This window comes from Podarcis vaucheri (genome assembly GCF_965113315.1).
Source record: "Podarcis vaucheri genome assembly, chromosome: 8".
Taxonomy (NCBI): domain Eukaryota; kingdom Metazoa; phylum Chordata; class Lepidosauria; order Squamata; family Lacertidae; genus Podarcis; species Podarcis vaucheri.
In genome coordinates this window covers 24,720,041-25,008,398 of record NC_138766.1, presented here as the reverse complement: position 1 = coordinate 25,008,398, position 288,358 = coordinate 24,720,041, and the positions used below count along the sequence as shown (strand labels likewise).

Here is a 288,358-nt window from a genome sequence, read left to right as displayed (position 1 = left end):
AATTATGAAAAATGTTGGTCAGAAGTTAAAAAAGATCTAGAAATCTGGTCAAGATTGAAACTATCCTTGTTAGGCCGAATTGCAGCTATAAAAATGAACGTTTTGCCAAAAATGTTGTTTTTGTTTCAGGCTTTGCAGATCGTGGACAGAGTGGATTGTTTTGGAAAGTGGCAGAAGGATATTTCTAAATTTGTCTGGCAGGGCAAAAAGCCCCGAATAAAGTTTAAAATATTAACTGATGCAAAGGAGAGAGGGGGGTTTGCCCTGCCGGACTTAAGGTTATATTATGAAGCTGCGGCCTTCTGCTGGATGAAAGATTGGATTTTATTGGAAAATACTGATGTCCTAGATCTGGAAGGCTTTAACAATTCGTTAGGTTGGCATGCGTATTTGTGGTATGACAAGGGGAAAACACATGGAATGTTTAAAAACCATATTGTCAGAAAAGCAATATTTATGGTCTGGAAAAAATACAAAGACTTATTGGAAAGTAAAACTCCGAGGTGGATTTCACCAATAGAGGCCAAAGCTCGGAAAACATCCAATATGGAGGCATATTGGCCGAAATATTGGGAAATAATAGAAAACATTGGAGGTAATTGGAGGTTGCAGAGCTTTGAAAAATTAAAGGATAAGGTGCAAAATTGGTTACATTATGCCCAAATTAATGAGGTTTTTAAGCAAGACAAAAAAATAGGATTCCAGGTGGAAAAATCGAAACTTGAGACAGAGTTGCTAGAACCAAAGACCAAGGTAATTTCGAGAATGTACAACTTGCTGCTTAAATGGAACACTCAGGATGAAATAGTTAAAACAGCCATGATAAAATGGGCTCAAGACATTGGTTACAATATCATGTCAGAAGACTGGGAAAAGTTATGGACCACCGGTATGAAGTTTACGGCATGTAATGCCTTGAAAGAAAACATTATGAAAATGGTATACAGGTGGTACATGACCCCAGTCAAACTCGCTAAGATATACCATTTGTCTGATAATAAATGTTGGAAATGTAAGGAGGCTGAAGGGACATTCTTTCACCTCTGGTGGACGTGCCCAAGATTGAAGGCCTTTTGGGAAATGATCTATAATGAGTTAAAGAAGGTGTTTAAGTACACCTTTCCCAAGAAACCAGAGGCCTTCCTTCTGGGCATTGTCGGCCAGAAGGTGTTAAAAAAGGATAGAACTTTCTTTATGTATGCTACAACTGCAGCAAGAATTCTTATCGCCAAGTATTGGAAGACCCAAGATTTGCCCACACTGGAGGAGTGGCAGACGCAACTGATGAACTACATGGAACTGGCTGAGATGACTGCAAGAATCCGGGACCTGGGAGAAGAGGCAATGGAGGAGGATTGGAAAAAATTCAAAGACTATTTGCAAAAGTATTATAAGTTGTATGAAACATAAGATGTCGTATGATTTAGAACGTTAGCCCCAGCAATGAAGTTTAATTATTTAGGAAATTGTTAACATTCGGGAAAGAACCAAAGTTTAAATGGGTTAAATGATATCAGGTTATATTTTTAGAGTAAACGGAGAACAAGAGATTTAAACTTAAATTGCAATTGAAAATATAAAGAAAAACACGAAATAAGGGTATAATTTGCTGATGACTTTATTATCAAGAATGCACTATGCGGGAGACGTGGGGAAGTCCAATGGAAATTTGAAATAAGTTATTGAAATGGATGTTATTTTCTGTTCTTTTTTCTTTTCTTTTCTTTTATTCTGTCTTTTCTTATTTGTAATTTGGAAAAATGTAATAAAAATTATTATAAAAAAAAAATAAAGCCCTAGACGGCCTCGGTCCAGTATATCTGAAGGAGTGTCTCCACCCCCATCGTTCAGCCTGGACACCTCTCTGTGTCTCTTGTAGGAAAACTGTGCACGTCCAAAGATAAGTTCCCCGGCTAGCGCCCACTATAATAGACTCAACGACCAGCCAAAACTCTTGACTCTTCTTTCCGTTCATGCTGATTCTGGAAACGAATGCCTCTCAGTCATTCTCCCCCAACCTTCCAGCAGAACGCCAACCCTGTGCCTACTCAGAAGTAAGCCCCATTGCATTTAATGGGGTTTACTCACTGTTAAGTGACGTCGGGCCTTGCTCACTGTGTGAGCCGACTTGCGGGACTGGCTGAAAAGATGGGGTAGAAATGGCTATTTAAGTTGTGTCCTGACATCTTATCCCGCTAGACAGCTATCATGTTTTGTGGACAGAGTGCCCTTTGAGCCTTTTCCAGACTGGCAACCCATCTTTTAACTCTGATCTGTGACCGGGGGAGCCCTGGAAGCTTAAAAAAGTTCTTATTTAACCTTCTCCATTCATCTGCCAACCCTAAAGGAAGCGACTCTCTTCGCTCCCTTACCCAGGACTTGAAGCCCATCTTTGCAGGTTCTCCTCCGTGTCATCGTCGCACAGGTCAGCAAAAGCTGCTTCAAGGTCTTCCAGCTGGTGGACGCGATTCTCAACGCAGTCTAGCAAGTCCTCCTTTAAATAAAAAAATAGAACAGCATTGGGTAACAGAGACTCTTCACTGGCGACTCAACTTCAGTGCCAGTTTGATGGTTCAGAAAAGTGTAATCTTGTTTGGATCTAGTGTAAATTTATGCTGGCTTGTATTTTGCCACCTTCTTATGGGCAGGATTGTGTCCCTAGTTACCAACCACCTGCCAGGGGTGAAATGATAACTGGCTTCCCTGGTGCGGAAATTGAAAATTAAATCAGAAATTAAATTATTGAGGAGTGGGGCCGCGAGGGGCCTATAAATGCTCCTGAAACGGGAATGCCCTCAAATAAACGACTACCGAATTGAACATAAACCTTACACAAATATATAAAAATGCCTCAAAATCCAAAGCAATTCGGGAGAGAAATTGCCTTGCGCGTGCGGGAATTAAAAAGGCGCCTCTTTATCTGTTTCCCCTTGGCAAACGGACTTTGGCAGATTAAACTCACAGCCACGGCAAAACTGAAAACTGAATAAACATTTTGCGAGGAAAACGTTTCATAGGTCCCGCTTCACAGCCATCAGCTTGGCATAATCGCAGTCCAAGTTTGCCAAGTAATTTCCCCTCCTGTCTTTCTCAAACTCACAGCTTATAAACTGAGGTAAAACGATACAAACTGCCTTTCACCCCTCCTCCTCCTTGAATGTATTGGATGGAACCATACATAGAATCACAGAATGATAGAGCTGGAAGGGAACATGAGGTTCATTTAGTCCAGCATTTCTCAACCTGCAGGTCCCCGGATGTTGTTGGACTACAACTCCCATCATCCCTGAGCTTGCTAGCTAGGGGTGATGGGAGTTGTAGTTCAACCCACAGGTTGAGAAAAGCTGATTTACTCCAACCGCCTGCATTGTAGGAATCTTGCTCAAATCCACAACCCTGAGATTCAGAGTCTCTACCCACTGAGCTATCGCCGGCCCATACCTCTGACAAATTGCTGTTAGGCTTCTTAAAACTGTACAGTTCTTGTAAGATCTTGTACTCCTCCTATTTAAAAAAGGAAGGGGGGGGGACAAGAGCGGGGGATTATTCATAGCACCATTCTGCTGTTATTGCTGTAATGTGAAGAACAGTTTTGCCTTTAACACCTTCCTTTCACCCCTTCTACGTCCAGAAGAGAAAGCACAACAATCAAGCAAGTGAAAGTTTCTTGGCTAACGTCTGCTTCCCAGATATGAAGCGAATTTTAAGATAGCGTGCTACTAAGGATTTCTTTAAGTGGCTGCTGCTACAAATCTCTACATATGGTACAAACGAGATGAGATCTAGTCTCTCAAACACCATTATCTCTTTTCTGCTTGTTTTTCTTCCTGGCAGTATTTCACCTGCCAGTTCACCCATGCTTTTCCAGGAGCTGTGGTTTAAACCAACCGAGCCTCTCGGGCTTGCCAATCAGAAGGTCGGCAGTTCGAATCCAGACAATGGTGGGGAGCTCTTGTTGCTCTGTCCCAGCTCCTGCCAACCTAGCAGTTCAAAAGCTTGCTGGTGCAAGTAGATAAATAGGTATTGCTGTGGTGGGAAGGTAAACGGCGTTTCCGTGCACTCTGGTTTCCGTCACGGTGTCCCATTGTACCAAAAGTGGTTTAGTCATGCTTGCCACATGACCCGGAAAGCTGTTTGCGGACAAACGCTGGCTCACTCAGCCGGAAAAGCGAGATGAGTGCTGCACCCCATAGTCAAATTCGACTGGACTTAACCATCCAGGGGTCCTTTACCTTTTCCCAGGAGTCCTATCTGAGCATTCATTGAATCATGAGTTGGAAGCGAGCCTGATCCTGTCCAACTCCCTGCAGTGCAGGAATTGTTACAAGATTGTAAACTGTGAGGGCAGAAAGCATCTTTTGGTCTCATCCAGACCATCCCACTGTCCTCGGCTTTAACCCCGCCCACCCTGGGTTCTAAATTATATACAATCCTACTTTGATTCTCGAATGCCTTGCGACTCAAACGTTTTGGCTCCTGAATGCCGCAAACCTGGAAGGAAGTGTTCTGGTTTGCGAACATTTTTCGGAAGCCAAACGTCCGACGCGGCTTCCGCTTGAGTGCAGGAAGCTCCTGCAGCCAAGCGGAAGCCGCGCCTTGGTTTTTCAACGGTTTTGGGAGTCAAACGGACTCCTGGAAAGACTGAAGTTCAAGAACCAAGGTACCACTGATGGCTGAGGAGAGGAGCCAAGAAGCAAGAGACAAGGGTTGGGTGACGTTTGGCTTTTGAAGTCGCGACGCATCACCAGCTGAACCTCGCAATCCGGCGATACAGCACAATGTTGATGCAAGCTGCCTTGGCCCAACCCATGGGGCGTGGGGAAAAACTGCTGCAGCTCTCTCTCCCGGCCCCCCTATCAGAGCGAGCCCTATGTCTCTGTTGAGGGGCAGGCATCTGTGGACCCCTGAACAGATAAGTTTAAAGGAGCCCCCATCCCGCAAGCCAGAAGCGATCGGGGGGCTGTGTTTCACAAGAGGGAGCACTGTGAACGGACCCTGTCAGGCTCCATCTGCAGGGACCCCTCCATCTTTTTTTGGGGGGGGAGCAGGTGAGTGGGATGTCTCTTTCTGCTGGAAGAGAGAGGCAACTCACCCGCTCCCTGTACTGGCGAAGGCAGAGGAAGCCCTGCAAACAACGCCCATCCAAAATACTCTACTGCTGCCCTCCTCGGCGGTCAGGTCTGTTTATCTGCTTAAGGAGATTATCTGCTTAAGGAGATTATCAGAAGAGATCATAAAGAAAAAAAGAAAAAATATACGAACAAGATGAGATGTGGAAACAGCAAGATAAGACTGGATAGAATTATGAACATTATTTGGACTGATTTGGATATTAACGCAGTAGCAAGAAGATGATCGGAATCCCCCTTCGGAACTTGAAATATGGGTCCCCTCAACAAAAATTTAAAATTCAGCTTTGTAATTTGGAATTTATATGATGTGATTTGATTTGATTGGTCGGCTAATAAAAATATTTTTTTTAAAAAAAAATTGACCAAAGGCTGCAGCCTGGTAGTTTTACCTGCGTGTACATTTCTTTGAAAGGGTTCTTGACAGAAAAGAAATCCAAGTCAATATCAAGAACATAAGCAGAGCCCTTCTGTATTGCTTGGAGGATGTCGTCAAGGAGCTCTGGCACTGGGGGGCCATCCTTTCGCCCCCGGAAGCTGTCTGTTGTCTCCCGCACATGGGTTCTGTTTTCGAATCCCCCAGCCTCTTCGCCTGAGCAGCTGTGGGCGAGGGGAGGAACGTCCTTCGACGAAGAGGCTGCCGAGGCGTTTGCTGCATCGCCCCCGCTCAACTTGAGCTTCTTCGCAGAAGGCACAGCTCGGCTTTCCTCCCAGGTGCCAGTGGCTTCCAAAGGATTCACGAGGCAGACACTGAGCTGCAAAGACTTCTCACCTTCTAGCTGGCCGGCAGGGACGTACAGACCGTCGGAAAGGAAGTAATCGTCTGGGCAAGTAACCCTGGAATAGCGACAACAGTGATTCTTAGCAAGGATGAGGATGCAAGAATGCGAGAAATACTTTGCTGAAACAGGTGGCCCACGTATGCTAGCATTCCCTTTGCCAAAGTAGCAAAAATACTGTGAAATTGCTTCAAGATGTTTCATAGGAAGCAATATATAAATGGAATTCAATAAACAAGTGAAACAATAATAATAACAAAAAGAAGCCAAACAGGTCTGGAATGCGCCCAAGAGAATGAAATTATTTCCATACATAACCCTCCCAACGGCACAGCAATAAACTGCTGGTACATTTGCAAAGCTAAGCAGGGTCCGGCATGGTTTCAAATTGGATGGGAGACCGCGTGCAGAGATTCCCACATCCCTGCCAATTCTATAATAATTCTATAATTCCATACCAGCAGTGGAGGCTGATCTGGTGGGGCAAATGGGGCACTGCCCCATGAAACTCAGTCTGCCCCCAGCCAGCTCTCAACTCCCTGACTTCCAAACTTCTTGCAACCAAATCTGCCTGTCACTGGTTCTAACGTGAGACCATTAAGATGGAACCACATAACAACAGCCCCTGTATCTAACACAGCTTTAGAGAGGCGCTGGCAATAATAATAATAATAATAATAATAATAATAATAATAATAATAACAATAACAACAATAATAATTTTTATTTATACCCCGCCCTCCCCCAGCCAAGGCCGGGCTCAGGGCGGCTAACAAGCAATAATAAAAACAAGTTGAATGAATACAACTTAAAAACAAGATTAAAATACAGCAATTAAAATATTGAAACATTAAAACATTAAAATGCAGCCTCATCACAGGAGAAAGGAAAAAGAAAAAAGAAAGAGGGGGAGGGAATCAAATTGGCTCCAAGCCAAAGGCCAGGCAGAACAACTGTGTCTTACAGGCCCTGCGGAAAGAAATCAGATCCTGCAGGGCCCTGGTCTCACGAGGCAGAGCATTCCACCAGGCCGGAGCCAGTGTTGAAAAGGCCCTGGTTCTGGTTGAGGCTAATCTAACTTCCTTAGGGCCCGGGACCACTAGGGTGTTGCTATTTATGGACCTTGAGGCTCTCCGTGGGGCATACCGGGAGAGGCGGTCCCTTAGGTACGAGGGTCCTAGGCCGTGAAGGGCTTTAAAGGTCAAAAGCAGCACCTTAAATCTGACCCTGTACTCCACCAGTGCAGCTGGAAAAGCACTGGGTGAATATGCTCCCATGGCAGAGACCCCGTGAGGAGCCTCGCTGCAGCATTCTGCACCCGTTGGAGTTTCTGGGACAGCTTCAAGGGCAGCCCTGCGTAGAGCGAATTACAGTAGTCAAGCCTGGAGATGACCGTTGCATGGATCACTGTGGCCAGGTCGGGGCGGGAAAGGTAAGGGACCAACTGCTTGATGCAGCGAAGGTGGAAAAATGTCGCCAATAGTTACCTTATGGTCGTCGTGGAGGTGTCTTTACCTACTAAGAAACGATGGGTGCCTTCTTCAATTTGCTGAGCCCAAGGCGGGTGCAGCCACAGGACGTGTGAAAAGTGCCCAGCATAGACGGCAGGCATAATCCAGTTTTCAATGCTTAGCTCACTGCAAGAGGGGGAGAAAGATGGATTGAGAAAGCTGCTGCTCGTTGGAAAGGTTGCGTACAAATGCCGTTGTAATAAAGGTGAGACACAGACTATGTTAAGAAGTGAACATTACTTAGAATGCTTTCTTTTTACATACTGTATTTTTCACTCTATAAGACGCACCAGACGACAAGACGCACCTAGTTTTTGGAGGAGGAAAACAAGAAAAAAAATATTCTGAATCTCAGAAGCCAGAACAGCAAGAGGGATCATCCGCTGCACAATGAAAGCAGCAATCCCTCTTGCTGTTCTGGCTTCTGTGAGAGCTGCGCAGCCTGCATTCGCTCCATAAGATGCACACACATTTCCCCTTACTTTTTAGGAGGGAAAAAGTGAGTCTTACAGAGCAAAAAATATGGTATATAATTTTTATTACGCTTTCAATTTTACATTTCAAAATAAACATTTTTCAAACTGTAAAATATCCAGTGACTTCCCTTCTCCTCCTCTCTCAGCCGCCATGCTCACTGGGTGAGCTTGATCTCATGTTATATTTCCTGCCCCACCAAGAGGAAAGCACCCCAAAATTCAGGAAGCAGCTCAACAACACGCCGGCTCCCATGCAAAATGAAAACTGCATCTCCTCAAGGAGATGGATTGTGCGATCCTACCTGAACAGAGATTCTTTATCGAACACTGTATCCGCAGGCATGTTCACGGGTATAAGGAGGTCTGGATGAGAATCCAAATGGACAAAGCAGATGTCACTGGCAGGAAGATGCTTCGAACCGATGGCTCGGTAGATGAAAGGAAGAACCTGGAACAACAGGAATAGAAGGTTTTGCAACCACAGGGTTACTCAAAAGGCATTTTCCACAAGTTTAACAGCTCTTATTTCTAGGTAAGGCTGGCATTGCAGTAATAACAACCACAATAATTTTATTATTTACATGCCACCCATCTGACTGGGTTGCCTCAGCACCAGACCTGTCGACGAGTACCAATGGACCTAATGCTTAGGATTGCTACAGGTGCAGAAAGGGCCCTATGGGGATAGTCTCTGCAACACAACCGTTAACTCGTTTACAAAGCTAAGCAGGGTCAGGTATGGTTTCACACTGGATGGGGGCCGTGCGTTGAGATTTTCTGCACTGCAGCGAGCTGGACTCCATGACCCTCGTGGTCCCTTCCAACTCTACCATCCTGTGATTCTATGGACTCCATAGCGAAGCATGTGCACTGCATGAAGGATTGTTCAACCCCAGGCACGCAGGATTGTCTCCACGTAGAGCTTGGCTGTCAGTGCAGATAGCTAGATGGACCAAAAACTTATACCAGAGCAGCACACGGAAACGCCGTTTACCTTCCCGCCAGAGCGGTACCTACTTATCTACTTGCACTAACGTGCTTTCGAACTGCTAGGTTGGCAGGAGCAGAGACCGAGCAATGGGAGCTCACCCAGTCGTGGGGATTCAAACCGCTAACCTTCTTGATCGGCAAGTCCTAGGCTTTGTGGTTTAACAGCGCCACCCGCGGGACGCATAGGTGTAGCCAATGTTTTTGGTGGGGGGGGGCAGAACCTGTTTGCTATGTATTTTGTTACTGATTTTTCGGAGGCGCAGCTGGGAGGGGGGAGCTCCCTTGACTCTCCCCGATCAAGCGCGCCTCTTCAGATCGCACCACCAGCAGTGAAAGCTACGCATCGGATTTCCCCCTTCGCTCGCTGACCGCTTACCTCGTGATGATCCTCCACCACCCAGACAGGCAGCGCCGCGTACGCACGGAGTCCGGCGGTCCCGCCGCCGCCGCCGTGCTCCGCAGCCCCGCCATCGCTGCTCATTGCTTGAGCGGCACCGTTCGTTCAGGCGCGCAGGATTCCGAAAGCGAACGCGGAGACGTTCGCAACGTTCGGGCCTCCGAACTCCGGCAGGCGCGACGTTCCAAAGGCCGAACTCTGGCGACCGCGGCGTTCCAAAGCGAGAGGGAGAGCGCGCGCGCGGGGCAGAGGGGGACACATCTCGACGTGACACGCGCGAGCATGGCGGGAAAGGGAGGAGGAGCAGAGTCCACCGGCGTCGCAAGCAACCCCGACAGCGAGAGCGTCGGCCGGCCGGGAAAAATCTCTGGGATGCTCTCGCCAGTCCGTGCACGGGACCACCCAGCGCGTCCCCAACCAGCCAAGTTTCCTCCCCTGGTCGCCAGCAGGCACCTCTGCGAAACTGCCTTTCCGGCTTCGCTTTTGCTCCTCCTCTTAACTTTTCTCTTCCGGTGCGCGTGGTTTCCACAATTTCCCCCCCACCCGTCTAGATCTGGGCTGCTCAGCCGGTGCCTGAAGTCTTGGAGCGAGGAAGCGACTATTTCCAAGTAAGTCTCACGCTTTTGTTTGCAAAGAAGAGACATGCATATCAGGGGAGGACTCAAACGAGGGGCGGCGGCAGGGCGAGCCAGCCCCCCTAAATCAATAAAAGTCAATAAAAATACATAGCTAACGGAGGTTCTACCCTCCCCGCGCAACAAAAGGCCAGCACCTTCCCCCACCCCCAACAAAAACCCTGGCTGCGTCCCTGATGGATATGCGGTGCTCTCGGATCTCGGCTGCGGTCTACCAGCTTTCTGCTTGGAAAGAGGCGACCCATGCATTTCATAGACGGGTTTCTTTTCTTGCTCCCTGGAATGCTTTAGGAATAGAGCCGCTCAGCTCATAGTTAAGGATTTTGGTCCTGCTCATCCCCTCCCCTGCTGGCCAGAAGCACATTCAGACGTGCATGGGGGTGACCCGTAAACTACAAATAATCCAGAATGTGGCAGCTAGATTGGTGACTGGGGGCAGCCGCTGAGACCACTTGAAAGACCTACATTGGCTCCCAGTACGCTTCCAAGCACAATTCAAAGTGTTGGTGTTGACCTTTAAAGCCCTAAACGGCCTCGGCCCAGTATACCTGAAGGAGCGTCTCCACCCCCATCGTTCTGCCCGGATGCTGAGGTCCAGCGGCGAGTGCCTCCTGGCGGTTCCCTCACTGCGAGAAGCAAAGCTACAGGGAACCAGGCAGAGGGCCTTCTTGGTAGTGGCGCCCACCTTGTGGAAAGCCCTCCCATCACATGTCAAAGAGATAAACAACTACCTGACATTTAGAAGACATCTGAAGGCAGCCCTTTTCAGGGAAGTTTTTTATGTGTGACATTTTAATGTATTCTTAATCTTTGTTGGAAGCCGCACAGAGTGGCTGGGGAAACCCAGCCAGATGGGCAGAGTACAAATTATTATTATTATTATTATTATTATTATTATTAATAATAATAATAATTTATCTGAAATAACTGGGAATGAAATGCCCTTCCCTGGGAAGTTGACGTGGAATGATGGCGCCATGGCGAGAATTCTTTGGGACATCCGTGGTGCACAGTCTTTTAATTTCCCTTTTTGGTTTCTTTTCAGAGATAGGCAATGTCCTTCCATTCCGGGCGAGGGGGGTGCCCCCGTTCCCGAGGAGGAGCCACGGCGCGAACTTCGACTCCGACTTTCCGCCCCCAGAATTTGAGGCAGCTCCACCCTCAGCAGCCTTCAGCTCAGTATCAGTACGACCAGCCGACGGTGACCACGGCGGCTTATGCAAGCCCTCCCACCACGAGCTACATGCCTTCCAGGCCTGATTTCGTCCCGTACCCACCGCCCATGCCCCCGTCGCCGCAGAACGCCATCTCCCAGTGTCCCCTGAGGCCGCCTTTCGCGGGCCACCAGGTCAAGCAGACCTTCCCTCTCCCTCCTTGCTTTCCGCCGACTCCGCCCCCCGCCCCCAATCCTGGAAACCCTTCTGTTTCGACCGGCGCGGCAGGACAAAACGCGTTTCCTTACATGATGCCTCCTCCATCGGTTCCACATCCGATGCCGCCTCCGATTATGCCTCAGCCGATTAATTACCAGCCTATGTACTCCCCTTCCTATTCACAGCAGTCCTTCCCCCCTCCGAATTTCAACAGCTACCCACACAATGCAAACTCCTACCAGGGTGGCGGCGGCAGTGGCGGCAACAACGCCAACAGCAGCGGCAGCAACAACAACAGCGGCAATTTCCGCAACCCTAGTCAGTATCCGATAGAGAAGTCCCAGCCTGAACGGAGGTCTCCGGAGCGAAGTAAACACTATGAGGAGCATCGCCACCGAGACCACGGGCACGGGGAGAGGCACCGCTCCACCAATCATGGCGATCGGCGGGATCGAGGGAGGAGCCCCGATCGGCGGCGGCAAGAAAGCAGCCGGCACCGGTCAGATTACGTCAGGGGGCGGACGCCTCCCCGTCACAGAAGTTATGAATGGTACAGGTCAGCCAGTTTGACTCGTGCCAGGAGGCCAGGTTTGGTAGGGTGTGTTCGGCCGTGGAGGCAATTATTTCGACGGGAAACGGTTGGCCGGCAGTTGCGCGCTGAGCTTTGTTGCTTAGCCAAAATTGCGTCCAAGGCTTCCACGTCAAAGTCCCAACATGCACTTCCAGCACACCCCTCTCGTGTGCATAAAGAGAAGAGCCCAAAAAATTATTGTCACTAGTAAGAAGAGTTGTCTGTCTATAGGAGGGGTGCCCAAACTTTTTTCAGAGAGGGCCAGATTTTTGTTAGGGTTAGGCTGGGGGACCCAATTAGGCTCCCAAAACGGACTTTGGTCATGCCTGGTCTATAGGTTTACTCATGGTTTGTATGTATTACGCAGTCCAACTGGTGTATTATTCGGTTGGAAATCGGAAGTCAAGAGATTGCCTTCTCTTTAGAAAAATAATAATAGTCATGCTTCCAGCCAGTGCTTTTTTCTACAGAAAGAGGTGCGGGAACTCCCCCTTTTTGTGACAGACAACCCTAAGTTGTTGACCTTTTTTATGGGGGAGCCAAAGTTGTTTTAGGGGGGAAACAACACTTTTTTTTGGGGGGGGAGAATGCTTCTCCGCCTGAACGGCATGTGGTTGCTATACGATGGCTGGTACACTACAAAGAGGTCCCGGAACACACCAAAGAGTTAATGGAACTCAGTTCCGGTGAGTTCTGGCTGAAAAAAAGCCCTGCTTCCAGCTACCATGATTTTGGCTGTTGGATATAAAATGCTTAGCCGGAATTTTGTGCTATATATAGCATCACTTGACTAGAATTGAGCTACAGCATTCTTTTGGTCTTAATATTTTTATTGAAAAGGTTTTGATTATAAATAAATAAAGGGAAGCAAAGAAAAAGATTTTAAAAACAAAAAGGCATAAAAATGTGTAGAAAGAAACAATATACGAGTATAGGCAATAGATGAAAAATACTCTACCTCATACATTCTTCGATAAATTTGATTCTATTGTCATAATCCGTATGTAAATACAAATAGTATTCTGCATTTTGTATAAACTCATTCCAAATATGGTCATATTTGTCCAAACAAAGTCTTTGTCTGCAAGCAGTCTGTTCATAAGTTGCAAATGCTATTCTTCCTGTTCATCAATAGAGCACGAGGAATCCCATTTTTGTTGTCCCGTTGTTAACTTCGAATACAATAGGTATATAGTTATATTCTTCGCTGAAAATTTTAGCTTTTTTAGGATGGTCATAATTAAGAATGAATAATTCGTTTCACACGTTTGCCTTAAGTCTCCTGCCTTCTTCTGTGGACTCTTTCAGTTTACCTGTGGGAAATCCTTTGATGATCCCTTGTGACTGGCTTGAGAAATAATACCACTTTTCAGCTTGTTTCATTATAAACATCACTTGTCCAGGGCCAGCCCTACTATTAAACAGACTGAGGAGGCCTCTTCAACTTGCCCTTTGCCTCGGGCAGCAAAATGCATTGAAGGGGCCTAACCTTGTCTGAGTCAAATGCGTTGATTGTTGCATCTTGTAAAATTGTTTCATTGATATATTTTTTTAAAAAATGATGAGTTGAGAGAAATAATTGAGAACATTGTTTTCTGGAGAAAATGTACCAGGAGCGGAAGACATGTTGCATAACATTTGCTGATGTACTTTCTATCTCCTGGTCTCCCTATCTCCTGGTATTGCTTGCCCCATTATTATTGTTGTTGTTGTTGTTGTTGTTGTTGTTGTTATATTTTATTTTCATGGAGAAAATAGCCAGAATAAAGAAAGAAGCCACTATTTGTTATTCAACTGATTCTTGGAGAACACCACTAACCAGATACGTCCCAGCGGGCAGTCTGGGGGGAAATCTGTGCTCAGAGATGGGCAGAGTAGCTGAGCCTATACTTGAGTTACGAATGCTGAGACTGAAAACCTAAGCCAAAGTCAGGTTTATAAGAGCAGATGGAACCCTATTGGCTAAGCAGGTCACCTGGTTCCTCCTGGTCTGGCAGTGGCAATATTGTCCTCTGACCGTGACCACACGGTAGAGAATATGGCGGCACTTCCTTCCTCTTCCGTAATGACTCTCAGGGCGCTCGGCAGTTTATTCAGCTTTCTGGTTCTATTGTTTTGGAACTAGAATTTACTCTCGGCTGAAATCTTCTTTAATTCTTTAAAGGGAACGACAACGAGAAAGACACAGGCACCGCGATAGCCGGCGATCGCCATCCACCGAGAGATCTTACAGAAAGGACCACAAGAGGACAGGAAGGTAAGATGAGGGAGCTGATTATCGCTGGGTAGCTGCTGTTAGGCTGGTGTTTCTCAGACTCTGGTTCCCAGCTGCTGTTGGACTACAACTCCCCTCATCCCTAGCTAGCAGGACCAGTGGTCAACGATGATGGGAGCTGTAGTTCAATGACAGCTGGAGACCCAGGTTTAAGAAACCCTGTGTTAGACTGCGCCTTCCGACCTGGGGGATGGTGTAAAAGGAAGGTAAGACAAGGTTGGGACGCGGGTGGTGCTGTGGGTTAAACCACAGAGCCTAGGACTTGCTGATCAGAAGGTTGTCGGTTCGAATCCCTGCAACAGGGTGAGCTCCCATTGCTCAGTCCCTGCTCCTGCCCACCTAGCAGTTTGAAAGCACGTCAGAGTGCAAGTAGATAAATAGGTACCGCTCTGGCGGGAAGGTAAACGGCGTTTCCGTGCGCTGCTCTGGTTCACCAGAAGCGGCTTTGTCATGCTGGCCACACGACCTGGAAGCTGTACGCCGGCTCCCTCGGCCAGTAAAGCGAGATGAGCACTGCAACCCCAGAGTCGGTCACGACTGGACCTAATGGTCAGGGGTCCCCTTTACCTTTAAGACAAGGTTTGGCTGGATACGAAGCCAGTTTTCAGCACGACCTCAGGCATGAGCTGCAGCAAACTTTTGATGAGTATCTCTCCTCCTCGTGCACAATTGAGCCCAGCCTCACTGCCCAAGATGAATTGTTTATTCCCTTGTCTTCTTGTGCAGTCAGTCTCCCGGTCAAGACCGGAAGAGAACTCGCTGGGAAGACGACCGGGATAGGTGGTCGGAAAACGCCAGCAGGGAGAAGAGCTATACTTCCATCAAAGACAAAGAGCCGGATGAGGCTGTCGTCGAAAAGAATGAGGAAGATGACGAGGACCTGCTGAAGCCTGTGTGGGTCCGCTGCACCCACTCGGAAAGCTACTACTCAAATGACCCCATGGATCAAGTGGTATGTTGAGGAACTGTTTATAGAGTTGGAAGGGACCAGAAGGACCATCTTTTGCCCCAGGTGGGGTTCAAACCCACGAAGATTAAAAGTCTCATGCTCTACCGACTGAGCTATCCCAAGATCACTTAATGAAGTTCTCCTCCTCCCTCCTTTTGCCTTGTAAGACCCTTCTAGGGGGAAAGGGTTGGCTTCCTGCATCATGTAGTGCCTGGGGAGAATTGCCCCAAATTTCGTAATAATAATAATAATTTTTTATTTATATCCTGCCCTCCCCAGCCAAAGCCGGGCTCAGGGCGGCTAACAACAATAAAATAATACAAGATTCTAAAATCATTTCATTATAAAATAAATTCAAATCAAATTGATGGCAACCATTGGGCTAGAGTTCTGTGAAGATTGCCAAAGGAGGGAGTCAGCCTGTGCCCTGGCCAAAGGCCTGGTGGAACAGCTCTGTCTTGCAGGCCCTGCAGAAAGATGTCAAGTCCCGCAGGGCCCTAGTCTCTTGTGGCAGAGTGTCCCACCAGATCGGGGCCACAGCCGAAAAAGCCCTGGCTCTGGTTGAGAGCAGCCTAACCTCTCTGTGGCCTGGGACCTCCAAGATGTTTTTGTTTGAAGACCGTAAGTTCCTCTGTGGGACATACCAGGAGAGGTGGTCCCGTAGGTACAAGGGTCCTAGGCCGTATAGGGCTTTAAAGGTTAAAACCAGCACCTTAAACCTGATCCTGTACTCCACCAGGAGCCAGTGCAGCTGGTATAGCACCCGGTGAATGTGATCTCACAGCGAGGACCCTGTAAGGAGTCTCGCTGCGGTATTCTGCACCCACTGGAGTTTCTGGGTCAGTCTCAAGGGCAGCATAGGCTTCCACCCAATTTAAGTTAACTTACCTTGGGACCCAATCTATCCCCCCCCCTCCTGAAACCTCTAGTCAACATTCTGTGGCCAATGTGTATGCTCATTTCTTAGTTAACTGGGTGGGGGTGTTTTTTGGGGGGTGGGGTGGGGCATTATCTATCAATATTTTTGGGTACTTCAAACCTTGTAGTTCCTCTAAAGCTGTTGATGCCTCTGGTATATGGATGATACTGTTTTGGCTACATAAGCACTGACACTTGAAGAATTATGATCACTATGTGATCTAGGTTTGTGTGTATCACACACTCTCTCATTTTCTGAATGTCCAGAAGAAACTAAAGCTTGTTATATCGTCTCTGGTAAATCATCCCATGTGATTGACGTGTTGCATTTGTGAGTGTGTGTGTGTTGCGTCGTGTGTGCAACACACTCCCGAGGGTCAGCATGACTGCAAATTGACGTTGCAAAATATTTTCAATTCAGAATATCCTTTTGACTTTCTTTAAAAAAATATAAAATTATTTATTTAGTTTTTCAGCTTAAAAATTTACAGAGATATGTCAAACATCGATAATAACAACAAGACTCCAAGGAATTTCCTGGATTTCCACCCTCCTCTTTGTGGGTCCTATTATTAATCATTTCCTCCCACATCTTTTATGATAATCCAAATCCTTTACCTCTTCCATTATGTCTGGAATTCAACCTTAAACTACAAGTGATATTCCAATCTGACTAACGATTTTAACTGTTTGCAATGCTCTTTAAGATAAGTTACAATTCCCCCCCATTCCTTGTTAAAATGTACACCTTCCTGATTTGGTATCTGAAGAAGTGTGCATGCACACGAAAGCTCACACCAGTAACAAACTTAGTTGGTCTCTAAGGTGCTACTGGAAGGAATTTTTAAATTTTGGTTCGACTACGGCAGACCAACACAGCTACCTACCTGTTCCTGATTTCTGAAATCCTTTTCACTTTTGTTTGGTTGCAATGGCAAGGGTGATTCCACTGTCGTCGGAACAAGCCGGCTCCGAGATTTATATGAGAAGTTTGAGGAAGAGCTGGGCAAGCGGCAAGCCAAAGCCAAAGCTGCCAGGCCCCCCTGGGAGCCCCCCAAGACCAAACTGGACGAGGATGTCGGTAAGGACTTCTCTGACCCACGCGACACACCGCAGAAATAAATGCTTGCCACTTTCCAGGAGGGATCAGCTACTGGAGGCCCAATGGCCAAATCTGGCCCTCAAATATGCCCCGCAGAGGACCTTAAGGTCCATTAATAATCATAGTTTAGAGGTCCCGGGCCCTAAGGAAGTCAGATTATCCTCCACCAGGGCCAGGGCCTTCTCAGTGATGGCTCCAACCTGGTGGAATGCTCTGTCCCATGAGACCAGGGCCCTGCAGGATTCAGCTTCCTTCCGCAGGGCCTGTAAGACAGAGCTATTCAGCCTGGCTTTCAATTTGAACTTAGCCTGATCTTTTATTCCCCTTCCTTCCCTCCCCCTCCCCTTTTCATAAAGATTACCCGCTCTGGGATCCCACAGCTAATTCTCCCCTGGTCTCCTCGCTGGCCCAAATAGGACTAATCTAGCCAGCTAGCGCTGGTGATCATCTAATGTTTATTGGATGGATTTCCCCCCCTAAATTGATTTTTGAATTCTGAATTTATTGTTATTCACATTTTATACTGTATTTTATGCGATTTTTGGTTGCCTCAATTAAGTGTTTTAAATTTGTTGCTAGCAGCCATGAGCCCGGTTTTCTGAACCAGGAAGGGCGGGGTATAAATAAAAAATTATTATAATATTTATTATAAATGCCATTTGTCTCTTGAAAGATTCCCTGCCGCTATCTTGATCCTTTTTCAACGCACCACTGTCTTCTAAGATGAGGCATAGGCAAAGTGCCCTTTATCTGTTTCCCTTCCCTTTTTATGTGCCACCATTGTTCTCTTTTCTGTGAAAGCCCCATCTGAGGTGAAACTCGTGTGCCTGAAGAAAAAGCTTGATTTCAGGGAAGCAGCGGGGCTAGTTAGAAAATTATATCTTGCATGCCAGTGACCAGCACTCTGTACTCTTGAGGTGTTGCCAGGAAGAAGTAGAGAAACTTTGCTCTTTGCCACGCCGCTGGGGCATTCGCCGCTCCAGTCTCAGGTCAGAGGTGAATGCGTAGTTTTGTGGGAGAGGGAAAAGGACAGGTTGGTGTCACGTTTTCTCGGGAACACAGGAAGTTCCAGTGACTCAGAGTGCGACTCGGATGACGACAGCTGCTCCAGCAGTTCGGATTCGGAGGTGTTTGACGTCATCGCTGAAATTAAGCGGAAGAAGGCTCACCCAGACCGGCTGCACGAGGAGCTGTGGTACAACGACCCCGGACAGGTAGTACATGCCAAAAAAAGCTCAGTCTTAAACATTTGCGTTGTGGCTATGCAGCTGGTGACTTAACAGTTCAGGACTGCCTCTTTCCATATGAACCTGCCCGGATCCTGAGATCTTCTGAGGCCCTTCTTCATGTGCCTCCTCCTTGAGAGGTCTGGAGGGTGGCAACATGAGACAGGGCCTTCTCTGTAGTGGCTCCCCATCTATGGAATGCTCTCGTCAGGGAAGTTCACCCGGCACCTTCATTATACACCTTTAGGCGCCAGGCAAAAACGTTCCTTTTTAACCAGGCCTTTGTTTGATTTGATTGACACCCTATGCCCTTTTAAAATGTGGGGGTTTTTTTTGGGGGGGTGTTATTGGGTTGTTGTTTTTATTTTGATTACGCATTTTGTGGTTTTACATTTTGATTTTATTCTGTGAACCGCCCTGAGACCTCTGTTATAGGGCGGTATATAAATTCAATAAATAATAATAATTTGCTATTCCGTATTGAAGATCAAGTCACTTTGCCAAAACCAGTGACCACCAACCCTGTGTTTTACACAAACCAATCTTCTCTCAATCCTGTTCTTGTGGCCGTGTACGCGCACACCTGAAGTTGCCAAAACACAATCACCAAAATTCAGGAGACGGCTCCAATACTATGTATATGTACTTTTCCACAAGCCCCATTGAATTTGGTGGGGTTTACATATGAGTAGACACATAGAGGGCTGCACTGTACATTTCAAAAAGTCTTGGTTATGGCTGGTGATAGGCTGGTGAAACCTAGGCAGAAATTATTTCTCCCGGCAGAATACTTTCCATTGGTAAAGAATATTTGACCTGGGCCGCATTCAGAGATACTTTTTTGAAGTACTGTGGTCTGTTAAGGTGCTTCAGCTCATGTGCTTTAATTTTTTAAAAAAATTGACTCTTAACTTGTGTATGCTAATTTGCTTTTAAATAACCAAACAAACCCCTGTGTTGCAAAGAGAATGTCAGCAATGTCTAGGCAACACAATGACCATGTACATACGCAATAGAGAATCTTTATAGAATTCCTTCAAACCATAACAAGTACAAAACGAAATCTTTAGTCTCAAAGTCTCTGAAAATCTTTACATGAAGAAAGGTACCAGACTTTGTATGATGAAAGACAAGCTGTGAAGCTTTGTGTATTCATCAAATATGATGTCCAACACTGAACTGTGATTCTGGATATTGACAACTGTTTCGTAGAATTCTTCATCAGCGTAGTGGGAGGATGTAGAATTGCTTCATAAACTGAAAATAATTTTTTTGTGTATAAAATTTTGTAAGATTGTCTATTGCTTATGTACATGGTCATTGTGTTGCCTACAATTTGCTTTTAAAGGCATTACCTTTCAGGCACTTAACCAGGCTGCCTCTTCCTGTTTTTAAGCATCTCGACTCAGTATCTTCCTTTAACATTTTTGACAGATGAATGATGGACCTCTGTGCAAATGCAGTGCGAAAGCCAGACGAACGGGAATAAGACATGGAATCTATCCTGGGGAAGAGGTAATGTTTCTTTAAAATGCTTTTAGGACGGTTGAAGGGATCTCAAAGCATCTTATCAGGTAAAATACAATATGATGGGGTGGGGGGGATGGGAAACCCACTTAATTAATAAATAAGCATAGAAATAAACTATAAAACAATCTGCCCCAAAATATTAAAATCCAATAACAAGCTATGATTAAAACCAGTGTTCAAAGCTTCTGTTGTTCCAGGCACATTTTGCGACAGTATTTCATTGGTGCGAGTGGTTTTTGAGTTCTGGGCGCAGTACTGTGCCTAAATTTCAGATTAAAACTGAAGGAAAGGAGGGTCTTTTTTCTGCCTCCCCACTTCCAGCTACTTTCCAAAGATGGGAGAAGAGACCCTCTTAAGAATATTGGGGGGGGGGGGTCAGGGGAAGGACTAGACCATGTGAAAAACGAACATAATATTTTAGCTGCAGTTCATTTTCAGCTTTGTATGAAAAAGCGCGCCTAGATATTCTGTTGTTGTGCCCATAACCTCGGTTTAAGATGCCGTTTAGCTCCTAGCTTTCATATCTCGGTTTCTAATGCTGACTAAAACCAGAAGTCCAGTAAGCACACTTCAAGGGAACAGCAAGGAAAATAAGAGTTTTCCTAAGGCCTTTAATGAGGAGGGACACCGGCCTTCCCTGGCAGGGTTTGGTCCAAAACATCAGGAAAACATTAGGTTGCTGAAGACTGCTTTCTCTTCTTTTATTAGCATTCACCTTTCCTAATCACCTGCCCCTCTTATTTCCTCTCTCGTTTCTTAAAGCCTATTAAGCCCTGCCGACCCATGACCAACAATGCCGGAAAATTATTCCACTACCGCATTACAGTGTCACCACCTACAAACTTTTTAGTAAGTATCATATGAAGCCGGGGAAGCAGCAGACCTGTCTGTTTTTATTTGAAGCTCTTGTTTTTAAGCCCTTACATAAGTGACATAGGAACAAGCTGGATATATTTATTTGTGGTTATTATTTATTGATTCAGTTTATATACTGCCCTTTACCCCAAGATCTCAGGGTAGTGTACTATATTAAAAATGTGATTTACGTAGCATCATAATAATAAAAGCAATAAAGTGATTGCAGGAAATATAATAACAGTCCCCACACTTCTAAAAGGCTGTTCAGTAGCCAAAGGCCTGCTTAGAGAGGAGTGTTTTTGTTTGGTATGTAATGAACGCGCCCGGCGAGCCTCTCTGGAAAGAGCATTGCACAGATGGGGAGCCACCTCAGACAAGACCAGTTCTCCTGTTGCCATCCTCCAGACCTCTTGTGGAGGAGGAACATGAAGAAGAGTCTCAGATAATGATCGCAGGGTATGGGTCAGTTCACACAGAGGGAGGTGGTCTTGAGGTAATAGCTATTATTATTATTATTATTATTATTATTATTATTATTATTATTATTATTATTATTACAGTGGACGCTTGGGTTGCGAACGTGATCCATGCGGGAAGCACGTTTGCAACCCGCAGCGTTTGCAACCTGCAGCGCCGCGTCTGCGCACGCACGGGTTGCAATTCGATGCCTCTGCGCATGCACAAAGCGCAATTTAGCACTTCTGCGCCTACGCAACCGCTGAAACTTGGAAGTAACCTGTTCCGGTACTTCCGGGTTTGGGCGCATCTGTAACCCAAAAAAATGTAACCTGAGGCGTCTGTAACCTGAGGTATGACTGTACAGTGGAAACTCGGTTTTCGAATGTAATCCATTCCGGAGGACCGTTCTACTTCCGAATTGTTTGAAAACCGAGGATCAATGGGCAGTCAGCAAAATCCATTGAAAAAATGGGAGAAATGTGGCTTGGAAGCCATTCAACTTCCGAGGCATGTTCGAAAATGGAAGCAATTGCTTCGAGGTTTTTGGCCTTCGGGTTCCGAATCGTTTGGCTTCCAAGATATTCGAAAACCGAGGTTCCACTGTATTATTATTGCCCTGCCCAACTGTTTGGGTTTCCCCAGCCACTCTGGGCAACTTCCAATAAACATGAAAATAATAATATTGCGACCCTGAGCCGTTTAAGGCTTTATAGCCAGCTCTTTGAATCGGGCCTGGAAACTAATTGGCAGCCAGAGCAGTTGAGCCAGGATCCGTGTAATATGCTCCGTGTGTCCTGCCCCAGTGAGCAACCTGGCCGTCCAATTTTGCGACACCGATGGATCCAGCAGCTGTATATGCAGAGAGAGTGTGATGCCATAAACAAGGCCTCAGCCTTATCTGGATTGAGTTTCCGTTTATTGGCTTCTAGCCTGTCCATCACCAAGGCCAGACACTGGTCCATCCCTCCTCTGCCCCTAGCATGGAAACTATGGGCTACCAGGGGAGAGAAGGTGCTTACCTGACCTAGAATCATAGAATCATAGAGTTGGAAGAGACCACAAGGGCCATCGAGTCCAACCCCCTGCCAAGCAGGAAACACCATCAGAGCATATGGTTGTCAAGCCTCTGCTTAAAGACCTCCAAAGAAGGAGAATCCACCACGGAGAGGTCCTCCGTTTCACCAGGAGCTCAATGCCTCCTCGCACACTCCTCCTACAACCTCATGGTAAACCATGGTGACCCCTCATGGTAAACCATGGTGACCCCTGTGTCAGCAGGTCTGCACCGTCCCACCCTGCTGACCGCTATGGTGCCAGCCCCGTCGTCCAGCATAGAAATGCAGCAAGCTATTGGAGGATGAACAGAAGTTTGGGTTGCTGCTCTGCTAGTCCCTGGAACGCCAGCAAGCATTTCAGCAGGCTATTAACTTCTGCAATAACAATAACAATAAACTAGCTTCTGTAATAATAATAATAATAATAATAATAATAATAATAATAATAATAATAATAATAAATTAATTTATATCCCACCCATCTGGCTGGGTTTCCCCAGCCACTCTGGGCGTCTTCCAGCAGAATATTAAAATACAATAGCCTATTAAACATTAAAAGCTTCCCTAAACAGGGCTGCCTTCAGATGTCTTCTAAAAGTCTGGTAGGTGTTTTTCTCTTTGACATCTGGTGGGAGGGCATTCCACAGGGAGGGCGCCACTACCGAGAAGGCCCTCTGCCTGGTTCCCTGTAACTTGGCTTCTCGCAGTGAGGGAACTGCCAGAAGGCCCTCAGCGCTGGACTTCAGTGTCCGGGCTAAACAATGGGGGTGGAGACGCTCCTTTAGGTATACTGGACCAAGGCCGTTTAGGGCTTTAAACGTCAGCACTAACACTTTGAATTGTGCTCGGAAACGTACTGGAAGCCAGTGTAGGTCTTTCAAGAGCTTAGCCTTATTTGCAAGGCTAGTCTGACCTGTGGCTTTTGCCCTTATCTCTTTAGACAGACAGGCCAACTGTGATCGAGTACGATGACCACGAGTACATCTTCGAAGGCTTTTCCATGTTTGCCCATGCTCCCCTCACCAACGTAAGTCGCCTTTCTTTCCTGGCCCAGCTAGTTTTATGGATGGCTGTTGGGGTTTTTATAATTTCTGTGTATGCTAGCTTTCTTCTCTGTAGTAAAAATCAAACCTATAGCAGCCCTCCCGTGAAATCTTTGTCCCTTTAAACATTTTTTTTATCTGTTCTTTGGAGATGAAGTGCCCCTGCCTTTTTAACTTTACTTAAAAAATGTTTCCTAACACAAGGCGAATCCACCAGTGACATAGCTGATCCCGGCTTGTTCAGTCTCTGCATAGTCTTATCTTGACAATAATTGACCTATTCAGATGGTCTGTCCCAGGGTGGATTTGATTTAAATCAAATCAATTTTAAATCACCATTTAAATCATTAGTCAGTAAGACTTGATTCAAATCATTTTCTTTTACAGAAAGACTCGTTCTTGCTGGTTTAATCTTAATATTTACAGCCAGATGAAGGTTTCATTTTTGGAATAATAAATTTTCAGAGTAGTTTTTGCAGTTATATCAAAAATTACCGATTTGGTTATGCTGTTAGAAATACATAGACCAATAATTATGAAATTATTGTGAGGTTTAATAAGTTAACTGTTTATATTTGGACAACTTTTCTGCTGTTGTTTATTGGAAGGAGAAAAATAATAATCATTTCCTTAATAACAATTTAAACAATTTGTATAACTAAAACAATAACATTATAGCATATGTATCCATTGTTTGTTAACTGATGTGGTTAAACAATTTTTAAAAAGAAAACCTTAAGACTGAGTTTTAGCACACATGAAAAACTTAAAACAAATCCTTATTTCCTGATGGCCTTTGGACCATAATGTAAATTAAATAGAAAACTACCTTTAGAAAGATTTTTCCTCCAAAAGCATTTTATTTTAAAAATCCAATTTAAATTAAAAAAAAACTGATTTAATTTTTTTTTTCCAAAAAAGAAAACCATTGATTTTTTTATCCACCCTGGTTTGTCCCAAAGAGGTTTAAGCCTTCCTGTTGTAGCCATTAAAGTAAAGGTAAAGGGACCCCGACCATTAAGTCCATTCGTGACCGACTCTGGGGTTGTGACGCTCATCTCGCTTCCGGGTCATGTGGCCAACATGACTAAGCCGCTTCTGGCGAACCAGAGCAGCGCACAGGAACGCCGTTTACCTTCCCGCCGGAGCGGTACCTATTTATCTACTTGCACTTTTATGTCCTTTTGAACTGCTAGGTTGGTAGGAGCAGGGACCGAGCAACAGGAGCTCACCCTGTCGCGGGGATTCGAACTGCCGACCTTCTGATCAGCAAGTCCTAGGCTCTGTGGTTTAACCCACAGCGCCACCCGCTTTGTAGCCACTACTTTTTGTGAAATCTGTGCTCGGTGCAGTCGTGCCTCCAGCAGATGGCAGTCTCTACCAGCAGATGTCATACGTGCCTTGCTTGTCATGCTATTTCCTAGCTGGCTGTCTCAAGCCCTTTTCAAACCCCCCCCCCCCCTTTTAATTTTGGATCAGAAGAAAGCAAGAGAATGCAGCGAGGGTGCTGCCTGCATTGCTCTTTGAGACTGAACCTCTCTCGTGAATATGTTTCTTCTCATCTCTCCAGATACCTCTGTGCAAAGTCATCCGATTTAACATCGATTATACGATTCATTTCATTGAGGAGATGATACCCGAAGTAAGTTATGGGAACGATGATGCACAACATCTGTTTGCTTTGTGGCGCGTCGAGAACGTTTAGCTCGTTGGTTCATGCATATTCCGAAGAAGTTTGTACTGTCTGGCTGGATGAGCGCTTCTGATTAAAGGTGTACAGTCCTGGAATATCGATATGAAAACATGCTAATGAAAGGTGTAAAATAAGTTAAGCAAATGTTCTCGTGAAAGTAAACTCTGTTGCCATCAGTCTATTAGCGCCACTAAGTGAATAATGCTGTGGGGGAGAGTAGCATTTTGTTAAAACTGTACAACAGTATTGTTGTTGCCATTGTTGATTAAATTTATATACGGTGGGACCTCGGTTTACGAACTTAAACTGTTCTGGAAGTCCGTTCTTAAACCAAAACCGTTTTTAAACCGAGGAACGCTTTCCCTAATGCGGCCTTCCGCCGTTGGTGCCCTTCCACCCTTTGGATTCCGTTCTTACACGAGGTAAAGTTCTCAAACCAGGACACTATTTCTGGTTTTGTGGAGTTTGTAAACCAAATCATTCTTAAACCGGACTGTTCTTTAACTGAAGTACCACTGTACTGCCCTATATCCAGGGGTCTCAGGGCGGTTCACAGAATAAAATCAAGATATAAAACCACAAAATACATAATAAAAATAAAAACAATAACCCAATAGCCCCCCCCCAGGTTCTCACCCCTGCCTCGCATCTTTAAATCATGCACGTACCCTCTGAGGCTGCCTCTTCTCCAAACTTTCAGGACAGCAGTCTTTGGATATGTGCGCGTTATTTGTAACCCTCCCATTGTTCGTATTTTTGCACCCGTCGCATCTAGAGGGGAAAGTCGCGTTTTAATGAAGAACGCTTTATTTCCAGATTGGCGCGTGCGGTTTTGCTTTTATTTATTTCCTTCCCCGGCCCGTTCATAAGGACAATAATCCCCACTTTGTGAGGTGCTGATTAGTGACTGCGAAAACGCCTTGTTACGACACCAGCAGTGATTTATCAGCTTTTTAGCTAGAACGTGGCAGCCTCCGAGAATTATGGGAGAGGTCCTCCTTTCCACATATATCATCTCTTCTGCTTATTCAAGTGAAAGGCTGTTGGCACTCCGAAAGTTATGGCTTAGCCCTGAGCTCGTAATTTTTGCTTCCGGTCTAGATTTAGGCTTTTAGTAAGGGATGCCCCCCCCCCTGAATGTATAGTAGTAGTGCTAGTAATAACAACAACAACAACAACAAGAGCAACAACAACAACAACTGGGCCAGATGGGCGGGATATAAATAAATTAAGAAGAAGAAGAAGTTACACGTTAAAATCCTGTGCTTTAGATTCTTTCCACCATAATGGGACTTGCGGGTCTCCCCCCCGCCCCTGGCCCAGGTTTCTTTTTACTAGTGTATGTGCTATAATTTACGTATTATTATAATATGTAATAACATCCCGCCATCCGAACACAATGCGTTCCCTCGTCTGTTAGGCGAGCGTCAAGTGTAACAAACCAACAATTTCCATTGATTCCTACGGGGAAATTTCTAATGCATTCTCAACCATGGAATTTGGAGCCCAGAAAGCAAGAAAACCTTCTGAAAACCCTCAGCCAACCAGCAAAAGGCAAACCAGGAAGTAAAAAAAAGGAAAAAAGCTCTCTGTTACAGGTACCTGAATCTGTAGTTTGCATAGCGAGGTTTGGGTACGAATTTGTCGCATTTGGATAAATGAGTTTCTGCATAACGAGTGTTCAGAACGCAGGACCTGTGTGTATTTTATGAACCTGATTGGCATTAACTTGTCAAGTATGCCTATAGCAGCAACCGTAGGAACTATTGCCAAATTATATCCTGTAATCTGACCAACCACTTTGTTGGGGTTTAGGTATGTTGCTCATACATTGATCATTGACATTAACATTGGCTCCTTTTCCTTTTCCAGAATTTTTGCGTACGAGGACTGGAGCTGTTCTCTTCCTATTTGTTTAAAGATATCCTGGAACTTTATGACTGGAATCTTACCGGTAACTTTTGAGTTTGAGAATGTGTATGTGGATGAGAGCAGGGGATAAAATGAAAATCCCAAAGGTATTTCAGAGGGTTGTTTCAATACTTGTCCCGGTGGTCAGAATCTCACACACCACTGGGTGTGACTGAGCGACACACAAATCTCATTCCCTGTATTTACCGAAACATACGCAAGGAAATTTCTTTGGTGTACAAGAGAATGCTGTACTTAACAAGCTGGGCTTATGAAGTTAAAAAGCAACAATGGCTGCCTCTCTTTTGTAAATCATCGTACGTCCTGATAGTGAACTCAAGCGATGAGTTAGGATGGCTTTGTTGCCAAATTGGAGCTACCGAGAGACTGCATGGAGGTCCAGGCATGTTTGGTAGATTCTCAAAGGTTGCAGAAGCAGGAAAAAAGACAGGCGTCTCTCCAAAGGAAAAGTCAGCTTAATGGAAACTGGGCATGCTTGTTGTTGTTGTTGTTTAGTCGTGTCCGACTCTTCGTGACCCCATGGACCAGAGCACGCCAGGCACTCCTGTCTTCCACTGCCTCCTGCAGTTTGGTCAAACTCATGCTGGTAGCTTCAAGAACACTGTCCAACCATCTTGTCCTCTGTCATCCCCTTCTCCTTGTGCCCTCCATCTTTCCCAACATCAGGGTCTTTTCCAGGGAGTCTTCTCCTCATGAGGTGGCCAAAGTATTGGAGCCTCAGCTTCACGATCTGTCCTTCCAGTGAGCACTCAGGGCTGATTTCCTTAAGACTTGATAGGTTTGCTCTTCTTGCAGTCCATGGGACTCTCAAGAGTCTCCTCCAGCACCATAATGTTTCTTTGGGGTTGGAGTATGAAATAGCACAACCTAAGAGAAGGCACGGGTTGGCTGGAGCACTGAGCACCGCAACAAATTTATTATAAATCTCGCTTGTTCTCCGTGACTTTGTTTCTTGGGGGATGCGTGCCTCTGAGATTTTAATTACCGTAAGGTGGGCACAATGAGTTGTGATCTTAGCACCAGACAAAAACGTTGGCACCATGCAGCTTATAGGAGACAGGAGCATGTGGCTGTGGCGCGATGCAATAAAAATTGTAGCAAACATCGCAGGTGGCAAGCTGTCCTTTTTTGGGGGTTGGAAATCGTCCTCGGATTGTGGCGCGGTCAAAATGAAAGCATCCATGCTGTCTCTAACCCCCCCTCCCATTGAGCCTTGAGGAAGAATTTGTTTTAAAAAGCCAAGGGCTTCTCAGAAGAATCTTGAGCTGAGATATACAGGCTTCTTGTGGAGTTTGATATGCTTCCGAAGACTTGGTTTAAGGAAATGCAGGCTTTGTAATGTAGAAAGTCTGATGAGTTTGAGGGTTCTTCTTGTGTGCTTCCCTTGGTTTTCTAAAATACGTTCCCTAGCTCCGAGTGAGAATGAATGGTGATGAGATTTATTTCCTTCCTTTCTTTCTTTTTTACAAAATCGGAAAGGCACATTCCGACGGTGCTATCTTGTACGCTCATTATAATAGCGTAATACAGTGGTACCTCAGGTTACATACGCTTCAGGTTACATACGCTTCAGGTTACAGACTCCGCTAACCCAGAAATAGTACCTCGGGTTAAGAACTTTACCTCAGGATGAGAACAGAAATCGCGTGGCAGTGGCGCAATGGCAGTTGGAGGCCCCATTAGCTAAAGTGGTACCTCAGGTTAAGAACAGTTTCAGGTTAAGAATGGACCTCTGGAATGAATTAAGTATGTAAGCAGAGGTACCACTGTATTATGAAACGTCACCAGTGGCATCCAATCTGGGGCAGCTGGCGATAATACCCGTATGCCACCAAAACATGGAGGAAGTCTGTGAACAAATAATATTCCTGACTCTAGTCGGTTCCAGCCTTCCCACCAGCGCGTCTTCCTTGCCCGAAGGCTCCTCTGGTGTATTTCAGGTGTTTGGTTGGTGTATCTGTCATTGCGGATCTGCAGTAGAGGATTGTGCCTTACATGTCCTGGCTGGCGGAGGAGGATGGAGATTTTAATGAGAATTATAACATAGGAAGACAGCAGGTATATGCCTTGCGTTGTGTGTACTGCATCAGACCAGCCAATTGTGCACCGAGAAAAATCCTCCTGACCTGCAGAAATTAAGCAAAGTTGCATGCATAAACTAAATATGGGAAGGAGACTGCACCACAGCCTCAGAAAATACCGCCGAGCCATGTGCTGAATTTTAAGGCAAACAGGAATCCCATCCACTTTTAATCCTATCTTAACCTATGAGGCCTAGAAGTTTGCTTTTTTTTTTTTAATGACCTATCCACCCTAAATACCAAACCGTTGCATTTGCAGCGCAGTCGTGGAATATGCACAGCTCTGTATAAACTTTTATGTTTTTTTAGAATACCAAAGTCTATAAAGATTGGGGAATCTTTAAAGAATATTTAGAAAACTATGGAATAAAAGGAAACATAGTGGCAGAATTAGACTGATCCCTGTATTGTATAAATATAAGTTCGTAGGGAGGTAAAAAGAAATTATATAAGAAATATCTAACTGTAATGGATAGATAAAGTACAGTGAGATTAATGTGAAGTCAGTTTTAAATTTCTTCTCTATAAGTTTTATAATTGTGTTCAGTATCAGGAGTATATATGATGATAATTATATTAATCTTCTTGTATCTTATAGTGTGGTGGTCTGTTTGATTTTTCTGTTATTTGTTTGTTTGATTGTATGTTTGTTTACTTGTATGTACGTCTGTTTTGTCATAAATGTATTTATTTTAAATTAATAAAGATATATGTTTTAAAAAAATAGAATACCAAAGATGGAGACTTGTGAAATGTGTTGCTTGTGTTTTGAATTGCTTCTAATTTCTCGTTGAAGGTCCTTCATTAGAAAACAACGATGCTTCCTGCCCCCGGTTTCATTTCATGCCTCGTTTTGTCAGGTTTCTTCCAGGTAAGTTTTTTGTTGTTACTGGTACAGCAGCCAGGCAGCTCTTGCTGGGATGCTCAGCTGGGGTGTATCATGTCATCAGACTGCAGGCAGGAAGTTGACACAATGGAATGTTCCTTCATACCAACAAATAAAAAGGAAATGTCTTCACTTAGGTCCGTTGATTGCTTTGGTACCACTCTCAGTATGACCAGTGTTGCACATTCCCAATACAGTCGTACCTTGGAAGTTGAACGGAATCCATTTTGGGAGTCCATTTGACTTCCAAAACTTTCGGAAACCAAAGTGCAGCTTTTGATTGGCTGCAGGAAGCTCCTGCAGCCAATCGGAAGCAGCGGAACCCTGTCGGATGTTCAGGTTCCAAAGAACGTTCGCAAACTGGAACACTCACTTCCGTGTTTGTGGCGTTCGGGAGCCAAAACATCTGAGTACCAAGGCGTTCGGAATCCAAGCTATGGCTGTAATCAAGTTTTGTTTCCACCCTTAGATATTGTCTTCAGATATTGGGTAGACTCCTTTTTTCTTTTTAAATGGAGCTGCCTTTAGTTTGCGTTTTTCTCCCAACATGGGCTCATGCTGTAGTTAGAAAGTACTCTTAAAATTGGGCTGATTTAACACAGTAACTCCTTGACGCTTGGATTTGTGAACTAGTGTGTCGGTGACATGTCACAAAGTGATACCCCCAACCTTGAAAGCAGAATTTCAAACTGGCAGCCGACACATTTCTCTTTGTACTTCCTGCACATTTTAAATCGAAAGTGGCCATCCATGCCACGGCCAGCTGAGCAGTGTGAAAGAATTCGCACCAAACTTGTAATAATGCATGGTGGTCAGATTGACAGTCTCACCTAAGGTTCAAACTGCTGATAGCCCCCACAAAATGGCATTTGGGAGTGTGCAAGGACTCTGGTAAGTTTGTGAGTCTGCTGAGATCTAGAAAAAAAAGTGTCTGTCAGACCAGAGCCTCCAGTTAATTCCCACCAATTTCTGAATGTGCCGGTGGCCTTGTATCCATCTGCAATCCTAACCCCGCCAACCTCGGAATAAATCCCAATGAATAGGACATGTTTGGGATCGCAGCTGTTGCCTTTCGTTAGAGCCACTTGCAACCTTGACTGCTGTTGCTTCTTTTTGACGCCTACTTCTGCTTCCTCTAGAAACAGTGTTTGGTGTAGTGGTTAAGAGCGGTAGATTCGTAATCTGGGGAACCGGGTTCGCATCTCCGCTCCTCCACCTGCAGCTGCTGGGTGACCTTGGGCTAGTCACACTTCTGTGAAGTCTCTCAGCCCCACTCACCTCACAGAGTGTTTGTTGTGGGGGAGGAAGGGAAAGGAGAATGTTAGCTGCTTTGAGACTCCTTCGGGTAGTGATAAAGCGGGATATCAAATCCAAACTCTTCTTCTCTTCTTCTTTTTTCTTTGAAGATGGAGGGAAAGAAGTGCTGTCCATGCACCAGATTCTGCTGTATTTGTTACGCTGCAATAAGCCGCTGGTGCCTGAAGAGGAGATTGCCAATATGCTACAATGGGAGGAGCTGGAGTGGCAGAAATATGCCGAGGAGTGCAAGGGGATGATCGTCACCAGCCCTGGCATGGTACTGCAAATGTTCTCAGATTGAGTTTTCTTGTGCTGTGCCCAAACCCCGAACCACAATCAATTCCATCTCTCCCAATCTATTGATTTATTTTGGTTGCGGCCTAGACCAGCTGCCCGAAAGCTGTTTGGCCATCTTAGGGACAACGAAACATTAAGATGCAGTGATGATTGCAGGACAATAAAAGGTAGTAATCTAGGGTCGTAAGGCATCTGTGGGTGCAAATAATAATAATAATAATATTTATTTATTTCCCCACCCATCTGACTGGGTTTTCCCAGCCACTCTACGTGGCTCCCAACAGAATATTAAAAACACGCTAAAACATCAAATATTAAAAACTTATCTAAACAGAGTTGCCTTCAGATATCTTTTAAAAGTCAGATAGCTGTTTATTTCTTTGACATCTGACGGGAGGGCGTTCCACAGGGCGGGCGCCACTACCGAGAAGGCCCTCTGCCTGGTTCCCTGTAACCTCACTTATCACAGTGAGGGAAAACCGGAACACTCGCTTCCAAGTTTTGATCGTTCGAGAGCCGATTTAGTTCGGGAGCCAAGGTACGACTGTATTATTATTATTATTATTATTATTATTATTATTATTATTAATTGAATTTATATACCGCCCTATACCTGGAGGTTTCAGGGCAGTTCACAGAACAAAATCAAAATATAAAACCATAAAATATATATTCTAAATAAAAATAACAACCCGATATCCCCCCCCAAAAAAACCCCCACATTTTAGGCATAGGATGTCAATCAAATCAACCAAAGGCCTGGTTATAAAGGAACATTTTTGCCTGGCACCTAAGGTTTTAGTGTCTTGGGTGTCACTAAAGTTTTCCACACTGTCCCCCGCCCCCCAACTCCTTCTCCAACAACGCTGCAGTCCTCTAGGAAGCAGATGTACACGCAGATGTACACACAATTCTGCTCGCTTTATTCTGTGGAGATTGGGCTTGGTGTCCATTGTAACGCTGCACAATAGCCGTGTATTTTTTCTTTCTTTTTTTTGGAATGATAGGAATGTCCTGGGTTTTGCCGTTGAAAGTTTCGCCTTGCGATTGTTGAGCTCAGCAGTAAAACTCTCATTCGGCACAATAGGGAAAGATCAGGAGAGGCTTATGAGAGAGCTGTTTTATTGGTGTGTTTTGTAGTTACAGCTTTCTTTGTCAGTAATAAGTCGAGGAGGAAGGAGAAGAATGGCCGCAGTTTGCTTGTTCCCCCTCTTTGTCATTCCTTCCATGAGAGGGTCACGTTTTAATTCCTGCTGGTAATAAATAGCAAGTTCAGGAAAGAGAAGCGACGTCTTGCAGTACCTAACCTTTTAAATGTTTTTTAGAATACCTTTAAATTCTGTGAAGGCCTTCACACACTTCGAACAGTGCTTCTGCACACACCCCTTTCGTTGGCTACCTTGTCGCTCTAGAGTTTGGGTTGGTGGCGTGAGGAAAAGCTGAATGGAGCGTGGTATTTTTGTGTGACGGGTTTATTTCCTCAGTTATATCTCTCCTTTTAGCTATAATGAACCCTTAGCAATTCACTCTCGCCTTAAACACTTAGATGTGCAGCGTAAACAGTGGAATCAATCATTGGTAGACAGTTTTCCTGTTGTCTCTCGACTTTGCTTTTAACTCCAGGGAAGTTCTAAGTGGGAAAATCGTCGTCTGTGGTGTGCGTCTTATTGTATCCCATGCAGAGCGAGATAGTCTTTCAACTTGCACTCCCACCCTCTTGATTTGGGAAGGATGTAGTACATATGGGGGGGGGAAGGAGGCAGGGGAAAGTAAGGTGGGGAGGGGCAGAGCGGTGGTTGCCTTGGGCGCAAAATTCTTAGGGGGTGCAAAATTCCAACCCCTGATGCTGCCTCGATAGAGCTGCGCACTTCCGTCACTGGGCTCCCTTAAAAACGGCTTCTCCCTTAGAACCAGGGAGTGACCTCTCTAGACAACGGAACGACTCTTCTTACCTCTGCGGCTATGATCTCCCAGGTGACGTGGTCATCATTAGGCGGTTGAATGTGCATGCATAAACCATTCCCCTCCCACCCACCACCTCGCTCTGTGCACCCCCGGGCTCCAGCAACCCACGCTACGTCACTGGAGGAAAGTCCTGTTGCATGCACAGAAATCCTTCAGCTAGCAAGGGGGCTGCATTTCGTACAAACCTACCGTATTTTTCGCTCTATAACACACACCTGACCATAACACGCACGTAGTTTTTAGAGGAGGAAAATCCGTAGGCATGCCACCCGTAGGGATTCCCTCCATAACACGCACAGACATTTCCCCTTACTTTCTAGGAGGAAAAAAGTGAGTGTTATGGTGCAAAAAATACGGTAGGTGTGGTCATTCAACTCTCTCCTCCCCGCTTGTCCATAACAGGTCCATTCAGGTGGCTGTTAGCAGTGGTTAACGAATCAGGAGCCAGTCTCCGGAACACGTGCTCCCTCCTCCCTTAGCCACAGCTGGCTTGACTTCTCGTTTTACGAGGATTTGAAACCAAGGTTGAGTTTCAGATTTGTTTGTTGAGTGGAGAAGAGACAGTGGAAGCTGGAATGGGCCCTGCTGTCTTCGGGGCCGGCTCTTCCTCTGCGGAGAGGCCATTTTCGGAAAGTTATATATATCTGCGATAGAGCCACTGTTACCTAAATTTAATTGTTTGATCTTTTCCCTCCGCTTGCTCCAGAAACCCAGCTCGGTTCGCATTGATCAATTGGATCGTGAGCAGTTCAACCCTGATGTGATTACTTTCCCCATTATTGTCCACTTTGGAATACGACCTGCTCAACTCAGTTATGCTGGAGACCCACAGTAAGCAATTATTGTCAAGCCTGGGGCTGAATGCAGTCTTAACAGCCTTGCTCTTGATGGGCAGGTGCCGAAGCAACTGCTTCTGTTAAAGCAGTTGCGAACACCCACTGCGATAGTACTCTGGAGAATAGAGGGAAAGGGGGTGGGGGCAAAAAATCAGTCATTGTTCTGCGCTGCACAGTAAAATTCTGGGCTCTGAAATGCTTTCTCCCCCCCCCCCCTTAAGTGAAAAGGTTTTGCTTTCTGCATTCCTTTAATTTTGTTTCAAAAACATGCATGCCTTTTAAAATGAAATCCTTATATTGTAAACCGTAGGCCATTTATCTTGAACCAGCGCCAATTTCTCTTCTCTTAATTTTTGTGGGTTCCCTAAAGACTCGATTCCCTTATGTTTTGTGCATTGCATGATGGATCATTAACATTGTTTGGTTCCCTGGGGAGTAATCTGCGAAATGTTTGGCTGTCCATTCACTATTATTGTCTTAAGAACCATTTCCTTCTGCTCTCACATGGGCCAAGCAGTTGCCTTTGGTACCTCAGCTTTCATATGCTTCAGGTTACATATGCTTCAGGTTACAGACTCCACTAACCCAGAAATATTATCTCAGGTTAAGAACTTTGCTTCAGGATGAGAACAGAAATCATGCTTTGGCAGTGCGGCGGCAGCAGGAGGCCCCATTAGCTAAAGTGGTGCTTCAGGTTAAGAACAGTTTCAGGTTAAGAACGGACCTCAGGAACGAATTAAGTACTTAACCCAAGGTACCACTGTATCTCACAATGTCTAAAATAAGGATGGAGCTATGTAGAGGCACTGGCTGGCTTCCCCCTTTCCCCCACATTGTGATTTTTGCATAGCGCGCACACATCCTGATTCACAATATATTGCCAGGTCAAAAACTACCAAACTGATATCACGACAGGGACTTCAACCCGGTTTGAGGCGATATAGCGCCCAGTGCTAATACTGAGGCCATCCTGGTAGCCACTGATAACTTTATCCTCTGTAAATTTTTCCAATGGCTGCCCAAATTTTTACCCATTACCATTCAAGCTTTTACCCCTCACTGCTGCATTTTGTTATAGCAGATCTCCCACCACCTTCTTTGATTCTTCCTGCAACTCCTTAGTTTGCCTCACATAGAAACTGTCTCACGTAAAGGAAAAAAACCTGGCATTGGGAGCATTCCAAAGGCCCGAGTCCCTAGGCTGTGGTCCAAGCAACGATGCGCTCTTCCCAGTGTGGTGTAGTGGTTAAGAGCGGTAGTCTCGTAATCTGGGGAACCGGGTTCGTGTCTCCGCTCCTCCACATGCAGCTGCTGGGTGACCTTGGGCCAGTCACACTTCTGTGAAGTCTCTCAGCCCCACTCACCTCACAGAGTGTTTGTTGTGGGGGAGGAAGGGAAAGGAGAATGTTAGCCGCTTTGAGACTCCTTAAAGGGAGTGAAAGGCGGGATATCAAATCCAAACTCTTCTTCTTCTTCTATTGTAAAGAAACAAGGCCTGCCAGCCTTTGTTTAGCTGGGAAATGTTGGCTATGCTCTCTTTTCAAGATAATGCCAGTTTCCATATAAGGATAGGAAAGGATTTCTTTCCAGTATGGACCTGAGAATTATTAGGCAGCCGTCTTAACCAAAAACAAAAAGGAAACGGATCAAGACTGATTTATCTCCCATCCAACTTTCTTTTTATTTTATTTTTAATTCACAGGTACCAAAAACTCTGGAAGAGTTATGTGAAATTGCGCCACCTGCTGGCTAACAGCCCCAAAGTGAAACAAGCGGATAAGCAGAAACTTGTGCAAAGAGAAGTATGCTGCTATTTTATTTTATTTTATTTTATTTTATTTTATTTTATTTTATTTTATTCCTGGCCAAATTTCTCTGTGTGTCTATATACCATGTTTTGTTTCTTTACGTTGCTGTTGCCTTTGCTGAGACTTGAACCCTGAACCGTAGGCTGAAGAGGGTGTTGGAAAATATTGCCACGGTTCTCTGCAAATAGCACAGCGTCAATGCATCATTGCTTTGTTTCCAAAGCAATTTAGACCTTTTAATTTATTCCTTTCTTCTGCCCCATGCTCTCTGCCACAGATTTCCAGATATAGGTTTTCCTTTTTTTCAACAACAACAACAACAACAGACCCAAGAGACAGAAGACTAGGGCTGGTCGATATCTGGTTTTCGACATTGTGATATATCAGCAGCTTAGTAGTGCGATATGCTGATATATCACCATGTCTGGAATGTATCCTGGCTGCATCTTCTTCCCCAGTTTAGGGGAGCAAGAAGCAACCGAAATACATTGCCCAGCCCTACCAAGGCCCGATATTGCTCTGGCTCATGCAAACTGGAAGGGCACCAGGTTTTCATTAAACCACTCAGTTGTGGGGGTGGCCTTCAGCTGAGCGAGCCCCATACTGCTCTGTCTCATGCGAGGAGCATATGGGGCTTCCTCAAAGGTGCAGACAGCGTTTGCAGGCCAGTCCCTGCTCCTGCCAACCTAGCAGTTCGAAAGCACGTCAAAGTGCAAGTAGATAAATAGGTACCACTCAGGCGGGAAGGTAAACGGTGTTTCCATGCGCTGCTCTGGTTTGCCAGAAGCGGTTTTGTCATGCTGGCCACATGACCAGGAAGCTGTACGCCAGCTCCCTTGGCCAATAAAGCGAGATGAGCGCCACAACTCCAGAGTCGTCCGCAAGTGGACCTAATGGTCAGGGGTCCCTTTACCTTCACCTATACTATGTTAGTCCTATTGAGTGTAGACCCACTGAAATTAATGGACATGACTGGACCTAATGGTCAGGGGTTCCTTTACCTTTAATGTATTGCCAGCTCAAATGGCCCGAAACGGGTGTCGCAATCTGAACGCCGATTTATCAATATATCGGCCAGCTCTACAGAAGGCTGAGCTTCTGGACCAACGGTCAATTTCTGGCGGATTGCCCTGGTTCTGACAGAAGCAAATCCTGTCAGATTCAGCATCCGGTTATCACAGTGGCCAAACAGATGCCTCAGATTCTGGAGTTCTTGAAAAGAATGCCAGACTTAGTGAAACTTGATCTGACCCACCATGGCACTTTCTGTGTTGGTATGATCTTAGGCCTTTGAGGAACCTCTCAGGTGTTGCTGTGGCTCCTGTCGACACCTGCAATGTGTTATTTGCGCAAACCTGGTAGTCATTTTCCCAGAACGTGCCTTATATCAAGCTGGATCGTCGGTCCATCTTAGCACCATCTACATTGATCAGCAGAAGCTTTCTAGGTTTTCAAGACAGGAAACACTCAGGTTTGATACAAACCCAGGTTGGGAGTGGAAGAGCAGATCGATATGGTATAATTTAAGTGTGAGAAAGACGTTGGAACTCTAAGGCCAAGCACTAGGGCCCAAAGGCCACTGAACTTCATCCTAGCGCATAGGGCATGGGTAGGCAGACTAAGGCCCGGGGGGCAGATCCAGCGTAGTCGCCTTCTAAATCCGGCCCGTGGATGGTCCGGGAATCAGCATGTTTCTACATGGGTAGAATGTGTCCTTTTATTTAAAATGCACCTCTGGGTTATTTGTGGGGCCTGCCTGGTGTTTTTACATGAGTAGAATGTGTGCTTTTATTTAGAATGGGTTATTTGTGGGGCATAGGAATTCATTCATTATTATTTTTCAAAATATAGTCCAGCCCCCCACAAAGTCTGAGGAACAGTGGACCGGCCCCCTGCTGAAAAAGTTTGCTGACCCCTGTCCCAAGCAGCGAGTGAGAGAAGCCCCATTGACCCAAGAGTCTCTTTTCTGAATGCACGTAGGGGCAATTTAGGTTGCTCTGCTGAGCTATCCCAGGCCAGATCCTACAGAGATAACCCCCCCCCTTTTTTTTTGCTGCAAAGGAAGCGCTGCAGAAGATTAGGCAGAAAAACACCATGCGTCGTGAAGTAACTGTCGAGCTGAGCAGCCAAGGCTTCTGGAAAACGGGCATCCGCTCCGATGTCTGTCAGGTGAGTGGATGCCCTTCCGTATCCCTAGCGAACGAAGCAGATGCATTTTAATTATGTGTGTAAAATCTGAGGCATGCGGATGAGGCGGCTGGGATAGGGGTAGCGAGTGATGGGGGCCCCCGGCGTTGCTGCCCTCTTCCAAACCGAGGGCCTTCAACTCTCTTTCAAGAACCTCTGTTATATTCTCTGTAGTGGCTCCCCATCTATGGAATGCTCTTCCTAAGGAAGTTCACCTGGCACCTTCGTCATATACCTTTAAGTGCCAGGCAAAAACATTCCTCTTCAACCAGACCTTTGGTTGATTTGACTGACATCCTATGCCCTTTTGAAAATGTAGGGATTTTTTTTGGGGGGGGGGTTATTGGGTTGTTTTTATTTTGATTATGCATTTTGTGGTTTTACATTTTGATTTTATTCTGTGAACTGCCCTGAGACCTCTGGTATAGGGCGGTAAATAAATTCTAATAATAATAATAATAATCTGCAGCAGTGTCTCGTACCGAATGTAAGCAAGTTGCCAAAAAGACTCCATGAATTGAAAGTGGAGACACTGTATGCACTTTTCTTTGCTTGCTTGTTGCTTGTTTAAATCATCATCATCATCAAAGAATTAGCTGGGCAGATTCAATCTTATTGCATGATCTGCGTAAACCTAAAAATCAACCTACTGTTGACCATTCTTGTAGTGGCTCATGTGCAATGTGGGGGATTTGAACCCTGGTCCCCTAGGGCCTAGTCCAGCACTTCAACCACTACTTGAAGAATATAATAGAATAATAATAATTTATTATTTATACCCTGCCCATCTGGCTGAGTTTCCCCAGCCACTCTGGGCGGCTCCCAATCAAGTGTTAAAAACAATACTTGGAAAAAACATAGGGCTAAAAGTTCCAGGTAAATAAATAATGGCAATTCTTTCTCCTAGCATGCCATGATGCTTCCAGTCCTGACTCATCACATCCGCTACCATCAATGTCTGATGCATCTGGATAAACTGATAGGCTACACTTTTAAAGATCGCTGCTTATTGCAGGTAAGGTCATAGACCGAAATTCACTCCCATGTGTTTGAAGTTGCATTGTGGCGGTGGGGAAAGGAGCAGGGAATAGATGCACTGGTAAGTTTGCATTAGCTTGTGGGCGGCAGAACCAGAGAACTGACCAGGCCGACCTAGAGACGGTGGCTGATGGAGACAGCCAATCAGGGAGCCAAAGAATGAGTTGTAAGCACTGTCCGTTGGCATCACATAGTGCGCAGAGGACCTTGTTGGGGCTGGAGCAGAGAGAGGGGCTGGATCTGTACTGATCTGTAAAAACACTTTTTAAAAAAGCAATATAGTTCTCAGTGCCGTTTCCCATTGCTCTACAGCGCCCTCTGGTGTCACATGTTTATAACGTATTTTTAACGTTTGAACTAACCCATGTAGATGAGTCCAGGGAGTTGGTTGGAGGGGAGTCACTGAAAGGATGGAGAGGGGTGGAATATAAGGAGAAGGATGGAAGAACTGTTTATGTTTATAAGGTGGAGGCAACCCAAGTATTCTAGATCTAGTCTACCTGCATTCCTGTGAATACGAAAGAAAGGTGTCAGACAATATGCTATTAAAGAACAAAGATTTTATCATGCCTGATATTTTTACATGGTTATTGGCTTCAGCAATTAGATCCTCATGTGCAGTTTTCTGTTGCTTTTTTATTATTATTGAGTTTTTCAAATGTTAGGGATACAAGCGAGATAATCTTCTCCAAGGATCCTCGGATGTCTTTTATGTATTTAAAGATATAGTCCACTGTTCTAGCAACCAGGTCTAAAGTAGTCAAGTGCTCAAATAGTATCTCATCAATGCAGCTTTCACGGGCTCTAGTGCAAACATTCGAGTGGATGCCAGTATTATTATTGCTTGAAGGTTTAGTAGGCAGGTTATCAAAAGGTTCTTTCACACTAGTTTCCTCGTCATTCATCTCTGCTAGCAGTGTGAAAGAGTTTGAAACCGGGATATTAAAAATATCCTTTGTACTTTCAGATTCACTAATTTTTGTTTGTTTAGCAAGAGGCAGGCATCTCAGTTCCTCTGTGTCGTCTATATCTCTGGAATCTCTGGTACGTTTCCCAGTTCCTCTCCCACAAGCAGGGCTGTATAGTTGCTTAGTCATTTCTCTCTTCATGCAACCGCCCCAGTTTCAAGGTCAATGGTTGTCTCCCCGATAGAAAAAGGCATCCTCCTACTTACTAATTTAAAACTGAAACTAAAAACTAAAAACTAAAGTTAAAAGTTAAAAGGTTTCTATACTCATTAAAACAATGTTAAAAGATAAATCAGGGAGCTCACACTCACGCTGACTAAGTGCCGTTCGCCATCTTGGAAAATCCAAATGAACAAATAGAGTAAAAATGGAAAGCATTGAAAAGTACGCGCCTTTTCCTTTTCCCCACAATATGCAGTTTCCATCTGTAATTTTAGAGCTCAGAAACTGCTTGCGCTCATGAAATTCCCTGTCACAAAACGCGCCTGGAACAATGGGAGTTTCAAACTCTGCCTCTAACCGTGTCGGTTCCACATGCTCCTGGGCTATAAGTTGTCTTTGGAACTGAGTTGCAACGTTTAGCTATTGGCGCTTACTGACGCTGAGGACTTGAACAACCAAAACTTCTGAAGTTGCTTGATCGGTTGTGAAAACTGGGGGTGGTTCTGCGCTGCTGAAATTTCACAGCAGCCGTCCCTTTTAAAGCTTTGCAGTGAACGGAATGAGCAGTGCAGGCTTAAAGGGCTGTTTTGTCTTTGCTTTGGGATTCTGCCGCCTTTACAGCTGGCCATGACTCACCCAAGCCATCATCTAAACTTCGGGATGAATCCAGACCATGCCAGAAATTCTTTGTCCAACTGCGGCATCCGGCAGCCCAAATATGGAGATAGGAAAGTCCACCATATGCATATGAGGAAAAAAGGTACGTTTTGCTGGTGTCATGATTCCCCCCTCTGACTTCTTTCTCCTCATCTATTTTAATTCCTTTCCTCTACTGTATATACCACCTTTCTTCCCTTGAGGAACCCAAGGCAGAATAATAATAATAATAATAATAGTAATAATAATAATAGTAATAGTAATAATAATAATAATAATAATAATAATAATAATAATAATAATAATTTATTTCTTATACCCCACCCACATCTGGCTTGGTTTCCGCAGCCACTCTGGGCAGCTCCCAACAGAATATTAAAAAGACGATAAAATATCAAACATTAAAAACCTCCCTAAACAGAGCTGCCTTCAGATGTCTTCTAAAAGTCAGATAGTTGTTTATTGCCTTGACATCTGGTGGGAGGGCGTTCCACAGGGCGGGCGCCACTACCGAGAAGGCCCTCTGCCTGATTCCCTGTAACCTGACTTCTCATAGTGAGGGAACCGCCAGAAGGCCCTTGGAGCTGGACCTCAGGGTCCGGGCTGAACGATGGGGATGGAGACGCTCCTTCAGGTATACTTATGTGTCGTTGCCAGGTGGTCGGGCATCCTGGTGCCTACCAGAGCCAGCATGCCTTCTCATAAGACCGTTTCACATGTTGTGTTCTCTTCGCCCGAATGTCAGTTGCTGTTCTACAACGAGAGGGCAAAAGTGGGCAGAGTTCTTGTACTGCTTGCATGTAGAAATCTAGGCTTACAAGCCAAACTTTTTTTTGCATAGTTTGGTCCCCATTATTTTACCAGCTGCAGGGTGGTTGTGTAAAGTAAATCCCATTGAATTCAATGGGGCATATTCCCAAGTTTGTGGAGTTAAGATGGTCATCTCAGTTGAATGGATAGTTTGCTAAAAAAAAAAAAAGGGGGAGATTTTCCAGGCTAAGGTGTGGAAAGGATGGGCTTTACATGTAAATGCCCAAAGCCAAAAAGGTTGGGCAATGGTCAAATGGGGTTGGGACTGGAGAAATTGCAGATGGGTTTTGATTCTACAGAGGTACTTGGCTATTGGGATGCAGAGGTAGCTATTGGTATACAAACCTATGTTATAAGTCCCCCCCCCTTCAAATGTTATTTATGCTTTTCAGGTTTATTTCACAATTGTTTTAACAATTCAAAACGACTTCCTTCCACCTCTTTCTGTGGTTCCTTAAATTTATTTTTAATACCTTCTGCATATCCTAATTAACTTAATTTACTCATTTATTCATCTACTTTAAATATATACTGTTATGAAATTGCAGGTTATTACAATAATCCTGCCGATGCTCTTATCTGTTTACAATTTATCTGCAAATATTCAATAAACCATTTCCATTCTTTTATTAAAAGTTTGTTATCTTGATTTCTTATTCTTTTGGTAAGTTTCACCATTTCTGCATATTCCATAAGTTTTTGTATCCATTCTTCCTTTGCTGGGACTTATTCTTCTTTCCATTTTTGGGCGAGTAACATTCTTGCTGCTGTGGTTGCATAAATGAATACGTTTCTATACAGTTTAGGTAGTTCTGTCCCTATCGTTCCCAAAAGAAGAGCTTCCGGGTTTTTTTAAAAGACAATCGTTATTTTCGACATCCTTTTCAATTCCTTATATATCATTTCCCAATAAGCTTTAACCTTGCTACAAACGTATGTCATAAGCTTGATCATTTACTGTTCAGATAGGGTAAAGGTACCCCTGCCCATTAGGTCCAGTCGCAAACGACTCTGGGGTTGCGGCGCTCATCTCGCTTTAATGGCCGAGGGAGCCGGCGTTTGTCCGCAGACATCTTCCGGGTCATGTGGCCAGCATGACTAAGCCACTTCTGGCAAACCAGAGCAGTGCACGGAAACGCCGTTTACCTTCCTGCCGGAGCGGTACCTATTTATCTACTTGCACTTTGATGTGCTTTCAAACTGCTAGGTGGGCAGGAGCAGGGACCGAGCAACGGGAGCTCCCCCCACCGTGGGGATTCGAACCACTGACCTTCTGATCGGCAAGCCCTAGGCCAGGGGTCAGCAAACTTTTTCAGCAGGGGGCCGGTCCACTGTCCCTCAGACCTTATGGGGGGCCGGACTATATTTTTGGGGGGTGGGGGGAAATGAATGAATTCCTATGCCCAACAAATAACCCAGAGATGCATTTTAAAGAAAAGGACACATTCTACTCCTGTAAAAACATGCTGATTCCCGGATCGTCCACGGGCTGGAATAGAAAGTGATTGGGCGAGATCTGGCCCCCGGGCCTTAGTTTGCCTACCCATGCCCTAGGCTCTGTGGTTTAGACCACAGCACCACCCTTTTACTGTTCAGATGACAATACATAATTCAAATTACTGGAAGGTTACTTTTGTGCTGAACCCTTAAAAGAAAACGTGCCTGTTTAAATGGGGTTCCCTTAAAAGAAAACGTGCCTGTTTAAATGGGGTTACCTTTTAAATATCACGTGGTCTGTATTTTTTTTCCCCCCAGGCATAAACACCTTGATCAATATCATGTCACGTCTTGGGCAAGATGATCCAACTCCTTCCAGGTACGCAAACAACGGGTGGTAGTTGTTGCAATTACGAGCTCGCTGGTCCATTGCAGTAAGTGGGATCAGAACAGAACTGTTAATGACAATAACAATAACAGTAATGATGATAATAATAATAATAATAATAATAATAATAATAATAATAATAATAATTGTATTTATATTCCACCCATCTGGCTGGGTTTCCCCAGCTTTCAGTTAGGGAAAACACTGCATTTCCAGCAATAGTTGGAATTGCTCCCACTAAACCTATTTGTGGCCTCTGCACCTTTCGCCTCTTTGCAGTAACCACCTGGAATTCTGCTGATTGTTAGTGATTTCTTTCTAGCCTTAAAAACACACTCGGCTTACCTGCTTTCCGGCAAATGCCCAAGCGCTCCCGGCAAGCCTCTTTCTGTGCCAGTGCCGAAAGAGCGCGCAGGAAAAGAGCAGGAGGGGCTGTGATGCTGTACCAAACAGAGGATTTTGAACTCCCTGCAAGATGCTTTCTTTTTCTTCTTGCATGGCACCTTGCCAAAAGCCTATAGATGGCCTAGGAGGAGGCTTTTCTTTAAATCATCCAGGGCGATGGCAGGGCACGCGGAAGCTGGTCTCAGCATGCCACTGCACATCATTATCTTTTCCTTTGGTTAATAAGTTGACACAACATTAAGATCAGCCTTATTACCTTTCTGGCTGCCTGTGGTTTTTTTGTGCTGCGCAGAAGAAACCCAAATATCCACTGTTGGGCATCGGAGGATGGCGTGTTGAAAACCGAAAGCAGTGGGAGCCTAACTCTTTTTTGCTTTATCGCCCCAAGGAATTGGCCGGCTGTTGTTTATCCATCGCTAATTACTCATACACGTAGGGGTCACGTGTAATGATCCTTGCATTTGTCTGTTTGCAGGATCAACCACAATGAGCGCTTGGAATTTTTGGGAGATGCCGTGGTTGAATTTTTAACTAGGTGAGTATTGGGTTCACTCCTAACGCACCTTCTGCTATAAAATCATACCTTACTCATTAAAATAAAACATTTAAAAATATCCTGATTTGTTTCGGGCTATCATGCAGTTGAAAGGGTATTCTGCCAATTAAAACTCCGATGTCATTTATTTATTTTTCTTCCGAAACACCAAAGACCTCTGCTGCTTTTAAAAAAAAATCAAAATCAAAAGTAGACATTTATGTGTCGCTTCCAGTGAGCTAAACATGCTGAAATCTGTAATTCTTCCATCTCCCTCTTTTCTTGCAAGCTAACTTGGCGTCATTCCTGCTTTACAGATGCGGAAGAGAGGCCCTTAGAGAATCAAGTCTTTTTTTGGTTTCTTTTTTTTTTTAAAAAAACTAATTTATTGGCTTTGTTGTTGTTCAAATAGGCCACACAAAAGTCTTTTTTAAAAAAGAAAAAGAAACAGAAGTAATTTAGATGGTGCTTAAAATGCTTCAAGCACATTCCTGTCTGTATCTCAGTTTGCTTAGGACTAAGCTCAGAATTGGGATGCGGGTGGCACTGTGGGTTAAACCACAGAGCCTAGGGCTTGCTGATCAGAAGGTCGGTGGTTCGAATCCCCGCGACTGGGTGAGCTCCCGTTGCTCAGTCCCTGCTCTTGCCAACCTAGCAGTTTGAAAGCACGTCAAAGTGCAAGTAGATAAATAGGTACCGCTCTGGCGGGAAGGTAAACAGCGTTTCCGTGCGCTGCTCTTGTTCGCCATATGACCCGGAAACTGTACGCCGGCTCCCTCAGCCAATAAAGCGAGATGAGCACCGCAACCCCAGAGTCGGTCACGACTGGACCTATTGGTCAGGGGTCCCTTTACCTTCAAGCACAGAATTGAACCCAGATCCAATTCTAGATATTCTTTCATCAACTGGTACCTTTTGCTCTCTAGTTTGTCAGCAGCCCCAAAAGGTTCCACTGTAGATGCAAAAGGTTTTTGGTCTGCCAAGTCCATATCCCCTGCCTCGTGTCTTCATTTGAAGTTTCATTCCAAGCCGAGGGCCTAAAGTGTAATACTCTGAGATGAAAAGCTGATGGCTGTGTCCTGTCAGATGTAATTGAGAGTTGCTCATAACAGCTCCGGAGAATGGCTAGTCTAGGACCAAACGCTTCAAAGTTTATAGCCGGCAAATAAAAGGAATACATCATTTTGGAACGTGTCATCTTCTTGTCACGGAGCTCCTTGATCTTTCCGACTATAATCTCAAGCAAAAAGTGTATTTGCAAATAAACTTTGAATCCCGTCCCCACCCCCCACCCAATTCTCTCTCCCAAGTGTGGGGTTATTACTCATTAATCCTGACTTCATAATGGCGCACTTGGCGTTTTGCCTTCCGGTAGTTTGCAGTTTCGTGCTTGTGTATTTGGAATAAATCACTAACATATTCCCGGTTAATGGAAGGTGGCTTTCATTTTTCTTGCATAGGCTCTTCTCAGAAAGAAACAAAAAACTCCGACAAAAATAATGTAAAATTGACTTTTTATAGCCTAGTGAAAGCAGCAGCCATTTCCTTGGTAAGTGTCATTTGTGACAGCAGGTAGCCCCCAAAACTCCAGGGTGGGAGATTTGAAGCTCATTTCCAGATCTCAGGTGTGTCCGTTTGTAATGGGAAAAGTGGTCTACTTATGTAGAGAGAGGCTCCAAAAGTGTTAAGATGTTACAGAAGAAGAAAAGAAAAATGCCATCAGTGCCTTCCAACAACTACTTTGAGATGAGCGGCTTTTTGCATTGTTTGCTTTGCATAAAACCGTATGTGGGCTTTTATCTCTGAAAATAGCAGGGGCTGAAGGAGGACAGATTTATTTAATGCTCAGAAACAAGCTCTCTGAGTACTTCTATTTACGTAAACCTCCGCAGTGCATTTTTACACGTAATCTTTCTGAGGCTCGAAAATTGGCACCGTGAGCATAGAACTTTCTTCGTAGGGGCAGTTCTGGCAGCCAAAACGCCTCGGTCTTTGTGCGAGTTTGCACAAAAGAGATAGTCTGCCTCGCTGAAGTTAGTGGGGCCTATATAGGATTGCGCCGTGCGGCTGCAATCCTTTGCACAGTTACCTAGGAGGAAGCCTCATTGTACTTAGTTGGATTTACTTCTGGGTAAATCTAGGATGAACTCAGCGGAACTTGCTTTCCACTGAAACTTGCTGCCTTGCTTCCACGGAAGTGCGGCTAAGATAACCAACTTAAAGGATGAACACAAAAAGGAGGCTTTGTATTCAACTACACCTTACTCAGAGTAGACCCGTTGAAGTTAATGAAGCTAAATGAATCATGTCTCTTAATTTCTCTGAGTCTGCCCTAAACATGACCAATATGACCAATAACTTACCGTACTTTTCCATGTATAACACGCCCCTGTGTATAAGACGCCCCCTATTTTTGGGGACTCCAATTTAAGATAATGACCCAGAGTTGTGCAGCTTTTCTAGGGATGCAGTAATTCAATAACCCAACAAATCACCCGTCACCCCACCCACTACCCATGTATAAGACGCCCCCGGTTTTTAAACCTTCTTTTATAGTAAAAACCCCCCAAAAATCCGTCTTATACACAGAAAAGTACGGTAAGTATCCTCTATATCAAATGTGGGGAACCTTTTGCCTTTCAGATGTTCCTGAACTATAAAGTCCACATTCCCTGCCTATCACCCTTGCTTGTGGGAGCTGATGGGAGTTGTAGTTCAGTAACAAGTGGAGGACCAAAGCTTTCCCCACTCCTGTGCCATATTAAGGACCAAACGCCTAGGTTCATGAAAACGTTTTTGCCTTGTGCATAAGAGCAGACAATGACGGTTTCTTGCGGGGAGAGGCAGCTGCTGAAATAACTTGTTAAGTGTCTCTGCCATTGAGAGATTTATGGCTTTTGATGTGCCTTTTCTCCTTTCTTTCCAGTGTTCATTTGTACTACCTGTTTCCAAGTCTAGAGGAAGGCGGCTTAGCCACGTACCGCACTGCCATCGTTCAGAACCAACATCTTGCCATGCTGGCCAAGGTAACTTAACAAATTTTGTCCCCCACAGTTTGAATTGGCTTTGAATTGCCAAGATAGATTCATTAAGTGAAGGTGGGCGATCCACACTTGTGTTTTCTTGGGGCTGCACTGCAATCTCCTTGTAGGCAGAAGATCTTCTGAAGTTTTAAATCTTATTAGAAACAGGACCCAACTTGGAGTCAAGATATTTTGAGAAGCAGCCTCCAAATGAGGGGCCATAATTAGGGTTGGGGGCAGAAAACGCCGCTTTGTGCTTCTGAGGCCTTGCAATGTGCTACAAGAATCTGACCAATATGCTTTAGATGTTTTCTTTTTTTTTCTTTTTAAAGGTACTTAAATTAGGAGTTTAATTAGGAGCTTTCAGTGGGAGATGACTATGCTTCGGAATATGCATGGAGTGTTTTCTTTTGGGCACAATTCACTTTACGTGTGTCCCCTTTTAAACCCAGCTTACGAAAGGGGCATTAACAATTAAATTGTTCCGTCTATGTAACATGGTAGAGAAAGTGGACTGGAGCAGATAGACAATGGAGGGCAGAAAAAGGAAAGAAAAAAGCATTTGGCCCAGGATTATGTGTCTGTTTACTATTTATATAATTAAATAAACATTTCCCCCCCCTCCGCTCTTCAGCCTAAAGATACGGGCTGACATGGTAATATATTTTAAAATATAATTTAAATATTGCGAGAGTTCTTGGGTGGGGGGGGGGGGAACTCACGCAGTTAGTGGGTCTTCCATTGGGGAAATTATTTATTTATACAATATGCCACACATATAGCCGCCCAGAGTGGCTGGGGAAACCCAGCCAGATGGGTGGGATATTATTATTATTATTATTATTATTATTATTATTATTATTATTATTATTATGAAGAGTCATAGAACTGCAGAGTTGGAAGGAACCAGTAGGATTGTCTAATCCAACATCCTGCAATGCTGGAATCTTTTGCCCAACAGGGGGCTTGAACCCATGACCTTGAGATTAAGAGTCTTTCATGCTCTGTCAGCTCAGCTATGCCAAAATGGGATGCGTAACTTGGTCTGAGTTGATAGTTTAAAGAGGCTTGTAATAAAAAAATAAAAAAATGGAGAGTGCAGAAAGTGGGAGAAAGACAAAAACGGCCATTGCACAGTAAAAGGATGTCAATGTGTCTTAAGGTTACAGGTGGATCCTTGTTCCAAAATAGGCTACCTGCAACCTGCTTTTATCACAGGCTCCTGAAAGTAAACAGTGGTTTTAAAGAACCTTGCAAAACATTGCAGTTGTGGCACGTCGGAAGGGAAGACCTGTTGGAAGCAGATCAGGTTAAGAAGGTCAGAACTGTCACAATGGGTTTCGGCAATAGGAAAGTCATCCCTATTGGTGACAATGACTAATATTTCAGGCTTCAGAGGAAGCATACAATTACCAATTAGCTGCCACAAGTTGACTACTTTGCTGGTTTTGCACAATTTAGTTGGTGGCAAATAATTTAGCCAATTCTTTCTGTAATTCTTCCATGCTTCTCAATTTTAGATCTTTTTTTCACCTTATGCAATGACGTCGTGCGTCCTTCCCAGCCAGCCAACTCAGATCAGCTTTATCTGGAGTTTAGCAGGGGATTTTTTCCCCATCACCACGTTAGGCAAAGCTCCACTTAACTAAATAAGAGCTCTGCACCCCAGATAGTTTGAGATGTATGTCCCTATTTTTCTTTGTTTATGAATTTAGCTTTGTTTTTGTTTTTTGGAAAATAGAATCCAGACCTCTGTTTGTAACCCTCTCTTTTGTACAGTGGTACCTTGGGTTACAGGTGCTTCAGGTTACAGACTCCGCTAACCCAGAAATAGTACCTCAGGTTAAGAACTTTGCTTCAGGATGAGAACAGAAATCGTGCTCCGGCGGTGTGGCAGCAGCAGGAGGCCCCATTAGCTAAAGTGGTGCTTCAGGTTAAGAACAGTTTCAGGTTAAGAACGGACCTCCGGAACGAATTAAGTTCTTAACCCGAGGTACCACTGTATGCTTAAAAATTGTTCCTCGTCAGCGCTGCTTCTGAGCGCAGCCATAAAGCAGAGCCTGCCTCGTATTTAAAACTACTAAAAGATTTACAGATGTGCTAGATGCGCCTGAAAACATAGCAGTGACTTAGTTACTGCCCCAAGGGCTTCCAATTGATCTTTCAATTTACTTTCCTTTAACCAGTGCCACTTAACGCTCCCAAAGATGCATAGTTCATGGATTCCCCTCCCTTTTATTTCTTGGGGACCTCAAAAGCCCCTCTCCTTCCATTTTAATTGTCCAATTGCTCACACTTTGTTGTTCTTTACCCCAACAGTGCCCACCCAAGCTTCACATTTGGGCCATCATTCTTTGGACGTCTCTCGAGCCATTAATATAAAGCAAGCAGGTTTGCATTTCCTCATGGTCTGGTCATCTATATTTATCTTTTCCTTTCGGATTTATACCCCTCCAATTCAGCTACAGTGAGCCAGTGTGGTGTAGTGGTTAAGAGCGGTAGTCTCGTAATCTGGTGAACCGGGTTCACTTCCCCGCTCCTCCACATGCAGCTGCTGGGTGACCTTGGGCTAGTCACACTTCTCTGAAGTCTCTCAGCCCCACTCACCTCACAGAGTGTTTGTTGTGGGGGAGGAAGGGAAAGGAGAATGTTAGCCGCTTTGAGACTCCTTCGGGTCATGATAAAGCAGGATATCAAATCCAAACTCCTCCTCTTCTACAAAAAGCCCTCGAAACAGAAGCGTCCCCCAAATTCAGGATTTGGTCTTGTAGTCCGAAGTGGCACACCTTAATGAATTGCTTTTGCAGTCCAGAGAGTCGTCGTCTTCTTCTTCTTCTTCTTCTTCTTCTTCTTCTTCTTCTTCTTCTTCTTCTTCTTCTTCGTTTGCCTCTTGTTTGTTGCTTTAGCCCTGCAGAGAGAAAGCACAGTTACCTTCCTGGCTTTTTGTAGAATTTGTGGGTCCATCTTTCTGGCTCATTTGAAGTATTTTCTCAAAGCCACTCAAGGTTGATTCAGAATGTGGAAAGGGAAAACCTTGTTTGTGAGTTGGACTTGATAACCCAGCTACCATACCTAGCAATGGTGGCACGGAAAATAATCCCGTTATTTTGCCACTCTGTGCGTGAAGCTTTGGAGAGGAAGGTCCAATATATTACTTGGCCTCTGGATTGGCCTCTCATGGGCTGTGGGATTGGCAGAAATCTTAAATTAAACATGAAACACACATAATTCTGAACACGGATGATTCCCTGAGATCCTTCGCTTCCATCTGTAATTAACTAAATAGGCGAATGTATTTATGCTGCACACAGTGTACAGGTGTTTCAACAAATGTCTCCTTCAGGATTTGTTGCTGTTTTTCAAATCCGGGGGAACGGATGGGGAAATAAAGGAGAGATTGGCCAGTAGAAGTCTCCATGGGTAGAGAACGGGTTTTTCTCATGCGCCGCGGAAACAAACTGGGGTTTACACAAATCTCCCTTGTCCCTTCTTCTTTGACCCGCCTTGCTTTGAAAACTCCTCAGCGGCTTTCTGCCAAGCAGAATGAATGCATTAAAAGGGGAAGTCTAATAACTCTGGAATGTATTTCCACCCCAGAATTAGCATGCATTACATACGCCTCTGATTTTAAGACTTGAAGGAGATTAGCAGATGACTTGATGTGAGGACATTCACATGTCGGAAAAGCTAGGTGGAGCTGTGGTGTAAGAAACCAAACGGGGTCTCTCTCTCTCTCTCTCTCCCTCCCTCCCTCCCTCCCTCCCTCTCTCGTGCTCAGAGGCATATGCTTGAATTTGCTGCGTGTTGTTAGGGCAGAGGGAAATAAAATCATTAGGGACAATTTACAGACGCAATAGGGCGTTGTTTAGATTTTGCTTATTTCCCTCTTTTCCTTATTCCTCCATTGTGGTGCATATTCTGTTTCTTATTCTTCAGGAGTTAAAGCAAAACAAGAACCTGCACTCTGGTGACATTATTCTAACTAAGCTTGCTCCTTCCTTCTGTTTAAACGGCAGTGTCCTCTCTTCGCCTCCTTAATAGTCTTGTGCAGCTACGTCATCGGCTCCCCGCAAACTGTGGTTTTCAAATCTGAATGAGCCTCTCCTCCTTCCTTGCTCCTTTTTTGAGCAAGGTTCCTTCTCATTTCCCAGGACCAAACCACGGTGTGATGCGGCCGAAGGAGACGCTCTAACTGTTTCCCAACATTCCTCGCACCCGCGTCCTGCCAATGTTCTTATCTGTTTACAGTTTGTTTCTAAATATTCAATAGACCATTTCCCTTCCTTGATATAAAAAATGTTGTCTTGATTTTTCTGGTACGTTTCGCCATTTCTGCATATTCCATAAGTTTTGGTATCCATTCTTCTTTTGTCAGGACTTCTTCTTTCCGTTTATGGGCAAATACCGTATTTTTCGCCCTATAGGACGCACTTTTCCCCCTCCAAAAATGAAGGGGAAATCTGTGTGCGTCCTATGGGGCGAATACAGGCTTTGGCTGAAGCTTGGAGAGCGAGAGGGGTCGGTGCGCACTCCCTAGGCTGCAGATAGCAGCCTGCCGCCCGGCGCACGGGGCGCCCTGAAGCAGAGCGCCCCTCATACCGGGCAGAGATCCGCAGCGTGGGGAGCCCTGTGGGAGTTCCCGCAGGGCTCTCCACGCTGCGGATAGCAGCCTGCCGCCTGGGGCGCGGGGCACCCTGAAGCAGAGCGCCCCTTGTGCCGGGTAGACATCCGCAGCGTGGGGAGCCCTGCGGGAGTTTCCCCCCCAATTTTTTTCCTTTATCCCCCCCCATTTTCCCCCCCTTTATTTCCCCCCAAAAAAACTAGGTGCGTCCTATGGGACGGAGCGTTCTATGAGATGAAAAATACGGTAACTTTCTTGCCGCTATAGTCGCATATATGGATAAATTTCTATACAGTTTGGATAGTTCTGTGGATGCATTTTCTTCAGACTTTTTATATGGATGTACCTCTTGTTGTTTTCGTTCAGTGACTCAGGTCTGAATTGCTGCGGTAAAATTCACTATAAATGGGACTTTACTGAAAAAATACAGGGTTTTTTTTAATTAAAAAAGGGGTGATAGTTTAAACTCAATAACAGTTGAATGCACATTCTTTCTAGTGCCAAATCGCCATGGAAGCAGTGTGTTGTTTTCTGAATGCGTGCCTTGGCACTGAAGTAGACCAACATAGATTTGACTGTTAAACATGACCCATCCCAACCGAAATGGCCTGTGAGAGCAAAGCTATAAAAAAATAACTTGGGAAAAGATCTTCGCTTTCTTTTCTTTGTCGGATAAGTGAAAGGATTTTGATTTCAAAGCTTTCTAAAGTCCTTCGCAGGCATTCAGTGTTGACAGAGGCCCAGGAAAAAGACTCATGTCAGCTCAGCTTCAAATATGTGCATGGGTTATATTTAACTAATCTTCACTCAGACTAGACCGACTGATGTTAATGAACCTGAATCAGTCATGTCCATTAATTTCAGTGGGTCTACACTCAATAGGACTAACATAGTATAGGTGAAGGTAAAGGGACCGCTGACCATTAGGTCCACTTGCAGACGACTCTGGAGTTGCGGCGCTCATCTCGCTTTATTGGCCAAGGGAGCTGGCGTACAGCTTCCGGGTCATGTGGCCAGCATGACTAAGCCACTTCTGGCGAACCAGAGCAGTGCACAGAAACGCCGTTTACCTTCCCGCTGGAGCGGTACCTATTTATCTACTTGCACTTTGACGTGCTTTCGAACTGCTAGGTTGGCAGGAGCTGGGACCAAGCAATGGGAGCTCACCCCGTTACGGGGATTCGGACTGCCAACCTTCTGATCGGCAAGTCCTAGGCTCTGTGGTTTAATCCACAGCGCCACCCACGATCTGTGCAGTTCTTACCCATAAAAATTTGTTCTGTGAACTGCCCTGAGACCTCTGGGTATAGGGTGGTATGGAAATTCAATAAAATAATAAATAAATAAACATTGATGGATGTGCAAATAGTGATGTAGATACTGGGCTCTGGGATACTGGATTCTATTGTATGTAACATCCAAAGTATGGGTCTTGGGAAGGTCTGGGAACAGGGTGGGTATGCTGGGAGTGTGATTGGGGCAGAATGGTGTCATCCTGATTCTCTACCCACGTAGAGAATATCTGCATAGGGTTAACATCAGAACTCGGGAGGCAACTTCAAAATATGTTTATATGAAATACATTTCAACTTCCAATTTCTGTATCCTTTTCTAAAGACCAGTGTTTGAAACTCCCATTGTTCCAGGCACATTTTTTAACAGGGAATTTCATCGATTTGAGCGGTTTCTGAGCTCTGGGCGCAGGACTGCGCCTAAAATTTCAGATTCAAACCTCAGAGTGGAAGGAAAGGAGGACCTTTTTCTGCCTCCCCACTTCCAGCTACTCTCCGAAGACAGGAGAAGAGACCCTCTTAAGAATATTAGGGGAGTAGCTTTCGTATCTCAGTTTCTAACACTGCTAAATACATTTTAAAAGGCTGGGCTTCATTTTCATTCCTGAGGATACCGTTCTACAGAGTGTGAGTACTGTGGGATTAATGCAACATTTCCATCAACTATAATTTGGCATCTACTACATTCATCAAAATGTCATGCAAATTATAATAATTATGTGCAAGTAAATTGGCCAGTTAGCTTTGGCTCTCCAGCCCATTGTGTGTTTCCAATTTGACCTTCAGCACTAAACAAGTTGTCCGAAGATGCCCTAATGTTTACATATCCCTAACAGTGTGTCTTCCATGTTTTTCTCCACAGTGTGTTTGGTCTGTAGTTTGGGGCCTCTTTCATCTTACAGAAACTGTCTTGGTCTTTTGTAGAAGCTGGAACTGGATCGATTTATGCTTTATGCTCACGGGCCCGATCTTTGTCGAGAATCAGATCTGCGTCATGCAATGGCCAACTGCTTTGAAGCGTTGATAGGTGAGATACCTGCGCTGCAGCTTTTGTTGTGCTAATTGTGTGTTTTGTCCAGCGTTAATTCCCCTTATCTGTATGAATTTCTGTTTGGAAATAAGTCCGCAAATGGCTCTTCGACGTGGTAGCAAAATGAATATCAGATTCTCGGGACAAACTTAACAGACAGGATGTCATCTTCGTGCTCTGTTTGTGTGGTTACCAGGACCTGCGACTTGTTTCTCTTGGACTCTGAAGTCCGGTTCAAACAAGCCACAGTTTATGAGGCCAGGAATGAGCATTGAGGCGAAGCGCTTCTCACTTCGTGCCACAGAATCAGAACACGCCTAGTTTATTGACTGACATTAAGCCAGTTTCCCAGTTTGGACGTAACAGGGCCTTAATACATCCCAGGAATGAATAATAATAATATAATAATTTATTATTTATACCCTGGCTGGATTTCCCCAGCCGCTGTGGATGGCTCTCAACAGAATATTGAAAGCACAATAAAACATCAAACATTAAAAACTTCCCTAACAGGGCTGCCTTCAGATGTCTTCTAAAAGTCAGGTAGTTGTTTATTTCCTTGACATCTGATGAGAGGGCATTTCACAGGGCGGGTGCCACTACCAAGAAGGCCCTCTGCCTGGTTCCCTGTAACCTCACTTCTAGCAGTGAGGGAACCGCTAGAAGGCCCTCGGAGCTGGACCTCGGTGTCCGGGCTGAACGATGGGGGTGGAGATGCTCCTTCAGGTATACTGGGCCTTTGAGGCCATTTAGGGCAGGGGTCAGCACACTTTTTCGGTGGCCGATCCACTGTCCCTCAGACCTTGTGGGGGGCTGGGCTATATTTTGGAGGAAAAAAAATGCCCCACAAATAACCCAGAGATGCATTTTAAATAAAAGGGCACATTCTACTCATGTAAAAACACTCTGATTTCCAGACCATCCGTGGGCCAGATGTAGAAGGCGATAGGGCCAGATCCGGCCCCCAGGCCTTTATTTGCCTACCCATGGTTTAGGGCTTTAAAGGTCAGCACCAACACTTTGAATTGTGCTCAGAAATGAACTGGGAGCCAATGTAGGTCTTTCAGGACTGGTGTTATATGGTCTTGGAAACGTTGAAGTCAGTGCCCGTCTTGGAAAAGAGAAGGGTGGAGATGAAGGAGGAGCAATCAGCCGTGGTGCTCATTCCCAGCTACATAAATCGTGGTTTATGAAGCCAGGAAAGATAGTACAACCTGAGACAGAATATGGACCAGTATGACTGTGGTGTGATCCATCAAGTCAGTTCTCCGGTTCCTACTGTGAGGAATTGCATCTGACTTCTGGCATAGTACAAATACCAGGTCATCAAAACATTTATGAGCTAAACTGAACAAAATTAAACTAAATTATGCTGGTGGGATTTAAGGTTACAAGCCCAATGCATGTTTATTTGGATTTGGGCTCTGCTGACCTCTGTTTAAGCTCTTGTTATTCTGAGTAGCAGTAATGGAATGGTTTCCAAACTGGTTTTAAAGCTAAGTGCTGTTCGGTATAAGGAATTAAGTAGGCCCTGTCTGCCGGTTTGCAGTCTCTTGGACATTATAGAAGGAGGAACATAATAGGAAGGGAAACTGTGACAGGGGAGGGGATTAACTAATGGATAAAGACCAGAGGTTAGCACGCCTGACTCAAAAAGCTATTTAAAAAATGACATCTGATGGAGATGTTCTAGCAACAAGAGGGATGGCGTTGCAACGATCTGGAATAACGAGAAAAACAGCGTAGGTGAGGAGAAACTGCTGAGATTTTGGGTTTGATGAGGAGTAAAGTGCCTTTAGAAGATAAAGAACAAGGAAGAGTATAGAGGAACGAGAAGCAGGAAGATGAGACGGAGCCGTAGCATGGAAATATCCACGAAAAGAAGTTTAAATTGGCTTCCATTTCCCTATAGGCCTTAGGCTAGACCAGGAAGGTGACGAAAACCCTTGGTAAAAAGCAAAGGAGCGACAGGATTTAAAATAAATGAGAGTGGCCATAGTTATGAGAAAGGATGACCAAGGGTTTTCCGGTAAGAGAAGTAAGCAAGGTATTTGTAGTAGCAATGGAAATAAAGGAATGCTGGGAGATGCTTAAATGTTGGGACCAGTGAGAATTAGCTCTACAAAAAGACAAGGAAGATCAGTTGAAAAGAAGCCTCCAGTGCATACTTCTTCGGGAGAAATAGAGACAGAGCCAATAACGAGGAAAGATGAGAGCCAGAACTCAAAGGATAAATCAAAAATTCAGTTTTAAATGAATTCAGTTTCAGAAAAGGAGCAGGCATCGTTCATTAAGAAACAGCTGAAAGGCAGGCAGAGATCTTAAACTGGGAAAGAAAAGCTGGGAGTGGGAAAACAGAGTTGTAGGCTACCGGCTTGAAAAAGGAGCACTAAAGGAACGAGTAAGGGAGTCCGACAGAAGTAAATACATAGCTGGGAGTTAAGGACAAAATCTTCTGGAACGGCAGCAGAAAGAAAGAAAGAAAGAAGGAAATAAAACTTTCAGCGAGGAGTGGTAGCCAATCTTCAAATACAGTGGCACCTCGGGTTACATATGCTTCAGGTTACATGCACTTTAGGTTACAGACTCCGCTAACCCAGAAATAGTGCTTCAGGTTAAGAACTTTGCTTCAGGATGAGAACAGAAATCGTGCTCCGGCGGTGCAGCGGCAGCGGGAGGCCCCATTGGCTAAAGTGGTGCTTCAGGTTAAGAACAGTTTCAGGTTAAGAACGGACCTCCGAAACGAATTAAGTACTTAACCCGAGGTACCACTGTATCTAAAGGGCTGTCACGTGGAGGATAGAGCAAGGTTGTTTTAGCCTTCTCCGGAGGGTAGGACTCGTACCAATGGCTTCAAGTTGCAAGAAGGGAGATTTGGACTAAACATCAGGAAGAACTTTATGATGGCAAGTGTTCAACAGTGGAACTGACTCCTGCGAGAGAGAGAGAGAGAGAGAGAGAGAGAGAGAGAGATATGGTGGACTTCCCTTCCTTGGAGTTTTTAAAGTAGGGGTGGGGTAGTGTCTGTCATGTATGATCTAGTTGAGATTCCTCCACTGCAGCGGGTTGGGCTAGATGACCTACGGGGTCCCTGCCAATTCCACAATTCTGTAATTCAGCGAGAATCAAAGGTATTGAAGATTAGAGAAAGAGAGTCGGCAGCAGACGAGGGAAAAGAAGCAGGGCATCTAAGTGGAGATTGAAAGGGAGAAAGCCGAATTGTGCCATTTTTTAAAAAAACCAACAAAAGTACAAGTATAGAAGAAACAGACAAATGGGAGGGGAAAAATAAAATAAAAACCCTATCATATCCGCTGCTGAAAACCAATTGGTTAAGCCGAGTGGGGAAATGAAGAAGGAATTGGATGAAGGAACCACAGGAGTAGCATCATCTAATGGGGAAATCCATGTTTCAATAAGAGCAAAACAAGAAAAACGATCAGAGATAGCAAAATCATTAAGTACGACAGCTTTATTAACTGCGGGGCGACGGTTTAATAAAGTGCAAGGAAGGAAAGACTGCCACACAAGGAGGGGGAGGGAGATTAGCATTGCAGCATTGTCGAGAAATGGGAGGACCCTGGTCACCGACAAAGGAAAGGAGAAACAGAATGGATTAATTACTCCTAAAATAGTGGAAAGGGGGGGCAAACACGCCGGGATTCGAAAGCAGTCAGAATAATGAAGGGAGTGGGGTGGGGGTGGAGAAATGCTAATTGATAAATGGCGAATGCTAATTTATATTTATTATATATAGTGGTGCCCCGCAAGACGAATGCCTCGCAAGACAAAAAACTAGACGAAAGGGTTTTGCGGTTTTTGAGCTGCTTCGCAAGACGAATTTCCCTATGGGCTTGCTTCGCAATGTCTTCGAAAACGTCTTGCGTTTTTTGCAAGTTTGTTTCCTTTTTCTTAACACCGTTAATACAGTTGCAACTTGACTTCGAGGAGCAATTCATAGAAGTGTGGTAGCCTTTTTTGAGGTTTTTGGTGATTTTTGAAGCTTTTCCAAAACTTTTCCGACACGGTGCTTCGCAAGACGAAAAATTGGCTAGACGAAAAAACTCGCGGAACGAATTAATTTCGTCTTGCGAGGCACCACTGTATGTGTTTTATTTATTTATTAACATTCTTATGTTAACATCGGTAAGCATTATCATATTACATCACAAGGCTTATTATAATATAATTTTCAGCATGTATACAAAGCTAAAGAAAAGAAACAAGGACAAAAAACTATTCCAAAATCATATACGTACCAACACTTTGGACTTCCTGTCTATCCCGTTGTATATTCCTTTTTTACAAATGAATGTACTCTTATTATTGTATATTTCGAATGCCAATTGATAAATGACACTTTGCCTTGCTGCCTTCCTTAAGGGGCTCGTTGTGTCTGATGATGACATCTATGATGGTGTTCTCGAAGGAGGTGTCCAATTTTTAAATTTCATGTTATATTTATTCATTGAATATATATACCGCCCTATACCCAGAGGTCTCAGGGCGGTTCACAGAATAAAATCAAGATGTAAAACTGCAAAATGCGTACAGTGGTACCTCGGGTTAAGTACTTAATTCGTTCCAGAGGTCCGTACTTAACCTGAAACAGTTCTTAACCTGAAGCACCACTTTAGCTAATGGGGCCTCCGGCTGCTGCTGCGCCGCCAGAGCACGATTTCTGTTCTCATCCTGAAGCAAAGTTCTTAACCTGAAGCACTATTTCTGGGTTAGCGGAGTCTGTAACCTGAAGTGTATGTCACCTGAAGCATATGTAACCTGAGGTATCACTGTAATCACAATAAAAACAACAACCCGATAGCCCTCCCCCTCAAAAAAGCCACATAGGATGTCAACCAAAGGCCTGGCACCTAAAGGTATATAATGAAGGCGCCAGGCAAACTTCCCTGGGGAGAGTATTCCACAGGCAGGGAGCCATTGCAGAGAAGGCCCTGTCTCATGTTGCCACCCTCTTCTGGACCTCTCAAGGAGGAGGCACATGAAGAAGGGCCTCAGAAGATGATCTCAGGGTCTGGGTAGGTTCCCATCAGCCCCAACCAAGGTAGCCCCATGGTCAGGTATGATGTGAGTTGTAGCCCAATGACGTCCAGAGGGCACCCCATCAGCTACCCCCGCGCCTGCTGCTGTACCCCCACTCTGTCTTGGAAGAGGCTGTCCCCATCACACCTTGCCCTTGCAAGGAATAATGGCAGCGGCAACTGGATCCACTTGGTCCTGGTCTTCTGGTCTTGGCCTCCTAGTTTGATGCTCTATGGACCTCTTGTTAGTCTAAATCAATCATTCAATCTTTATTACGGTCCAGAGACCCAACACATTGTTACAAAGCAATGCACAATTCAGACAGCCTACCTCCAGGTTAAACATGCATTTTGTTCAGACTTAAAGATAGGGATCATTGGTTCTTGCAACCACCAATAAAAACTTTGCCGCTGCTAATGTTCTAGCATTTGTCCGGTCTTCCAATAGGAACCTGACATAGTGAGCCTCTGATTTTCCCGGGAAAGGTACCAGCAAGGGTAATACTAGTCTAAATCCCTTTGTTCCTCAAGGGGACGGGTAGTCAGCAGGGAGAGGAGATAGAGGGAATTGGCGGGAAAGGGAGGCGAGGAGAAAGAGGGTGGAAAAGAAAAGAAAACTCGCAAGCGAGGGGATGACGCAGAACAGAACTGCCTGAATTTCATCCTTATGCATTTTGCCTTGCCTTGGAAAATAGATTCTAGCTCTTTGGGTTCTGCCTTGGGCTGTATTGCGTTTCGTCAGATCAAGATAAGGGGGTTGTGGGTGGGGGAAGCTGTGCTTTCCAACTCTGCTTCGCTTCTCTCACACACTTTGATGTTCAGCGTTTTAAAAAATAAAGGGGGTGGGGGGGAGCGGTACAATTCCAGCGCTTTTGGGACAAGGAAGGGTAGGGCCGTCTCCTAGGAGCTAGCTGCCATTTATTTGGCAAAGGGAAGCCAGGGCATCGTGTGTGTGTGTGTGTGTGTGTGTGGTTTTTTAATTTTAATTTTGGTCGTCTGTGTGCATCATGAGCCTAGGACTTACCGATCAGAAGGTCGGCGGTTTGAATCCCCGTGATGGGGTGAGCTCCCGTTGCTTGGTCCCTGCTCCTCCCAACCTAGCAGTTTGAAAGCACCTCAAAGTGTAAGTAGATAAATAGGTACCGCTCTGGCGGGAAGGTAAACGGCGTTTCTGTGCGCTGCTCTGGTTCGCCAGAAGCGACTTAGTCATGCTGGCCACATGACCCGAAAGCTGTACGCCGGCTCCCTCGGCTAATAAAGCGAGATGAGCGCCGCAACCCCAGAGTTGGTCACGACTGGACCTAATGGTCAGGGGTCCCTTTACCTTTACCTATGCATCATGCTACGTGGGGCTGTGGTGGAGCGTCGGCCCCAAGCATAGCAAAGGGAAGCTTGCGTTTCGTTTGGCATTTGTAGGGGTCGTTGCAAAGCAGCAGACTTTCACAAACCAGGACTGAATAATAAGGAAGTGCCACTCAAGTACAGTGGTACCTCAGGTTACATACGCTTCAGGTTACAGACTCCACTAACCCAGAAATAGTACCTCAGGTTAACAACTTTGCTTCAGGATGAGAAAAGAAATCACGTGGCGGCAGCGGGAGGCTCCATTAGCTAAAGTGGTGTTTCAGGTTAAGAATAGTTTCAGGTTCAGAATGGACCTCTGGAACGAATTAAGTACTTAACCCGATGTACGTTCTTATGTGTGTGTCTGGGTCTAAATCCCTTTGTTTCTTAAGGAGGACAGTTCGTTAGCAGGGAGGTGAGATAGAGGGAACCGCGGATAGGGATGAGATAGAGAGGATCGGCTAAAAATGGTTAGTCTTTGGTTATTTTTTGAGCTGTTTAAATATTCCCTTTGCAGCAGGTATGAAGAACTTTTTTTCCTCTTTTTCTTTTGAGGGGTAATCCATTGGGGGTAATTCTGTCAGGGTTTGTCTGATGACTGTAGACAAGGCTCAAGCCAGCAGTGGATCCTGCCAGAGAGAAAGAAAAAAAATCCTCTCTCTATACCTCTGGGTATAGGGCGGTATATAAATTCAAGAAACAATAATTATAATCTCATTCTGTCCACCTGCTCTCACCAGAACATCTAGGCATTTTCTTTCTTCCTGGCTCAGGCTCACAGCTTGCGTTACCGGCAGTCTCTTGAATGTTAATGCGCATCTTACGGCAAATTTTGTCACGCAGGGGCGGTTTACTTGGAGGGCAGTCTGGAGGAAGCCAAACAGCTCTTCGGACGCTTGCTTTTCAACGGCAAGGTATGACTTTATCCATAGCCTCCTTGCGCCTTCCGACACGTCTCTTGCTTACAGAATCAATTTGAGTTATGCGGTGGTTCATTAAAGGGAGTGTTTCAAAGGAAAATGGAAAGGCTACCTGCTTTTCAGAACGTTCTGGCTTTATATAGCAGCAGCATTTTTTTTTTTTATTGTCCTTAAGTGTGCTCTGCTGCAAAACAGGGATGCGCAGAGTGGTTTTCAGAAGCAGCGCAGGGAGTGTTTTTCCCTTCTCCCCCCCCCCCCATGCGCTGCTTTTATTTTATAATCCCTCTTTCCCCCGCTTGACGCAGCAAACACCCATTCAGTCATTCGTTCAATTGGTTAGAGCAGGGTTTCCTGAACTCGGGTCTCCAGCTGCTGTTGGACTACAATTCCCATTATCCTTAGCTCCCAGGGATGGTGGGAGTTGTAGTCCCAAAACAACTGGGAAGCCAAGTTTGGAAAACCCTGAAGAGTATTTAAATGCCACCCTATAATGAAGTTAGGACGCAGGTGGTGCTGTGGGTTAAACCACAGAGCCTAAGACTTGCCGATCAGAAGGTTGGCGGTTCGAATCCCCGCAACGGGTGAGGTTCCGTTGTTCAGTCCCTGCTCCTGCCAACCTAGCAGTTCGAAAGCACGTCAAAGTGCAAGTAGATAAATAGGTACTGCTCCGGTGGGAAGGTAAACGGCGTTTCTGTGCGCAGCTCTGGTTCGCCAGAAGCGGCTTAGTCATGCTGGCCACATGACCCGGAAGCTGTACGCCGACTCCCTCGGCCAATAAAGCAAGATGAACGCTGCAACCCCAGAGTTGGCCACGACTGGACCTAATGGTCAGGGGTCCCTTTACTTATAATGGAGTTATCACCCGGGGGGGGGGGATCAGAACCAGAAATAAAGCTATTTAATATTCAGCGACAATAAAAAGCAACATAAATACAGCATAGGAACCCGTGTTGCAGAGGCTAAAAACAGGCTAAAGGGCTTGGGAGAATAAAAAGGCCTTTGTGTGGCACCCGATGACACCAAGGCAGGCACAAGGTGAGCATCTCTGGGGAAGACATTCCACAGCTGGGGAGCCAACACTGGAAAAAGGCCCTGCCCTCCCCTAACTCAGTGGGAATGCTCAGAGAAAGGGTTCCAGAGAAGATCTAAAATTCCAAACAGATCTACGTGAAGGGGGGAAAGTATTCTGGTCCCAAACTGTGAAGGACCTTAAAGGTCATTCGGAGTAGGAAAGTGTCTAGGAGTGGGGGAAGTCGAGGAGGGGACAGTGATTGTAAGTGAAAAGCAAAAGGCATGGAGAAGGAGAAGGATCAGCAGAGGCAAGACTCTTCAGGTAGCTGGCCTTCGTGAGCTTCCTCAACATACATGCAGTTCTTCTCATCTACCCCAATGGTGTAGCATGGGTTGCCAAAGCCCAGGAGATAGGAGGGAGGGAAATGGACAGAGCACGCATGCGCCACCCAAGAGATTGCAGGCACATATATAAGAAAAGAAGAGTCGTTCAGTTGCCTGGAGAGGACACTTCCTGGTTCACATGCAGAAGATGTTTCCAGCAGATCCCAGTGTTGGAAGCACACAGCTGTATTGAGGCAGCACTGGGTGTTGAAATTTGGCGCCCCCTAACAATTTTGTTCTCGAAATTTGTGTTCTTGAAGCTACCAGTATGAGTTTGACCAAACTGCGGGAGGCAGTGGAAGTCAGGAGTGCCTGGCGTGCTCTGGTCCATGGGGTCACAAAGAGTCGGACACGACTAAACAACTAACCTAAACTGCCCTCCCCCCAAAAAAAAATTTTTAATAATAATTCACCACTGCTCTACCCTGGCTCTGATCCTGCCAGGGCTCACAGCTTCTGCTGTTCACTGACTCAGCTGCCTGCATCCCAGCCCTGAAACATAAGTGTTAAGATGTAATTGGTTTTGTGCATGCATCTGCCTTCGAGTATAATAGAATGCTACTGTATTATGTGGTCATATTCTTTGGGTTTGTGTTGAGGTTTCCCCTCCCTTTCAGATGTAAGATGTCCCTTTCAGGCTGGGGTTCTTATCCTCTTATCCTTTTTACTAAACTTTTAAGCAAAAAAAAAAAAAGGGGGGGAGAAGGTAAACTGTTACATAGTTCAAGAATTGTGTGTGTGTTCGTTTTCTCCTTCCACCTAATGGATATGCACTAAATGGATGCGCTACAGGCAGTTTAAGCAGAGAGTGCCCGCTTTCAAAAAAATTAGCTTGCCGGCACTATTGAAATCGGGGAAAAAAAAGCAGAGTCAGCATCTGAACCCATTTCAGTACTTCGCAGAATGACATTTTATTTAGCAATGTGGAATTTGTTAAACGGCTCCCGTGAGCTTTAAAAGCGTCTCTCGATGTTTGCAGGACCTGCGGGAAGTATGGCTTAATTATCCGCTGCACCCTCTGCAAGTAAGTGTCTCCCTTTTCCGTAAGGAATTTCAGAGTGCTTTTCTTCTTCATCTTTCTCTCCCCTCCCCCCCCCCCCGTTCCCAAGGATGCCTTTTTAGCTGTATTCAGCTGCGCTGACATCTCTGAACGGCTAGCAGGCACATGGCCTTTGTGAATTTCTTTTGTGGCTAATAACTGTCGAGAGCTCGGGCTCAAGGGGGGGTGGCAGGGACTTCAGAGTGCCTCAGGCAACAGGCAGGCAGTAATTTGGCAGGTGGGTGGCAGACACAGGACAGGTGAGCGGCAGATTTATAGTCTAGTGGCAAAAGGGGGGGGGGGAAATAACCAGACCGTCTTCCTTGCTAGAAAATCTCCCCGAGTGGAAAAGTACAGCAAAAATGGGAGCTTTGTAGCATATAGCATCACGTGGTCAGCCTCTTACTTCCTGATTCCTCTCAGCATCAGGACCGTTCTGGGCTGTGGAGTGACTCACTCAGGTGAACCTGGGATCCAGTACTCTCCATGGACAGCAGCCCTAGTAGTGAATGATCCGCAGGGATTCCTAGTTTGAAGTCATCCTTGCTTTGGACAGTAAGCTTCCTGGGAAGAATGCCTATACTCGGGGTGCCGATCAGACCCCAAATCCTGGTCATTTCGAAGAAGTTGTGGGGGGAATGGAGGAAAATAGTTTTCTTCTTCTCTCTGAAATTGCATTCCACTTTCCAAAGCTAGCTGGTCTCCAGGGGAGGGACGTATTTTGATTCCCCCCCCCCCAACGTTGGGACAGTGGCCTTACGTTGTAAATATGTGTAAATATGATTTTCCTGATATGCTGTGGCTTGATTCAGAACTTACACAAAAGAACCGGTTTCCCAGTTCATATTTTTATAGAATACTTGCGGCCTTTTCAGAAACACCCCCCCCAAAAAAACCCCCCCAAAAACCCCCTGTGTTTGCAAACAAGGCTTTGTGGCTTTTTTGTACAAGTGTTGAAATTAAAGTTGTGAAATTTTAAAAAAAGGGAAAAAAAGAATGCCTATTCATTGAGCATAATGGCAAGGGTGACATCATCTCAAATTTAACAACACCGTTAACTAATGCATCTGATGTTTATATTTTTTATATTTTTTGAACGCCTCAAACCCCTTCACATACTGTATTTTTTGCTCTATAAGACTCACTTTTTCCCTCCTAAAAAGTAAGGGGAAATGCGTGTGAGTCTTAAGGAGTGATTGCAGGCTGCACAGCTATCACAGAAGCCAGAACAGCAAGAAGGATTGCTGCTTTCACTGCGTAGCGATCCCTCTTGTTGTTCTGGCTTCTGAGATTCAGAATATTTTTTTTCTTGTTTTCCTCCTCCCAAAACTAGGTGCGTCTTGTGGTCTGGTGCGTCTTATAGAGCAAAAAATATGGTACGTTATGGAGGTCGCCAGGAAATCTGTAAGCACTGGCAGTGGCCTCTCTTCCTCCAACTCCAAATAGTATTAGAAACGAATAGTACTTTCAGTATTTTTGTGAGAATGAGTGGCATGAAAATGCACCGTAAGTGATTCATGCTGAAATCCCACCGTTCAAAACTACTTGTGTAGGTGGTCCACATATGACTTTATCAGTGTTGTGAAAGGGCCACAAAGAAGTTGAAATCCTCTACCTTTTCCCGTTGCGAAAACTCAATCTAAACGATGGCTGAAAGAATTCTCTGTACTTGGGATCTGCCCATAGAAAAGCTACTTCTCAGCAAACGGGGACAAAACCCTTTTGAAAAATGTTAATTATGCTCCTGCAAAACCCCAAAATATGTTCATTGTATTATCATTTAGCAAGCGTTCCTGCTAGCTTCTCGCTGAAATAATTTAATTTGAAAATACTAAATTAGAGAAAGAAGGGGGAGGAGTTGATAGTGAAATACTGAAGTTACTTGCTATACACACACACACAGGCGTACCTTGGAAGTCGAACGGAATCCGTTGCGGAAGTCCATTCGACTTCCTAAACGTTCGGAAACCAAAGGGTGGCTTCTGATTGGCTGCAGGAAGCTCGGACGTTGGGCTTCCGAAAATTGTTTGAAAACCGGAACACTCACTTCCGGGTTTTGGTCGTTCGGGAGCCGATTTGTTCGGGAGCCAAGGCATTTGAGATCCAAGGTATGACTGTATATAAAAGAAACATTTGAATCAAGACTTTTTCTTTAAAAAATTATTATTTATGTTTATATCCTTCTAATCCTCAGCATACAATTGCTGTCAGGACAGTGGGACAACAGAAAATATGAATAGGGCCAGTTTTTAAAAATAAAAAAATAATTAAAATAGCAAAAGGTGTAGTCAATCCACTGAGAAAAGCTAATAAAAAATAGCATTGTTGAATGTATGCAGGAAAGGCCAGAGAGCTCAAAGGCCCCAGTGACGTTGATCTTTTTGCTTCAGAGTTATCTGCTGCCTTTCAACCTGTTAAAAAATAAAATTGTGGTCCAGGCTTTATTAAGGTAATGTTCAGTAGCCACTGAAAATCTGCTTTGTTGTGTTTCGGCCCCATTTCTTTTCGGTCATATGCAAAGTAAAAATCACAGTGTTCATTATTTTGTTAGCTCCAGCTTCCTAAATTGGGCCTTAAATCTTTCTTCTAAGTTCACGCTGTTCTCTGCGTTCATATTTCTTTACAGCTGCAAGAGTCCAATACTGACCGACAGCTGATTGAGACATCTCCTGTGCTCCAGAAATTGACCGAGTTCGAGGAAGCCATCGGAGTAATTTTCACTCACGTTCGGCTTCTGGCCCGGGCTTTCACTTTGAGAACTGTCGGATTTAACCACCTGACCCTGTGAGTTTGTTGGGCGTTTCTTTCTCTCTCCCCCCCCCCCCAGTAAAGTTTATGATTATTTCATTTTAGAACGTACCGTATTTACATGAATCTAATGCGCCATCAAATCTTAAGGGCAACCTCAATTTTCAAAACCTTGAAACCCCAGAAAAGTATTGACTGGCGCCATCAAATCTCATGCGCGCTCTAATTTCTGCGGCGTAATTTGCCCCCCCCCAAAGGTGCGCATTGCACCCGGATAAATACGGTGTATGAAACAGAGAGAACAGTTACAGCAACCGGCAAAAATTAAAATACGGAAAACTAAACTGTAAAATAGGCCTGGAGACAGTGGCGTAGCGTGGGGGGTGCAGGGGGGCCCGGCCGCACCGGGCGCAACATCTGGGGGTTAGGGGGTGCAAATCCACGGGTTAGGGGGTGCAAATTACTTGCCTTGCCCCGGGTGCTGACAACCCACGCTACGCCACTGCCTGTAAAATGCATTGCAAAGTTTTAAAATGGATCTCAGGCATTCGCTTCCGAACAGGCAGCTTTGTCCGGTTTGCCAGCTATGGATGCTCCTGGATAGGGATCGCCAGACCACGGTAGACCAACATCGTGACTGGATCACTGTGACACGTTCTGTGACTGGATAGCTTTAACACGCTGCCCAGAAGCGCAGAACAAGGCGGTCAAACTGCCGAGGAAGGAGCTGTGCCAACAAATGGACCAGTTCTCTCTCTTCCCTCAAGTCTTCATCCTTGTCACCCTCTATGAGTTGGGGGGTGGCTTCCTGAAGTGGGGAGACTCCAGTTTTTGTGGAGACGGGAAGGTCAGAGATCTAATAAAATGCGAGGGAAACCACTATGAGACCCTCACAAGTAATGTTGGGCGATAGGAATGGTGATCTACGAGGACAAAAATATTGTAGAAATACAGTATGGGGACACATGTGGTTCTTTTTATAGGTAATGTATATATATTATAATATAATTATACAGTCGTACCTTGGATCCCGAACGCCTTGCGAGTTGAACGTTTTGGCTCCCTAACGCCACAAACCCAGAAGTGAGTGTTCCGTTTGTGAACGTTCTTCGGAACCCGAACATCTGATGTGGCTTCTGTGGCTTCCGATTGGCTGCAGGTGCTTCCTGCAGCCAATCGGAAGGTGCGCCCTAGTTTCCGAACGTTTTGGAAGTCAAACAGACTTCTGGAAGGGATTCCATTTGACTTCCAAGGTACGACTGTGATATTATTCTAATATTATTATGATGATATTATTAAAAGTAATATAATTATAATAATTATGTATACTTTTATATATTGTACATTATATTTTTTTTTTGCATTTTCAAATTTTATATCACAAATTAAACATTTTTTATTTTACCATACATTTATTGACTTCCCTCCCCTTCCAACGTTCATTTCACTTTCCCACCATTCCTGCATATTTTGATATATCCATCTAGTTCTGTTCTCCTATCTTCAATACTTACTATACTGTCAATTTTACTTTAACGCTGCCAGTGTTTTCAACTGTACACAATTGTTTCCCATATGCTCGACAAAAAATTCCCACTCCTCTTTAAATGCCTTGCGCAGGAGCCGTGCTAAATCGTTCCAAGCGAGCCCAACACACATGTAGTTCTATAGCGAGGAAAGGCTTGTTTTTCTATCTTTTCAACTTTATTGATTTCTACCTCTTTCTGTTTCAGGGGCCACAATCAGAGGATGGAATTCTTGGGAGATTCCATAATGCAGCTGGTGGCCACGGAATATTTATTCATACATTTCCCGGATCATCATGAAGGCCACCTTACGGTGAGATTGCCACCTGTCACTCTTCTCCGGGAGCAGAACTTGACAAGTCAGAGGGGACAGGAGAGACAGAGGGTAGGGGGAAAGAGAGAAGGAATTGCAGAAGCAGCGAGTGATTTATTCTGGGCTTAATGAACATCCACAACCTCAGCGCGCAGCCTGCTCTTAATAAGGTTCTGTTAATTTGAAGATGTGAATCCAGCTGCGATCTACGAAGTTTTGATTCTTGCCACCCAGGCATGATGTCTTCTCTCCTTTAAAGCAGGTCAATAGCTTTAATAACCGCCGCGATTACAATACGGTAACTTGTTCCACCTTAAAACTACAAGTAGCGCTCGTTTCATTAGCAAGCACTTGGGGTAGACAGATGCTATGAACATGGGGTCTGTAGGAATGCTTTTGGGGGAGCAGTTTCAGGGCTAATAGGTATCTCAAAGCAACAAACCAATCAAGTTTGCCTTTCTTTTTAAGAATAGCTGCTTCGTTTCAGTAACACGCAAGTCTTGGGTGGTCTCTCGACTGTTCAACTAGACATTTATTGCAACTTGCTTACCTTGCCCCATAGAACTGAACAGGAGCCCTTTAGAACCAATCCTTCTACCCTAGCCGAATACCTCCCACCATAGAAAGGCTTTCCTACTCATGCTTCTGCCCCCCCCATCACACGTGGTCCCAGGGCACGGCACGATAAGCCGCTTAAAACCACGTCAAACCAATCTTCGAATAAGTACCATTGTTACTTGTTGTTGTTTAGTCGCTTAGTTGTGTCCGACTCTTCGTGACCTTGTGGACCAGAGCACGCCAGGCACTTCTGTCTTCCACTGCCTCCTGCAGTTTGGTCAAACTCATGCTGGTAGCTTCGAGAACACTGTCCAACCATCTTGTCCTCTGTTGTTGTTCTCCTTATCTTTCCCAACATCAGGGTCTTTTCCAGGGAGTCTTCTCTTCTCATGAGGTGACCAAAGTATTGGAGCCTCAGCTTCAGGATCTGTCCTTCCAGTGAGCACTCAGGGCTGATTTCCTTTAGAATGGATAGGGTTGATCTTCTTGCAGTCCATGGGACTCTCAAGAGTCTCCTCCAGCACCATAATTCAAAAGCATCAATTCTTCGGTGATCAGCCTTCTTTATGGTCCAGCTCTCACTTCCATACATCACTACTGGGAAAACCATAGCTTTAACTATACGGACCTTTGTTGGCAAGGTGATGTCTCTGCTTTTTAAGATGCTGTCTAGGTTTGTCATTGCTTTTCTCCCAAGAAGCAGGCGTCTTTTAATTTCGTGGCTGCTGTCACCATCTGCACTGATCATGGAGCCCAAGAAAGTAAAATCTCTCACTGCCTCCATTTCTTCCCCTTCTATTTGCCTGGAGGTGATGGGCTCAGTGGCCATGATCTTCGTTTTTTTGATGTTGAGCTTTAGACCATATTTTGCGCTCTCCTCTTTCACCCTCATTAAAAGGTTATTTAATTCCTCCTCACTTTCTGCCATCAAGGTTGTGTCATCTGCATATCTGAGGTTGTTGATATTTCTCCTGGCAATCTTAATTCCAGCTAGGGATTCATCCAGCTCAGCGGGGGCAAATCAAAGAGATAAGACGAAACACAGCTAACTACATCTCAGTGCTCAGTCTAGAAATGATATCATCCCGTCAGTGCCTGTGCATTGCCAGAAAGAAAAAGGTTGTCTGTGGTTGCAGCGTTCAAAATTCGCCAGGCGCATTTTCACCTGGCTATCGGCCACTTGCGACCAAGCGAAGATGCCCGGGGTCCAGGAGGGCACCAGTCGCCTCCATCATCTGGAGATGCATGCCCTTGGATCTCGACTTTTTTTCACACACTGATACCTCACCCTGTAGAATCCTATCGGTTATATGTTGTCTGCGCAATCAGGATGAATTTAAGGAACCCAAAGGTTGTCTTGGAAAACACGACTTTTGAGCTGCTTGGCCCCAAAATGGCAACCAGGCATTTTGTTTGGGCAACTGTAACCCCAGTTTAAGGAATCCTTTGGTGCCAAGCTTATACATCTGAGTTTCTGCATCGTTAGGGCGCCATTTTGATATACCCTAACTAGAGTGCGACTACAATCCAGGAAACTCGCTTTTATTTACATATAATGATCCTATACCATTCGCCTTTGTGCTAGCCAGAAGGAGAAGCCTCTCCTATAAATTTCTTTCCGAATGCAACCATATCTTTTTTTCAAAGAGTTCTGCAGCACAAAGAAGATCCAGTTTTGACTTTATGCTGTCCATCCCTTCCAATCCCCCCTCTCCTTTGCTCTCTTCTGCATATTTCCACTCGGCCAGTAGCTCCAAGGAAGGCTAACCCCTGATTTCAAAGACCCGTGTGCTCTTTGAACTTGCTGCTGAAGTGGCAGGGCATTTTAATGTTTAACCAAAGTTACGTTTTAAGCAGCGAGCACGTTTTCCCTCCACACCGCTTTCTCCCTCGGTCCCCTTCCTCTGCCTTCTGCCCGAGACCTTCTCTTAAGCATAATTTGAGCCTGTCTCCCTTCTGTCTTCTGATGAATAAATATGACATGTTAAATTTCCTTATCAGTGGGCCTGCCCCCTCTCCCGAGCTCCCTTTCATCTGATCAGACTGAAATAAGCTTTCAAAAGTTGCTTTTATGTTTCGGGCGCGCCTTAACGTTTCGTTTCGCACCGCTCTCGTGCTCTGCCAGCCCCCGCCCGTATCGTTCCATCTTTCACAGAAATTTCACCTCAGCTGTTCACCCAGCCTTCGTATCCTATGCAAATTGCATTAGGTTCTGCTTTCCGAGCCACTGGTTCGCTGCAGACGTTGCCCCAACAATAAGTTGCGTGCTTGTTCTTTTGGAAAGTGGCTGCTGTTAATTAAAGCGCTGGGCTCCTCTCTTCCTGTCAACCGGCTCTCGATTCTCATAGTACTTAATTCTTCGTCGCCACAGGTGGCTGCATTTTTTGACAATTAACACTGCAGTCCTCCTGCGACGGACACATTGGGGACCAGCTCACTTTGCCCGGTGTGAGAGGATTATATGTTGCCAAGTCTATTTACGTTAAATTGGCTGAAGCCGTAGTAATATTCACGGATCCAGGATGAGAGCGATAAATCGACCGCCTGTTACCGCGGCTCTTGCAGCATCCTTTAGACAATTGGAGAGGATTATATGTAAGCAGCACCTTAGGCACCTCCATCATTAGCGAGTTACACAGGAGCTCTCTCTGCTTTGTATGCACAGTGGAAGCAAGAGCACACTTCTGTCAGCAAGAGAAATTGAGCTTGGCATATTTTCTGCCCATTAGCTTGCTTCAACAGGAAGCTGGACACGAGTCGGGTGCTTCTGACCTAAGACAAATTGTAGTATAATCTTAGGATAAGCACAAACCGTGGTTTGCCAGTTTGGACCAAATGATAAACTACAGATTGCCTCAAGCTAGGAAAGGAGGGAGAGGATAGCTGTGTGCTGTGGTCAGGAAGGAGCACCCAACATTTCAGGGATGCGGGTGGCGCTGTGGTCTAAACCACTGAACCTCTTTGGCTTGCCGATCGGAAGGTCGGCGATTCGAATCCACACGACGGGGTGAGCTCCCGTTGCTCTGTCCCAGCTCCTGCCAACCTAGCAGTTCGACAGCACACCAGTGCAAGTAGATAAATAGGTACCACTTCGGCAGGAAGGTAAATGGCATTTCCGTGTGCTCTGGCAGTCGTAATGGTATACCGTTGTGCCAGAAGCGGTTTAGTCATTCTGGCCACATGACCTGGAAAGTTTTCTGTTGGCTCCCTTGGCCTGAAAGCAGAAATGAGTGCCGCACCCCATAGTCCAGAGGTCCTTTGCCTTTTTACCTTACACAACACGTTGAGTACCATTTATGTAACCCTAACCCATGTTTTGGTGTTACATCTGAACCACTTTGGTGTGTTTTGCATGCCTCTTTCTTATTAGTTTTTATTAAAGTTTTTGTGTGTGTTATAAAGCAAACAGATCAAAAGGGAAAGGTACATCTATTGTCTCCACTTTCAATTCATAGTCATTTTCTCAGTTCGTTAGTGTTTGGCGAGAGACACTTTTGTCATAGACATCTTTCTGAGACTCCTTCCGTCGCTCCTGCTCTGTAGGGGGAGCCGTAGAGTCACGAGAAGCTGCTTTAGGTCAAGCCAGGTCCATCCATCTCGGCATCGCCAACTTTGATTGGCGGCTTCAGTCTGTGTTTTCCGACATGGGATTTCCCAGCCCTAATGGGGACTGAACCTGGAACCTTCTGCATGCAAAGCATGCAGCTGTGTCTAAACCCCTCTTCCCCAAAATGAGGCGGTAGTGGATCACTTTTGGGATCCCCACCCCACCGAACATCAATCTGGTTTCCATACAGCCCTCCCTCTAAGAAGCTCAGAACAACATGGTGGTCCCTCCTCTGTACTCCAGGCAGGCTGTACTGTTAGGTAGGCTATAATGCAATATATACCATGCAATAAATTGAACACTCAGACCACATTGGCTGTTCCCTCTCACCCATGTTCTTAGTCCTGTTCTGGTAGGTTCCTCACCAGGTGTCTTCCTTACATGGTGTCATCCTAAGTGCCCAGGTGAGAAACCTCTTTTGACACCCATCTACTATTCCCACTGAAAATGCCTTTGTTGAGCTCTTCCTCTGACTACTCTGCCACCCCAGATTTCTTGAATCAGGGCTGCAGCAAGTCATGCTTACCTACTAATCTTGCCCGGTGCTCCAGTGATCTCCAGATTCTTGTAGCAGGACCCTTGTACCTATGGGACTGCCTCTCCCGGTATGCCCCACGGAGGACCTTAAGGTCCATAAATAGCAACACCCTAGTGGTCCCGGGCCCTAAGGAAGTTAGATTAGCCTCAACCAGAGCCAGGGCCTTTTCAACACTGGCTCCAGCCTGGTGGAACGCTCTGTCTCATGAGACCAGGGCCCTGCGGGATCTGATTTCTTTCCGCAGGGCCTGTAAGACAGAGTTGTTCCGCCTGGCCTTTGGCTTAGAATCAATTTGACTTCCTTCCCCTCTTTCTTTTTTCCTTTCTCCTCCTGTGATGAGGCTGCATTTTAATGTTTTAATGTTATATTTTAATCTTGTTTTTTAAGTTATATTTCAATCAACTTGTTTTTATTATTGGTTGTTAGCCGCCCTGAGCCTGGTCTTGGCTGGGGAGGGCGGGGTATAAATAAAATTTATTATTATTATTACCAAAAAAGATTAGAGCAACATGGACCCCTCGCTCCCATTTGAAAGCAGCCAATTGATCGGCAGGAACTTGGCGCAGCCGGGAGGGGGGGAGAAGGAGAAACTATTCTCCTGCGTCACTTTGGGGCTGAGGGACCAAGCAGTTGACCATGTGGGTCATACAGATCAGCATCAGGAGAAGGTCCCTGGTATTAGGTGGTTAGCATGAGCGGCAACTTGGCGTAGGAACAAAATCTAGCAGAGGTCACTCGGTTTCTTCTGTTTTGCCAAGCAACGGCTGGGGAAATGGTTCCTCCCAAGAATTTTGGGGATGTTCTTACCTGAGCGCTCTCTGTTGTGTCGGTAGCTGTTGCGGAGCTCCCTGGTCAACAACAGAACGCAGGCCAAAGTCGCCGAAGAACTGGGCATGCAGGAGTTCGCCATTACAAACGACAAAACCAAGCGCCCCGTGGCCTTACGGACGAAGACACTGGCGGATCTTTTGGAATGTGAGTGCCACCATCTTCTGTTTCCTCCCGAAGCAAATCAGGGGTGACGCTAAAGGGGACAGCAGATAGCAGAAGTGAGAAAGTCCTTAGGCAAGGTTCTGTGCTATAAGAGATACCGGTTTTTTTTAAAAAAAAAAACAAAGAAAACCCAAAAAAACACCAAGTGGGTTTGGTGGATTCTGGAATCCATCAAGAATGCACATGGCATTAGTTCAAGGTGCAGCTTGGAGGGAGATTTTGTTTCTTTAAACTGTGGTTCTGTTGCATTTCTTTTGCGTTCCCCAAAAGGCATATTGAGCTGTGTGTGTGTATTGAGGTATTGGCGTGTGTTTGTTCACTTACATTTAATCAATTCATCAAGTTACGGCACCTGTTATTCAATGTTGGTGCCTACATTGGCTCTCAGTACATTTCCGAGCATAATTCAAAGTTTTGGTGCTGACCTTTAAAGCCCTAAATGGCCTCAGCCCAGTATACCTGAAGGAGAGTCTCCACCCCCATTGTTCAGCCTGGACACTGAGGTCCAGCTCCGAGGGCCTTCTTGGTGGTTCCCTCACTGTGAGAAGTGAGGTTGCATGGAACCAGGCAGAGGGCCTTCTAGGTAGTGGCGCCCACCCTATGGAACACCCTCCCATCAGATGTCAAGGAAATAAACAACTATCTGACTTTTAGAAGACATCTGAAGGCAGCCCTGTTTATGGGGTTTTTTAATGTTTGATGTTTGATTGTGTTTTTAATATTCTGTTGGGAGCCTCCCAGAGTGGCTGGGGAAACCCAGGCAGATGGGCGGCGTATAAATAATAATAATTATTATCATTATCTTTACTATTAACTTTGGCCATAGCAAACCACATTGGGGAAGGGCTGTGCAGGAGTTTGCACCAGAGGCAAGGAGGATTGGAGAGAGGGAACATGTGATTATGCCACCTTTTCTTGATCTCTTAAGATGGGCAACCAATATGGTGCTCCCCAGATGTTGCTGGACTACAATTCCCATTAGTCTTAGCCAGAATTTCCAATGGTTGGGGCGCTGGAAGTTGTAGTTCAACACCTGGAGTGCAGGCACAATGTTGGGTTATCCCCATCTTAAAGAGATCATGAGCATTACATAGCATGCGGCAGAACAGCAATCATTCAGTAACACCTGCTTTTAGGTGCCCCTTTGCAAGTACAGAAATAAAGGGGAAATAGTTCTTTATTATTTTATTTTAAATACAGTCAATTTCATAAATGGCATTGCTTCTGAAGGTACGGTAACGTAAACCCCCATAGTGAAGTTTAAATCCCCTTTCAGCTAATTTTTTTTGAAAAGTTTATTTGTTTTTTTAAGGTTCTGCTTCCAGTGCAAGTGAAGTGGCAATAAATAACGGGCCAAGGAAGTTAATCTCTATCCAGAGCATTTTAATACATTTTGTGAGTTTAGCAGGTCCCGTGTCTCTTGCCAAATCCTTTTAGTAAATGGAAGTTGTTCACAAACAATCGTGATTGATATCCGAAGCACTGGGAGTGTATACTTTGCAGAGATTTATTTCTTAGAAGTTATAGTCTGCTGGCTAAACCGCAGGATTTAGAAGTCCAGACTCTGTCCCCAGCTCTTCAGAATGCTTCATTAATTTGTCCAGATTTTGACAATTCAGTGACTCAGTTTTCAGCCCTTGTCAAGGAGAGGTTACAGGCAGAGCCCAGGATTTGCTCTTCAGTGACCTTGTACTAGAGAAGGGATAGGCAACCGGGTGTCCTCCACATTTTCTAGAATACAACACCAATCAGCTTCTGCCAGGATTAGCAATGGCCGTGGATGATAGGTTTTGTAGTCCAGCAACATCTGGGGGGGGGACCAGATTGTCTATTATTATTATTATTATTATTATTATTATTATTATTATTATTAGACCAACTGTGGTGAACTGCATGAGGAAAGGAAGGAATTCTTAGAGGAGCAATTGCTTTTAAGGAGCAATTGGGATCTGTCCAGTTAAAGCATTTAGTGGGTCTGGGGTTGGGGAAGAGAGTGAATGGGGTTCTTAGGAGTAAGTCGAGGAGATGAGGTCTCCTGTTTCATAAAAAGGAGAGCATTGTTGTTCTTATTATTGCTTTCTATTGATTTATTGGTTGGTTGGTTTCCTGTGTAGGATATTCTGTTTTTAATGTTCTATTTTTATATATCCTGTAAGCGGTCCAGAGTGCCTGGGGAAACCCAGCCAGATAGGTGGGAAATAAATAAATAAACAACAGAAACAACGAACAAAAAGGGGTTCATACCATAATTCTGCATTAACCAAGAAACGTAGCTTAATATTTATTTGCGTTCCATTTTTCATGAACAAAACTCACGACATTGTTAATTCTAGTCTGGTCTCCCAAGGGATTTATGTTTTGAGAGTTTGAACACCGACCCAGAAGCAAAGGGGGGGGGGAGCAGAGTGGACACATGTAAATCGATGGACAACCTTGTTCTTGGTGAGACCCTGCGACGACCATCTACTCAACTGTACGAAGGACGACCATAGCGTAATGCAACTTTAAAGGGTCTTAAGGAGAGAGAGGACGTGGGTGGCACTGTGGGTTAAACCACTGAGCCTAGGACTTGCCGATCAGAAGCTCGGCGGTTCGAATCCCCACAACGGGGTGAGCTCCCTTTGCTGGATCCCTGTTCCTGCCAACCTAGCAGTTTGAAAGCACATCAAAGTGCAAGTAGATAAATAGGTACCACTCCAGTGGGAAGGTAAACAGCATTTCCATGCGCTGCTCTGGTTCGCCAGAAGCGGCTTAGTCATGCTGGCCACATGTACACCAGAAGCTGTACGCCGGCTCCCTTGGCCAATAAAGCGAGATGAGTGCTGCAACCCCAGAGTCAGTCACAACGGGACCTAATGGTCAGGGGTCCCTTTACCTTTTTTAGGAGGGAGAGGCTGTTGGGAATGTGACCTACTTCACATAACCAATTCCCGACTTAACAAGCCAGCACATGGAGGGGGGTGCGTGCCGCTCTGAGCATCAGATGTGCTTATTTGTCGACCGCAGACTTGTTGATGTGGCCTCGTGCCTTCATCCCACATTAGATGGAAGCTGTAAGTTGGCAGATTAGACATGCGGCAGTGCAACACTGCCATGAGATTGCTCCACGGAGGCCAGCCCACACCTCCCACTTTGGAATTAAAAGCAAGAGACACTTTCGTGGAACTATAACCCTTAGGAATCTTTTCCCCAAAAGAGGTCAGTTGAACCTCGCAGCTGTTGAAGTGGCTAGAAGAATCACACCCTCTACAACATGACCTCCCTAAGCCTTTTATGTGCTTCTGGACTGGGCTGAGTTCCTTCTGCTCGCCCCAAAACATGCAATTTCACAGACTGAATCCCATTCCACCTGTGATATTTGATGATACAGACAATCGGTGGTCCAGCCCTCTGTTATTTCATTTTCTTTTCCCTTTTGGAGACTCTCACCTTTTGGGTGCCCTCTCTGCTTGGGGCCTTAACAGACCTCCTAACTCTTCGTTATGTTTTTCACCTTGTTCCCAAGGTGGTCAAAAACTGTGGTTGCCAAGTCACCTTTCCCCCCTTAAGACGCACTCAAGCAGCTGAGCAGCCCGGGTTCTTAGCTCAGAAATATTTGCCATGAGAGACCTTGAGAACACCAGAGATTCTCTGCAAGTGTAAACTCTTTTTACCCAGCGAATAACATTACTCGCATATTTGGTTTTTCTCCCTTCCAGCCTTTATCGCTGCTCTGTACATAGACAAGGACTTGGAATACGTCCACACCTTCATGAATGTCTGCTTTTTCCCACGACTAAAGGTAGGACAGCTTGGAGTTTTGTACGTAACGCAGCAACAAATCTGGGTTTGCCACAGAGTCCCATCTTTATGATAATTAAAACCTTTGTTCTGTTGCATGCTCCTGCCAACCTAGCAGTTCGAAAGCACATCAAAGTGCAAGTAGATAAATACCTATTTAATACCACTCCGGCGGGAAGGTAAACGACGTTTCCGTGCACTGCTCTGGTTTGCCAGAAGTGGCTTAGTCATGCTGGCCACATGACCCGGAAGCTGTACGCCGGCTCCCTCGGCCAAGAAAGCGAGATGAGTGCCACAACCCCAGAGTCGGCCACGACTGGACCTAATGGTCAGGGGTCCCTTTACCTTTACCTTCTGCTGCATGCATGTACTTTGGTATAAACTTCAAAAAACAACAACATTAACTTGGGGGAAAACTCCTGTTTTTAACCCTGTTTCCAGCCTCTTCCTGCTCCTCTAATTGGAGCCTGCTGTTATTTCTCTGCATTATAGGAATTCATTTTAAACCAGGACTGGAACGATCCAAAATCCCAGCTCCAGCAATGCTGCTTAACTCTCCGAACAGAAGGGAAGGAGCCAGACATCCCTCTCTATAAGTAAGAAGCCTTTCTCCTTATAACTTTGTGAGCCAATCTCTCATTTTCAGCTCCACATTGGCGTTTATTTTTGTCTCCATATCCGTATGACTCGGATTAAGCACCCTCTGCCTTTTGTTTAAAGAAGGGATTAGTTTGCCGTTTCCCCTTTTCGATCTCGAACTCAGCTTCAAGCGCCACAAATGTAGTCACGAGAGCCGCTGCGTGTGGAAGATGGGATGGCTCTAAATTCAGTGGATGGGTGATCATTTGATCCTCGCCGATAAGTTCGCATTCACCCACCCACAAAATAGTTTCAGTGCCTCCCTTCGCACATCAGGGAGTGGGAACTGCTGCTTTAAGCAGACTCTGTAACTCCTGCAAGTGTAACTCTCCGGAGTGATTTGGGATTGGTAGCAGAGTTGCTGCTTGTCTTCAAAAAGCATGATGTTTGATGGAGTGGGTAGACAGCAGGCTTGCAAGATCTGCTTTGTTGGGTGTTGTTTTTTTTAACTCAGTCCCTGAGATCTTCCAACTAGAAGTTGTGCAAAAGACATTTGTTGTTGTTTAGTCGTGTCCAACTCTTCGTGACCCCATGGACCAGAGCACGCCAGGCACTCCTGTCTTCCACTGCCTCCCGCAGTTTGGTCAGACTCATGCTGGTAGCTTCGTGAACACTGTCCAACCATCTCGTCCTCTGTCGTCCCCTTCTCCTTGTGCCTTCCATCTTTCCCAACATCAGGGTCTTCTCTTCTCAAGAGGTGGCCAAAGTATTGGGGCCTCAGCTTCAGGATCTGTCCTTCCAGTGAGGACTCAGGGCTGATTTCCTTCGGAATGGAGAGGTTTGATCTTCTTGCAGTCCATGGGACTCTCAAGAGTCTCCTCCAGCACCATAATTCAAAAGCATCAATTCCCTTATGAATACACAGTGGAAGTGAGGAAGAGGTTTAAGGATTTAGACATACACTTCATATTAAAGAATTTGGAGCCCAGGAATCTAGAGATAGCATATGTGTGTGAGAGAGAGAAGGAGATAATTATCATAGAATTGCAGAGTTGGAAGGGACCCTGCGAATCATCTAGTCCAGTGTTGGCCAAACTTGGCCCTCCAGCTGTTTTTGGACCACAACTCCCATCATCCCTAGCTAAGAGGACCAGTGGTCAGGGATGATGGGAATTGTAGTCCCAAAACAGCTTGGCCAACACTGATCTAGTCCAATCCCCTGGAATGCAGGAATATGCAGGAATCGAACCTGCAACTTTGGCATTATCAGCGCCACACTCCAGCTTAATGGAAGAAAGCACACAGGCCTTTCCAAAGATCCACTCACGGCCACCTCCATCTTTCTTCATTTTGGCAGCTTAATTTTGTGGGGTGCAATGAGCTCTTTTGTTGCTGTTTGGCTGTTGGAAACGGCAGGGATCTCCAGATCTGCCTTCTGCCTGCTCCTGGGGCAGAGCGCCCATTGCAGCGGGCAAGAGGAATATTCTGACGCAGGACAAAGAGAGCCAGAGTGCAGCAGGTGTTCATCTCTTGATGGACTCAGGGAACAACGAAGAGGCAGTGCGAACCCTCTCTTTTTCCTTCTCGTTCTCTGTTTCTGCCATTCTTGAGCTGAAGCAGGATGAGAATGGAGACGTTCCTGTTTGGCTGGCGTGTGATGCCAGAGCGTTTGCACAGAGGCAGGGAGGACGTGCTTGCCAGGGTGGGCCACTCAGTGACGCATTGCAACGTGCATATCCCTCACAGAAGGATCCCCACCAGAGAGGACCCGGGACTCCAGGGCCGGTGAGCTTTAGCCTTCACAGGCTTTAGCCTTGACTTCTTCCCACAGATGTGAATGATCTACAGTCCTTCACCGGGGGCCCAAAGCAGCCTTCCCAAAATCTGGTGTCCTCCAGACATTTTGGACCACAACCTCCATTAGCTCCAGGCAGCATGGACTATAGTCAGAGTTGTAATCATATACAGTGGTACCTCAGGTTACAGACGCTTCAGGTTACAGACGCTTCAGGTTACAGACTCCGCTAACCCAGAAATAGTACCTCAGGTTAAGAACTTTGCTTCAGGATGAGAACAGAAATTGTGCGGTGGCGGCGTGGCAGCAGTGGGAGGCCCCATTAGCTAAAGTGGTGCTTCAGGTTAAGAACAGTTTCAGGTTAAGAACAGACCTCCGAAACGAATTAAGTTCTTAATCCGAGGTACCACTGTATAGCTGGGGAGCCCCATCTTGGACAAGGCTGGGGGGGGGGAGGAAGGGAGCCTTCGAGGACAGCACTAGAGTTTGCCCTAAGCTGCTCTGAGCCCCTGGTGACTCCTGCCTGTGTTGGTTAACAGAATGGATTACATTGGATAATACAGACATCCTGGACCTAGAAGGCCACGATTTAAAATTCGGCTGGCATGTATGTCTACGGTATGGGAAGGCGACAATTTACAAAAGTTTTACAAACCATATTCTAAGGAAGAATTTGTATGGAGTTTGGGAGAAATATACAAATCTGCTGGGAAGGGATGACACCTTTGTGGCTATCTCCTATTGAGGCTATTACAATAAAGAGAATTAATAAGGATAGACAGTGGACAACTTACAGGGAATTGCTATGCTTTACAGAGGAATTAATGGAAAGTGTAAGGAGCCATGTTACGGACTGGCTACAATACCATCAGTTACATAAAATGTTTAAAATAAACAGGGAAACTGGGGGTTTTTTGGACCAAACTCACAATTTGAAAAAGAACTCTTAGAAAATAAAGAAAAACTTTTATCTAAAATGTTATTAGAATGGGAAACAAAAGACGAGCTTGTCAAAGTCTCCATGACACGCTGGGCAATAGATATAGGACACAATATAGATTTTAATCTCTGGGGGGGAAACGATCTGAAATTTTTACATCATGTTATGCCTTGAAGGAGAACTACCTGAAAATGATTTACAGATGGTCTCTAACTTCAAGTAGACTTGCTAAGATGTAGAAGACTGAATCAGATAAGTGTTGGAGATGCAATGAGGCTGATGACTCCATCTTTTGACGATCCATCCATCCCGCCCTTTAAGTTGTACCATTTTCTCCTGGCCACAGGAAAGGGACAGAAAATTGGGATCTGGCATGGATGGAAGGATTATTGTAAACTGTTTTAAAGGGTAGCTCAGTAATGAAACTCTGACATTCGAACGGTCTAGCGCCTCTCTTGCAACAGATTGTCTTGTTTCGTGGCGGGCGGAAAGAATGTATAGATCCATAGGCAATTTGGGATGGGCTGTTTGGTTGACTTGAAGCCACCATTTGTTTATTTCCGTTGTAAAGCGTTTCCTAAATGTACCTTAACCGCTGATACTGTGTAGAACCAATACTCAGCGTGACATTGGAGATGGATCGGAGCGGGAGACGGGAAAGAGAAGCAAATTTATCGTTTGTCTGAGAACTCGTGTCTCATCTTAAAATGGCTGCAGATTTATATCAAACTCTTTGTCCAAAGGGAAAGCTGCCTGGTTAGTAGTGACAGATCCTGCAACTTTCCGTTACTGATGGGGCAATTTGCAGTAGTTGCCATTTAGAGCGACAGCATTTGTCACCGTACCTTATATTTCTATCCCGAAGATCTGAATTTGCCAAAAAGTGTAAATGCCTATAATTCTACACCAAGCGTACATAAATACTTCACTTTTAAAGCAATGACGTGTTTGCAGTGCCTTGTAAAATAATCCATAAAGTGCTGTTTGTCTGCAATCCCGTGATTAATCTTTGCAGACAGGGGGGCATTTCTGTCAAGAGGCCGTAGTAAGTCCTGCTTTCAAAAGTGTGACTTTTTTTGTGTGTTACTGTCTTTCCTGGGACTTAGGACTCTGCAAACAGTCGGACCCTCTCATGCCAGGACATACACCGTAGCTGTTTATTTTAAAGGCGAAAGAATAGGATGTGGTAAAGGACCAAGGTATGGTAAATTTTTGAATACACGTTTAATTAAACAGGTGTTTTGAGAGCTACAGGGAATCCCTTGGTGATTTAGATGGTGCTCCTTAAGAAAGCGAATGCTAGAATTCCCACTACTCCCATTTAAGTCTGTATCTGGCCAAAATAAGATGTTGCAGAGAGCCTCTATAGCTCCATGGCTAGAGTGCCAGGGACAGAAGGCCTGCGTTCGAATTCTAGTTCAGCCATGGCCTTTCTGAGCAGCCTTCAGACAGATTAGTCTCTCCCGGTTTTCATTTCCATTAATGGAAGAACAGCAACACACTTTGTAGGTTTGTATTGAAGATGAATGAGAAAAGCATCTTAGGGACTGCACAGCGAGGGTGCCAGCTGCATGATAAATAATATTTAAAGGGTTTCTCCTTCTCCATTGATCACCTCCTTGTCCGGACTGCACTGATTCTAAGAATAAGATAAAAATATTTCCTAATAAAATATTAGCGGGAAAGTGTTCTATTTGCTGTAATATCGCCATCCATTTTTCTAGAGCTGTAGAGTTTGCCTGCTGGTTGGTCGGTCGGTTTTAAATTTAATATTTTCATTAAAACAATTTGCCGAAGAATTATGAAAGGGGAAGATCTTAGTAGTATTGATCTGAAGTTTTAAAAACAACTCGCTGGAACGGGTTTGTGTGTGTGCCTGTGCATGAAGGGTTTTTATGGGAACAAGTGCCCAATGATTATTTGAAGAATTAGTCTCAGCAGAGCTATCAGAGTGGTTGCTTCTCGGAAGCTGTAGTTTACCCCATAAATACATTTGCCATGATTTCTCCCCATTTCCTTTCCTTTCTTTTCTTTTTTTAAAACAGCATTCAGCAAGCAGAGATGTGCGCAGCAATGGATGCCTTGGAAAAATGTAAGAGGCTTTCTTGGGTTATTTTGTTCTGGGGGTTGGGACAGGGGATGTGCAAGCATTACCTATGGGAGAGAGAGAGAAAGAGAGAGAAAGAAAGTACACATAAAACAAGCAAATGGCAGTCAACACCAGCATCCCCATCCACCTTCCCCCTCCATTTATTTTAGATGATTTTGAATTGAAAATTTGCTTACATAACACACACATTTGGATTAAATCAAAAATGTTCCCCTCCCCAGTGAGGCAGAGCCATTACACAAACTTCCTGGCAAGTGGGTCTCAACAAGCCAACCGTGGAAATATTTTTACTATTATTATTCTTTTAATGGCCGGGGCTTTTAAATCGCTCTATCATTAGACCACAGTGACAAGATTTTCTGGGCTAGAAGCAGATACGGCTATGTGGCGCCGTGTGAAATGACAGATCGCATTTCCAGGTAGAGAATAAACCAGACTCTGTTATGACCCAACTCGGATACCAAGAAAGCATTGCAATCCAAGTCCTTTCTGTTGGGAATAATTCAGGCTGAAATTCCCAGGTGTCAAAAAAAGGTTATGGATGCCACTACTGCGGCCCGTTTTTTGTTAGCACCAAAATGGAAAACGAGCAAGGTCCCAACTAAAGAAGAATGGCAACTTAAGTTGACAGAATACGCGCAGCTTGCAGACTTAACATATAGAATGAAAGAACAAGAAGAGCATACGTTTAGAGAAGACTGGAAAACGTTTATTGGACATATGGGAAATAACTGTGCACAGTTGAAAACGCTGGCAGCATTAGGATAAATTCAACAGTGTAAATAAACCTTGATGGATGTAATAATGGAATATAGTTTTTGTAAAATATGCAGGGATTTACGATATGCAAAATGAACCATGCAAAGAGAAGAAGGAAAGTCATTGATATTGTAAGGATGTAAACACGAGTACTTTAAATTATAAAACAGAAAATTTAATAAGATAGATAGATAGATGATAGATAGCACTGCAATCCGTAAATCAGTTCTGCTTTTTTAATATGCACCCCAGATGTTCAAATACCCTGTTCCTTTACCTGGTCAATTGGACAAGAATAAATGATAGGACATAAAAAGAGCCTTCTGGATCAGGCCAATGGCCCCTCCATCTAGTCCAGCATCTTGTTCTCACCGTGGCCAACCAGATACGTCTAGGTGTGTCAAAAAGCAGGACCCAAGTGCAAAAGCAATCTGACCACTTGTGATTACCAGCAGCTGATGTGCAGAGGCAGACTGCCTTGAACAGTAAGCTAGAAGGTAAAGGACCCCTGGTCAGTTAAGTCCAGTCAAAGGCAACTATGGGGTTGCGACACCCATCTCGCTTTCAGGCCGAGGGAGCCAGCGTTTGTCCACAGACAGCTTTCCGGCTCATGTGGCCAGCATGACTAAACTTCTTCAGGCGCAACAGAACACCATGACGGAAACCAGAGCGCATGGAAACGCCATTTACCTTCCCGCCACAGCGGTACCTATTTATCTACTTGCACTGGTGTGCTTTTGAACTGCTAGGTTGGCAGGAGCTGGGACAGAGCAATGGGAGCTCACCCCATCGTGCGGATTCAAAACACCAGCCTTCTGATCGGCAAGCCCAAGAGGCTCAGTGGTTTAGACCATAGCGCCACCCGCGTCCCTTGGACATTAGAGACTACCGGAGCGAGTATTTTCACCCTCCATTAATTTGTCTAGTCCTCTTTTAAGGCTACCACAAGTTTTCAGACGTCGCTTCTTGTGGGAGCAAAATCCATTGTTTCACTATGCACTTTGCGAAGATGGTGACAGCAGCCACGAAATTAAAAGACGCCTGCTTCTTGGGAGAAAAGCAATGACAAACCTAGACAGCATCTTAAAAAGCAGAGACATCACCTTGCCAACAAAGGTCTGTATAGTTAAAGCTATGGTTTTCCCAGTAATGATTATGGAAGTGAGAGCTGGACCATAAAGAAGGCTGGTCGCCGAAGAATTGATGCTTTTGAATTATGGTGCTGGAGGAGACTCTTGAGAGAACCATGGACTGCAAGAACATCAAACCTCTCCATTCTGAAGGAAATCAGCCCTGAGTGCTCACTGGAAGGACAGATCGTGAAGCTGAGGCTCCAGTACTTTGGCCACCTCATGAGAAGAGAAGACTCCCTGGAAAAGACCCTGATGTTGGGAAAGATGGAGGGCACAAGGAGAAGGGACGACAGAGGACGAGATGGTTGGACAGTGGTCTCGAAGCTACCAGCATGAGTGTGACTAAACTGCGGAGGCAGTGGAAGACAGGAGTGCCTGGCGTGCGCTGATCCATGGGGTCACGAAGAGTTGGACACCACTAAACGACTAAACAACAACTTTCTTTTGCTTGACCTGAATTGTCTAATGTCAAGCTTCACCGGATGATGCCCAAGTTCTAGTGTTAGGAGAGAGAGAAGGAAACACTTCTCCCAAAGTACGCCACGCAAAAATCTGCACTCTGTCTTCCATGCCTCCTTTTGCCTGCCTTTCCTCTAAACTGAAAAGCCGCAATTGCTGTAACCTTTCATCACGGAGGAGTTGCTCCAGACCCATGATCATCTTGTTTGCCCTTCCCCAAACCTTTCCCAATATCCTTTTTGAGGTGAGGTGACCAGAACGGTACTCATTATTCCAGATGTGGTCACACCATGGAGTTGTATAATAGTGTTAAGAAACTTGGAGGGAAATGCCTTCTCAGCAATGTAGAACATCCTCCCATCAGATGTCAGGGGGATAAAGAACCATACTTATAAATAAATAAATAAATTATTATTATTATTATTATTATTATTATTATTATTATTATTATTATACAACTTTTAGAAGACATCTGAAAGCAGCCCTGTATCGGGATGCTTTTAATGTTTGATGTTTTTATTATGTTTTTATGTGTGTTGGAAGCTGCCCAGTGTGGCTGGGGCAACCCAGTCAGATGGGTGGGTTAATAATAATAATAATTAATATCATAATCATCTAGGGTATTCAGAAACCTATAATTAAACATATAGGAAGTCTGTGCGGGTCATTTATATTTTTCAAAATGCAGTGATGGTCCTTCTTTCCCTCTCTGATATGGACATAAGTTGGAAGGTTATTTGTGGTAAGGGGACCTCAGGTCATGTAGTTTCTGAGCGCATTGCGCTTTACACTCTTGGCCTTAAACAAATGTGGTGTCAGTTGCGTAGGCTCAAGGAGAGATGTGTCAGTAAGCAAGTAAGCGCAAAACTGGCCCTCAAGCATTTGCTTTGAGCATATTTGCTCAAGGTAAAGTGATTTAGCGTGCAGTTTCAGCCTTGAAAATTCAGCAAAGTGATGGCAGGTTTTCCATTCTGTGTTCCTTTATGTGTCTAGCCCTCTCCCCCTTTGTAAGCATAATCCCTCCAAAAAGTCACAATATTTCAGGCCTAGTTGGCGGGGAGTTGGTCAAGTGAAGTGCTGAGCTCTCTGGCCTCGGTCCAGCGAAGCACTTAAGCCCATGCTTAAATTCAGGCACACGAGTCATTCCACTGACATTCATGATCTAGGCATTGTGATTAAAATAAAGTCGGCGCTTTGCTAGATGGGGGCCAGAGCGCTCACCTTGCAGGATTGATTGCAAAACCCGCAAGCTGCTGCCAAACAGGGACTTAAATCTTTGTGCTACAACCCCAGATAACTCTTAATCTCGTTGAAATCTCTGGCAAAAGTCACCGTACTTTTATCTATCAAGAGTTGAGCTCATCTGCTTACATCAGCCAAACAGTCGGTAGCCTTCAGTCGCTGTCTTGGAAGAATTAATATCATTTTTTTAAACAGGTGCATTTAAAATGTGCGCTTTTGAGAGAGGTCCATTTTTACGGTATGATTTCTTTCCATTATTACCTTTTGTGTACGAATACGGAGCACCAATGTGGCATGTGAAGTCTCACCTCTCTGCCCCACATGCAAGATTTTCACCTTCTGTACTCCCCTGAGTTAATATGAGAGCCTCTGAAATACGGAAAGGAAAATGATGAAATAGCAGAAGGCGCAGTCTCTCCCCACAAGAACTTCCATCTAAAGCCATCAGAGGTTCTTAAACCCGCCGTGTGTGTCAGGGCGACTCAGATCTTACGAGGAGAAGGGCTTTCAAGCGATTCTGGGAAAAACACAAGCAGGAGACTTCACCGAACTTTTGTCGTCCCTAAGTGGCACTTAGTTTGGTACATCAGATCTGCAAGAAGAGTACAAAAGGACCACACTTTGCACAGGAGTGCCTTTGTGGTACCAGAGACTTAGCGGCTGGCGGCATCTTCCAATCTTTTGAGGAGAGAGACCCGGAGAAGGGGAGGGAGAGAGAATGGAATCGCTTCTGCAAGAGGAGGTTGTTTGTTTATGGAGACGGCCTTGGGTTCAGAAGTGGCTGAGCCCTTCATTCAAGCCTCCTCCTCAGCCTCTTGCATCAGCTGTGTTTCCTATAATGTCCCCGAAAGCCTCATCTTCCCAAGGACACCAGCTGTTTCTGCGTCAGCACTAGCAAGTCAATCACAAAGAGCAATTTCTCATCTGGCACCACATCCGACGGAGGCGACGCTTTCGCCGGCGACCTTCCACCTGGCATCGCCACTATGGATGATGTGTTTGTCTACCTTATTCCTCACCGCTCTTGCCGAGCAGTATATATTAACTCCTGTTGGCTTCTCAATTGTATATATTGGTTTTTAAGAGCTGAACAGCTTTCCCCCCCCCGCCCCTCCCTGATGCCCATTATGGTGGTAATGGGGGAGATTATCTTGATTAGCACCAGATGGAGCCCTTCTTGTCCTTGATGAAAAATGATAGCTTCCCAAAGTACGGAGACTTTTCCAGCGTAGTTCACTGATCTGTTACAAATTTTCCATAAGGATACTCCATTCTGGCCCCCCCCCCCGGCTAAAATGTTTCATGTTAGAGGCTCGCAAATTGCTCAATAAGTACATTTGGGTAGGATCTTCAAATGGAGGAATAAATAGCCAGATTCAAATTGTTGATGTATACATAAATACAGACACACACACATACACAACCATTGCTATTGGGTAACATGATTTCCCACTCACCCATTGTTTGACTTGGAAAGATCCTGGAGGCAGCTTTCATTATAATAATAATAAATTTTATTTATACCCTGCCTTCCCCAGCCAAGACTGGGCTCATGGTTGCTAACACCAGGTATCAAAACAATTGATTAAAATACAACTTAAAAACAAGATTAAAATACAGCACTAAAATGATCAAGTTGGCTCTGCTTTTGTCTCCAGGGTGTAGCATTGCTCTGAAGTAGCATCACCTAGGTTGAAGCTACACATATATACAAAATGCTGTGAAAATGTTAAAAAAAAAGGTTTAAAATCTATATGGAATTTGCCATTAGCTCACCAGCGCCTTCTAGGGTCACATGTGTATAATGCACTTAAAACATTATATTTGCAGCTGTACGGTAAAGGTGAAGGACCCCTGGATGGTTAAGTCCAGTCAAAGGTGGCTATGGGGTTGCGGTGCTCATCTCACTTTGAGGCTGAGGGGCCGGCATTTGTCCATAGACAGCTTTCTGGGTCATGTGGCCAGCTTGACTTAACCGCTTCTGGTGCAATGGGACACCGTGACAAGCCAGAGCACACAGAAATGCCGTTTGCCTTCCCACCATGGCGGTATCTATTTATCTGCTTACACCGGTGTGCTTTTGAACTGCTAAGTTGGCCAGAGCTGGGACAGAACAACAATTCGTGGGAATTCAAATTGCCCACCTTCTGATCGACAATCCCAAGAGGCTCTGTGGTTTAGACCACAGCGCTGCCCGCTGAGTCCCTAGGCAAAGTTCTGTGTTTGTTAAGTCACTGACTCCCAACCATTTTGGCACAGCCATCACACATCTTTTAAATTTTTATATATGGATGTTTTATGATGGCCTATACCAGCGGTTCTCAACCTGTGGGTCCCCAGATGTTGTTGGACTACAACTCCCATCATCCCTGAGCTCTGGCCTTGCTAGCTAGGGGTGATGGGAGTTGTAGTCCAACAACATCTGGGGACCCACAGGTTGAGAAAGGCTGGCCTATACAGTCGTACCTTGGTTTTCAAACAGCTTAGTTCTCAAACATTTTGGCTCCTGAACGCTGCAACCCAGAAGTGAGTGTTCTGGTTTGCAAACTGTTTTTGGAAGCCAAACGTTCGACGGGGACTCCGTGGCTTCTGATTGGCTGCAGGAGTTTCCTCCAGCCACTCAGAAGCCCTGCTTTGGTTTTCAAACATTTTGGAAGTCGAACAGACTTCTGGAACGAATTCCGTTCGACTTCCAAGGTGTTTGTAATGCTTAATAAAGGTTTGGCAAAGTACAATTTGGGGGACGTTTTGGCGGGGGACAATGCTCTTTTCATTCATGAAACTCTCTGGGAAGCCTTGGGTGAAGTCTCCTATTTCCGCACCCTGACAGAAATTTTGACCGTGAGTGTGATAAGTAAACGTATTACATGACCATAGCTGGAAATGTTCCTTATCCTGCCTGGTGTAATAGAATAATGAACACTCGGAATGCCTGGCCTTTATTTTAACGCATGAAACATTTCTTCTTGCCTCAGATAACTTTCCTCAGATGGCCCATCAGAAACGATTCATTGAGCGGAAGTACAGGCAAGAGCTTAAAGAAATGAGATGGGAACGAGAGCATCAGGAAAGAGAACTGGAGGAAGCGGACGACATCCGGAAATAAGTACAGGCCATGGAAGCAAACGGTGGATTTGCCTGCTTAATAACTTTGATGTGGGCCTGTGGAGACATAGCCTACTTTTGCGTAAAGGATGAACGAAGTCTGCTCATTAAATCATGTTTCATGTTAATTGTTACTTTTTACATAAAATTAGAAGAATGTGTTTTATTCCATTTTTAGCTAGTTAAGCTTTATTCACAAGGCTTGACGAAACAATTTCTTTTAACATTCTTTCTGAAGAATTGTGCTTTTTGTTTTCCATCTTGAGTTTGCGGAATAATAAAGTGTTTTATTTCAAAACGGGTAACCATCTCCGAAAAAGGGAAAAGCTTTGTGTTCGTCGGAGTCTTTAATCATGGGAAATAATAAGGCAGAAATGAGATGCTGCTTCCACCATCTCGCCTTGATCTCTGTCTGGGTTGTGCTACCACTGGAAAGACGTGGGTTAATCTGTGCTGGGGTTGGATCCAGGGAGATGAGATGATCTCGCTCAGAAATATTTCCTCAGTACAGCACCTGATAGCAGGATAAATGAGGAAAATCTAAGCATCATTCACAAGAGATGAACCAAAATGCTGGGTCCCATAAACAGCGTCATCCGTAAGCGAAATCTAAAAAAGAAGAGTTTTTTTATAATGTGCAGATTGTGTATCCTCTGTCCTGTATTTTCTTTAAGGTATTTCTACAATCAGTACATACGTACGTACGTACATATATACATACAGTCGTACTTTGAAAGTTGAAGGTATTCTGTTCCGGAAGTCGGTTTGACTTCCAAAATATTCAGAAACCAAAGCACGGCTTCTGATTCCAGTCAAAGGCCTGGAAACGATGCCTTATGAGGAATGGCTAAGGGAGCTGGGCATGTTTAGCCTGGAGAAGAGGAGGTTAAGGGGTGATATGATAGCCATGTTCAAATATATAAAAGGATGTTACATAGAGGAGGGAGAAAGGTTGTTTTCTGCTGCTCCAGAGAAGCGGACACGGAGCAATGGATCCAAACTACAAGAAAGAAGATTCCACCTAAACATTAGGAAGAACTTCCTGACAGTAAGAGCTGTTTGACAGTGGAATTTGCTGCCAAGGAGTGTGGTGGAGTCTCCTACTTTGGAGGTCTTTAAGCAGAGGCTTGACAATCATATGTCAGGAGTGCTCTGATGGTGTTTCCTGCTTGGCAGGGGGTTGGACTGGATGGCCCTTGTGGTCTCTTCCAACTCTATGATTCTATGATTGGCTGCAGGAGGCTCCTCAGCCAATCGGAAGCCCCATCGGATGTTCAGGTTCCAAAAATAGTTCCCAAACTGGAACACTTCACTTCCAGGTTTGCGGCGTTCGGGAGCCTAAACGTCCAAGTACCAAGGCATTCGGGATCCAAGGTACGACTATAATTTTATTTGTAGGCCGTCTTTCCATAGTTCAAACCAGAGTGATCCAATGCTCAGTCCAAGGGCTGCATGTGGCCCTTAAGGGCTTTTCCAGTGGCCCTTGGCAACACCCCCCCCAGCCCTCACACTGCCTTCCCAAAGCCAGGTATTCACTGGGTTTGGGGAAGGAGGGGTGAGGGCTCTGGCATAGGGTTACCAGACGTCCCCGGTTCCTGGGGACAGTCCCCGGATTTGCCAATCTGTCCCCAGACAAATTCCGTCCCTGGAACGTCCCCAGATTTGCAAATCTGTCCCCGGGAAATGTGGCAGCGGCAACCTCAGCAACCCAGAGCCAGACGTGGCAGCTGCCATGACGCCCACCATTTTTCCTGCGCCACGGCAGCAAGCAGTGAGCAGCTCCTGAAGCCAGCCAGAGCCAACTGCACTACCAGGCTCGCCCCTTCTGGGCAACGGCTGCCCGCCCGTGACTCCCGAGCCTCCCCTGATCTGTCAAAACAAAGGGGAAAGGGAGAAGGAGATCGGGGAAGGCTCGGGAGTCACGGGCAGGTAGTGCGCCGTTGCCCAGTTTTTAAAAATTGCATTTATGTTTCGCAGGGTGCGAAAGAAGGGCTTTGCACCTTTTTACAATATGCATATATGCTTAGGCTCAGGGTCTTTTGTCTCACTTCTTTACTGCTGTGTCAAGTACAGCGAAATCCACTTGTTCAGTACGCACACTGAACTTTTAACTGAACTTAAAATGGAGCTTGAGAACCAGATGCGGTGCTCAAATGGTAGATGGAAAATGGGCAGAATCACTCCTGATTCTAGGTGGCAGCTCACGTGGTTGACTGCTCTTCGGCGTGCGCACAGAAACAACACCACAAACAAAACAGGTGAGGGTTTTGTTTTTAATTCATACTGCAATCCAGTTAAAGAAATGTTAATTGTATGACTTGAAAGTACCTGTCTCTCCCCCCTTTTATTTTTTTTAAAAAAGCACCCCACAATAATCTGCCTGATTAATCAGGGGCCCTTTTTTCATTCATTGAGCATTTTTTAATTGTTTAATCTTAACAATTACTCAGCTAAGCGCTGCTGTCTAATGTGCTTTCATTCAGGAGCATTTCCCTGCAGTTTCAAGTTGTACCAGCCAAATACGTGTTTTGCTTATTAAATTATCAGATTTTTATTCTACCCTTGAGTATCGCGTTATATGGGGTGTTGATAAAAACGAAAACAATAAAAATACAATAAAGCATAAGCAAATTAAATTTAAAACAGCAGGATAAAAGCAGCGATAAAAATTGGGTGATAAAACCTTTAAGCTGGTAAAAGTCTTTTTGGTTTTTTTAAGTCTTTACCTTGTGCTGAAAAGACATTGATGTAGGCACTGGATGAGTTTCCTAAGAAGACATTTCCATAAGCAAAGTGCCACAGTATTGGTCACAACCTGAAGATTTATTAGAAATAATATGTGTAGTTAAGCCACTTATCTGATTTCAATGAATAATTCAAATGCAAAAGATGACTTTTCATAATTACATCAAAGAAGTCTGTCTTCCATATAAATCTCATTAATAACACCATTATTACTGGGGAAATATCTCAATATTTATCACAAAACGCCACTGATAAAGTCATAAAATTCCTTTTTAGCATCCTATTAAGGAAAGAGACACTGTTGCTATATGTTTAATCTACATCGTAAGTGACAGTTGTCCGCATTTATCTTTTAATTGTCCCTGTTTCATAATAAGCAGTGCTTGAAGGAAGACCTCCAACGATTATCTCAATGGACAGGCTGGTTGTTGCTAAGGCAAGTGTTCCTGTAGGTCCCTAGGTCCTAAACTGTGTAGGTCTCAAATGGTAAACCCCAGTACAGTGGTACCTCGGGTTACATACTTAATTTGTTCCGGAGGTCCGTTCTTAACCTGAAACTGTTCTTAACCTGAAGCACCACTTTAGGTAATGGGGCCTCCTGCTGCTGCTGCGCCGCTGCTGCACAATTTCTGTTCTCATCCTGAAGCAAAGTTCTTAACCTGAGGTACTATTTCTGGGTTAGCGGAGTCTGTAACCTGTACTCTGAAGTGCCGCCATCACATTTGCAAAGTTAAGCAGGGTCCGGTATGGCTTCAGATTGGATGGGGGACTGGGTGTTGAGATTCCTGCATTACAGGGGGTTGGACTAGACCCTCGGGATCCCTTCCGATTATGCAATTCTATGATTCTAGGTGCAGAAACAGATTGGAAGCTGGTGCAACTCTTAAAGGTCCAGCAAAGTATGATCCTAGCATCTGGCCTCCGTATCTCTGCAGTTTACATTTGGTACTAACTACCATTTCCAGGCGGGACGCAGGTGGTGCTGTGGTCTAAACCACAAAGCCTAGGGCTTGCCGATCAGAAGGTGAATTGAATCCCCACCATGGGGTGAGCTCCCGTTGCTCTGTCACAGCTCCTGCCAGCCTAGCAGTTCGAAAGCATGCCAGTGCAAGTAGATAAATAGATACCACTGTTGTGGGAAGGTAAACGGCGTTTCCGTGCGCTGCTCTGGTTCTCCAGAAGCAGCTTAGTCATGCTGGCCACATGACCCGGAAATTGTCTGAGGACAAACACCAGCTCCCTTGGCCTATAGAGTGAGATGAGTACCGCAACCCCAGAGTCGTCTGTGACTGGATCTAACGGTCAGGGGTACCTTTACCTTAACCATTTCCAGTCAGTCTCCCAAGGCAGCCCCATGTCCAACAAAATACAGTAGTCCATGTTACTAGAACGTGGCTCACCATGGCTAAGCTATATCTATCCAGAGAAAAGGCAAGATTTAGCAAATGGATGTGCCTAGCCAAACTTACATAAACGTAAAGGTACCCCTGCCTGTACGGGCCAGTGGTGTCTGACTCTGGGGTTGTGTGCTCATCTCGCTTAAGAGGCCGGGAGCCAGCGCTGTCTGCAGACACTTCCGGATCACGTGGCCAGCGTGACGAAGCTGCTCTGGCGAGCCAGCACCAGCGCAGCACACAGAAACACCGTTACCTTCCCGCTATAAAGCGGTACCTATTTATCTACTTGCACTTAGGGGTGCTTTTGAACTGCTAGGTGGGCAGGAGCTGCGACCGAACGATGGGAGCTCACCCCGCTGCGGGGATTCGAACCGCCGACCATACGATCGGCAAGTCCTAGGCACTGAGGTTTTACCCACAGCGCCACCCGCGTCCCAGCTGAACTTACATAGGCTAATACAAATGCCATGAACATTTTTTGTCGCCTTACTAGCTAAAATTGCATGCTTTATTCAAATGTCAAAACATTGTTTTCCAGATGCTGCAAATAATTCTTGCTTGAATTGTTGTCGTTTGTTCTGATGTGGAAAGGGAGGCTGACTTGCCCTGTAGAACCCGGATCAGCTGCCAGGTTTCTAAAGGGCTCCTTTGGGAGGGTAGGTTCAAGTTGTCACCTCCTAGCCATCCGGCAAGCCCCATTGCTTTAGCTTCTACTTCCCTCTGCACCCACTCTTCCTGTCCCTCTATTGTCAGAGAGGCAGTGGTAGGTGGTACCTTTTGGGACTAGTAGTGCAGAATGCCAAGAGACCAACAGTAGGTGAAGCCCATGACAGGCAGAGGCAACTGATTCTAGTTTTGTCCAATCCTGGCTGGGGAGGAAGAAGTTGTAAGAAGACACAGGTAGAGGTTGCCTGGGGGGAAATGAGGTTGATGGGGCGGTACTCCATTCATAAGCAGATGGGGCTCATCAGTCTGGGAAGGTAGCCCACCTAGGAGAAGGACATCTCTGTTCCTAAACCTCCAGGGCCTTGTGGGACATCTTCAGTAGAAGAAAAGGCTAAAGAGTAAACCCTACACAAACCCAGAGTGGAGTCCTTTAAATGGTTGGAAGGCAACTTGTATGTCTCCTTCCGGCAACTCCTGCAGCCAAGCTGGTGCCAAACGTATTACTCTGATCCACTTATAAACGCCATCTCCAACTCCTCGAAAGATTCCATCAACGGAATCTCCAAAAAAATTTTTGTGTCACTTGGGAAGACAGGCAAACTAATGCCAGTGTACTGGAAGAAGCAAAGATCACCAGTATCAAAGAATTGATTCTTCAACATCAACTTTGTTGGACTGGTCATGTTGTTCAGAAGCCTGATTGTCTTCCAAAGCAACTACTCTATTCCGAACTTAAAAATGGAAAGCATAATGCTGGCGGTCAACAAAAGAGGTTTAAAGGCAAATCTAAAAAAAAAATGTGGCCCAGTCGTACCTTGGCTGTCAAATGGAATCTGTTCCAGAAGTCTGTTCAACTTCCAAAACGTTCGGAAACCAAAATGTGGCTTCTGATTGGCTACAGGAAGTTCCGGCAGCCAATCAGAAGCTGCGGAAGCCTCATCAGATGTTCAGGTTCCAAAGAATGTTCGCAAACTGGAACACTTCCAGGTTTGCGGCGTTCGGGAGCCAAAACATCCAAGTACCAAGGCATTCGGGATCCAAGGTACGACTGTATAAACACCGACAACTGGGAGACACTGTCCTGTGAGCGCTCCAATTGGAGAGCAGCCTTTACCAAAGGTGTCATGGACTTTGAAGATGCTTGAACTCAGGACGAAAGGGAGAAACATGCTAAGAGAAAGGCACACTTGGCAAACCCTCACAGTGATCAATTCCCGTCTGGAAACTGATGTCCCCACAGTGGAAGGACATGTGGATCCAGAATTGGCCTCCACTGTCACTTACGGACTGACTGTTAAGACCGTGTTCATGGAAGTCAATCTTACTTGGCTATGCCAAGAAGAAGAAGAAACATACTGCTCTGATTTACTTTAGACCACATCAGCGAGGCCAAGAGAAGGGTATTGTCATCTGGGCAGCCCAGGGCCTCCATACACTCTGCCCAGGCTTGTGTCCCCGGGGAGATAACTTTAGTACTGCTAACACAGCAGTTTGACTTCTCCCCCCAAAAGGCTCATTCCTCCACTGCTTCCCAAGACTGATGGCAACAACTCCATTCACCCTATTGTGTCAGTCTGCACTGCTACCCATGACCCCATCCCAGGGCATCAGCTGGCTTCAATTTGATTATTCACACCCTAGGATGATATTACCATTCTTATTTAGTCCCATATCCCTTTTCTCTCTCTTTGAGAAGGCATCAAACCAATCTGAATGTCTTACGCTTTGTTGCTGCTGCTACACAGGTGGATCTTTCCCCCTTTGATTTGCTCTGTGGCTGTCTGCAAGGTAAGGCTGTGACTTTGTTACCATTAAAAAAGGGAGAAATTACCATAACAATATGGTAGATGGCAAGGGGAATGAGATCTCTCTCCTCTTGTCACAGATTCATCCCAGTATCCTTTATCCGTCAGCTGAACTGCTCATTAAACCATCTCTCCGATGTCTGAAGGCTTCTCTGTATGCGAGTTAAAATAAGCTCATATATTTTCAGATGCCGTCTTCCTGTGATCATTGGTTTGTTCATTGAAATTGCCATTCATTGCTGTTTACAAGGAGGAAGACACTTAAGGGTTAAGCTTCAAATTCTGCAGCAAGGAGGAGGGAGAATACATCTTGGTGTAGTTGTTAGAAGATTAGCAATGTCATCTCTCTGCCATTCCGGAGTGGGAATAATGTGTGCCAGTCCTTGGCTCCAGCTGGGACAGAAAATAAATTCTCCAACGCCAGTGCTCCATTGATTACATCAGCCACAACTATAACTCGGCTTGTCATAACAAAGTTTGTATAGGAATATAAGCCAGCCGCACTGCACACAAAAAGCCATTTCGAAGTCAACGGATATTAAAAATGCTAATGTTATTCAATATCCAATTACAGAGTTTCTGGGAAAGCCAATTAAAATTCTGGAAGATAAGGAGTCTCGGTGACTCCATTGGACAGGTCAGCCAAAAATGCCTTATCAGCCATCTGTATTTGGGCTGATAAAGATTTTCAATTTTTATCGTGAACCTTGGGCTTTGTCATAATTATTGGGGGGGGGGTATTTTAATTCTGTATTAATGTAAACTAATACCATCCTACATACTAGAGGTTTTCATCCTTTCTGAGTCCTCGGCTCCCTTAACTAACTACATTCTTTCTGTGGCACCCCTGTGGGGCTCAGAAGTCCAGTTATGTTATCCCTTGCCTGCAGAACTGGCAGTCCCTTATCCTTTTTTAAACACCCTCCCTTGTGGACTGTTCCCTCAGTCTCCTCTCCCCTCCTTGGGAGTCCTCTGGGCAGCCTCTGCTGCTGCCCCTGGTCTCTGAGCTGCCCACCCCCCTGCCCCAAAGAGAGGTGCCTTCTCGCACTGCCCCACAGGGGCTTGGGGGATGGTCCATTATCAAGGGCTGGCAAACTGGTTGGCTGGGCTCCCTCGCCCGCTTTCTTACTTTCTTTGAGGCCGCCTCAACTCCTGGCAACCAGGACCCCCTGGCCAGTCCCAAAGGCACCATTCGCCTGGGGAGCTTGTACTCAGGGCTGCTGCAATAAACAGCTGTGCAAGCCTTTGGGAGGCAGAAACATGAGAGGGCATCAGAAGAAGGAGGGAAGGAAAGAAGGACACAGGCCAGTGTTGACTGCAGCACCCCAGACCATCCTTCAGGGCACCCCAGTGTGCCACAGCACACTGGTTGAAAACCACTGGTATATACACATACCTGGGAGTAAGGAATGCCGTGTGTGTGTGTGTGTGTGTGTGTGTGTGTGTATGTGTGTGTGTGTGTGTGTGTGTGTGTGTGTGCGCTCTACCATTGTTGGAGTGGAAGAATAATAATGTGTTGACCTTGTCCCTTCGTCACCCCAGCAGTCATCCAGTCAAAAGGTCTTGTGAAGTGTCCCTCGGGCAGCAATAGTAGACAGGATGCACTCTGTAGGCAAGGGAAGCTTTTTAAGGTTTAAGGTTTTATTATGTTTTTATATATGTTGGAAGCCGCCCAGAGTGGCTGGGGCAACCCAGTCAGATGGACGGGGTACAAATAAATTAGTAGTAGTAGTAGTAGTAGTAGTAGTAGTAGTAGTAGTAGTTGTTGTTGTTTAGTCATTTAGTCGTGTCCGACTCTTTGTGACCCCATGGACCAGAGCACACCAGGCACTTCTGTCTTCCACTGCCTCCCGCAGTTTGGTCAAACTCATGCTTGTAGCTTCGAGAACACTGTCCAACCATCTCGTCCTCTGTCATCCTCTTCTCCTTGTGCCTTCAATCTTTCCCAACATCAGGGTCTTTTCCAGGGAGTCTTCTCTTCTCATGAGGTGGCCAAAGTATTGGAGCTCAGCTTCACGATCTGTCCTTCCAGTGAGCACTCAGGGCTGATTTCCTTCAGAATGGATAGGTTTGGTCTTCTTGCAGTCGATGGGACTCTCAAGAGTCTCCTCCAGCACCATAATTCAAAAGCATCAATTCTTCAGCGATCAGCCGTCTTTATGGTCCAACTCTCACTTCCATACATCACACTCCAGATCCCATCAGCCCCAAACAGCGTGGCCAATGGCTACAAATGAGAGGTGCTGTAGTCAAACAATATCTGGAGGGTACCTGGTTGGGGAAGTCTGCCTTGGAGACGTAAGAGTTTGGGATTTTTATTATCCCCTGCATTACCGCTTCCCCTCCCTCCTTAAAGATTTGATTACTATCTGTTTTTAAAGTGTATGTGGATTGTAAGCTATAGCCAGAGGACTCTGGTGGTTCTAAGATGGTGATGGTGATGATGATGATTTAAAAAAAACCCTAATATATGGGGTTTTATAATATATTATAATATATATCATATATAGTCTATGGTGGCTGTGGAATCACAGAGGACAGTTCTGTTGGGGATATTTTGGGTGGAATGTTTGTATCCTGCTTGGTTTTTTGTGGTTTTTTTTTAAAAAAATATGGTTTTGTGAAAGTTCATTGTTTCCAGAAAAACAGGGTGAGGGAAAAGTCAACAATGTTACTGGAACTATCGAAGTGAAGCCACTCACAGACTCATTTGTCGATAGATGTGGCATATAAAACTAGTTTCTCATTAGTAATAAAAAAGAAAATACTTTTCTTTTCTTTTTGGTCTGCTGTAAATGCCGTTATAACCCATTTGCTCCATATAATTATGGCTTGTTGTAAAACACACTGGGATTGAATATTAGGTAAAACAGGGAAAAATAAGCGATAAGCTAAATAAAACCAATTTATTTTTTTTGCTGGTCATTAGTAAAAGATGATGAAACTTAACAGCTTGTTATATTGGGAGTCAATGTGTAAAGCTAATATATTCAATTATTGTAAAATCATTTTTGACCTTTAAAGCAAACACATCTTGCCTCATATACAAAATTCAGGCCAATTATGGTTTGACATGCTTTATAAAGAGGGCACATCTGCCATCCACACTTTAATGCATGGAGGAGGCAGATACTATTACCGACTCTGATCACTGGTTCTGCTTGCTAAGGATGATGGGAGTTGTAGTCCCAAAACAGATGGAGACCCAGCGTTTGAGAAACCCTGATCTAAGTTCATGGTAATGAACCACTGCAGTAATAAGATCTGCCTCCTCCATGCATTAACTGAAGAATATATTATCAGTATATGCTACCCCTTAAAGAAAAAATTCCATCTCTTGGTTGTAATATTCCTACCTAGTTGTTTTTGTGTGTTTGTTTTTTGATACAAAACACAGATGTACCTGAAGGTGGAGGGGAGGAGGGCAGAGAAAGGTCCAAACAGGCATTTACAAGCATTCTTCACCTCCTGGGTAACCTTGTCTTTCGTGATTGCTTTGTGTATTTTATTTAATGATGCTGACCTTTGTAGCAAATATGCTGGCTTGTGGTAAGGCTAGGATCTTTGGTCTTTGGGGATGTGCTGCTTAGCAAGTTGAGCAGAATTTTTTCCTCGGGTTCAAATCTGGAGAGAGAAGCCTTTGATGGCCAAACTGCCCTTTATCTCATTTACCCAACTGCCCTTTATCGCTTGATTGACAAGGTGTGTTGTGGAGAGTCCAAAGGCTTCCCGCCATTCAGTGGTAGGTTAGAAAACAATGTAGAAACTTTGTTTGAAAGTCTCGTTTCTCGGACTTGCAATTGGGTTTCGATTGTTTTCTCTTTGTGGGATGTAAACCCGGGATGGGATCCTGCATTCATCCAAATGTCGATGAACCAGAACTCCCATCATCCCTGAGCACTCATGGTGCTGGCTGGAGCTGATCGGAGCTGAACTCCAACAATACCTGGTGGGGCTCAGTTTCTGCCTTCCTGTTCTAAAAGCTTCAAACAAGATGCCACTCGTGATAACAAACCATGAGGAAGCGGACTAAGAAGGCCCCAGGATGAATGCTTCTGAAAATGTGCAAAGGCCTTTCCCCTGAGCTAAATGTGATTTTTTGTTGTTTGATGATATAAGAAGCTACCTTATACAGAATCAGACCCACTGGCTGGAAGAAGCTCTCCAAGGTTTCAGGCGGGCCTTACCTGGAGATGCTGAGGACTGAATTTGGAACCTGCTGCTCTCTACATTAAAGTGTGGCCCATCCCCACCAAAGGGCAACCTAATTCTGTTTATCCAGCGTCATTCCCTTCTGACAGGGAGTATCTTAAATATAGAGGGAGGGAGAGTGTGAAAGGCACACAGCATTTCTTCTCTAAACAGGGCCAGGCTTTTTAATGCATCTTATTGAAAACAGAATACCATCTTTTTCTGGCTCACATGTGCCTCCTCTGGCAGTTTTCTAGAAGGATCAAATTCTAGTCTGGTCAGTAAAACTCTGACGGGATTAGCAACCCAAAAATAGACTCTATAAACAGCTTACCTATATATGTATAAGTCTCTGGAGCTACTGGTTTCAACTTGGCACACAAAACGCATGAAACTCAAGAGAGATTCCTGCCCAGAAGATAAAGAGCTTGTTTTCCAATGGTAGTAAAAGGAGAAAAGTTGGGCCCCCAAATAATGGCATCTGAGGTTGAAGTTTAGTTGCTGCTTGACCAAATATAACCAACCTGAGTGCTGGTTCTTGTTGATAATGTATAAAAAGGTAAAGGGACCCCTGACCGTTAGGTCCAGTTGTGGCCAACTCTGGGGTTGCGGCGCTCATCTCGCTTTATTGGCTGGCGTACAGCTTCCGGGTCATGTGGCCAGCAGGACTAAGCCTCCTCTGGCAAACCAGAGCAGTGCACGGAAACGCTGTTTACCTTCCCTCCATAGTGGCACCTATTTATCTACTTGCACTTGACATGCTTTCAAACTGCTAGGTTGGCAGGAGCAGGGACCAAGCAACGGAAACTCACCCCATCGCGGGGATTCGAACCGCCGACCTTCTGATTGGGAAGTCCTAGGCTCTGTGGTTTAACCCACAGCACCACCCACTTATACAGGGAGGTATAAAGCAACACCAGGAGGGTGTGGCTCCCCTTATATGATATAACCAGATATAATGGGGTGGGGGACCACACCCCTGCTGTCCCCTCACAAGTGTTGAAATTCCCAGCCAAGTTGCCATCCATATGTGGAACTGTGGGAGACAGCTGGTCTGCCTTAGGCAGCAAAATATTTTGGACTGGCACTGGCCATCTCATCTATTAAATCTGGGTGAAGCCACTGGGGGAGAGAGAGGCCTTATGCAAAGACCCTGGTTGGCAGGGGACATATTTTGAATTAAACAAAGGCTTGAAAGACCAGTGGCTTTATTGGTGGTTCTGCCAACAGGCTTATGAGTTGAAAAACAGGTCATATGCTCTTGAACCCTTTGTCTCCACAGCATGAGCAGCAGCTGGGGCTTAGGCAGAATTCTTTCCTCAGGAACCTCCATTGCTTGATCCCATATGCCTGGGTCACGGCCCCATATGCCTAGCTACACTCATACATGGGTGTAGTAGTATTTATGAAAACAACTTCTAGGGACTACCTGATCTCAAATGAATTCACCACAGGAAAGATGCATGCTGGTTGCTAGGAGAAAAGGAAGAGCAAATTAAGGAGATTGTAAGGATTAGAAAATAAGATAGAAGCAGGGAAAATGCACTAACAGGGAGGGGGAAACAGTAGCTCTTTAAGACCCCGGGATTCCTATTGCCTGGTGTCCAAACAACTCATCAGTCACAGCTCTGACTTCACTCATTGGCTACATCCACTGAGAGACAGCAGCATCCAGACTGGTTCATTGCTCATAAATCGCTTCAAAAGATACCTGCACATTTTGCTTAATAACTTTCTTTCTAGGAGGGCTGGAGACTTACCTTTTTTGAAAATGAAAGCTCAGATTCTGCTCAGGGCTGTGACTGAAGTCCTTTATGGGCATCACAACACCAGTAGGCACTGGGTTGGTGATCGCTGAAGGATGGAGAGGTTTGGGGGACCATGGGTTATGCTGGCAGAAGGGAAGAAATGCTGAAGGCTGCATTCAGCTCACAGTTGCTTATCCCAATACTAGCACTACTAGCTTGGAAACACACTAGATACCTTCCCCCTGAAATGTCTCAGGTGAAACAAGACTTATGGATAAGTCAGCCACTGGAGAGCTGTCAGAACATCTGAATTTTATAGATCTATTCATTCCATCTTTCCCATGAGCATCCAACTAATGAGCCTGCATTTGTTGATATTTGATTTAATTGTGCCTCTGCTGCCTCTGAATCTGTTCCAGTCCTCTAATTATTCTTAGCTTTATGCTTCTGTTTAGCCTAAACCTTTCCTTCCTTCGCTTCAAAGCCTTTGCTCCTTGTTGCTTCCTGCTCTGAGATTTTGAATAATTTCCCTTCCTTCCTTTATAATGTTACCTTGAAGATGTTGCCGAGCTATGATCATATCCCTCGTGACTCTTCCCTTTTTCATATTACAAAACTTTTTAGCTCTCCGACTTTTCCCTCTTGTGATACATTATTTCTATCCATGCATAATATTCCCATGAACATGTACCCTAGGACCCGGATGGCAGCTTTGACATATTAGCTTATTTCACGATAGTTGTTGTATTTCTCCCAGCCACCTCCTTCTCTACTCCCTCTGGTGGATTGTAGGGGATTTGTATACCTGGTCAGAATTGGAGAGTAGTTTTATGTTACCCATTCTTAACATTGGTTAAGGAACAGACTCTGTTGGACAAGGAATAGTTCTGCATGATAAGAGATCAATTGTTCCAAATCCCTGATCAATTGTTCCAAATCTCCTGGTGAGCCTTGGAATGTCCCCCAACTGAAACCCTGGAAAGTCATTGCCAGCCAGTCAACCTAGACAATACTGGGCTGGTTAGACCAATGGCCTGACATAGGAAACACACAGGAAGCCAGGAAGCTTGTGACCTGCTGCTTATTGTTACAAGGGGTGCTTCCATTTACAGGTGTTAGGATGCTGTCAGTGCCTCCCAGCTGGTTGCCCAAGAAATTATAAAGACAAGGCAAAGTTTCTTACCGCCATTTTGTGTTTCAATCTTTACAGACAGAGGCTATAGAACTCAGCCTCTTGGATAATGGCATTGTCCCAAGTGAATCTTCACACCCCCCCCCGTCTCTCCCACTTCCTCGTTCGTCATTGTCGTCGTCATCATCATAATTCTCCTCCACAGGTGCTGCTACATGCCCTCTGTCTTTGTGTTCTTTGCTCTCCTACTTTTAAGGCTCGCCAGGTTCTGGGAAATGGAGGGTCTGGAATGCTTTCTAATGACAACGTGTCAGCCGGGTGGTGTTCTGGCTCATCCATGATTTCCCAACTTTTCCGCTCATCTGCCTCTGAGCTGCGACCTCCCTCAAACCCCTGTTGTAAATCTATACTGTCTTCCCCTTCCTCCTCCCTGGAAGGGTCAGGATGGGGAGGCGGCCTCCACCATTCCTCCTCTGCCCAGTCCCTTACAACAGGTAGATCTCATCTTATGCGGACTTCACATGCGATTGAATATTTATGTGGATTGTTGAAAAATAAGTTAATAAATGCAGAGAGTGGGAGGTAAGGGGAAGCAGATGGGAGAGAAAAGGTTGACAATCCTATTAGCCATTGGGAGAGTGTTTGGGTGTGGTTGGAGAGTTGGTGGAATGTGGCAAGAGAGTGGAGGAGGTTGCCAAGAGTTTTTGAGGTGGTTTTTTGGCGCGGAGCCTTGGGATGCTGCAAGTATGATGTAGAATGGAAGGCAAGAGGGTACTGCTCAAATTTGAGACCTGAAGGTCCATCACTGGTAACCCCTGTGTAAGAGGAGAGCTACCTGTACTGCAATTTGGTTTTTACTAAATATGGATCCATTCTGTGAAACGAGCAACAAGCACAAAGGGCAGTAGTCTAAGGCAGAACTACATGTTTTTCTTAGCAAACACGAGTCTAAGGCCACGTTTGCAGATGAAAGCAAAACAAATGCAGAGACAAGAAAGGAGGAGAGTTGGCAGAAAGGGTTTTTAAGTTCCTCCATTGCTCTTCTCTTCTTTGTTCCACCTCCCCTCTCATCCAGGCTTGCTTCTTGGTTCAGAGACCAGCTGAAGGGAGGTAAAGCAATTAAAATTTGGTCCAATTGCACTGGCTACCCATTAGTTTCTGGGGCCAATTCAATGTACTGATTTTACCTATCAAGCTTTAAACGGCTCAGGACCGCAATACCTCAAGGACCGCCTCTTTGCATATGAATCAACTCGGACCCTGAGATCATCTTCTGAGGCCCTTCTTCGTGTGCCTCCTCCTTGAGAGGACCAGAAGAGGGTGGCAACATGAGACAGGGACTTCTCTGAAGTGGCTCCCCGTCTGTGGAATGCTCTCCCCAGGGAAGTTTGCCGGGCACCTTCATTATACACCTTTAGGCGCCATGCAAAAATGTTCCTTTCTAACCAGGCCTTTGGTTGATCTGATTGACATCCTATATCCTTCTAAAATGTGGCTCTTTGGGGTGTGTGTTATTGGGTTGTTGTTTTTATTCTGATTATATATATTGTGGTTTTTATGTTGATCTTTTCTGTGAACCACCCTGAGACCTCTGGGTATAGGGTGGTATATAAATTCAATCAATCAATCAATCAATTTTCTGGGGAGAGCAATTTGCAAGGAACAATTGCTGGGTGAGGGTCAGATTAAGCACCCTCTTCCACTGGCAGATTCTCCCTTGGGAACACAATTCAAAACATGTGCATCTGTGTTGGGAGAAAAATCTGGGATTGGGGATTTTGTGTTTTGCCCGTAATGCACGGTGCATATCAGGATTCCTCATTCATCTCATCTGGAGTTACCCAATCTCTGGACCTTAGTCCAATTAGAAAACTCTCATTTTCCTAGCCGGTGGCCCATTCCTTCTTGACTTCTGTTGCTTGGTGTGTATCGTTTTCAATGTCACGTTCAATGCCCTGGCAACCCTGCGCAACGATAAAAGAAAATGACAGGCCCGTTAAGACGCAGCCACTTTTCTTGATCAGTGTCTATGATTGTAACCGAGCACTGTACTTAGTTATATTGATTTGCCTCTGAGAGCTCTTTCTGCCATATAAATCTCATCAGAAATCTTTAAAGACTGGGCTCTGCAAGGCCATTGTTTCTTCCCTTTGTGAGGAAAAGGAAACAAGAATTCTTTTCTCAATGTTTTCAGGCAGAATGGGCATCTCAACCACTTCCTCTGAATGTGTGCACATTTTAATGTTTGGAAGGCTACCAAAAAAATACCCACTTACTCACCCTGGACAAAACACACACACACACACACACACACACACACAACCCACTGGCTTTATTATCATTAACCTTCTATGTGTAGAGAGCTGTGTGTATGCATTTATGCTGCGATACAAAAGAGCTCCTGTCCTTTTATACAGATAAAATTTGAAAGGTACAAATAGGAAGCATTCTTGACAGCCTTTCACTCGGGAGAAGGGGAAAAATACATGTATTGTGTCTTGAACATTCAGGATAGGGCATGTTTTGTATTTCAGAAATGTATTAATGCAGCTTAGGATGAAGCTTCACTTTCTTTGGTTGCCTTTTAAGATAATAAATAAATCCAAACCAGCCACATTCGAGTGAGGTATCGCACGTAGTCACCGGTTGTTTTGTGTTCAAAATAATGCTTCCTGCCCCCTCCCCCCACAGCTGCTTTTCTTTCACAAAGTATCTGGAAAAATAACTGGTGTGTGTGTGTGTGTGTGTGTGAAAAGTATTCATTCCCTCACATGAAATTTGCGGCCGCCATCTTTCAGTGTCTGGGTAGCAAGGAGAACACCATCCACTGATATTAGGGAAAGAGGGAACGAGAAGAGGCTGCGTTCTCCGGAATATCAGCAGTGTATTGATGGCTCAAGAAATGTATGCCGTCCTGGTTAAGGTTGTGGACTTATTTTTCTGGCTCGGATCCTGTTTCTTTTAATGGATGCATAGCAGGCTAGTGGAGCTTGCTCTGTCACTGCCTCTGAGTGCCAGGAAGTGGCTCCCCTGTTGAATTTCGTACGCCTCGCAGTTGTTCAAGGCCAGGAGCCTTGCCAACTCAAAGCAGTTCTTATGGGAAATGGAATACATTTCACAGCTGTCAGGGGTTCAGGAGCAGAGACGCAGAGAAGGGAGGAGACAGAGAGCGAGGGGGAGGAATACGAAGGAAGGATGAGTGGGGATGACGACCCGAGATCACCGAGCCTGTCCAGTGAGTCCGAGGATTCCCAGAAGGGAGCGCCAGCGGTCAGAGCAAGGGGGGAAAGCAGGGGGACACCCCAGGAAGAAGGGGCCAGAGAGGGATCAGAGAGCAGCAGCTGGAGATCGGGACCCACGTGCCCAGCTGGGAGCAGCGGGGAGAAAGGGGACCAGACATCGGGTTCCGGAGGCTTTCAGCAGGAGGGAGGGCATGAGTCAGGAGTAGTCACGCCCACCTCAGGGAGAGACGAAACGGTCAAGAGGAAGGTAGAGAGTTGGGCGCGCGCGCCAAGTTCAAATGCAGCGGAAGCTGGCGCAGTGAGCAGCCCAGAGAGTGAGCCAGGTCCCAAAGCCCGCCGCAAGGAGGCGGAAGGGTCAGGGGGGTCCGCGTCAGAAGAGAGTAGGAAGGAAGAGACCCCGGGGGGCAGAAGGACCCAGAGACGGAGGGAAAGGCGCAGGAGGTGGAGCAAGGCTAGGGTATTAAGCTGGTGTGCTAGAGGCGGAGACTCAGACGGGTCTTCGCCGGTCTGACATAGAAGACGTAGGGCTGCACATTGCAGTTCGGAAATGGAACCTGTAACCCAATAAAGACTCTTTTAACGTGAACGCTGGCTAACGTGGTCCTATGTGAGCTGGGACTGGGTAGCAGCCCTGACAGTAAGACCCGTCTCTTATAGCTTCGGACACCTGAAACCTCGCAGCGGAGGCAGAAGCAGCGAGAGGAGGAAATTGGTGTTTGGGAGCAAGCTCACAAAGGTTGGCAGAGATGACGGAAGCAGAGAAAATTTCAGCGCTGCAACAGGCTGTGACCCAGTTGAACGCAGAGGTACTGGCATCCAAGAAAAGGGAGCAGGATGCTGCGGCCGCCTACAGAGATCTCCACGCCAGGTTTGAAGCGTTGGTTAAGCAAGGGCAACCGGGACCCAGACCGGAGGGGGTTGGGTTGGCACGGAGAGCAGGAGGGCTTGTGGCTCACTTCGATGGGAATTTACAACAGTACCCCAATTTTCGAGCAGACGTAATGTGCGCACTGCAACTGCTGGCAAAAGACTTTAGAGATGAGGAAGAGAAAGTGGGGTTTATACTATCCCATTTGCATGGGGATGCTAAAGCGTGGCTGCGCAATTTGTGGAGGGATAAAGATCCGGCGCTTCAGAGTGCAGATGCCTTTATCAAAGCGATGGATGCGTGCTTTTTATCTACCATTGACGTGGATCTTGCTCGACGGGAGATACATGGACTGAGACAAGGGAGGGCGAGCGTACGGCAGTATCACGCCCGCTTTTTTGCGCTGGTCAGTGCCTTGGAATGGGACCGAGATTCACCTCCAGTCAGAGACCTGTTCTGGGAGGGGCTGAGCAGTGCTGTTAAAGACGAAATTGCGAGGGGGGAGAGGCCCCAGAGCACGCAGGAGGTGGTCCAAAGGGCGCTGACTGTGGGGGTGAGACTGGAAGAACGCCCATGGTGCAGGGACGAAGGACGCGGAGGGCGCGAAGCAGCGAGAAGTTTCTCTTTCGTTCCCAGGGAAGCAGCGCGTGTGCAATCCACACCTCCGCCAGGAGGGGGGGTGGAACCTATGGAGGTGGGAGGTGCCAGGGCTCAGTCAGCTACCAGAGCCCCAGCACCGGGAGCAGTCAAGACTAAGCCTCCTAGAGGGAACCGGAAGTGTTACATCTGCGACAGCCCTCAACACTTGGCGAGAGAGTGTCCCCAGAGGAACTCCAAGCACACTGCAGCCTCAGCAACGGTGATAGCAGCCACGCAGCACAGCGAACCCCAGCAGGGAAACGACGATGTCTGGCTGGAGGCAGAGGCACTGGGGCCCAGCCAGACGAATCAGTGAAGCAGTCCCCAGAGATCTTGCAACCCACAGACCCCCTCCCACCCAAACCAGTAGTGCAGCTCACCGCATCACTCCAGCTACCCAATGGCATCACTATAGACGTGCCACTTTCTGTGGACTCTGGAAGTAATGCAGACTTTATAGCGCAGGATTTTGTGGAGCAGCACGCTATACAGCTACTGCCTGCCACTCTGCCCCTGCAAGTCGTCACAGTGGATGGCAGAGAGTTGCTGGGGGGGCAGGTGGTGAAGCAGACGCTGCCAATGGTGATGCGACTTGGTAACCACAGGGAAGTCATCAGTTTTAATGTCACCCGACTGTCGGACACGCCCATTGTTTTGGGCATGAGTTGGCTGGACAGGCACAGTCCGACGCTGGCTTGGTACTAGCGACAGCTGATCTTCGGCTCTTCTTATTGTGCCGAGCACTGCATCCTGCCCAGACAGGAGGGAGAGGAGGAGGAATCACAGCTGCAGTTGGGAACGTTGCAAGCAGTCCCCCACAAATACGCGGACTTTCTGGAGGTCTTCTGCGAGAAGGAGGCGGACAAGCTACCCCCTCACAGGCAGTATGACTGCAAGATTGACCTCCTACCAGGGGCGACGCTGCCGAAAGGGAAGCTGTATTCCATGTCTGAGGACGAACTACAGGAACTCAAACAGTTCATAGATCACAATTTGGAGCGCGGTTTCATCAGGGAGTCCAAGGCAGTGGGGGGCAGTCCTGTTTTCTTCGTGAAGAAGAAAGACACGCCCCAAAAGAGACTTGTAGTTGATTACCGCCTCTTGAACAAGATGACCAAGCCCTCCGATTTTCCCATGCCCAGGATTGACGACCTCCTAGCGACGGTGCGCAAGGGACGCGTGTTCACCAAGTTGGACCTGCGAGGGGCGTACAATCTCATCCGCATGAGGGAGGGCGATGAGTGGAAGACAGCCATGTTCACGCCTCTGGGCACCTACGAATACAGAGTGATGCCGTTTGGATTGCAAAACGGTTCTCATTGTTTTCAAGCTTTCATGCATCATGTGTTGGCGGGACTCCTCTACAAGAAGTGCGTCTGCTTCCTGGATGACATCCTGATATTCTCCGAATCGCAGCAAGCACACGACCAAGACGTTCGGGAGGTGCTGAAGAGGCTGCAGCAGCATAGACTGTACGCCAAGCTGGAGAAGTGCCAGTTCGACACGACGGAGGTGGATTTCCTGGGCTACAAATTGTCGGACAAGGGGCTAGCCATGGACAGCGCCAAGGTTCGCGCGGTGTTGGATTAGAAGAGCCCGCGCAACCGGAAGGAGGTCCAGCGGTTTGTGGGCTTCGCCAACTTCTATCGCAAGTTTATCAAGGGGTTCGCGATGCAGACGGCGGCTATTACGGACACGCTAAGCTCCAAGAAAAAGAAATTCATCTGGACGGAGCAGGCGGAGCAGTCCTTTCAAGCACTCAAGCGTCTCTTCGCGTCGGAAGAGCAACTGCTGCATATCGACCCCAGCAGACCGATGCGAGTAGAGACAGACGCGTCCGATAGAGCCGTGGGAGCTGTCCTGCTGCAGAGAGACCCGCAGGGGGTCTGGAGGCCGGGAGCGTTCTACTCCAGAAAGCTCAGCAAGTCGGAGCAGAACTACACCATCTGGGACAGGGAGTTGCTGGCCATTCATGCAGCGTTCAAAGCGTGGAGGCATTTCCTGATCGGAGCCAAGCACACAGTGCAAGTCTGCACGGACCACAAGAATCTGGAGCACTGGCGCACGGCGCAGTTCCTGAACCAGAGGCAGATACGTTGGGCAGAGTTCTTTGCTGATTTCGATTTCCGAATAGAGTACGTCCCAGGCGACACCAACATCATGGCGGATGCACTGTCCCGAAAACCGCAATACCTCGAAGAGGCGACGCCAGCGGCAGCCATGCACATCTTCGCGCCAACAGCGTGGGCGTGCGCTTCAGCCACAGTAGACCTGGATGCGGTGCGGCGGGCGTTGCAGGACGACTCATTCGCGCAGGCGAAGATGGCCGAGGTGCACAAGGGCACGGCGAAGGGCGACGAGTTCCAGATACGAGACGGCTTGCTCTTACGTAAAGGGGCCATCTACGTGCCGGGAGACGAACTTCGCGCCAAGGTGCTGCAACAGTTGCACGACGCACCCACGGCTGGACACTTTGGCACAGAAAAAACGGTGGAATTGGTCGCAAGGGATTTCTGGTGGCCCAGACTGAGAGGGGAGGTCGCGGACTACGTCGCGAGGTGCGACACCTGCCAGAGGGCCAAGCCGGTGCACAAACCGCCGGCGGGACTGCTGGAACCGCTGCAAACGCCGTTTGAACCGTGGGAGAGGGTGGCCCTGGACTTTGTCACGGATCTACCCAGCTCGAGAGGCAAGACAGCTGTCCTAGTGGTGGTGGACTTGTTCACCAAGATGGCACATTTCATACCGTGTGCGAAGGTGGCCACGGCGGAACAAACCGCCAAACTGTTCATAGATCACGTGTTCAGAGTGCACGGTCTGCCGCGGTCTATACTGTCCGACCGTGGACGCCAGTTCATCTCGAATTTCTGGCAGAAGCTGATGGGCTTCCTGAACGTCAAGATCAACCTGACATCAGCGAGACACCCGCAGACCAACGGGCAAGCGGAGAGGGTCAATGCCATCATGCAGCAGTACCTGAGATGCTATGCCAATCAACAGCCTGCGACGTGGGTGGATTACCTGCTGCTCGCCGAGTTCGCCTACAACAACACGAAGCACGTGTCCACAGGGGTGACGCCGTTCTTCGCCAACAATGGGAGGAATCCCAGAACCTTCCCGGGACTGGAGAGAGTGGGGGAAGGGGAACCGCAGACAGCGGACGCTTTCGCGTCAGAGTTGCAGGAGGTCCACGATCAACTCCGACAGCAGCTGGAGCTAGCGAAGCACGCATACAAGGTGCAAGCTGACAAGCACAGGCGGGTTGGCGAAGAGATCCGAGTGGGAGACTGGGTCTGGTTGGCAGCCCACGCAGTGCCGACCTGATCGTTAGCCAAGAAGAAGTTGGGGCACAAGCAACTCGGTCCATACCAAGTCGAAGCGCAGATCAACCCGGTAGCTTTCCGGCTGGTGCTGCCGGAGGGTTCCAGGATGCATCCGGTGTTCCACAGGTTGGTGCTCACTCCCTACAAGGCACCTCACAGATTCCAGGAGCCAGGAACGGCACCGAGTCCGTCTCGGGAGCGGACGGAGCCGGGGAGATTGCCACAGCAGGACCCCATCAACGAAGTCACGGAGATTTTGGACTCCAGATGGGGGGAAGAGGGAGTAGAATACCTCCTAGCCAGAGAGGGCACCCGGGCCAGTGCTAATAGCTGGGTGCAAGACTACGCTTTGGAGGAACCCCTGCTCAAGGGCGAGTTTCATGCCCTTTTCCCACACAGACCCATGCCAGCAGGCTTCTTCGACGACTGGCTGTTCACGCCCACACTGTCATCCAGCACGTTCCATGGATTCGACTCGGACGGGGAACCCGCACCGGGCACCCGTTCCCCAGAGGGGTCACCGGAGGGTTCGGCATCAGACACCTCGTATTGGTGGGACGATCGACCAGAGGAGCAGTGGCGCCGGAGGTGGCTGGAGATGCCAGGTCGAGCGACCGACGCAGAGACTGACATGGACGTGTTCGGGGAGGATCTTGGGTTCGAGCACGGCGGCACTGAAATGGAAGCGGAGCAGATCAACGTTGACGAACGCGAGGAGGAAGACTCGGAGGTCTTCAGTTGGCGGCCAGCGACGGGGAGCGAACTGTATCCGGCATTCCCTCCCGTGATGAGGGAGCACCCAGCACCCACACCTGAAAGCGGGGAGGGGGAAGGGGGGGCTTCGAGGGGGGGATGGATGTCAGGGGTTCAGGAGCAGAGACGCAGAGAAGGGAGGAGACAGAGAGCGAGGGGGAGGAATACGAAGGAAGGATGAGTGGGGATGACGACCCGAGATCACCGAGCCTGTCCAGTGAGTCCGAGGATTCCCAGAAGGGAGCGCCAGCGGTCAGAGCAAGGGGGGAAAGCAGGGGGACACCCCAGGAAGAAGGGGCCAGAGAGGGATCAGAGAGCAGCAGCTGGAGATCGGGACCCACGTGCCCAGCTGGGAGCAGCGGGGAGAAAGGGGACCAGACATCGGGTTCCGGAGGCTTTCAGCAGGAGGGAGGGCATGAGTCAGGAGTAGTCACGCCCACCTCAGGGAGCGACGAAACGGTCAAGAGGAAGGTAGAGAGTTGGGCGTGCGCGCCAAGTTCAAATGCAGCGGAAGCTGGCGCAGTGAGCAGCCCGGAGAGTGAGCCAGGTCCCAAAGCCCGCCGCAAGGAGGCGGAAGGGTCAGGGGGGTCCGCGTCAGAAGAGAGTAGGAAGGAAGAGACCCCGGGGGGCAGAAGGACCCAGAGACGGAGGGAAAGGCGCAGGAGGTGGAGCAAGGCTAGGGTATTAAGCTGGTGTGCTAGAGGCGGAGACTCAGACGGGTCTTCGCCGGTCTGACATAGAAGACGTAGGGCTGCACATTGCAGTTCGGAAATGGAACCTGTAACCCAATAAAGACTCTTTTAACGTGAACGCTGGCTAACGTGGTCCTATGTGAGCTGGGACTGGGTAGCAGCCCTGACAACAGCTATTATTATAGCCTGCGACCATGTTTCTGTGGACACCTCTGCATTTATCACACCTTCTTCACCATTTAGGAGTTCCAGATAGAGACTTTTAAAATTATTTTTTCAACGAAGTGAATATTTAGGGAAATATTTCCACAGTTTCACAGAGAATATTAATATGTTGTTCGCCTCTTTCTGATCTCCGCAAGCCTGAGAGAGCAAGTATAAGTGTGGCGAAAGGAAGAGTAACAGAAAGGACAAGCTGGACCCATGACAAAACATTGCAGAGTGGAGTTTTCCCATTAAGGATGCCAGCCAGTCCTTTTCCAGGATATTCCCTTCTATTGCATCCCCTTTGTTTTCTGACCTCCACCATTCCATGCTAAGCATGCTCAGCTCCTATCCACCCACCCACAATTGTTTCCCTGAAATTGTTTTCGTACTTCTGCAAACATTGAATTTCCCTGAGTCTACTAATCCCTCCTTCTTATACAGTGATACCTCGGGTTACAGATGCTTCAGGTTACAGACGCTTCAGGTTACAGACTCCGATAATCCATAAATATTACCTCGGGTTAAGAACTTTGCTTCAGGATGAGAACAGAAATGGCGCAGCAGCAGCGGGAGGCCCCATTAGCTAAAGTGATACCTTAGGTTAAGAACAGTTTCAGGTTAAGAACAGACCTCCAGAATGAATTAAGTTCTTAACCCGAGGTATCACTGTATAGGGATGGGGTTTTGGCTATGTAAAGATCAGCAGTCAGAGGTTTAGTTCGTTGTTAAATGTTGTTCAAATGTTTTGCACATCTGTTGCACTTTGGCTATTATGCCTATGTACTGCAATGTGTGATGGACATTTAAAAAAAATGTGAGACTAATGCCTGGAGAGGCAGTTCAAGGTTTCTAAATAGGGCTGTCAGCTTCTTCTGTCTATCGGTTGTGCAACAGATAGTCTGCTTGCGCACTCTTCACACTGTGGCATCTTCTTGTCAGGGGAAGACCGATGAGAGCAGGAGTCTATCAACATCTGGAGGGCTCTGGTCCTAGCAATTTGTAGCTGCTAATAACTTCAGAAAGGAAGCCAAATGTTGATTCCAGCAGCGAAAACAAGGAATAAGTGGGAGCCAGTCAAGCCTTCGGAACAAAACAAAACCTTGAATTGCGTCCTGAGAGACACAACTGTGCTGCTTGCTGACCCTGTACGAGAGAGCAATCTTGTTGAGTGATCTAAGGAAAAACAGATGCTTAAGAAGAAAGCAATCGGAAAAGAAGAATAATTCATTGGTTAATTAGGAAGCATACGTATGGAAACAGCCAGCAAAGCCCTGACCTGTAAGTGGTTTTAGCTTGGGATGCAAGCAAAATTATGTTTGAGATATTGCTTGTACATGGAGTGAATAAATAACTTGTCTCAAGTCTCAGAGTTTTATAAAGACTCAAGAGTACCTTCTACTTGACAAGTATGGCATCTCATACTATTAACCCAACAGGTCTTTCAGGTTCTTCTGAAAAATAGCTAAATGCCTATTGTGACATTAGTTTAAGCTCTGGGCTAGCTCAGATGGTAGAGCATTTGAGACTCTTAATCCCAGGGTTGTGGGTTCAAGACCCACTTTCCTGTATTGCAGGGGGTTGGACTAGATGATCCTAGTGGTCCCTATGATTCTATGAGGGTTTGTGAGTTTATTATTATTATTATTATTATTATTATTATTATTTGTACCCCGCCCATCTGGCTGGGTTTCCCCAGCCACTTGGGGTGGCTTCCACAAAGAGCAAAAATACACTAATATATCATACATTAAAAACTTCCCTGAACAGGGCTGCTTTCAGATGTCTTCTGAATGTCAGGTAGTTGTTTATCTCTTTGACATCTGATGGGAGGGCGTTCCACAGGGCGGGCACCACTACCGAGAAGGCCCTCTGCCTGGTTCCCTGTAGCTTTGCTTCTTGCAATGAGGGAACCGCCAGAAGGCCCTCAGCGCTGGACCTCAGCGTCCGGGCAGAATGATGGGGGTGGAGACGCTCCTTCAGGTATACTGGGCCGAGGCCGTTTAGGGCTTTAAAGGTCAACACCAACACTTTGAATTGTGCTCGGAAATGTAGAAGAGGACTTGTTTATTGCTTGACCTACACCACAAGGTCTGGTATCAAGGTCCAGTATCAAAAGAAACTGAATATGTGCAGCCTGTAATCTGCTCAGACGTAAATTCAGTTGCGTTCAGAAGGACTTAACCTTAGGTAAATGTGCATAGGTATCAGCCTGTCTTTTCTTGCATTTGGGTTTTTGTATTGGTCTCGCTTGGTCCTTTATCCTTGGTTTATATCCAAACCCCTCTGTTGAAATAAATTATTTTTAAAAAGCAGGTTAGAAAAAAAACCAGTTTATTTAGTAGTATCATATAAATAACTTGTTACAAAAATTGATTTTCAAAAAAGGTAAATTCACTTCTTGTTGTGTATGTGTGAGAAATTACTGCTCAAACAAATGAAGCGGGGGAAACATTACATTGAACGAGAAATATAACAGGCAAGTAGGTCTGGGAAAGGGAAATCCACATCATGGGGAAAAGGTGAAATAAAGAGAATCACACCAGAAGCTTAAGGGAATCTTCGGGCACAATCCTCTCTGCGTTGGAAGCAAGTCTCACCATCTCCAGAGGAGCTTACTCAGGGGTAAGTGTGCACAGGATTGCAACGATCATTATTCCAACTTGCTGTCTGATCCCTTTTGACTTAATCAGTGGAAAGGAAACTGTGTTGACTTATGATCCAAAGCAGTGGCCAAGGCTAGACTGATAAAATGTTCACAATTCCGCTTTGAGAGGCGAGCATCCTCCATTTTTATCTTATTTTGCTGCAGTGCCCATGTGCTGCAGCCATTGAGGCTGGATGGGTCTTAAAACAGCTTCAATGGCTGGAAGATGACCAGCATATGGGTTGAAATCAAGCTGATCAGCCCATTCTCCATTGAACTGAAAGATCTAGAGGTGCGTGTCAGGGGTCCAATCTGTCTAGAAAACATCCCCTTCCTCTTCTCCACAGATGCACAGCAACGGTGGCAGGAAATGCATTCTGCACATGCTCAGAGGCACTGCAATCTATTGTCATTTCATGCCATCAAAGATTGAGGCCCATAAATCCCAGTAATAATCCTTTGCCTACACCATGAGGGCAGCAGGATGTCTCCCTGGCTGGGATACAGCTAAAACCAATTGTTCCCCTGTGCTATCTAGCCAGGGTTCCCATTCTGGTTTCCATCTCCTCCCCATCCCCCTTTAAAAAAAAGGAAAGAAGTGCAAACAAAAATGGTCGCATAGAAGGAACAGCATCTGCCCTATTTTATCCTTGGGCCTATTGGTTTCAATTAAAAGAAATCCATACGGAAAAGGCCATTTATTTTGAAGGGTTTTAAATGCGCAGATCACAATAGGCATTTGCCCAATTCTTGTAGCCCCCGCAGAATGTGGTTGAGATGCCCGTTGCAGCTATTATAAGGCCATGAAAGCAGAAAAAAGCAAATCCCATCATAATTCAAATCACAGAATATACAGTGTTTTGAAGAAGTTTTCTCTCTCAAAGTTTTGTTGGAATCAAAATACCTTCATGTTTGCTGTGTGGTTTCCCTCCCCCTTTAATTGTTTGTACCTGAATGCCTAATAATCCTATACATTTTTAATAAACACTAAACTAAAAGATTTTAGAAAACTAAAAGCTTATAATAGAAAGTGTATCCGGATGTATTTACATAAATAGTGCAGTCTTGTAGGAAAGACCAAGTGCCCAGGGAGGCGAAAGGGTTCTCTTGCTATATATGACACTGCCCCCCCCCCCCGTTTTTTGGCCTCCAATATATCTGGGAAGTTAGAAGACATATTTCTGAAACCTCTCTGAAGCACACAAGATTTAAAACCTCACCAAATTCCAATTCCATGTGAAATTCTGTGGCACATCTGCTTTCCTGGCCAACGCTAGGATTACCAAATGGCCAGGAGGGGAAATTGATCTGGACCTGTGAAACAGCAGCTTGACCTTGAGAAATTGGTAGGTGAAGATTATCATGGCATACAGACGAACATTGTCACCTAATGCCTGTGCAATTCAGGCTAGTCTTAAAGACACAAGAGCAAGAGTCAATAAAAAAGTTGGCAACCTTCACTGATGCTCAGTCTGCCTTCCATGAGATCTTTTCTTACAATTTATTTTCTGTTATCTTTCCCATATATGCCCTCAAACGTCTGCCTTCACCTCCCCGACAAAAAATGTTTGTGTGTGTGTGTGTGTGTTAAACATCAATGGATAATTATGACCTCTTTTGCTTTAAGGAGAGTTTTGGATAGACAGTTGTTGGATGAGACCTTCAGCATACTTTTGCAAAGTGTTGGTGTGTCAAAGATTGTCTCAGCGGTGCCTAAATTAATCTGCCAGCATAGGGAATGTAAGAAATCAATGACATAAAAATAACAACTTGCTTCATTCACTGCTAATAATTACGCCAGCTACTGCATTTTCCTCTTTAGAAAGCCTTCAAGCTGCTAACAGCATCATGTATGATTTCAGTCACTGCTTTCTCCTTTCCCCCTTAATTCATTTACACACAAATCTCATAATAGCTACTTGCCTATTTCCATAATGCTTATCATTAGCAACTCTTTTTAATCAATATGTGTTTTTCTCCCCTCTGCGTCTTGAGATCTCAGCAGTCGCTGAGCAAGTGATGGGTAATCACATTTTAAAAATTCAAAATAAGGGACTCTCTGGAGAACCATTATTTATCTCTTAACGGGTGGTGACATGACCCGGAAATAAATATTATGATCTAGAATGAGGGTCAACCCCACAAAATAAGCAGTAGAGTTTTTAGAGCAAGACATTTTAGCATGCATACGATGGCTCATTTATGTATCCATGCTCAAGACAGCTGATCTCTTCTCAAAAAGTACGCAAACGACTTCCGGGGTTGCACCATCGGCAATGACGGACTCCCTCTGAACTGGAGGGACTAGCTCTGCGTGAAACGGGTCTTTTCCGCTACGGCGAAGCGGGGACCCTGCTAAAAATCACAGGCGGATGAAGCCTGTGACCATGGGACTCGGCAGGCACCCTTAGCACCCCCTAACCCGCAAAGGAACCCACTAACGGGCTCCGAAGTGAAGAGGGGGAAGTGGCGCGGTGCTGTGAGTCAATTGCTATTTCCGTGGAGCGAAGCCACACAGCCGTTGCCGGAGAGCGCTGCCTTTTTCCTGGGACAATTTGGCTTCTAAAATAAGCACCCGTGAGTACTTAAACTTTGAACAATCGGACTTTAAATATGGACTTGCGAGCAGAAAGGAATTGGACTTAAAAAATTTACTTTAATTTGGCACTGAAATGGGAAGGTCTAAACAGGAAGTCAGCCTTCTGTTTCTTTGTAGACAGAATAAAGCAAAGACAATGTAAACTAGAGCTCAGAAATCGCTTCTAAAGGATTGGCTTTCATCATTTAAAATTGTTGAACCCCCCTTCGGCAGCAGGAGAAGAAGGGGGATCTTTTTTGGACTGTTTAAACCTGCAGAAGTGAGTTTAAAGTAAAGTAACTTTCCACTGTCCTGATCCTGGAGCGGGGTGTCAGGACTGACGTTTGAAGCTCATTGACCAGAGACAAACGTTTTTGACAGATAGTTAAAGGAAGAGAAACATAGTGATTCCACTGTTTCCTGTCGCACTTTAAAGGAACAAATATTGACAAAATATCTCAAAAAGGATACTTTGTTGCAAGAACAAATAGAAGTTCTCCCCCTAGAGGGAGACTGTGAAACTGTAACTAATTCCAGGGAGCTTGCAGCTGTCTCAGATTACAATTGTGGGAATGGATTTGTGACCTTGTAGGACAATGTATTCAGAGGCTCTGTTGTGTGCTCTCTGTAAAACAAGTGCCCTACTGGAACAGTTAAGTGAGAAGATGGATTTGATGACTAATGCGGCCAGATTTTTTGAACAGGCAGTGGGAAACTATGTGGAGCCCACCCAGGAATTAGATCAGGAGTGTGTCCTGACAGAGCAGATGAGAGAAGAGGATGTTGCTGAATCTTGGGCGCCAGAGATGGAGGGAGCTGCGGCCTTGCAGGAACAAGAGCTTTTGGACTTGACAAATGAACTTGGAAAAAGCCAGATTTGGAAAGATAAAGTTTGGATTGGTTTGGAAATGGGGGGTTGGATAGACCCCCCTATGCAGGGATGTTTGGACTTTCCGAGTCTGGCAATGGGCCGTGAGATATTTGGAGCTGTGGGGGCTCTCAATTTTGGAGGGATTCTGAAACATCTTCTTGAATACCACATGGAGTTGAGTCTGGACTATGGAAAAGGGGCTGATTTGTTGAAAAGGGTCAAAAACATCACCAAGCTGGAGTTCCCACGAGTGAAAGGAGAATATGAAGAAGAGCTGCGGAAGGGACATGGGATAGACTTAAGGGCCTCGGATGTAAGGATGATTTTAATTAATTCTTATGATGTTTTTATAATGTTGCACTATTTTAGTGTTGTTAGCCGCCCTGAGCCCGGCTTCGGCTGGGGAGGGCGGGATATAAATAAAATTTATTATTATTATTATTATTATTACCAGGTTAATGCGCTAGATCGATGGGATAAAAAGGACTGACAAAACCCGGGACCAGGAGGAAAGGACGCTGGATGAAGATTGGATTGTTTTTATTTCTCTTTTTACTACCAGGATTGTTTTATAAAATTGATGAATGTTAGAAAAATGTTGGAGCGAAATTACTTGGCTCTAGCAAAAATGTTTAAAGAATTAGGTAAGAATATTATGGTTGTGAGAAGTCGGTAAAAATAAGATTTAAATTTTAAGTTTTTAAGGTTTTCTATAAGACAAGATGAAAATAGATTAAGGTAATGTAATGACAGAATACTATGAAATATGGAAAGGATTTGCTGCATAATTATTAACCAGGATACAAAAAAAAGGGAGGAGGAGGAGGTCAAAGAAAGAAGGTAATGAGAGTTGAGGATTTGAGAATGATGGATTTATTTTTGTCTGTTTGCGGTGTATATTTGTTTTTTGAATTTGTATTGTTTGATGTGGTTTGTTTTTTCTTTTTTCTTTTTCTGCTTTGTTTTTCCTTTGTAATTTCAAAAATTTTCAATAAATATCATTTTTTTTAAAAAAAAGTACGCAAACACCCCAGTCCTAACCTCACCCCAGTCCTAACCTCAGCAGAAGTAGAAAAAGAAGAGGAGTTTGGATTTGATATCTCGCTTTATCACTACCCGAAGGAGTCTCAAAGCGGCTAACATTCTCCTTTTCCCTTCCTCCCCCACAACAAACACTCTGTGAGGTGAGTGGGGCTGAGAGACTTCAGAGAAGTGTGACTAGCCCAAGGTCACCTAGCAGCTGCATCTGGAGGAGCGGGGAAGCGAACCCAGTTCACCAGATTACGAGTCCACTGCTCTTAACCACTACACCACACTGGCTCCATTCCACTCACTCCAAGGAAAGATGCTTAAGATCACAGTCTAAAATGTCTGTCATTCCAGATATGGTTCCTGGGTCATATCATCGCATGAGCAGAGTGAATTAACCCAATTCATTCTGAGTTGGCCAGACAAGACATTAAGATGAGCAGGCTGAAATGCTGCAGGTATTGATTATATAGCCACTCTTTATTTCCTCTCCATGGGCTACCATGCAACCCCTATGAATGTCTACTCAGAAGTTTTATTGCATTCATGGAGGCTTGCTGTCCAGATAGGCATGTATAGAATTGCCTCCTTAGTCTGCAGTCCTAACCCCCTTTACTTGGGCGTCAACTCCCAGTTTCTGCCAATCACTGTTTCTTCAGATACTTCATCAAATATAGCGCGAGAATATACTGTTGCAATTTCTGTTCTTATCACTCCATCCTGGCACTCGAGACATAAAAATCTTTGCTCACAGAATGTTGCTTTCCGTTGCACTTTGGGGGGAAATATAAAGCCTTAGTCATATATCAACGAAGTGTGAACTGATGCCAAATTAATGCTATTTATTAAAATAAAATAAAATAAAATTCCATGCTTGTAAATTGCATGGATAGGAGAAAACCTTAGGTGATTTATGCATAATATGTCAGCCTTCAGAGAACGCTGTAATTCATTTTTAAAATTCAGTTCGGCATCTTAATTTTGATGCCAGTATGTTAAATAGTTTATAGAATATCTATGCACAAGCTGTGGGTGACTTACTGTCATTTTATTGACGAGGCGAAACACTTTGTCAATAAAATGCAAAGTTCTGGCGCGAATCGCCTGCTACTTAGTGACACTGATTCCCGGGATGAGGGTCGCACGCTACTTAAGCCATCAAAGTGCCACAGTATTAGTGTTGCTAATCCTGGCTAAATCAACTTAAGCCATCAAAGAGAATTTGCTACATCAGGAGAAAAAGTACAATCAACACTTGTTCATACAATCCACTCAACCTCTTAAGCCTCGGTGGCGCATTTGACACGGTGCCGTTTTTAAGGCAAAACCGGTTCCTATGGCCTGTTCAATACTCAAGATGGTGCTGTGGCCAACTACCACATCTAGCCGCTCTCAATTCCAAAAGAGATTTCAAATGTTTCCGTTGGTGTTCTCACTCCAGAAACTATCAGCAATCATTCCTGTCTCCTGCCCTACTTGCTTTTGGGGAGCATCACATATGTCAGGGGTGGGAAATGTTGCTGAACTACAACTCCCGTCAGGGCTGACCACTGGGAGTCCCATGTCATCTAGAGAGTTGCAGGTTTCGCACTTCCTGACATAGGGTAATGTTTGCCAGGTCTGGCGCCATTGGCCTTTCATCATTTCCTGTAAAAGGAAGCAGGAAGAGGTCCCAGCAAGATGGTTAGCAGATAGCGGCTGGAGTTCAGTCTCCCAGAAAACACTTGGTTTGTGTCTTCTGTTTCACCCATTTGATTGCTTGTAATTTCTGTCAGCTCCTTTCACAAGCCTTGAGTTTTGCCTCACCCTGACCTCTGCTTGCTAGTTTCTCATCGTACTGCTAGTCCTGATGTCCAGATTTTACATCTTGAGAGTCATCTAATCCAGCCCCCTACAAGGTGAGAATCTCAACCAAAGCATCCATGGCCACCCAACCTCTGCTTAAAAACCTCCAATGAAGGAGAGAAAATGAATTGCCGAATTCTCCCAAGTTGAGATAAATGGAGCTTTTATTTGAGAAGGCATTGGGAATTTGGATGGGTCTTTCTGAATTGCAAAACGCAAAGCCCTTCTATCATTTTCAGCACTGATCTGCTCTTCCGCATAGAATAGGCCAAACCTTTGGACTGGTCTTCAAAGCAACCTCGCTTAATTGTACTCCTAATATTTGCTGTTTCATTTCAATCCATAACGAAGCACTTTGCATTTTAAAACTACTGCATTGAGAGCAGTAATCGCGAAATGTCTCATTTGGTCAACTTATTCGCAGCTGTGTATGTTATGCACACAAACTTTTAAGATATTACAAAGTAAAATAAATCTGTAATGGCATCTAGCAGATTCCTTCTGCATCTTGTATGCTGTACAATGTAAAGAGGCAGCTTCAGGCCTGATTGTGGATGGAACCTGCTAATCTATGATTCTTATACTTGCATCTTAAAGTCAGAAGATTGACAATAGCTTTCAAGAGACCTGGATGTGGTTTAAGAGAGGTTTCACTTCTAGTGTATAAGCATTTCTTTTGTCGTATTGTTGTCTTTGCTGAAACTGGCTTAGTGGGTTTTTGAAACAACCCCCCCCCCCCCAATAAAAATTGCCAAGTGGCATGAATGTGAAATGTACATGAACCCTCTTTCTAAACACTCTCAAATCTCCGTAGGAGAAACTCACTATTGTCCATCTCCAGCCAAAGACACAAATGGAAAATTAGGTGCATTGGTGGGTAATAAAAAGAAACAAGTCTAAAACAAATTCAAATGGTTAGCTATGATTGTGACAACATAAGTCTAGTGAATCTGTTTGGGAACCAAGAGAAAATGTTTCCTCTGGGATCTTTGTCATAGTAAAGAATTGCATCTATGGCAGTTCTTGCACCATATTCTTTTAAGATGCTAGTACAGTGGTACCTCAGTTTACGAACTTAATCCGTTTTGGAAGTCCGTTCTTAAACCAAAACTGTTCTTAAACCGAGGTGCGCTTTCCCTAATGAGGCCTCCCACCACCGGTGCCCTTCCACCATTCAGATTCCGTTCTTAAACTGAAGTAAAGTTCACAAAACGGGACACTACTTCCAGTTTTGCGGAGTTCATAAAGTGAATAGTTCATAAACAGGGCTGTTCTGTTTATGAGGTACCACTGTAAACAAATGTAACCTCAGAATCGTACCTCTGTCCTTTGGCAAATAAATATTGGGTTGCGGGGGATTGGTAGCATTGTAAGCACAATATTTTAGGATTACCATCCTCCAGATGTAGCTGTAATTGGAGAAATCTAACCATACCTATCTTGGGTCCATGGCTTAAATTCTTAGGTACATGTAGAGTGCAATCCTATACACACTTATCCGGGACTGGGGTAAGACTGACTTGAACTCAGTTACTTCTGAGTAGACATGCAGAGGGCTATACTGTTAAGCTGACTTTCTGTGATAATGGTTTAGTACCTTTGGTCCAGCATAACAAGACAGACCTGTTCTTAAATCTGTCTGAGGTCCCTTGAAAAGTTCCCGCCGGCAGTTCTAGTGATGGATAAGGCCTTTTCTGGATGCCTTTTACAAACCACATACGGGTGAGAGCTGTGCTATTCCCCATCTCTCCCTTTCCACACTCCACCTGCCTCCCAATCTGGCAGGTACTACTGTGGCTATGACAGATACCTTAGCCAGGATCTACAGAGATGAAAAATTAGTGGCACCCTTTACCCAAAGAATTTTGAATCTCCTCCTGCCTATATACATCGGCTGTACTCTAAGCACTCTAACGTTAACTATCTAAACAAAAAGCGCAAGTCATAAAATCATGTGAAACTACGTAATTATTGTCATTAATTAATTAAGAGCGCATCTACTATAATGCAAAAAAGAACAAATTATTAAAATTATTTTTAAAATGCTGCCATTAGCTAAAGCAAAGAGCTCTTGAGGTCAGCTCGAGTGCTGTTAGCTATGTTGGTCATGTTGTCCACACCAAGTGAATGACCAAGACATTCTTCCAGAGTTCTACAAAGGATCTTCGAGTATTTGACATCAGCCAAAGCTCTCCTATTTATCTCAGAAATATCTTTCTGCTTAATGAGCTTCAACCAACTATAGTGTCAGCTCCCGGTCCTTGCTCTCTCTTGCTTTTCTGATTGGCTTTTAAAGCTGACGTGGTTATCTTGGGTCCCACCTCAGCTGACAAAAGTAAACAGAGAGATCTCCATCCTTCAAAATGTTTGGCACTGTCCTGGACACCACCTCCATGAAAACCCACCTTTGATGCTCCTCACAATCAATGTGCATGCCCACCAAGGCTGCTGTCTGGCTTAACAGCGGTAGCTGAGTCATGCATTCAATCCTCCCCTTCCATGCGCCAACACTGGTCCATGCTGAAACGAATGACTAGGCTCTAGCTGATTTTGGCAAGGTGGAGATTGTACCAGAAGTGACCTTTCTGCTTGCTGGCTTGCCCCTGTCATCATTGCTGCTACCTCTTTCTCCTCCACCCCCACCTCTTGTTGGGAAACAAAGGATTGTATTCTAGTAAGTCATACTCAGAGTAGGCCCATTGAAATCTGTGGGTTGTATGCAATGGAGTAGATCCATTGGAATCAATGAACCTAAGGTTAGCTTCAACGGGCTTAACTCTGAGTAAGGCTAGCACAGGGTATAACCCCATTACCTTAAGTTCCAACTTAAACCTGTTGATTTCTATCGGTCTACTCTTGAGTATGACTTAGCTGGATGGAATACAACATCCCTGGCTGTCACATCCTTCCCAAGCACTCAGGAGCAGAATCCTTTGCTTCAATAGGAGGAGGGAATAGCAGTGGCCAGGCAAGGAAGGAAGCAAGCAGGGAGAGGGGTAAGACAGTTAGCTTTCAATCTGCTGGTATGCTTAGGAATAGAACAATATAAAATGGAACTCACCGAATGTACACAGGGAGCTCTCTATGTGTTATGGGTTGGATGCAGATTAACACGTCTGAATCCAACTCCATGTGTATTTTCAACCTTATGCCTCTTCCTTCCTTGATACATGTCAGAAGTAATCAACGTGGTGTCCTCCAGATTTTGATGGACTACAACTCTCATTACCCTTGGTTATGTTGTCTGGAGTTGATGTGAGTTGGAGTCTAAAATCTAGAAGCCACCACTTTTGGCTATCCCTGATATGTATTACTGAACACACGCTATTTGGTTGGTCGGTTTCCAGGAACACAATATGTCAAATATTGTGTCATTTCTGGTGCACTGTTATGGTCACACACAACGAACCTAGTAAGTCCCAGCCCTCCCCCCCTTCTTCCCCATCTCTTGATTGTCCACCACCACTTTAATACTTTGAACCAAGTGACCAGTTCAAAACTGACACTGGTGCTTGAATGGCCACTAGATCCTTTTAAATATTCCTTGCCGGCAGATTGTGGCTTTTAAAAGAGCTACACCCCCTACTCCTTTTGCTATAATGTTTAAGCCACAATGCTTCCTTACTATGGGGTGTTTCAAGACATAATCTGCGGAAAACATGTCTGAGCTGCGTAATTAAAATACAGTGAGATTATTTGGTGAAATATAACAGTAAGATAATCCAATTTAGAAGATAAAGTAGAACAAGTTAAAACCATTATTCCGTTTCCATTGTCCCTCCATCTCCCTGCCATTGTGCCTCTTTGACTGTTTTGGTATACAGGGTGCACAGAAAATAAGGGAGTTTTCTTCCCCACCCCCCTCCACCCACCACATTATTTGCCTCTTGGACGCTCAAATTATATTTGGGGGGTCGGAGGGGATGACATTGGATCCACAAAGACTGCAGTCACGGAAACTATTCGAACTGGTAGAGGACCCTTTCAAATAACTGTGGATAAATAGAAAGACGTAGCAATGCCACACATTTCAATGCTGTTTCTTGAAAATGGAAAAAAGGCAACATATTAAGAGTCTTTGTCGCTGTCCGCTCCACCGTACATGTCGGCCAACTTTTTAAACCGCGGACCCCAGTCACTGAGGTAATCGTAGTCCTGGTCTCCATCCGTGGTCACCGACTCCAAGGAGCTGAGGGAATCTGCCACAGAGCCATTGCCTTCATATGCGTAGGTTGCTAATGAGTCATAAGGGGGCGCTGTTGGATCCGAATCATTCTCCTTTAACCTTTGGCTAATGAAATCTCTGACGTCGGTGTTATCCCGCGCCACTGGAGTCCGGCGCGGCACGAAAAGTGCTTCTGGCACAATGTCTCGTCGCAGTTTATTGTCTTCTATGGCTTCAGGGTTCCGCAGCGTGCCAATATCAAACGCTTGGGTGTCTTCCTCTCCGCCACCTTCGTCATTGTAACTGACAATGTTGTCTCGGATGTCCTCTTTGGAAATGATCAAAGGCTCTTTCTTCCGTTGCCGTCTCAAGGCTGCAAACAGCACCACTGTAACTGGAAAGAAAAACAAGAAGCAGTGTCAGTGAATGCTGAGGAGGAGGAGTTCATTTGCCGCCCAATTAAGAACAAAAATAGAATGGGCAATATATGTGTTGCTCGAACGTTGTCTTTTATAAGAAACTCTGTTAAACTGCCCATTCCAAATCCATAGTCTCTCACACTGCAGCCAATCCTACTGTGAGCGCTGGGGGTTGCAGGGAGGGTAAACATTAGCAGGAAACCAGATTTCAAGCTTGAAGTAAGATGAAGAGCAGTTATTTTTTGTCAGCGGTAGACGTTGCTTTGGGGTTTTTGTTTTTGTTTTACTTTGCGCAGCGTGGAAATGATCCTTATGAAATCACAAGTGCAATTTCAAGGTACATGGAAAGGAAAGGAAAGAAAAAAGTTGTCTCTTAAAATGACTAATGCCAGAAATGCTTTGGAATTTATTTAAGGGAACACCCTGAGACCTCTGGGTATATGGTGGTATATTATTATTATTATTCACATACAGAGAGCAAGAGAGTGCACCTTTCCAGGTGAAATGCCACATTAGCCGTATTATAGGTGAAAAAAGTAAAAATTTGTCCCCCCCCTTTCCTTGAGAAAACAATAAGGAACATGTGTTGAAGTTCCTAATTTTAATTCACCTCTTTATACAGCGTACAAGGATATAGATAGATAAATAAATAAATATGACCAGTAAATAAAGTTCTTTTAAAAAGGCATCAAGTTATTTTTGTTAAATAAAAATACAGTGGTACATCGGTTTATGAACTTAATCCGTTTCGGAAGTCCATTCTTAAACTGAAACCATTCTTAAACTGAGGCGCGCTTTCCCTAATGAGGCCTCCCGCCGCCGGTGCCCTTCCACCATTCAGATTCTGTTCTTAGACCGAGCTAAAGTTCTCAAACCGGGACACTACTTCCGGTTTTGCAGAGTCTGTAAACCGAATTGTTCGTAAACAGGGCTGTTCTTAAACCGAGGTACCACTGTACTGTCCTTTCTAAATGTTTCAAAATCACACAGAAAGAAAGGGGAACGTTTTTTAAGAGCCAGGAATAATGAGGAAACAAACAAAAAGGAAAGGAAGTGAAGGAAGGAAGGAAGGAGCTTCCAAATGTGTTGAGGGTTGCATAAGATGGGGACAGAGGGCAGAGGTGCCCTGAGACCACAGCTGCTATCATTCATCAACTATAAATTCTAAACCACCCCCCCAAAATGCCTTTGCTAAACATTGTGCTCTGTGTTATCCAGTACACAACAGCTCAAAATCCCAGAGCTGATTTGTTTTTGTTTTTTTTATTCTGCCTCGCTAATGTCATTATGAATGAGATTTCACTAAAAAGAAATGAATATTCAAATTGGATTTGTGCAAACCACTGACTCAGCTCCAAATATAACCCCTGTTCTTGATGCTCAGTTTCTCGTCTGAAGTGAACTTGTAAAATAAGCCCTCCTAATGCTCAACAAACGTTAAAATAAATGTAAAGCTGCGCTGTTTTTTCCCCCCGCTACCCTCAGCAGTTCTTAGCATTATCTGGGATTTTGCAATAAATAGGCTAGGCTTTCTCGGGCTGAAAGTGAAATCCGCCATGCAGCCGAGGGGGTGGGGTGGGGTGAACAGCAAAAATAAAAATAAATCTGCCTTTTGTCGCTGCTAAAAATGGAAATTGTAGTTCCATTCTTTCCGTGCCTTTGTTTCACATAGAGTTGAGATTGCCTAAGCAAAGCATCAAAGCGGATTGAGAAAGATACAATGCTAAAGCAGCTGTTTAATTGAAAGCAAGTGAATGGGTGGCCTGGGACCCAAACAATTGTTGTTTCCAATCCAAACACTACTGACAAGTTACTTCCTGCACAGCTCAACAAGGTGATTCCCCAAACCTGACCTGTCTTCCCTAATGCCCTCTGATGGAGCCCAAAGAGTTGCTCTTTGAGGGATGGGCTTCTGCATGGAATGAGAAGCTCCCACCACACTCAGCAAAGTCTTTGGAAGAACTGTGGAGTCTCATTTCTCTGGGCAATGATGAGTCTGCTTTACAGGGGTCAGCAAACTTTTTCAGCAGGGGGCCAGTCCACTGTCCTTCAGACCTTGTGGGGGGCCGGACTATATTCTGAAGAAAAAAATGAACGAATTCCTATGCCCCACAAATAGCTCAGAGATGCATTTTAAATAAAAGGACAACATTCTATTCATGCAAAAACACACTGATTCCCAGACCATCTACGGTCCACTGTCCCTCAGACCTTGTGGGGGGCCGGACTATATTCTGAAGAAAAAAATGAATGAATTCCTATGCCCCACAAATAGCTCAGAGATGCATTTTAAATAAAAGGACACATTCTACTCATGTAAAAACACGCTGATTCCCGGACCGTCCGCGGGCAGGATTTAAAAGGCGATTGGGCCAGATCCAGCCCCCAGGCCTTACTTTGCCCACCCATGGATTAGAAATAGGATGCTGATAAAGGGGTGTGGTGGATGTTTCACCCTTTGAAAGGACTACTCTGGAATACAGAACAAAACCACCCTTGTTCTCCGTTATTTTCAAAGGAATGCGGAAACTGAGACAATTTGGAACGTACAGTGGTACCTCGGGTTACATAGGCTTCAGGTTACATACGCTTCAGGTTACAGATTCAGAAATATTACCTCGGGTTAAGAACTTTGCTTCAGGATGAGAACAGAAATCGTGCGGCGGCAGCGGGAGGCCCCATTAGCTAAAGTGGTGCTTCAGGTTAAGAACAGCTTCAGGTTAAGAACGGACCTCCAGAACGAATTAAGTACTTAACCTGAGGTACCACTGTAATCAAATGGGAAAGGTAACCGATTATAAATTTTTAGCGGAAAGCGGGGAAGAATCTTCCAGCTGCAATAGGTTTTCCTATTAATCCCTGGCAGTTTGGAATCAGACTGCTCTTCCTAGGTTGGGAAAAAAAATGGCGAGGACAATTTATTTGTTGGAATGGAGGGGTCTCCAACGAACTCCCAAATCGCAGGGCAAAGCGACGTAGAGGCTTTTGGAAAACTGCGAGACAACCGCTTCCCCCGAGTCATGATGGGAAATATCAACAGTTGGAAGAACGAACGACACAACACTATATATGGTTGCAACAACATCATTGGGGGGGGGGGGTTACCACATGCAGGAAAGAACTATGATTACTGTAATGGTTCTAGGGGTTGCTCGTGTGTAAATCAGCGCCACACCTGGGTGGGTTGCCTGAGTGAACCCTTTCTGTCTGGACAGCCACTCGCCCGTGACTGTCTCAATCGCTGGCAGAATCCGTCAGTGGGCGTTTCTTGAACTTCTTCCAGCAAAGAAGTTCTTTGACGCCTAGTCTCAGCCTACTTTCCCTGCGCGGAAGCCTTCTGCGCAGGGAGGGTGTGGGCATCGGAGGACCCGTGCTCTCCCCACTGGTCCCCGGCGAAGAGTCTTGGAGCCACCTCGCCGATTCCCCCATCTGCCCCCCTTCTCCACTGGTGCTACGCTGATTTCCTTCCCCAGAAGATGTGCTGCTTCTCTCCCTCCCGGGACGCTCTCCGGAATCCCTCTGGAGCCCTCCCTCTCCCTCTGGCTCCGATGGCAGTTCCCTGACAATTACAGACCGAGCACCTCGCTTGAGACTTTATAAATCACTTAATATATTAATGTGAATTGAAACCATAAGATTGCAATCCGTATAAGGGGATTGTTATCTTGAAGGGAATGTAATTGAAATTCTTAAGATTTTGGAAAAGCAAAAGCAAAGAGGAAGCCATCAAATCTAGCAGGTAAGGAGGCCACTTTAAGTAAATTGCATAATTTGGTATATAAATAATTGGTTTTGATAATTGTATTAACTGGATGAAATTGGCATGGTTATAATGAGGCTGTTATTGGAACAATATTGGAAAGCCAGTAAAAAAACAACAACAATTAAAACACAAAATAGGATTTTTATAGTAGACGCCAAGAGTTGGTAGTGTAACTTGGGTAAACTGAGATATTGTGTTACTGGAGTCAAGGAGTTGATACAATCACAGCTTCCTTCACTAGTGAACTTTGGGACTGTGTACGTTTGGGTCAGTGTGTACCTGCTGCACTTTGTGGTTATGATCAGCAGGTGAATGTGCTCATGTAAAAGCTAAAGTTTAGTGGACATGTGTGTATGGTGGCTTAGGCCGTGGCATGACAGCTCAGGTGCTTGCAGTGGTTTCTGATTGTGGTTGGCCTATGTATGACTGAGGCAGAAGTGTACAGTGGAGGTGGTTGTGTTATCTGTATATTTGGGGTCACCACAGATTAAATTCTCATAGGCATCCAGGGAGGATCCTGGAAGGAAGTACAAAAACCCTGTGTAATTCAAATGAGATCACTTCTCCAATGACACTGGATAACTACGGTCATGGGTGTAGCCAGGAGAAGGGGGAGGCTGCTTCTTCCATCAAGTAAATAAATAAAAATAATTAACTAAAAGTAGAAATGGGCAATGCTTACTGAGCATTCACAGGAGAAAAAAAAAACTTCATCAGAAAATAGGAGGAATTTGAGAAGTGCTGAAAATGTTATCAGCAAATCTGAGGAAACTTGTTTTAGTTTTGATTTTAAAAAAAAAGATGAAAAAAGGCGTGTTCTTTGTAGTTTCACAAAAGAGATCCGTTAACCACACGAAAGGCGGTCTCTGATTTTGTTATTTAACTTCCTAGTTTTCAAATGACTGAAGATTTAGACTGAGGACTTGGGCTGAAAAGAAAGCAATTTTGAGGCATCTCCTACCGAATCTGCTAGACAGACCCAGGCAGAGGATAATGACAGGTGGGGTGTCCTGCCCTCCTAACCTAAATCCTGGCTGCTGCCCATGACTACAGTCTTAAATCCCTATGGCTTTGTTAACGTGTAGCACACATGCATTCTCCATCCATGGACATGGTGAGCTTCTCTTCCCACCTCCCACAATTCAAGCGACTCCTTTACCTAGCAGTATAATGATGCAGAGGAGAATCGCGATCAGAGCGCCTGTGCTGAGGCCGGTTGGATGGATCAGCGCTTCGGCGTTACAGGAGAGCATTTTCCCTCTCTGGTCACACGCGCACACTCGGATGGTCACGGTTTCCGTGCTGCTCTGAATCGGGTAGTCGTTGTCCGATATTACCACGGGCAGGAGGTAGATATTCATCTCGTGTCTGTTATACCGGGTTCTCCTTGTGTAGATCGCAGCTGTGTTATCTGGAGAGAACCATGAGCATTGTAAGCAGCATGTTCATTCTGAAAGTTCCCCAACCCCAAACAGAATGAAGCAGATAGACAAGAATTACCTCTGTTGTCCTGAAGGGTGAAATTGGAGCTGCTGGCTACTTCGGGAGCCAGCGAGAAGGAAAATTTGTGTCCGCCGAAAGAGTCATCTTTGTCAACGGCACTTAAGGTCTGTATGAGCTAAAAAATGGACAATGGCATTATTGTATTACCATTGCTGTGACAGCCAGGCTCTTTGAGACCAAGACCTTGTTCACACTGTATTATTTCACAAATAACCTTAGAGCAATGAGTTCGAAGCAGTGTGCCAAGCGGATAGCAGTGCTTGAGATTTCCAGCAAAGAAATGTTGTTCTCTAAGAGTTGCTTTGGAATACGTGTCTCATACTGAGATTTTCTACTAGTTCCTTCTGGTACGCAGGCTGAGACCCTACCTGCCTGCGGACTGTCTCACCAGAGTGGTGCATGCTCTAGTTATCTCCCGCTTGGACTACTGCAATGTGCTCTACGTGGGGCTACCTTTGAAGGTGACCCAGAAACTACAACTAATCCAGAATGCGGCAACTAGACTGGTGAGTGGGAGTGGCTGCCGAGACCCATAACAGCAGTCCTGAAAGACCTACATTGGCTCCCAGTATGTTTTCAAACAGAATTCAAAGTGTTGGTGCTGACCTTTAAAACCCTAAATGGCTTCAAAGGCCCAGTATGCCTGAAGGAGTGTCTCCACCCCCATTGTTCAGTCTGGACACTGAGGTCCAGCTCCAATAGCCTTCTGGTAGTTCCCTCACTGTGAGAAGTGAGGTTACAGGGAACCAGGCAGAGGGCCTTCTTGGTAGTGGCGCCTACCCTGTGGAACACCCTCCCATCAGATGCCAAGGAAATAAACAACTATCTGACTTTTAGAAGACACCTGAAGGCAGCCCTGTTTAGGAAAGTTTTTGATGTTTGAAGTATTATTCTGTTTTTAGTGTTCTGTTGGGAGCCACCCAGGGTGGCTGGGGAAACCTAGCCAGATGGGTGGGGTATAAGTTCTTGATGCCCAAATCCCAGCTATGTCTGGAAAATTCCAGACATAGGGCAACCTTATTATACCTGTTCCTCCCCAACCATCTCATGTTGAGAGAGCTGGGCTAAAGGGGGTTTCTGTGCTCAGCTGAATGTGCTTGCAAGCTACCTCATGACTGGGAAACGTGGTAGGTTTCTAAATGCACTCTGTGGAACACATTTAGATGCCCCCTTCAGACTTTGCCTTTCTTCTGGGGCACAGAATGCCCAGGCAATCCGCCACACACCCAACTAGTGAATTGTCTCCCGGGCTGTAGGGCATGGTGAACTGGGGTAACTACAAAGGGCTTTGCCTCCCCAAACATCAGAGTATGTTGAGTAGTTCTTTTCAGTCCATTTAAAAAAAGAAGACCCCAATCTTTTGTCTCATTCCCCACCCAGATCTTGCAAATACCTAGGTGGCAACACAACTAATTTCAAATATGTGCCTTTCATATCAAACCTGCAACAGATTCATCAATAGAAGCATTAAACAGAGCAAATTAAGGGAAAATATGGGGCCGGCAAACTGAAGTTCAAGAAGGAGCCACGCTGAACTCTGTGATATGCAATGCCGCATCACATCAGCTCCTAAGGGAATGCCAGTCGCAAGCCGATGCAAGATAGTCATGGTCTCATTTCACTTAGCATCACTGTCAGTTCCTTTGCAATGCATAGTGCCAGCTCACAGGCACAGTGCTGTTGCCACTATAACACAGACCACGTTTATAAATCTCATATTTATTCGTTACGAAGTTCAAACCGCACACCTGCTCGGACTTTGCGTTTTCGCAGACGAAGGTTTCGTAAAACATGGCAAACTCCGGGGCGTTGTCATTCACGTCCAGGACTTTAATAAACACTGGGATGCGGCTGCTTTCCTTTGGGTTGTCTGTAGTGACACAAAGAGAAAGCCGGTGAAAACATTTTAGTAATGAGTTTGACTCCCGCCCCCCCCCCACCTACCCACTGCCTTGTTTGGAACAATACATTCACAAGGCTAATGCAAGCAATGAGTGACATTTTTTTGCGTGCACAATTTATTTGTGAGAGTTAAGGGGAATTTGCAGGTACAATCAGAATACATCTCTAACTGCCTCCTAAACCAAAGGTAGGAATTCTATGCTCATTTTTATCTCCTTCGATCCTCTCCCGCTTTCATATCCATCCGACTTTATAAAATTCCGCCAAGCAGACCACCAGAAACCCCTGCGGAGGTCTTTACATTTGAAATTTGATCTGCCACTCTTGTGTGGCTGACCATCAAATATTACCTGCATGGAAAAAGCCCTTCAGCTGTGAATTGTCTTGGAAGATGTTTAGTAGGGCCAATTCTGGGGTGATGTCTAAAATCCAACTATTCTGGACAACAGCCATACGGGAAATATGTAAAATAACTAAGCAAGTATTGGTGACAGCATTATTGGGTTCTTCTAGCTTCCCCCTTCCTTTACAGAAAGGATGGGGCATTCAGCATTGAATTCCCTCTTTGAACCTCAGAGTTCTTTCTCTCTGCCCTGGGAGAGGGTAATCTGATGCTTCCTAAGCCCCCCCCCAATGGCTTCCCAGGGACAATGGAATTGCAGGATAAACATGTCAAGTGAAGGTTTTTCTTTGTATAGCCTTAACGGCTGTGAATCTGAAAGCTGCAACATTTTAAAACATAGAGTTGAAGTCAATAGGAGAAACTTGCTTAGAAATGCAAAATCAATATTCTCTCCCACAAGCAAGCAATCTGTTCTCAGGCGATAACTATCAGGAACACCACTTTCCAATATGCTTACGCAAACTTTAAGCTTCGCTGCTCTTTATCTCTTCCTCATCCCTCCCGAGTTCTTTTTCTTCAATGAATAAATTGCTTAACTTTGTTCTCTTCAGTCTAACCGAATTGTCACCCGGTTCTTTCTTTTTCTTGTGGAAGGAGTGGGAAGTGTTACTATGTGGAGCAGGCAGCTCCCTTCCTCTCGCTGCATTATGCAAACACACACATTCCTTAGTTATTCATGTAGCATCTATCAAACCAAAGACTGAAATCCTAAATTTCTCTTGATCTTGGCTTTTGAAGTGCTTTCTGTGGTGCACTTGCTGTTTCACCTTTCATAGCTTTCAGGTGTGGAAAATTCATCATTCAAAACAACTTCAGAACTCTCATCTGCAAGGCAGCTGCATACTGAACAACTTGAATCCCACTTCTGCGTCCGTCACTGATTTCCTTGGGCTCGTGAGCACAACCTGTCTCTAGGCACTGCAGTCATCTGAAAGGGATTGCCACACGTTGTCACATTTGCAGACATCTTTGTAGCACAGAGCTGGTCTGCCAATGGGCCTGGTGCCTGAAGCCAGCTCCCGCCATCTTCCATTCTGTGGACATGAACAAGCCAGTGTAGACGCCGCTGAGACAGGACGTCTGGGAATGTGGGCTTAGGAGAGGACATCTTTGTTCAGAACTCTGCCCTGCCATGTGGTGCCCAAAATCTTCCTGGTGGAAGGCATTGAGGCGTTTGCAAATTGCCCATGACTCACTTAACCTTCATATTTCAAATCACTAGAGGAAGTATGGGGCCTCATCATCTAATGGTGGAGCTCCACATTCTATATTTTATTGGCCTAGCAGGTTATGACCATATTCCTGTGGCACCTGTAACATCCACAGATGTCTTGTTTGGACAAGGGGCATCCAACATCTGCAAAAACTCCAGCTGTCTCCCAAGGATGTAGTCCTCAGCATACTTGTTCTTAGCTATTATACCACACTGGCTGGCTGTGTAATGGGTCATAAACATAGGTGCTCTTTACATGTCACCCCAGCACCATGAGAAAGATCCATGCCATATGTTGGGTCCATGAGGAGAAAAGAAGTTCCAACGCATAGGAAGCACCATGGTATGACAATTTCAGAGAACAATGACATCATTAACATCTTTTGGACCATCTTACAAATTAGCAGTACATAGCTGAAGATTAGGAACTTACTATCCTGGAGGAAGCATTGATAAAAATAAAAAAGAGATGTCGGACTGACCTCCTCTTTGCCATTTTAAGAAACTACTAGAAACTCGCTTGCTCTCTCTCTTCCTTTCCTTACTCGTCGGCTAATTATAGTCTGTGTTTTACTCATTGTTTGTTTCACTTAGCTAATGCACAGTTTTTCTCCTCCCCTTAAGTCCTCTGTCCCTTTGTTTCACATTCTTTAGCATCTAAAAAATGTCAAACAAAATCATGAGTTGGAAGGCAAGGACCTGCTAGTTTCACTGTTTGCATAGTGCCTGCTGGTGCCTTTATCGATGATAAATGATGATCACGCTGAGACGTGGGGCAATTTTCTTCTCATTGCATGGAAGCGTATGACAACGGTGTGCACTTGTGGCTTCAGAAACAGAGAATGCTCTGTTGGGTGAAAGCTGCACTCAGTGCAGGGCAAGCATATGCACAACTGGACAGAAAGCAGTAAAATGCCCCAAACGTAGCAATTGTTCTTGGTCAGGGGTTGGGAACTTCAGGCCTGAAGGGTGAATGCGGCCCTCCATATCTCCCCATGTGGCCCTCTGAACTTTCTCCAAGCCACACCCCTCACTGGGCCTGCTGTATGCCAGGGGAGTTTTTCCTCTGGTTGGAATGTGCCCTTGACCTCAGATAATACCTCTTGCTTGTCTGGTGTTTGTGTGTGGAAACATTCCTTGATCTCCCCATTTTTACTCTGACCCTGCTCACTGCTAGCAGGTGGCCCTCAAAACATTGCCCAGAAGGAAATGTGACCTTCAGCGTGACAAGGGTTCTTCACCCCTGTTTTCTGCGCAGTCAACATGGTGGTCTTAAGAGATGAAAAAGTGGCATTGTGGCTGCTAGAAAACAAGAAAAAGCTACTTGAAGAAGAAGAAGAGAAGAAGAGTTTGGATTTGATATCCCTCTTTATCACTACCCGAAGGAGTCTCAAAGCGGCTAACATTCTCCTTTCCCTTCCTCCCCAACAACAAACACTCTGTGAGGTGAGTGAGGCTGAGAGACTTCAGAGAAGTGTGATTGGCCCAAGGTCACCCAGCAGCTGCATTTGGAGGAGCGGAGACGCGAACCCGGTTCACCAGATTACAAGTCTACCGCTCTTAACCACTACACCACACTTGCTTGTCGACATGTTATTTAAGATTCCATAAAATGTTTTTGAATAGAGATTGTGGGGAGAGGAGCAAAGCATTCTTCCTTCCCTTCCCTTCTGAGAGGCTAACCAAAGATCATTCACCTGAGGCTCGCTAGCTCAGACCTTGCCCTACTGCTCTCTAAACTACTTGAGCGGTGTTTTCAGAGAGAGTTCAGTGACCCATTTTACAGCTACACATAATGCATGAGAAAAAGGAAGGATCAAGCAGATCCATGTGTATGCAGCAATTTTACAAGAGCCAAGGGAAAAAAAATAATAATCACAGAATGTGGTATTGGATGCACGAATTGGCTTCCTAAGAATCTCAGTTTGCTTTCTTTCTTTCTTTTTTTAAAAAGAGCAAGTTTTCAGAATAGACTTTCAAGCCTACCTTAAATTAGCAACACCCGCTTAAATGTCAAAAACTAGAGAAATTTGAATAATTTATTCCAAGTGCAGAATTCAGCGTTTCTCTTGGCACATAATTGAGAGGGCCTGGGAGCATTTTTATTTTTTAAAAAATTCCCCCCTTCCCCAAGTATGGGATATACATAGCTCTGTTCCTCCTGCTGAGCTGCAAAGAAGAGCCTTGAGATTTCCTGTAGAATCTAGCTATCTAATGCCATGGAAGGCATTAAATAATTGTTATTCTGCTGTGCTTCACAGTCAAATGCAACAAAACAGATTCTTCTCAGTGTTGACTGAATTACATTTGCACATGTAGGTGCTCCTAGGCTCTCTCTTTGCTAGATAGCGATCACTTCTATATCCCTTTAAATGTGATGGTTAAAGAATTCTGGTCATTGTAGTCCAGTGAGAATCATTGGTAAGCGATAGGGTAGCCAAATGCAGAAGAACACAGAGCTCCTGAACCTTCCAACTGTTGTGCAGAAGAAGAAGAAGAAGGAGGAGGAGGAGGAGGAGGAGGAGGAGGAGGAGGAGGAGGAGAAGGAGGAGGAGGAGGAGGAGGAGGAGGAGGAGGAGAAGAAGAAGAGTAGGAGGAGGAGTTTGGATTTGATATCCCACTTTATCACTACCCTAAGGAGTCTCAAAGCGGCTCACAATCTCCTTTCCCTTCCTCCCCCACAACAAACACTCTGTGAGGTGAGTGGGGCCGAGAGACTTCAGAGAAGTGTGACTGGCCCAAGGTCACCCAGCAGCTGCATGTGGAGGAGCGGGGAATCGAACCCGGTTCACCAGATTACAAGTCCACCGCTCCGAACCACTACACTACAGAGGCAATTTTGAGAGATTATTTATCTTCAGCTCACCATTAAAGGTGTATGAGCCTGTCCTCTTTTTTTTAATCTGGCCACCCAAGTTAGCTGCCCGCCATTTCCCCTCTTCCTCTCAGAACTGCAGTTACCATGGTTTCCTAGAAGAAGTTTTGATGTCTCCCATTAACGAGACATCTAGTTACCTGAATGTGACCTAAAATATTGGAGATGATTAAAAAAGTGTTTGGTGGCAGGTTTACATAGAAAAGAGGTGCTTAAACAAGGCTGCCTAATTTGCACAGGCTCCCTGCATGAATATTGAGCTCAACGGAGTGATCTTTTGTGCTAGCTCTACTTGGAATAGACCCTTTGGCATTAATAGAGATGATTCATTAATTAGTTGTGTGCAACCTACAGTTACTTGATTATCTAGACTCGCCTAATTGTGAAGTGTTCCCCTTCCTCCCAACCCAGAGTCCCCGTTCAGACCAAACAAGAAACGGAGAAGGGTTGCAAATGCGGTTGATGTTTCTGAAGTTGACAAATTGGCCTTTGGTTTGAATGCAATCTAAATGCCTTCTGCTAGTCCTCTAAGCCTGCCTACTTGGAAGCAAGTCCCATCTACAATAGCTTTCATGTAAGTGGATTTAGGAGTGATGTACTGGGCTCCGGGCTTCTAATTAAATCTGGCCCTAATGAAATTAATAGGGGAACGCAGAAAGAAGTAAGTGACTTGAAATGATGGCCTTTTAAGTATCTTGGTCAATGCTACAGGGCTGAATTTGGTTGGGACATAAAGAACAGCATATTTTCCTCTCCTTCCTCAATATTATGTACCCCTTTCTGTGAGGAGGAGGTACAATCTATGCAGCTGTTCACAAGCAGCAATTGCCATCCTAATTAACCAATGGCCAGGAGGATTTCTTTAGTCTATTTGATCTGAAATGAGGGGCATGCTAATTTCCTTTCCATTCAGGCACAAAGTTGCCTCTTCATAAGCTGTAGCCTTGGGAAAGAAAGAGGGGAAAATACAGAAGCTTTTTTAAAGTTTACTTCCATGAATAACAGCAAAACAACCAAAGCATGGAGATTGACTTCCTTTCAGCCATTCACAGCTGGAAGGCTGCATTCGTTACGGCAATGGTGTTTATGCAGAACTTACTGATCTCGGAAGCTACTACTGTAATGTTATGCCACAATAATGTTTCCCGGTCAAGAAGTTTGGAAGTAAATATTGAACCGTTTCCAGAATCAATGTTGAATATTCTGTCCATGTCAGTATGCCGATCTACAGAATACCTGAAAATAGAAACAAAGTCATTTAGAGATCGCTCCAAAAATGCTTTTAAATAATTTTATGGCGCACTCTACAGCTATATTGCAAACAACAACAACAAACCCCACCAAACCAATTTTGTTGTACTGATATTGTGTACTGCAAGAACATCAAACCTATCCATTCTTAAGGAAATCAGCCCTGAGTGCTCACTGGAAGGACAGATCCTGAACCTGAGGCTCCAATACTTTGGCCACCTCATGAGAAGAGAAGACTCCCTGGAAAAGACCCTGATGTTGGGAAAGATGGAGGGCACAAGGAGAAGGGGATGACAAAGGACGAGATGGTTGGACAGTGTTCTCGAAGCTACCAGCATGAGCTTGACCAAACTGCGGGAGGCAGTGGAAGACAGGAGTGCCTGGCATGCTCTGGTCCATGGGGTCACGAAGAGTCGGACACGACTAAATGACTAAACAACAACAACAACTTCTTGATACCTTCTGTGATTTGGGCAGGATTTATCTAAGGATCCCAGTCGGTAGAAACCCTGTTTCAGCAGATGGAACATTTGTAATTCCTCACCATATATTTGCCAAAATCCTTTTTTATTCACAACACCACCCATTGAGACACAACCTAAACACATTAGGCCAATTCATAATTTCCATGTTAAGTGCTACAACTGGCATTCTGGAGTTCTTTACTTGAGCATGGATTTAAAAAATTTTTTTTTGGCTATCTCTCTCTTTGTCTCCTTGGTACAGACATCAAGATTCAACAGGTGAACAACTTGCATTCTTCAAAAAACAAATGCAACCTGTGAAGCTTCTTGTGCAGAAAATAAAATTTTCAAAGCGTGATATGGTAGGAAACCTGTCACAAGATCATTTCCTCCCAGATCAGGGTTTCTGTAGTATAATATAATTTTGTGAAAATTTCCTCCTAATGATCATGTTGAAAGCTAATGTGGCATGAACATAGCGATGCTCTGGCTTATTCAGCCTGCAACTCTCTTGCACATTTATTTCCAGGTAAGCGTAACATTATTTGCAACCTAAGTAACTTCACCCAAGGCATCACAAGGCCTTACTCCTGAGTAGTCATGTCTACGATTGCACTGCCTGTCACAAGAAAACTGAACCAAAAGGTGTTTCATTGCACTTTTCTGCCTCAAGAATGGTTGCATGCATTAGTGAAAATTTAGTGAGCTCTGTAGCCTTCTCTATAAACCGTAAACCTCCGGGTATAGGGCGGTATATAAATTCAATAAACAAAATAATAATAAAATAACTGTAGGGCACAGATTTACTCATGCAAGGGAAGGAACAGGCTGTTGTTTTCCTGCACTTCCCAGTTGAACAGGATGACCAATCACTGCTTCTTAATAATTCAATACCAAATGTACCCAAGAGCAGAACTTGCTGAAAATCACCGACCCACCTAAAATGGAAATGTCAGCAATGCAATTCTTTAAAAGTTTTTTTTTTTTTTGGCAGGATTTATAATATTTTGGCCAGGTTGGCAATAAATTGCAGGATATAGGAGGGCAACAGATGAAATGGATCAGTCAGCAAGGGCTATAGAATGACCGCTCACCAGTATTGTCGGCGGGCGGCTTTTGTGACCTGGCGCAGGCTCCCTGGCCTGGGGAGCTGAGCGATAGCTGTTGGCCTTTGCTCTGTCCCCTGGGGTGGCCAGCGAGGTTGCAGGGCTCCCGCCTGGCCCCAGTTCAAATTAGCAAATTGGCGGGGGGCAGGTGGAGCAAGGGCCAGGTAAGGAGGCTCCTGCTGACGCTGGCCATTCAGTCAGCTCAAAGTGCCATGGAGAGAGGCTCATTGTTGGATGGTTCAGGGGGTAACCAACTGGGAGCTGGGAAGTGGTACCCGGAAGCCTTTTGTTTTACCAAGCAGCTCCTGGGCTTATCTTCTTGTCCCGTAGTGTGGTAAACGCATCCCTCACGCGGCAGTGTTAAGTAGGGCCCCGTAAGAGGGGTTTGTAAGGGGAGTCACTGACCATGAGCACTTGGTGGATGGTAAAACTCCCCTCCACAACAGGAAAAGGGGGGCAGCTGCATAAATGCACATTTTGTAGTGTCCCCCAGATTCCTGTCTAACCCTGCTTAGCCGCAGACCCTAACTGGGGGACTGCGAGGGATACACACCCAATGCCTAAGCCAAGGCAGGCATTCCTACATCAGAAATTAATAAAGTTGTGGCCTGCTTTAATCCTATACCTATGCTGTCTTGTGTCTTTATTATCTGGGGCCTGGCTCTCAAGGAGGAGGATCTGTGCCTGGGTACGCAAAGCTTTCCTCCTGCCCGTGCCATCCGAAAAAGCTTCTCATGCATCACAGTAACACTGCACAGGCAAAAGGGGAGGAATACTAATGCTAGACACCTGAGTGCAAGGAGATGGCTTGTCTTTCCATGGCAGTAGTAGAGGCATACACACTCCAATCCACAAGTGTATGATCTGGGACCAACTGGGCAGCTCTTTTTCTTTGCAGGAGTGCCACACAGCCTGTGCCCGGTTGAAGTGGTTCTTCCTCCAAATGCTCTCTGATAAGTGTTCACTGTAGTGTCTGTTAGAATTCCTGCTTCGTGATTGCAGTCATGGGATTGTTGTCTTTCACATGACGTGGTATGTTTTGACTCCACAGAGTGGGAAGTGATGGAGACAGGATGTTTGTGTTGCTGTGTTCTGTGAAGTGGGACTGTTGTCCTTTGTTCATTCTCTTTGCTGTCTGATGCTAGAGAGAGAGAGAGGGAGCCATGTTGCAGTGCAGTAGATTAGCCAAAATGCTGAGTTGCTGAGGTCTGTCACATAAGCTGCGAAGACTCTGCGGATCCCTAAGTGTTCCGATGTCTGTTGGCATCGGTCACTGTGATGTTCGGGCTGAAGAAAGCTTTTGAAACTCCCGAACGATCGACCAGGAGGGAGGGAACATGCCAGTTGGGGATGTGTCTCTGCCAGGGTCCTACTTAAGTGTAGGACAAGCTCCTGACAGTGTCTACTTAGGCAAGGGATTGCGAGTTGCCCTCCCATATCGCTTTACCTGTTTCAACCAAGCTATGGTTGCTGTAATGCCTAGGAAAGCAGCAGGGGAGACTGGCTGAGGTTGCCAAGTGGGAGAGTTGGAATTCAGCCAACTGTTTCCCTGCTCCCAAGGATTGGTGAGGGAGAGTGTGCTGGTCCCATGGGTTACCCCAGAGGTGAGGTCCAAGTCCGGTCCATGGTCAAAGGCGCAATGTGGAGGCAGTCCGTAGTAGCTGAAGCTGGGTGCAGAGCAGGGTGTCAGGTGAAGTCAGGAACAGGCAAGCAAGCAGGGAGCCAGGGCAGGGCAGGAGCTCAGGCAGAAACTAGCAACTAACTATGTTGCTCCCGCAACTTGGGACTGGGCTGGCTGGCTTTTATCTGCCCCGAGGCATAGGCCGGCCCCGATCCTCTGGTGACTCGCCTCTCCTGGCCTGGAGGCGAGCACTCCTCCTGCAGGAACCTGGTTCCCTCTGCATCTCTTCCCTGAGCCTCTGCAGCTCAGGAGAGGCTGGAGGGATACCGGACCCAGAGGCAACCTCAGCTTCCCCTGACGGGGCTGAGGGTGGAGCATCTGCAGGCAATGGATCCTCAAGCACCTCAGGAGCCAGAGCAGACTCAGCTGGTGCCTGCACCTGAGGATCCAGCACAGGTGAGGACCCTTCAGGCTCATGCCCCAGCCCCGGCTCAGCTGGTTCTGGAGGCGGGGAATCCTGTGAGGGGTTCCCTCAGGTTTAGCATCCGTCTGAATCCCAGGCCATCACAGAGAGAGAGAGAGAGGGTTGGATGGGGAATAAGATGGGACCTGAAGTTGGCTACATGGAGGAGCTCCTTCAATGCAAGGGTTTTTAAGTGGTGTTGTATGTAGTCACTGTGAATTTAGCATCCGCTCTCAACGTAACAAAATCACAGGGCCATGGCGTTAGGTTACCGTTTCTAATTCCATCTGTTGAAAGGTCAGCAGTCAAGCCTTCCTGATGAATGGATTAAAGTGAATTAAAGATCATGAGGCTTTCTGCTGCTGCTGCTTCTTTTCAAGTGAAAGGAAAGAACATCTCCCTGATACCTTTTAAAAGTCTGGGGCTGGAAGAGTTTGCGTGTCTGTCGACTTCAAAGGCTGCATGCCAGCAGAAATTCTCCTGGAATTATATGAGTTGCAGAAACCAGGACCTCAAGCTGGGGCAACAATTAATATCTCAGACATATACTGAAAGTTGGCAGTAGTGCCACAGTTTGGATTTGCCAAGTTATTTAACAAGCTTTAAGCAAGCATCTTTCACATATTCAGCGAACTGGGGATTAGCGGTGTAAGTTTTTCAAACGGAAGCCTAATATCCAGAAATCCGAACATCACAGATTTAGCACAGTGTATGTGACACAGTTCTCGGAAGCAATGGAGAAAACCTGTTTATGTTCGATTCTTAATTTGCAGCCTGATGCTAACCATTTGTTTTAGCTGCAGCAGCCCTTAGGAAGCACGGCTATGCAATTGATCATGTTAGGCTGTAAGTGGAGAGAAGAGAATGCCCTAGCAAAGCCCTAGCAAGGGGAAAGGGATGCCCAGGAGAAAAGAGGTTCTTTGGGCAGTTTACACCCAATGTGTGGGAAGTGGTGCATGTACCTTCATCTCAAGTCAGACAGGAGGGAGCTAAGCCTCTGTTCTTCCAGCTTCTTGGCAAAAGATGAATAATGGACGGAGCCTTAGTTTGCACTATGCTACATGGTTAAGTTCAATTTCCTAGTGGCAGCCACTATCACAGAGCTGATCATCACTGTAGGGCTGTGTGGTATACCCCTGGTGATCAAACAGTTGGTTCATCTCTAGAAGAACAAGGGACTCATAGCTGTCTCTCCTGCCAACATGCCACTACCAAGATGGGTCTACCTGCAGGACTACAGCGGCTGCTGGATTACCACTCCCATCATCCTTGACCAACTGCAATGTTGGCTAGGGCTGATGGGGGTTGGAGTCCAATGACATTGGAGGCTCATGGGTTTCTCAGCCCTGCTCTAGAAGAAATGGGGGGTGGGGAGGCTAATGCTGGGCTGTCAATCCTCTAGGGCTGCAGTAGGGGCTCGAGCTCAGTCACTCATTCGAACTCTGCAGAGAACCTACCGAACTACAAGTTTCAACCTGTTTGCCCTGGTGTTTCTCTTCGTGTTTGTATTGTATTGTGAATGTATTTCACAAAGGATAAATGGTATTGGGGAAAGGAGGTGGCAGAAGGCAGTGGCTTGGTTATTGTGTTGGTTTGATCTTTGGCTGTGAATGTGAGAGGGTGGGGGCTTCATGAAGATGCTTTCTGGAGGATGCTGTGAGGACAGGCAAGCTATGGATTAGTAACTTATGCACTGCTACAAAGGAGTTTTGAAAAAAAAGAATTAAACCCTCTCTTGGGCTCAAGGGAGAAACAATCATTAATGTCTATGTAAATAATACCGGTTGTTCAACTGTCGCCAACCTAACAAGTAAAGATTTATCTTCAACTATTTGTGTAAGACGCATATTTTTTATCATAAATGGCTAACCGTTTCTCTCCTCCCACAACATAGATCTGCACCTGAATATTATGAGAATGAATGGTTTCCCAGAAATCGCTACATGCACAGGCAGGGGTGGTGGCTCATCCCATTTTGCCACCTGAGGAATATGCCCCACCCCCTAATTCTGCCATTGCCACTTGTATTCCCCTACCTTGGGGAGGGGGGACACAAGTGACAACACTGCACTTGGGAACGCCCTGGCTATTGCCAATTCAGTGAATGCCAGCATGCTCCTCAGAGCGTTGCCACTTGTCTTCTCCACTCCAAGGGCAGGGAAAATGAGCAGCAACACCACCGCCTCCATTTTGCTGTCGAGAGGGGGCATTCTGGCAGTGGCAGAAGCGGTGGGGCAGGCAGGGTGCCACCTCTTGCACTTCCGCCACCTGAAGTGGATGCTTCACACTGTCTCATGGATGGGCCTGCTCTGCATACAGAATCATCTGCAAGCAGAACACTAGTGCGACACAGTACTAATAGGTAACACCGTGGTTTGGCAAAACACTAGTTCTAAATTATTTTTCTCATTCAGAAAGAATACAAGACAAGGTTGTAGTAGTTAAAAGTATATCCTAATTACATTGTTAACCCTGACCTAGAAGAATGCTTTTAATAGGCTACCCTTCTCATTGCTTTCATTCCATTTAAATAATCCCAGGTCTCTTTTGATCAAGGACTGCTAATTATGTTGAATTGGTGGTGACTTTGACTTGCGGATCATAGCCTATTAAAAATTAAGTCGACAACATCAAACTCATTTTTTACATTTCTTTAATGAAATTACTGGTGCGTGTATGTCAGATTTCGGGGCTTTATTCCCTTCAAACTTGGGGAAATTGATAAGCTAGAATGTTAACAAATATATGAAGATGCTGTCACTAAGTCCTTAATACGTATACATAAGGAAATGCAGGGGTGTCATAAGGCAAGGTCGTGCAATGTTCACATCAGTTACGTTCCAGGAACATTGCTTAGAGATTATGGTGCTAACCAGCCTGCAATTTCCAGGATTGCCGTTTAATTTTTTTTGTTACATCAGCTATTTTCCAGTCCCAAGGTACATACACATGCTGTTTCGTACACAGTATGCACTGCAAAATTTTGAGGTTTGCAACAGCAAACTCAAGTACTGAATTATGACAGCTATGTAGAAAGAACATGGCTCCTGGTATCAAGAGGGAGATATCTGCAGACTCGGAGAATCTGAGGTTTGCAGAAGCAGAACAAACCATTAGGCCAGGAGTTGTATGTGGACCTCCCACCCCATTCCACCACAAATGGTCCAATGATTGGGCACAGAATGCAGCATATTGGATCAGGAAAACATGAGGTGGAGAGGCGGGGAAAACAGAATATCATATCCTGAAAGAAGGCATAGCTGATTGGAATACTGAGCAGGAATACCCCACACTGCAATATTTTCTTGCAGGTACCTCTTGTGATACTGATTGAATGACAACGTAGCATCCTTTAAACGTGCAGAGTTCATGGGCTGAACTGCTCTCAAAGACAAAAGTGCTACCTTAGATTAGATGACGTGTTAACAGGCTACCCGAGCTGGATCAACTGTTTTGTTATATACGCTGCAGTATTTTGAATTTGCCGGACAGGGGTCCTTGTTGTCCTGGAATTCTCTCAGAGCCCCACTCAGCAGAGAACTGCCCATCCACTCTCTTTGCCAAATCCCTTTTCAATTCCTCACAGCGGCAGACAAGGCGACGGTCCCTTTCTGTGTAGCCTGACAGATAAGGATGGTTGCAAACCAACCGGACGAAAACAGTATGGTCTGTTCTGATGCTTTATTGACGTGCAGAGATCAACAAGCAAAGTTTTCTGCAGGTAAACACAACCCCCTGCTACTGTATGCACATCAAGTGGCTGTTAAGTGAAACAGCTGCAGCATTTGGTTGAAGTGTTGGCATATCCAAGTTCGTTCAGGCGTAGGCAGGGATGATTGCGACTAATCTCAGCTCCTTTGCAATGCCTGGTTGACATGGGAGACGGCAGATCTTCTGTATGGCAAACGTTGGAGGGAGGGAGGATGGTGTGGAGACTGCGGTTGCTGGTATGTGCCAGCGCCTCTTGGGCCACAGTCTCCATGAGGTCTTAATGGGACTAGAGCCTTGTTGGAGTCAAGACTGAAAACTGTCAGCTCTAATATTGTGATAGTTGTACATCTGAATGCATTTATTCATCTGGAATGTCACTCAGCATCCAGGCAGGCGAGGGGAATCAGTGACTAAAATGTTACTCTATTGACAAATTTAAGTGTCACTCAATCTGCTAGTGCCAAAGGCAGACTTTTTACAAAATCTGCTCCTCGGAGATCTTCCCCTAATTGCTTTCTTCAATGCAGCGCCCCTGTATTTAATGCAACTGCAAGCCAAGAAAATTTGTGGGCCACTGAGGAATGCATGTGTGAATTTCCTCTCTCACACATGCTAAGCATCTTCATAATGACATTATGAAGCATTCTTTAATGGGAGATCAAAGGGCTTTCAAGCTGACAGTGCTCTGTGCTAAGGTTTTTCTTTTTAAAGCTACAGTCAAGTGGAAAAAATTGAGGGTTTTCAATGTAACATCAAGTGTCTGAAGGCTTTATTTCTAACTGTCAGGGGAACCTGACAAGTAAGTGACAAGTAGAACATATAACGGTCTAATTGCATCCTCCCCCAAGCTGCGAGGGAAAGTTAGAGTTAGCATTTACACTCATGATGGTGTGTGTGGGGGAAATCACTGTCAAGACGAGGCAGCCCTAATCTAGGCTTGCGGATCTTGGAAGATGCTAGGAGAGGGGGCACAAGAAAAGCCCTTCAGGATCACATAGGCAAGCAGTTTGGGTGGTAGCACGGTTCTGCTCACTTTCTCTCTACTCCTGCACAGCATTTAGGTTCCAGGGGCATGTCCGGAGAGGCTACCTTTCACGCTTTCTGTTGCTGCGCATCTCCATCCAAGCACACGCTCCTTGGCCTCATTTTGAAAGTTCCCCATTGCCTGCCTCTCTCCTGTATCTTTCTTCTATCAGCTCCCACCCATGACTGAGTAGAAAGATGGAGGGAGAGGTGTTGGAGAGCACCTTCGCAAGGTGAGAAAGCAACCTGAGTGTACATACCACGGATGCAGGAAGAACAGCTCAGAGGCAACAAAGGAACAAAGGAGTATGGACACAACAAAAACGGAGTGAGGTTTCTAGCCACACCAAGACAGAACAGGGCTTGGTGCTGAAGGAATGACCACTGGGTGTGGAGCATACAAGCCACAGCTGTCTGAACATCATGCCCTCTATCTAACCTTTGGCTTTCTCAGTGGTCTGCCGTGCCCTGTCTGTGACCTTTGTCTCCTTCGTCATACATTGTTCAAGGGGAAAGTGACGCGGTGGAAACAGGTGCCAAAATAACTTTGTACCACCCCACGATCACGTGATTGGAAGATGTAAAGGGCACAGTCCAAAATGTATCTGACTGGTTTTGCATATTGTGCTAATAAAAAGAGCCTCGGCAGAGCTAGCTGGCAGCTTGCTTATGCACAGCTCACCTGCATTACCAACTCCTCCCTCATGCCCTTCACTTCAGGTGCCCAGATGATGTCTTGGACTACAGCTCCCATCAGCCCCAGGAAACATGGTGCTTGTGGGAGCTCTAGCCCCAATCATCTGCAGGGCAACAGGTTGAGGAGCCCTGGTGTAGGGCATACCTAAGTGAATGGATGAGCGGGGAAAGCAGGCACATGCCAGGAACACATTTGTGTTTGCCAAAGCCTGATCTGGCCTTCCAGTCTGTTCTCACCTGTCGTCACTGCTGATGTAGGCTATGAAATCAGTATACAGTGGTACCTCGAGGTACAGATGCTTCAGGTTACAGACTTTGCTAACCCAAAAATAGTACCTCGGGTTAAGAACTTTGCTTCAGGATGAGAACAGAAATTGTGTTCTGGCCGCGCGGCAACAGCAGGAGGCCCCATTAGCTAAAGTGGTGTCTCAGGTTAAGAACAGTTTCAGGTTAAGAACGGACCTCCGGAACGAATTAAGTTCTTAACCAGATGTACCACCGTAGTTTGGTTCACAGTGTGATGGGACCTCCCTCTGCCCCCCCCCACACACCAAAAAAATAGTACCTGTGTGCATAACTGGGACCTGAGCAGATGAGCTGAGGCCTGGTACTTGGCATAGCACCTTTGATGTTTGGGGTGGGGAGGGGAGTTGAGATTGTCTTGAGGGGAACAATCCATCCTGTGTCTGCACTAGAGGGATTATTGGTGAAGCGAAGGTAATATAGGATGTGGTTTTAGAGAACCCTTTCATGGTGGTGTTGGGGAACTTCCAATATGCTGAGGCTGCCTCAAATGGGATGGCTTGGGAGTTCATGCCCTCCAGGACAAGCATTGGACCATCTCAGTGTAAAAAAAGTAAAGGACCCCTGGACTGTTAAGTGCAATGAAAGGCGACCATGGAGTGTGGTGTTCATCTCACTTTACCGAGGGAGTTGGCATTTGTCCACAGACAGCTTTCTGGGTCGTGTGGCCAGCATGACTAAACTGCTTCTGGTGCAATGGGACAGCGTGATGGAAGCCAGAGCACACAGAAATGCCATTTACCTTCCCACTGCAGTGGTACCTATTTATCTACTTGCACTGATGTGCTTTCAAAATGCTTGGTTGGCAGAAGCTGGGATAGAACAATGGGAGCTTGCCCTGTCGTGCAGATTCGAACTGCCAACCTTATGTTCAGCAAGTCCAAGAGGCTCAGTGGTTTAGACCACAGCGCCACCCGCTCCCTTCTCAGTGGCCCAACACATTTGGCCGGACATACCCTCAAGTGGCTTTTTCCACAAAGCAGGTAGGGGGCCCCTGAGACCTTCCAGTAAAAGTTTGGTAATAGATAGAATGATAATAATGATAATGATATATATTCCAAAGGTATCTACTTTGTTGGCTCCCTGTATTGTACCTGCTTTGATGGCTTCCTGTCTTTCTGCACCAGACCGAGAGTACAGGAAATTGTACCTCTGGAAGTGTGCCATTGTGTTCAACAGCATTTTGTTCAACACTTAACCTTCTGCTTCAACTCCATTTACTTCAACAGAACATAAGCATTGCCAAGCTCTCCCTGGCTGCCACTCCTCACTCACTTCTTGCTTTCCGTCGTTCGATTTTTAAACAAATAACACCTCGCTAAGAGTTGCCAATGAACGCTCCAAAAAGCTGCTTCTGTATTTCCGTTCTAACAAAAATAATGGAAACATCTCCTTAATGGTTGCCATGATATTTATATCCTGAAAGCAAACTGTCCGCCTGCTGTTTGTCGATTGGCACAGTCGGCCGAGGTTACAGGTTGCCCTATGATGTGCATCAACCCCCATGACCACCATTTTGGGGGTTCTATGGCTCATCAACCCCTGAGCTGGGTGTCTTGACAAGAAGCTCTTCCCCCAAGCTCCCTTTGTATTGCCCTGCTTTTGTGGTGCTCGCTTAGTCTAAGGATCCATTCTCAACACCTTGTCCACCATCAAGTTGTGACAGTTGCTTTGAGACAGGCAGTATCTCCAGATTGGCCAACTGTCCTGAAGGGAACATTCCTCCCTGCCCCTCCAATGGCGACCAAAGCACTTCCATAGCAAGCCACACCACATCTAGCCATGCCCCAGCTGCTCCCTATTTAGTGAAGCTCTTGGTGCCTTCTCTCTCTCTCTCTCTCTCTCTCTCTCTCTCTCTCTCTCTCTCATCTTTCTTCCACTTTCTTCAGCTGCTTCAGAGGTCCAGCAAGCCTCCACCACTGCCCATGTAAAAAATAAATTCTCCTCCTTCTCGGCTGAGCCTGGTGCCCTTCTCTTCTGAAATCTGGAAGGGAATTGTGGCCGAGGCACGGGAGTGGCACGCTTATATTTCCAGGGAGCAGACCAGAGGGAAGACTGTGAGGCAAAGCAATCCCCCCTGGCCTGCTCCCTGAGCCATGCCCACAGACTCCTCCGCAATTGGCTGTGCCACCTGCAAAAGAGTCTCCTGAAGCAGTTGTGACTGGCAAAGGTGGAAGAAACATCCCCCTGCCTGCCTACATCGCAAAAGTTAGCCCTGCCTGCTGTGGCCGAGCTGAGCTGCGAACAGCACTTCCCCGGAGCTAAGAATACCCGGAGCGACTCTTAGGTATTCTGTGAGGAAAGAATCGGAAGAAGTCTCACAGGGCAGACCCAGAAATAACACCTAGCTAGACCAGAAGCCTTTCTCTTAGGAATTGTAGGCGCATATATACCGGAAGTACTCGAAAAGACTGTTCATGTATGCTACTACAGCTGCAAGGATGCTGCTCGCCCAGAAACGGAAAGATGACAAGATGCCCATGAAGGCGGACTGGCAGATGAAACGGCTAGATTACGCAGAGATGGCGAGATTGACAGGGAAAATCAGGAAGAACAGAAGATCGGGATGAATACAGATTGCATTTAAAAGAACACTGTAAACACTTGAACTCTTTGGCAGGCTCTAAATAACTCTTGCAATGTTACAAAGACTTATAAACAATGGAGGACTGTAATTTGGATGAACTATTATATGCAGTTGACAAATGTATTTAAAGAATCTACGGAGGGGAGGAGGGAAATCCTAAGGTCCAAAAGAATCTTGTTTTATTTTTAATTTTTTCAAGAGTGTTAATTGTGTGATTGATTTTGTAAAACCAAATAAAAGTTACTTTAAAAAACAACAACAACTGAAATAAAACCTAGCTAGACCAACTATGTCATTCTCAACAGTAGTAAGATATTGGCATTAAACCCCCCCCCCCAAAAAAAAACATGCTAAGTTCAGAGATAAAACAAAAACCTCTATGCAAAAAGTCTATGCTTACTTGATAGGATTCTTTGCAACGTCAGGGTCTCGGGCAGTGACGGTTCCTATGACAGTGTTTATCTGGACATCTTCCTTCACTTCAAATACGTAGGCTGGCCTGCTGAACACTGGAGGTTCGTCTACATCCTCCACCACAATTCTGACAGTCGTAACATCTTTGAAGGGTCCCAGATAGAGGAATCTGGGGTCCACGTGAGGATTGCTTGCCTCCACTTTCAGAGTGAACTGTCTCTTCTTTTCAAAATCCAAAGCCTAGGAGCAGAAAATGCACATGTTAAATAGAAAGCTGATAACAGCTTTCCTGGGAGACCTGACATTCAAAGAGGCAGACTGAAATGCGTGGAATGAGCGCGTTATGCACTTCAAAACAAACATTTGCACTGCAATTCAATGCATGTTTGCTCAGAAGGGAGCCCTACTGTTTTCAACGGTACATACGCCTGAGTAAGTGTATCCAGGATTTTGGTCTCAGAGTTAGGGTGGTTATGTGCCCTATTTTAAAGAGGAGAGAGGGTGTCTGGTGTAAATATAAAGAACCACAAGGCGGGAGAGCAGAAGGGGCAATGAAGTTGCTCATCAACCTTTAGCAGAGAGTCCTCCTCCATCTACAACCTTCTTTCTCTTCTTCAAAGGACAACACTTCTTGTTGCTTCTTGGAGAAGACCAAGGAATGCAGGGTGTACATTTGAGCCCCACCTTGAAGAAGGGTCTGCTCAAGAAGGAAGGTGTGTTTGCTTGAATTGGGACTGCTCAAAGTTGGGCAGAGGTGTTTCCGTATTCAAGCACTCCCACTTCAAACAATTGCCCCATTTATGCCTTAGGAAGAAGAAAATATACAATGGCAACTTCGGAAATCTTTCTAATGTCCAGAGATAATGTGCTGCTGTGAGACGAGAGGTTTGTCCTCCAATCCTGCACTTTTTAGAAGTCATTAATGACCTCATTTCTGTTGGAACATTCCTGCCTTTCCTACTCTGACACTGCCCTAATGGGTTTGCCCAACGACGTTGCCTTCCCACACTTCCTTGCAAATGAGAAAATAAATCGCCCACTCTGAACTGACATTCGTTTCCCTCAAAGCCCCTACCTGAAAAGGGGACACAATTTGGGGGGAAGTTGTGTTTTGAAAGCCGTTCCTCACTGGAAATGCAACTATGTTATGTGAAGTCAAAACCAATGTAGCGTGGCGTTCGGTAAAAGAGCGTAGCGAGGATGCTGTTGTGTTGTGTCAAGGGAAGAGAAAACCGTCATTTGTTTTACTTCATTGCTTGTTAATGAGCGCCGACAGGTCAGTCGATGTTTCTGGAACTAGCTGTAGATGCTTGCTCAATAGCGCTTGACGTCTGCCAGACTTTTCTTCGTGAGCTTTGACAGTGTCTACCGAACTCGGACACAGCCCATGTGGTTGGCAGGGCTACCTCAAGATATTTTGCTGCCTCAGGAAGAACAGCAACTGGTGTCCCTGCTTCCCTCCCTATGCCTCACCATTCAATGTATATAGTGTACAAAACCTGGCTAAGTTATTTTGGCACCTGAGGCAACAACCCCTCAGGCACTTCTCTCACGCCCTGGCACTAAAAAATACAATAGTAACAAATGAAACAACTGACAATTTGCTGCCCTTTCATTACACCCCCAAATCAGGGTTGTTGCTTTTTTTTTAGATGGCTTCCTCACTGTGCCTAACAGCACAGACAATCCTGATGCTCTGTTGCATACTGGAGAAGTGGCTATTGGTTGCAGTGCAGCCAGTTAAAGAGGAAAGAATATGAGTTTTGTAGCTGAGAGGATGAAGGAGTCTTGGGGGAAAGAAGGAAACACTCCAGGTAGGAGTGGATGTATCTTCAATTTCCAATTATCCCCGTTTCTCATTTTTCCAATCTTAATTTCCGTTCCCCACATTTCAACATCACTTTGGGATTTCTAAAAAAAAAAAAGGTTGTCATGAAAATTCATCACCACTTTCGTGTGAGTTTCTCACAGTACGCATGTTTGCTTAAGAGACACCGTTTTTCAAAGCAAATTTCCCTAATGCGCTATATTTTCGTATGTTAGTTTCACAAATGTGTGCATTTTTATGCGCACTTTTATATATGTACAGTGGTACCTCGAGTTACATACGCTTCAGGTTACATACGCTTCAGGTTACAGACTCTGCTAACCCAGAAATAGTGCTTCAGGTTAAAAACTTTGCTTCAGGATGAGAACAGAAATTGTGCTCCGGCGGCGCGGCAGCAGCAGGAGGCCCCATTAGCTCAAGTGGTGCTTCAGGTTAAGAACAGTTTCAGGTTAAGAACAGACCTCCAGAACGAATTAAGTTCTTAACCCAAGGTACTACTGTATATCTGTACACGCTCCCTGGCATTGCAAAAGCACACAGCAAAGCACAACTTTTGATGGATGACCGTGTTTGGTTTCCATATTGTTTTGGGAACTGCAGATTTGGTAAGTTTGCCTTTAAATGCAAACTGAGTTGAATTTCTCTCCCACCCTTAGTTTCAAATAGAAGCTGTTTGCTTTTGGGGGAACTGATGTTGCTTTATAGGCCGGCATTTTCTGACTATGGGGCTTTTCTTCCCCCCACTATGTTCAATGCATAAACAGATATTGCAAAAATGCCACAAGCTTCCAGTGCTCTCTCCTCACATATAATCAGGCCCCATAGAGGCTGCCCCTAGAATTTCCTATTGCTCGAGGAAGTGGGGGGAAATGTGCGTGATGTAGTTGCAATTAGATTTGACTACATTGTGAAATCCTGAGGGTACAGAAGAAACATCACAAGCAATTTTAGTGGAAAGGAGACAAACCATGCCTCTTCATTTTTTATCCCCTGTACTGTATGAAACCTGGCCAAAGCATTATTTTTCAGAACCAGACACAAACAGAAAATTGAGTGATATCAGGATCAAGTCCTATGAGGCATTTCTGTATGAACAAGTAATGACGGGTGTTGTGCAGAGATCTACAGGCAAAAGTCCATGTTTGAGACTCTACACAATGTCTTTTTCGTGTTGGCTAAGTTTGAATTGATGCGGGCTGATATCTGTAACCTTATCAAGCTTGCCAGATAAGTTGCTCGTAAATGAGATTAGTGAAATGCTTTCTGACAACGAAGGTGTCATATTAGTAGTTCCCACTCAGAATCTTATAAGGCTCTGCTCTTTAAAAAAAGAGACACAACAAAAGAGAAAGTCAGAATGTACCCGAATAGAATTATTAATTGCATTGTAGAGGGGAAATACATAGGAACACAGAGCTCTAATATGCTTTTGCAGTAGATGTGATATTAACTTTACCCAGCTTTTCAGAGTGTTTAATTTCAAAATGTTTCATATGCAACACGGCACAGTTTTTGAGAATTTGTGGGGGCTAGCGGAGCAGATTCCTAGCCAGTGTCTCTAAAATGTATCCCCTCCCTGTAACATGTAGAAAAAACTGGTGTATAAAAGAGGCCAGATTGCCATTTAACAAACAGATCTGCTGCACCTAGGGATGTCAGAGAATTCTGTCAGTAACAGAAATGGCCACTGTTCACATTTTTATCCCAGGTCCAGAACAGAAATCAACCCAGCAAATACAACTAGCATCAATCTAGTGACCACGATTGGCACCATTTTTTAAAAGCCCCCAACCAACACATAATTAATCAAATGCCCAGTCACAATATCCCTCATGCTCTAGTGTGACCAAGAAACAAGATATAGGATGGGTTGACTCAGACAGGAGCAAACGTGGTCCTTATTAGCTGGTGCTATACAGGGCAAGAAGCAGGTTCTGCTCACACTCAAAGAATGCACCCCTTTATTTCTTCTCTTATAAGTGAACGGCATTTTGCTAGCCCACCCAACCATGTTTAGCATCTAAATAGAGTTATATTTTTCATTATCTCATAGTGGTGATAAACACTGGGCTGCAGCATGAAGAAGAAGAGCCAGTATGGTATAGTGGTTAAGAGCGGTAGTCTCGTAATCTGGTGAACCGGGTTCGATTCCCCGCTCCTCCACATGCAGCTCCTGGGTGACCTTGGGCCAGTCACACTTCTCTGAAGTCTCTCAGCCCCACTCACCTCACAGAGTGTTTGTTGTGGGGGAGGAAGGGAAAGGAGAATGTTAGCCGCTTTGAGACTCCTTTTGGTAGTGATAAAGCTGGATATCAAACCCAAACTTAAGCTTAAGAAGCTTCTAGACACAGGCTGAAAGAAGTCTGCAGGATCTATAGCTTGTGATGAGTCAGAGTTGAGAAGGGAGGTGTCGAGGGGGGGAGGGCAGCCTGTGTGCCTGGGCTGCCCAGGGCCACTTGATCCGATCTGGACAGTCATGCGAAAGTGTGAGATATTTCCTCTGAAGCTATTTCCCCACCCTTTGCAGAGCACTGACAAGGGTGTTAACAACTATGTGTGGGAGACAAAACGCATGTGACAAAAGCATGCTGAAAGCCAGAAGGAAACATCTGAGAACATGCACCTTTTTCACTGTTACGATGCCTTCCTGCGTCGCCTTGTCTGTGACGACGCCAAACATTTCTAAGCCGTCCCCTTCGATGATGCTGTATTCCATCTCTGCATTTTGACCCACATCTGCGTCAGTAGCCTTTATCCTGCCAACTGGCGAATCGAGAGGTGCAGACTCATGGATTTTGAACTGGTAGGCACCTAGAGATAAAGACAGGGAAACTTTAATAATAATAATTTTTTTTTTTTATACCCTGCCCTCCCCAGCCAAGGCTCAGAGCGGGCTCAGAGCGGCTAACAAGCAATAATAAAAACATGTTGAATGAATACAACTTAAAAACAATATTAAAATACAACAATTAAAATATTGAAACATTAAAATATTAAAATGCAGCCTCATCACAGGAGGAGAAAGGAAAAGGAAAAAGAAAGAGGGGGAGGGAATCAAACTGGCTCCAAGCCAAAGGCCAGGCAGAACAACTCTGTCTTACAGGCCCTGTGGAAAGAAATCAGATCCTGCAGGGCCCTGGTCTCACGAGGCAGAGCGTTCCACCAGGCTGGAGCCAGTGTTGAAAAGGCCCTGGCTCTGGTTGAAGCTAATCTAACTTCCTTAGGGCCCGGGGCCACTTCTGACTTCCACTGCCTCCCGCAGTTTAGTCAAACTCATGCTGGTAGCCACTAGGGTGTTGCTATTTATGGACCTTGAGGCTCTCCGTGGGGCATACCAGGAGATGCGGTCCCGTAGGTACCAGACAATCACAGTCACAGCTATTGGGGCATTTCCCCCAAAATCTCCAGTCACATGCAGGTTTTCTTCCTACATCTATTCTCTACCAGCATCCACACCGGTAAATTGACTCCTAGGTTGCTGCCACTCCAAGTTGCTTGCAGGACTTTCTACTTTCTCATAGAGCCATCCTGTTGTATTCCTGATTCAAAGGAGATTCTAAGTGATACAAAAGGCAAGTGCTTAACCATTCCATTTGTTCTGGCATCAGACTTAACCTATGCACCCTTCTGCTGCAAAGTCTGCACACCGGAACGGTTTCCCTCTGGCTTTTGCCATGTAAACACCTTATGGCTCAAGGTTCCTCTTTCCTTGTGCTGATTTAAAGGCGCTGGTGTCGTGGCGCTTCGTCAAACGGGGGAAAATAATGGTAGGGAAGAGGAATCCATTTCCCTGCACCTGTACGGCAGCCTGCAGGTGAAGGGAATGGCTAGCTTGCATGACAGTCCCACACATGATTAGAGTACAGAACTGCAATCATATCCATAAGGCTGAGAGGCGGTTTTGCTGTCTGGGACCTCCATACACACTGCCCTGGTTTGCATCCCAGGAAGGTTGCTTTTGGTGTTGCTAATGCAGCAGTTTGACTTGACCCCTGGAGGTGCACTCCATTGTCTCTCGAGACAGATGGATGTCAAACAACAACTGCAGCTATCAACTCAGCACAGAGCAGGTGATACAGGGAGCCAATAGTATCTTATCTGGCCCATGAAGTGACTGACTCTGACCATGGCTCCTCAGATAGCTCACAGTAACAACAGGTTGCTCTCTCTGTGGAATATCGAACCCTGTGGGCCTACCTGCCAGACCATTCACTTGCCTGACAGGCTGAGAACTGTGTGGAACCTAGCAGGGATAAGTGCTTTAAAGAAGCCCAGTATCTTGTTTAAATCAGGTCTGCTTTATTCTACCGCAAACCCCTACAAGGCATTTTTCTCTTTCCCTGCCCCTTGAACTGATTTCAACAAGTCCCCCCTTCACAATGCACGCAGGGCTGTTTTCACCAGATTGATTATGGCAAACTGAAAGCATCCATACGTCAAATACAGTGAATAAGGAAACAGCAAACCACCATTGTGCAATGTGACATAGCGACACAAGACGACGCACAGCCAAAGCCCTTCATGTTAACTTGCTGCACTGCAAATGACCCAAATATATTGTCTCGGGGACCTTTTGTGCTTCTGCCTCATTGTCTCAGAGCATGTGAGATGCCCTTGGCCAGAGATGTGTAATTCTCTTTGGGCCATGGAGCCGAGTCTCAAATTATGGCCTACTCGTGTCAACAGAAGTTTCCTACTGTCCATACCCGCAGGCTGACGTTTGCCCTATATTATGAGTTATTCTTCAGTTGGGGGAATGCCTCCCTCAACATCTTCAAAAATATAAACCTGGCATACTTTTTTATCTAGAATTATTTTCCTTGGAGAGAAAAGTATTTGGTGCAGTTCTCTTTGCTAATGCCGTTTCAGAATGCATCAAAATCTTGTGGCTAGTTGAAAGCTAGTATGTCAGTAAAGGTAAAGGGACCACTGACAATTAGGTCCAGTCACAAATGACTCTGGGGTTGCGGCGCTCATCTCGCTTTACTGGCCGAGGGAGCCGGCGTTTATCCGCAGACAGCTTCTGGGTCATGTGGCCAGCATGACTAAGCCACTTCTGGCAAACCAGAGCAGCACACGGAAACACTGTTTACCTTTGGAGCGGTACCTATTTATCTACTTGCACTGAGTGCTTTCGAACTGCTAGGTTGGAAGGAGCTGGGACCGAACAATGGGAGCTCACCCCATCGCGGGGATTTGAACCGTGAACTTTCAATCGGCAAGCCAAACGGCATAGTGGTTTAACCCACAGCGCCACCCACATCCCATATGTCAGTAGCCTAGCCTTATTTCTAAGGGTTTGCCCAGGCAGGGAAGTTTTCTGAAATGATTGGTGGTTTCCATGGTACTTGGCAAAACGGTAGCCTTTGAGCCCAGGATTAGACAAACTGACAAGCACTGAATCATACTAAATATCACAAAGGCTGCTTAACCAATGAAAGAATGTAGCCAAAAACAACTAGTAGCTATGTACTATAATGTACTCAGTGTAAGAACTGGGCTAAATTCCCCTAATTCAATTGATTTCGGTGTATAGTGGTACCTTGGTACTCGAACAGCTTGGCTCCCGAACAAATTGGCTCCCGAATGCCGCAAACCCAGAGGTAAGTGTTCCAGTTTGTGAATATTTTTCAGAAGCCGAAGGTCCGCCGTGGCTTCCGCTTGAGTGCAGGAAGCTCCTGCAGCCAATCGGAAGCCGCACCTTGGTTTTTGAACCGTTTTGGGAGTCGAATGGACTCCCGGAATAGATTAAGTTTGAGAACCAAGGTACCACTGTACTTCCTTTTGACTCTTTGAAATAGGACATTACAATACCATAGACAGAGCTGAAGATGAATCCGAGAAATAATTGTCAATAGTCAACAGTAGTGAGGCTGGGTGCTTTCCAAAAGCTTCCACAGATTTGCGACCAAAAGGTATAACCCCCTCCCCTCAATAACACCCATCTCTTCTAATTTTAAAGATTCCAGGCTCGCTGTGTATCTTTGCATCCCCATCACTGGACTGCAGAACTGAGCTAGACAAAGCAGAATGATTAAATCTTCCATACTCTGGGGGAAACGAGGTGGGTTGTCATTGACATCCGTCAATGTGATGTTCACCGTGGTGGTTCCTGACAATCCGCCCATCTGGCCTCCCATGTCTTTTGCCTGGATGACCACTTGGTACTGCTCTCGGTTTTCTCGATCCATGTTCAGCAAAGCTGTTTTGATGATGCCTGGGAATGAGATAATTAAGGACACCATTGAAGGTCACTGACTTTTCCTGTAAAAGCTTAAGTTAGAGTGCCAGAGTGCCGCACGCATGTCCGATGCTGACTGCGCTGCTGGAAGATGGTGCAACCAGCTTTGATGATTTGGGGAGGGACCCTAGCGGAAACAGGCTTAGCCAGGTCCGTCTCCAAATTCCTGCTTGCAGTCTGGCCTCTGATTGGCCAATTTAAGTTCAAAAGAGGTAGGGGAGTCCTGTCACTCCCTGCTGCTGGCTGGAGCTTATGATACTGGCCAACTGAGTGGGAGGCTTTTGTGTCCACCCCCACCCCGCGTTCCCCAGCTTGCCCACGGCTGGACCAGGTCGCAACTGCTGCTGCTGTCAAGAATGGCAAGTGATCCTTAGTGTTATTTTAAATCGTTTGGGTAGTGCACCACATTTTAAAGGCGAGTTATGTTTTATTTGTAGTTTTGTGTCTATGTGTGCATTGAACAGAAAAGCTGCCTAGAACAATTGCAAAAAAAGTAATAAATCTAAACCTCCACTCTGTCCTCTTGGCAACAGTCACTAGTAACGGTTGCACTTACCCCGATGTAAATATTTAAGTGTTGTCAAGTTGCTGCACTCAATTATAGCCTTGTCAAATTGTATCTGGTTCTGTTGCTTGTGTGACTTGCACAATATGGAAAAGAGCTTCAAGCTATTTGCATATACTGCTGTTTGATGCAGTTCTTTCATCAACCTATTAACCCCATGCTAAAGCATTTCATGAAGCTAAAAGGGAGCATAACTTTTTTTCCTCCATTACTTTTTCTCCTGCATCTTTATGTGTGTGTGTTTTCTTCCACCCATTTCTTATTTGAAATTTTTATTTTGACAAACGGGGTGAAAGCAAGCCTTCATTAAAGACATAGTACTACAACATTAAATTGAAAGGAAATCCATGGGGAAAATAGCAAGTCCCCAAGCATTCTTTCTATATATTTAGAGGTAGAAACAGTATTGGGAGGAGGGGAAAAAAAGAAGTTGAACAGAGGGGTAAAATATCAGTGTCATTCTATTTGGCTTTTTAAAATGTAGGGTGCCTTTGCAAACTGCCCATCTGTTTATAAGAATTGGGCTCCTTAAAAAATATGTTACACTCTAGTGTGGCCAAGGAACAATGGGGCTATGCAGATAGAACCATACATTAAAATATGTGCATGAACAGATGGGTGCTTTGAAGTCCCAACATTGAGGTTTCAAAGCATGTATCAGGGGCAAGGTGCCGATAGAAGCAAGCTCCCCCTCCACTTCCTTTCAGATGTTGACACAAAACACCTGGACCAAGCAGGATTGATGTGCCTTCACATCAGCCAGGGCAAATTGACTTTGAGTAGCACTTTAAAATATCCCCCAAAACAGCTGGTTGTTGGGTGCTTTGGAAGCTGCTCAGGTGGGCTTTGACAAAGGTGTAACCCTCACTCTGTCAAACTGAAACTGAACTGTCCCCCCAAATTGCAGACAAGTAAGTTTACTGCTAACTTTGTAGTTGTAAAATTTACAAAAATGAAAGCTTGCATAAAATAAGAGAGAGAAAATTCCCTGTCCAGATTTCAGATATTATTATTATTATTATTATTATTATTATTATTATTATTATTAAGCACAAGTCAGCATCATCTCTCTGTCTACCACACTTTCTCCTTCCACTTCAAAGCTGAGCTGGCTTTCATGTCAGTTTCCTGTATGAGCCACAGAGTTATAAAAACGATACCTCCAATATTTTTTTGAAGGACCTGTGATTAAGCAGTATTCATCTCCTTCATAGTCTTATTTTCCTTTCTGCTGACAGATGGTCAACCTCTGGCCACTGAGCTCATTGTATGTATCTTGCTGTGCCTCCTGAAGCTGCCTTAATCTCTCTCCCCCCCCCCGCCATGGTAGTATCCATGATGAAAATTGAAGCAGGGTGATCTTTATTCTAGATTAGTTAATCCAGAACACTTTCGTCTATGGCTCTGCCAATAGCTTTCCTGCAGCCCCTAGCACATTACCCCTGATGGATGGTTGCCCTTGAGAGACAAAAAGATTGTCCACTCTCCATTTTTATTCATGAAGAAGAAGAAGAAGAAGAAGAAGAAGAAGAAGAAGAAGAAGAGGAGGAGGAGTTTGGATTTGATATCCCGCTTTATCACTCCTCAAAGAAGTCTCAAAGTGGCCAACATTCTCCTTTCCCTTCCTCCCCTACAACAAACACTCTGTGAGTTGAGTGGGGCTGAGAGACTTCAGAGAAGTGTGACTGGCCCAAGGTTACCCAGCAGCTGCATGTGGAGGAGCGGGGAATCAAACCCGGTTCACCAGATTACGAGTCCACCGCTCTTAACCACTACACCACAATGACAGAGCTGAGCACTGCTTTTGATGCAGGCATCCTAAACATTCCCAGTATTTGTTTGTTTTAAATGGACTGGGGGGAAAGGACTTTCCATCCAGGCTCCGTTCTGTTTTTGTTAGGTTAAGATATTAAAATAATGTGTCATATTTACAGATCTATCACTCTACCGAGCCTCTTGAAGTCTGCACTGAGTCAAATAGAATTTCCTTGAAGAATTTACCAAATAGGTCCTAGCTTGACTTAACGCGTCGTTTTAAATTATGGAGGTTGTCAGAGAATGACAGATTAAGGTCTCCTGACCTGACTCAGACTCGACGGAAAAATATGGCTGCCCCTGGAGAATGCTGTAGACAACTCTAGCGCTGTTCCCATACGTAGGGTCGTCGGCATCAGTTGCTGTGACTTGCACGACAAATGTACCTGCAATGATAAAAAAAATAGAAAAATATTTGCTGTTCTGCCAAAGGACATCACTTTAAATTGGCACTTTTGCTTCTATACAGCTTTTGCTTCTGTACCTGCAGATTCCAACAGAGGTGCCATTTCAGGAGTTTTCTCCAGAGGTGGAAATGGGACTCACGATGGTGGATGTGTGGGTGTTTGAGATTCACAGTGAGTTTTGAAGGACTGCTCTTGAATGCAATATCATTTGTTGTGGCTACCTTTTTTGCATACCTTGTACAGTAACCAGAGATACAGGTGTTCTTGAGAGATGTGCTGTTGGATGGCATTGCCCAGCTGGCTTCCCAATGCTGGTTGTCACTGCTGGTTGCCAAGAAGGAGATGGGGAGAGGCAACGCAGCTAGGAGCTCACTGTAGCTGTGGCTGCTACTGCCTCCAGCATGGTCCTGATCAAAATGTCCTCCCGTTGCAAATAGCAGGTGAGTGTGTCTGATGTGGTGGGAGGTTCTGCTAGGGATCATGGGGGGGGGGCAAATACTTGCATCATTTCCTCCCACATCACTGTCCTGGTTTGGCAATGAGTGTTGACAGCGTCTATTTGTAAAGGAATGTCCAATTATACAAGGACAATATGGGGCAAACAGCTAATTCAATTTGACCCTGGGGCGCCAGCTAGGGAAGGGAGGGACGGTTCTCACATCCATGTTTCAGGCCAGAAGTAAAGGTAAAGGTAAAGGGGTAAAGGGATCCCTGACCATTAGGTCCAGTCGTGACCGACTCTGGGGTTGCGGTGCTCATCTCGCTTTATTAGCCAAGGGAGCCGGTGTACAGCTTCCGGGTCATGTGGCCAGCATGGCTAAACCGCTTCTGGCGAACCAGAGCAGCACACGGAAATGCCATTTACCTTCCCGCCGGAGCGGTACCTATTTATCTACTTGCATTTTGACTTGCTTTCGAACTGCTAGGTTGGCACGGGTGGCTAGGGACACGGGTGCTGCTGTGAGTTAAACCACAGAGCCTAGGACTTGCCGATCAGAAGGTCGGCGGTTCGAATCCCAGCCACGGAGTGAGCTCCCATTGCTCGGTCCCTGCTCCTGCCAACCTAGGCCAGAAGTGTATATCTGTAAATGGGGTGAATACTTGGTAGATATTGAACCTGGCAATTTACTGTGGCATGCATGCAAGAGGGGAGGTAGCAATTTGCGATAGACTTCTCATTCCCCAATTGTTTTGATTGCGTACACATCCAGGGAACAATCCTTTTCACTACATATCAGGGATGGCTAACACTGTCACAGTGGATATCTCCAAAGCACAAAAGTGGGCGTGAGGAGAGCTGCCTACCCAAAGAATAGTCCTCCAGCTGTTCTACAACATTTACCATTCATTATTAAATTCCATTAAAGCATTTTTTAAAAGATGATTTTTTTAGAGGGATCACAAAAACCTTATGCATCACAGCACACTTCAAACAAGAGCAGTCAAATGCTTTTTTTTTTTTAAGGCAAATTTGGGAAGGAGTCTTGGGGAGCACAAAAAAACCTTTGGCAAGGCTGCCCATGGGCTATGGATTGGCCACCCCTGCACCACTTAGGAGAGATATAACAACCAACCAGTTTCTCACATGGTTGCACTAGTTATCACTTGGCAAATTATCACTTGTTTTTACCCATTATCTCTCCTTTCTCACACTTTCCATACCAGTGAGGGCGTAATTCACATGGTCTATCAGGAACATAGAATAAATAGATGTGTGCCCATTTTGACAAAGGAGGAAGCAGTCATATGGATTGAGCCTAGGTAGGGATGCTTTGGGGTTTGGATTTCTGTGAATGTGATATCAGTTGATCCACACCTCACAGATAAATGTGCTGATTAGAACATAATCATCCTTTGGATATCACACACCTCCAAGTTTTGCAATACCGATACCAAAAGGCATTAATAGGCACATTTTAGGATAAAATACATTTAGAAATGTGTACATGGGGATAACATTATAGCAAGATACATATTGAAATGCAGTGCTTTGGTGGATTGAAAATAGAACCCATAGCCTAATGCAGAAATGGACCTCTGAATGAGCATATGCTTAACAGGCATGGACTAGAAATAGACTATACCTGACCATACTTTAGTGCAGAATTCACACGTCTGGACTTGTCCCTTGACCAGTAGGTGAAAACTGATCTCTGCATTGTTGGGCACAATTCAAAGTGTTGGTTTTATATATACAGTAGACCTTCCGGATATGAACTTAATTCATTCTGGGGGTTTGTACGTACCCCGAAAGGTCAACATGAGACGCCGCTTCTGCACACATGCACAGCGCGATAAAGTGCTTCTGCGCATGTACATGGCACACAGAGCACTTCTGTTCATGTGGTGAAACCCGGAAGTACCGTATGCACTTCCAGGTTTGCCATGTTTGCAACCCGAAAGTTACATTACCTTTGGGTCCACTGTAAAGGCTTACACACCTCAGGAGCCCAGTGCCACATGGAATTATCTCCTCCCCTGTGAGCCTACACAGACCCTGACGTCATCATTGCAGGTCCTCCTCCAAGTGCTCTGGTGCTGGAAGTCCCGGGGGGGGGGCACTCAACAAGAGAAAGGATATTTTCAGTGGTTCTCCCTCCCTCCTTTATGCTCAAAAGGAAACAAACAAAAATCCCAGACGAGAACTTTCCTCTTCTCTCAGGCATTTGAGTCTTAATTTTCTCTGGTTACTGTACTTTTGTTGGTTAATGTAACAGTGATCAGGCCAATGTTGTTAGGGTGTAGTGGGGTTTCGAGAAGTGTATATGATTACGTTCTTGCTTGCTGTTTCTTGGTTTTTTAATTGTTTTAACTGTGTGCAATTTCTTTTCCTTTTTCCTATATGCTGCCCTGAGACTTTCCTGGTGTAAAAGTGCTGAACAAATGATAATGTTAATACTAATAGCAATAGTTATAATAATAGACTGATATGACACCTACCTACATCAGACATTTCTGGGACGCTGGCATTGTAAGTGTCCTTTGTAAACAGTGGCTCATTGTCGTTGATGTCATGGATCTTAATGATGAACTCTGACTCTGGCTCCACTGGCTTTCCAGTATTTTTGTTGATAGCTTGAGCACGGAGAATGTAGACAGGCTTCTCTTCCCTATCCAGTCTCCTTGTGGCCTGTATATCTCCAGTCTTCTCATTGATAATGAAGAGGTCTCCTGCTCCATCTCCTGAAAGGATGTATTTAAGTGTAGAGTCTCCTTTATCCTGGTCAGAATGAAGCTGCAACAGAAATAAAAATTTTAAGCAAAGGGGCAAATAATGGGGAATCCATTTCCGAGGCTGAATCTCTGTCAGCGTGAATCATGCTTAACCACTCTTTGCTGGCTAGAACATCTCAGTGAGTTTGTTTACTGCATTGTTCTTCTCAATCCTGTCCCATCAAAAGCTATTTCCAGCTAGCCAAATGGCAAGTTGCTGCTGTTGTTGTTTTTAAGGATACTGTTTTAAAAAGAGAACGTAGCACATTGTGATGAAGCTTGACTATATTATTAGCCGTGCTTGCTAAGGTCTGGCCACCTTGTTTTTGCTAGCATCCATTTTAAAAAAGGGCAAACCTCCATTCTGGAAGCAAGCAAACCTAGCCTGTCATTGGGGCAAACCAGATATGACCTTAAATGTAGCTTTTCATTTGTTGTCTAGGTGACCTGTGCACAGAACCAAGTAAAGGCCAAACTAGATGTGACATAAATGGCAGGATTCATTTAATGAGCCCTGTTGGCAGAAGACCAGTGCAAGGACTTCCACTTGCACAATGGAATCAGGAGTGATGGTCAGGAGAATTCCCAGAACAGCACGAAAGGGGAGGGGAGGAAGGTCAAAAGCTGGTAGTTGAATCCTTGCATACAGGCTTTCAAAAATGCAAATAACAGTGAGGGGTGAGTGTCGGTGTCTTTGTGTGAGTGATAACCAGGATCATTGCAGGCATGAAGAAGTAACCCTTTCCTCCCTTGCTGTTGTTCTGAGGAAAACCCCTCCTCTGAAGCTGATATTTGCAATCAGCGCCAGTGGAAAGATTTCCTCCTAATACAAACATCAGCTAAAAAAAAAAAAAAGTATTCTTAGGCCCACAGGAAGGGAAGAAATGTTAAATTCCTCCTCCATGCCTATACCAATATAGTTATTTATCAGATCCCCCGGGTTTGCATTTTCAAAAACCCCAACTTGTGAAATATAAAAAGGCACTTACTTATATTATTAAAATCATTTTCTTTTCTTTTCTGTTAATGGTCTTTTCCCCAAATGCATATGCTTCTCATGGGGGACACTGTACGGAACACAACGTTTGCATCTCTCTTGCGTTTCCATAACACCATTCTGTGCTATATGACGCAGTGAAATTCAATAAAAAGTGAGAGTCTCAAAGATCATGCACTGTATTGCTTTTTTTGTTTTGTTTTTTTGTAATCATGCAAAGCAAGAAGTGTGCTGTATCTGAAAGGACACTTCTCTCCCAACCCCAACTATCTGCCGAAAGAGTTAATGCAAGTAGAGAGGGTGATCCTAACACTTAGGATATGGAGAAAGGTTGGAAACACTCATATGGTTGGTGAGCAAGAGAAGCCCCACCCTCACCAAAGGCTGTGGGAGCAACATGGTCCTTACTGGGATGTGTGTCTGACATACGATCCTAAAGTGATGGATATATATATGGAAATTGTAGTAATTGTCAGGAGCTTGTCCTACACTTGAGTAGGACCCTGGCAGAGACACATGCCCAACTGGCATGTTCTCTCCCTCCTGGTCAATCGTTCGGGAGCTTCAAAAGCTTTCTTCAGCCCGAACATCACAGCGACCGATGACAACAAACACCGGCACACTTAGGGATCCGCATAGTGTTCGCAGTTTGCTTAACAGACCTCAGCAATGCAGCATTTTGGCTAATCTACTTTATTTACACATGGAGCACTGCAACATGGTTCCCTCTCTCTCTAGCATCAGACAGCAAAGAGAAAAAGAACAAAGGACAATAGTCCCACTTCACGGAACACAGTAACACAAACATCCTGTCTCCGTCACTTCCCACTCTGTGGAGTCAAAACATATACCGCCATGTGATAGACAACAATCCTATGACTGCAATCATGGAGCAGGAATTCTAACAGTAATATGTGTGCACGTGGCTATACACAGTTGCTTTTCGTATTGTATTTATCTATTTATTTAGATTTATGTACTGTACTGCTGTCCGCTCTTTGACTGTAATAAAGATTGATTAATTGATATACCGTGCTGCCTTTTTGCACAAGCCACAGGTAGTTTATAGTCAAATCAAACAAGAGAAAAACAGAGCATAAAATCAATAAAATAACACAACTTCTAAATACATAACACAGTAACTAGTGGCAGCAGCAACAAACTAAACAGTGTGTCCAGTTGGGGTTCTCCTCCAAACACCTGCTTAAAAAAGATCTGATTTAACCAATCACCTAAAATTACACAGACGTGAGGCCAGATGTAACTCAGTAGGGAGGGAGTTCCACATACGAAGAGCCACCACTGAAAAGGCCCTTCTCTAGGCATCCATACTTCATCCTATGTAGGGACCACCAAGCTGGCTTTCATTCACTGATCTTAAGACACAGGCAGGCCAGTATGGAAGACTGCAGATATTTGAGTCTCAGGCCATTAAGGGCTTTAGATACCAAAGAAAGCAGCTTCAATTAGGCCTGGAGAACAATCAACAACTAGTACAGCTTTTTTAAAAATAGGAGCAATATGTTTGCAGCCTGATGACGCTATTGGCACCCTGACTTCTGCATTTTGCACTAGTTTATATTTACAGTCTCTCTTCAAAAGGGCATTACATTAGTCCAACTTGGAGAAGAAGAAGAAGAGTTTGGATTTGATATCCTGCTTTATCACTACCCAAAGGAGTCTCAAAGCGGCTAACATTCTCCTTTCCCTTCCTCCCCCACAACAAACACTCTGTGAGGTGAGTGAGGCTGAGAGACTTCAGAGAAGTGTGACTAGCCCAAGGTCACCCAACAGCTGCACGTGGAGGAGCGGAGACGCGAACCCGGTTCCCCAGATTACGAATCTACCTCTCTTAACCACTACACCACACTGGCCACACTGAAGGAGCATGAATAACCATAGCTATTCTAATCCTTTCCCAGAAATGGCTATAGTTGGCATTCCTGACAAAGCCAGGCATAGGTGGTCCTACTCACTGAGGCCACCTGAACCTCGAGTGACAAAGATGGTTCCAGCAGCACCCCAAAACCAGGCACTTGCTCCTGGGAGCTCTGTCAAGAACTAATGTTCTCCCAATTCCAGGACATGGGGATGGCCCGCCCACAACACCTCTGTTTTGACTGGATTTAACCTTAATGTATTGCCCTACATCCAGTCAATTACCACCCCTAGAAAGTAGAGACATCTCCAGGACCTCTTGGTATCAAAGGAACAGAGCTCAGTTCCATCAGGGTACTAATGACATTTCTCTCCAAATCCCCTGATGGCTGATACCAGAGGCTTCGTGCAGGTGACCAATAGCTTGGGCTACCAGATCAAACCCTGTGGGACCGTGTTGGACAGCTCCCACAGGGCTGAACAGAGGTCACCCAATGCTACTCTCTGGCTCCATCCCTGGAGATAGGAGCAGAACTACCGCAAATCAATGCCTCCAAGTCCCAACTCAGTCAGGAAAATACCATGGTCAGTTAAAACATTCTCCCTGTCCCTCTCCTGACAATGGAGTGGTCATTAGTCAGGACAGCCAATGCTGTTTCTGCTCCCAAAACTGGACGGAAGCTGGATTTAAATGGACATTCATCTGAGCATGCTTGAAGTGGCCCCACAACCACCTTCTTAAGCATCTTGCACTAGTGATTGGACAATAGTATCCAATACAGTGGTACCTCGGGTTAAGTAGTTAATTCATTCCGGAGGACTGTTCTTAACCTGAAACTGTTCTTAACCTGAAGCACCACTTTAGCTAATGGGGCCTCCTGCTGCTGCCACACCGCCAGAGCACAATTTCTGTTCTCATCCTGAAGCAAAGTTCTTAACCTGAAGCACTATTTCTGGGTTAGTGGAGTCTGTAACCTCAAGCATATGTAACCTGAAGTGTATGTAACCTGAGGTACCACTGTCATTCTAGTGCTTTATTTTTTAAGGGGGGGGTAAACATGAGGCGACAGTACTTATATCTATAAAAGTGTTGTGGGTGCCAACACATAATGGCTGCCATGGGCCGTACCATGACAAGAACAACACTTCTTCCCGGCCCAGGGAAGTCATCTTAAGAAGAGAACGCACCACCTCCTCTTTCAAGGACAGCTGATTCACTTTCTCCTAAAGTGAGGCATCAACTAATCCCTGGATCCGCTTGGCCATTCCCTCTGAATTGAGAGTCAAGGGTCAAGAAGGCGTGTGGTAGGACGCAGCTTCTCCTCACCCTCAAGTTGAAGTAATTAAAAATGATTCAGGTATCTATGTGAATGGCAACTTTGCACCCAAAAGGGTGGTTCTTCTGTTATAAATCTCTTTTCCCCCTTAACACATTCCATTTTAAACATCAAGTCAATAATTTAGAGTAAACCCCCAGAAGGATTAAAAACAAAAACAATATGTATGCCTCTTGTCAAGGATGTTTGCAACTTTAGCTTGTGGGGGTCGCCAAAAGGATTTATTTCTCTGCTTGCATTTGTCCTTGAATCTGTGCTGTGTTGTTGCTGCTTCTGTTGTTGTTCAAACAAAGACTACTTTAACCCCCCCTTTTCATTCCAGTACAGGATGCACCTTGACCTATTTGACGTGTTAACATAATAGCATAAAAGAACTTCTGAAACAAAAGATGAAAAGATTGAGGAGGAAAACATGCTCAGTTGTCATTTGAACACTCACTCGGTCTTCTTCAAATAGCTTAGCAGTTCGTTCTGTTCCATTAAAACCAGCAAGAGATGGAGTGGGGGTGGGGTGGGGGTCAGGGAAGGACCTCAGCAGCCACAATGTTCAATTTTAACCCTTTAAGGGAGGGTTAGAATTTAATTAAAATAAATCCACAGATAACTCAAAGCAACAGTGCTACACTCCACCGGCATCTATTCTTGTCATACCTAACTTGTAGAATTTGAAGATCCACCTTGTTTTCCCAGAAAGGACAACACAGTCTGTTGTTGACTCAGCAGCCTAATATCTACTGTGTCGATATTGCTCATCATCTGGATCCTATGCAGGGCCAGACCAGAGGTAAAGCAGTTTGGGCATTAGCTGAGTGTCCCAGGGCTGAAAAGGGCCTCTCACTGGCAGTGTTCAAAACTCCCATTGTTCCAGGGACATTTGTGACAGGGAATTTCATGAGCGCGAGCAGCTTCTGAGCTCTGGATGCAGTACTGCACCTAAGATTTCCAATTAAAACTGCAAAGTGAATGGAAAGGAAGACCTTTTTCTGCCTCCTCACTTCCAGCTACTCTCTTAAGACTGGAAAAAGAGAGCCTCTTAAGAATATTAGGGGGGTGGGCAGGGGAAGGACTAGACCAGAGGTTGGCAAGGTTTACATTGCCTGGGCTGGTTCACTCCAGCGGAGATCCCTCTGTGGGACAGATAGTGTGTGTGTGAGAGCATGCATGCCTGCAATTTCCGGGATCTGCATCTGTGCAGATGCAATTTCCGGCATCTACGCAGGTGTGATTTCCAGCACCATGGAAGCAAGTCCCTGCACCACACTGTGCCAGTTCAGTGCAGAGCGCGGGGACTCATCGAGCAGGTGGCTCGGTTCAGGGGTGGCTTGTGTGCCGGTTAAACGACACCCGTGAGCTGCTTGTGGCCCATGGGCCTTAGGTTGCACACCCCTGGACTAGACCATGTGAAAAATGAACATAACATTTTAGCTGCAGTTCATTCATTTTCAACTTTGTATTCTTGCTACAAAAAGTGTGCCTGGACATTCCGTTGTTGCACCTCTAACCAAGGTATAAGGTGCCATTTAGCTCCTAGCTTTCGTATCTCAGTTTCTAACACTGCTCACTGGTCCGACCTTCCTTACCACCAGACATGGCTGGAGCTGTGTGGACAATGACTGGGTCTCCCCTGCCTGTTTGCTCCACTGAGCTCTGATAAAAGGCCAATAGAGACCCTTCTTTTCATATTGGGTCAGAAAATGCCTGCATTGCAGCTGCAGTTTACTGCTGCAGCCAGAAAAGCCTTTTAAACTACGTTTTAAATATATAGATTTAAAACACTGTAAGTTAAAACAGTATTTCTAGTTGCCATAGCAAACACTGGCAGTGGCGCTCTGAAGAATGAGTCCTCTTGGCCCTTCTTGAAGTGTGCAGAGGTGTTGAGAAGCTTCCACCGACCGCAGTGGCAAATAATACATATTTTTAAACAAGTTAAGATTCAGTTCCTTATTATGAGCCTGCACTTTACTATTCTTTCTTATGTATGGGAGGGGAAATATTTCAAGCCTTCATTCAGTGAAGTAAGCATCTTTAGACTATGGATTATTACTGTATTCCCAAATCTGAATATCATGTGAATTGCAACTTGATAGGGGGGGGGGAGGCAGAAAGTGCTGTGTCTAATGTTTGTTAATAAAAAAAGAAAGAACAAAATGGTGTAGTCTTTACAGTAAATTAATTTGCTTAACTCCCTGAGTTTAATGAGGAGTCCCTTGTGAAATAATACACTTAAGAGGGAAAGCAAGACAGAAGATGAACCACAAATAAAAACAGGTTAAGTGTTGCAGTAGACACAGTTTTACTAATTTCACTTGAATACCATTGTAAAGTTTAATCATCTGACTCACTTGTAATGATTCTCTGCTTAGATAAAGATTATCTTTCCCTACTTGTTTTCCTTCAGTGTTCCAGGCAACTGTTTGCAAATGCAAGTATTCAATGACAAAATTGTAAATATAGTTTTAAGCACTGCTAAAGTTGCATGAGTCACACACACACACAAAGAGATTTCGGAGCCTACTTTTGCCTTTCCTTTTGCCCCTGTCTGTATCTTTTTCTCCTAACTTATATGAAGGAAAAATATCAGGCTGCAATTTGTAAGCCGCTCTGGAAGCTTTATTGAGGAGTGGAATTATATCTTTTAAAAACTGATTTTTGTTCTTGTTGCATTTTTGTTCTTTTGCATTTCTGCAGCTCTGTAAATCAAATCAGAAAACTACAGTAGCTGAGCTGGGAGGAGACCAAGGACAGCTCCATCATTAGGAAAACGTTTGCTCAGGTGGTGCATTATGGCAGCGATGGGAACACCTTCACTTCCACTCCCATGCCTCTGTTAGAATTCCTGCTCCATGATTGCAGTCATGGGATTTTTGTCTGTCACATGACACTGTATGTTTTGACTCCACAGAGTGGGAAGTGACCGACGCAGGATGTTTGTGTTACTGTGTTCTGTGTCCTTTGTTCTTTTTCTCTTTGCTGTCTGATGCTAGAGAGAGAGGGAGCCATGTTGCAGTGCTCCATGTGTGTTTATCTGTAAATAAAGTAGATTAGCCAAAATGCTGCGTTGCTGAGGTCTGTTAAGCAAACTGCGAACACTCTGCGGATCCCTAAGTGTGCCGGTGTCTGTTGGCATCGGTCGCTGTGATGTTCGGGCTGAAGAAAGCTTTTGAAGCTCCCGAACGATCAACCAGGAGGGAAAGAACATGCCAGTTGGGCATGTGTCTCTGCCAGGGTCCTACTTGGGTGTAGGACAAGCTCCTGACAGCCTCCACATTTCCTCATCTCTGTGATCTAGGTTGTTGGCGCAGTGAGGAGACCATTCTTTTGGGGTGCTTCTTGTCACCTGGGAAAAACTCTTTCCTTTGATTGGTGGGCCAACAGCTGGCTGCCGCCGCTCCCTTCAGAAAGGGCAGCATGTGTACTCATAGTGCATCTTCAACTGGCCATAATTAAAGGCAGAACTAGAAGAGTCATCCCTTTGCTAGTGGGATATCAGCTGCTACACAAATCTGTGAAGTAGAAATCCTTTGTTTCGTGTGCCTCCACTTCCTATGCTTTGCTTTATCTGCTATTTTATTTTATTTATTAAATCTGTATACCGTCCTTCATCCAAAGATCATGGAGCCGTTCACAACATAAAAATACAGAAGGAGGACACAAAATGCATAGTAAAACAGAAACACATTTAAAAGGCCATAGAATGCTAACTGGCCAAAGGCCAAGTTATAGAGGAAATTTTTTGTCTAGTGTTTGAGACTTACTCAGCTCAGACTTTCCTTAAACCTTTCTCTCTGATTTGCTTTCTACCTATTTACCTCTTTGTAGTCCTCCTCCTGTTATTTCACCTCCATTTTCTCTCCCTTTCCCCTTCTCTTGCTTCTGGTCTTTCTTTTTCTCCTTCCCTTCCTTCCATTTTTTTCTTCACCATCCCAGCTCTAAGCCACACCGCAAAGCCAGTATAGCTGTTTGTGTATGTCATGGATGTTTGAGAAAAATAGATTGGCAATATTATGATCTTGTCTGTTACAGCTACCAATATCACACTTTTAAGTGCATGCATTCAATGCTGCCAAAATGCTGTTATGTAAATACTGTTGATATTTTGAAGTAAACTTGTTTTTACAAAGCCTGTTACTCATGTTTGCTTTCCTTAAGGTTTTTTTTGCCAGTGTTAACACCTGTTAGAAGCCACAGGGAAAGACAGACAGGTTCCCTTCCTCTGTGAGATATTTTCTATTGCCTAGTTAGCAGATAGCCTAGTGGGTATGAAATTCTCCTAAGAAAGGCGGAAACAAGACATGTATTTGTGTGTGTGTGAAAAACAGAGAGAGAGAGAGAGAGAGAGAGAGAGAGAGAGAGAGAGAGAGAAATTGGGTGAAATAAACAGAATAATGCTATGTAGGTATACTTGGAATTACCTTAAGTTCCACTGAGTTCAGTGGGAATTACTCACAAGACAATATGCACAGGGTTGAGGTCTTAGAAAGGAATAAAAAATGAATAGATGGAGGCAGGATTAGCAGTCAGAATGGGGCAACAATACTTTTCAGTGTTGGCTCTGAGAGGGAAGGAATATGTGGGTTTCATCTCAGACAAATTATTTGGGCTTGCTCAGGCAAATCATCTTGAGCCAGCACAGGGAACAATCCTATTGTTGTGTGTGATTAGGACAAGATGCAGCTCAAGCAATAACTCTTCCATACACCACCATAACAATCCACTCCCCCTCCATGCCAACCTTACATTTGGAACTCTCTCCAGTCTAAAAAGAGCCCCAGGTGAGACACATCTTTGGCATCCCGCTTTGCTTGCTAAGAATGACACAAGTACACACACACAAGGACACAACAAAACATTCTTGAAAGGGAGAGGAAAATGGAGTTCTAAGGAGGTTTCGCAAAGGTCCAGGAAAATCTAGGAGGTTAGCAACAAATGAATCCGCGTACAGAATACCTGAAACATTTTACTTCAAAAAGTCCATTTTCCCTTTTGTTCAGTGACAACAAAACCAGCAAACTGAACATTGTGTTAGTGTGAGTTTGATAATTGCTAATCTCATTTTGCTGGTTTATTTTTATGGTTTAAAACTGACAGCTTATCAGAGACACAATAGTAATTAAAGGAAGTTAATAGAGTACTGGCAATGAGCCATGATATATATTAGCAATTATTTTGTGTGTTTTTCGAAAAATAACGAGTAACATAATTTAGTGTACTTAAAATGCACCTACTTTGTTCATTCCTTTTTTATTAAAAAAACCCCCTCTTATATACGAACTGTTGTAATTATACATTATTTCAATTCGCTGCATGATGCAGGAAATCCAGAACTAGAAAGCACCCAACAACAGAAGACTTTCAGTGGAGAGCTTATTTTTATGGTAGTCTCACAACCACTCACAGACAATGGGCACTGAAGCAGCAAAGTTTCCCACACAGTTGCAAGCTGTGGACCTTAACACAATGCTGGTGATGCAGCTCAAGTGACCATGAAACATCTACACTATTCGTTCAGCTCCTGAAGAGATCGTGAGCAGTATCCCAAGATGGATAAGCTCATCCCGGCATATTCTTGCTCTGCTCACTTGAAAGCATTCAGCAACCGTAAGCTTTATTACCACCCAACAGAATTGCACCACACCCTGTTTTCTCTATATGGAGCAAGCACTATTGTGCCCTATAGATTCTGTAGTTTCAGACCTGAGGTGTGATCCTGGATACAGTTAGGTGGTTTAAATCCCGTTGGCTTCCATGGGATTTTAGGAACCTAAGAATGTGCAGGATTATCTTTAACTGCAACTGGCAATTTATAGTCTAATTTTATTTTATTTACTATATATATGCCCAACAATGCTTGCCACCAATTGCAACAATAAAGGTTTGATTTGATGATATATGTTTTCTCCCTTTCTCCCTTCATTTTTCTTTATTTCCCCCTCCTTAAAGCAAAATAGGATTTGATAAACAACTCTTTTCTTCTTTCGGTCTAACACTGACAGCACTTAGCTCTAATAGCATCACGGGAGTATATCATATGAACGAAATGATTTATTATTGTATTTTATAAATTAGCTTTCATCTATTGCCACGGTAACACTTTTGTCACAGGATTATACTAGAAGGTGTAAAAGACAAAGAGTTGTCCGCCCTGTGCCTATATCCTCTCTTTTCTTCTTACCATCTATCAGAAATACACAATGTGATGTTGACACTTCGCATCACCATCTTCCCTCTCCTGCCTCCCATCTCTGGGAATTCTGCACCTCTGATTTCATTTACTTTGGTCCAGAATTAAGAATGTTCTTTTTTGGCATTTCCTCACTAGCTGCCTGAGAGCACGGGAGGCTGCATTTTCTTTATTTTGGTGTATGATACAGATTGCGGGCAGGGACGCGGGTGGCGCTGTGGGTTAAACTACAGAGCCTAGGACTTGCCGATCAGAAGGTTGGCGGTTCGAATCCCCGTGACGGGGTGAGCTCCTGTTGCTTGGTCCCTGCTCCTGCCAACCTAGCAGTTCAAAAGCATGTCAAAGTGCAAGTAGATAAATAGGTACCGCTCCAGCGGGAAGGTAAACGGCGTTTCCGTGCACTGCTCTGGTTTGCCATAAGTGGCTTAGTCATGCTGGCCACATGACTCGGAAGCTGTATGCTGGCTCCTTCGGCCAATAAAGCAAGATGAGCGCCGCAACCCCAGAGTCGGCCACGGCTGGACCTAGTGGTCAGGGGTCCCTTTACCTTTACCTTACAGATTGCAGGGGCAAACATGTTTTATCAGCTTCTGCACCCATCTAGGAGTTCCTGGGCAGACCATTGGAAACCTCCCCCAAAGAATCAGCAGCTATGTGCCCAGATTGTTATCTGGGACCCTGGTGAAACCTGTAATATTTGCTGCAGCAAACTTGTTCTTGTAATGCAACTTCTTGCAGAAGAGTGGAACAAACAAATGTTACCTAATACTGTGCATTACAACAAATAAACTCAAAACGGCTGTTGTGCCTACTTCATGTACTCACTGACAGCACATTTTGGTTTCTTCTGTCATTGCAGAACTTATATACAACCCATTCGCCATGGGCAGATATCAAACTGGGACCTAAACATGCCCTCAAAGGTCTTGTGAGCGAGTCCAACGTATTGGATCCAGCAAGCGCCAATGCTCCTGAAATTTGAGCTTGCAGTCAATGAGGGCCACCACAAGCTGGTCACCACCACATTCTGTTCATGGTGACCAAGAATGGCCAAAGTCACCTCTCCTGAAAATCTGAATAGTGACAGCTTCTAGGTGTGAACTTTGTAACAGGGTAGCAAGGGGAAGCAAGGGTAATGTTAGCAAAGTTCAGTCAATAGAAAGTTGGGAGTTATGGTTGAAATTGGGCACGTGAGGCAAAGGGGGAAACAGGATGTTGTCAAGGCCTTAAAACTAATGCAATATGTTATGTACAGTCCAATCTGGAGAAGGGAAATCTAGTGTCATTCAGCTATCCATGGGTGACTGCAGTCTGGAAAATTATAAGGGGAGGCACTAACTCAGGTGTCTGCAAGCATCTTGAAATTGCCATGAACCTATACAGTGTCTGTTACATTTCATAACTTATTTGTGCTTAGGAGATTCAGTGCAGCTGTTTTCTTGTTTCTGCGGTGAACAGATTTGTGATTCACCACTAACAAGATACAGAACATAAGGCAAACTGCTTGAAATACTGAATAGAAAGTGGGTGAGTAGCTGTCAGGTTAAAATACTGGTTTACACAAGGCAGATGCTGGCATCGTTTGCACTGTTACTTTTTCCAAGTAATAAGCTCATTTTGAATCAGAGATTTATAGAGCAACATACAGCCTATTGCTTAAGCTAGGAAACAATTCAACCAGGTATATCATGTTCAGCTCTACACAACAATATTCAGAAAATCTCACAAACTAAAACAAACAGACAGACAGAATTCCACTGCCAATCTATATCTAGTTTTTCTTACAAATTAATATACCATTTTCAAATGTTTCTCAACAGGACTGTGTAGCTAGCAGCATGACTTTCCTTCCATTACTCTCCCTAGCCAGAAATCAATGCTCTTCTTCTAATTTATGAAGCCAAGTTAACGGGAGGAAGACCAAACACCTCTCTCTATAAGGGTGCTTTCCCACATAGAATGAAACGATTGGGAAGCAATCCACAGACCATCTGCAAAGCTTTACTAAATAGGCCTTACTAATTCACTCGCTGGAAAAGGAAGGCTGCTGGAGGAGGGAAATAAGTCATCTCTAGACATATTGCATAGCAAACCAGGCGCCTACATAGTCAAGATGTAATGATTAAGAGGATAAGGTATGGGCTTTCACTCCAGGCACAGGTTTCGCTCCTACCCATTAAACAGGTTTTAGTTAAAAAGAAAAAATAAGTCTACTGTAGAGTACCGATTTCAGTCTAATTTGTATGTGGGCTGCGAGTACAGAAACAGTTGAATAGCACTTAGTCTAGCCTAAGACTTAACCAAGACCTTCCAACTAACAAAAAAAGAATAATAATAATAATAATAATAATAATAATAATAATAATAATAATAATAATAATATAATATAATAATAATAATAATAATAATAATAATAATAATAATGGGACCATTTTAAAACTATGTTTAAAGTAAGTAGTTTTCTTATTTTTAAAACCTGTGTACCCGTTTAGATTACTTTTAAGGAATGTCACTGTGATGTCAAGAGAAAGAACTTGACACAAAAATGAAACGCTTGCTTTCAGGGGTTCTTGATACAATTATCCCCTAGTCAGGCTACATTTCAGCCAGCTTCCTGGATGTACACAATCACTGATTAGATAACCTTATAAATAATTAGGGCTGAAATCCTCTACCCACTTAAATGTGAGTAAGACCTTTTGATCACAGTGGGGCATTTTTCTGAGTAAACGAGAACAGGATTGTGCTGTAAAGCTGCAACCCTAAATACACTTATTAGAAATATATTTTTAAAAATAAAAAAAATGTCCAGTAGCACCTTAGAGACCAACTAAGTTTGTTCTTGGTATAAGCTTTCGTGTACATGCACACTTCTTCAGATACACTGAAACAGAAGTCACCAAACCCAAAATTAGTGGGAGGGTGGGGTTTTTCTCAGAAGGGTAGTAGGAGGGTTGAAAGAGAAGTTGCTGAATTACAACTTATCACTAAACTGAAAACTATGGAGATACCTGGTCTTAATAGAGATATTGGATTCCTGTCTCATTACATATGCTAATCATCTGCATACTATCCTTTACTTTTTCCTGTAGGACTAATTGCAGTCGTTAACAGTCGTCAACAGGTTTACCATACCCATTGAGTCAACCACCCATCTCTACTACCCTTCTGAGAAAAATCCAACCCTCTCACTATATATAAGGGTCGGTGACTTCTGTTTCAGTGTATCTGAAGAAGTGTGCATGCGCACGAAAGCTTATACCAAGAACAAACTTAGTTGGTCTCTAAGGTGCTACTGGACAATTTTTTTTAAAAAAAAATTAAAATATATTTCGACTGTGCCAGACCAACATGGCTACCTACCTGAATCTACACTTATTAGAGAATAAGTCTCACTAAGCTCAGTGGACTTGCTTCCACAAAAAACATGCATAAGATGACATGGGCCAATGCACCAGCTATGCATGCCATAGACACAAACCCTTTCTCTTTTGAAAAGGAATAACCATTTGACTTGGACTTACAACATCTTCGTGGTTATTATGTGGAATAAAAAGCACTGCAAGCGTTCTTAAATACAGTGGCACCTCAGTTTTCGAATGTAATCCATTCCGGAAGACTGTTAGAGTTCCGAAATGTTTGCAAACCGAGACCCAAAGGGGGGGGGGTCCTGCAAATTTAATAGAGAAAATTGAGAAAAATAACATATACACTAGGGCAGTTCATAGAAAACTTTTTTTTTTAAAAAAAGCCTGCTCCAAAGGTCTTATCTTACTGCACTAGAGATTATATAGCTATATCTGAAATTTCATGCATATCAGTTAATATGTTGACCCTGCTCCACTGAATTGAAATTTTAGCCTTCACCACATAGGAAAACGGCCAAGTAAACAGCTATTTTTGTGCAGCAGGGACAAGATATTAACTGATATGCATGAAATTTAAGATATAGCTATATAATCCCTAGTGTACTAAGATAAGACCTTTGGAGCAGGCATTTTTTTTTAAAAAAAAGTTTTTTATGAACCGCCCTAATATACACTCAGCAGAAGCTGTTCAACTTCCAAGGCGCATTCGAAAATGGAAGCATTTACTTCCAGGTTTACAGTGTTTGAAAACTGAAATATTAATCAACAGAGACATTCAAAAACTGAGGTACCACTGTACAGCTTTGTTTTTGCAATTCGATCTTGAATATATCCAACAATAAGGAAATACACCTCCCTTGCCCTCCATCCCTTTATATCTGCCCCTCAAAAACCTCGAAAGGAACCCCACTTGCTTCATAATTTCCCTAGAAAGTAAGCCCATTGTAAGGGGGAAAAGTTGGGGAATGGAATATCCCATGCTGCCCTGTGCAGAAGGCACAAATGTGCTAAAAAGTCTATAGTACTGTACATTCCAGCTGCAGCTGTGAGGAAAGTTGGAATTGCAAGCTAGGCAACTCTCATTTCTGAGAAAAGATGGCAAGCTGGGATTAATACGAAAATGATTCTGATGGACGCTGTTGTGCAAAAATAAATTCCACACGGTCACCTCCCATGTTGTCTTCTTGCATAGAAACAGGCTAAGAAATATATAGCCACATGTTCTCTCTTCCACTCGCTGGATTCCCCATAGAACAAATGTGGATCGCTGCCATTTGAAATTCACACACCAATTTCCAAGGCAATACTTTACTGCCCTGGTGGAATTTGCTAACGCAATAACAACAAAAAATAACTCTCAGATGCTGGGCATTATGAATGTTCTGCATTCTACATATATCTGAGAAAGTGGGGAGGAGGGAGAGGAGAGTTTACAAATTATTTTATTACCCAGCATATACACTTCAGTGATCAGGAATAAAAATCCAAACCTCTGCAGACTTGAAAAGCCATAAAAAGCACAAAAGTCATTTTCTTCTAGGAAACAGAAAAATGTTCCCATTATTGAAAAATTAGCATCACAACAGAACAATCTTACAGTGTGTGCAAGCAAGATTAAGGACTAGAGGGGCGGGGAGGGGCACACATTATTATTATTATTTTGCTTATATCCTGCTCCATCTCAAATTATCACTGATTATTTGTCCATTTACAACCAACTCACAGAGAGTTCAAAGATATTTTGGCTTTCCTGTTTGACAGAGTATAAAATAAAAGTAATTGAATAATGCTATTGCTAACGTCTACGAGCTGCATTCAAGGGGTCTGTTTTTCTATTACTTGCTGAGCTGCAAACTGCCGGTTTTGCGATTCATAGTTTATATTAGTTTATGATTAGTAAGAATGTTCAAGTGTAATATTTCAGTAATGTCCCTCTACAGTTCAGTTTGTTCTTACACGTAACAGGTTACTGAGATAAAATTTTTTGGAGGGGGATGCGATATCTCGAAAACATCAACACACTACTCTTACTGCAGTGCACACACACACTATAATTCTGTCCTTTACTCCTTTGTCTTTTTCCTCAAAATGTCCTTTTGTTTCTGAAATGTCTGTCTTCTAACTACATGCCTTTTTTTAACTAGCACGTGTTTTTGGCACAAGACAAGGGGAATCCATTTTGTGGCGGGGTGATTCAAGAGAACACTAAGCAGCTGGGGGTACAATTGAGACAAACTTCCATGTGGCTCCCACACACACTTTGAACTTTTGTTCAACTGCTAAGCAATGCAGTACTAAACACTCAATTCAAGCCTAACCATCAAGAGAAATCCAAGAATGAATTTTCAATCGAGAATTCATTAATTCAGATTAACTTTAATTCAAAGGGATGGAATTTGAATTAAATATGGATTGAAGGTCTTTGGCATTTTAAAAAATCCCAGATTGCATGAATGTACATCTGTAAGGTGTCTTCATGCACACCAGCCTGCTCATTTGTGTGCAAAGTATATAAGTGGTGCATACAAATATGTGTAGATGAGGAAGAATGAACTATGTTTGCTATAGAGCCAGACCTGGGTGGAATCTAGACACATATAAAAAAAAGTTGTGAAAAGCAAAACAAGAGACATAAGGGTCATAAGTTCAATATCTTCTGTCAACGCCGGAAGGAGTCTTCAAAAGGGTCATATTGAGTAATGGTACCGGAGGCTTTGTTAGAGCCATCCAGAGCTATCTGTTTGTTTTTGCAATAAATCCTCCTTTTTAATTACCTACGTCCTACGCTTACTGTGTTATCAAGTTGGGAACCTGGACAAGCCCCCACAAACCCTAATTTAATTTTTCACTGATATTTCCCCAGCCCTTCTCCTGTTTTCATGGTGATTTCTTTTTTCACCCCCTACTCACAAATAGCTGAGTGGGGGTGAGGTGGAATGGCTGAAAAGAACAGCACAGCACTCTCTTGATAGCCGAAGGAGCACTGATCTATGGAGAGTGGATCCAGACATAAAAAGAGACTACTCGTGTTCTCTACGCTACAGCAGATTGACCCCAGTGAGCATTTGAAGTCTCGAGCGGGGAGAGCACTCTTAAGGAAGGACTATAAATAAAAAGCAACCTTTGGTCTAAAATCCACAAGTGTCTTCACTAGGATGTGGTTGAATAAAACATCATGTCCTTTCAGCAGCAGGTAACAGACTCTTACCGCTCCCTGATGGATGCACTTGAAAGCAAACTCTCATCTTTTTCTTATTGACAAAGGTGACCCAGAGGAAGGCTGAACGCTTGATGTGGGCAATCATGTCGACGTATATGTTACTCTCATATATGGAGGAGAAAGGAGGAGGAGGTGAGTGGAGAAGAACAGAGGGAGACGACGTAGTCTCAAGTCCCAGGCAACTGAGAAGAACTACGGTACTTTTCAAGTCCAAATCTGAATTCTTGGTGTTATGCTCGTTGCGCTCAGAAACTCATGGCGATGCGAGGGGGTTTCATGCCTGACACCACCACCCCACCCTACCCCACCATAAATGCCCAAACACATCACTTTTTGCTGTTGTTGCTCGGGCTGCATTTTATGAATGCAGTTTTTACATAATGAGCAGCTCCAGCCTGCCATACAAAACTGTGTCAGGGACAAGAGGTGAAATATGCTCTGCGCAAGATGAGATGGAAGAATGTTGGACTAACCTTTCAGGGAGAAAGGTTTTATGTGATGTGTCTCCTTCTCCTGGGCTGGTTTACTACAAGCAGAAATCTGTTTACATGGCAGGGAACACTGAAAAATAGAGGACCTCTTGCATTCTGGTGTGCTACAATCAGGAATTCTACCACTATATTCTAAATAACAACAGCAGCAACAACAACAACAATTTATTATTTATACCCCGCCCATCTGGCTGAGTTTTCCCAGCCACTTTGGGCGGCTCCCAATCGAGTGTTAAAAACCATACAGCATTAAATATTAAAAACCTCCCTAAACAGGGCTGCCTTCAGATGTCTTTTAAAAATAGGATAGCTGCTTATTTCCTTCACATCTGATGGGAGTGCGTTCCACAGGGTGGGCGCCACTACCGAGAAGGCCCTCTGTCTGGTTCCCTGTAACCTCACTTCTTACAATGAGGTAACCGACAGAAGGCCCTTGACGCTGGATCTCAGTGTCCGGGCTGAACGATGGGGGTGGAGACGCTCCTTCAGGTATACAGGGCCGAGGCCGTTTAGGGCTTTAAAGGTCAGCACCAACACTTTGAATTGTGCTCGGAAATGTACTGGGAGCCAATGCAGATCTCTTAGGACTGGTGTTATGTGGTCCCGGTGGCCACTCCCAGTCACCAGTCTAACTGCCGCATTCTGGATTAATTGCAGTTTCCAGGTCACCTTCAAAGGTAGCCCCACGTAGAGCGCGTTGCAGTAGTCCAAGTGGGAGATAACCAGAGCACACACCACTCTGGCGAGACAGACCGTGGGCTGGTAGGGTCTCAGCCTGCATACCAGATGAAGCTGGTAGACAGCCGCCCTGGACACAGAATTAACCTGCGCCTCCATAGACAGCTGTGAGTCCAAAATAACTCCCAGGCTGCGCACCTGCTCCTTCAGGGGCACAGTTACCCCATTCAGGACCAGAGAGTCCCCCACCCCCGCCCACCCCATCCCCCAAAAACAGTACTTCTGTTTTGTCAGGATTCAACCTCAATCTGTTAACCACCATCCATCCTCCAACCACCTCCAGGCACTCACACAGGACATTCACCGCCTTTACTGGTTCTGATTTAAAAGAGAGGTAGAGCTGGGTGTCATCCGCATACTGATGAACACCCAGCCCAAACCCTCTGATGATCTCTCCCAGCAGCTTCATATAGATATTAAAAAGAATGGGGGAGAGGACAGAACCCTGAGGCACCCCACAAATGAGAGCCCAGGGGTCTGAACACTCATCCGCCAACACCACTTTCTGGACATGGCTCAGGAGAAAGGAGCGAAACCACTGTATAGCAGTGCCCCCAGCTCCCAGCCCCTCTAGACGGTCCAGAATTATATTATGATCAATGGTGTTAAAGACTGCTGAGAGATCCAGCAGAACTAGGAAACAGCTCTCATCTTTGTCCCTAGACCGCTGGAGATCATCAACCAGTGTGACCAAGGCAGTTTCAGTCCCATGGTGAGGCCTGAATCCTGATTGGAAGGGATCCAAATGGTCCACATCCTCTGGGTGTGCTTGGAGTTGTTCAGCAACCACCAGCTCAATCACCTTGCCCAAGAATGGTAGATTTGAGACTGGGCGATAGTTAGCCATATCAAAGGGTGCATATGAAACACATGCATAAACTATAGTAACAGAGAGACCAATGAACATCTGTAAACTGGGGCCCAGAGAATAACTTTGGGGGATTTTAAAAGCCCACCTTGTACAGAGGAGAGCAAGTGGTTGAACCATGAACTGCTCTATGTCTTTGAAGGTCCACAGAAGAGTATGAACAGCTCTGTAAGAAGTCTATGGCGAAAACAACATTCATCCCCATCTGCAACATATTGAGGTTCCATTGAACTGGCTAGATGTATCTTTTAAGTCATATAGGAATATGCATAGGGCCATTATTTAATTTTATTTAAAGCATTTCAACCATGTTGTTGTTTAGTCGTTTAGTCGTGTCCGACTTCGTGACCCCATGGACCAGAGCACGCCAGGCACTCCTGTCTTCCACTGCCTCCCGCAGTTTGGTCAAACTCATGCTGGTAGCTTCAAGAACACTGTCAAACCATCTCATCCTCTGTCGTCCCCCTCTCCTTGTGCCCTCCATTTTTCCCAACATCAGGGTCTTTTGTAGGGAGTTCTCTTCTCATGAGGTGGCCAAAGTATTGGAGTCTCAGCTTCAGGATCTGTCCTTCCAGTGAGCACTCAGGGCTGATTTCCTTAAGAATGGATAGGTTTGATCTTCTTGCAGTCCATGGGACTCTCAAGAGTCTCCTCCAGCACCATAATTCAAAAGCAACCATACACTTCAGAAATAAGCATACAAACTAAAACAGGGATGTTGCTGGATGACAACACACATCAGCTCCAGCCAGCATGGCACACAGTCAGGGGTGACGCAAATTCTAATCCAAAAACATCTGGAGGACCAGAAGTTCACTATCCTTATCTAACACAAGGAGAGAAGAGACACTGGAAGGAAGAAAGTTAAAAAGCAACCTCAGGCAAATGTTCTTACCTGTTCCCCTCCATTTCTCCCTGTTTATCAGGGACACTGCAAATTTTCTGATACTCGTCCCTGACGAATAACTGCCTCTATTTGTGTGTCCCATTATTACCTTTCTTATCCTCTAACCCAGATCCCTAGAAATTAAAACTCACCGTGCATGTGGTGCTAGCGGTGGAAGAGGGGGACGGAGGAGGATTTATGCTAGCACACAAATGCACATGCATGAGCAAAAAAATGCCCCAATTATTTAATATCTCCCATCCCTTATTCAGACAGCAACTGGTGCTGAATGTGTTTTGAATCCCAGCTGTTCTGTGATACACACAGCCAGATCCATTATGAGATTAAGCATTCTATTAAATGTTCTTTTTCTTTTTTCTAATAAAAAAAGGGAAGCGTTGTGATCAGTTTGCTGACACTTCATACTTCAGAAGCCAGTACAGCAGGGCAGACAATTGCAGAGGAAATGAATATAGTTTACAGGAAGCAGAGAAGTGCCTTCGGCAATGCATGAAGGGGGACCGGGCTCAGGCAGACAACAGAAATAAAACAATCACACAATAGTATTACCAGTTTCATCTATGAAAAGTTTGAACTTGTGTAGTTGTTGCAAGCATGTAGCCAGATCAGAGCTCATTGCTGACTTCTCTAGGGTTTCATTTTCTTTATCTGGTTCTTGGGGGATGACTTCCTCTATATTTGCTTGGTTTGTTCCTGCACTGCTATGTAAGTTTCTTAATATGGATCGATAATAAATACTGCATGACTTATATATTTTCTTTGGCTGCTTTTAAAGGGCAGAACAATGCTCAAAATGTGAATAATTCAGGGTGACTAGAATCCAACATACATTTGATGTTGATAAATGTGAGTTATTAACATACTGTGTCTGGAGCTTAATAGAAACTATGTATTATATTTCGTGCATTTCATTACATCTGCTGAATTTGAGGTACCTTGGTGCAAAAATGGGGACTGCTGCTTTTTTCTTTTCTTTTGCAAATGTTTACCTTGGAATGCTCTCATTCCTGACTACACTTGCCAGGGACTTTAGATGAAGGCCTGAGATAAGATGATGGAGAGAGATTGTTGTAACAAGATGCTTGTAACTGGATGATAGTTGGTTTAATGAACCCTCCTAGGCTGCCTTGGGGGACCCAAAGAAACGGATCAATAATAAGGAGGCATGTAACTAATTTGAAGGGTTGAGTTTGATGCATCTTACAACTTCTGGTTTCTATATCCCTCATCTCCACATTTGATTTCGGCAGTACAACCGGATGAGCATGAAAAGTTCAGGTTGCCTTTTCAGCTTCCACCAGCCCCCTCCCCTCTCTTCATAGCCACTAACACATCAGCTGCCTGTCATTTCAAAAGTTACCTCTGCATTGTTATGATGGATTGACAGTGCAGTGAGCTTCCATCAATGTCAGTGATCTGAGGAGGGAAGAAAAGGATACAGGAAGTCTAGTGAGTGCATACGTTCGAGGATGGAAGAAAGGGCGGTCAGGAAAGGCAAGTGACAGAGTGTAGAATATTAATGATAGAAATAAAAAGAAACAGAATGCCATGTCTTCCCCCTCCTTGCCACCCGTCAAAGAAGGCTAAGAGACTCAGTGTGCCAAAGCAAAAAGGAATACAGTCTGTGAAACAGGAAGAAGTTGTGTGTGTTCACGGGTAGGGGAAGGGAGGAAAAGGAACCAGGAGAGAGGAACAACCTTGCTAATCCTTGCTCTCCTGTTCTTAAGTTTTGCTGACAAATATGCTGCTGAAACAAAATTTCCATTGTGCAGTTGTGCTCCGCTTCCATGGTGGCCTCTCAGTAGTGTCCAGGGGCAACTGACACATTTTATGTAGCTCTGGGGTTTTTCTCTCCAGAAGTAAATGGCAGCCTTTCATTCATATTGAAGAAAAGGAAGGGGGTGCTTAGGTACAATATTGGGGTTCATGCAGCGGCGGAGGAAGCTGCTCGGGCACCTGGAGTGGCGCGCCCAGGAACGGGGCAAGCCACCCATAGGGGCGGGGTGAGGAGAGCTACCTATAGGGGTGTGGTACACCGTGGGGCCTCCGGAGTCTGCCTGCCTCCTCCCACTCAGCCGCCCTACAACTGGGGGGGGGAGGCAGTGGATGGACCATTTGGGCAGGAGAGACGTGTGGCTTAGGCACGCTGCAAGCCCCGCGGTGAGTGCTGCCTGGCATTTTGCCACCCCCCCTCAGTGGTGACACCTGGGGCGGACCGCACCCACTGCACCCCCTTCCTCCGCCCCTGGGTTCAGGTATACAACACATACATCCCAATGCTGATTGTGTGCCTAACTGCAAATCTGGCAATCCAAAAGCCACTTACGTGTTATGTTTTCAGCATGGACCTCTTTCCTCCACACTAAACATTACTGAATAACATGTTGACATTTCCATTCCACCTTAAGGAGCAGACGTGTGGAACTGTTCCGAGTCACATGTCTGTTTACATTCCAGCACAGCTTTCTGGGAACTTCCATTATGTATTGCTTTTGCTTTTCCCTGTTCTCTCTGAGACGACGATAGAGAGAGATGACATGTTTCTTTGTCCTGATTTATGATTAATAAATCTGCAGTTGTAGTATGCTTCCACAAGCCTCACGCCTATTCTGTGTGCCCTAGCTGTGTGCCCTAGCTTTGAAGCCCAGGTCACTGATATACGTCAGAGCAGAGGCCGATGGTCTTTGCAGCGGAAAGATTGGAAGGAGATGGCCCAGCTGCATGCCGACAACATGTGTTTCATAGCACATGTTTAAAACTTGTTTCATTTGAGTTTGACTGGGCTGAGACTCCCTGTGGCATTTCCTCATCCAGAGAAAGACATCTTTTCACCTTGCAATGCGCTGGGTGGACCTGAACCAATCAGTTATTGGGAGTCTGGACAGAGAGCATCGCATCTGAGTGCAAGAGTCTGGGTGCATGACCTTAGTCCTCCCAGTTACACAGTTCTACACTTCTGCAGTCTGAATGATTGGTTCAGTGAACAGTATCGAGGCAATGGGGCTACAGTATTAATGAGATAAATCCTGTCTATTTTGGCACCTTGTCTTTATTATTGTGATTCCTACACTGCAGTAGGCCTTTATTTTACTGTCCAGGGAAATTTGTTTTCAATGAAACAACAAAGCATATATATATATATTTTTTTACCTGAAGCCCTTTTCCAAAGCGTTTCTTTGATAAAGGAGGGTAGTTGCAATCCCTTCAGCATTTCAGAGATGAAAGTAAGGACACTCCTGCGAATGTGGAGCTATGGGGTTGGCCCAACACAATCCAGACTAAAAGTGTACCGCAAGCAGAATATGGGAAATAAAGTGTATGAAGAGATAACTCTAGGTGACTAGAGCAAGTGAGGAATGCTGCCCATTTTTTAAAAAAGAAAGGGGGGAATCATCTTTTTGTGAAAGAGCTACATGCCCAAGGCCATGTAAAAAGACAAAAGCACGCAAGATCTGGAAGGGAATCCACATACACAAAATGTATCCTTGTACTCCACAGTTGTTGAATCCAGGCGAAAATTCCTACTCCACATCGAACAGATGCTACCATCCAGGCAGAAAACAGAATGCCATCTGCAAAGGGGAAGGAGATCCTTCTTGAATATATGAAAGACTCCGGTGAAACAAAGCATATGGCTCTCGTTGTGAGCCAAGCTACCTCAGGGAATAAGAAGAAATCATTCGAACCTTTCCCATTCATCTGAAAATGATTTCCCAAACTCAACTATACATTGTTATAATCTGTATCCCAACTGCAAAGCACAATCCATGCATCGAAGCCCACGCAGAATACAAATTCTCATCCCTTTACCGCAGGTTTTTAGAGTCTCGATCAATTTGCGCATACTTAAGACACTTTCCATAAAAAATAAATAAATCAGATGCTGCCCCCGCCCTGGTTCTCCACCCTGGTTCTCCACCCCTTCCTCCTCCAACAAGTGGAATTCCATTATTTAAACATATACCACTCTTCAGCTGCAGATCTCAGGCACTGGCGGAGGAAGAGGAGTGTGTGGGGAGTGCACCTCCCCCGGCAGCGTGATCCCGGTGGGGTGCCATCACGGCTGCTTGCTTTTGGCTGCTCTCATGCAAGTCACAGAGCCCCTTGGATGGAGGGAACTCTAAAGAGTGCTCTAAAGCCCTCTTCTCCCACCTCTCCTCTCCCCACCCCCTCACTCAGGTAGGGGATGCTTGTGAGGGCACCGCCATTAGGACGCTATGCCCCCACCACTCCGGGAAAACAAAGTCCCCAGCTCCGCCGCTGCCAGGGACAACACATTCACTCCATAAGATGCACATACATTTCCCCTTACTTTTTAGGAGGAAAAAAGTGTGTCTTATGGAGCGAAAAATACGGTATATTTCTCGGCAAAAGTCATCATTGCCAGGGTTTATGAAGGCACTATTCGGAAATGCTGCTAACACCAAACAAATCAGCTGAGAAAAGGACTATGTAGTATTATTTTAAAGAGATGTTTGCACATTGTTCCTTCACCACTTCAGCTTCTCAGACAGCGAGAATCGAACAGGAGTCAAAGCACATTTAATTGCGTGTGTGCTCATGAACTTCCTTGGCCCTACTACAGGAGAGTCTTGACTTCTAATTCTTGTTTCCATCTGACAGCGTTTTATAGCCAGCATATAAACTTCCGCCTCCTTTTTTCACATTTCAGTGCATCTTCGTTCAAGATTTATGGCGTACAATAATACTGGAAAACATTATCCCTTTAAAGGGGGGGGGGGAGAGAGAGCCTGATTCAAGTATTTACATTTTATTTTCTGTTCTAGAGATCCTGCCAAATGTCATATTCTTTGAATCAGAAGAAAAGATACCTTCAGGTTAAAATGCTACCATGCCCATCAATCACTCTGGTGAGCGGCTACAGCACACAAGCTGCTATAAATAATTCCAGCTCAGCTTCTAGCTGATAAAAGATTGTGGGTTCCTACTTTTGTAGATACTAGTTAAGATTTCACTGGCTGATGTCTCACTAGGTTCGTTGGGATACAACAAAGAATGACACCTGATTGTTCATCGTTTGGCCCAGTTTGCACATCACGGTAAACTGTGGCTTACTGGGACGGTGTGAAACTGTGGGCTCTCAGAGATAAGTTTGTATCTGCTTGGCTTCTCACTGGTCAGTTTGGCTCATCAGAACCTAGACCCTCTTCACTAACCCTGAACTGTCAACTCAAGAGTACGTGAGGTTGGTTGGGGATAAAGGTACCCCTGCCCGTACGGGCCAGTCGTGTCCGACTCTAGGGTTGTGCGCCCATCTCACTTAAGAGGCCGGGGGGCAGCGCTGTCCGGAGACACTTCCGGGCTGCTCTGGTGAAGCTGCTCTGGTGAGCCGGCACCAGCGCCGCACACAGAAATGCCGTTCACCTTCCCGCTATAAAGCGGTACCTATTTATCTACTTGCACTTAGGGGTGCTTTCGAACTGCTAGGTGGGCAGGAGCTGGGACCAAATGACGGGAGCGCACCCCTCCGCGGGGATTCGAACCGCTGACCATGCGATCGGCAAGCCCTAGGCACTGAGGTTTTACCCACAGCGCCACCCGCGTCCACATTCTATAATCCACTAAGGGATAAAACCAGCATCAACTTGGGCAGCTGCCAGAATTGTGGAGTTGGAAGGGATAACGAGGATCATCTAGTCCAACCCCCTGCGAAACCATGGCATCATCAGCACTACATTCGAATCAAACTGAACTACCCAGGCTACATTTTTCTCCTTGTGCTCCAGTGAGAGCTGGGTGACTTTCTGGCACTATTTAAATTTGCTATTTGTCTCTGACAGTGGTGTTGCCCTGTCACTGCATCCCAGTGGGGACTGACATTTTAATTTTCACTAGGCCTGAAGAAATACTCATCAGAGCTGCCTGCCATTGACAGGCAATCCCACCGTGGCGGGGTGGTGGGCACAAACTGGAAGGTGGCACCAGAGGGCATATTGCATATTGCCACACAAACCTGGATTCATCTCTGCATGAAATATGCCTCTTAGACAAAGACCAAATACCAACATTATATAAATCAGCATTATCTATCTACACAAACCCATTGTCACTCATAGCTCCCACCATTTAGTGATGCATTAAAAACTTATTTGTGTTGACTCTGCTATAATCAATGAGACATTTGCATACGGCACCCCTATTCTAACACTTCAGCCACTTCCAATAATTCATGTGCTTGTCTTTCATGCCCCATGGCTCATTGTTCAATTACAAGGATGTGAGTGGCTCTGACACCCAAGAAGGCTAGTTGTGAAGTGCTCGTGGCCATGGAATCAATGACATTTATATACCATGTGTCCATTCCATACTTTGCAAAACAGAGTGCCATTCACACTTAAATAAATAACTTCAAAAAAATAACTTCAGGGCCTATCACATTTCTTTGATTAGACTCAGATCCTAGTATCCCCATTTGAGCTAAGAGACTTCCTCTACAGTTTATGGAATGAAGACCTAAGTACATACTTTAGGTCTTCCAAGGGACAGGCAACGGCGCATTGGGAAGAACAGTGTACACAGTTAGAACACTGCTTTCTGATTTTGCAGGTCCTACCTCCATAGATCCAAGTCACAAATGGGAAACATCACACTGGCATGTCCATCATGATGATGGCTACATCACATTATTCAAATGTGAGTATGCTCCATTGCAGAATGAACAATGCAAACACACTCACACACCCCGTTATGAACAATAGGCTGGCAGTACCTTTGCTTGCTTGCAAAGCTAATGGCTGAAGTGGCCAAGAAAATGGCTCTTAGTGGGAACTAATGACCAAGAAAGAGCGGAATTTCCCAGAAATGTGAATCTCATCAGAGCCAGGGTTTGTGGGGGGACAGAATACCTCCCCTGTGCCCACTAAGGATGATTCTCTCTGTGTAAAAAAAAAAAAAAAAAAGAACAGAAACAGGCGGTGGAATAGCAAGGTAGAAAAAAAATTCAAAAAAAATTGAGTTAGAGAGAAGCAGCTAGCTGAACGGTGGTGTTTACCTTTTTTTGGGTGCTGGTGTGTCTCTGGGGATCTGATAGGAGACAGAAGATTTGCTTGGAAGGGGTGTTAACTGTGCGCCTCTCCACCTATGCTCAACTTCTATATTTGTAAACAAACCCAAATATTACAGGAACACCATATAAATCACACACATGGTGATATGCATGGGCTGAGATAAAGTGGAAGATAAGCCAAGTTGACAAGGTACAAATGTAAGATAACAGGACTGTACAGACCTATCCTATTAGCTGATGGAGGAAGCACAGGTGCGATGCATAATCTGAATGTCTGCAGGAACATCAGAGCATGAAGAAAACAATTCCTGCCGTGCAACAGAACTGTCATTATTTCAATATTCTGCGTTTTAGTGATGCACTGTTACTAACAATCAAGGCAGGCGTCAGCACCTGACATCCTCAGGCAGCTGCAGGGGACCCAAGCACCGCAGCATATCCCACAGCTCTGATGCTCTGTAGGCATTCAGGTACCTACCCAAAAGTCTCCTTTCTGGTTCTCCAATAGGCGCTGGTTAGCTCAGAGCATCCATCTAAATTTCTTACAATCATTCTGTCACTTTATCCGGGATGAGAGAAAGGGCTGGGAATTTTAATTTCCCACCATGCCTGCAAAGACAGTCATCAGAGCTGCTTACTACTAACAGACAATTGCATCAGGTCGTCCACTGAGTGGAGGGGGAATTCTGTGGATGGCCCACTCGAACCTGGAGCCAGCCTAGTTAACAATCAAGAGGCAAGCATTGAAACCCTGCCCAAAATGTACCCCTTGTTTGCTTATTCCATGGCTATTTGTAGCCATGGAAGGAACAAGCAAACCAACATGGAATAAGCAAACAAGAGGTACATTTTGGGCAAGGTTTCAATGCGTTGCCTCTTGATTGTTAACTGGGCTGGCTCCCCATCCAACACTGTGCTGTGAACACTCAACTATCAGGGACTGGATGGATGAAGAGTAGGGGTGGGTGTCTCCATCCCAGGACCCCCCCCCCAGGGATGGCACAGAAGCAGGAGACTTGGACCCAGGACAGTGGTGGTCGGATTCTGGCCACACCTCAGAGGACAGTACAAGCTGGGAAAGACTGGAAACAGGGAGCATGATGGATGATGGAGTGTCCAGTTTGGATGCAGACTCCAACAGAGAAGACAGAGGGGAGCCAGACAGGGCTTCTCCTTGTCTTCCTGAACGCTTCTCTGCCAGCAGCTCGCAGGCTCCACTCATTCCCAGATCACGGAGGCCGCTGAATGTTGCCGAATGACACACCAGGCAGGCAGAGAGGGAAATGCCTGCAGCTTCCCATAACAAGTGACTACAGGGGTGGAGTTCTGATGGAGAAGGCAAAAAAGGAGGGGCCGCTCGTCAGTCAAGCAACTTCTCTATTCAGAGGGATTTGCCTTGCCGAGCCTCCTTGTTTTGTTTTCCCTTCCTTCCTTAATAAAGAAACTAACTGCTCGCTTAGTGATGTATGGAAGTGAGAGCTGGACCATAAAGAAGGCTGATTGCCGAAGAATCGATGCTTTTGAATTACGGTGCTGGAGGAGACTCTTGAGAGTCCCATGGACTGCAAGAAGATCAAACCTATCCATTCTGAAGGAAATCAGCCCTGAGTGCTCACTGGAAGGACAGATGCTGAAGCTGAGGCTCCAATACTTTGGCCATCTCATGGGAAGAGAAGATTCCCTGGAAAAGACCCTGATGTTGGGAAAGATTGAGGGCACAAGGAGAAGAGGACGACAGAGGACGAGATGGTTGGACAGTGTTCTCGAAGCTACCAGCATGAATTTGACCAAACTGTGGGAGGCAGTGGAAGACAGGAGTGCCTGGCGTGCTCTGGTCCATGGGGTCACGAAGAGTCGGACTCGACTAAACGACTAAACAACAACAAACTGCTTGCTAGCTTCATGTTTCTCTCTCTCTCTGGCCTGTGGGCGACCTGACAGGCCCTGTGACATCAACACTGGGAAATAAAGATGGTGTGGCATTGCCTCGGCGATGGGGAGCCACCCCCTGTCTTCCCAGCAGCTCACAGCACCGAGCAAGAAGCTAGGCTCTGCGGCAATGCAAGCCTGTCCCATCTTCCCTTGGACACACACCGCTAGCCCAAAGAATTGGCAAAAAGGCAGTCCCTCTTCACAGTTTGTGAGAAGCGCTACCACATATGGGTGGATGTTTCAGCTTAGTGGCAATATATGTGACTGGTCCCAAGCTGATCTGCTTCCAGCTTCCATTTCTGAGTCTGTGAGTCATTCTGGGAAATATGGTTGCAAATTCCAGAATGAAGTACTGTTTCAGACTGCAGGAGTTAGGTAACAGTTCCAGCGCTTGACTCTTACTTTCTCAACCTGCTCATCTCTATGTCAAATCCATCCATGGCCAAGCAGCTGATTGGCAAGCATAGGAAGAGGCCATCTACTCTGAGGGAAAGAGTCATAGCCCCAGTGGAGAAAGATCACACTCTATGCACCGCAGGTCAAGAAGCAGCCCCAGAGATTGAAGATGTTTTGTCCACAAAGTCTAAGAGGTCAGGTTGAATCAAAAACTGTTCAGATCAAACAAGCGGTGTTTGATCTGAAAAAGGACACTGTGTTCTTTCTGCTTGTAGATGTCCTCCCCGATAGTTACAGAACCAGAACTAAAATGGCCTTTTGTTAGAATCCACAATTGCTGTAGTGGAGCTGTGTAAGGAGTCCTCTCTGAAAGTGAGCCCCCATCCTGCTTAATATTTTACAGGTATGGCATTTGGGGAAACATCTTAGATCAGCAAGCTGGTAAGCTGCTACCATTGCCAGAGTATGCAAAGTTCCTTACAACTGTACTTTTTTTGAATGGGGGTGGGGGACACTTTGGATCCAGGAGCCAAGAAGCCCCTAGGCTGCACTATAAAGTATGACAGCATAGAAACTCTAATTCTAATTTCATGGACTCAAATTACATTCCCCTGATCTATTTGTTCCAAACTTGCGCTCTGAATTGGATTCTGCTATATGATGCTCCCAAACTGAAATGAAAGCTGTGATATATCAAGCTAACATGCCCCGATTTAAGAATCAGTGTAACATGGCATTCTTTTTACTGTTAAGGACTTTGCAATATCTTAAGCTAAGCATGATCACCCCAGTCCAAAGCCTAACACAGAACTTTCCAAACTTTTCATGTTGGTGGCATACCTTTTAGACAAGCATCATTTCGTGACACAGTCATTCAGGTTTACTAGCAAACCAGAGGTTAAACTATCTCATTTCCAGTGTTCGCGCTACACACTGCAGCCAACATACTGACTAACGTGTCGCAACACACAGCTTGGAAAGCTCTGGCCTAACGTGTATTGCAATGTGCACATTGGGTTGCTTTCTCCACGTGCTTCTCCATTCATTCCTACTGAGAGAACAGATTTACTTCTGCAATAGAGCCCCCACCCCCTTTATCCATAGGTAAAGGGTAAAGGGACCCCTGACCATTAGGTCCAGTCGCGGACAACTCTGGGGTTATGGTGCTCATCTCACTTTATTGGCCGAGGGAGCCGGCGTACAGCTTCCAGGTCATGTGGCCAGCATGACAAAGCTGCTTCTGGCGAGCCAGAGCAGCGCACGGAAATGCCGTTTACCGTCCCGCCATAGCGGTACCTATTTATCTACTTGCACTTTGACGTGCTTTCGAACTGCTAGGTTGGCAGGAGCTGGGACCGACCAACGGGAGCTCACCCCATTGTGGGGATTTGAACCGCCAACCTTCTGATCATCAAGCCCTAGGCTCTGTGGTTTAACGCACATCACCACCCACGTCCCTCCTTTATCCATAGTTAATCATTAAATGAAGAGACTTAGTAAAGATCTAGGACACAAACAAACAAACAAAAACAAACAAACACATGGCTTTGTGTAAAGAGCTGAGGATTACTGGAGTGCTGCAGGTGTGCCAGACAAACTGAGACTAAGTTCACACGAAGTTATTCATCTACCAAAAAATCTGAGTTTTGTTCACCTTACTTGCCACTCGGAGGAGGGTAAAGGGTGGTCAGGCGTCTTTAAAGAGCAGAGAAAGAAACAGAAAGAACATGTGCTTTGTGATACTTTGCACATCACACTTTTTGAAACCATCCTTGTAAAAGTTTTTACATAGCAGAGCGGGGTGTAAATCTAAGAAATAATACAAGCCTGCACACCCAACGTAACAAATAGAAGCAGTTTGAATGTTTTCCTCAACTTTGAACAGAACTGTTTGAGGTGGCTCACAAAAAAAAATGTAACCTCCCCACCTTGTAATAATATGCTTGGTTGCCTGGGGACAATTTGTACTCACCTCAGGTGAGCTTAGCACAAGCAACTAGAGGGATATCAGTTGTACAGTTCTATTTTTTTTAAAAAAAAACAATAATAATGTTATTATAAAAGCATACATATACAGGTTCATGGAAAAATGGGTATTTTGGGGTAATGTTTTAGGGTTGTGGACAGGAGTCCAATAGAACTGGGGTGAACTTAGCCAATGATCACACCCAGAAGACCAAACAGCTGATTCATGGCAGAAGGAACAGCTTGATTAACACCCAAAGATTCTGCACAACTCTGAGGAGTGTACAACACATATTTATACAGTCCCCAGTTCATCATTGCATGTGAAGAATGCATGATCATGATTGCTGTAGGCTACATACACATAGCATAGAACAGAGACATGAGTTTCAACAGAAAACCTTGTGGTCAGTCTTTGAGTCAGTCTCAGGGAGCAATTCCCAGAGTCCTTTGTCGCTGCCCCCGCCCTTCTAGGACTTACCACTTTTAAACTGAGGAACAGTCTGAAACATGTGACACAACATAGTCTGACAAGAAGGGATAATCAATCACGCACAACATTGTGTTACTCAATATTTTAACAGAACACAAATACTTCCCAATACCAATACAGAAGCTCTTAATAGGAAACCAAGGCAGTTCAACGATGAGGTTGCTGGAGAACATGAGGACCAAGTCTCAAACCATGTCAGTATATATGCAACCCTCCTGTAATCTGTGACATTTTGTGACTAAGTATACACCTCAGCATTTGCTGGCTTTTCAACAAAGCTTCTTAATATTTACGACCTAAAATACATTTGCTGATGCACCTTGGAGTGAGGGAAAAACGAAACATCAAATATTAAATCTCCAGATCTCTAAACAGTATCTATTAAAATGCTTTCTTGAAGCCAGATCCTGAGAATTGCCTAAATTAATGGTATCTCTGTTGTAATTAAGGGTCAAATGGTGATTTTGTACTTAATTGCCATTGGTTTTCTTTAAGCAGCAAAATGGTTTCCCTTGTTAAAGATATACAAAAGATCTAATTGCGGCTGTTACCCTGAACATATTTGGTTACAAAAGTAAGGCCACTTTCCGCTTCCATTTCCTGTGCTGGTAGGTCAGGTACTGAACTACACACCCCCTGGCGTTCTCCTGCCATGACCATAAAGCAGCAGTCTTTGGAATGGAATTGGCATCCCATTTTGCCTCGTCAATTCAGAGAGACTTCTGAAAACTGTAGAGTACAAGGTGCTGAAAAACAACTTACCTTGCCAACGTATTGATAGTCAGAGCCCGTATACTCCTCTAGAAGAAAGAACTGGTTCCACATCCAGCTTCTTTTGGAGCGATTAAGTTCTTTCCTGTTGTTTCTAGATAGATCCAAAATCTTTGGGTTTTCTGGAAAGCCACTAGTCCTTTTGGATAAGGGGGTGGAAGAACTTTGGTGGGGATGACCAACCCAGAAGAGGAGCCAGAAGCAATGATAAGTTCTCATTGTGGCAGTACAAAGCAAGACTGAGGTGGTGATTTGTCTCTTCACCTTAATGCGAACTAGTTTCCTGTGCTGAAGACAGTCTCATTCCCCCTTTGCTTCTTAATGCTCTTTGCTTGGGTCTCTGTGGAGCTCTGAAATGAAAAAGAAATGACAATTTATCAAGCATTTGCAGGGCTACTTAGCATTCTCTGTGACAGCAAATACGACAAAAAACGAGGACGTAATTGCCACAAAAAGAATCCTGTGAGGCTCTCCTCCGTTCTTAAATGTTACAAGTAGCCTTTTACATAAACTGAAGGCAATATCTCTGTTGAGTGGGAGGAATAAAACACATTTAATTTTGCTCCTTATTCCACTTAACTTAAAAAAATAAACCCTAGTTTGGACAGCTTCGTTTGACTTTGTGGTGATTCCATTTGTAGAATAGCAAGGAAAGATGTTTTCAGCTGGTAGTAAAGGATACACTAAGGGCTATGAACCCTGCTCACATTGCTTGCCAACTCTGTCTATCGTCCCATCTGCCAACACTCTGCCCCCCGTCCCACCCCCTCAGTTGGGGAAGACAGAAGAATATGAACCCTGCTCTCAACCTATGGGTCAAAGATTTAAACCTAGATACATTGCAACCTCCAGGTAATGGGGATTTGGCTTGGGTTATCACCATGTGCATTTCATTGAATTTATCAAATATGCTGTGAGATTGTAGTGTGTTTTACATGTTCATATATCATGGTTTTGGATGGTGACAAAAGTATTTTGGGTCAGCAAAGGCCCATCTTCTATGCATCTTTAATCCATTCTAGATAGAGCAGACTGTTTTGTTTTTTTTAACGATTTGGGATATAGGTGCAATGTCAAAAATGGCATATTGCTCATTAAGGTTAGCTTTGGTTTATGTCGGTTTAAGAGTCAGAGTGCTAGTGCATGCTGCTCAGTTGATCCTGGCTGGTGAAACAAACTATGGGTCTTGGCTTAGCATTATGGGTGAACGGGGCTTGTTCCTCCAAACAAAGTATGTGCATATGCCAAAGTTTGTTCTTGGCTTAGAACGCACCATTTGTTGGAGACAGAAACAAAGGCTGGCTCACACGTAATGCTAAGCCAATCCTCATGGTATGTTTCTCTCCACTCCAGGCATCGGAGAGCAAAGGAGGAGAAATTTATTGCTTGCCACAGCTTATCAAGATGTGTGAACCAGGACCATACATATGAATCCCAGTACAATTATTTCAGCAGCAGCATAACATGATGTTGATTTTCTGTTCCAGTGAACAGTCAAGCTGCTGCATGTTCTGTATCCCAAAATCCTCCACTGGGAAGGAAAAGAACATCTTCTTCTACATGAAGCACAGGGGCAGCCCAAGTAAGTCTTGCCTTAGCTTTACTACCTCTGCTGTATAGGAGAAAAGTGTGTACTGATGATAATCACAATGATAGTAGTAATAACAATAATGCTTCTTGTTTGAACTGTGGGTGGTTGGGGAGGAGAGACAGAGCATGTATACCCTGATGAGCATGTATGGAAATGACCTTCCCTTTCAGCTCAAATGATCTTGTTCCTCTCTAGGCCCTACAACAAAATAATTCTGCAAGTTAGAAACCAGCTGTGGACAAAACCACCTAAGCCCATCACAGCATTGGTTTTTCTTTTCTTTTCAAACTTTTTGGAGGAGGCAAAAATGAGGTGATGATGGAAAGATAAATTAATAAACATTCATGTGGTGCTTTAAACAACAAAAAGCTAAGCATCCTGCCTGAAGAATAGGGCAGGAGGGAGGGCAAACTGATAGCCAAAGGAGATTTCAATGTGCTGACATGTACGTCCATGCCTCAAATCATAAAGCCAGGAGGAAGCTGAGCTCACGCTGCATTAGAAGAAACTTGCTGTGAGCCCTTGTTTAATATCACATTTGTCTTCACCCCTAACAAAACATTTCACAAGTTACCAGCTATATTTCTTTGTTTTATGAGAAGGAAATTCCTCCAAAACCAAAACAAACCACACTTGAGGTCTAGCTATCAGATTTGGGGGTCGGGGGGCAGTTGTTTAAAAAGAGAAAAATCCTAATATTTTCTTGTTGGTTTTGTTATGTTGAACTTGTTGAAGAAAGGCAACGGATGCTCTTTAATTCCAACATGCTCGGACTATCCCTCATCCTGAAGCACATGGATGAGACTTTCACAGAAAAGAAAAATGAAATGCTGCTTTAATTGTGGGGACTGGCAAGTAAGGATATAATGAATCCATAAATCTTATTATCTGCTGGGTCAGGGGAACTGACCAGATACGTGCACATAAACATGGTTGCTACCAAATTATGCTGGTCCAGAGAAAGACATGGGACAACAACACCCTCAAGCCAACTCGGCATTTTCCTCCTTTCTAGTTCCCCTAATTCCATTAACATAAGGAAATGAGCAGAAATTATCACTAGTAAATATGGAGTGTTTACAAAGGACCCTTGCATGCACAAAGAGCTTAATATATATTTTTATCAGGCTGCAAACTTAGAAGGTAGGCAGTGTTGTTATCCCCTTACTAAAAAAATTATCAAAGCAGGAAGCTGTGGATCCAGGAGGAAGTGTTTCCCTCCTCTTCCTGCAAATTTTGATATGAAGATCTCCATTTGCTACTATGCATAGAGTAAAGTACCGAGAACTTTTTTATTGCTTGTTTAGGAGTATTAATTTGGTATTCAACTAAATATACTCTTAATATTTAAAGATAAGTACAGTCGTACCTTGGATCCCGAACGCCTTGCGAGTCGAACGTTTTGGCTCCCAAACACTGCAAACCTGGAAGTGAGTCTTCTGGTTTGCAAACGTTCTTTGGAACCCGAATGTCCGACGTGACTTCCGTGGCTCCCGATTGGCTGCAGGAGCTTCCTACAGCCAATCGGGAAGCCAGACTTTGGTTTCTGAACCTTTTGGAAGCCGAACGGACTTCTGGAACGGATTCTGTTCTACTTCCAAGGTATGACTGTAATAGAACAGAAGAAGGTACGAGCTGTAGAGGGAAATGAGGGGCAGATGGGGCTTGTCAACCTGAGAAGGTAGCCCATCTAGGAGAAGGAAAACTGATCCTAAACCTCTGCTGCCTTGCGGCTCTGCTCACCCATGAGAAAGGGTTCGGGAGCAAACCCCGAGGAAAAACCCACACCTGCTACCTTGCCATCTTTAGGAGAGCAAAAGGCTAAGGAGTAAACCCAACACAAATCTGGAGTCCCTAAGACTGTTGGATGGCGACTTGTACACTTCTTTCTGGCAAGTCCTGCAGCCCAGCTGGGGCGAAAAGTATTGCTCTATTGTCCTTTCGACCACATCAGTGAGGGCGAGAGGGTGTGTGTCTTGTCATATGGGTAGCCCAGGACCTCTATACATACTGCCCAGGCTTGGGCCCCCGGGTGGTCACTTCAGTGCTGCTAACACAGCAAAAACAACACAGGGGGCAACAGTTACCTCTGGAGAATCACTGCAGGTTCTTTGATTCTCCCATGGTTTGACTTTAGCCCTGGAGGTGCACTCCATTGTCCCTTGAGGCAGACGGATGCCAAAACAACAACCACAAAATATTACTCAATGACTTACTTAAAAGAAGCAGCATGTGGGACTGTGAGTCCCTTGTGCTCAACACATGCCCATTGGGCTTGGAGGCTACGCAGTAGGAGGCAGCTGCCTCCTAACAGCTATTAGACCTTGCCTGTCCTGCTGTTGCCTCTATGGGGGACAGCATGGATGTTTCTAAGCTAAATTGATGAAGGGGACTGGTCCAAAATGTATTGCTTATGGCTACTTGAGGAAATGAGGGACACGGGTGGTGCTGTGGTCTCAACCACAGAGCCTAGGGCTTGCCGATCAGAAGGTCGGCGGTTCGAATCCCCACAATGGGGTGAGCTCCCATTGCTCAGTCCCTGCTCCTACCAACCTAGCAGTTTGAAAGCACGTCAAAGTGCAAGTAGATAAATAGGTACCACTCTGGCAGGAAGGTAAACAGCATTTCTGTGCGCTGCTCTGGTTCGCCAGAAGCGGCTTAGTCATGCTGGCCACATGACCCAGAAGCTGTTCGCCAGCTCCCTCGACCAATAAAGCAAGATGAGTGCCACAACCCCAGAGTCATCCGCGACTGGACCTAACGGTCAGGGGTCCCTTTACCATTTTACGTGAAGAAATAATATCCTTTTATATCTTGAAGGAAAGTTAAGAAAAGTTTGACAGATAACGAAGTTGAAAGCAAACTAACTTTTCGTCCATTTATGAGATGCCAGAATCTATTCTATAGACATTTCTCCCAAAATATGTCATCCATACTGGAACAGGAATAAACCAGAGGACAATGAGAGACTGAAAGGGTTCTTGATGCTGTATAACCATTTAATGTGGATGCTTTAGCATCATTATTGCAACTTGGTAGCAACGTTACACGTACGGTGCTCCTTTGCATTTTTCTTCAGACCAAATGGAGAAATGAAAAACAAATATTTTAAAAAATTGATGCTGTATATTTCCAAGTCAGGGAATTGTATAAATACCCGCGAATGTTCAGAATGTCAAACATTACCTGCAATGTGGCTATTTATTAGACGGATGGGGACTGCAGGGACAATTCGCCAATGCTGAGAACTGAACTGGCCCACACCAGTCATTGGGCACGTAAACTGAGAAAATAAGCACTACACCATTAAGCAGGCGGAGCTGAACAAGGTGGGATGAATGGAGGGGTGGGCAATGTACAACTGACACATTCTGGGGTCATGCACCTGTCGCCAGGTAACTTCCGCTATCCCGTGGGATGGTTTTTTGATATGCTCCACTTAAACCTGCATGGTGCAGTTGTTACGGGAACAGACCTGTCGGCCTCGCAGGATGTTCAAAACTTTTTACCCCTTTTACCAGCAGGTTCTTTTCTCTCTCTCTCTCAAAATATAACCTCCTCTTTTGGCAGCACGCTTTGGTGAACTGCATAAAGAGCCCGGCTGCGGAGCGTGAATTCCACAGGTGAGTTAATTAGTGCCACGATCGTTTGCAGCCCTGGCGAGCTGCCAGGGAACAGTGTGCCTGCCATTCTGTTTGCTCGGAGTGCAGATGTAAAGTGACTGATGACGGGATAGTTCTCGCTCCCGTGCTCCCGGCTCCTTCTTATTGGGGAGGATGGGTTTGTTGGTATGAAGCAGAGCATATGAGCCGACCTATTATTCCGTCGTTAGTACAGGCTGGTTGTATCACTGGAGCATGGTGGCGGGGAAAGGGGAGGGGGGAGGCATCAGATAGTGGAAATCGCTCCGTCCCGACTATCTCCATCATTCCTTTTCTTTTCATTACCCCCTCGGATGAAACCTGCGGCGAGTCATTATCCCTGCTCTAGATTCCTTCAGTCATGCTGGGGTGGGGGGAAAGCCAAGTAAGATGGAGAGGCTGGGCATTTAAAGAAACAGCTCTTGAAATGTCAATTGCCAGGAAACAATTACTCCTGCGGCAGGCGGTTGAGGAGGGGCTTTCCCCCCCTGCACTTCAAATTTGCTATTTTTCACAGCTTTGATGTCACAAGGGAGGTTTTTATAGCAGCTCTGGTTGAAATATTGCTTGCGAGGATGATATCGCAGCTGTTAAACACAGCTTTTTAATGTCTCCCCAGCTGTAAAGTGCTGCAGATAACCATAGCGGGGGACCTAATCCTGAAAGATGTTACCTAACTCGGCTCTCTGTGGTTTGCACACCACGAGTTCCGCACATCCAAGTATCTATATAAACGAGGCCTTATGTGTGGAATAGCGCACATCCATTTGATTCTACTTTCATTCTTCCATAGGTCAACACCAAATAGAGTGGGGTTTTTTTTGTAGTTGGTTCTGGAAAGTACAATATAATGGAACAACTTCATAATTCCTGACCATTTTGTTTCTCAGGAGAGAAGGAAAATGGAGCACTGGAGGGTGCATAGCTGTCAACCTTCCCTTTTTTGGGTGGGAAATTCCCTTATTCCAGCACCGTTTCCCGCTGCTTCCCGCTGCTATCCCGGATTGTTAGATATCCCGTAGACAGTCCCCGGGACAGGTGAGGCTGCTGATCCCTTATTTTCGAGGCTGCTGATTCATTATTTTCAAATATGAAAGTTGACAGCTATGGGAGGGTGACATGTAATATATTTGGAATGGGGTGATTCAAAAGAAGGCACTTTTTCAACTCTTCTCACCCCTGCATGACAAGCTACATTTGCCAAAGTTCCCTATTTTGCATGATACCTTGATTTCCTTGGAGCCTGGCTGCCCTAGGGAGGGAACTGGACAGTGGGATTCCAAATTGGTGCCTAGATGGTGGAGTAATTTTCCACCCAAGGCAAGGCAGGTGTCATAGAATCATACCATTGTATGTTGGAAGGAAACCCGACGATCATCTAGTCCCGCAGGTATATGCAGCTGTCCCATCCATATGGGGATCGAACCTGGAATGTTGGCATTTATAAGAATCACACTCAAACTAACTGAGATACCCTGCAGGGTTCTCGCTTCCTCCTGAAAGTCATGGATCCCAAGTTGCTGAGAAGTGTTGGGTTCCTATCGGTTTGTTAACGGTACTTACTGAATTCGTTCGGTTTTCAATTTGCTGTTTTTGTCGTCTTGGCACTGGTGCGTTGTAAAGTGCCTTGGGATTTTTAACGGCAGGTGGTATAATAATAATGTTTTAAATAAATAAATAAATAAATGGGCCACCCCTTGGCAACAACACATTGCCAATTTGGATGTCTTAGTTCAAGCCACAGACACTGAACTGCCTCTCTTGGGACGACCTAAATGTAACATAAAGGTAAAGGTAAAGGGACCCCTGACCATTAGGTCCAGTCATGGACAACTATGGGGTTGCAGCGCTCATCTCGCTTTACAGGCCAAGGGAGCCGGCGTACAGCTTCTGGGTCATGTGGCCAGCATGACTAAGCCACTTCTGGCGAACCGGAGCAGTGCACGGAAATGTCGTTTACCTTCCCACCGGAGTGGTACCTATTTATCTACTAGCACTTTGACGTGCTTTCAAACTGCTAGGTTGGCAGGAGCAGGGACCAAGCAACGGGAGCTCACCCGGTTGCGGGGATTTGAACCGCCGACCTTCTGATCGGCAAGTCCTAGGCTCTGTGGTTTAAACCACAGTGCTACCCACGTCCCTAAATGTAAGATATGAACTCCCATAGGAGTTCTAGATGAGGGGCCCAATTTCTTGGAAGCGTTCCATATCGCTGAAAGAGAAAATGGAGATGGGGTGAAGGCTACCAGCTACATAGCCAACGAGTACAAATGAGTTCCCAAATACTGTTTTCATATGCGCTATGGAGGACAATTTGAGTAATTTTTATGTTTCACTTGCTGGTGATACATAGCACTGCAGAGCCATCCATAATGAACTAGGTTTAAAATAGTAAACGAGAAGCTCCGAGCCGGCTTTTCAAATTATGTCTCCCACAAGCAGATACATAGAAGCCTTTCTCTATTTTCTGGGCTGTGAATTAGATCTTAAACTGTCCCCCCCCTCCTGTGGAACACCCCTTCTTAAATAATAGCCACACATACAAAGGAAAGGGTGGAAGCGAAACAGTGAATTGGTGTTCAGACATTTTCAACATTAGCAAGGGAAGTTAACCTGTTTGGGGGAAAAAGGCAGGTATATCATCTAAATTGAATGCAATTACTTCAAAAAAAGAAAAATAAAGAGGCATTTTATTCTTCTTTTCAAACATCTTTCTTCACTCAGTAAGGGTCAACCAACAGTGACAAAAAGAAAAAATTATCTCAAGCAAATAGCAGTTGTGGGTTTGTTTTTTTAATTTAAGAAAGAGAAACCGGGAAGCTGCCTGTGGAAGCTATATTGCACAGCAGTTCCCAAACGCCATTCCCTGCAAAGGATCACTTGAATATTGCTAATGGTCTTGGTGGACCACTTATTGGTTTTTCAGACTCTTGTACCAACTGCAATTCCACAGAATTCAAATCGCAACACAACAACATATAAGGTAAAAAATAAATAAAAGAAGCAACAAAATTTAATTGAAATGAAAAAGAATATTCAACGTAATATTCACCTCTCTTCCTCGAACACAAATCCATAGGCGTGCCATGGACCACCTGAATTAACCTCATGGACCACAGGCCACAGTTTGAAAACCACTGCTGTACCTTTCTTGGATGTTAATAAGAAAAAGGTGAAGATATGCTTCAGGCATATTTTATACCAGGCAAAAAATTCATTACCCTGGGCAAACAGCATTGCAGTTCAACCATATTAGGTGAATGACTTCTGCCTTCAAATGGAGACCTCTTTCAACTAGAAAATTATTTTACAGCAACAGATAGAGGACTGCCACTAACAGGACACATGGGTACTAACATCAAGGCATGCATGGCCTTCATGCATACACCACTGTAGTGTAGTGGTTAAGAGCAGTAGACTTGTAATCTGGTGAACTGGGTTCACATCCCCGTTCCTCCACATGCAGCTGCTGGGTGATCTTGGGCTAGTCACACTTCTCTGAAGTCTCTCAGCCTCACTCACCTCACAGAGTTTTGTTGTGGGGGAGGAAGGGAAAGGAAATTGTTAGCCGCTTTGAGACTCCTTAAAGGTAAAGGTAAAGGGACCCCTGACCATTAGGTCCAGTCGTGGCCAACTCTGGGGTTGCAGAGCTCATCTCGCTTTATTGGCCAAGGGAGCTGGCGTACCGCTTCCGGGTCATGTGGCCAGCATGATTAAACTGCTTCTGGGGAACCAGAGCAGTGCACGGAAACGCTGTTTACCTTCCCGCCGGAGCGGTACCTATTTATCTACTTGCAATTTGACGTGCTTTCAAACTGCTAGGTTGGCAGGAGCAGGGACCAAGCAATGGGAGCTCACCCCGTCACGGGGATTCGAACCACCGACCTTCTGACTGGCAAGTCCTAGGCTCTGTGGTTTAACCCACAGCGCCACCCACGTCCCATTGAGACTCCTTAGGGTACTGATAAAGCGGGATATCTAATTCAAAATCCTCCTCCTCCTCTTCTTCTATGTATGCAAACTTAAGACTTTCTCCCCACAACCCACAAAAATGACAGATTGAGCGTAGTGCAGAGTGCGACCACCAACTCCTTGCTTTAATTTCGAATTCTTCAGTTTAACAAAAGGCACATTCTTTTAAAATGCCAGGTACCATTTTTAGACAAGGATTTCCAGCAATAGCAAAGTGGGGGGGGAAGAATGATTAAAAAGCCTGATGAGATCTGGAACAATAAATAGGTTGACAACTCATCTTTCAGATCTTCCCCCTCCCATAAAATCCATTCTTACGGAGGGGGAAACACATACGTCAGTTATCTGTCTCATTTTCATCCCACTCACCAAACAAAACTAATAAGATTTCCCTTGTAAGTTACACACTGGCAGCGACTGCAAATCTCTTCACATTTGATAATAACACTGCTACATTTAAGTAGATTTGCTGTTCTTAAACTTGACGCCAGCCTCAACCTCTCAAGCTTACTTTAGCCTGGGAGTTTCTGCTGCAGCTCCTTTTTCGCATTACTATGAGCTCATTCAATAAATCCTGAAGCCCCTGAAATTGTAAAAGGCAGCATTAATGAGCTTCAACGTTTCTCTAACATGAATTTGCCCACCTTATAAGAGAGAGAGAGAAATAGAGAGAAAACGAAGAGCGCTACTTAAATACAAAGTATTTAACATCTAAATACGTGGGTGGCGCTGTGGGTTAAACCACAGAGCCTAGGACTTGCTGATCAGAAGGTCAGCGGTTCGAATCCCCACGACAGGGTGAGCTCCCGTTGCTCGGTCCCTGCTCCTGCCAACCTAGCAGTTTGAAAGCACATCAAAGTGCAAGTAGATAAATAGGTACCGCTCTGGCGGGAAGGTAAACGGCATTTCCGTGTGCTGCTCTGGTTCACCAGAAGTGGCTTAGTCATGGCCACATGACCCGGAAGCTGTACTCCGGCTCCCTCGGCCAATAAAGCGAGATCAGCGCTGCAACCCCAGAGTAGGTCACGACTGGACCTAATGGTCAGGAGTCCCTTTACCTTTACCTATTTAACATCTGGATTCCACCTCCCTGCCAAGTGCAACAATATTTTGAAAGAAAAATGGGCGCTATGCGATGACTGAGGCACTTTGGCCCATAGGTTCTTCTTAATATGTTGTCCTCCATCTGTCTTGAGAGACAAAGGAAGGGTGTGCCATTGGGGACAAAGTCAAGACACTGGAGTGTTACAGTGCCTGATGTGGCTGTAGAGACCAATAAGGGAGAGATATGTTTTGTTGCAGCAGGGGCAGATGAAGACATTTGGCTTCATTGCTGCAGTTGCACCATGGCGTTTTTTCTCTCTGCACTGCTCCAGCAGTCATTTCTTCTCTGGTCACTGCTGTAGATATATGACCTGACTCTCTGTTTCCAGGCACTGTGGTCATCTGCAAGGGATTCCCACATGCTGGGGTTAATGTTGCTAGCCTTCATATCATGTTTGCTGACATCTTTATAAGTTGGACAATCTCAGGATCCATTAAGAGGGAGGAAGAGAGAGAGAGAGCGCACTCCTTTGGACATGCGTTCATCAGGAGTCCAGGTTCCCAGCTTGATAACACAGTAAGCGTAGCTAATTAAAAAGGAAAATTTATTGCAAAAACAGATAGCTCCAGACAGCTCTAACAAAGCCTCCGGCATCATTAGTCAAGATGACCCTTCTGAAGACTCCTTCCAGCATCTCCAGCAGATATTGAATTTACGACCCTTACGTGTCTTGTTTTGCTTCCTGTCTAACAACCCTCCCATTCGCCGACTCCTCGGACTTATTGGATCAGCTCCAACAGCTTCCAACTCTGAGGGGCTGTCTCTGAGTTTATTCGCGCCTGATTGTGCTTCCGGCAAGCTTTGGCTATGTTCTAGCCTGCTCTCCTGCCTTATCAGCCTTTCTGTCAAGGTCAGGAAGAGCCAAAGTCTGTAGCTGTGGGCTCTCCCCTGCCTGACTAACATCAAAGCCTCTCTGTTCCTGGCTGCTTTCTGCCGTTGGCTGCAAACCTTCACTTGGAGCTGGCTCATTCCTGACAGCTTTCCAGTGGACTGTTTAACTTTTCTTCTGTGAACCTTAAAGACTAACAGATATGAAGACCCATGAGAGATATCTCATAAGCTCATCCTGTACCTAGAGAGCAGGGGTCTAAGAGGTTTTCTGCTTGTCCTGTGTTTTTCAGCCATGTGACCGAGTGGTTTTCCATTTCCCCTACCGCTTTCCCTGGGAAAAACCTGCTCTTTACTGCTGAATTGGAGTTGCCAAAGACAGGTTTAAAATTCACTATACCATTATGAGTTTGGGGGGCAGGGGAGTTGAGACCCTTATAACCCTTGCATCTAGCAAGTGCAAAAATATAAGCCAGGCTCACTTCCTGACGAGGTGATCACCTGTGTAATTGGCTACTAAGAGAACAAAGGAAAGGGGGCTCTGCGTGAGACCAAAAAGGGGCGAGAGATAGTTGGAAGGAGAAAGCTTAATTTAGAGTTGAGAGTCAGGGGTCACATGACTTAGAAGTAAAGCAGCAAGCTGGAGAGAGACAATAAGAGAACAATGTTTGACGTCTGTTTGAAATCAAGGCTGAGGCTATGGGAGAAACAAGACCCTTTTGGGGTGTTAATGCTGTGAACCCCTCCATCATAGGCTCAGGTTGTATATACAGTGGTATCTCAGGTTAAGTACTTAATTCGTTCTGGAGGTCCGTTCTTAACATGAAACTGTTCTTAACCTGAAGCACCACTTTAGCTAATGGGGCCTCCTGCTGCCGCCGCGCTGCAGGAGCATGATTTCCGTTCTCACCCTGAAGCAAAGTTCTTAACCTGAAGCATTATTTCTGGGTTAGCGGAGTCTGTAACCTGAAGCATATGTAACCCAAGGTACCACTGTACGTGTAAATAACTCACATCATACAGACACCACTGTCTCTGCTGCACCTCATTTCCAACAGAAACCACAAACCCTGGCTAAGTGCTTGGGACCCTGGGAATCTTGCACCACTTGGAGATTTTGGTAGCATGCAGCAACACTCTTTTCTCTTGTTGATTCCTACAGCTATCAGTGCACTGTTTGATTCTTTTTTTTATACACAAGCACGTGCACACACACACACACACACACACACACACAACTGCCAGTAAGCACAGTTTAAAACACCCATTATCTGCACAGCAGGTGGCGGAACCATGGTTTATAAAGTAGAATTTCTTGGACATTAACTGTGGAATGTGAGTTTGGACAGAAGGGACAATTTAAAAGTATATTTCTGGACGAGTCAGGAAGAATGAGGTTATGCCTCCTGCAACAAACTCCACTCAAATGGCACGTTTATGAGTCCCCAACAACGTACTGGATTTGACTGGGATCGACAAAAAATGAAATGATCTACCTTCATGGAACTTGTGCAAATCCTGCAGCTGCTATGTTTTACTAACCCCATCTCTGTTCCTTGGAAATGTGTGCAAACATCACATATATCCGGCATAAAAACAGCAGTATATTATGTTGCCATATTCCATTGATCTTCCTGTTCAAATTGGATGCCTTCCCAGCTGTGTTATTCTTGAGAAGGTTTTAATACTATGAAAGTTCAGATCGCATTCTCTTATTTGTAGCAGTGAAGAGACTTGGCCTGGGCGTGCTCTGGCAGTTCCATGGTTACTGCAAGACTACAGCAAGGAATGTGCACACACACCTGACCTAATATTATTTACAGGTGCAATATGCATATTCTGTAATGTTGTTTCACATCTCTGGGACTGGTTGCCTGTCTTTCCTTCTTCTCATCTGAATTGCTTTTTTTGGTCTGAATGGGAGTCTTTGCTTTCTAGAAACTGGGCGGCAAGAGCAAGTAAGAATCTCTGTTCGAGTAAGAAGCTGTAGACTTTCATCCATGGAAAAACACCCGCGCATCTTAAATTCCTTTCACCTCATAAGAATGGCAAAATAGAACATTGGGTCTGACTATTGTCTATTCTGGCTACCAGCTTCGCTCCAGGGTCTTGGGCCTTTCCTATCACCTGTCACCAGCTCCTTTGTATCGAAGATGCGCAAGAACTGTGTGCGGTATTTTATGCATGTAAAACTGTGCTACTGGGCTGTTTCAGGTGCACATTGGTGCCTGGCATAACAAGCAGTCAATACTCCAGTCCCCACCGACCCAGCAGTCCTCATCTCAGACTTAATTCACACCAAGGAAAGGGGCAAAAGGCAGCCATGTTTAAGAGGCCTGGAAGCAAAGAGGCAAAAACAGGGTGGTCATGTGCACATCAGCAAAAAGAAAGAAAGGAAGGAAGGAAAGAAGGAAACACATCACTAAAAAGAGGGGCAAAAAGGGTGCATAGATCTGCATACAATTTGCATATGCATAGATACAAATTTAGAACTACCGTATTTTTCGCTCTATAACACGCACCCGACCATAACACGCACGTAGTTTTTAGAGGAGGAAAATCCGTAGGCATGCCACCCGTAGGCATTCCCTCCATAACACGCACAGACATTTCCCCTTACTTTTTAGGAGGAAAAAAGTGAGTGTTATGGTGCAAAAAATACGGTAATTGCCATAATTTAAATAGAAGTACAATTCACCTCACCATAGGGCGAGGGAGCCTATGATCAGATGAGCTGTTTGCCTGCCTCCTTAGTCTGCTGTCAAGGTGCTAACTGTTGAAGGACAACTCCAAAGCCCCTTCGTTCTTGTGGTTCTTTATCTTTAAACCAGACTTGGATTAAATAGTCCTTCAGGCACTTTCAGATAGAGGACTGACAGCTTTCAAATAGTGGTCTGCCATCTGTTAACGCAGGACACATGCCCAGCCTAGTCAAGGATGAACGTGGATATACAGAGATGATGGCCACAATCAGCCTTCTAAGTGTTACCCTTCTAAGTGACAATGCAGGATTTGGAGGAGCAGAGATAGCAACAAGCATGAGAAACAAAAATGGACAAGTGAGATATATGGATAAAATAGGAGTCAAAAAGAAGAAGAAATCCCAGTTTGGGGAAGCAATTGGAATGGGTGCTTAATTCTTCACAGCTAGAGGCCACCTTTACAGCTGATGGCGCAGGAGAGGTCATCAGGCCCACAAACGGCCTGTGCAACCTTTCTGTGGAACACATCGGCTTTCATGTGACGATGCTTTACTGACAACCAGGCTGTCAGTCATGACTGCGTCTACCCGTTAGTGGATGGCAAAGTCTCACCAGAATTCTAAACCAGGATCCAGCTGGGGTTTATTATCCTCTTTATGGAGAGCTTGCTCAAGCTAGAGTTTACTGGTTTAGATAAAATGGAAAACCGTGGTTTGATCGGATAGGAAAGTAAGTGACTGAGCCATGTGTGGGAGTGGAGGAAGGAAGGGGAAGAAGAGGGTTCGAGAGTATAAGGAACATTCTCAAGCCAAGTTTGGAGGGCCACCTGAATTCAGTGATACACACATGCACTTTGATAGAGGCAGAAGAAACCCTGTCTTGGAACTAGAGACTGATGTATAACTGAAAGAAAGTAAATTAAGTTTCTTACATACTATCAAAGAGCCGAATAAACACTAATGGCTGTCATACTGCAAGGCCCGTTTAAGGTAACTAAGCAATTATATAAAGATGCAGAATAGTGTAGAAGTTGAATACAGGGGACTGAGCTGTCTCAAGTGGAAAACATGTAAAATTAGTTGGCTTAATTTAAGCTTTGTCCCCTATTATCATCCATAGTGCAAACTCGCATTCTTCCTCCTATGGTGACTTCTTGAGAACTTCCTAAGAAACAAAGATTTTAAATTGCCCATTATCTCACTTCAGGTATGACTTGGTGATAAAGAGAGCCCTTCTAATTCCCTCCAGAACACCAACAACACACACAGTAGTTTAGAAAGTCAAGAAAAAAATACAGTGTAAGCATGTTATTGTGTAGGCCCTTGTAAAACAAAAGTAAAATAATGTTCTCTTTTTCCCCTGAAGTCAAATTTGTCATGAAGAGTTTGAAAAATTAGTACATATTTTTTTCACATTAAACAATGCTTCACCATACCTTCAAAGAGCTAACCCCCCCCCAAGAATTATGGACTCATTAGAAGGCCACTCTAAACTAGGTAATCAGTTATCTAAATAATTAGAATAGTTCAGAAGAATAATTCAGGAGACATATGCATTAAGCGTTAGGCATATCTTTCCTCCCTCCAGTAAATCATCCAATTTTCTTATTCAATTAACTTATCAAAAGAAACTGACTAATTAAGAGAGCCTCCAAAGAGAGCAATAATGCACTTATTGTTTCATCGTTATTAGGAACTGATGGTTGTGTGACGAAAACAGGACATGTCTACTTCAGCTCCCATCATTCCCAAACAGTGTGACCAATGGACAGGGGTGGTGGGAATTGCAGTCCAATAACATCAGGACAGGTTAACTATCCCTACTCTAAATCACAATGGTTAAAGAGAACATTCATGCTGAGAAGTAATGCACCTCTGTCTATGGAGATGCTAAAGTCAAAGATTGACCAAAGGTTGGATGATTCCCTTGAGTGACCACTAGAACCCAACAGCCATTCCATATTATTAGGGGATCACAACACAAAGACCATGTTGAGAGTATGATAGCCTTAATAACATGGAATGGCTGTTGCGTTCTAGCGATCATGTGACGGCAGTGTTAGAAACTGAGATATGAAAGCTAGGAGCTAAATGGCACCTGAAACTGAGGTCATAGGCACAACAATGGAATGTCTAGGCACACTTTTTTAGAACAAAAATACAAAGCTGAAAATGAATGAACTGCAGCTAAAATATTACGTTCATTTTTCACATGGTCTAGTCCTTCCCCTGCCCACCCCCCTAATATTCTTAAGAGGGTCTCTTCTGCAGTCTTCAAAAAGTAGCTGAAAGCGGGGAGGCAGAAAAACGTCCTCCTTTTCTCCCACTCTGCAGTTTTAATCGGAAATCTAAGGTGCAGTACTGTGCCCAGAGCTCAGAAACTGCTCATGCTCATTAAATTCCTTGTTGCAAAAGGTGCCCAGAACTATGGGAGTTTCGAACACTGTGTGATGGGGTCATTCAAAGACCCCTTCTATTTTACCTTACCTCACAATCCCAAGACGGCTACCATGGCCTCCAGAGGGAGGAGCAGCATACAGCAACATTAGTTGTTCAAGGTGCTGGTTACAGAATCATGGATTTGTAGAGTTGCAAAGGACTAGAAGTGTCATCTAGTCCAAAGCCCTGCAATGCAGGAATCACAGATAAAGGATCCCTGATAGAAAACCATCCAACCTCTATTTAATAACCCCCAATGAAGGTGAGTCCACAACATTCTAAGATAGTCCATTCTACTGCCCATCAGCTCTTACTGTCAGAAGGTTCTTCCTAATGGTTAGTTGGAATCTCCCTTCTTGTAAATTGAAGCCGTTGGTTTGGGTCCTTACTTCTGGAGCAGCAGAAAACAAGCTTGCTCCATCTTCTATACCTTTAGGTATTTGAAGATGATTATCACATCATATCAAAGTCTTGTCTTCTCCAAGGCAAGCATACCTTGTCAACCAATGCATACCCTACTAAACTGTAAACACCTCCAACTCCTCGAAAGATTACGTCAACCGTGTCTCTGGAAATTTTTATACATCACCTGGAAGACATGTAAACTAATACCAGTATACTGGAAGAAGCAAAGATCACCAGTGTTGAAGCAATTATTCTTCAACATCAAGTTCATTGGGCTGGTCATGTTGCGTGGAAGCCTGATCATCGTCTTCCAAAGCAACTACTCTATTCTGAACTTAAAAATGGAAAGCGTAATGCTGGTGGTCAACAAAAGAGGTTTAAAGACTGTCTTTAAAGGCACATTTTTAAAAAATGAAGTATAAACACGAACAATTGGGAAACACTTGCCTGCAAGTGCTCCAATTGGAGAACAGCCTTTACCAAAGGTGTCATGGGCTTTGAAGACACTCAAACTCAGGATGCAAGGGAGAAACATGCTAAGAGGAAGGCATGCTTGACAAATCTACACCGTGATCAACTCCCCCCAAAAAACCAATGTCCCCACTGTGGAAGGACGTGTGGCTCCAGAACTAGCCTCCACAGTCACTTACGGGCTCATTGTTAAAACCGTGTTGATGGAAGACAATTTTACTCAGCTACAAGTGATCACCAAAGAAGAAGAAGAAACCATTATGACCTATGAAACCCTAAGCAACTAGGGGACAATGATATTTGTAGGGCCACCTTCTTCTTCATGAACCTACTCCTTCAAAGAGGTGAAGTGCACCTTCTTACTGAGGCATCTGACTTTTGAGTGATAGAGTAATACCCATCCTATACTTGTGACTTTAGTTGTTTAAACCCGTCCCCCCCCAGTCTTGTATTTTAAATTGTTGCAATCTTTCCTGGGGCATTGTAGTGAAGGGTGGGAAATAAAACAACAACAGTGTTTGTCTTCAATAGGCTCTGCTTTGCAATCCACCAAGAGAGAGAATAGTTAGCTGGGATATGAGACAGCGGCAGCATCCCAATTGTAGAACTCCCTCCTTCTTTTCTTCTAGTGGGCAGTTAAGTGCTTCTTGTCCTGCCTTCCTTAAAATTCTTATCTGATTTTTGGATTCACCTTTTATCGGTTTGTTTTAATGCTACCTGGTTTAATTATATGGCCAGTTGAATGTTACAGGGCCGAACGGCAATATATATAAATGGTTGAAGAAATAAAATAGGAGAAGGGGTTAGGCCTGAAGGAGAGCGAATGTGATCACCTATGTGTTGCAGCCGAGTGTGGCAGGGAGATGCTGCTTAGGGAAAATTTGAAGATTTGTTAGAGGAGTTACACAGAACAGGCAATAACCTTAATTCTTGAGGTAACGCTTCGGTTTCAGTTGTACTGAAAGAAGGGCTTAGATTCCAAGGCTGTTTCGTCACCTCAGTTGCAGAAGTGGTGCATCGTCTACATTGTTACATCACTGTAAAGGAACCCCCCCCCCCCGGTTCACTTTTCAAGGGCAGGTCAACAATGGCATGGAAGGAGCGTCAAAATAAATAAAGGAATTGCAGTGGAATAAATCTGGTTTTCTTCTTCTTCTTCCTCAACTAGCTTTTAAACCTTTAATTTATAGAATTGATCTTTTGTTTCCTCTACCAAGCCACATTAAAGTGTAATGAGAAAAGCTTTAGGAGAAAGGTTGGAGCAAATATGTATCTGCCTGTATATTACTCTCAGCAATTGCAATGCCTACCTGCCTGCCTCCCCCCTCCCTCCTTCTCGAGGATGGTTGCTTTCTGGCACAGAATTGATTTCATCTACGTTGCTCAGGTTTTTGTATTCCTGTAATTAGACTCATGCTATATATGCAGATTTTTCAAACCCAATGACACGTGAAATTCAATGCAGGAACCGAAATGTGGACAATTGGGGTGGTGGGTGGGGAGATGTTAAGGAGAAATAAAAGAAACATCAAAGTGGAGTCCTTGGTAAAAGAAAACATTACTAGCTAAGTGATCTTCTTCTGTGGCGAGCCAGAATAAATATTTCAAGCTTGTTCTGAACTCCCCGAGCCCAAATCCCAGCTTTTCAGTTTTTGATGTAGGAACTCTCTGTGGAATCCACATGTCAATTCTGGCCTTTGCTGTTATACCCAACAGTAAACCAGCATATCCGCTCGGGTACCAATAGTTCTGTAGTTCCAGGGCAGGAGAGGTGTGGTAAATTCACCCCCTCCATTTTTGGAGGGGGTGAATTTACCACACCTCTCCTGCCCTGGAAGAAGAGAAGAGGTGGTATCTCCTTAGGGAAGAATGTTATGGCCTGATGGGTAATTCCACCCAATTCTTGGATTCTCCAGGTGGGTCCGAGAAAGAACCCTCTCTCTGAAACCTTGGAGAATCTCTGCAGGTCAGTGAAGACTGATGATGTGACTAGATATGAAGCAGGTTTCTAAGTTTCTACCCAGTGCAGGCCTTTTCTCCTTAGGACTGCTAATTGATTCTTTTTCTTTTCAGGCCTGCTGTCAGAAAACGAGGGTCGGAGAGTGTAAGGGGGTGTTGCTGTTTCTTACTGAGCTGGCTTTTTGTTTTTTGTTTAAAAAAAGCTGTGATACTTCCTGATTTCAGGCCCATGAAGACAACAACACTGGTTCATCCCTTGACCCAGAGGGCACCACCCCAGGTTCCCATCAAGATAGCATTGTCTTGACTTCAAGCCTTTGTAACCCACTTCTTCCTTCATTGCACCTGCAATTGCAGAATACTCTCCCCGGCTCCAAAAACTTCGTTTGCTTTCCAGAAGCTGCACAGGGACATTTTTCTCTGAACATGCTTTTCAAGACTTGGCATTATGGAGGAGGGGAAAAAAAGGTTTGCTATTTTCCCCATGTGGCTTTTAAATGATTGATGAGGTTTTAGACGTACTAGTGTTTTTTTGCCTGTTCTTCTTTTAAATGAAACTTATTAAAATGCTTGTTTTTATTCTTGTAAGAAGTCTTGTGGAACCAATGGACGAAAAAGTTGAGGTAAAAATGCAGAAAACAGCAGCAGAAATAGGTAGAGCAAGAATACTCATGCTTATCTTTGGATGGTCTAATATTTAACCTTTATTCTGAGCTCCCTCCCAACCAAGAAACATATACTGCTGGCTATTTTGGATTGTTATTTGTGTGTCCACTATTCCCTCTCTCTTTTAAAGGTATGTTTAGGAAACTTCTTGTAGGAAAGAAGGGGCAGAGAACCACATCTTATAGAGAGCTAAGAAGATAGTCTAGTCTAGTCTAATCTGGTCTAGTCTAGTCTAGTTTAGACTAGGGTGGTGGTGCCGATGATTACAGCTGCCTGCAGTAAACAAGTAGTGAAACAGAATCAATGGGAAAAACTAGACATTTTAATTAGCATTTCTTTATAGTGATTTAAACTTTCCTCTGGAAGGGATCTGTCCTCCACCCCCCTTTCCCACCCCCAATATGAAATCTGTCAAAAATCTTTTGACAGGGGAGAGGCAGATGAAATGAGAATTGTAACGGCTTTGTAAGCTGTGAAATTTACTCTCCCTATGATAGATGCTAGTAATAATAACCTGCTCTGAGCCTCGGGGGTAGGGCAGGCTATAAATCTAAATAAATACTCTTAACTTAATTCTCTACCCTACCCAAATGCAAGCCGGTTGGATAAGCCAGACTTTTTGAATACCATTTGCTTTGTTCCTTCGGGGAGGAACTATCACCCAGGGGGTAGTTATTGAGCCCATGCTTTGTATGCAAAAGGTCCTGGGTCATTAGGATGTGAGCTTCCACATTTCCACTCTATATTATTGACAGCTGCTATTGCTGGGTTCGGAGAAACACTCAGCATAATGACCACGAGTTGTGGCAGCAATGCTGCTTATTATAAGGAGGGAGGGAGAACTTAACACAAGGCTGCAGTTTAGGGTGGTAACCCTTCCCCCCCATGTTTTTTTTTTTAAGTTTAATTCTGGCTAGGTTCTGGCTTACACAACAACACTGGCTTACACTACAACAGGCACGTCCAACTCTATGGAGACTGCGATCTACTCCCAGCCTAATAAAACTGACAGTGCTCTACCCATTGTCATTGCCCAGAGTTGTTGAGCTTTTCTAGGGGGAGAGACCAGAGTTGTTGACCTTTTTTTGAGCTTTTTTTGGGAAGAGTTGCATAACATTGCTCACCCAAACAGTTCGCAACCATCCCTCCTTCTCACACTCTGCTGCAGGCTAAAGAAATACAAGCGGTGCCAATGGGACATAGCGTAGGGGGCAGGATGCAACCAGTAGATCTCTTTTTTAACTCCCACAATCAACCTGGAGAACCCTGGCGATCTACCTGGCGATCGCAGTCGACCGCTTGGACATTGCTGCACTACAACATCCACCCACCCCTCCGCGCAGCCCTGGGCACTGGCAACCCATGATAAAAGGTAAAGGTACCCCTGACCATTAGGTCCAGTCATGGCCGACTCTGGGGTTGCAGTGCTCATCTCACTTTATTGGCCGAGGGAGCTGACGGTTGGCGCTGTGGGTTAAACCACAGAGCCTAGGACTTGCCGATCAGAAAGTTGGTGGTTCGAATCCCTATGACGGGGTGAGCTCCCGTTGCTCGGTCCCTGTTCCTGCCAACCTAGCAGTTCGAAAGCACGTCAAAGTGCAAGTAGATAAATAGGTACCACTCCGGTGGGAAGGTAAACTGAGTTTCCGTGTGCTGCTCTGGTTCACCAGAAGTCGCTTAGTCATGCTGGCAACCCATGCTACGCCACTGAATAAAACTGAAAACACCAGCAGTTACTGGTTGGTCAAAAAGGAGAAATTCATATCGTGAAGGCCTGTCTAAACAATACTGCTTCCAGAGTCACCACAGGTAAGGAGTTACACAAGGGCAGGGCCTGCCACACTAAGAGCTCAGCTCCTTCAAGCTTTTCAAACACATAACTCATTGCTAATGCCCATCCCACAAAATGGAACCCACTCTTCAGGGCTTTACCATATATGTGTTTCTCTTTTCCCCCCTTCTCATCATCTTTTACAATATGGTTGTGTTTATTGTCCAACCCATTTGGGGTCAGAACACAACCCAACTTGTGGTTTTGAAGTGCCCACTGAGAAGCCATGCTGCAACAGGTTCTTTCGCAGATTCACCTGGTGGTATTTAAGATGCCGTGGACCTACAGGTGAGAAGCCCCGGACAAGAGGTCTGCCTGCTTTGGATGCATATTATGCTGTGGTTTTTGATAACAACCGGAGAGACTGATTGCATTGCATCAATATTGCTAGGTGGAAGATAAACATTAAAATCTGTTTCAGAAGCTGACAGGAGAATGTGATTTGTGAAGTGCCTGCATTTGCCTCAGAGCTAGCCATGCTGATAGCAAAGAGACTGAATTTTCTTTAGGCACCGTATACAGGTTCATTTTAGAATAAGAGCAGCAACATCTTTGTGGCTGCATTTTTTTTTGGGGGGGGGGGAACACATCACACCTTCCTAGAGGTTTCAAATACATTCTTTGCATTTTTACGTTATTTGTGATGTGTGTGGACTTTCCAGTATTTACATCCAAATTGAAAATCTAACAACTTGGTTGCATCCCACTCTTACACTGGATGTCTTGGGTCACAAAGAGTTGTGACAAATTGAGGTGTATAAGGGAAAAATCAAGAGAGTCTCTGTGGCTGTTCATGCTGGGAAGTGGATTCTGCAGAGGTGCAGAAACAGCAGCATACCGTCCAGCGTGGGAAACCCTGACCTGCAAATTCCTAATTTAGTAGCAGGTAAGAGGGATGCAGTCGGCACTGTGGTGTAAACCACTGAGCCTTGGGCTTGCCTACGGGAGGTTGGTAGTTCGAATCCCCGTGACGGGGTGAGCTCCCGTTGCTTGGTCCCAGCTCCTGCCAACCTAGCAGTTTGAAAGCACATCAAAGTGCAAGTAGATAAATAGGTACCACTCCGGCGGGAAGGTAAACAGCGTTTCCGTGTGCTGCTCTGGTTTCGCTAGAAGTGGCTTAGTCATGCTGGCCACATGACCTGAAAAAACTGTCTGCAGACAAACGTCAGCTCCCTCGGCCAGTAAAGTGAGATGAGCGCTGCAACCCCAGAGTCATTTGGACTTAACTGTCAGGGGCCCTTTACCTTTTAAGACTGTATTAACTAGACCAAAGCTCACTTTTGCATGGTGAGCGTTACAAACCAACCATCTCAGAGTGGCTTGCAGTCTGACACCACAGACGCACTCTTGGAAGTCATACTCATGCCAATTTAGCCAATGGGAAAGGCCAGCAGTTAGGCCTGCACTGAATAATCCAAAGGATTTTGTTTAACCTTCTATTTATTCCTTTCCCCTATGAAAGCATTGCATATCAACCATATGGTTAAATACATTGTTTGCACGTCAACACAACAATCAAATAAAATACAGCCATTAAAATAAATAAAACAACTCAAGGATAAATTAATAACCAATCAAATCGCATAACAGATCAAACTATTTATAACAAATTGAATCAAACCATGAAGTTTCAACAGATGTAGTAACAAAATTTTTTTTTTAAAAAAATATATACACAGCAGCTGTCTGGTGTGATGTTTTTCCCACCATTGCAATCATTGTAAAAAAGAAAAAGGCAAATACATGGAAACAAATCTTGAAAACACCCAGAAATCAATCCAAGCTCTGGAGGAAAAGATGCCCTGAGAACATGCTTATGATGTACCCAGCTGTGTGCAAAGACATGAGTTATCCTGAGTTACGTAGGAAATGAGCTAAGACATAGCAGAACTCTAGTGCGATACAACTTAACATTATTGTACAGTCTTCCTCAGCCTTCTGACACCAGGTGAAGGCATAGCTGCTCCTTCTGTCATTCACAGGAGATAAGCTTAGAGCTCAGCTGTCTATTGTAGCAATTGTGTTCTGCTGTAATTTGCTGCAGCTTTGTTGCGCTGAGTATCGACTATTCGAATATTATTTTGTACACCATTCTGGAGACCTTTGTGTTGAAGTTTGGTTTAAATAAATCAAAAATAAAAGTGATAACCCTGATGCCCTTCAGACTACAACTCATTTTGGACTACAACTCCTATCGGCCCCATGAGTGTTCTTGGCTAGAGCTAATGGGAGTTGTAGTCTATAGCATCTGTAGGGCACCACATATTAGGCTCCACTTTATGGACTACAGGAATGTGAAAAGGTGACTCATGGATTCTCATTCAATTAACTGTATTTCACGTGACTAGATAAAAGACAGACATTTCAACTCGGAATAGATATTAACCTCAAACTCACTATTGTTATTGACAGCATTTGATACAATTATGTAATGTATTTGTATTATGCATTGCATTATGTATCTGATACAATTATGTAATGCAGTGGGAGGCAGATTTCATTCCAAATGAATAGTAAAAGGAAGAAGAATTGCAGGCAGCAAGAGGGCTTCTCAATTCTACAAGATAACCCTGAAAAAGAATTTAAACACAGATTGCTTTTCGTTTCATTTCTGTACTGCTTTCTGTTTTTAAGAAAAAAAATTATTCCAAGGCTGTTTGCAACACATTAAGACATCAAATCAACAATCAAGAATAAAATATTACTGAAGAAAGTCAAATAGAAATATATAAAGTCATACCTTTTTCTGCCTCCCCACTTCCAGCTACTTTTTGAAGATGGGAGAAGAGACCCTCTTAAGAATATTAGGGGGGTGGGCAGCGGAAAGACCAAGCCATGTGAAAAATGAACATAATATTTTAGCTGCAGTTCATTCATTTTCAGCTTTGTATTCTTGTTCTTAAAAAGTGTGCCTAGACATTCCATTGTTTGCATCCATAACCTAGGTTTCAGGTGCATTTAGCGCCTAGCTTTTGTATCTCAGTTTCTAACACTGTCTATAGGTCCATAAACGCCTTCTGAACAATATCCACTAACACAGAGACATTACATCAAACAAGTTGGCCTGCATCCATTACACATTATGTTCATATTGTTTGTCGAAGATACAAGGCTCCGAGATAATGTTTTCACAGAGGTTTTCTGCAGAAATGATTTGTTGGATATATTAATTAAGACTAAGTGTTATCTCCATTAGCCTCATAATGCATCATGCATTAAGAAGCTATAATATTTATTTTTCTCAGTTCACTGTTTGATTAATCTATTTTTAAAAGTCACTTAATTGACCAACCTATTCTTAATCTGTTTACAGTTAATGCAAGATGGAGGCGTTCCTTTACGTACTGTAAATTCCTCAGGCACTTCACTTTTCTTTTAACCTGCTCTTTTCTGTTGTGGGTTCTCTATGTAATTCTAAAGCAGGAATGGGGAACTCTTTTTCGATGTGAAGGCCGCATAACCTCACAGGCAATCTTCAGTGTCTGTGTGTGCAGGTTATATACCAGTAGTAAGTGCAAGAGACTTCCTATTTGTGTGTATGAAATGAAAGCTCAGAATCTGGGGATTAAGTCTCATGAAGGTGGAGAGATTCCCCTCCTCATAAGTGGATGCCTAGGATAGGCTTTCAGTTTTGCAACAGGGAAATTTCAGTGATGGGAGCACTCCATCCCCATCGTTCTACCCGGACACTGAGATTCAGCCCTGAGGGCCTTCTGGCGGTTCCCTCACTGTGAGAAGTGAGGTTACAGGGAACCACACATAGGGCCTTCTCAGTAGTGGCACCTGCCCTGTGGAACGCCCTCCCATCAGATGTCAAGGAAATAAGCAGCTATCCTATTTTTAAAAGACATCTGAAGGCAGCCCTGTTTAGGGCAGTTTCAAATATTTAATGCTCTATTGTTTTTAACACTCGATTGGGAGCCGCCCAGAGTGGCTGGGGACTACTCCATTCAAGTAGTCTACATAATATCGTGCAACCTATCAAGAATATCTATGGTTGGTCCTGCCCTTGATTCTTCCCTCCTTGAAGATGGAAAGCAAGGCCATTTTGACCAGGGCCCTCAAGTCTAAAAGCAGAAGCAGGATGAATGCTGTATGTGACCAGAGTCAAAAGCTGATAAATGTGACTCCGAACTTCACAGAGCGTCCTTCACAGGTGAACCCGTTGCATGAAGTAAGGTAAGTCTATGGTTATTAAAAGATGAGTCATGTTTGCACTTTGATTTGCAGTGACAAAAAAAAGTTTATTAAGTGATTGTCCAGGGCTGGACTTAGCCTGTGTAAGCCCTTCAGAAAGTAGACTGTCCTCTGTAAAGTCATAAATATGGTCACCCAGTCAGGTTCATGGCTGAATGGCAAGCTGGGAGCCTTCACCATACCACATTGACTCCTTGTGCATATATTAGCTCACCCCAGCACCCCGCAGGTATCTATATTTATTTGTACCCATAACTGCCCTTTAGCTGCAGCAGTGCTCGATCTGACCATGAAGTGCCCATTCTTTTAAATCCAAACAGCCCAGCCAACGATGAGGCTTGGAGGTGAAAAATCCTGAACCTGCAGGCAGCGCTGAATAACCTTTCTTCCGAGGCGGCGAATCGCTTGCTTTGTGTGTTTCTATTGCCGCCCAAAGCACAGCTTCTGCACTCTGTGACTAGAGATTACACATTGAGAGCTATTGAGTGTGCCATGGCTCTCTGCAGCGTACAATTAGAATAAAGCTGCTTGTTTCACTCAGGCACTTCTATAGCAGCAAAGGCGGGGAGAGAAATCATTCAATACCGGAGTCAACGGCTCTGAAAGACACTCGTCTACTTGCTCGGTGCATTGACACAAAACCAAAGGCATAGTCAGGTGGTAGAATACTGACTGACACAGGATATTGCAGACATGGCTGTGATCCCCTTTCCCAATGCAACTTTTGCACCTCCATGTTTTCGCCAGTGCCTGAGCCAAAAAGCACTGTTAGTTGCATTTCTCTGGGTTTCCCCCCTCTCCTTCTGCCAGATAATAATCCCTGAGGAACTCAAAACCTTGCACAGCACATGCTCTTGTTTCAAAAAGAGATGAGCCATTTAAAAATCATTTGGTCATTCCTCACTCTTATAAACTCTTATTTATGTTTGTGAATGGTGTGCTATGGTCTTGTTAGTTCTAACAAGACCATAGCACACCATTCACAAACATAATCGTTTCCAAAATGCTTTAAAAATCCTATTCCATAGCAGCAATGCACGAGGACAGGACAGGCACGAGGGTAAGACGATGGCAAGGGCAGGGGAATGCCAGGTTGTTATTGGCATCAACCGAAAGGTGTGTGGCCACCTGCAGGATGCTAACTCTGCCAGCCCAGAGCTCCTCTGACTTTGTCCTTATCCATCCTGATAAAGTGCAGTGCCACCACCAGCAGGGCACCCTTGCCACTCTGCTCTTTGGCATGTCACTAATATTCATATCAAGTAATAATAATAACCAATCCTTCACCCTAAGATCCCAGGGTAGGGGCCATGGACTGGCTGGATGCAAAGGAGTGATGGGAGGCACCAGCTGGGGAACTCCCAAGGGAGGAAGGCTCAGAGCCAGGGGTTTGGAGGTGGGATGACGATGAGTAGTCAGAAGGAGAAGATGGAGCAGACTGAGAAGAGGAGGAGGTAGCAGAAGCTGAAGAGGCAACAGGTTTTTGTGAGCAGGAACAGTCTGTGGCAGAGAGCAATCCAGAATTGGAGGCACAAGCAGGGACTAGAGAGGAGGGGCCCCAAGAGGCAGAGATGAAGCAGGCTCCTGAAGAAGCCAGGAAGTCTTCCTCTTCTGCTGTGACCAGCTTCCCGCCCCACCCCTGGTCTCCCAGACCAGAAGAGGTATGATGGAGGCATTCAGAACTCACATTTCACCTCCCATCACATTGCAGACAATAGCCTTTCAATTCAGGTAGTTCACCTGTTCAGCTGCAAGCCGCTGAGAGCACTACGGACGGGTGAGAACCAGCTTTCAGCATTAGGCTTGTCCTCGCCAATTGTTCTGAGGGGCACGGACCAAAGGCAAAAGACAGCATGCAGGATTTTTATTTTATTTTTAAGTTGTAGGACAAGATTGTGCTCCCCTCTCATTCCGCATACAGAAGCCAACTGAACTGGAAGCTGAATCTTACTTTGAGGCTGGTAACAGGATAGCAACTGCCCACCAGGGCAGCCAACTAGCTTAGAGGGCACAGCAAAGCAGGCTGTGTATGGCGCATACAGTTCTATCTTCCTTCAGAGGGTACTAGCTGGGGGCTCAGGAAGAGCAACTGGCCTTGTGTACTTCTAGGTACTTCTGGGATGCATATTTATATGCTATACCTGCACCAATAAGCCATTTCACAGTTCTTTGGGGAAGAGAGTGTAACCCACTCTTTTAGCCCCTTTTCATGCTTGATTTATACTACCCTTCAGGCTATGAGAAACCCCATAGAGCTACAACAAGAAAGTTTACCAAAGGCAATGCTGTTTCCTAGATTGCATCCTGGCTTCTTCTTTGATGCAGGTGTTTGGGCAATAAACCTGAAATTAAATCCTGCTGTGCGTTCCTCTCCCCCCCCCCAAAAAATGAAAAAATAAAATAAAATAAAAACAATACTTTATTCCACTGAAACAAACGGAATGATGGCTTTCGGCCGGCTGCCTCTCAGGAAGTATGGTCTACTGTGACAGTAATCTCTGAAGTATGTCCGCAAGCAGTGATCTCCCTTCCCTTTTTTTTAAGTGCTCCAGCAGATTAAAAACAGTGGGATGGAGAGGAGAGAAGTTGCTGAGTACTTAATGGCACTAGAACAGGAGACGGCATGCGGCGATGAACATTGCTGCAGTTCGCGACCTTGCCTGGCGCACACAGTGCTGATTATACCAAAGAATCAAGTAGATGTGGAGGAAAATTGAGCTGCATCTCTTCACAACTCCTCTTTGGTAAATGAAGGATTATGATACTTCAAGAGGAAGGGGGCGGGGGAATAATGTATATGTCTGTGTGAAGTTGCAATAACGGTGGATTTTTATTATTATTATTCCAACCAAGGAAAACATGACTGATTGCAGCTGGCTGCAGCCTATAAAGAATACTTAGGTTAATTGGAGCCAAGGGGGCATAAATACTTAGGAAGGCTATTTTGCAGTGTGTGTTTGCATGTGTGGCGTGCTCCTGTTCTGCTGCTAATTTTCCTATTTGTTCAAGTCTGAAAAACAGGCTATTCTTATTTTTTAAAAATCAAGAAGTGAGGAAGGGTGCAATTATGCAGCTCAAGAGACAGAGATGCGCTTGGATGAGGAGGAATTGCATTCTTCAAGTGCATGGGAGCATTACACTAATACCCTCAGGGCAAACGCTGGATGTCCGAGAACAGGGAATGGCACTTGAAATTGCCCTTTGTAGCTTTGCAAAAGTCACCCTCTTCAAATGATCTCTTTTAAGCTTTATTACATGGCATGATGGGTTCAGGGCTTAAGGAGACACCTTGTGGAATAGGCCAAGAGTCCATCTTGCCTGCCATTCCATTTCCAACAGTGGCCAACCACCAACTAATAGACCTTTCCTCCATGAATCTTCCTTTCTACACCACCTAAGCTGGTGGCAATCATGACATCTTGTGGTTAGTGAATCCACTGTGTAATAGTTCCTTTTGACTGTCAACCAGGTTATCTGGGCTCAGACAACTATTTCAATCACTAAGATCATGGCCACTGGTCCCATCACCTCCTGGCAAATAGAAGGGGAAGAAATGGAGGCAGTGAGAGATTTTACTTTCTTGGGCTCCATGATCACTGCAGATCGTGACAGAGGTCACGAAATTAAAAGATGCCTGCTTCTTGGGAGAAAAGCAATGACAAACCTAGACAGCATCTTAAAAAGGAGAGACATCACCTTGCTGACAAAGGCCCGCATAGGTAAAGCTGTGTTTCTCCCAGTAGTGATGTATGGAAGTGAGAGCTGGACCATAAAGAAGGCTGATTGCCAAAGAATTGATCCTTTGAATTATAGTTCTGGAGGAGACTCTTGAGAATCCCATGGACTGCAAGAAGATCAAACCGATCCATTCTTAAGGAAATCAGCCCTGAGTGCTCACTGGAAGGACAGATCCTGAAGCTGAGGCTCCAATACTTTGGCTGCCGCATGAGAAGAGAAGATTCCCTGGAAAAGAACCTGATGTTGGGAAAGATGGAGGGCACAAGAAGAAGGGGACAACAGAGGATGAGATGGTTGGACAGTGTTCTCGAAGCTACCAACATGAGTCTGACCAAACTGCAAGAGGCAGTGGAAGACAGGAGTGCCTGGCGTGCTCTGGACCATGGGGTCACGAAGAGCCGGACATGACTAACTGACTAAACAACAACAACACAGTAGAAATAGCTTGATCTGGTCATTAATGCTGGATGCTCTATCTATGACCTACCCAAAGAGGCCCTGGACTAAGAAATTGCAGAACTGAAATTTGGCGGTGGGCATTTAATGTTTCTTAATGATGGGGGGGTTCTGTGTTTTCAGTGGGAATAATAAAAACAGTAATAATAATAATAATAATAATAATAATAATAATAATAAGGCAAAAAGCAGGTTATAAATAAATGTATAATAATAACAAACAATACTTCCTTTCCTCTAGCTAAATGGCTGCCATTCCCTTCCTTTTAGAAAAAAAAGTCAATTTGCTGCACTTTGAGACATTCACTAGAGAGCACACTTAAACACTGTAAAGAATGCATGTATTTTACTGTAATAATGATTTAGGTATTAAAAACTTGTGTTCTCTCACTGTATGAACTTGCAAGAAAGCCCTAGTTACACTTTGGTAAATGTCTCCCGGTCAACCAAAATGAGGAGCTAATAGCCACTTAGTAATGTTGCGCTAAAGCATGGATTATGCAACATAATGTGGCACAGAATATAGAACATTATGTAAGTGTTCTACCCAGGCTTATTAGTTCATCAGTTATGTATTCTCCCTAGGTTTAGGGAGTGGCATTTGTTTAGAGCAAGTCTACTCAATGAAGTCCCTGCCCTGACTATGTACTGAAATTTCAAATGCCCAGTTTGGGTCCTTTCCTACTCTTTCATAAGATTGTCTAATACCTTCTTGTTGTGTTAAGCTGGGGAGTGAGCCACTGAGGTGTAGCACTTAGGCTATGTCTGCTTTAGGTTAGCTGAGACTGAGATGTTTTTAATGTGTCCACATCACCCTTTCCAGAAATCAGGGAATTCCTGATACGGATAGGAGAGACTCCAGGTAGGGAAACAGAAAAGGGGAACTGACCTGTTGACCTTCTGTCTGTACAGCATCTTACTACTTGTGTGTGGTCCTGCAATTTTTTGGAAGGGAGGGGCCTTTCACCTGCACTTCCAAAAGAAGTTATAAGTTTGTGCATGATTACATCTGTGTGTCTTTTGCACATGCAGCAGAGGGCCAAATCCGCATACAGTGTACTGAGCTCAGCTGGTACCCCTGCTAAGCAAAAGAGAAGGCACTCTTGGGGGGAGGGTTAACAAAGAGAGGTTCAGAAAGACTTGAAGACACACAAACGAGATTGCATATACATTCATACAGGTACAGGTAGAGGTACCCCTGACCGTTAGATCCAGTTGTGGCCAACTCTGGGGTTGCAGCGCTCATCTCGCTTTATTGGCTGAGGGAGCCGGCGTACAGCTTCCGGGTCATGTGGCCAGCATGACTAAGCCGCTTCTGGCGAACCAGAGCAGTGTGCGGAAACGCCGTTTACCTTCCCACCAGAGCGGTACTTATTTATCTACTTGCACTTGGCATGCTTTTGAACTGCTAGGTTGGCAGGAGCAGAGACCGAACAATGGGAGCTCACCCTGTCGCAGGGATTCGAACCACCGACCCGATTGGCAAGCCCTAGGCTCTGTGGTTTAACCCACAGCACTACCTGCATCCCTCTATATAGTCATACCTCGGATTAAAGTTGATTCAGGTTGAGCATTTTCAGGTTGCGCTCCATGGCGACCCGGAAGTAATGGAACACATTACTTCTGGGTTTCGCCGCTCGTGCATGCGCAGATGCTCAAAATGACCTCACACGCATGTGCAGAAGCAGCAAATCGCGACCCGTGCAGACGCGGGTTGCGTTCCCTTAAGAATGCGAATGGGGCTCCAGAACGGATCCCGTTCGCATCCAGAGGTACCACTATAATAGGACACCAACAGAAAATGAGGCCACCAGGGAATGGGTTAAAAAGAAAACACTGAGAAGGGGTGGGGCGAAGCTTTTCTTTGACTAATGCAGCTTTGTGGCTTCCTTGAGTTAAAAACAATGGAAAAGAGGTCCGGAAGAGTGATTTGAGCTGTATGATCCCGATTTCTAGTCGATACATTTAGTTCCACAAAGGCAGCTACACATCTGCTGTCAAGGAGATGTGTAGGAAAGAAAACTGACCATGAGTTTTGTGGAAGTTTGACCTTTTGGCTTCACACACAAACACACACACTTTTATGTCACCTGTATAATGTTCACAAATGTGCAAAAGTACACCCTAGCATGAAGGGGTGGAAAGTAAAAGGGAGTAAAGGCTCCAGCTAGCATTACTGCCATCTACATTTAAGTAGAACAGAAGCAATTCTCAGTTGAGGACAAAGTACATCATTTTAAGTTATCTGTGGAAGAAGCTCCCAAACACATTCCACTTCTGGACCAAGTTGCCCTAGACCTACTGAAACCGAAGGATGAAGCTATGCTTCCCAGCCTAAAACCAGTATTGGCTTTAGGTAGGCTTGCCCATACGTCAGGAAAACTCCTGACATGTCCTGATTTTCGGATGTAAAAATGGTGTCGGGGGGGGGGGGAGAATTTTGCTGAATCGGCAAAATGTTAGGGAAAAGACAGATGCATGGCAACGTGAAGGGAAAAGCAGCAGAAACAGCTCCAAAAAAGAATCTCAACAATTTTGCGGATGTCAGGAATTTTACTGTCAGGAATTTTACTTTTTGAAATATGGCAATCCTAGCTTTAGGCAACTGTCTGGGATGTCAAATGTCTCAAGGCTCCTGCCTCAGCTATGTAAATATCTTGGAGAAAGCACTACTGCTTGGCCCTTTGCAGAGGAAGTAAACAGAGACAGCTTAACAGCTCATTGACTGGATTAATACCTCCCACTTCCAGGGGATATGATAAAGATGGATCTTCATCAACTCTGCAGCGCATAGACCCAGTTTTAAAGGGGAGAAAGTAAAGTGATTTATATTAAAAATGAAAGTAAGACAATGCAAGCAGTACCCTAATCAACTGCTCTTGTTAACGCTGTTTATGCCTAGGATAAGACACAAGAGGGGATGACAACTTAATCAGGGCAGCAAACGCACACAGACCAATCCTAATGGAAACTTCACATGGCAAGGAGCAGCTCAGATACACTTCCTTACAAAGTGTGGTGCTTACACTATTTGAATGCAATATGTGTTTTTACAGTAGGCAAAATATAGTATTAGCACAGCAAGCAATAGCATTAAAAGGTAGGTAAAGGTAAAGGAGCCCTGGATGGTTAAGTCCAGTCAAAGGCGACTATGGGGTCTTGCTTTCAGGCCAAGGGAGTCAGGGTTTGTCCACAGACAGCTTTCCAGGTCATGTGGCCAGCAGGACTAAACTGCTACTGGTGCACAGAGGACTGTGATGAGCGCCAAAGCACACAGAAACACAGTTTTCCTTCCCACCACAGCGGTACCTATTTATCTACTTGCACTGGCGTGCTTTCGAACTGCTAGGTTGGCAGGAGGTGGGACAGAGCAACAGGAGCTCACCCTGTCGTGGGGATTCGAACCGCTGACATTCCGATCTGCAAGCTGAAGAGCCTCAGTGGTTTAGACCACAGCACCACCCTTGCTTCCTTATACATTTGATGGCTGCTAGTTGAATGTTTGAACTGCATCTGTTGAAATGCACAGTCTGGATTAATATATAGAGTGTTTATAAGCAATTGGGGTTAAGCATTTTGTCAATTTTGATGCATCACAAGTCCTGTTTTGTGCGTGCGGAAAGGATGCATGTGCATATATGGGAAGTTTTGACCATGCCACACAATTTCCACAGTGACCAACCTCCACAGATTCCAGGATCCATAAGGAATATGCTGTATACTCTGATGCATGGGCTCCAATCTTTTGATTCACAAACTGTTGTGTTCCCCACCCAACATGCATACACATGGTCCCTGCCCACTTGTGTGTACACCATTTATACAAGGTACACAGACCCTCCAAGTGTTCCTATTTTCCAGGGGGCAGTCCTGGATTTACAGAAGATGTCCTGGTTTCTGAATGTCTGACTTTTCCTTAAAGGTAAAGGTAAAGGGACCCCTGACCATTAGGTCCAGTCGTGACCAACTCTGGGGTTGCGACGCTCATCTTGCTTTATTGGCCGAGGGAGCCGGCGTACAGCTTCTGGGTCATGTGCCCAGCATGACTAAGCTGCTTCTGGCGAACCAGAGCAGCGCATGGAAACGCCGTTTACCTTCCCACCGGAGCGGTACCTATTTATCTACTTGCACTTTGATGTGCTTTCGAACTGCTAGGTTGACAGGAGTTGGGACCAAGCAACGGGAACTCACCCCGTAACGGGGATTCGAACCACCGACCTTCTGATCGGCCAGCCCTAGGCTTTGTGGTTTAACCCACAGCGCCACCCGTGTCCCGTTCACTTTTCCTTAGGATGCCCTTATTTCCACTGGAGAAATGTTGGAGAGTATGAATGCATAGTAGACTGCACAGAACTATGGGAATCAAGTGAATAAAAAGACCTAAACCTCAACTACAGAGGGGTGGTTGCTTTCTTCAAAAGAAAGAGCATAAAGGAAACATGGTAATGTTTCAACTTACGAAAAAAATGGCTTGAAATGGTGCCAGCAGGATATCAAGGAATCAACCACACCTACTCTATGGGCAGCCAAGAAGAAATTGCTTTTGTTATTAAGCGAGGGAGTCCAGACTGCCTGCAACATAGCAAGGCTGGTGCCAACAAAGATTCTCCATCCAATTTCCTACAGATGCTCATGATTCTATGATTCTGTGTGCTTCTTATAATGCTTTCCTTTCTGGACTACAGCCAGTGAGACCATCTCTGTCCACTTAGCCACAGTGTAAGGGGCAATTGTCAGCTGAATTATGTCTACAATGCAAGAAGAATCACACTTGTCCAGGGTGCCAGTTGGTTTTATAGCTTTAAATCAATAAACCTGATTTGAGGGAACCTTAGAGCGTGCCCTGCAGTTTACACACACAGAGGTTCCACACAGTTTTGCTATCATTAAGGTCAGCAAGATTGGCAGGCAGGTTCTGAAAAATCAGTAAATGTGTTCTTAATTAAAAAGGTATAAAGCTATATTAGGATTCAAATACAGATCCATAAAAGAATGCAGCTCCTGGAATAAAGGAACAGCACAGCAATTGCAAGGGGGGAAATGCTGCAGTTTTAATATTTGCATCAGTTAATTATTGAGAGAAGAATGAGATTGAATGATTAAATTTCCATCTCTCCCATCCTCTCTAAGGATCCCAGCATGTGATAGAAAAATGCAAACATTTTAAAATTCCAATACAGATGCAGACTGGGGGAAAACTTGCTGCTGCTATGATGAAGATCCTAAACTTGCTTATCTGGGAGTAAATTCTGTTGAACTCAGTGGGGCTTACTGTTGAGGAGGCATGTATAGGAATGTACCATGAACAATATTTCCATGTGTTACACTGCCTGAACTATCATCATAACACCTTCAGGAACAAACTGTTTTCCTTTAGGCACTTAATAAAACTGGGATTTAAGGAACATGAAATCCTTAGGTCCTTATGCTTCAAAGGACACTTAATTTTTTTTTACTTAAAATCAAAGAATGTGCTGCCCTCTCAGTGGGGAGTAAAATCCCACTGACACATGTTTGGTTCCACGAGGCTGGGACTCCGACACTGCATACGGCCATTAGACGTTTTCTTGGCTGCAAGTCATTCTTTGGTGAATACAGTCCCTGGCCACACAGTTTTATTACAGTGGTACCACAGGTTACATAAGCTTCAGGTTACATACGCTTCAGGTTACAGACTCCGCTAACCCAGAAATATTATCTCAGGTTAAGTACTTTGCTTCAGGTTGAGAACAGAAATCGTGCTCCAGCGGCGCGGCGGCAGCAGGAGGCCCAATTAGCTAAAGTGGTGCTTCAGGTTAAGAACAGTTTCAGGTTAAGTACGGACCTCCGGAACGAATTAAGTACTTAACCTGAAGTACCACTGTATTTAGAAACGTGCTCCCCTAGTGAAGGTGCTGTCTGATTCACCATTGGAGAGAGGGCTTGCCCCTGTTGCTCATCTCTCATATACAGTAGGTGGCACGAGCCTTCACAGAATCACAGAATTGTAGAGCTGGAATGGACCACAAACAGGGGAGCCAACTCCTAGGGGTGAGGTCCCTTTGTCCGCCCCCCCAATTGAGTTGACGGGCATTGCCATTCAAATGGTGTGCACACATTGCGTTTTGTGGTCGATGATGCAGGGCAGGCTTACCTAAGCGCCCCAAATATTTTATTCAAGTTGGCACCCTTGAAAGTCCAACCCCTTGCAATGCAGGAAACATTTAGCCCAACGTGGAACCCCAACCCACAACCTTGAGATTAAGCATCTTCTGCTCTACCAGCTGAGCTATTCCCTATGATCACCATCATTACCATGGGCAGACTTTGGTAACATGGCACCCTATGTGAGGAAAATTCCCCCCGCCCCCAATATTTCTTCTTTTCATAATAATTCCTTTTGGTGCAGTTTTTATGGATCTTCTCAGCAGGTACCCATACAAATATGGGATGATGATGATGATGGTGATTCACTCCTTCGGCTTAGCACTCTTTGCAGAGGAACCACCCACACAGCCCTAAATCCAGAGCTACTGTCACAGACTCCTATTAGATGACAGTCTCTGTGAGCTGTAAGTTCAGTTAGGTTGAGAGTTAGTGACTGGCTGAATGCCATTCACTGAGTTTTATGGCAAATTGAGTTGGAATGTGAACCCAAGTTTCCCCAGTCCTAGTTAACACCACCACACTGGGTACCTTAAATCTGAGGAACTAACTACATTCCACAGGCAAAGGAAACAGTTCCTGGGTGAGGATAAGGTTGGTAGAAGGCAGAGAACATGAGAAAACACCCAGAAGTTGCATTAAATAAATGCTTAATAGACACTGCAAAGTCATAGGATAAATGTATCCCATTATTTAATATTAAAGTTATTGTGCATACAAAAGGGAGGATGTTCAGAGGCATCTTCTATATCTGAGAAGCACAGAAACCTTTCTGAAGCTGCCCTGTGACTCTGGCTGTGTTAGGTTTTTGTTCTGTTTTCTTTCAAATTTTAGGAGCTTTGGGTCACTGCGGGAAATAGACCAGAAGATTTACAGCCAGCAACAGAAAATACTTCTTTAATACAGCACTTAGTTGGCACGCAGTTCATTGCCACAGAATGTGACAATTGAAATTGGCTTTGGAAATGATTGAAATTCATTAAAAATAGGTCTCTCCGTGGTTATCAATGACTGCCATTGGAAACTCATATCTTGGTTTTAAAAGCCAAGATATGTGGAAGCCTTTGGGGCAGCCTTTTTTTCCTATTTTGAAATGAAAAGTATTCTTTTGACATTTGTTTGTTTGTTTTGTTTAACAGCCCTTCATCCAAGGCTCACAGGGTAGTTTACAATATAAAGACACAAAATTTTATTAGAATAATAATTTATTATTTACACCCTGTGCATCTGGCTGGGCTTCCCCAGCCGCTCTGGGCAGCTCCCAACAGATTAAAAACAGAATAAAACATCAAAAATTAAAAACTTCCCTATAACATAACAACAAACAAAACAATACCCTCACCCCAGTTTAAAAAAGCCATAGATGGTTTAATTAGCCAAAGGCCTGGGAGGAGAAGAATGTTTTCACCTAATAGCTTCATCCAAACCAGGAAAAACCAGGATATTGAATAATCATTCAAAGTAGGGTTAATATTCTGCCTTGCTCTTCTAAATTTGTTAATCTGCTATAGTTTCCCAGTTGGTTGGATCTCACGCATGAAGGTTGCATGTATAGGGCCATATATATCTGAGCATGCTCAGTGGGCATGGAATGCTGAATGACTGTGCACTCCACTCTGTGACATTTTGTTGCAGGATAGACCTATCTGTATCCCTAATTATCAGTGGGGGCAAAATAAGATGGTCCGACCACATCATCATTCTTTGCTTATGAGTTTTTTTTTGCTACTGTGGGATTGAGCGCGCAGGACATCTGAAAATGAGATGATCTGAAAGCAATTTTTAAGTCTAGACTTGCTATCTTCCTTCTAGTTTTCTCCTAGTCACTTCCGCACCGGTTTTGCTTCATTCAACAAAAAACAGCATGCAAATGTTGAGGAAGAGGAAAATGAAGGTGCTTTATATCATAGGATACTTTAAAAAATAAAGTGATAGTGCAGGTTTTTAAGCTATATGTCATAGTTCTCCAAGTCTTCTACGCTGTGGATTTACTTGCAGAGTAAATAAGTGACTCGACTTACTGTAAAGGGGATACATGTCACTTTCCACTAGCAGGGAAAAGTATCCACTTGAGGGAGCTCCAGACTTTCCGAGCTGTTTTATATACTTAAGATAAACCGCAGGCAATCTGTCTATTGGCTTTTCAAAATCCAGGGACTAAAAGATACACTTTGGTTTCACAAATAATTTCACGGTGAAAGTGAAACAAGAGCCAGCCTTAACAGTCAAGAATCCCATTTGATTATTGCTGTTTGGTTTTTATTTGTCGGCAGCGCCCCCCTCCCACGTGCCCCCACAAACTGTGACATCTAATGCAAATTGATAGCACTTTTGTGGCTTCTGATTAGATATTTAATGGCATACGAAAGTGCTTTTTTATTTTAAAAAAAGACTTCAGACAACTCAGCTGGAAGCGTGAAAATTAGCACGGAATGAAATATTTATGGAGTTTCATCCCGCTTAAGTTTGCGTCATTTTCCTGCCATAGGACACCAAGGCCAATTAACCATTTCCAATTAAACAAGCTCAAAACCAATCTCACGCATCTAGAAATAGCTGTTGAATCATAATGTCTGCTTTCTGAATGCAGAAAGGTTGGCCTTTTCATAAAGAGGCAGGTAATTTCAAGAGAAAAACACGACTAACGCTACCGTGCCCTCAAAAGGCATGTGCTAACCAGAGAGTGCTGAAATTGTCAGCTTCAGTTATAAGACGCAATTGGTAAACAGGGAAATCAAAAGCAGTCTGTTTTGCAGTTTGGCAATGTTCATAAGATTTTACAGTGCAGTCGTAAGACTGGATTAATACAGTTCCATGTTTGCTTAGTCTTGGTTTTGTCTCTGTGTTGGTTTTTTAAATAAAAAGCTTTGAATTTGGCACCTTTTTGTGATAGTTGGTTAAGGGAGAAATTGGAGTTTGCACTTCTCGCAGGAGAAAGGGGGACTAATTCAAATGTCCTTGAAAGATGGAAATTTCTCCAGGTTTTAGGAAAGTCTCAGTGTATATATTTATGTAACAGAGTATATTGCATTATGTTGTGTTGTTGTGTTGTGATAAACCTTCCTTTGGCGTCGTGGACTTTGAAGATGCTCGAACTCAGGACAAAAGGAAGAAACGTGCTAAGAGGAAGGCACATTTGGCAAATCCTCACCATGATCAGCACCCACCCAGAAACCAATGTCCCCACTGTGGAAGGACGTGTGGATCCAGAATTGGCCTCCACACTCACTTACGGACTCACTGTTAAGACCATGTTCATGGAAGATAATCTTACTCGGCTACGAGTGATCAACAAAGAAGATAAACTTTCCACCAACTTCAACCTTATCTGGACAGGGCTAGGCTTTCATTCAGTCATCTATAGGTTGAAATGACCTCTTGGGTGGATTGCTGCAATGTTTTTTCCCCGCCAAGGGCTGTCTTTGAAGGCAGAAACTTCAGTTAGCGCAGAGCACAGCAGCCAGACTGTTAACAAAAACAGGTGTCAAAATACCACACCAGCTCTGGCCTGGTGACACTGAGGATGGATGGTCATCTGTCATGGATGCTTTGGCTGGCATTGCAGGGGTTGAAGTAGATGATCCCATAGAACAGTTCTGTGATTCTATGAACTCCTTTCGTTTGGCCTCAAGGTTTTTCCAGATAATAACAAACAGGCAAGCACAAAATGGGTTCCAACGCTTGTAATGGAAGGGGATAGTCTTTGTTCAGAGGGATATCCTTGACGCAGGAGCCATCAACTTCCTGGAGTGGAGTAGGTTGGGGAGCTTTGCCCCACAGAGGAATTAAGAGACTTGACTGAAGTGGGGAGTTGGTGTGGGAATGTGAATTTATTTTATAGGGGGAAGCTTGCCCTGTCTCTGCATCAGGAGAATGGTCATTCCCCACTTCAACAACCCATCCATTTCGTGAAGTGGAAAGCGAAGTGAGAATCTCTCACATTTCCTCTCTCACCATCGCTATGTTACATGCAAAGCCACGGCTGCATCTCCCAGAATAAATAAGCAGCAATTGCACATTTATTGCATGAAAAAAAAAGAAGAAGAATCAATCAGCCAGAAAAGCCCTTGGTTATATTTAGGCTTGAATGGTTTTGATCTTTGCTCTTTAATTTACAGAGGCTGAATGCATCTTAGTTTAAGAACTTTGGGTTTAATTGGACACACAGGTCAATAATAATGATATGGTTTAACATCATTACTGACTCCAGAACTCAATTGGGTTGTCCTCTTGTGTTCCTCTGTTATGAAATGTTGACCTGTAAACTCTAACTCGAGTTGATTATATTTGCCGGAAATCCTACGAGCACAATCCATTTATATAAACGGTGTGCAGCAGATGCCTTCTCTGCTGCACATTTCCCTCCTGTTTTAGATATAGCCCCAGGGAATGGCCAAGGTTCAGTGTTAGAGAATACGCTTTGTGAGCAGAAGGCCTCAAGGTTCATTCCTCAACATCCCCGGTTAAAGGAGATTTCAGGTAGAAGAGATCTTTGCTTGAGACCCTGGAAAGCTGCTAGCAGTTAGAGGAGACAGTAGCGGACAAGGTGGATCAGTGGCTGCATATGTTTATTTCACGCTCTGGAAACACATCTGTTAACAAACGAGCCTGCAATATCGCAGCCTGATCAAACTTAAGGTCATGCAAAGTACAACACAGTTGTATTAGCTGTACCTGCCTTAGCTTTCTCACCAGGTGTTCAGCATTAAGGACCAATGGGCAAGTTTGAATCAATCTCTAGGCACATGTACCCAGTCCATTCTGAAGGTGGGATAAATACACCCTTGAACATTTTTCACAAGAAAACAGGTGTTTTGTAGCTTTTCATTATGGGGTGGGAGCTCCCAAGGTGTGAATAATAAGCCACGTTTCATAGAAGAGAGTTTGGATTTGATATTCCACTTTATCACTACCCTAAGGAGTCTCAAAGTGGCTAACATTCTCCTTTCCCTTCCTCCCCCACAACAAACATTCTGTGAGGTGAGTGGAGCTGAGAGACTTCAGAGAAGTGTGACTGGCCCAAGGTCACCCAGCAGCTGCATGTGGAGGAGCAGGGAAGTGAACCCGGTTCACCAGATTACAAGCCTACCACTCTTAACCACTACACCACACTGGCTCACCACAAGGTGCAGTAGTCAGAAAAGTTTCACAAAGGATTTCCGAAATGTTGCTTTCATAGAATTGTAGCGTTGGAAGGGATCCTGGGGGGCATCTAGCCTACCCTCCTGCAAAGTAGGAATCTCAACACATGGTCCCCCATCCAATTTGAAAGCATAACCTGCTTAGCTTTGCAAATGTGCCAGCACAGGTCCTTTCCTCAGAGGTCAAAAATGATGCATTCGCTGAATCCCCGTTAAAAGAATTATTGCCAGAATGGCAATCACCTGTCTCAACTGATCAAACAACTCTCAAGTCAAGCTGGAGAAAATAAAGTGCTTTCCGGTACAGTGGTACCTCTGGTTATGAACTTAATTCGTTCAGAGGTCCGTTCTTAACCTGAAACTGTTCTTAACCTGAGGCACCACTTTAGCTAATGGGGCCTCCCGCTGCCGCTGCACAATTTCTTTTCTCATCCTGGGGCAAAGTTCTTAACCCGAGGTACCATATCCGGGTTAGCAGAGTCTGTAACCTGAAGTGTTTGTAACTCGAGGTGTTTGTAAACCGAGATACCACTGTATTGATTTCATTACTAACAGAATCCAAATCATTTGCATAAGACTTTCAACAGTAGCTCCGAAAGCTCTAAAGTCAACATATTCCTCAGGAATGTGGACATTTCAGTAGTTAACATATATATCCACAGAACTTCTGACATCAATGTAGCTGCATAAGTAAACTCTGGAAAAGGATCAGTGGATTATTATTCATTATTCAATTTTAAAAAACCCCCCTGAAATTTAGATACAAAATTATTCTATATTCTGGAAAAGCAGCTACAGCTAACCCACAACTACATGCTGTCTAGAAGAAATTATTATTATTAGAAGGCAGCCCTGTTTAGGGAAGCTTTTAATGTTTGATGCATTACTGTATTTTAATATTTTGTTGGAAGCCGCCCAGAGCCAGCTGGGCGGGGTACAAATAAATTATTATTATTATTATTATTATTATTATTATTATTATTATTATTATTACATTCTAGTACCATGTGCATGTCACAGATCACACATGGATAGGCTCAGTGATATGGTTTCTTTAAGCATGACCCTTCCAAATAATCGGTTATACCGATGTGGTTTCTTCACAGCACATTACTAGTGCTGTGTAGGAAGAGGTACGGAAAAAATGGTTCTCACACGGTTGCTGGAATGTGTGTACCATTCCTAAGGCTGCAGGAGCAACAAGGACGGACTGCTCACTTCATCATAAAGTGCATGAAGTAACTGTGAGATTATATATCACATACACACAGGAACTAACAAGGTGAGAATGAAAGGGCAGCAACAAAAACACGTCCTTTTTCGCTGGGCTGCAAAACAAGAACCCGGTATCTGTTGCTGAAATCCAACGTTGCCCCTTGTTACACTGCTATACAGTGGTACCTCGGGTTAAGAACTTAATTCGTTCTGGAGGTCAGTTCTTAACCTGAAACTGTTCTTAACCTGAAGCACCACTTTAGCTAATGGGGCCTCCCGCTGCTGCCGCATTGGTGGAGCACGATTTCTGTTCTCATCCTGAAGCAAAGCAAACCCGAGGTACTATTTCTGGGTTAGCGGAGTCTGTAACCTGAAGTGTATGTAACCTGAAGCGTATGTAACCCAAGGTACCACTATACAAAGAAACCGGTTCCTTGGACAGCCATGTCCAACTCCAAGCCTGGGAGGTGTATGAGTGGCTTGAGCTAGAGCCTTGTCCCCAATGCTGTTTAAAGTCTTGGTCTTTTGGAGTTTGGGGCAAAGGATACTGATGACATGTAGCTCTCTCTACAACATCTGAGTCAGGAGAAGCTGTGCAGGGCTGGATTTAGGTTTGATGAGGCCCTAAGTTACTGATGGGGCCCTTTATATGTCCAGCTGTCCTTTGTCAGCAACAAATTGTCACTGTTTTTTGTGTTGCATATATGCTATATAGTAATTTATGGACCTAATCGGTATCTGAAGCCATTTGCACATGCAGAATGTAGGCACCCTGAAATATACTCAGAGTCGAGAGTGGGTTTCATGCTCTTTATTCAGCTCATAGTGGTGAGGAGGAATGGAATTTCCCCCACAATATCTGCTTTATATACATTATTTACACAGTGGGCTGCACGTGATTAGCTAATTCCGGGATTCTCCTGTAGGCCAATCAGGTTGTGGATTCACTTCCACCTGGAGCTGGATTGGGTGGCTCCTGCGGACCAATCATACTGCTGCATTGTTCTAGGACCAATCAGACTGCTGCATTCTGAATCCTATTGTTCTAGGACCAATCAGACTGCTGCATTTTGGATCCTATTCAACTCAGTACATAACACCCCCTATATATAGAAATGAGCAAATATTTCAGGGAGCAGGCTAGCAGGTGGGGTCCATTACTTACATCATAGGAGCCTACACAACACAAAACACTGTTCCTCGATGTAGGTTTTATTTTATTAGTTTTTATCTTATATTTTGGAAATGTACATTCAGGTGTTTTTTTGTTTAATTTTTTCCGGTGGGGCCCCAAGCTATAGCTTGTTTAGCTTATCCGTAAATCCAGCACTGAGGCTGTGCATGATAGGAACTGCTGCCTGGGTGCACAGGTGGTGTGGATGAGGGCTAATAAGCTGTGCTTGCACACTTAGAAAAGGAAAAAAGGTACTTTGGATTAGTGGTTCCCGTGCTTGGGAGAAAGGCCAGTTGCCTGTGTTCTGGATGGAGTTGCATTCCTTCTGAAAGAACAGGGTCAGAGTATGTGGGTTATGCTGGATCCATCTTTGCCGCTCAGGCAGCCTCAGTGGCTAGGTACATCAACTACAGCTGTTCTTCAACAAGGATAGTCTGGCCATGGTGATTCCTGCATTGGTAACCTCAAGTCTTGATTATTGCCATGCACTTGATGTAGAGCTTCCAGAAATTCAGCTTGTGCTAAGCACTGTGGTTAGACGCTTGCCAGCTACTGAGTCCCTCTTCCCTTCTATGCCTGAAGAGGGCTTTCAGGCTAAAGCATGGTTTGGACAGGCAAGAAGAACTTAACTACACAGGTCTGCATCATAGCTGTCAACTTACAGATTTGAAAATAAGGGACCAGGAGCCTCGAAAATTAGGGATCAGCAGCCAAAATAAGGGATTTTGCTATTGTAAAGAGTTACACACATTGGTAGGATTGACAGATGCTGTCAATCCGGCATGAGGTGGTTGTGGCGCCGTGGCGGCTGCTGAAGCACCGCTCTTCTGCGTCCCTCCCCATCCCCTCCTCTTCCTCCTCCCTAAGGCTGCCTCCTCAGCTGCCACTACCGCTGCCGCCTCCGGGCTCGAGGGCGGCGTGGGTAAGAGTCTCTCTCCCTCCCCCCCCTCAGGCGGGGAAGGGCCGATGGAACTCTTCGTGCCAGGATGACGGCGCCAGCGCGCGCTCTCGCAGCGGAGGACCCTGAGCCACTGCTTCCCTCCCAAGTCGGGAGAGCATGAAACCTGGGAAATCTAAGGGACATCATCAATAAGGACAGCAGCAGGACACAGCGCTGGGATAAGGGAGTTTCCTGCCAAATAAGGGACGGTTGACAGCTATGGTCTGCATGCACCCAGGATTAATCTACACCGGTGAGTTATAACATTAAAAATGCATTATAAAAATGTGACACCAGAGGGCACTGTAGAGCGGCAATGGGAAATTGCATTGGGAGCTAGATATATATATCTAGAGCAGTGTTTCCCAACCTTTTTTGGGCAAAGGCACACTTGTTTCATGAAAAAAATCTCGAGGCACACCACCATTACAGCCCCGTGACGTCAGCACGCAGCGTCACGCCGGGAGGGACATGAATTGCTAGCAAATTACATAATCACCTCCTTGAGGGCTGGCTCATCTTCTCCGAAGGCAGAACCCCATTAATTAACAGCACAGACTCACACCATAGCCAAGACGAGGGGGAAAAACCTCAGTCATGCACAGTCATGCACATGTAGGGGCTAAATGAGGACGAAGACCGGGCAGAGAGCAGGGTTCAAATCACCCCACCTGGCCAGGACAATCCCTGGGTGCTCCCTTGGGCCACTCGCCTGACCCACCTCGCAGGGCTGTTGTTGCGAGGATAAAACGGGGAGAACCACGCGCGCCCCCGGGAGCTCCTTGGAGGAGAAAGCGGGCGATGAATGCAATGCACGAAATATATGAGAGGCGACCAGGTTTTGCAGGTGAGGGGGCCCCGCCAGCCTCCGCTTCCAACACCCGGCGCAACGACGCCGAAGTTTCCCCCCGGGCTCGACTCGGGGAGCAGCGCTGCTCCCCCCGGCTCCCCTTCGCCCTCCCGCTCTCTCTGCCGCCCACTGGTTACCCCCCTCACCTGCCAAGTCTGGAGCGCCGGTGGAAGTTGCATGCATGCATGCAGGGCGCCGCGTTGCCATTGCATTGCACTGCACTCCATGCAACGCCTGCACGCATGCATTGCCTTGCACGCCTGCCAAGGGGTCTCCCCGCGGTCCAATGAGTCCCCTCCGGCGTGGATGCAGCATTGCAAAAATAAAAAAACCCCGACGCAGCCCTACCTGGGGGGCAGCCTCCGCCTCCGCCGCTCCGCCTCCGCGGGGATCCCCGGGCTCCATCCTGCCACCCGATCTCTGCGGGGGCGCAGGCAGGCTGCACGGGGTCTGCACAGAAGAGCCCCTGCCCGCCCGGCCGCTGCCGCAGCGCTCATTCCATGGCCGGGAGAAGAGCGCTTCAAACAAAACGCCTGGCCCGCCAGGCCACGCTGGGAAACGTAGTTTGCGCACCCCGCGCGGGCGCAGAGCCCAAGGGCGAGGGGACTACGGATCCCGGCAGCCCCCGCACCGGGGACGGAGGGGGAGAGGCCGGGTGCAGGGATGGAGGGACGGGTGGGCGAGCGAGTGAGTGGCAGCCGCCAAGCCTTGGCCGAGAGCCAGGAAGGGCCTCCCCGGAGGAGGAGGAGGGAGGCGCAGAGCGGGAGGGAGGGAGGGAACCCCAGGGGTCATCTAGTGACGGCGCCCCAATCGAAAATTTGACTTTAAAAAAAAAATCTTTCGAATTTTTTAATTTTTCCCGCAGCACACCAGGCAACATCTCGCGGCACACTAGTGTGCCGCGGAACAGTGGTTGGGAAACACTGATCTAGAGAGAGAGAGAGAGAGATTTTTAAATTAAAAAACAGTGTTTTCCAGATCAGTGTAGATCCAGCCCCAGTATTTTGTTTAACTTTGTCCCTCAGCTGCTACAATGTGCACCATGTGAGCACACTAGTGCTAACATCTTTGTAAACTCCTCTGAGCTTGTTTTCTTTTCTTTTCTTTTCTTTTTTTATAATCAAGCAAATGTTTTTATTTATTTTATGAAATAAATAAATACAGTAGTACAATGTCTGTCCACGCTAATGATTCTTGACGTGCTGAAAAGTGTAGCGTGCAGAGTGCAGAGTGCTTGAGGATGCAATTTAAGCAAGACACCAAGTACCGGTAAATGCATCTTGAACGTCTGAATCCCATTTAAATTGAGTCTGAGGCCTAAGCCCACACAGTGCATGGTGGATCACAAAGCTAGCCTGCTCTCCTTGTGAGTCCCTTGTGCCAGTAGTCTACTGACATCCAAGAGTAAAGGTCTAACACAATTGAAAAGTTTGGGAAAAGAAGCCACGCGTGTGTTCCCTGCTACCTTACACCCCTGTTATACTGTCAGAACTTTAACAGTTTATCTGCTTGTTAAAAGGCAGGTTAAAATATGTGGCTTGATTTGGTATACGTCCCAATTATAGTAGTCACACTGCTGAATATATACTTCCAGTGTTGTGAAGAAAAGCACGTCAGTCCAATCTGTTCCTTACTCATTTCTAACTTGTCAGTGTTTTTCTGCTCGTAATTATTTTGGTTCTCAGCTTGTGTTTTCTTTTCAGCGCAGGTTTCCACCCTCTCCTTCCCTTCCCTTACACTTGTTCTACTTGAAAATGTTCATATTAGCATGCAGATGGTTTTTTGATCACAGATTTTTTTTTCATCCTTCCCATGTCGAACAGCATATTTTGTTCTTCCGTTTCCTTTATCTTTGGGTTTTCTATTTTGGATTCAGTGTATTGCCACAGTTCTGCATTGTGGACGTAAACACCTCCTGCTTCTTCTCATTTTTCTAGTGTTGCAGAAGAGGGAGGGGAAGAGGGGGAGAGAGAGAGAGAGAGAGAGAGAGAGAGAGAGAGGAGAGAACACATGCTACAAAGGAGGTGCTCAAACACTTTTCATTGCACATCTTTCCAGGGCTAGAACAATACAACCTCCAAACCTCCCAAGGTCAAAAAGACAAGGATCAGCTGATGACCCTTGCTCCTCTCTATGCATTTTGTGCTAACAAATTAATTGTTATGATTAATGTTACTGATGCTTTGTTATTTTATATTATTCACTATTCATATTATCCTATCGTATGCATGACAATTGCACACATCACTACTGTGATCCCAGGCCGTTCACAAAGGAGGGACGTTCCCCCTGCGCCTTGCTCACTGCATGCAGTGTTTGCTCATCTCCAGGTCCTCAGCTCACAAGTACTTCATTTTCCTGTTGTAAGCAGTCCATGCAGCGACTTACGAATGAGTGGCCCACTAGCTGTAGAGTGGCCCACTAGAGTTCTTGGCACATGGCAAATCACCTGGCAGTACAGCGAGCCATGAACACCTAGGTGGCTTGGCAGGGAAGGTGTTCTAATGCACAGTTACAGGATGTCCCACTAGGAGGATGGAAGGGGAAGAATCATGCCCTTTGTTTTTTAAATGTCCATCACCAGTTTAAACATGAAACAGAAAGAACTTGTCTTTCTTCTTTAATCCTATTGGGACAATGCACTGGTGGCAATGAGAATTCTTTAAGCTAGGGCAGTAATGCAAAGGATCTGGCTCCTAACCCTCACCAAATGACCCCATCACTTTAACAGAGGGTTTTCCTTTCTGCTCTTAACAGAGCAGATCATGTGGCATCCTATGTATTCTAATACTTTCAAAACAAAATAATTTTAAAAGGAATCCAAACACAGAAGGCTCTTAAGTATTTGTGGATGCCACCTTGAGCACTTTCAAAAGTAGTAGAGTCAGCTCAGAAGAAGGTCCTTTCAACACTGATCCCAAAGAAGGAAGGAAGGAAGGAAGGAAGGAAGGAAGGAAGGAAGGAAGGAAGGAAGGAAGGGTGTCATCCTGCTTTTAGTACCAAAAAACCAATATCCCGCTTGTAATACTCAGTCTATTCACCCATAACTGGAAGATGTTAATTAATGTTATGTCACTTTGCTCTGTGAATTACAGCTACACATATTTCGCACAATATTAAGTGCAGTCTGACCCTCAAAATGCCATCGTTTATTTGTGAATGAGGACTCTTGCCAGCACACCAGACTGAACGTTAAAAACAGATTAAAGAAGGATTGGCCCATGAAGGTCTATTAAGTTACTTGGTCTGTAAATGCATTCTTGTTTATCAAGGTGTCCCTAACCTGTGATTGCCAGACGTTGGCAGGGAGTAACTTCACCGAATGATTGGGTGAGCTGCCAGCTTTGCTCTGGCTGTGTCCTGCGATCAGAGACTTGGCTGGATACAATATCAGTCACACCTCCGCTTTTCTTCTTTGGCTATCAAGTCGGATATTGGGATCACAGCCTAAATTGCTTTTATGAATTTAGATACAACCAGAGCTGCTTCTGGTGTCAAAGAAGAGTCAGGCAGCTAGCAAAAGATCACAGACACAGGGGACAGAAATATAATACAGTGGTACCTCGGGTTACACACGCTTCAGGTTACATACACTTCAGGTTACATACGCTTCAGGTTACAGACTCTGCTAACCCGGAAATAGTATACCTCGGGTTAAGAACTTTGTTCCAGGGAGAGAACAGAAATCGTGCTGCAGCGTGGCAGCAGCAGGAGGTCCCATTAGCTAAAGTGGTGCTTCAGGTTAAGAACAATTTCAGGTTAAGAACGGACCTCCGGAACGGGTTAAGTACTTAACCCGAGGTACCACTGTAAAGAAATGCTCCCGGAACCAGGCAGAGGGACTTCTCGGTAGTGGCGCCCTCCCTGAGGAACACCCTCCCTTCAGATGTCAAGGCAATAAAGAATTACCGTATTTTTCGCTCTATAAGACACACCAGACCACAAGACTAGTTTTTGGAGGAGGAAAACAAGAAAAAAAATATTCTGAATCTCAGAAGCCAGAACAGCAAGAGGGATCGCTACGCAGTGAAAGCAGCAATCCCTCTTGCTGTTCTGGCTACTGGGATAGCTGCGCAGCCTGCATTCGCTCCATATGACGCACACACATTTCCCCTTACTTTTTAGGAGGGAAAACGTGAGTCTTATAGAGCAAAAAATATGGTATATAATGTTTAGAAGTCATCTGAAGGCAGCCCTGTATCGGGAGGTTTTAAAACACTTGACGTTTTTATTATGTTTCTAGATATGATGTAAGCAGCCCAGAGTGGCAAGGTAAAAACGATCATCATCATGATCATCATTATTGGTACACCTTGTAGAACTGAGGTAAGACAATGGATATGATGACATTCTCAGAACTCGGGACAAACACTACGCTTTAGTATCAAGATTTTGCTTTGATTCCCTCGGAGTCTCCTTTCTTCCTGCTATGAATCATACACCAGAGGAAGACTCTGTGTACCTAGTGAAGATTTCAAAGAGGTGGTTGATGTAACCTTTCTACCTTCTTCCCCCTGGAACTATCCTCGAGAGAATTCTCTGCATTTGATCCCAGAGAGGTGTCTCATTCAGCATCCTCAGAGGCAGCTCCACACAGCCAAGTCACAAAATCAAAGAACTGTAGCGTTAGAAGGGACCCTGAGGATGATCTTAGTCCAACCCCCTGCAGTACAGGAATAGGCAGCTGTCCCATACAGGGACCGAACCTGCAACCTTGTTATCATCAGCACCATGCTCTAACTGAGCTACCCAGGTGCGCAGAAACTGGACTTGCAACAGCCTGCCACTCCTGCTGCAACTGTGGAAGAATCATATATACACCGTATTTTTTGCTCTATGAGACTCACTTTTTCCCACCTAAAAAGTAAGGGGAAATGTGTGTGCGTCTTATGGAGCGAATGCAGGCTGCGCAGCTATCTCAGAAGCCAGAACAGCAAGAGGGATCACTGCTTTCACTGCGCAGCAATTCCTCTTGTTGTTCTGGCTTCTGATATTCAGAATGTTTTTTTTTCTTGTTTTCCTCCTCCAAAAACTAGGTGAGTCTTGTGGTCTGGTGCGTCTTATAGAGCGAAAAATACGGTTATATGATTAAATCATGCAATGTGGTTTCACACCTAGCCTGGAGCACTCACATAATTAGCAGGCCTTCATTTCCCAGCAGTAACAAAATGATGCTATGTAAAAATCCAAGACCGTTTCAGCTTGGCGTGAGCCCAGTGGTCTGCATTTCCATGAAAATACTGTGGCATTTTAGAAACAAAGCAAAGCAAAGCAAAGCAAAGCAAAGCTGGCTCTACGCCAGTGGATGGAAAAACTCACTTGAAAGTGGAGGGTGTGTGTGGGGGAATAAATAAATAAAACTGGGTATGCTGCAACCAGCCTCTTTAGCTACACGAGCCAAGGTGGCCTCAGTTGCTTTTAATGTTGTAAATGCCAGCCAACTTAGCAGGTGTTTTCAGCTGCAGAAGGGTACAAAAAGGTGTGGAGGGGGAGGGGCGATGGAGATGGGCACAGTTGCATATGTGAGCGAGGAGAACAGTATGGGGTAAGCCCCCCAAGAAACACTACTTAAACGGCATTTTAAAAAAATGCTGCTGTAATTCTTAACAGCGTTGTTAAAGAGACTTTTAAAAAGTAATAGTCCTTCTTTCCCTCTCCCAGAGGCAGCTTCCAACTGACAGCTCTGTGGGGAATGCAGGAGGCGCTTTCTAAAAACCTTTCAAAAGAAGATTTTAGAGGCTATTAAAAAAAGATATATAACATTCTTCATAAACCATCTTAAACAGTTTACTCCTTGGCTGAGCAGTTTACTCCTCAGCTAGCCTCCGCCTAGGCTATAAAGTTAAGAAGAATAGCATTTTTACCTTGACATATTTGCCTCCCACCTTTCCCTCAAAGGGCTCAGAATGATGTAGGGTTGATTGGGGATTTGACATGTCAACTGACCAAATTGTCTTTTTGTGGGGGTGACTGGTTAAATACTGGTCAAATTGAAGTCATATATATATATATATATATATATATATATTAAAAAGCATTAAAATTATTGGAACAACAGAAAGGCTATCTTAAAGTGCCAACCTAAACACTAAGCTTATTTGCAGGATTGCAGCCTAGCCAAGCAAACTTAAATGTGTGCATGGATTATATAGGTGGTATATAACTCCCAGCAAATTATCTAAAATGTATAAATTGAGATCTAACACTTGCTGGAGGTGTAAACAGAAAGGACAGTGTTTCACATGTGGTGGGGTTGCAAAAAAATTAAGAATTTTTGGGATATTATATACGAGGAGTTGAAGAAAATGTTTACGCAAACCTTTATTAAAAATACCCAAAAACCCAGAAGCTTTATTGTTGGGATCTTAGACTCAGATATACTAAACGGAAAAAGTGCATATTTTTATACACCCCAATGGCAGCTAGAATATGAATAGCTAAGAAGTGGAAAAGTGAAATAGTACCAACAAAAAAGGAATAGAAGAAGAAGAAGAAGAAGAGTTTGGATTTGATATCCCGCCTTTCACTCCCTTTAAGGAGTCTCAAAGCGGCTAACAATCTCCTTTCCCTTCCTCCCCCACAACAAACACTCTGTGAGGTGAGTGGGGCTGAGAGACTTCACAGAAGTGTGACTGGCCCAAGGTCACCCAGCAGCTGCATGTGGAGGAGCGGAGACGCGAACCCGGTTCCCCAGATTACGAGACTACCGCTCTTAACCACTACACCACACTGGCTCTCAATAGCAGGATAAGCTATTTGAATATCTTGAGTTGGCAAAAATGACAGATGCATTTAGGAGACAACCTAACCAAAAATTCCAAAAGGAATGGGGAATCCCTAATTTCATCTGTTAAATGCTGGAGGGGACGCAGGTGTCGCTGTGGTCTAAAGCACTGAGCCTCTTGGGCTTGCAGATCAAAAGGTCAGTTGTTCAAATCCCTGCAATGGGGTGAGCTCCCGTTGCTCAGTCCCAGCTCCTGCCAACCTAGCAGTTTGAAAGCACGCCAAAAAAAAAGTGCAAGTAGATTAATAAGTACTGCTCTGGCGGGAAGGTAGATGGAGTTTCCGTGTGCTGCTCTGGTGTCTGTGTTCCATTGCACAAGAAGCGGCTTAGTCATGCTGGCCACATTACCTGGAAAAACTGTCTGCGGAGTAGACAAACGCTCGGCCTGTAAAGCGAGATGAGCGCCGCAACCCGAATTGTTCGCGGCTGGACTTAACTGTCAGGGGTCCTTTACCTTTACCTTTTATGCATGTGGGGAATTCTAAGATTCCTTGAATGCATTATTTCACTTAAAACTGGATTTAAAATAGCACATACCTTGTTTGGGATGTGGGTGGCGCTGTGGGTTAAACCACAGAGCCTAGGGCTTGCTGATCAGAAGGTCGGTGGTTTGAATCCCCGCGACGGGGTGAGCTCCCGTTGCTCAGTCCCTGCTCCTACCAACCTAGCAGTTCGAAAGCACACCAAAGTGCAAGTAGATAAATAGGTACCGCTCCTGCGGGAAGGTAAACGGTGTTTCCGTGCGCTGCTCTGGTTTGCCAGAAGCGGCTTAGTCATGCTGGCCACATGACCCTTTACCTTTATACCTTGTTTATAAAACCATGGCTAGAGAATTTGGACAGATTCAGTCGCATGGTATATTTCCACTCCCAGGGCATAAAAGGTCTGACAAAATCAAAACTCTTCTCATTTCTCAAACTAGCTGGTTTTGATTCTGCAAGGGAGAGATGATGGGACTCAACTGTGGCGGGGGGGGGGAATATGTCAAATGCAGGGCGGGGGGGGGGGAAATGGTCCCCAAATTGTCTTTAGCCTTGCTGCAGACTGTACGGCGAGAGTGGTGGAATGCCAAGGGAGCTGAATTTGTGCAGCTCACTGTCCAGTTCAGAATGTACTGCAGTGAGAGAAAAATGCAGCGCAGCTCCAAACGCTCTGGAGCCTTGTGGATTTGGAGACAACGACCCAGTTTCTGCCCTCCGCTCCATCCATGCAATCCTATGAAGAAAATGGGATCGTACATGTGCAGCTGAGGGCAGAATTTAGCCCGAAGACACCTTCAGGCACAATTCTTGACCTCCACACTCTTTCCCCAAGGCTCTTTTTATGTGGCTGCTTTGCTCTTGCTCTCTCTAATTCCGTTTGCTTCTCTTTGCAAATTCGGGGTTTGGCTTTCATTCCACGAGCCAAACCGGGATGCATTTTTGTGAGACGGAAATGGCAGGAAACTGCCTTTCTTCCTTGGGCTATCAGCACAGCCCTTGGGTGGGCGCAAAAGAAAAGTGGACTGTGCCCTTAGAGCAGCCATGTGGGGAGCTACCCTCTTTTTGAAAAGGGTGTACGGTTTAAGTTTGACTTAAAGATAAATACAGTAACTCTAAGAAGGGAGAGCAGGGGAGATCTAGGTTACAGCAGGAACCTGCTTACAGTCTTATATTCCAGTGTGGTGAGGTTGTATAGTGTTTCTCTTTAAATTATTGCTATTATTTCTAAATCTGCATCTATACATGTAAATTACTAATAAATAACGTCTATTTCTAAATTTACATATAGTAGCATATGTATATTCTATGCAACTCTTCTGTTCGCTTTTCTGATGATGCCTTTCCTTTTTTCGACTATGAGCAGCAGCAGTAGTAGTAGTAGTAGTAGTAATAATAATAATAATAATAATAATAATAATAGTATTACCCGCCCATCTGTCTGGGTTTCCCAGCCACACTGGGCGGCTTCCAACAGAATATTAAAAACACAGCTGCCTTCAGCTGTCTTCTAAAAGTCAGACAGTTGTTTCTTTCCGTGACATCTGATGCAGGGAGGGTGTTCCACAGGGTGGGCGCCACTACCGAGAAGGCCCTCTGCCTGCTTCCCTATAACCTCACTTCTCGCAGTGAGGGAACCGCCAGAAGGCCCTCAGAGCTGGACCTCAGTATCCAGGTAGAATGATGGGGGTGGAGACACTCCTTCAGGTATAACATTAAAGACACACACACAAACCATCACTATACCCAAGTCAGGTAGTCAGCACCAGTCATATGTTTACCCAGAAGAGTTGGATAAAGAGTTGGTCCTAGGTTTGAACAGGTCCTCAGCAAAGTCCTGCCTGATACCCGCCCCCCTCCATATGCCAGTGGCCCTCATGGCTTCAGCTGGGAAAATTCCCTTTAGATTTCCCCACAGTCCTCCAGGAATGGTATGCCAGGGCTCTGCTGCTGACACAGGAGGCCTTCGGCAGACTTCAGCATTGGCAGGCTATGCAAGCGCATTGGGATCCTGACCCCTGCCCTAGGGTGTTGTGGGTACCTGAGACAGCAAAATACTGCATGGTTTGGGGCAACTAAATTCAGCCCTCCCTTATTCAATCCCACCCAACTTCCATGCAGAGCTCCATGAAAGTTCAGCATTAAACTGGTGAAAAGGGTAAGCATTTTGGGAGCTATTTAGGGATACTCCCCCCCTTTCCCCCACCTCTCCCCTCTGCACCCTTTCCCCACACTGGAAATGCTTGCTGGAGAATATTTAACTCGAGCATAAAGGGCAAGGTAAAGGGACCCCTGACCATTAGGTCCAGTCACAGACGACTCTGAGGTTGCAGCGCTCATCTCACTTTACCAGCCAAGGGAGCCGGCGTACAGCTTCCAAGTCATGTGGCCAGCATGACTAAGCCACTTCTGGTGAACCAGAGCAGCACACGGAAATGCCATTTACCTTCCCGCCAGAGCGGTACCTATTTATCTACTTGCACTTTGATGTGCTTTTGAACTGGTAGGTTGGCAGGAGCTGGGACTGAGCAACTGGAGTTCACCCTGTCATGGGGATTCGAACCGCCGACCTTCTGATCAGCAAGCCCTAGTCCCTGTGGTTTAACCCACAGCGCCACCCACGTCCCTAACTCGAGCATAGTGCCGTTCAAAAAACCACAATGGTTTAGTCCTCCATCTGTTCCTGTATTGGCCCTCCTGTAAAACTGGTCACTAAAAAGGGGCAGTGGTCATTCTGATAACCTCTTCAGGTGAGGGAAGAGGCTAACCCCAAAGCAGGAGAAGGAGCTAAAACATGCCCAACTTTAAATTATGAGATTCTCTCTCTCACACACACTTCTAGATGTGTGTTTCTTCCTTCCTGCTTTGAAGACAGCTCAGCCACTCATAGGGCATGGATCTAGCGTTTAAAATGTAAAGCCCTCAAGCTCATGACAATGGTAAGCTGTTGACTAAAAGGGAAGCCACGGAGTGAAATCAAAAAGTTAAGAGTTCAAGCAGGGCCACAGAAAGAAATGCCAGCACTTAAATATCGGCATATCCTTTGATATTTCTTTTTGACGTGTGTGTTTTACTTACTAAAGATAGTGAGACCCCAGAGGACAAAAAGGAAAAGAAAGAAATATTTTGAACTGAAAACCAACCCTAGCTAGAAAGCACGTCCCCTTATCACTTTAGGGTATAGCCATCCATTGTAACCCTTAAAATAAACACTGGATCCTCTGAATATTATATTAAAATGTGAGAAAAGTGCAGGATGCATATATTGGCTGATATTTAACAAGTAATTTCATATCTGGGGAAAGAATTGCATTTGCAATGAATGCAAACCTGGAAATATCTTTGAAAGTTTGAACTAGTTTCCCGTTTTGATCGCCATGGGTTGGTAGCCTCCAAAGTGGACTACAGTGGTACCTTGGGTTACAGATGGCTCAGGTTACAGATGCTTCAGGTTACAGACATAGTACCTCGGGTTACGAACGTTGCTTCAGAATGAGAACAGAAATCGTGCGGCGGCAGCAGGAGGCCCCATTAGCTAAAGTGATACCTCGGGTTAAGAACAGTTTCAGGTTAAGAACAGACCTCCAGAACGAATTAAGTTCTTAACCCAAGGTACCACTGTATTGCAATTCACCGGGGCTACTTTTCAAGATTGTTTGGGAAGTTCTATTCATCTGAAGTGCCACAGCCTGTTTATTGGGGGTTGAAGCGATGGGACTACATACAACACCATTGTATATAGCATGTATTTTAAAAATCTTACAGCAGACCCCACTTCATTTCCATGCACAATTCAAAGTTTTGTTTTCAAAGCCCTAAAATGCATTTGGCCCTGGAGGCATTATGGAGCATTTCCTCCCACATGGCCCCTTCCCAGGACTCCCATACATGGAGATCATTTTCTGAGTCCTCTTTCTTCTTCATCTAAAGTTGCATTGGTGAGTAAGAGGCGCAGTGGTGTGATGGACATAAATCCTTATTGATGGGCTAGCTTGCTCATGGTTGCTGCCAGACTGCTGACTGGGAGTGGCCACCAGGACCCAGGGGAGGAGCTACCTGCCCCGGCACCCAGAGCGGGGGTGGGAGTAGCCTCCCGTGTGGCTAGCGTGCCTAGCTGCCCGCTGCCCACACAGTGAAGAGTGTTGGGGGGTGTTGCTAGCTGCCTGTGGCAGCATTATCCCTAGCGGCCTGCTGCCAGCACAGCCAGTGTCTGGGGGCGCCACCCACGCAGCGAGCGGGGGGCTGGCATGGTGATGTCACCCACCCTCACGGCTGACACACATTGCACATGGCACCCCCCGCACCTGCCTTCCTCTGCCAGTGACAGGACCATATAACACTAAAGGATCTACACTGACTCCCAGTGTGTTTCAAAGTTTTGGTGTTGACCTTTAAAGCCCTAAACAGCTTTGGACCTGCGTACCTGAAAGAGCATCTCCACCCCCATTATTCAGTCCGGACACTGATATTCAGCTCTGAGGGCCTTCTGGAAGCTCCCTCACTGTGAGGTTACAGGGAACCAGGCAGAGGGCCTTCTTGGTAGTGGCGCCCGCCCTGTGCAATGCCCTCCCATCAGATGTCAAGGAAATAAAGAATTATCTGACTTTTAGAAGACATCTGAAGACAGCTCTGTATAGGAAAGTTTTTAATGCTTGATGTCTTCCTCTTTTAATGTTTTGGAAGCCACCCAGAGCGGGGTGGCATATAAATAATAATAAATTACTACTACTACTACTAAAAAGGAGCAGGTGACACCGTCGTCTAAACCACTGAGCCTCTTGGGCTTGCTGATTGGAAGGTGAATTAAATCCACTTGACGGGGTGCGTTCCCATTGCTCTGTCCCAGCTTCTGTCAACCTAGCAGTTAGAAAGCACACCAGTGCAAGTAGGTAAACAGGTACCACTGCAGCAGGAAAGTAAACTGTATTTCGGTGTGCTCTAGCATTCATCACAGTGTTTTGTTGCACCAGAAGCGGTTTAGTCATTCTGGCCACATGACCCAGAAAGCTGTCTGTGGACAAATACTGGCTCCCTTGGCCTGAAAGCGAGATGAGCTCCACACCACATAGTTGCCTTTGACTGGACTTAACCATCCAGGGGTCTTTTACCCTTTACCGTATAATACTACAACAGGAAACATTAAAACCTATTGGTTCCAGTGGGAATTGCGGGAAGTAGAAACAAGGTTAATTCATTCCAGTTTTATTAGCCTCATTCAAATAAGGGGGGAAAGGAAAATAGCAAAACCTAAAGGCTCACTTTAATGAAGAGATGCTGGACCACATCAGTCACTGGCCCTGATTTACACCCCAAGTGGCTTTGCCTCACTGAAATGTGTCCTTTAACACTGATCATGCCTCTAGATGAAAGAAGGAGAGATGTCAGCAGGGTATGTTCATGCGCAGAAACCACCCTACTGTACAAAGGTGAAAATTTACATTCATTGGCTCCGCCCAGTTTTGTCACTGTGGCCATGTGGCCCTTGGGAGGTTGTGCAGACAGGAATGTCACACTGGGGTGTAAAAGCTCTCCACCCCCAGGGCTTTTTTTCAGCCAGAACTCACTGAAACTCAGTTTGGGCACCTCTCAAGTGGGCGCCATTCCAAGAGAATGAGGGCTGCATTCATGGTGAGTTCCAACATCTCTTTTTCTAGGAAGATAGCATTGCCTACCACTGTGTGGGAATGTTAAGGATAGTAGGAAAGGATATACAGTGGTACCTCGGGTTAAGTACTTAATTCGTTCCGGAGGTTCGTTCTTAACCTGAAACTGTTCTTAACCTGAAGCACCACTTTAGCTAATGGGGCTAAATCACCGGAGCACGATTTCTGTTCTCATCCTGAAGCAAAGTTCTTAACCCGAGGTACTATTTCTGGGTTAGCGGAGTCTGTAACCTGAAGCGTATGTAACCCGAGGTACCACTGTATTGAGTAAGTATTATCCTTCCTTCACCCATGCTAGCAAGTGATGTAGCAGAGCAGATTTCCTTAGAAGCTAGTTTGCAGATTCATCTGAATCTCTTAGTTAAGATTATTTCCTGGTGCCCCCTTTAATCCCTCTTAAATGAAGAATAAAGACACAAGAGTCTTTCTAAGTAACAAAAAGTTTACTCACATTTCAGTTCACAATATGATCCCTGAAAGGCAGACTTTGCTTGGTAGTTACATTAACAAAGTGTGAGTTAATCTCACACGGAGACTGAACTCCTGTGCTGCTGGCTGAGAGCCAGCAGACAGCAAAATTACATTAATAGAACAAAATGGCTGCAGGAGAGCAGCATGGCAGCAAAAGAACAACAAGACAAGACAACAAGAAGTCAAAACTAGACTGAGAAAATGGCTGTATGACTTGGCTCTTTTATGGAGTCAGCCAGAGCCATGCCCATCTCTCAGGTCACATGCAGGGACAGGAAGCTCCAGACCCGTGGAACAGGAAGTTACACTGCCTGTGTCCACTCTAGGGAAATAAGGAATGTTGCATTTGAGTGCTCCAGTGGGTTACATCCCAAATCCTGATATCAAGAAAATGTTATTTAAACAATAGGACTAACATTAACGAACATAATAAAACATCAAAAATGAAAAGCCAACTACCTGTTTTACAGTCTACTGTGTATCCAAGTATCTTCGATGGGGATTAATGTTTAATTGCTCTTGCTTGTGTTGTGCCATGCTGCTCTGAACTTGAAAGGTCTATCCCCTGTTGATTTTCCCCAACACCTGGTAAGCAGAGATATAGTGCTTCACAGGATAGAGGTTTCATTTGGCTGCCATGGCCTTTGTTTGACCTGTGCTTGAAATATCCATACAGCTCACTATTTCAAAAAGCCCTCCCCTAAAAAAATAAAACAACGATAATCTTTCATTAAGACCTCGGGTTTCTTTTAAGAGCACCCTCCCAAATGCAAATTAAGATTTGAATATCAAAATGATAGACTTCTGCTAATCTTCCTTCTTATGCAGCCATAAATTGTTAATCACATCCCATGCGCTGTGGTTTAATACCAACTTTAATAAAAATTGTTGCCTAGAGCCAAAAGACAGTTGGGATTCTGTCTCTTAAAAGTTTGGTTGCCCCATTCACATTTTCATAGCCGGGGGGCTCTTGGGCTGCCATTGATATCCACCCCTTTGAAATGTGCTCATTTTGAAGCTATTCTTAAATTATTAAACACCTTATTAGGGAAAAGATTAGCTTGGGGGAGTAAAGAGAGAGAGAGAGAGATTGAGTTGTATTTAGACAAAGGAAAAAAATGGTGGGAACAATAAGGGGGAGAACGGAAGGGAAATTATTGATATGAAATGCTACAGCTGCACTGTTGATATAAAAGTGGTAATCCATAATCCATAATTCATTTTAAGAAATGAACCCACTGTATTACATCACAATGTGTGACAAATTGCTACTGTCGAACTATCCAGCAATAAATTACACAGAATCATTCCTGTCTTCATTGAAACTTCAAAAAGCAATGCCACTACAAGGTTACCCTCCCATTGTTGCATGTGACTCCCCTATCATGCAAACACACTCTCTCAGTTCTATCAGATATTTCAGGGGGGACAAAAGGGAAGTTTCATCATGTGACAAAAATCATGTGCATTATTTATGGAGGGGTGGGAAGAAGAGAGCTCTTCTGAATATTGAAGGGGGGGTAGGGTGTCACTTCTCTTTTATTCTTTAATAATACTTGTCAGTCAGGTGATCTTTGTATTATTCTTATTCTTATTCTTATTTTAAAAAAACACTGAAGGGATACAATTTCTCTCAAGTACAATGTCTTATTGCTGTCTGCCTAGAACGGCTAGTTAGCGTGTTAATTGTGCAGTTTAATATGCAAGACAAAGCCTGCTCATTTGCTTTGGAGTACTTATTCATGATGTCATGGGTATTAGCATATTTTCCTTAATTCTAAAACAGAACAATCTCATTTTTCCCCACCCCCACCCCTTCCACCAGCAATTCTTACAGTGGCTGTGATGGGGCTTTCTCAAGCCAGTCAAGATAATCATTTTGCCGCACAGAAGCAGATAAGCTTTTTTAAAAAAGAAGAGGGGGGAGGGGGGAGAGAGAATGGACATTTTTAAGGTTTTTTGTTTTACATTTAATAACAAATGGGAGCTCCAATTTGTGTTAAAATAGCAAGGCAAGTCAGTGTGAGGCAAAGCTATTTTGCTTCCGCCTAATTAATCAGTCATGTTTCCCGTGAAAACGGGAAAAAAGTTTTCAATCACTCGCTTATCTCCTCTAATATCTCGCCACAAGCTCCGCACCGAGTTAATCTAGCTTGCTTCGGAAACTGATGTCGGGCTGGGGCTCTGCTGTTTGTTATAACTCATCGAGCCCTGGCTTTGGAGTCGAGTCGTGACTCATTCATTCATTCACTCGGGCTACCTTCCAGATGAGCATATGTTGGCAAGCACGGTTGTCGCTAAGTTATTACGAGGAGTCCAGACAGTTTAAATAAGAGTGCCTCTGTTCTTGCAGAGGGATTGTTTTTGCAAGCAGAAAGCTGCAGTATTTAGTTGCTTGGGAAATGCGACTTTCTCCCTGCAGTTGTGCTTATGTTTCAGGCAGGGCAGATCCTGCCTTCTTCAGTAAGAGCAAGGGCTCTTTTAAGCTGATCCTTACAATGTCACTGGGTGGCACTGTGGGTTAAACTACAGAGCCTAGGACTTGCCGATCAGAAGGTCGGCGATTCGAATCCCGTGACGGGGTGAGCTCCCACTGCTCGGTCCCTGCTTCTGCCAACCTAGCAGTTCGAAAGCACGTCAAAGTGCAAGTAGATAAATAGGTACCGCTCCGGCGGGAAGGCAAACAGCGTTTCCGTGCGCTGCTCTGGTTCGCCAGAAGCGGCTTAGTCATGCTGGCCACATGACCCGGAAGCTGTACGCCGGCTCCCTCGGCCAATAAAGCGAGATGAGCGCCGCAACCCCAGAGTCGGTCACGACTGGACCTAATGGTCAGGGGTCCCTTTACCTTTGCAATGTTACTAATGATGAGCTGCATCTATTGCCCGCAACGCCCCTAGTTTTATGTTGTTTTCCTTTGAAATATAATACAGATACTGTTCTTTCACCTTGCTTCAGTGCAGAAACGTGTGCCCTTTTTGTGGTGGTGGGGAGGAGAATCCGCCTTTAGCTACAAAGGGCAAGCAAACCAACAGCTTCCCTAGAAATATTCTGCCCCATTGCTTTGGGGCTCTTGCGTGGACAGAGGCAGCATCAGCATCTATTCCACCCCCACCCCCCCGACTGTATGCTATCCATGTGTGCAAATCAGGGTTAGCACGAGTCTAACATTGTCAGAAATGCTTTCCATTTGTGTTGCTGTCTGGGAGCAGCAGCGCCTTCAGTCAATTGACCTACAGTGATGGAAGCCTTCCTTCTTTGACCTGCTATTCAGTGATTACGAGAAAGCTTGCATGAGGTCACTTTGATACAGTAAGAGTATTTTATATTCTGCTCCTTTCATTGGTTTTCTCTTTCTCTCCTTCCCCCTCCCCCTCTTTTAGTGGTTGGGAAGAAGGAGCCCATGGTAACGGCCACAAACCTCAGGGATATGTGGATTAGCAAATAACTAAATAGGTTTAACCAGTGCTGGTTTTTTTCTGGAGTGGTGCAGAGGTACGTATACCCCCTAAATATTTCGTGAATCTAAGTTTGGCCTCACTGAGGGGCAGTATTTCAATATGAGTAGGAAAATGAGAGTAACCCTAAACATTATTTGTAGGTGGGGGAGAAAGCACTGGATTTAAATATTAATAGGCGACAGAAACTGACTCATTGCACTTTTGTGGTGGGGAGCAGAGAGTAAGGGGGGTAATTTATACAGCCATTTCCCAGGACTTAAAAGCTGAACCTGAAATGTCTTCTCATAGGCTGGATTGCAGAAATCTATGGGTGAAGTTCTTGCTCTTAGCTTTTGCAAACAGACTGGTGGGTTGCAAACAGATTCAGAGGGTTAGGGGTCCTTCTGCAACAGTGTGGGAGGTTATATGGCGAGCTCCGGGGTGGGGGGAGTCGGTATTGAGATAAATCTCTCAATTGAAAGATTGCTGGATCAAAATCACCCTTTCATGAATGGAAGGGCCCTTTCTGTTCACTGAAGGACACCTTTGGAACCAAGCCAAGTTTTCCAGGGGAAAATGGAAAATTTGAGGGTGAGGAGCTAGGATCAAAGGGATAATTTTTGCTTAGCTAAAGAGGTTACATCCCTTATCTTCCTGTTCTTTCTCCCTCGTGTCTTGCATGTTCCCTGCTTCTTATTGCTTCTCTCCCCCAGACCTACTCTAGTGCTCTACTTTCACTATATCATATGGAAATCTCTACAAACACTCTATAAACTCCTTAGAGCAGAGTCCTGGCCTCTTATATTCTGTTAAGAGCCATGCACACTGCTATTGCTATTATTATTATTGTTATCATCATCATCATCATCATCAACAACAACAACAACATGCATGCACCTCCACACTCAGTTATTAGGGGCATCATAATATGTATGCCGGGGACGCGGGTGGCGCTGTGGGTTAAACCATAGAGCCTAGGGCTTGCCGATCAGCAGGTTGGCAGTTCAAATCCCTGCCATGGGGTGAGCTCCCATTGCTCGGTCCCTGCTCCTGCCAACCTAGCAGTTCGAAAGCACATCAAAGTGCAAGTAGATAAATAGGTACCGCTCTGGCGGGAAGGTAAACAGTGTGCTTAGTCATGCTGGCCACATGACCCGGAAGCTGTACGCCGGCTCCCTCGGCCAATAAAGCGAGATGAGTGCCGTAACCCCAGAGTCGGTCATGACTGAACCTAATGGTCAGAGGTCCCTTTACCTTTATATATATATATATATATATATATATATATATATATATATATACACACACACATATATATATATATATATGCAGGTTTTGGTGTCTTCGGGTGTCTTCCCGTGTAAGAGTCGGGGTGTCTGGGCGACGTTTCGACGAGGTCTCACTCGTCATCTTCAGGCTGGTGCTTTCGGCTTCTTGTTACTGGAACAGAGCAGAATCTGGTGTTTGAGTTCCTATAAATACTGTTGAGGGGTGTGGTGTATAGCCTCCAACGTTCTAGGCAGAGAGGAAGTTCCTAGATTAGTGTGCCTTTTCTTCTTTTGTTCCTTAATTACTTGAGGGATATCTTGAGTGATTTCATGAGTGATATTCTGAATATCACTGGGTGGGTCATTAAGTGTAGATTAGTTGCTAAAGCTTTCGTGTCTTGACCTCTTGAGCTTGTGAAGAGTTTTTCTGAGAAGATGGCTGTGCTGCATTTAGTTGTGCTCTGGCTTGGCTTCGTGTATAGGGGCGAGCTGTGATTTTGTGCCTTGTGCCAGCCAGATCTGTGTAGGGATTGCAGGGGGGTGCAGCATCCGGAGGTGCCACTATAGTTTGGCTACTGGATGGAGTCTGTAATATGTCTGTGGAGAGGGTCTGGGTTTGGGTCTGGTGTGGTTGATTGGTGACGGCGTTCTGTGTGCCTCTGGTTCTGGTGTCGGTTTTTGTGGGGAGGGCTAATTTCCAGATGTCTGGCAGGCGGGACGTGTCGTCACGCTTGTTCATGTTGTGAGGGTGTTTCTCTATCTCGATGGCTTCCATGATTATTCTCTTGTGGTGATGTTCCATGTTAAAGAGCAATTTGGAATCTGCAAAATTAATTTCGTGTCCTGTTTCTTTCATGTGTTGGAAAAGAGAGGAAGTTTTTTCTTCTTTTTTGACGGCATTCTTGTGTTCTGCGATACGTGCATTTATTCGTCTGTTTGTTTGTCCAATGTACGTGGCTGGGCAGACTTTGCAGGGTATAATCATGGAAGCCAAAAACCGACACCAGAACCAGAGGCACACAGAACGCCGTCACCAATCAACCACACCAGACCCAAACCCAGACCCTCTCCACAGACATATTACAGACTCCATCCAGTAGCCAAACTATAGTGGCACCTCCGGATGCTGCACCCCCCTGCAATCCCTACACAGATCTGGCTGGCACAAGGCACAAAATCACAGCTCGCCCCTATACACGAAGCCAAGCCAGAGCACAACTAAATGCAGCACAGCCATCTTCTCAGAAAAACTCTTCACAAGCTCAAGAAGTCAAGACACGAAAGCTTTAGCAACTAATCTACACTTAATGACCCACCCAGTGATATTCAGAATATCACTCATGAAATCACTCAAGATATCCCTCAAGTAATTAAGGAACAAAAGAAGAAAAGGCACACTAATCTAGGAACTTCCTCTCTGCCTAGAACGTTGGAGGCTATACACCACACCCCTCAACAGTATTTATAGGAACTCAAACACCAGATTCTGCTCTGTTCCAGTAACAAGAAGCCGAAAGCACCAGCCTGAAGATGACGAGTGAGACCTCGTCGAAACGTCGCCCAGACACCCCGACTCTTACACGGGAAGACACCCGAAGACACCAAAACCTGCATTCCTGTACCCGTGAAAATCTACGAAAGCATATATATATATATATATATATATATATATATATATATATATACTGTGACTTAGTGAGACATGAATGAGCATAGCCACCTTCTTAGCTCACATGCTCCCCCCCCAGCCACAAGGAATGTGGAGACATTTGGTTAACCACGGTTTGTCGTGTCATCTGCACCAAGCAACTGTGGTTTATATTAACCATGGTAAGTTTAAAGCAAGCAGACTTCAAAAATGTATGTTCTGAAGCTGGTTTGCTTAAACTAGACATCGCAAATGTCAACCACATATCCAGATGACACAGAAAGCTGTGGTCAAATAAAAGGGTAAAGCTTCTTAACTCCTCACAACCATGCGGGAGGAAGGAAGAGGAGACAGGAATATGGGAGCCCAGAAGGAATTATAGAATTTTACAGTTGGAAGGCACCACAGAGGTCATCTAGTCCCAACAACCTGTAATGTAGGGATCACAGCAAAAGAATTCCTGACCTCTGATTAAAAACCTCCATTGAAGGAGAGTCCACCATCTTCCAAAGTAATCAATTCCGCTGCCAAACAGCTGTTACCATCAGAAAGTTCTTCCTGGTGTTTAGTTGGAATCTCCTTTCTTGTGATTTTGAGGGTTGCCTTCTGGAGGCTAGGCTCCTGCCCATTTGGCTAAACCATAGCTTAGTCCTAACACCTGAACACAGCCAAAAGGTGTGCCAAGGCCTATGTTCCCAGCAGAGAGGAATTTGCTGAGTATGGTGCCTTCAGTCATAGGGCAACAGTGAGGAGAGCAGACCCTCTTCCTGCATTTTTCTATGTGCCAAACTTGAAGATACCCAAAGGCACAGAAGCACCTAACTTATACAAAAGGAAGATATGCATGGAGGTGAAGCTACCAAGGCAGTATATGAAGAAATACAGTCACTGAGAATCTAGGAAGAAGCCTGAAACACTGCTCTCTGAGTTAGTAGCCTGCGTTTATTTTTATACCTCCTTCATTAGCTCAGGAGAAATGCTGTGCTCCATTCAGAGACGCCCGAGATGTAAAAGTCCCACTAGGTCATCAATTCCAAATAGTCTGTTGAACCATAATGGCCAGGCTCCCAGCTACGCCGTGTTTCCTGCTGCCCTTTCTGAAGCAGCGGCTCCTGACAGGGATGTACATTAAGTGCTCTACATTTATGAGCTGAAACTCAGGGGAGGCCGTTTTGAAATAATATTGCGGCACAGAAATCCCTTCATGCAACCTACAGCCTGTTTGCTGTTTCTGCTCCCTAGGTGGCACCACAGATTAAGTGGACCATTTCTGTTCTGGCCAAAAAGGAGGTGCCCTAATGCCTTTGCAGGTGGGGTTGGAGATGAGGGTAGGAAAGACGACACGTAGCTTGAAATACCGAACGCGCCCAAGTTTGCCTTGCTAAATCTGAATACTCCCCCAGCAGTCCTGTTAAATATAAATTCGCTACAACCTACACGCTTCCCTGAGTTGTCAACAATAAATGAGCTGTCATTATGAATAACACCCGTTGTGTATTAAATGCGTTTGGTGAAAAGTTCAGGGTAATAGATCACCAGGAAATTAGGGTGAAGGCTGTACTTTAACTCTACTTGTTTGTGACAGTCGGCACACCAACAGCGACCTCGTGGTAACCAGACTGATGAAATTACAACCAGGGGGAGGCAGGCAGGGTGTGTGTGAGAATCTTTGATATCCTTAAAGTGTATGCAACATGGCAAACATTTCTAACAAATTTGGCAGTGCCAGCTCAAGCTTTTGTGGAGCTCTTGGGCAGGGGTGAAGGTGAGACCCTCTCTATCACTGCTTGCCAGTTGACTCAACCTCTCCCTCTGGGCCCAATCCACAAGAAGATAAGTTGAGCAGAGACTGCTGTTCCTATTCCTTGCTTTTGTCACTGCTTACATTGCATGCAGATAGTATGCCCTTGTGATGTATAAACTAGGTTTTTGTATAACAACAACAACAACTTTTATATACCCCACCCATCTGGTTGGATTGCTTCTAACACATACAAAAACATAATACAGTGGTACCTCAGGTTACATACGCTTCAGGTTACATACGCTTCAGGTTACAGACTCCGCTAACCCAGAAATAGTGCTTCAGGTTAAGAAGTTTGCTTCAGGATGAGAACAGAAACCGCGCTCCAGTGGCGCGGCAGCAGCAGGAGGCCCCATTAGCTAAAGTGGTGCTTCAGGTTAAGAACATTTTCAGGTTAAGAACGGACCTCCAGAACGAATTAAGTACTTAACCCGAGGTACCACTGTATAACATCAAGCAATAAAAACTTCCCAATACAGGGCTGCCTTCAGATGTCTTTGAAAAGTTGTGTTTCTCTCCTTGACATCTGATGGGAGGGCGTTCCACAGGGAGGGTGCCACTACCAAGAAGGCCATCTGCCTTGTTCGCTGTAACTTCACTTCTTGCAGTGAGGGAAGCACCTAAAGGTCCCCTGGAAACTACAGACTCACATTCCATCCCTTGTTACCCACACCTCACTTTTACTCAGTTGTATCTCTTGCTGGAGAGCCAGTATAGCGGTTAGACTGCTAGACTAATAACTGGGAGATAGGGGGTTCTAGTTCCCACTTGATCACAAAGCTCACTGAGTGACCTGCCTAACTGACCTCACAGGGTTATTGTGAGGATAAAATGGAGGGAGGGAGAGAAATATGTGTTCCTCCCTTTGGATAAAAGGAGGAATATAAATTTAATAATAATAATTAAAAAATGATAAAATTCAGGTTGCCTTATTATTAATTGTTGCTTTTTTATTTTATTTTTTTGGTGTGGTTTTTCAGTGTCGTTCCAAATGTTGGGTCAGTGTGTGGTAATGGGTGGTTATGGCATGTACAGGGAGCAGCTGAGAATCTCATCACCACATAGGACCTTTTATATAATACAGGTCACTTCCAGGAATCAAAAGCAAGTGTTTTACTTTCTGATCAAAGAACGGCACAGTGATGGGAGGTGAGAGTCATTTGCAAAATGGTGCTTTTGCTTGTGAAACATTAATTAAGCGTATACTGGAACCATATCGTGTGACTTCAGATAACAGATCCTGTGGAAAATTAAGTGCACTACCAATTTCATGGGGCTTAGGGGAGACATGCTTATCTCTACATGAAAACGGGCTGGAATTCTGAAAATATGATGTGGGATACAGCAGGCAAGGGCTTCTGAGCCTGTGGCTACCAAGCAAGGTTGTGCTCCAGCATCTCTCTAGCTTTTCTTTTCTTTTCTTTTTTACAAATTAAGCACCAGAGAAAAGCAAGTTGCTTGCAAGGAGAAGCATTACAGGGGAACAGAGCACAACACGACTGGAAATGTATTCCTCTGGGCAGCGGAAAGGAGAGAATGTCACGATGCAAAATGAGAAAGGCCCCGAAAGAGCGGGTAAAAAGATATCTTTCAAGGGATCAGCCAGAGTTGCTTACAATCTGCTGCAAGCCTTATTGTATTTTGTTCCTGCGCTGTAGGCCTCGTGAAGTTTGGAAACTTGCAATAAATGTCGTCCCCCCCCCCCCGCTGGAGCAGATTAATAAACGATAGTGCATTTATCAATTCAGCACACCTCACGTTATGAGGCCAGCATTAAAAAAAAATGCTTCCAGTCCTGTGGGGCAGGGTTGCATTTCAGATTTCAGTAAGGGGAAGGAGGAAGAGATTTCTGGGAAAGGAGGAGAGAGAGAGAGAGAGAGAGAGAGAGAGAGAGAGAGAGATATTTTCAGCAAGTTTTGAAGGCCTGTTCTTGGACAAATGGATGCTGGGTTTGGAAGCAAATACAGTGGTACCTCGGGTTACATACGCTTCAGGTTACATACGCTTCAGGTTGCAGACTCCGCTAACCCAGAAATAGTACCTCGGATTAAGAACTTTGCTTCAGGATGAGAACAGAAATTGCGCAGCAGCGGCGTGGCAGCAGCAGGAGGCTCCATTAGCTAAAGTGGTGCTTCAGGCTAAGAACAGTTTCAAGTTAAAAACGGACCTCCAGAACAAATTAAGTTCTTAACCCGAGGTACCACTGTAGTAAAATCTAGAGTTTCAAAAGATGGTTGCAGACCTTCAATGCTACTGCAGTTAAAATCCCAAGGTCACAAAGTTTAGGTTAACTACTCTTGCTGCTTGATGCTTTATAGAAAGTCAGCTCAAAGGCTGTGGTATGGAAAAACAGCTGGCAGCTGATGTTCAAAAAGCAGTTCCTGATCCCAGCCGCATTTCTAATTCTTGTTTCCTTGCAAAACATAACATGCTAAATATGCCTCCTTGCCTGGACTCCTGCCCCTGTTACGTCTTCCAGAAGCCTGGTTTTCTATGTTGCAATTCTCTTGAAGGCATGCAGAATTAATACAATTAGAAACTAAAAAGCAAACATATTTAACATTATTGTAATCATAAATACATATAGCATTTGCCGCCCATTTTGCACTTGCGTCTTGGTTGTGCCTGAAGCTGGTACACTTTCACCCTATTTATACTATGGGACTTAAATGGTTCAATCCTGTGCATGGTCACTAAGAAAGTGAGAAATGCACAGGATTGTAGTCTCAAACCACCCATAAAAACAACCATTCACTCTTCCCTTTTGAATGGCTCTATGGGAAAGAAGCTCACAAAGACGTTTCTCCTGCCCTGCATGCATCTATACTTTGAATTAGGAGTCTCCAAAAATCTAATTCACATCTGCTGAATTGTACAGTTGGAAGGGACCACAAGGGTCATCTAGACCAACCCCCTGCAATGCAGGAATATTTTGCTCAACGTGGGGCTCGTACCCACGACCTTGAGGTTAAGCGTCTCATGCTCTACCAACTGAGCTCTCCCCTGTATTCCCTTCTGCCTTTAGTGAACAGTTTCAGCAAAGGGCTGCCTCTTATTTCTGAAAACTTTTTGTTAATGCTTCAGTTGAATACGACTTTCACGCCACAACTGAAGTTTCTTCTCTTAAAAAGCAGAGTACTGGTAGGAAGACATCCACACAGCTTGTTAACCATTATCTGCAGCCTTGCAGTTTGTTCCTGACCTGGTTAATTGGAAGCATTATAAAGTGTTATTTCTTCTTCACTGGGTCTTCTTCTGCAATGCTGTCGGAAACAAGAGTACTCTGCAAGAGAGCTGAGCTGTGCCATCAAAGACGATCTTCCCGCAAGTTAATTGTAATCAGCTAAGATTTGCAAGAGCTCAACCAGGATTAGGATTGATAAGTGAGGTAAAAAATTGCCTTCCTCAAGTCATCACCCAATTCACCATTCAAGTAGGGAGGTAAGCCTTGAGTGTCAAAAAAAATTTCCCACTCTGAGTTTGTGCACATTACAGATGATAGCTAGATGATCGGGACCTACCAATTAACATCAAACAGTGGATTGCAGTGATTTACCTTCTTATTTCAGATGGAGATTTCTGTTTTAATTCTGGTAGCTAAGGCTGCAAGCTCATGTGCACTTGCTTTAGAGTGAATCCCGTTGAACTGTGTGCCATTTACTTCTGAGTAAGCAAAGCTGTTGGCATGTTTCAGATGAAAACAGGGGCACTGTTGTGTACTTTGTACCACCACCTCTTCTCCCATCAAGGATCGGGGCCTGATTACAGTGCATTTACGTCTGAGTAAGCATGTATAACACGTGCTTTATGTTTTGCTGTAATTTAGTTTTCTCTAGATTGGACATTTACAATTGGAGGTTACAATTTGTGCTGCTTGATGATTCTGGGCTGTTTCTTGAAATATATTAAAATGTATAGAGGTTTTTTTAATTAAAAACAAAACCTTAGTGGGGGAAATTAAGTTACAAAAGAAACACTACTATTTTCACCTTTAGGAAACATGCAAAGTTGTGATTTAATTGCATGTAAACATGAAAATATCCAGCCTAGCTGTTTTGTTTTCATTTTCAGCTTGGATCAGGGGTAACAAGTACGATGGCAGTTTGCAAAAAAATAACTTCTTGAAGCCTAAACATACGCATGTTTATTCAAAAAATAAGTCCCACTGAGTTCAGTGGTGTCTGTTTCCCAGTAAGGGTGCTTCGAATTACAGGCTCAGTACGACTTTCTTCCACTGCTTTGGCTAGAACTGCAAATTGCCTTCCTCATTCCATCATAGAAGACATTGAGACATGATGGAAAGATGCCCTGATTCTTTTGAAGAGCTAAGCAACAACAGAATATCCTTCTCTGGGTATTGCTGCTCTGCGGTGCAGGGCGATCATCTATGAATCCCATCTGGCATCATCTTGATCAGAGCGCAGCATGCGGAACATAACCACCAACAACTTTTTGCTTTAATACCGAGCAGATTTTTATTCCGGGCTGTGCTTGGAATTGCCAAGTGAAAGACAGTGCTTTTGTTGTTGTTTGTCACTAGCAAATCTGTATCCTGGAGTTTCCCTTCCCAAACCATTATACCAGGCTTCCTCAACCTTGGCCCTCCTCCAGACTACAATTCCCATCATCATTGACCACTGGTCCTGCTAGCTAGGGATCATGGGAGTTGTAGGCCAAAAACACCTGGAGGCCCAAGGGGAGTTAGCAGCCCTCACTTGGCCTCTCACACATGTGGGATGGAGAAGGGTGGGATGATTGTATCCAATGATGGCTTTAGCTTAGTGGAAAGAACGTGTTTTTTACTCATTCTCCTTTCTGCTTCATAGCATATCCCGTTCTGTTCCCCCAAGGTCGGGAGCAGCTTTTAAGGAAAAAGGGGAGGAGCTTAAGAGGTGCGAGAGCTTGAAAGGAATGGGGGAGGGGAATCAGATTCCACAATTTGCAGGCGCCACAAGTGAGCAAGTGGATAGGGTTGGCATAAGTCTGGAATTTCCAGGACATGTCCAGGATTCGAATGACAAAATCGGCAAAATGTCTGGGTTTTTGTCAACAGGACCAGGAAGCTGAACAACTTTCAGGTTCACTTCCCCCCCCCCCCAAAGCTCAACAACTTTGAGGTTCATCTCCCCTACAAGTCCTTTCCACCAGGCAAAAGCTACCACTGGACACAACTCATTCTATAGCACCTATTTAAAAAAGTGGGTGGAGAGTTTTAATTTGCAGCCTCCAACACAAGGAGTTTGTTTTAACAGAGAGAAATTTAAGGTATCAAAACAGGTGCAGTGATAGCTTATTCAGAAAGTCTGAATGTGTGTGTGTGTGTGTGCGCGCGCGCACTACACGGCATAAAGGAACATTGGAAAAGATACAGCACATATTTTATATTGCAAATGAAATCTAATAGCCACTTTCTGACTATAATTAAATATTTCTTCATCTCTCTCTCTCTCGCACACACACATTCTGGCAATGAAGTCTAATTAATCCACAAAATTCCTCCCCGCATTGCCAAGACATTATGAAATGGATTGTTTTGAAACATAGCAAGGCTGGCAAACTTCTGAGCTTGAACAGATGGAAGATGTATATGCTATCAGTGTTTTTGGGGATCGGACAGCAGTCTGCATGAGGCAGTCAGTGTGGTATTGTTGCATCTTTCACACTGATGTTTGGGGTAGCATTCTCATTTATGAACAGCTGGAGTCAGACAACAGTTCTCAAACAGGTTCTCTGATTCCCCATCATGTACACACTTATTTCTCTTGTTCTGTGCTTATTATTTGATTTTTAAATGTTTTTTTTTTCATTGCAAATTTATTAGAGAAAAGGAAAAAGGAAAAGAAAAAAGAAGCAACAAACCTATCGGCTCACGTTAACAATACAATCAACACCGAAACATCCATTTAATTTACACATACAGATTCATATATGCCATCCAAATGTCCAAAGAGATATCCAAATTAATTTGGTGTTTATAAAGGGACGCGGGTGGCGCTGTGGGTAAAACCTCAGCACCTAGGACTTGCCGATCACATGGCCGGCGGTTCGAATCCCCGCGGCGGGGTGTGCTCCCGTCGTTCGGTCCCAGCGCCTGCCAACCTAGCAGTTCGAAAGCACCCCCGGGTGCAAGTAGATAAATAGGGACCGCTTACCAGCGGGAAGGTAAACGGCATTCCATGTGCTGCGCTGGCTCGCCAGATGCAGCTTTGTCACGCTGGCCACGTGACCCGGAAGTGTTTGCGGACAGCGCTGGCTCCTGGCCTCTTAAGTGAGATGGGCGCACAACCCTAGAGTCTGTCAAGACTGGCCCGTACGGGCAGGGGTACCTTTAAAGTATGCTCAAATGTAATAACAGATGTGTACTAGATGCTGAGCATTTGTCCTTCCAGGCTCCAAGTGTAAGTCTCTAAGTGACCACAAGGGCTTATAAAATCCATGTGTGTTGTCCCATGGGCACCTTAGTCAAACAAGTTTGGCAGAGGTTTAAAAGGCTACCAGTTACAGGTTAAATTCCCCACTCTGATTCGTGACTGGATCATCCTTTCCAAGCTTCCTTGAAGAACTTTTAGAGAACATTTGTGATTTCTCCTAAACTTAGAAAGACCCAGCTAGGCCTCCTGGGAACACTGTGGGTGTATTTCCACATCCTTGCAACTTGGTACATTTGGGAAAGTGGAGGGAGGAAACTGTCAGCAGAAAAGACTCATGAGAGCTGAGGTCTCATCTTAAATTCCCACCGTCCATATCAGCAACGGAGGCTTTAATCATTCAGAGGAATCCTCCCAAGGACTTTGATTTAAATATGGTAATTGGCAAGACCGCGAGGAGAAAATTTCTTGGAAGAAATAAAGCTCTGGGACTCCCTTTGACATTGCAGGTTCTGAGCTAGTGCAGAAGTCTTCATTGCAGATAAGAACCCTGGGCTTTCAGAGGTCATCTCTGATGCTTGCTCTCTCCCACCCGTTCCCAGTCTTACCAGCTAGTTTGGGGGCTTGAGAAGGGAACTTTTAAAGCAGGATGGGCTGACAGTGCAGAGGGCTGTCACTGAGCCATTATGAGCCAACATCAGGAGGTTTGATGGATGCTTAGCTTAATGCTTCAGAGGGTAGGGGTTTCAGATTGGGGAGTTCATATCCTGAACAAATCATTCTCCATATCTGCTGCAATCACTGTGTGCTACAAAGCCTGTGGGAAAAATCAGAGGTGATAATGGGATGAGAGTGCACACCATGTGGACCATTATGGTACACCATGCCTCTTTCAAATCAACCTTCAACTCTCAGAAAATCCAACTAATTATTCCGTAGAAGGAACATTGGAGTGTTTGCAGTGAAGACCCCGATACACCACACACTCATACCTTTCATTTTATTCTTAAGAGATCATCTGTTATGTACTGAAGTTCTCACCCTGGGCCAGCAGGGGGATACTGTAGATAGTTCAGGTCCACATATGCAAATAAGGGATCGAACGTGACGTTCAGTGATTGGATAGTTACAGAAAGTTGTTACAGTTATGTTGTAGTGGAGCTCTATATAAGCAGGCTGGCTGAACCCTTCAGTTCAGTTCTGGTCTGCCCTGTCCATCGTGTCTTGGAGCACCATCAAAAGACTGGTACCCCAAGTGTCTAAAAGACAACTCGACTCTCACCGCGTACACCTGAGAGACTACCAGGGAAACGACATTCCCGTGGTAGGCTGAACCCTTCAGTTCAGTTCTGTTCTGACCTGTGGATAAACAAGAGCTGTTTGGAGAATCGCTGTGTCGTCTGATATGTTCACCCACAACTTAACATCATCCCTATAGTATGCCATGCTCCAAAGTTGGGGGAAGTTGTGACTAGAGAAGTACTGGTCAAATTGTACTTCATGGTAATTCCTTCTTGCTCCTGCGGGCCTGAGGATCTCCTGAAAGAGAAGAAGGAAACGATTCCTTCTTCAGGCAGGAAACAAAAATAGTTTCCAAGGGAAGCTCTCTGGAGGAGGAGAAAATCAGTTGTGTAGGATGATGCAGTCAGCCAGTATGGCTATATGAAAGAACGCCTGCATTAATCTATTTGCCATGAAGCAAAAATGCTATCTAAAATAGCATTTGGGCAGGTGTTTTTTGTTTGTTTTTAATACCTACTGCTTAGAAAGGTCAAAGCAATGCATTACTGGACATAGGTGACTTTAATAACCAGTAGTCAAGTGAGCAGGAAGTGCCTGTTTTTTGTGTTATGTCACTCTATGTTAAGATTCCGTCACCTGAACTCAAAGGGTTTTCTGGAGTGGGAATTGATAGGGTCACAATGGAAGGGCTGCTATATGGAAGCTCAAAAACATGGAACAATCTGACTGTACTGTGTACTACCTTAGACTGCTACCTCTTCGTAATTTTTATTCACATTTCAGGTAGAGGAATTATGAACTGAGTTTGTCCATATATATTTGTAAAAATAAAATTGTCCAGACAAACTTTTATCAACCCAGTTTGTTTGTTTTTAAGTGCACTATCCAGCTACTTTTAACTCCTAGTGTTTTTACTCTGATGTGTTTGCTTACTTTCCCTGCTGAAACCCCTGAGTCAGAGAAAAGCTCCGTAATTTGTATTTTACAAATGAATGGACTGCTTAATCACAAGACTCTCTAAGGCGTATATGAAATAAAATCACCAATAAAACACAGCTCAAATCCACAAAACTGTTAAAATATACCTGCATAATTATCAATGCAGATAAAAATCAGTAAAACTTTTAAAAACAAATATTGGATAACTGAATTATGCAGCCTGGAAAGCTTGCTGAAAATAAATAATAAAGCAGTTTAATTTTGGCAGAATCTTGTCCTATTATGCTTGATGAAGAAAAAAACACTTCTGGGATCAACAAGCAGTCATGCTTATTTTATTTATTTATTTAATTAAAATTTCTGCAGCACTTGATTGCAAAAACAATCAAACCAACCAACAAACAAACCCCTGACAGTGGCTTATTACTGTGTTTTGGAAGTCTTCCTCTGCAAACAAGTATACTTTATATTAAAACTGCATTTCCATACTTAGTCAATTAATTGGTTAGATCAATCAATTTTTTTAAAAAAAACCTTTTATTTGACATACAAGTTGCCCCTGATTAATTCGGCAACATTATAAAATAATAGTAATTGTTATTTTTAATAGCAACACTTATGAACATTACAGAAGGTAAGCAACACCCATAGGAGGATGTGTCTCCTCTAAGCTGGTTGTCGATGCACAACATGAAACATCGTTTTTTGTTTTAAAAACCACCTTACTCATCAGAAAATTCGTGCAAATTTGATCAACTAAAAATGCATATAATCGGAAAGCTACGCATTCTTTAACCAAGTGTCAACTCCAAACAAGAGAGACAGAGGGGAAACTCTTTATCCTAATAAGGATAAGTTGTTTTGTGGAAATGCAATGCATTATGTTATACGCACTCCTGAAGACTGAAATTGCTGCGTAGACAAATAATAATTTCTGAATAACTAAAATTGCTGTGTAGGGAAACGATGAGCTGACTAATCTTCCAAACCTGCATTGAACAACTAGGATGATGTGACTATGTAGCTGCCACAAGTCATGATAAATGTCCTTTTGGTGTCCTCATCGTTTTGCTCTACTGATGCAAGGAAGACCCAGGATGTCCTCAATTTGCCAGGTGGAGCGATAGCAACACAGCATCACTATCTATGGAGTGTTAAGAAACTGCTGGAATAGTTTTTGCTACTTTCCAGGAGTTGTGACGGCTATAGATTCAATATTCCCTTATTCTAGGGAACCGAATAAATATAAAAGAATCTGTGAATGCTGTCATTGTCTACAGCAAGGCATGGTGCCTAAGGAGTAGGTGGGGCGGCTATGTTGAAAGCGAAGTTTTATCAACCTCCAGCATGACCTCATGGTCACACCATTCAATATTGTCTATCAGTGCACAACGTTTTCCCCCACATTCTCTGTGTGTCTCAATTTTAAAAAGTACACTGGCAAACAAAACTGATTTCAGATTGGCTAATATGTAGTATTTCAGTCAAAAATTCATGGGGGTGGGGGTGTTATTGAGGGAGGGGGTTGCCAGAAAGATGTAGACTAGAATAAGGCCATGATTCAGCAGAATTCAAACCACCGTTAAATCTCACCGATTTTTCCATTGAATACTATATTCTTAACATTTCCTGAACTGTGCTTGATTAAATCAACAACAAATCAAAATGACCAATGCTTACAATTTTATTGCAGCCTTTTTAGGAGTTATGAAACTTGCTGTCCTATACGATCAAATGTGACGTTACAGGAGCTGACCTGATAAACATTTTCTCTCTGAAGAATACCTGTGTGTGTGTGTGTGTGTGTGTGTGTGTGTGTGTGATGGGGAAGGGGGAGGTCCGAATGGTTTTTAGGGAAGCGAAGCTAAATACCTTGGCCAGGGCCATATAGGAAGACTATGCCAAGAGCAAATGATTGCCACCCAGATATCCAGTTTCAAATTAAAAGCCCAACTTTTACTTCCCTTCTTGACAGGTACAGAAATACACACACACATACACTTCTCAATAAGAGCGAGGGAATGCCTTGATAAAAAAAAGCTTTTAAAAACCAAACATTACTGTAATTTACCAAATAACAATGCACATTTCTTTCCCTCCAGACTGCTTATTTGAATCACAATTATGATACTTTCCAGTGTACTATTCAGTATTCAAAGGGGTAGGGGTTTCTAAAATGCACTGGTAATCTGCTTAAACCTATTTGTTAGGTAAATGAGGTAGACAGCCGCTGAGTTAAAAACTGTATTTTTGAAACAACCATACATTTCAGAGTGAGTCACTTCTCTGTCCTTCGGGACCATACCCCGACTTCATTCAGATTGGGATACCAGGGCCAAAACCAATGATGCAAGGAACATTGCTTATGCCAATTTTCCTTCTCTCCCCCCCGCCCCCGCCCCCCCCAAAATACCATCCAAAGTTGATAACTAATGTCTATAACGTGAAAGACAACTACCACACTCACTCAGCAGAAAAGACTGATTTGCTAGGACATAGTTTATGAAATGAGTCGGGTGAATTGATATGCACACTCAACGTATACACGGTGACGGATAAGCGATAGGAATGGTAGCTACAGCAAAAGGAATTACAATCCCATCCAAAACTGTATGTCCAATTCTGGAGCATTCTGACCAAATGATTATTGAAACCAAAATCGTTTAGAAACATCAGGAGAAGCACAGCAGCTTAAAAAGGCACATGGAGAAAACTTATGTAAACTAACAGGAACCATAAGACAACATGCAAAGGAAATTAGCATTTTTTCTTCTTGCACAATTTCAGAGCAGGCCAAGGAGTAAACTGCATTACTGACGCAAACATAAATTAAGCAACTGAACCCATAGTTTGGATGAATTCATAAATTTATGCTTTCATCCTGGAGGTACTCCTTCTTGACGTGTGTTTATTGAGTGCTTCCCTCTTGTTGTACTATATATAATTTCAGTAGATCAATATAGGAATTACAGCAATCCTTATGCAATGTGAAGAAGATCCATAGCTGGGCCTGATACCATTTCTCTATATAGCACCAACTTGATTTATACTGCCCCTCTCTAAAGACTTACTGGAAGGTAAAATGAAAGTGCATGAGATTTGTGTATTACAAATGGGCTTGAAGTGTTAACATGATGCCATAGGCATTGGAAATGTTTTCAGTTTTGTTAATTTCACACATTTCTAGCTGAAATGCAGAAATAATGCTGTACTCATAATAATCTTTAATTTGGGAGTTGGGTTTTCCCCCCAAAAAAGCACAACGTATCAATGTCAGACAGTCATTCAAATAGCAAAAGAGTAAAATATTCCAGCAAAGGATGAATCACAATAGTTAAATGTAACAACTGTACAAGTTCTCAACGCATAAAAGCGGCCCATTTATCATGTCACATAGAGAGCTGGACTTTATTATCTTTTCAAATCCCAGATCAAACAAGTTAACTGGAGTGCGGGTGGCGAGGAAGAGAATCTTCCCTGAAAACAGTTTCCACTCAAATATATATATATATAAAAGAATATGATGAAGCAAAACACATGTCTCAAAAGAAGGAAACACTTTGAAGGGGAATCACTAATCTCACTGAGACATTATGAGAAGTAGAAATACAATCTGGTTAACAGAACTTGTCTGTGAAAAGCTTCCAGCAAGTTTCGAAAAGTAGTTTACTAATGTTCAGCAGAGGGAGATGGAGAGAGAGAGAACCATTTTATTCAATGCAAGTTACCAAATGCATTATGCTTTATTGTCAAAGCCTGCAGAAATACTAAACATCTTTTTCACTGGTGACGACTTTCACTGGGAATCTGACATAGGAGTGAGGAGGTGGATGCTGAGAAGTGCAGATTTTTAACAGAGAATGATGCGGGTTTAAACTTCTCCATTGCTCTCACTTTTTAATGGCAAGCTATAGATATAATCTTTGATGGCTAGCCTTGAGATACGAGATAACAGGAAACTGGTGTGAAAACCGCTTTAACGAAAAAAACTAGCAAGTCCCTAGAGGGTTCACCAGCTTTCAAGAGCCTCGAATGGCTGCACAGGATAACTGCAGGGAGCTACCATCAGACTGAATCACTTCCACTTGCCTTTAAGACATTCTTTCCCCACTGCCTCTGACTGTTATTTCTGAGTAACCAGTTAGTTTTGGGTCGCAAATCACTTGAAATTTGGGCCAAAGGACTCTCAGTGCAATTTAAAACCAAGAAGCAGATAAGTGCTAGAGCCTGTCTGATGATATCAGAATAAAGAGACTTGGTCCTGCAGTTATTTATTAGGACACTGGACTGGAGTTGCTTATACGAGCCAATTCAATCAGATGCTCTCACTGTGGCAGCCCGATGGAAATCTATGTTTGTATCGGGGTGAAGGAATCTGTTTGATCTCATCCCACCAGACACACCCTCCTTCCCAACTGAACGTTATCGACTCATTCAACCCCCTCCCCCCTTAAGAAAGGGGGGAGAGAGAAAGAGTGATCTGTAAAACATCACTCTTTAGGGAGGGGCCGCTAATCGAATGTATGGAGCCCTTAAAGTTCCATGCAAACACTTTCTGGCAGAAACCATGTACGCTGTTGAAATTCTATCCCACGAATCAAGCCTTTGTCATGACCGGAGGAAGAATATGCATATATGTCTCTGGTGAACCCAGAAATGTACATTCCAGCCAATCCTTTCCCGGTACACATTGTCTCATATGCCTCTAAGGAAAAAAAAGCAGAAGCAATGCCAAGACTCCGTATGTACACACACACACACAGCGCATAAATACTTAACTATGAGAGTATCCCTAATGTGGTCCTGCATCAACATCTGGCATCCCTTGTGCGCACACAAGATCTCCGTATAAAAGCTGAGCACACAGCTCTGCACACAACTTCCAAAGCAGTAATCATGAACGGCATAGTTACTCATGTGCACAGTTTCGTCTGAGTACGCAGTGAATGGAGCACACACGCATAGCACTTTCCGCTAAGGGTGCGCTATTCGCACAAGAACTGCACGAAGACTCCCCCCCCCCAAACAAATGAAGTGCCCTTACTCTCTTGGATCAGGTTAAAGAGCACGCCCCCCCCCGCCCCGTGCTCCGTTAAGATCTTGTGATAAGAAAACTTTAAATCATAGGTGTCATAAAGAGACATCTCCTGTTCCCTTTCTGGTTAAAGGTAACAGATGTGCTGCTGGGATGAGTGCAATTTAAGCCATTAAACTTCTTGATCCCTGAATGTCACCAGGGGGGACCATATAGATGAACATCCAGTTGCACTTACAAAGCACTGCATTTAACTCTCCATAAAATATGGATTTTATTGCAGCACTGTCAAGACCTCATTCCACAACCGCTGACCTCTATGCCCAGATGCAAACCTTTAAATCAAAAACGCTATACGCAGGAAAGCTTGGGGGTGAGGTTATGCACACACACACACGCACAATGCATACATGCAACGTGTTTCAATACATATAGTTTTGCCAGAAACGTGTTTCACCCTGTGACTGAATTTTCTATAGGTGCTCAACTTCAGCATCCCACGTTCATTCACCTTGCACACTGCCTCTTCTTCAGGCGCAAAGCATTCCATGCTTTACCAGGTTTCTGTGCCATCTCCAGCAACTCTCCCTGCTCTCCCGACTTTTCCTCAAGGAAAGACCTCTTTCCAACTGTGTACGTTCTCTAGATCAGTATCCCGACCCCCCTCCCTTTCCTTCTGCCTTATGAGATCCATATCAAATCCAAAGAGAAGGCTACCATTATTATTCTTGGGATTTCTCTGCTTCGTAGCGAGAGGCGCGTGTGATTTTGTGTGTGTCGGGAGGAGGTGTTTCAGGGTGTCCAAAGAGCTTCCTAGTGGCATCAACAGAAGGCGCCCCATTCTTTACCTTGCCTAAACGAGCAGCAAAGATGCTGCTCCTATCAAGCACTTCAGTTGCTCGCATCCACTTAGCATCCCATCCATGCGCAAAAAAGAGGAAGAGAAATGACAAGAACTCCCATCCCCAGCTTAAAAGAGCGCATCGCCGGCCATGTGCCGCCACACTGGCATGGTGCTCCCATAGTAACGGACCTGCCAACTTTTCGTTTTTTTTGTGTGTGTGTGTGTGCGCAAATAACAGGGTTTCATTAGCATTTGCAGCAGACCAAACAAGAAGAGAGGCGGAGGGGTATTGGGGGGGGGGGGGAGGAGAGAAGCGGCAAACCAACCGACCCACCGAACCGAGAAAAACACGGGTAGCGTAGAAGCCAACTCCTAGGAGCCGAGGTCCCTTCAATAAAATATTTGACCCCCCAGCCCCCCCCAAAGTTGATGGGCAAAAAGATGGGTGCCCCATCTTGTGATCGATTATGCAGTAAGGGCTTACCTCCCCCCCCCCCGCGATGTTTTATTCAAGTTGGCACCGCTTGCCTAGAACGTAGAGTCGGAAGGATCATCTAGTCTAACCCTCCCCGCAATACCTTTGGCCCCCGCGCGGGACTCGAACCCTCGACCCTGAAGAGTCTCACGCTCTGAGCTCTCCCGAACCGGCGACGGAAGAAGAGGAAGAAGAAGACAGAAGAAGAAGAAACCATCGGTTCCTTACCGGCTCAGTAGAGAAGGCGAAAGGGATGCGCCAAGTTGCTCGCCGGCGCCGAGTCGAGTCGGGAAGCGACGCAGCGGGCGGCTCTTCTCCGTCCGCCTTCCGCCGCCGAAGCTACTTGCGCGGCACCGAAGCTCCCTCTCATCACTTCCAAACTCCGGCGTGGAGGAAGGCGAGGCAGCCGGAGGGCAGCTCTCCCTCGGCGGACTCGGTCCCTAAGGCAGCGTCCCGGAGTCCTTGGAGGGAATGGAAACTCGCCAGGAAAGATGTAGAAACAGGAACACACACACAACACAAAAACACACGCACACACACAGCCCTGCCGGCTTTTTTCCTTTTAACCTCGCAGAACACACACGCGCGCACGCCAACGGTGCGCCCTGCTCTTAATGCGGCGCCTCGGGAGCCGGAGCCGCAGCTCTGCGGACGGGGAGGTGAAGGGCTGAGGAGCAGCGAAGGCGCCTCTTGCAGGCATCCAGCGATTCGCGAGTGAATGGGGTGGGAGGTGCGAGGAGGAGAAGGAGGAGGCCTTTCTGGAAGACGCCCGCCTCCCCTCCTTTGCCGCCGCCGCCGCCGCCGCCTCCTCGCGTGGCAGAGAAAAGCGCGCTCTTCTTGGGAAGTCTTGCGGCCAAGCCCTCAGGAGTTTGATGAATGAAAGGCCGGTGAGGGGGTGAGACGGTGGGGTGAGGTAGTTTCATGACCTGCAAGGGGGAGGGTGAATCTCTAATGCGGGACCCCACTCTTGCAGAAGGTGGGGTCTCCAGGTGAAAGGGGATGGACAAGGGCCCTGCCTGAGACCGAGGATAGCAGATGCTGCCCAGTCAGTGCTGGCTGTGCTGAAGCAGACGCACCAGTGGTGTGGCTTGGTAGAAGCCCATCAGATGGACCAATGGCTCAGTAGAAGCCCATCAAATGGACCAAGGGTGTGGCTCAGTAGAAGCCCATCAGATGGACCAATGGCATGGCTCAGTAGAAGCCCATCAGATGGACCAATGGCGTGGCTCAGTAGAAGCCCATCAGATGGACCAATGGCATGGTTCTGTAGAAGCCCATCAGATGGACCAATGGCATGGCTCTGTAGAAGCCCATCAGATGGACCAATGGTGTTGCTCTGTAGAAGCCCATCGGATGGACCAATGGTGTGGCCCAGTATAAGCCAATCGCTGTGGGCTGTGCTGACGTAGGTGGACCAATGGTGTAGCTTAATAGAAGCCCATCAGCATGGGAGATGGACTAATGTGGCTCAGTATAAAGAATAGGAGCCAACTCCTAGGGGCTGAGGGGGGCTTTGAACCCCCCATAAAATTTTTGAGGGAGCTGCCCCTCCCATGTCGATGGGCATTGCCATTCTAATGGTGAGTGTGCACGGTGTCATGTGATCGATTATGCAGGGCGGGACTTGCTTGTCCCTTCCCCCAAGAAATATTCTATTGAAGGCGGCACCCCTGGTATAAAGCAGCTCCCTCTGTTCTGTTCATTGACTGTGCTCAGCTTCAAAATGGTTCTGCTGGTCCAGATAAGGCCGGCCGTACCATTAGGTGGCATGATGCTGCTGCTTTGGGCAGGAGATTTTGGGTGTCAGGAAAAGGCAGCAGGTGGTTATGGTTTTTTTGCTGTCAGGGAGGGAGCTGTTCCTCGGATTTTCTGCCTCAGGTGCCTAAAGAACTTGGCTGGCCTTGTATATCATGCACCTACTTAACTTTGAGGCTGAGAGCATGGGACAATTTGCTGCCCTGCTGCAGGAAGTAATGTGTGTTGGGCTAGCCTTGGACTCAGAATGCTGTTGCTCAAGCAATGATGGGACCCAGGTGGTCATATCATAGAACTGTCGAGTTGGAAGGGACCCTGAGGAACATCTAGTCCCACCCGCTGCAATGGAGGAATATGCAGCTGTCCCTTAGAGGGATTGAACCTGCGACCTTGGAGATATCAGCAACACACTCTAACCAACTGAGCTATCCATATCATGTGATGCCCATATCAGCTGCTTCTGGAGCACTTCTGAGCCCAATTTTAAGTGTTGGCTATGACTTTTAAAGCCACAAAGCAGTTTGGATCCAGGTTATTTGAAGGCCTGCTACACTTATTTATCATTAAGTTTATCTAGTGCCCTTTATCCAAAGATCACAGAGCAGATCACTTTCACCAGGCTGATGTCAACAACTGAGGCTTTTCTCATTTGCCTCCTGCCAGGAGCAGTTCAGCCATTGGGAACAAGGCAGAGGGCATTCTCCAAGGCTTGGGATTTCATTCCCCTTTGGGCTGTGCCAGACCACAACAGTGTATACCTTTTGGAAAGGCCTTATGACTCACATTTTCCCCATTGGCTTTTCCTTGAAAGATTCTTATTATTGGTTTTGGTTTATGGTTCATTAAATTTTACATCACTTTCCACTTTTTTTAAAAAATAAATCACCAAGTGATTTACAACCAAGTAAAAAACAATAATAAAACCACATAAGCATTATCAAAAAGAAATTTAATGCTATAAAGGATTCCTCCCAAATGACCAGGAAAACAGGAACGTCTGCCTGGCACCAAAATGATAACAAGGTTGGAGACAGGTAGTCCTCCCTGGAGAGAGCCTTCCATATGTTGGGGGGTAGGGGAACTACCACAGAAAAGATCCCTTCCCTTGCTTCTGTCCTGTGGATGGCACACAGAAGACCACAGATAATGATCTCAGGGCAGGGAAAGGTGGTCCGTTAGGTATTGTGGTCCCGTACTTTAAAGGTCTGTATAGTAAAAGCTATGGTTTTCCCAGTAGTGATGTATGGAAGTGAAAGCTGGACCATAAAGAAGGCTGATCGCTGAAGAATTGATGCTTTTGAATTCTGGTGCTGGAGGAAACTCTTGAGAGTCCCATGGACTGCAAGAAGATCAAACCTCTCCATTCTTAAGGAAATCAGCCCTGAGTGCTCACTGGAAGGACAGATCGTGAAGCTGAGGCTCCAGTACTTTGGCCACCTCATGAGAAGAGCAGACTCCCTGGAAAAGACCTTGATGTTGGGATAGATGGAGGGCACAAGGAGAAGGGGATGACAGAGGATGAGATGGTTGGACAGTGTTCTCGAAGCTACGAGCATGAGTTTGACCAAACCGCGGGAGGCAGTGGAAGACAGGAGTGCCTGGCGTGCTCTGGCCCATGGGGTCACGAAGAGTCAGACACGATTAAATGACTAAACATCAACAACAACTTTAAAGGTGAAAACTAGAAGGCATTTGGCAGCCAGGAAAAAGACAGCATTCATGCCTTCTTCTTCCTGTTTGTTTATTTGCTTGTTTGTTGGCTTTTCGATTGCATTTTAGTCCTTTCAGGTGGGCTGCCATATGTTTCTTTGTGTTTGTGTTGCTGGTCTCCTAGTATATTATTTTGTTCTATACTATATTTGCACTTGTCCGTTGTCATGCTGATGAACGTTCACGGTGAAGCAAGTGAGCAGGCAGGCAGGAGCCCCAGGCAGGCATTCTCACATTCTCGCTGCTGCCATCGAAAGCAGGCCTCTGGTCCAGGCAGGCGGTATGACTGGCAGAGAGCGCAGTTGGTGCAGCCCAGGCAGGCCTTGCTGTGCTTCCTCTTTCACCACTACTGGCAGGAGTGAGGGGAATGGAGGGGAATCTTCCCTCACCCTGCCACCACTGGCAGGAAGCCTGCAAATGCGGGCAGCAGCGGTGTGTGTGTGAAGAGAAATACATCCTTTCTTTCCTGCGTTTCCCTCTGCCTCCCCCCCAACCAGTGGCAGCAATAACAGGGAAGTGTGCAAGGTATGGGGTAAGGTTTTTTGGGAGGGCAAGATCTGGGAGTGGGTGGCTTTGGAAAAGCTGTGAGGGGACGGGAATTTGGGTGAGGTGTAAAGGAACAGGGCTGGCAACGGGCTGGAAGTCTGACAGGTAAGTGAGGTTGGCTAGCAATGCGGGAATGAGTGGCAGCCCCCCCCCGTGTGTATTTTTCTATTGTATTTTTGTGTTCTCTTGAAAGCAGCCTTGAAAGCGTTTATTCTCAAAGGCAGCATATGATAACTTCTTTGAATAAATGAATGAATCAAATTCTTGACCCATTGCTCCCTTAATTTCCAGCAACAACGACGGCTGTTGTTATATTTCCTATAAGCTGTAGTGGGTGGCACAGCGGGGTGGAGGCGCTCACCTGAACTTCTGTCAGGTGAGTTACTGCTTGCCATACCAGGAGGGAGAGGGGATATGTGCTGGGGAAGGCAACACTGTACAAACACATTGACAGGAGTGTCAGATTGACTCCGCTGGTGCTTTGGCGGCATCCCGAATACACCCATCCCTGTAAGCATGCTGGCTCCTTTTAGTATAGCAATAACTCTTTTTCGTACTGTTGCAGTTTGACTAACAAGGTTACTATGTGTTGTTAATTCAGTTAGCTATAATGCATAGTGTATATATGGTGCTTTAAACTGCAATCCTATATATCTTTACTCAGAAGTAAGCCTCATTGGCGCTTATTCCACAGTAGCAAGTGGTGTAGCATGGGTTGCCAGCACCCGGGAAACAGATGCATGCACATTCAGCTGCCTAACAGTGTCCGTGTCTCCCAGGAGATTGCAGCCGTGGAGATAAGAAGTGTCATTTTGTTGTCTGGAGAGGTTGCTTCCTGGTTTGCATGGAGAAGCCATTTTCAATGGAGCCCAGTGACGGAAGTGCACAGCTGTATGGAGGCAGTACCGGGTGTTGACATTTTGCGCCCCTAACAATTGTGTGCCCGGAGCAACCGCCCTGTTGGCTGTACACCCCCCCCCCAATGCTATGTCATAACCAGTAGCTATGTTTAGGGTTGCAGCTTTGGAGTGTTCCAAGAGCATTCCGTGCATTATTGCAGGAATCCTTAAAACACATTTGTAATGGCTAGCACAATTAGTCAGAGTTTGCAGATAGGGCCTGCCCAGGAGTTGTGGTGACCTAAGGCTACCTAGTGAGTGATGGGCAGAGATGCAATTTGAGCTTGGTTCAGAACTTTCTTTTTTAGCTGTTAAACAATGTGAGTTGGAAGACAATATTTAGATCTATAACTCCCAATTACAGTGCTACCTCAGGTTACAGATGCTTTAGGTTACAGACGCTTCAGGTTACAGAGTCCGCTAACCCAGAAATAGTACCTCGGGTTAAGAACTTTGCTTCAGGATGAGAACAGAAATTGCGCCGTGTTGGCATGGCAGCAGCGGAAAGCCCTATTACCTCAGGTTAAGAACAGTTTCAGGTTAAGAACGGACCTCCAGAATGAATTAAGTTCTTAACCCAAGGTACCACTGTACTACAAGTTTGCAGATGCAGTTGCCTCAAAAGCTGAAAGAAACAGGAAATACAGAGAAAATTAGTGCAGTGTACAATAGGCAGAAAAAGCAAAGGAGTAAGGATTTCAAGTGGATAGCCTTGGCATGTTCCTATTTTCATATGTGGAATGCTGGAGAGGCTGGTTTGTTAGAATCCAGAGAACAACTTAACCTTGGAATTGATCATTCCAAGGTTCCTCGAATCACGGATACTACAAAGACTTAAGCACCACTTAGAATCAAAGCTGTAATCCATTGCTTTGGTTGAATTGATGACATTTCCTTTTGCCTAACGAACAATGGCTGACAGTCCTCCACGGATCAACATATTAAATTAAAAGCTGGTAAAGTCTGTGGTGAGCCTGAGTGGGAAGATGAAAATTGTTTGTTGTAGGACATAGTGGGGTTTGCATGACCAAATGTGCTGTACTTGGCTTGGAATGGAATGGTGGGAGGAGGAGGGTTAAGATGGTGCTTGGAATATTTTCATTGGGATTTGGAAAGGGGGAAGCAGAAATGAGAATAAACTGGAAAAGGAAGCAGCAAATATTGGGTCAGATTCAGCACTCATGATTAACATTTATAGGAGTGCAGATACCAGTGCACTCAGACAAAGGAAGTGTAGTTTGGAATTATAGAGATAAATATTGTATCTAGTTATTATGAGCTAGAGCTAATTCTCCACCCTTTAGCTTGTTCTTGTAGTTACTTTCATGTTGCAGATACTGTTTATCCATGAGCAGCCTAGTGTTCTGCGCCTACGAACTGAGTAACCTTGCTTTATATTAAAAAGATAAGAATTTAGCAATGACGATTCAGGATTTAGTCAAGTTCACGGAGGAAAACCTATGAATTTCTACAAATTATGATGGGGTGCATGATATCTTCGGTTACCAGTTGCTGGAGAAATAGTTTTGCAGGTAGTATGATTTAAAGAGCATCTTTAAAAATCTGGAACTGCAATGATAATCTTTTTTTATGGTGACTGAGAGACCTGAAAACATTTGTCGGAGCCACTTGGGTATGGGCAAAACTCAATCCAAGTTTAGAGTAGGGCAATTGAGCTTTGTTGCTGGAGTTGTCGCAAGCAGGCATGTATTATTGCGTTGACCAGACAAGGACAACATTCCCAGCAGCTAGCAGTAAAACAAAAGACTCAGCTCCTGAATCTGGCCAATCCAAAGACTTGATGCTGACCTATAAGGTGTGTGGGTGGTCCCTGGTTCAACAAACTTCTGAGCAAACACAGTCCACAGCAGCATATGGGCTTGTGAGGTTCTTGGTTTGAACCTTCAAGCAAAGGCAGATCTATAAGAGTGTGACTGGTGTGGTTGCACCAGACACAGAGCTTCTGGGGCACCGGGGGGGGGGCACCGCAGCTATGACATCCAAGCCAGATTTTGGCATCACACAGGACGCCACTGAAATTTGATGCCACTGCTTCGATGCTCTGACAAGAACACAGTTTACAG

The 288,358-nt window shown here is 44.9% G+C and overlaps 3 protein-coding genes across 4 annotated transcripts in view; 1 reads left to right on the top strand and 2 right to left on the bottom strand.

Moving 5' to 3' along the window:
- Nucleotides 1–9,508, bottom strand: part of LOC309538693 (UPF0489 protein C5orf22 homolog) — an 18,217-nt gene extending 8,709 nt beyond the window's left edge. Inside the window, exons 1-6 of the mRNA XM_082234517.1 lie at nt 9,262–9,508; nt 8,198–8,343; nt 7,396–7,545; nt 5,522–5,966; nt 3,442–3,504; nt 2,373–2,494 (exon numbers count right to left, since the gene is read on the bottom strand). Of these exons, the coding sequence (XP_082090643.1) occupies nt 2,373–2,494; nt 3,442–3,504; nt 5,522–5,966; nt 7,396–7,545; nt 8,198–8,343; nt 9,262–9,366 (1,031 nt within the window). The 5' untranslated portion in view covers nt 9,367–9,508. The remainder of the gene's footprint in view (nt 1–2,372; nt 2,495–3,441; nt 3,505–5,521; nt 5,967–7,395; nt 7,546–8,197; nt 8,344–9,261) is intronic.
- A 280-nt stretch (nt 9,509–9,788) lies between these two features.
- Nucleotides 9,789–90,853, top strand: DROSHA (drosha ribonuclease III). 2 transcript variants are annotated; one of them, XM_082234185.1, is made up of 32 exons: nt 9,789–9,890; nt 10,963–11,840; nt 14,026–14,118; nt 14,863–15,088; nt 16,943–17,084; nt 18,168–18,319; nt 19,766–19,846; nt 20,624–20,710; nt 23,174–23,260; nt 24,847–24,918; nt 26,842–26,923; nt 29,779–29,853; nt 31,275–31,444; nt 34,136–34,260; nt 35,968–36,067; nt 38,135–38,242; nt 39,168–39,275; nt 41,050–41,188; nt 43,651–43,711; nt 44,601–44,660; nt 47,587–47,686; nt 54,521–54,623; nt 61,853–61,923; nt 64,304–64,348; nt 66,990–67,147; nt 68,845–68,950; nt 74,487–74,628; nt 78,345–78,427; nt 78,919–79,022; nt 82,847–82,939; nt 83,786–83,832; nt 90,419–90,853. In XM_082234185.1, exons 2-32 carry the CDS (start codon nt 10,972–10,974, stop codon nt 90,547–90,549), a joined length of 4,020 nt encoding a protein of 1,339 aa, XP_082090311.1. In that variant the 5' UTR covers nt 9,789–9,890; nt 10,963–10,971; the 3' UTR covers nt 90,550–90,853. The 2 variants fall into 2 exon arrangements, with proteins under 2 accessions (XP_082090311.1, XP_082090310.1); XM_082234184.1 differs by having other exon boundaries at nt 10,963–11,846.
- A 25,417-nt stretch (nt 90,854–116,270) lies between these two features.
- On the bottom strand, nt 116,271–282,081 carry LOC309538622 (cadherin-6). The gene is made up of 13 exons (XM_082234346.1): nt 281,593–282,081; nt 199,435–199,793; nt 166,602–166,896; nt 163,521–163,640; nt 160,683–160,850; nt 157,257–157,444; nt 152,792–153,045; nt 140,266–140,402; nt 134,522–134,643; nt 132,771–132,888; nt 132,430–132,681; nt 121,079–127,482; nt 116,271–118,853 (listed from the first exon to the last, which is right to left on the bottom strand). The coding sequence occupies exons 2-12, from the start codon at nt 199,660–199,662 to the stop codon at nt 126,992–126,994; spliced, it is 2,373 nt and encodes a 790-aa protein (XP_082090472.1). The 5' UTR covers nt 199,663–199,793; nt 281,593–282,081; the 3' UTR covers nt 116,271–118,853; nt 121,079–126,991.
- Between the last annotated feature and the right edge of the window lie 6,277 nt (nt 282,082–288,358).

What these genes read in the sequence shown, in the direction of transcription:
- DROSHA (XM_082234184.1), top strand. Translation starts at nt 10,972, where the DNA reads ATGTCCTTCCATTCCGGGCGAGGGGGGTGCCCCCGTTCCCGAGGAGGA. An exon ending in TCGTCACCAGCCCTGGCATG is followed by an intron (nt 31,445 to 34,135) that starts GTACTGCAAATG and finishes CGCTTGCTCCAG; the next exon opens with AAACCCAGCTCGGTTCGCAT. An exon ending in GATGATCCAACTCCTTCCAG is followed by an intron (nt 43,712 to 44,600) that starts GTACGCAAACAA and finishes GTCTGTTTGCAG; the next exon opens with GATCAACCACAATGAGCGCT.
- LOC309538622 (XM_082234346.1), bottom strand. Translation starts at nt 199,662, where the DNA reads ATGAGAACTTATCATTGCTTCTGGCTCCTCTTCTGGGTTGGTCATCCC. An exon ending in CCCAGAAATGTCTGATGTAG is followed by an intron (nt 163,641 to 166,601) that starts GTAGGTGTCATA and finishes TTATCATTGCAG; the next exon opens with GTACATTTGTCGTGCAAGTC. An exon ending in AGTAGTAGCTTCCGAGATCA is followed by an intron (nt 134,644 to 140,265) that starts GTAAGTTCTGCA and finishes GTGTCACTACAG; the next exon opens with ACAACCCAAAGGAAAGCAGC.